General features: G+C 39.4%; 39 protein-coding genes, 1 long non-coding RNA gene, 1 other non-coding gene and 3 pseudogenes across 68 annotated transcripts in view; 18 read left to right on the forward strand and 26 right to left on the reverse strand.

Moving 5' to 3' along the window:
* LOC116195542 (protein PLANT CADMIUM RESISTANCE 2-like) overlaps positions 1 to 3 on the forward strand; it is a 1848-nt gene extending 1845 nt beyond the window's left edge. The window contains exon 4 of the mRNA XM_031524793.1: positions 1 to 3. This exon is cut by the window's left edge and continues 281 nt beyond it. The gene's annotated coding sequence lies outside the window, so the exon portion shown is untranslated.
* A 91-nt stretch (positions 4 to 94) lies between these two features.
* Positions 95 to 4699, reverse strand: LOC116195541 (probable LRR receptor-like serine/threonine-protein kinase At1g67720). 2 transcript variants are annotated; one of them, XM_031524792.1, is made up of 9 exons: positions 4214 to 4699; positions 2701 to 3244; positions 1845 to 2308; positions 1533 to 1668; positions 1360 to 1431; positions 1188 to 1256; positions 1023 to 1094; positions 859 to 927; positions 95 to 397 (listed from the first exon to the last, which is right to left on the reverse strand). In XM_031524792.1, the coding sequence occupies exons 2-9, from the start codon at positions 3126 to 3128 to the stop codon at positions 391 to 393; spliced, it is 1317 nt and encodes a 438-aa protein (XP_031380652.1). In that variant the 5' UTR covers positions 3129 to 3244; positions 4214 to 4699; the 3' UTR covers positions 95 to 390. The 2 variants fall into 2 exon arrangements, with proteins under 2 accessions (XP_031380652.1, XP_031380651.1); XM_031524791.1 differs by lacking the exon at positions 4214 to 4699 and adding an exon at positions 3506 to 3739.
* LOC116195543 (EKC/KEOPS complex subunit TPRKB) lies at positions 4254 to 7017 on the forward strand. The gene is made up of 7 exons (XM_031524795.1): positions 4254 to 4381; positions 5355 to 5421; positions 5510 to 5632; positions 5721 to 5804; positions 5950 to 6036; positions 6520 to 6610; positions 6721 to 7017. Exons 1-6 carry the CDS (start codon positions 4311 to 4313, stop codon positions 6604 to 6606), a joined length of 519 nt encoding a protein of 172 aa, XP_031380655.1. The 5' UTR covers positions 4254 to 4310; the 3' UTR covers positions 6607 to 6610; positions 6721 to 7017.
* A 248-nt stretch (positions 7018 to 7265) lies between these two features.
* Positions 7266 to 10166, forward strand: LOC116195539 (protein CYPRO4). Of its 2 annotated transcripts, XR_004154681.1 has the most exons (3): positions 7266 to 9038; positions 9441 to 9504; positions 9599 to 9925. XR_004154681.1 is itself a non-coding variant. In XM_031524790.1 (2 exons), the coding sequence occupies exons 1-2, from the start codon at positions 7407 to 7409 to the stop codon at positions 9878 to 9880; spliced, it is 1914 nt and encodes a 637-aa protein (XP_031380650.1). In that variant the 5' UTR covers positions 7269 to 7406; the 3' UTR covers positions 9881 to 10166. The 2 variants fall into 2 exon arrangements, 1 of the variants encoding a protein (XP_031380650.1); XM_031524790.1 differs by lacking the exon at positions 9441 to 9504 and having other exon boundaries at positions 7269 to 9038; positions 9599 to 10166.
* A 1248-nt stretch (positions 10167 to 11414) lies between these two features.
* Positions 11415 to 12467, forward strand: LOC116194624 (ethylene-responsive transcription factor ERF109-like). Its single transcript, XM_031523474.1, has one exon. It carries the CDS (start codon positions 11519 to 11521, stop codon positions 12269 to 12271), a length of 753 nt encoding a protein of 250 aa, XP_031379334.1. The 5' UTR covers positions 11415 to 11518; the 3' UTR covers positions 12272 to 12467.
* Positions 12468 to 14808: 2341 nt separating this feature from the next.
* On the reverse strand, positions 14809 to 15948 carry LOC116194627 (ethylene-responsive transcription factor ERF109-like). Its single transcript, XM_031523477.1, has one exon. It carries the CDS (start codon positions 15840 to 15842, stop codon positions 15105 to 15107), a length of 738 nt encoding a protein of 245 aa, XP_031379337.1. The 5' UTR covers positions 15843 to 15948; the 3' UTR covers positions 14809 to 15104.
* Positions 15949 to 17615: 1667 nt separating this feature from the next.
* On the reverse strand, positions 17616 to 21771 carry LOC116197985 (LAG1 longevity assurance homolog 2). The gene is made up of 6 exons (XM_031528274.1): positions 21345 to 21771; positions 20462 to 20670; positions 19693 to 19848; positions 18760 to 18945; positions 18490 to 18668; positions 17616 to 18054 (listed from the first exon to the last, which is right to left on the reverse strand). The coding sequence occupies exons 1-6, from the start codon at positions 21462 to 21464 to the stop codon at positions 18035 to 18037; spliced, it is 870 nt and encodes a 289-aa protein (XP_031384134.1). The 5' UTR covers positions 21465 to 21771; the 3' UTR covers positions 17616 to 18034.
* Positions 21772 to 32611: 10840 nt separating this feature from the next.
* LOC116196401 lies at positions 32612 to 35969 on the forward strand. Of its 5 annotated transcripts, none has more exons than XR_004154816.1 (5): positions 32613 to 33643; positions 33770 to 33814; positions 33916 to 34017; positions 34161 to 34755; positions 34858 to 34987. It is a non-coding gene; the product is annotated as an uncharacterized LOC116196401 (long non-coding RNA). The 5 variants fall into 5 exon arrangements; XR_004154819.1 differs by having other exon boundaries at positions 33945 to 34017; XR_004154817.1 differs by having other exon boundaries at positions 32612 to 33814; positions 34843 to 35969.
* A 235-nt stretch (positions 35970 to 36204) lies between these two features.
* LOC116196399 (cyclase-like protein 2) lies at positions 36205 to 37921 on the forward strand. The gene is made up of 6 exons (XM_031526089.1): positions 36205 to 36670; positions 36769 to 36813; positions 36943 to 37015; positions 37156 to 37253; positions 37392 to 37462; positions 37592 to 37921. The coding sequence occupies exons 1-6, from the start codon at positions 36220 to 36222 to the stop codon at positions 37715 to 37717; spliced, it is 864 nt and encodes a 287-aa protein (XP_031381949.1). The 5' UTR covers positions 36205 to 36219; the 3' UTR covers positions 37718 to 37921.
* LOC116196400 (extensin) lies at positions 37834 to 40890 on the reverse strand. Its single transcript, XM_031526090.1, has 7 exons — positions 40730 to 40890; positions 40516 to 40620; positions 39824 to 39950; positions 39646 to 39717; positions 38786 to 38831; positions 38377 to 38668; positions 37834 to 38152 (listed from the first exon to the last, which is right to left on the reverse strand). The coding sequence occupies exons 1-7, from the start codon at positions 40773 to 40775 to the stop codon at positions 38115 to 38117; spliced, it is 726 nt and encodes a 241-aa protein (XP_031381950.1). The 5' UTR covers positions 40776 to 40890; the 3' UTR covers positions 37834 to 38114.
* Positions 40891 to 45486: 4596 nt separating this feature from the next.
* On the reverse strand, positions 45487 to 47118 carry LOC116194072 (protein IRX15-LIKE-like). Its single transcript, XM_031522785.1, has 2 exons — positions 46350 to 47118; positions 45487 to 45967 (listed from the first exon to the last, which is right to left on the reverse strand). The coding sequence occupies exons 1-2, from the start codon at positions 46999 to 47001 to the stop codon at positions 45681 to 45683; spliced, it is 939 nt and encodes a 312-aa protein (XP_031378645.1). The 5' UTR covers positions 47002 to 47118; the 3' UTR covers positions 45487 to 45680.
* Positions 47119 to 51296: 4178 nt separating this feature from the next.
* LOC116195838 lies at positions 51297 to 53974 on the reverse strand (annotated as a pseudogene).
* Positions 53975 to 54110: 136 nt separating this feature from the next.
* LOC116195835 (scopoletin glucosyltransferase-like) lies at positions 54111 to 56215 on the reverse strand. Its single transcript, XM_031525220.1, has 4 exons — positions 55858 to 56215; positions 55435 to 55747; positions 54872 to 55331; positions 54111 to 54799 (listed from the first exon to the last, which is right to left on the reverse strand). The coding sequence occupies exons 1-4, from the start codon at positions 56107 to 56109 to the stop codon at positions 54346 to 54348; spliced, it is 1479 nt and encodes a 492-aa protein (XP_031381080.1). The 5' UTR covers positions 56110 to 56215; the 3' UTR covers positions 54111 to 54345.
* A 2931-nt stretch (positions 56216 to 59146) lies between these two features.
* LOC116195840 lies at positions 59147 to 61945 on the reverse strand (annotated as a pseudogene).
* A 631-nt stretch (positions 61946 to 62576) lies between these two features.
* Positions 62577 to 64877, reverse strand: LOC116195839 (annotated as a pseudogene).
* A 3267-nt stretch (positions 64878 to 68144) lies between these two features.
* Positions 68145 to 73219, reverse strand: LOC116195834 (scopoletin glucosyltransferase-like). The gene is made up of 6 exons (XM_031525219.1): positions 71713 to 73219; positions 71040 to 71537; positions 70300 to 70592; positions 69631 to 69943; positions 69065 to 69524; positions 68145 to 68855 (listed from the first exon to the last, which is right to left on the reverse strand). The coding sequence occupies exons 2-6, from the start codon at positions 71059 to 71061 to the stop codon at positions 68405 to 68407; spliced, it is 1539 nt and encodes a 512-aa protein (XP_031381079.1). The 5' UTR covers positions 71062 to 71537; positions 71713 to 73219; the 3' UTR covers positions 68145 to 68404.
* On the reverse strand, positions 71125 to 72617 carry LOC116193961 (scopoletin glucosyltransferase-like). Its single transcript, XM_031522699.1, has 4 exons — positions 72109 to 72617; positions 71713 to 71918; positions 71333 to 71409; positions 71125 to 71262 (listed from the first exon to the last, which is right to left on the reverse strand). Exons 1-4 carry the CDS (start codon positions 72615 to 72617, stop codon positions 71125 to 71127), a joined length of 930 nt encoding a protein of 309 aa, XP_031378559.1.
* Positions 73220 to 73372: 153 nt separating the features above from the next.
* LOC116195836 (abscisate beta-glucosyltransferase-like) lies at positions 73373 to 75359 on the reverse strand. The gene is made up of 2 exons (XM_031525221.1): positions 74847 to 75359; positions 73373 to 74712 (listed from the first exon to the last, which is right to left on the reverse strand). Exons 1-2 carry the CDS (start codon positions 75219 to 75221, stop codon positions 73627 to 73629), a joined length of 1461 nt encoding a protein of 486 aa, XP_031381081.1. The 5' UTR covers positions 75222 to 75359; the 3' UTR covers positions 73373 to 73626.
* Positions 75360 to 79316: 3957 nt separating this feature from the next.
* Positions 79317 to 80058, reverse strand: LOC116193962 (scopoletin glucosyltransferase-like). The gene is made up of 2 exons (XM_031522700.1): positions 79841 to 80058; positions 79317 to 79698 (listed from the first exon to the last, which is right to left on the reverse strand). Exons 1-2 carry the CDS (start codon positions 80056 to 80058, stop codon positions 79317 to 79319), a joined length of 600 nt encoding a protein of 199 aa, XP_031378560.1.
* Positions 80059 to 80834: 776 nt separating this feature from the next.
* LOC116195841 (abscisate beta-glucosyltransferase-like) lies at positions 80835 to 82759 on the reverse strand. Its single transcript, XM_031525223.1, has 2 exons — positions 82327 to 82759; positions 80835 to 82191 (listed from the first exon to the last, which is right to left on the reverse strand). The coding sequence occupies exons 1-2, from the start codon at positions 82702 to 82704 to the stop codon at positions 81103 to 81105; spliced, it is 1467 nt and encodes a 488-aa protein (XP_031381083.1). The 5' UTR covers positions 82705 to 82759; the 3' UTR covers positions 80835 to 81102.
* A 2629-nt stretch (positions 82760 to 85388) lies between these two features.
* Positions 85389 to 89857, reverse strand: LOC116197269 (CBS domain-containing protein CBSX1, chloroplastic-like). Of its 3 annotated transcripts, none has more exons than XM_031527357.1 (8): positions 89228 to 89857; positions 88037 to 88124; positions 87901 to 87965; positions 87145 to 87193; positions 86407 to 86459; positions 86007 to 86122; positions 85818 to 85875; positions 85389 to 85723 (listed from the first exon to the last, which is right to left on the reverse strand). In XM_031527357.1, exons 1-8 carry the CDS (start codon positions 89459 to 89461, stop codon positions 85643 to 85645), a joined length of 744 nt encoding a protein of 247 aa, XP_031383217.1. In that variant the 5' UTR covers positions 89462 to 89857; the 3' UTR covers positions 85389 to 85642. The 3 variants fall into 3 exon arrangements, with proteins under 3 accessions (XP_031383217.1, XP_031383218.1, XP_031383219.1); XM_031527358.1 differs by lacking the exon at positions 89228 to 89857 and adding an exon at positions 88313 to 89179; XM_031527359.1 differs by lacking the exon at positions 89228 to 89857 and adding an exon at positions 88286 to 89176.
* A 4745-nt stretch (positions 89858 to 94602) lies between these two features.
* Positions 94603 to 98906, forward strand: LOC116195645 (polyadenylate-binding protein 2-like). The gene is made up of 9 exons (XM_031524936.1): positions 94603 to 95297; positions 95820 to 95938; positions 96067 to 96723; positions 96841 to 96918; positions 97005 to 97094; positions 97191 to 97325; positions 97514 to 97687; positions 97798 to 98001; positions 98382 to 98906. Exons 1-9 carry the CDS (start codon positions 95045 to 95047, stop codon positions 98607 to 98609), a joined length of 1938 nt encoding a protein of 645 aa, XP_031380796.1. The 5' UTR covers positions 94603 to 95044; the 3' UTR covers positions 98610 to 98906.
* Positions 98907 to 101404: 2498 nt separating this feature from the next.
* LOC116195614 (probable E3 ubiquitin ligase SUD1) lies at positions 101405 to 107621 on the reverse strand. 2 transcript variants are annotated; one of them, XM_031524900.1, is made up of 9 exons: positions 107134 to 107621; positions 105777 to 106469; positions 104374 to 105135; positions 104049 to 104260; positions 103573 to 103935; positions 102863 to 103023; positions 102610 to 102773; positions 102369 to 102515; positions 101405 to 102134 (listed from the first exon to the last, which is right to left on the reverse strand). In XM_031524900.1, exons 1-9 carry the CDS (start codon positions 107437 to 107439, stop codon positions 101616 to 101618), a joined length of 3327 nt encoding a protein of 1108 aa, XP_031380760.1. In that variant the 5' UTR covers positions 107440 to 107621; the 3' UTR covers positions 101405 to 101615. The 2 variants fall into 2 exon arrangements, with proteins under 2 accessions (XP_031380760.1, XP_031380761.1); XM_031524901.1 differs by having other exon boundaries at positions 102863 to 103020; positions 107134 to 107620.
* An 845-nt stretch (positions 107622 to 108466) lies between these two features.
* LOC116196579 (40S ribosomal protein S16) lies at positions 108467 to 109734 on the forward strand. Its single transcript, XM_031526370.1, has 2 exons — positions 108467 to 108898; positions 109340 to 109734. The coding sequence occupies exons 1-2, from the start codon at positions 108564 to 108566 to the stop codon at positions 109437 to 109439; spliced, it is 435 nt and encodes a 144-aa protein (XP_031382230.1). The 5' UTR covers positions 108467 to 108563; the 3' UTR covers positions 109440 to 109734.
* A 985-nt stretch (positions 109735 to 110719) lies between these two features.
* On the reverse strand, positions 110720 to 112588 carry LOC116196578 (protein ANTAGONIST OF LIKE HETEROCHROMATIN PROTEIN 1-like). Its single transcript, XM_031526369.1, has one exon. It carries the CDS (start codon positions 112422 to 112424, stop codon positions 111135 to 111137), a length of 1290 nt encoding a protein of 429 aa, XP_031382229.1. The 5' UTR covers positions 112425 to 112588; the 3' UTR covers positions 110720 to 111134.
* A 2339-nt stretch (positions 112589 to 114927) lies between these two features.
* LOC116195617 (E3 ubiquitin-protein ligase MBR2) lies at positions 114928 to 122272 on the forward strand. 4 transcript variants are annotated; one of them, XM_031524905.1, is made up of 8 exons: positions 114933 to 115134; positions 115693 to 115788; positions 116048 to 116387; positions 116470 to 118284; positions 119714 to 119764; positions 120616 to 120714; positions 120930 to 121076; positions 121862 to 122233. In XM_031524905.1, the coding sequence occupies exons 4-8, from the start codon at positions 116626 to 116628 to the stop codon at positions 121991 to 121993; spliced, it is 2088 nt and encodes a 695-aa protein (XP_031380765.1). In that variant the 5' UTR covers positions 114933 to 115134; positions 115693 to 115788; positions 116048 to 116387; positions 116470 to 116625; the 3' UTR covers positions 121994 to 122233. The 4 variants fall into 4 exon arrangements, with proteins under 4 accessions (XP_031380766.1, XP_031380765.1, XP_031380764.1 ...); XM_031524906.1 differs by lacking the exons at positions 115693 to 115788; positions 121862 to 122233 and adding an exon at positions 121689 to 121847 and having other exon boundaries at positions 114928 to 115134; XM_031524904.1 differs by lacking the exon at positions 115693 to 115788.
* Positions 122252 to 128186, forward strand: LOC116193964. The gene is made up of 4 exons (XM_031522701.1): positions 122252 to 122317; positions 124665 to 124937; positions 126639 to 127211; positions 127425 to 128186. Exons 1-4 carry the CDS (start codon positions 122252 to 122254, stop codon positions 127515 to 127517), a joined length of 1005 nt encoding a protein of 334 aa, XP_031378561.1. The 3' UTR covers positions 127518 to 128186.
* Positions 128187 to 138391: 10205 nt separating this feature from the next.
* Positions 138392 to 140286, forward strand: LOC116193965. The gene is made up of 4 exons (XM_031522702.1): positions 138392 to 138682; positions 139124 to 139192; positions 139380 to 139895; positions 140098 to 140286. The coding sequence occupies exons 1-4, from the start codon at positions 138392 to 138394 to the stop codon at positions 140188 to 140190; spliced, it is 969 nt and encodes a 322-aa protein (XP_031378562.1). The 3' UTR covers positions 140191 to 140286.
* A 3698-nt stretch (positions 140287 to 143984) lies between these two features.
* On the reverse strand, positions 143985 to 149769 carry LOC116195388 (PI-PLC X domain-containing protein At5g67130-like). Its single transcript, XM_031524550.1, has 9 exons — positions 149630 to 149769; positions 149454 to 149537; positions 149142 to 149264; positions 148309 to 148446; positions 145877 to 145975; positions 145423 to 145726; positions 144907 to 145130; positions 144664 to 144750; positions 143985 to 144310 (listed from the first exon to the last, which is right to left on the reverse strand). The coding sequence occupies exons 1-9, from the start codon at positions 149633 to 149635 to the stop codon at positions 144140 to 144142; spliced, it is 1236 nt and encodes a 411-aa protein (XP_031380410.1). The 5' UTR covers positions 149636 to 149769; the 3' UTR covers positions 143985 to 144139.
* A 1257-nt stretch (positions 149770 to 151026) lies between these two features.
* Positions 151027 to 155301, reverse strand: LOC116195386. 4 transcript variants are annotated; one of them, XM_031524549.1, is made up of 3 exons: positions 155135 to 155301; positions 153226 to 153356; positions 151027 to 153015 (listed from the first exon to the last, which is right to left on the reverse strand). In XM_031524549.1, the coding sequence occupies exon 3, from the start codon at positions 152983 to 152985 to the stop codon at positions 151444 to 151446; it is 1542 nt and encodes a 513-aa protein (XP_031380409.1). In that variant the 5' UTR covers positions 152986 to 153015; positions 153226 to 153356; positions 155135 to 155301; the 3' UTR covers positions 151027 to 151443. The 4 variants fall into 4 exon arrangements, with proteins under 4 accessions (XP_031380409.1, XP_031380407.1, XP_031380406.1 ...); XM_031524547.1 differs by having other exon boundaries at positions 154989 to 155301; XM_031524546.1 differs by having other exon boundaries at positions 154927 to 155301.
* A 583-nt stretch (positions 155302 to 155884) lies between these two features.
* On the reverse strand, positions 155885 to 155957 carry TRNAR-UCU. Its single transcript has one exon. It is a non-coding gene; the product is annotated as a tRNA-Arg (tRNA).
* A 451-nt stretch (positions 155958 to 156408) lies between these two features.
* Positions 156409 to 160475, reverse strand: LOC116196437 (ABSCISIC ACID-INSENSITIVE 5-like protein 6). 3 transcript variants are annotated; one of them, XM_031526155.1, is made up of 5 exons: positions 160319 to 160475; positions 157917 to 158989; positions 157140 to 157211; positions 157012 to 157041; positions 156409 to 156824 (listed from the first exon to the last, which is right to left on the reverse strand). In XM_031526155.1, the coding sequence occupies exons 2-5, from the start codon at positions 158985 to 158987 to the stop codon at positions 156747 to 156749; spliced, it is 1251 nt and encodes a 416-aa protein (XP_031382015.1). In that variant the 5' UTR covers positions 158988 to 158989; positions 160319 to 160475; the 3' UTR covers positions 156409 to 156746. The 3 variants fall into 3 exon arrangements, with proteins under 3 accessions (XP_031382015.1, XP_031382017.1, XP_031382016.1); XM_031526157.1 differs by having other exon boundaries at positions 156409 to 156821; positions 160319 to 160473; XM_031526156.1 differs by lacking the exon at positions 160319 to 160475 and adding an exon at positions 159073 to 160215.
* A 5377-nt stretch (positions 160476 to 165852) lies between these two features.
* On the forward strand, positions 165853 to 167267 carry LOC116196339. The gene is made up of 2 exons (XM_031526011.1): positions 165853 to 166424; positions 166906 to 167267. The coding sequence occupies exons 1-2, from the start codon at positions 166007 to 166009 to the stop codon at positions 166986 to 166988; spliced, it is 501 nt and encodes a 166-aa protein (XP_031381871.1). The 5' UTR covers positions 165853 to 166006; the 3' UTR covers positions 166989 to 167267.
* Positions 167268 to 168294: 1027 nt separating this feature from the next.
* On the forward strand, positions 168295 to 172639 carry LOC116196337 (glycoprotein 3-alpha-L-fucosyltransferase A-like). 4 transcript variants are annotated; one of them, XM_031526007.1, is made up of 7 exons: positions 168295 to 168992; positions 169606 to 169766; positions 170127 to 170368; positions 170795 to 170911; positions 171082 to 171238; positions 171560 to 171814; positions 172043 to 172639. In XM_031526007.1, the coding sequence occupies exons 1-7, from the start codon at positions 168591 to 168593 to the stop codon at positions 172290 to 172292; spliced, it is 1584 nt and encodes a 527-aa protein (XP_031381867.1). In that variant the 5' UTR covers positions 168295 to 168590; the 3' UTR covers positions 172293 to 172639. The 4 variants fall into 4 exon arrangements, with proteins under 4 accessions (XP_031381867.1, XP_031381868.1, XP_031381869.1 ...); XM_031526008.1 differs by having other exon boundaries at positions 168297 to 168992; positions 170807 to 170911; XM_031526009.1 differs by having other exon boundaries at positions 168298 to 168992; positions 171587 to 171814.
* A 3710-nt stretch (positions 172640 to 176349) lies between these two features.
* Positions 176350 to 179595, forward strand: LOC116196951 (ferredoxin--nitrite reductase, chloroplastic). The gene is made up of 4 exons (XM_031526920.1): positions 176350 to 176906; positions 177693 to 178047; positions 178138 to 178426; positions 178561 to 179595. The coding sequence occupies exons 1-4, from the start codon at positions 176483 to 176485 to the stop codon at positions 179299 to 179301; spliced, it is 1809 nt and encodes a 602-aa protein (XP_031382780.1). The 5' UTR covers positions 176350 to 176482; the 3' UTR covers positions 179302 to 179595.
* Positions 179596 to 184214: 4619 nt separating this feature from the next.
* On the reverse strand, positions 184215 to 187227 carry LOC116198008 (cyclase-like protein 2). Of its 4 annotated transcripts, none has more exons than XM_031528308.1 (7): positions 186624 to 187227; positions 186443 to 186487; positions 186150 to 186222; positions 185915 to 186012; positions 185698 to 185768; positions 185437 to 185567; positions 184215 to 184730 (listed from the first exon to the last, which is right to left on the reverse strand). In XM_031528308.1, the coding sequence occupies exons 1-6, from the start codon at positions 187033 to 187035 to the stop codon at positions 185442 to 185444; spliced, it is 825 nt and encodes a 274-aa protein (XP_031384168.1). In that variant the 5' UTR covers positions 187036 to 187227; the 3' UTR covers positions 184215 to 184730; positions 185437 to 185441. The 4 variants fall into 4 exon arrangements, with proteins under 4 accessions (XP_031384168.1, XP_031384166.1, XP_031384167.1 ...); XM_031528306.1 differs by lacking the exon at positions 184215 to 184730 and adding an exon at positions 185157 to 185358; XM_031528307.1 differs by lacking the exon at positions 184215 to 184730 and adding an exon at positions 185157 to 185365.
* A 980-nt stretch (positions 187228 to 188207) lies between these two features.
* Positions 188208 to 190636, forward strand: LOC116197073 (protein TIC 21, chloroplastic). The gene is made up of 4 exons (XM_031527091.1): positions 188208 to 188576; positions 189102 to 189359; positions 189768 to 189971; positions 190338 to 190636. The coding sequence occupies exons 1-4, from the start codon at positions 188274 to 188276 to the stop codon at positions 190449 to 190451; spliced, it is 879 nt and encodes a 292-aa protein (XP_031382951.1). The 5' UTR covers positions 188208 to 188273; the 3' UTR covers positions 190452 to 190636.
* Positions 190607 to 192680, reverse strand: LOC116197074 (reticulon-like protein B11). Of its 2 annotated transcripts, none has more exons than XM_031527092.1 (6): positions 192546 to 192680; positions 192089 to 192269; positions 191841 to 191982; positions 191666 to 191735; positions 191411 to 191580; positions 190607 to 190953 (listed from the first exon to the last, which is right to left on the reverse strand). In XM_031527092.1, exons 1-5 carry the CDS (start codon positions 192604 to 192606, stop codon positions 191411 to 191413), a joined length of 624 nt encoding a protein of 207 aa, XP_031382952.1. In that variant the 5' UTR covers positions 192607 to 192680; the 3' UTR covers positions 190607 to 190953. The 2 variants fall into 2 exon arrangements, with proteins under 2 accessions (XP_031382952.1, XP_031382953.1); XM_031527093.1 differs by having other exon boundaries at positions 191384 to 191580.
* Positions 192681 to 193154: 474 nt separating this feature from the next.
* On the reverse strand, positions 193155 to 195149 carry LOC116193695 (PRKR-interacting protein 1). Its single transcript, XM_031522438.1, has 2 exons — positions 194735 to 195149; positions 193155 to 193580 (listed from the first exon to the last, which is right to left on the reverse strand). The coding sequence occupies exons 1-2, from the start codon at positions 194993 to 194995 to the stop codon at positions 193296 to 193298; spliced, it is 546 nt and encodes a 181-aa protein (XP_031378298.1). The 5' UTR covers positions 194996 to 195149; the 3' UTR covers positions 193155 to 193295.
* Positions 195150 to 199226: 4077 nt separating this feature from the next.
* Positions 199227 to 200321, forward strand: LOC116196368 (transcription factor MYB73-like). The gene has a single exon (XM_031526045.1). It carries the CDS (start codon positions 199366 to 199368, stop codon positions 200131 to 200133), a length of 768 nt encoding a protein of 255 aa, XP_031381905.1. The 5' UTR covers positions 199227 to 199365; the 3' UTR covers positions 200134 to 200321.
* A 527-nt stretch (positions 200322 to 200848) lies between these two features.
* On the forward strand, positions 200849 to 204730 carry LOC116196369 (protein unc-50 homolog). 2 transcript variants are annotated; one of them, XM_031526048.1, is made up of 10 exons: positions 200849 to 201076; positions 202191 to 202258; positions 202491 to 202516; positions 202879 to 202969; positions 203167 to 203262; positions 203493 to 203561; positions 203741 to 203799; positions 203884 to 204006; positions 204097 to 204168; positions 204279 to 204730. In XM_031526048.1, the coding sequence occupies exons 1-10, from the start codon at positions 200987 to 200989 to the stop codon at positions 204341 to 204343; spliced, it is 759 nt and encodes a 252-aa protein (XP_031381908.1). In that variant the 5' UTR covers positions 200849 to 200986; the 3' UTR covers positions 204344 to 204730. The 2 variants fall into 2 exon arrangements, with proteins under 2 accessions (XP_031381908.1, XP_031381909.1); XM_031526049.1 differs by lacking the exon at positions 203167 to 203262.
* Positions 204731 to 205080: 350 nt separating this feature from the next.
* Positions 205081 to 207045, reverse strand: LOC116196367 (probable cinnamyl alcohol dehydrogenase 1). The gene is made up of 5 exons (XM_031526044.1): positions 206872 to 207045; positions 206542 to 206655; positions 206117 to 206344; positions 205605 to 206044; positions 205081 to 205500 (listed from the first exon to the last, which is right to left on the reverse strand). The coding sequence occupies exons 1-5, from the start codon at positions 206958 to 206960 to the stop codon at positions 205298 to 205300; spliced, it is 1074 nt and encodes a 357-aa protein (XP_031381904.1). The 5' UTR covers positions 206961 to 207045; the 3' UTR covers positions 205081 to 205297.
* A 12826-nt stretch (positions 207046 to 219871) lies between these two features.
* On the forward strand, positions 219872 to 220700 carry LOC116197467 (precursor of CEP16-like). Its single transcript, XM_031527622.1, has one exon. The coding sequence runs from the start codon at positions 220148 to 220150 to the stop codon at positions 220532 to 220534; it is 387 nt and encodes a 128-aa protein (XP_031383482.1). The 5' UTR covers positions 219872 to 220147; the 3' UTR covers positions 220535 to 220700.
* A 173-nt stretch (positions 220701 to 220873) lies between these two features.
* Positions 220874 to 226364, reverse strand: LOC116197466 (general transcription factor 3C polypeptide 5-like). Of its 3 annotated transcripts, none has more exons than XM_031527621.1 (15): positions 226212 to 226364; positions 225745 to 225897; positions 225340 to 225637; positions 225145 to 225237; positions 224962 to 225052; positions 224482 to 224551; positions 223762 to 223804; positions 223477 to 223648; positions 223263 to 223361; positions 222888 to 222956; positions 222464 to 222602; positions 221723 to 221924; positions 221483 to 221607; positions 221352 to 221397; positions 220874 to 221211 (listed from the first exon to the last, which is right to left on the reverse strand). In XM_031527621.1, exons 2-15 carry the CDS (start codon positions 225877 to 225879, stop codon positions 221042 to 221044), a joined length of 1752 nt encoding a protein of 583 aa, XP_031383481.1. In that variant the 5' UTR covers positions 225880 to 225897; positions 226212 to 226364; the 3' UTR covers positions 220874 to 221041. The 3 variants fall into 3 exon arrangements, with proteins under 3 accessions (XP_031383481.1, XP_031383479.1, XP_031383480.1); XM_031527619.1 differs by having other exon boundaries at positions 221483 to 221622; XM_031527620.1 differs by lacking the exon at positions 226212 to 226364 and adding an exon at positions 226011 to 226163 and having other exon boundaries at positions 221483 to 221622.
* Between the last annotated feature and the right edge of the window lie 9882 nt (positions 226365 to 236246).

Raw genomic sequence — 236246 nt, forward strand, 5'->3', positions numbered from 1 at the left:
ATTCCCATGCATCCTTCTAGTGGATGAAACCGTACCAAACCAAATTGTACGTACCAAATTGCAAGTACACCTACGTACTACCGTGCTTTCCCTCTCCTTCGAAATTTTGTCTCTCGGCTCATGATTCGTATATTTCATCAGTTGTCTTACATAAATGTACAGTTCACAGAGTAGATTACATTACAACCTTGTACAGCCCATCCCCCAACTGCCAAGAACAAAGAATTGTTGATTAGTCCCTTGTTTTGTCTCTGTACCCAAAAGTTCTTCCATGTTTGATTCAATATCCCATCTACATCCACATCTGCCAGTAGTGAAAGTTCACTGTCTCCAGATTGCGGTCGGCAGCTTCCAGTAAACCCACTCCTAGCACAACAGACTTTTCCCGGTCTAAACCCTGAAAGAGAGTGACCGTTTTATCGTGTTCAGATCGAAATTTCGATGATGTGTACGTTTCTTAGATAATCATGATGCATCAAAATTGTGTAGATTGTATTCAAATCAATGAACATTTCAAGGAGTGTGATGACTCTCAAAAACATTATTTTCCAGAAAACTTGCACTAACCTTACCGAACATAGTGGTCTCTTTCTGAATAAAATTTTCCGGAATTTTATCCCATTTACAAACTGAAACTGGAACTCCTTGAATAAAGAGATTTCAAGATTTCCGTAATGTAAACACCAATGCTTCCTAAATGGTACACATCAAATTTATCAGACACCAGAAATTGCCTAAGCTTGAAATGTCCGAAATTTCTTATCTTTCAGAAGCAAACAGCAAGAGCAAGTGTTAACTTTCAGTCCTACATGAAGAGATGAGTAAAAGCTGCACAGGAAGATGAGTCAAAATTCTTACTTAATAGTTAAGCCGTTTCTCCGCATGTTCTCAGGGATGCCACCAGTAAACTTGTTGTTCTGGAGAAATCTGCAAGTCGAAAGGAAGTCCGGAAATTGAGTTTAGTAGTCCAATAGGAAAATGTGTGTCATATGTTTGTGGGCACAATCTGTGAGAAAACTCACATTTCCTGGATTTCTGGGAGTTCGCCCAGTGACTTTGGTATTGGACCTTCAAATTGGTTATTCTCCAAATGCCTATAATAATTATAAACTAAACCAATTTAGCAGATGACAGAGATATCAACACAAGAAGGGGAAATAGAAGGAGTTGCAGATTCAAGGATGTACAGGCTCTTAAGTTCCCTCATGGTCCCCATGTCCGGGATATTTCCGGAGAGCTTGTTACCCCCCAGCCACCTGCAAGTGCATAAGTAAGATTTGTGATCTCTAATAAGTGAAAAAATTGCCAGCTTCATATTCCGATGACTATATACTGAAAAAGGAATAACTAGATGTTTACAGGGTTGATAATGCGGTTAAGTTCCCCAAGGTGGAAGGCAGAGTTCCGGATAGCCCAATTCCTGTTAAGTTCCTTCAAAAGTAAAATCAGTGAAAACCGACCTTAGCTTATCATCGTGCAGTTCAGTTTCTGATTGAAATACTGAGGACATGGTATCTCTATTATAGACTTACAAACTGACAACCCGAGCAAGGTTTCCATCGGAACAGGTAACTCCAGTCCATGAGTGATCCTTAGGAAGACAGGGATCTCCACTCCAATCGGAAGGTGGGTTGTCAAAAGTTTCAGCCAAATCTTCCATGGCCATCACTGCAGAATGCAAAGATCAAATCCCAAAACACTAGACACGAGATATAGCCAGGATACAATCAGCCAACTCTAAGTCCTGGAATTGAACCTAAGAAATTACACTGAGTCGAACTTGAACCTGAATAAATTTCAAAACAGGTATGGTCATAAGAGTGGGATGGCTAAAAGATAATTACCATCTCGAGTAAGCGTTCTTCCACCCATAGGCAATAACTGGAAAACCTCGCCAGCATTGATTAATGGCCCCACAGGAACTCCGTCCCCAGGAGTCATCTCGATCTCGGTCTGCCCAGACAGAGGCCACTCTGCAGCGAACACAGAAACCCCATCAGTTGTGACATTGAGTTTCGAATAGAACTTGTTCCCATTTATTGAGACGTCGAAAACCCTCCAACTGTAGGGGCTCTTGGTTCGGCTGTCCTGGAAGTACAGCGAGATATAGTAGAGGCTCTTGGGGAGTGAACCCTGGGGCCACTGGATCTTCAGGGTCTTCCCTCGGCTAGTTGTTAGAGCAGTCGAGAAGGCCTTCACTGGAGGGACGTTCCAGAAGCTGAAAGGCTCTATAATGGACTTGCTACCGACTGTCGGGTTATTGTCCATGAAGGGATGCCAGTACCGGTTGTATTGATCATCTGGATAACTAGGAATAAAATACTGCATAACATCAGAATCTTCTCAAGCAACCTTACACACATCAAATGTCATTTCTCCTTCCTGAACAATAATGCTAACTCGATATGGAAAATGAAACAGTACGAGCTATTCTATCACATATTCTGATCTTGCTTTCTGAAATTAAGCTCAAAATGCAATTCTAGATGCAGAGACCATGTGGCTACTTTAGGGAAATTGGTGACAGAACATCTATTACGGCAGACTTGCAGCTAATGATGATCAGGGAACATGCCACAGAAGCCCAGAATTCTCGCCTAGGATTCTAATACAGAGCTGTCTCATTGCTAAGTAATACACAGATCAAGTAATGAAAACCGAACCGTAACCAATGAAAGATGGCAATGGAGACTTTCTTACCCAATCATGTCATCCTCGTTGTTCCCAAATGTGGTCCTAGCCACCGTTCCAAGAGCGTATTTCTTGAAATCTGTTGAGTTGTACGCTGAATCGTCGAGGTACTCTACCTCCAGGACCGAGATGAATGGGTCCGAGACAGTCTGCGGGGTCCGTGCAAGGCAGACACTTAGGATCTTCCCCATGGCAGCAACAACAAGCTCGTAATAGCTTGTCAGCCCCTTGGCGTAATCCTCCCTGGTGTCAACGGTGCTCCACTTGGTGCCATCGACAATCTGATCAAACACCGGAGGGACTGTCCCGCCATCAAACCCACCATAGAAGTAGGAAGTCCTAATGAGGTACTTCCCGCCCTTGCTCACGGGGATCATGTAACAGTACTTCCTGGCGGAATTGTCTGGGAAGAATCTGAGGTCTCTGAGGATGGGCATGACGTCCGGGTTCTTTATGGTGGTCTTGTTCCCGGCTGCCGTGAACCCATCATCCGGTACGTACGTCAGGTTCCCCGAGGTTGTCGTGTTAGATGCCCCACAGTTTATCAGGAACCCTGCAAGATTCAGATGTCGACATTCACACAATCACTGGCTGGACTATGACCTCGAGATCTCATTGAAAAACAAAATCTAAAGTTGGTTAGGCAAGCTGACTGCGCTCCACGGCCTGCTATGGCCGAATAAACATCAGAAAGTCTGCATTCTCCGTGCACATTGCAGACTGTGAATGCGTTATGAATGGATCCGCAGAATGTCTTGCCTGGAACAAACAGATAAATGCGAACAAAAGTGAATGACAATTATGGTTTAATTACCTCTTGGGGCAGGTAGGGACTGGGCAAAGGGGAGAGGGATGCTGAATAGCCATAGGAGGAAGATGGGCAGAGACATCTTCTCTGTTCCTGGGACAGGATTTGTTTTGCCCAGAAAAGAGGAAAAAAAATTGAACTTCGGGGGAAGTTTTTGCTTTTGAGAAAAGAAGAGAGAGAAGGATGGATTGAGGGGAAGATGATGGATGGCCATGCAAGTGCATGGTTTCTGTTGTCTCAAAGGTTGGCGGGACACGTCAATGGCTGTGCTTAAAGATAGTAAGTGAAATTCTGATTCTGATTTTTGGGATAACAGATGGACAAGACGATAGACAGGCTTCAGTAGTTTCCTAGATGATCTATTTATTCTCTATTTAGCAAGGCATAACTTCAGGACACGCGCTCGATAAACTGAAAATACCCTTATAATACTAGACGGAGGCTCACCTCTTAAACTCGGGTTGAACACGGCATGACCCAGAAAACATGATGGATGGATGACCCGAAAAGTTTGTAGATTGAGCAAAACGTGATAAGGGACTTAGGAAAAATTGTTCGTAGGAGATCTTACAATATGATGTTGGCGGGCTAATAATTTGGGTCAAATTGAGAAGTAATTCCAAACTCGAGGGAGTCAAATAGTAATGAATAAAACTATAGTGAGAAAATTGAGGAAAAAAGAAAACATTGAGGGGCAAAGTGGAATTAACTTACAAAGATAAACCCTAGCAAAGCGACGGCAGATTTTACTTGGGATTTTGATTATCGTCCAAGTATCGTGGAGACAGCAGCAGCAACAAGGGGAACAGCCATGAAGGTTTTCGAAATCTCCAGCGGGAACACTCTGTCCTTTGCCCTCTTCACCGACGTCACCAATTCCAAGTATCCCTCTTTCTTCCTCTCGCTACCTCTGTTTGGTTTCTTGTCTAATTTTCCCGGGAAAAGTTGCTATACTGAATATTTTAGGGAAATTTGAGCAATTTTGATACTGAGCGTCACTCTCTCATGTACGAACTCAGTGCAAAAATGGGTTTTTCTCAGTCTGGAATGTCGCCAAATGCTATTGAATTTGTCAGTTTAGTTGGTCTTTAGCTAAAGTCCAAGCTTTTCTTCTTTTGCTCTTACGGATTATCTACACTCTGCTCTCTGAACGAAGAATTATGGACAGCCTGCTGCTGAGGATGGTTGGTTGGAAGATGGAACTTAAAGAGTTGTCGGGAAAATCATGGTTTTGTGTTTGTGTTATTGCACTTTGAGAATGCAGCGGAGTGAAAAATTTAAGGTTTAAATGCAGGATGAAGACGAAGTTATTTCTGTTATTTATCGTCTCCTGATGTATGGACTGAAACAGTGAATAGGATCCTGCGTCGCAAGTTTATGAATGGCACTGTACTCTTGGAACCATGCTCTAATATAATGTCAAATATGAAGTTTGCTTGTCAACTTTGTTTTTGCAAGATGAATTGGCTGCGTTTCTTCAGTAAATACCAACTCTTTCGGTCACTTGTTCCTTTTTCCTTCTTTTGTTGCCAAGTGGCCCTTAACTTTATTTCGCAAAGATTTGTGCCTTAAACCCGAGTAGTCAAGTGGCCCATGTTGATGACGTGCATTGTAGTTTTAACTTATCATGCATTCATATTAAGCTCATCGTAAACTGTATTATTCAAGCTTAAACTATGTGGCACTAGATGCTCTCATCAACTATTATACTGAAGTGTCCTCTATGTGCTGAGTTAACATGACGTGATTAGGAAATATATCTTTACCATGTTTGTCTATCTTCCCTTTATCAAAGTTTGCTTTGCTGTGATCTTCTAGATAGATTCGAGACATTAATACAGAATTTTCTTTGCAGGGAACTTTTAGCTTCTATGCAAGCTGGTACATTAGAACCAGAAGTCGCTCTTCTTAATGCCTCACTTGTATGAATCCTCATAAACACGACTAATTACTTAAATCTTCCAATGAGCCATTATTGAGAGATTTTTTGTTCCCGCCTATTGGTCACAGATCTCAGATGTTTTCCCTGTTCTAGCTGCTGCACATAAGACCCTCTTGTCAAAGTCACGGGGTTCACTCACGACCCGTACCCTCCACTCTGAGCTTGTTTACAATTACTCAGGATCCAAGCATGTAAGGATCTGACTTACTGTTACTCATTCTTGTTAGAGTTCTCAATTACTTGTGTATGTTTTTAAACCTAGTCATTCAATGTCTTTAGATCACAGAATCCCTGAAGAGATGTGGCATCTCAGACAGCTCAACTTATGTACTTGCTGCCCGTTTTAATGCTTCACCAGAGGAGGTACTCTGTTTTCAATTTTACATGATTCTCCTATGTACTATCAATAATATCTCTTTTTATGCCAGAAGAAACTGAATACTGATCTGCTATCTGACATTATGAGAAAATCAAAGTTCATAAATTTTTATCATGATTGTGCTGTTAGATGGAAGCAATCGGGAAGATGATAAATGGAACCGAAATTCAATTGGACGAATTGGAAGCAAAAGCAGACAAAGCACAGATTCAGAAGGTATGCGACTTCACTTAGTTTTAACTTTCGGTTGAGATTTGGGTTCAGCGATCCAAAGTTTCAAAGTTAGGTAAGTTTGGAATGTAGAAAACATTGATCACAAGAAAAGATGGGATGGATATAGAAGAGAAAGATGAGAGAGAGATAGAGGCGGGGGATACCGAACAATCAGTGAAAATGTGGATAAACATGTCCCTTTTTTCGTGGTGAATTTAGATGGAGACTTCGAAATCCCAGAAGAAAGTTGGGAAGGGGATTTTGTTCTATAACCAAGGCTCGTGTCTGTACCGTGATTCATTGGCGAGTGCTGCATAGATATAAAATTTGAAGTTTCCAAGTTTGAGTTCTGTCCTATTTGACAATTTGTCTGTGACCTGGAAATTAGCCTCCAATGATCGTATCATCATGGAACTCAGAATAGAAAGGGAAAGATTTCATTGTAATCGACTAATATGCTTTCATCAATATTATGATATGCTCCAGCATTATAAGGTATCGGGCTTGGAACTAGGAATATCTTCCCTTGCAGATGCAATCACCTGCCGAATTGCAGCTAGGGATGCCCTGTGACAAGGTTCAGTATCTCTTCTAACATAATAATTCTTGTATGTTTCACTTTCTGCACCCATACCCTCTCTGTATCGAGACTCACAGGCCGGGAATTGGACTGTCTTTAACTCACAGGTCAGTACCCTTGCATTAAAGACCAAGCGAGGAAGTGTATTAGTAGCGAGGACGACACATTGTTGGAACGCGTCATTTTTCTGTCGACTCAATTGCCGAAGACAACCTTCGGATGCCATGGAAGACCTTCGTGCCCTCCACATTCGATTTACTATTGTCGTGTAACAATTTTATCCCGTAAGCTAAAGTGAATGTAGCAGAAATGTATATGTTCATGGTCTTGGACAATTTTCCAAGTGAACTTGCATGTCCAACCGCTATATTAATTTGAGCTTATATGTTCGTGTTCAGGATCTATATATACGTCTCGATTAAAATGCAAATTCTTTGCATCGTTACGGATCGTCGGAAATGTCCCGATTGATGTCTGACAGGCCAATTGATTTGAGAGAAGAAGAAAAGGTTATGCACATGATCCCTGCCTTAGCATCGAAGCAAACGGCAGCGTCTAATGAACGCTACGCAGTGCACGCGCCGGGCTGCTGCGCGTCCTATATATATATATATATATATACACATGGAACTTCCAAATATAACGAACTCATAGCCTTAATCCTGTCGATCAGTCGAATCAAAATCTGAGTCTCTCTCTCTCTCTCTCTCTCTCTCTCTGAGCAAATCATCATTTCTACATCTTAGGGATCATCAGCTTCGATTCCCGAGGAGCGACCAGAAGGATTCGGGCCATGGGAGGCGCTCACAGCCGCGAGGATCTCGATATCGATTCCTCGGAAGAGGAATACGAAGACGAAGGGTCTGATCGCGAGCAGTATGGCGATGCCGACGTCGATCGCCAGCAGAGGCCACAGCCCTCTACTTCCTCCGCTGGCAGGTCCCAAAGCGATGTTGACGAGATCGATGCCAAGCTGAAGGAGCTCAAGGTCAAGTACTCCTCTGAAAGGCCCAACTTGAAGAACGCCGTGAAGCTTTACCTCCATATCGGGGGCAACACCCCCAAGGCGAAATGGTTGATCTCGGACAAACTCACGAGCTACAATTTCGTGAGGAGTTCGGGGGCTGAAGGGGGCGATGGCTCCGACGATGAAGAATCGGAGGGCGGGGAGTGGGTGTTGAAGGTCGGCGAGAAGGTGCGAGCTAGGGTTTCGACGGACATGCAGCTAAAGATGTTTGGTGGCCAGAGGCGGGTTGATTTTGTGAACAATGGTGTTTGGGCTATGAAATTCTTCACTGACGCGGATTACCGGATGTTTGTGACGCAATTCCAGAACTGTTTGTTCGAGAATGTGTACGGGCTCGAGGCTACCGATGATAATAAATTGAAGGTTTACGGGAAGGAGTTTATTGGGTGGGTTAACCCCGAGGCGGCCGATGATTCGGTCTGGGAGGATGCAGAGAATGATTTCGGGAAGACCCCTGAGGATTCGAAGTCGACACCTTCCCGGGCGAACTCGGACTTGATGGAGGAGTTCGAAGAGGCTGCAAATGGAGGAGTCCAGAGCCTTACTCTGGGTGCGCTGGATAATAGCTTCCTGGTGAATGATTTGGGAGTTCAGGTTTACCGGAATTATGCAAAGGGGATTCGAGGGAAGGGTGTCTATGTGAAATTCCACAGGGGGACTTCGAAGGACAGCTCGAGCTCGCCCAATATGACCCCCGAGAAGGCTATGCTAATGAGGGGTGAGACTAATATGATGCTGATGAGTCCCCTCAAGGAAGGGAAGCCCCACTCAACCGGGCTCCAGCAGTTGGATATTGAAACAGGGAAGATAGTGACAGAGTGGAAGTTTGAGAAGGACGGGGCAGATATCACGATGAGGGATATAACGAATGATACAAAAGGATCGCAGTTGGATCCGTCGGAGTCAACTTTCTTGGGATTGGATGATAATAGGCTATGCCAGTGGGATATGAGGGATAGGAGAGGGATTGTCCAGAACATTGCGAATTCGAATTCTCCTGTTCTGCACTGGACGCAGGGGCATCAGTTTTCAAGGGGGACAAACTTCCAGTGCTTTGCAACGACTGGGGATGGGTCAATAGTTGTGGGGTCAATCGACGGGAAGGTAAGATTGTACTCCAAGACATCGATGAGGCAGGCAAAAACTGCATTTCCTGGTCTTGGCTCTCCGATAACGCACGTAGATGTGACTTACGATGGCAAATGGGTGTTGGGTACTACGGACACCTATTTGATCCTTATATGCACTCTATTCACTGACAAGGATGGAAGGACAAAGACTGGATTTGGTGGCCGAATGGGGAACAAGATCCCAGCTCCACGGTTGCTGAAGCTGACTCCTTTGGATTCTCACCTAGCAGGGGAAAACAACAAGTTCCACGGTGGCCATTTCTCATGGGTAAGCATGGATTCTTCCTATACTTTACTGGCTGTGTTTCACATATTACCTGTGATACTCACTTAAATTATTCTGAACGCTAAATTAGCTAGCATACATCATTGACCTGCCTGACATGATCAAATGGCACATAGTTTTTGATAGCATCAATCAGTTGCACGAGAAGCACGTTGTTAGCAGCTAGATCTAGACAGAAAATTTAGTGTGTCATCTTGAGTGTCCAAAGATATTGCCATAGGAGAAGTTTTACTAAATTGTTTGTGAATTTGACTCTGTTTTAGTTGTGATGCGTTTTGTTGGTGTGCTCTGGCTTTTTCGGTGGATCATTTTACTGCAATTAATGACAATCTTGAATTGGGCAATGACCGTTCTTAGCTGATCCTATCGCTAATCTTGATGCAGAAATTGCTCTAAAGAAATTCAGACAAGGCATTTTTGTGTTGCATTATTTGAATAAACAAGGAAGGTCTTTAGTTATCTTTGTGTTAGATATCTTGAGCTCTGCTTCCTTTATGTGAAGGTTTCGTCACTGACCCAATGATTTGTCTTCGATCTCTCAGGTTACTGAGAATGGTAAACAGGAACGCCACCTCGTGGCGACAGTGGGAAAATTCAGCGTGATATGGGACTTCCAGCAGGTCAAGAACTCGGCCCATGGGTGCTACCAGAACCAGCAAGGTCTCAAGAGCTGTTACTGCTACAAGATTGTGTTGAAGGACGAGTCCATCATCGAGAGCCGCTTCATGCATGACAAATTTGCCGTCACCAACTCTCCAGAAGCCCCTCTCGTCGTGGCGACACCCATGAAAGTCAGCTCTATCAGTCTATCGGGAAAGCAGTGACCTCTCGGTTTTCTTCCGCAACTCGCATCGGCTCCTCGGAGTGCACGGCGATCGATGCCTGTTAGGATCTTTCTGGCTTGTCTTCGTGGCTTGTAATTAGATAGGACTTGCTAGTTCTTTGTTACAATTGTCATAGGGTTGAATTCCAATGTTTGTGGTTTGAGAAGATAACCATTTGAGCAAATAGTTAGAAGTGTGAGTTTGCCATCTGAGACCCAGAAGTCATCTGAAAAGAAATTGTACTTTTCCTGACATTTGCAATGGAAATTTACGTCACTCGATCAAAGATGTGTGATATTATTTACCCAGCCCAAAAAAAAAAAAAAAAAAGATGTGTGGATATTTTCCTTATGTGGAAATTTTATGGTCAAGTCATGGAATTTTCTACTATTTTTTATCCTCTCATGTTGTTTAGAACAATTGAACAAGCGCGCGAAAAGTTTTTGTATTTTATTTAACAATTATGTACAATAGAAATTCCTTTAGTATGAAACATCTTCTTTCTGTCCGAAAGGTAAGAGTCATTGTGCTAAAATTTTCACACTTTAGTTCACTAATTTTATAGTGCAGAAAGGGACAAAAATGATTGAAATTTTCGCGACTTTACCTGAGAATTTTCGTTTCCTTATGTGTGGTCTACATATATGTATGTATGTATGTGTGAATTGAAGCAACTGATGGAACAGTTAGATTTGGACCAGGTCCACTGTTCTAATAATGATTGTCACATGGTGTGTCTTGATGGCCATAGCTCACGGAACATAAAAAATAACTTTACCTCACAAAAATCTTACTTATTACGTTACTTGAAATGTCAAATGACTTGAACTTGATACGAAGAGGCATATGTCATGTTGATTGATCACAAAGGTTACCCTACCCGTGATACATCAGTGCACACGTCACTGGAACTGCAGCTAGTATGTACAACACGGTGAAAAGAAAACTCACATATTACATTTAAAACATGAGGATTCCTATGCCCGAATAATTACACAATGGGATAAATTACAACGGGGTTTTTATATTTCATTGTGATGTGACAACAGAGCATAAAGTTCCCGTCAAAAAAAAAAAAAAGAGGTGCCAACTGCGGATGCCACGTTTATCTGCGTAAAAGCAAATTTTTTTTTTTTATGAAGATGTTGCTGTTGTGTCAATCTCAGATGGACTACTATTTCCTGATGTGACGTGACAGGTGGCACCAGCACGACGAACGTCTCCCTCCGCATCCAGGAAGCGTCAAAGGGAACCGCGTGCCCACTGCGCACACGGTGGGTCCCGCGACATCGACAGTGGCAAGTAGGGGCTGCCATGTCAGTACGCTGACTCCCCAGATGGCGTCATCACCACCCCCTGAAAAATGGATAAGGCCGCCGCAAAGCTTCAGAAGCTGAAATTCAGCACGTGCTGCCAAAGAAAAGCACCACATTAAAGAGGAGACCCGTTTCATTCAAACCCCGTGTGTGACCGGTGTTTGCTCTGCTGGGACATATGCCACGTCTGCACATACCCTCCCCATATATATGACCAGTTTGACTCTCTCACACTCTCATTCGAAACTCAAGCTCAAACTGAAAGATTAATAAAGTCAGAAGCTCCCAACCCGATTCGCTTCATCACAACATAACCGCCGCAATGCAACAGTCGACCATCCCGATGTTCTCCGGCCAACCGCTGCCGGCTCGACTTGCCCAGGACCAGTACGATGAGCTCTCAGTCATCTTCTCCGCTTGCACGGACACTGCTCGGCTGCAAGAATACTACTTCCCCCCGCTCCAGAGTGTCCCGGCGGCAGTGACGGTGCCATCCTTGATATGTGAGTCGTGCAGGATCGAGGGCTGCCTCGGGTGCGAGTTCTTCCCCCAGCATATTCCGGCTGCAGAGGCGGAGGAGGAGGGGACGGGGTCGAAGAAGAGGAAGAGGAGACAGAGGAAGAACCAGTACAGGGGAGTGAGGCAGAGGCCCTGGGGGAAGTGGGCAGCCGAGATACGCGACCCCAGGAGGGCCGTCAGGGTCTGGCTTGGGACTTTCGTCACTGCCGAGGAGGCGGCCCGTGCGTACGACAAGGCAGCCATTGAGTTCCGCGGGGCACGCGCGAAGCTCAACTTCCCCAACACAGAGTACTACTCGCTCAAGCCGAGGTCGGACGTCGACGAGACGAGGAGCTCGTCTGCTGGAGAAGATAACGGGGTGGAAGTATCGAAACCCGTGAGCTCCGGAGAAGATAACGGGGTGGAAGTGTTGAAACCCACGAATATGATGGAGAAATCAGGAGCAGGATTGGGTGAGCAGGGCGTGGGGGACTTCTGGGGGATATTTGGTGGTGGTGGCGATGACGATGGTGATCAGGAACTGAAGCAGTTAATGATGTTACTTTGGAGTGATTGATTACTTAATTTAATTCATTAATCCATCATTTTGTCGTCGTTAATTGTAATTTTCTATACATTTAGAAGAAAACTAGGAGTTATTGTAGTCAAGGTGTGTGAGTAGTTCTGGTCAGGTTTTTGTGGTCAGAACTATCGATTGATTAATCAATTCATGTGTATTGCTCATAATTTTAAGTCAGTTGAGGTTCTCTGCACTTTCCATTTTTGGCTGATACTTTCCTTTATTGTTTTCTTTCTTCCGCTGAAAGCGATAGTTGACCTGACTAAGGAAAGTAATATGTTATAATTCCTGCCCTTTATATATATCATCAAAAAGCAAAAGAATATGGCTCTGTGTCCTAGCAAAAGAAGTCGGAAATTCAGTCGTGATCCAACCGTAAAAGTGCGTATGTATATTGAGCAGTCTGTTTATTGGCCAGTAATATTTTAGCAACTATCATTCACCCAAATATTTTAGCAACTTAACAGAATACATGTGAAACCATTTGAAAACAGAATTATCCCACTCAATAATTTTACAGTATCATTCGATTTAGTGATCATAGAAGAGGATCGCACATAAACTAATCGATAATCACCGTCTATACTACTTGATGAAAACCTTTATTTGGGAATATGAATATAAGGAAGCAGGAGAACTTTTCTAATGCTAGACGGTCCCTTGATTTCACTAAGGTTATGTTTGGTTGGGTGGAAATGACATTCCTTTCTGCATCTATTTCGCGAGGAATAACATTTTCCGCATTTGTTTGCATCCAGAATAGGAATAACGGTTGCGGGTGGGGCTTCTCATGCTCCATAGAGGGGGAATACTCATTCCCTACTCCCCCTCCTCCATGGCAATTCCAATCCGGAAATCACCATTTTCTCCCTCGTTTGCCACTGCCACCGTCGCTCCAAGCCCTTCGGTCCTCCATCGCCACCATCTCTGCTACCTCCCTAGTCCGACTGTGGCTTCCATCATTCCCAGCTGGCTCGACCTCAAAGAAGCGAGATCGAGGTGGGATGGTTCAGCCACGAACCCTGGGCTTGAGAGCACGAGGAGACATGAGGTGAGATCGCTGACCCTGAGGCGAGATTGCTGACCCCACGACGAGGCTCATCGAGGGGCAACGACGCCGTGAGCTCCTCCAGTCGAATCAACCAAGAAAGTTGGATCTATAGTGGGGCAAGAGGTCGGATTCGAGCTCATGAGCCACGCAAAGAGGTCAACCTTGACCCCACGCTTCTCGAGCCTAGGATCGTCAAGACCTGGGCTCGCGACCGTCGAACTGGGTACGCGAACCTAGCCATGGGATCACGGGGTCAAGGGTGGGGCGGTCTGTACTATTCATCCTTTTGAAGAAGATAAACAATACAGATTTTTTGTAAAAAAGTTTAATATAATAATTTAATATATTAAGAAGAGTATTTATGTTTTTTTTAATCTTATTTACAATGTATTCACGGTTTTTGAAAATTTTGTACTCCGTCTAATCAAATAAAATAAAATTTTATCAAAATTTATATTATATTCTCTATTTATTTTAATTCATATTTATTTTATTCTGAATTAATTTTATTTCAGCAAATCAAACATTATCTAAGCCGTAAATAAATATCAATTCTTTAGTACTGATCTGACCGTCGAAAGGGACATACTCTATAGGGGAATTGGGATTGCCCTGGGCAGTTGCTAAAATTTTGTAGGTGGGGACCGCTTAACGTGAGGATGACGGTGCGAATTAGTATTCTTAGAGGGGTTGTCGGGAATTTGACGGAGCTAGTGGGCCCATGCTGATCTCGGTGGCCCGCCGACACGGCCTTGTTGGCAGGCGGTGAACCTTCCTACATTGGGTTCGGCTGCCGGGACAAAAAGCAGCTGGACATGGCCTGCCCCTCCGCTGACATCCTTGATGACGTGTGAACGCGCCGTGCGTATCTTTGTCGTTTTGTGTTTGTATATTATTATTGGATAATAATAAATAATATCTTTGCAGTGTTCTTTATGCTTACTGACGAAGTCTTCGGCCTACACACCGCCAAGTGAGAAGCTTCCCCGCTGAGGTCCAAATTATATCTTTTTCTGCATCTAAAGTTAGAATAGATTTGTAGACCACGTCCACTAACCCGTTTTAAATTTAAAATAGTTCTAGACGGTCATTTCCTATTCCTTCAGTGTCGTAGGGTTAAAACCAAAAAATATGTATTGTTTTCCCGATATTTTCTCACATTTTCAATAAAATTTTATCATAAAAAGAACTTTCTAGCTCTTTACGTTTAGGATTTTCATGATTTTATCAGAAATCATATAAAGACATTTCCTACTTAATATAGCTATTTGTGCAAGCATTGTACGATTCTGAAGCAACTGTCTCTCGTACATATTATGTGTCAATCTACTATAACTATTGGATACCCCATTCTCGCGAATTACTGCATTTATTCAAGTGATCCACAGGAAAAAAAAAAAAAGAGAGATCCAAGAGGGTAACGAAGTCGTAAGGATTCAAATTTAAATAATTATAAACACAATCAAATTCAAATAATTATAAGTTACCCACAAAATTCATATAATTATATATATTGCAAAAAAATGGAAATACTTGATGCAGATCTTCATCATTGATGTCGAAGATTGAACAAGTGTTTGTACATCACTATAGCTGGGTGCACTGAAAAAACTAGTACCCAATCCTAACGAGATATCACGACGAAAATGCATACAGCAACTGACTGATTTGCTTTTCCTATGGCCACCTTACCTACCTATGTCTGAACCTCGCTAAAACATCCTTTCTCTAATAATAAAAGAATGAAACAAATAATTTTATTCACACAACGAATTCATTTCAATTGGCTCCGAAATCCATCAGCTGCAGCAACTGCTTCATTTCTTCGTCATCCCCGAAAATATCCAACAAATCATCATGACTCCCCTGCTCCGACGATGCCGATCCTTTCACTGGTGGTTCTGCAGATGACGCCCCTGTTCCTGTTGATCCTTCCGCCGGACGTTCTTGGCGGTCCACAGACGAGTAGTCTGCCTCTGGGAAGTTGAGCTTCGCACGCGGTCCACGGAACTCGACTGCTGCCCTGTCGTACGCGCGTGCCGCGTCCTCGGCTGTGCTGAAGGTGCCGAGCCAGACCCGGGTTGCCCGCCTCGGGTCCCTTATCTCGGCAGCCCACTTCCCCCAAGGACGCTGCCTCACGCCTCGGTACTTCTTCTTCGCCCTCTTCCTCTTATTGGAGCAATCTCCTCCCTTGTTGTCCTGGGGAGCCTGCCCCTCCCGAGCTGGCGAAGGCTGGGGGAAGAACTCGCACCCGAGGCAGCCCTCGATGTTGCACGTCCGGCACGTGGCAGGACCCCACGGGACCGTGACTGCGAGAACATTACCATTCGGGTGGAAACTGCTGTATTCTTGCATGGCGGTGGTATTAGTACTGGTGCTGGTTCCGCAGACGACTCGGGTGAGTGCAGAGACGATGACCGAGAGCTCCTGCTCGCGAGTGATTCCACTCGGTGGCAGGGGATCGCGTCGTCGGGGATAGCTCGCCTGAGGGTTGGCGGCGGTGGGGGGCTGTTGCATTTGGCGGCTGGAGTGGTGATGAGGCGAGTCGGTGCGGTGCGGTGATGTTCCCTTCTCTCTGTTTTGTTCCTTATTACTCTGCTGAGCTTTGAGTTGAAGGAAAATGGGAGTGAGAGTCAACGGGTTTATATACGCTTCGGTGGGTGCGCGCGTGGCAGTCGCCAGCTCAGCAAACACCGTTCTCACACGGAGTTTGAATGGGTTTATTTTATTTTTTTTTGTCAGCACGTGAGAGTAATTGCTCAGTTCAGTTCAGGGGGTGGGGTCAAAGCGGAAAGTGATAGAGATGACGTAAGCTAGGCAGTCAGCTGCTGAGGTGACTGTGGGTGGCGGTTGGTTGGCAATTTCGAGGACACGTCTGCACGCTGACCCTGTCGATGGATCGAGGGAAGGAAACAGGCCGGGTCTACCGGGGCGCCACCTGTCTGAAACGTCAGCGAAAAGTTCTCTTAATCCCGATTTTTTTTTTTCCAGTTACAAAAACACACCTGACACAATATAATAAAAGATAAATACTAAATAACTATAAAAGCGATACGAGTGGTTTCACTAACTATCGAATCTATAATCTCTTAATTAATAGGTGAGGATGTGCGTCACTGTGCTACACCCTTTTATTGCCGAAAGTCTATTGCACATGCTCCGGAGCCTATTTTAGGTACGAGAAAGATTAATATCTTTCTTCTAATAACTTTTTCAAAATACTAATATTAAATTATCCTTTGAGAAAGCATCTAATAATTCTAATAATACTTATATATATGTCAGTGATCTTTTTATTATCATCGTGTAAAGTAACAGTCATACTATTATGAGTAGGATTTTTGAAAAACTGTAAGTTGATTATTAAGATGCATCGACACGTAACTTTTCGTTAGTTTCATCTCATATATTAGAGGACACTCTACCGTCTATTAGCTAGGCAAATTTTTTTTTTCAAAAATTTTAATAAAACTGCATCACATTATTTTTCAGCTATCGAAAAGTCAATGGACCTAATGAAAGGATTAGAGAAATGAAATATATGAATACACAAAATCTCATTAAAATAGTCTAACTGAAAGTCCTTCGGCTTCAAATGAGGGAACATCTCATGGTATTATATTCTTTTTTCTCGCGAAAGGCTGTATTCATGTTTTATATAAAAAAAAAAATTATCGCATGTCCCCCAGTTGTTTTAATTGGACCGTCGGTATATATTTATTTTTTAGAAGAAGCAGCCAAAGCCCAAATTTTATATAACAATTGACTCGGATTTGTCTACTATTTGACCATGGACAAATACCACATGTAACGTGGGCCGAGAGAACAAGTAAAATGAGTTCGATAACGCGGGCGGGCCAAGTTTGACGGTTTTGGACCCTGACCTCAATATGTAGGTCGGTTGCAGACTTCTATGAAAAAAATAATTCTGTGGTTTATTTATGTAATTATTTATTTTCTGAATAGACAACAAAATTCTCCTGTTTATTTACTTTCACAGGATATACGAATGTTGTGCTAAGACATTCCACGCAATGCAACTGGGTAACTGAGGATACGTATCAGCAGCCCAAACGGACAGCAAGATCCAGAGCCCCGGCGCGACTCAGGGCCTCACCTGAGCTCCGACCCAACCACCTCTAACTCAGTTCAAAAGGCAGAGCATCAAGTTAAGAGGACTAACATTCACATCTGTTTTGGGTGTCATCCAATCCGCTCCTCAACTGATGTCGCAGCACTTAAAAAAGAATGTTAAAAACACTTCGCGAGAGAGAACGGGACGGCAGAGGCTGAACAAAAAGAATGATAGAATTTCTCGAGAAAAGAAAAAGCGGGGCAATGTTGTTTCTGTTTTTCTTTACCCAGTTTCTCTTTATCCATGAAAGGACAACACCCGTAGAGAATCTATATCAGAGGAAAAGAATATTATACAGGAATTTGACCTAACATCCTCCATATGTACCATGAAAATGTAGAAGAGAAATAATCGACAAAAATCCATTTTCATCCACCTACCTCTCTGCAAATCTGCCTTAGATGCACCGAATACCAAAAACAGAGATGAGACGGAACTTCTCAACTCTTCCACCACAGGGGATAGCCAATCAAGTAGTAGAGATGATCCTCACAGAGATGTCCATATTCCCATGGCTACCATCCCGAGCCACAAAGAATTTGGCCAGAAAAAAAAAAGAAGAAAAATCTTCCATCTAGTCATCATCCTCGGAGTCTACATCAAATTAGACAGGACATTAGTAACTCAGATCTTGAAAAGGAACAAAATGATGAGATGTAGAGATGGCATAGTTGCAACAAAGTCAAGTACATGAAAGTGAAAGCCGATCCGGTTTGACATCTCATTTCTTTATAAGTTTGCATTTACCTCTCAAACCAACTAACAAAGTGAGCTGCATCATCCAATTCTAACCTTATGCATCCCTACTAAGCACTGACATATCAATTTACAATAATAGAGCATAGAGGAGTTTCCTTAATGTTTTTCAGGCAAGAATTTTAAATTTATCACAAAAGCAGCGCCAGTTAAGTTCATGAATATTCTGGTACACTAAAATGGAGTAGCTAGTACTCTCCAGGCAAACTGATCGCACTGTTTGGATACACCGGTAGTGCAGGTTCATTGAATTCCGACAGTGAAATGGCTTACCAGATCTTATATCTTCTCCCACTTTGCCCTGATTTTTAAGCTGCCTGCTGATCATTGAGCAGATGAGAAACCACCAGTAGATGTGGAACACAAGGAGCGTCAATAACATCGTGTTGAAAATATAGTACATTAAATTGCCAATAGCTTTGTGCATTGGCAATACCTTCTGAAGGTCATTGCTGCACATCAGAAACAAGAAATTAAAATCATGAGTTCTCGCCGTGCTGAGCAAGAGGCATGAAACATAAAGCTGTTTCGATGGAAGCAAACCTTGATGCTCTGATAACCCAAAAGGGAAAGAATATGAGCCGTAGAATGAGCCACGAAACGGCAAAAAACCCAAAGCAGACACTCGCTCCAAGCTCTTTCTCAGAATACTTGAAAACCTTGGCTGCTTCTAGAAATACATCACTTGCATCATGGAGGGCAAGGATAACAGAGCCAATGCGGAAGAACCTATAACACACATGATGCAATCCCATTAAAGTTCACCTAAGAAGAACTACCAGAAACTACAGCCATCTAGGCATTGTGAAGAAATATCGAACAATCATTAACTTAAGGTTCCAGCATAGTCAATTGAGCGTCCACCACTATGCCCTCTACAGAGGTGTACTTTAAATCACATGATATAAGACAACTCACAACAGACAATAGATGGTAGTTAGAATGTTTTATTGCTACATAACCCAAAACATAAAGCACAAACGGCTCATTTGGGGAAACTGAGGTAGAATTGTAGTCTTTATAAAAGCTATAGCTCAAGAATAGCACAGTGAACATTAAATGCGAAAGTTAAAAGGCAGGATGAAAGAATGAAAAGCAGGAAACACATAAGATAACACCCAAAAATCACTCCATTGTTGCAGCCATTGTGTACTTCTTTTAAATAAATGGGTCCGCTGCCTCCAAGATCATCAAATTAGATGGAAAGAAAAAAGCTTGCACTTATGGCTGATTGAAGTCAGCTCAGAACAGGAAAGTCAGCAGACATGACAGAACAGGAAACACATCACTCCATCATTGCAGCCATGTGAATTTTATATTCTAAACAAAATGGCAAAGCCAGTACTTCCCCATCAGCCATCAAAGTAGATGGAGAAAAAGAAAATATTGCATGTGGAGCTGAATAAAGAATACAGAAAATCAGCCTAGCAAAGCAATGTAAGCAGAGAATAAAGGGGGAAAAAATTGATCTAATACCTTGTCAGGTAGGAGTAACCTATCAGGATTACAGTGACTACATGATGCGACATCATTACAGCATGATCCTTACGTCGGGTTTCCCATAGAAGCAGGGCAGCAATACTGTAGACGTAGAACCCGCATTGGCACATGTAGAAAAGCTTTAGAGGAAGCCTGAAATGAGAAAATGTGATGTTCAGTCAAAAGTACTTCACTTCTTAAATCAGAAATTGAAATTGAGGTTCAAGAATGAAGTATCCTAGAATTATTAAGCTAACTACGAACTGTCAAGACGATCTCTTCCTTTTCCAGGAAAATCTTATATCAAGAAAAATATTCGAAAGCTTCCATCAGAAAGATTATAACTAATTTAAGATGGAAATGAATCCCTCCTTTCATTCTGGCAATTCCTCAGATTAAAGGTTAAATTGGCCAAGACAGTCCAATTTCACTCTGAGGCTAAAAGAGTTTACTGCACAACAGCCAGTCTTATAAGCAAACTCTTCATAACCATTGCTGCCCACAACAGGATTAAATACTTTCCAGCAACACATACTTTTGCAGGGAGTTTTAACCCGATCATTGATGATACACCACTTATTCCATTATAAAAAAGAATCTGTAGCTATTTGATTGATAGTAACTTGCAGCTGTAAAATGTTTAGGGCTGTCTGAACGACGTGTTAACAGTATCTTGCACAATTTATTATTAATTGGGAGCTTTCTTATGTCAAAAATAAGAAACATCACCAGATAACTTTAAAAAACCGGCAAATAAATTGCTTACTTCAGCTCTTGATTGGGCCATCCTTTAAAGTACTGTTTGGTATCTGTGAACCAGGGTTCATTGTAACCAATAGTGAGGATGCATATTTCAACAGTGCCATAGTACGTCAGCTTCCACATAGACTCTGCGCATTTTGCAATCTTTGCCTGCATAGCCTCATTGATCTTGAGGGGAGTGACTCCATTATTGAGTAACCAGCACGCAAGCCTCTGAAGAACAAATGAAGCAAAATGGTAAAGGCATCAGAAACACTAAAAGCTTGCAAGTTTTCGAAGAGACGATGGTTAAACACTACGCTGATATATGATCGGGTTCCCTTTCAATAATCCTACCTCAACTTGAAATCAAGATTTTGCAGCTACTTAGCAAGAACGATGCGCATGCGCTTCAAAAATACTAGTAACAACAGGAAATTCCTCAAGCTAAAGGATGCAACCAAAATGATGGAGATGCAAGGCTTCATCTCAAGATTAAGAAAAGAAGGACAAACGGCCAGTAGCCAAAGATGTAATAACGACTACTATCGCTCAATCGCCATTCGACGAAATTCTAAGGAAAGCAATAGATACATTAATTGAGCAACGAAAATAGACAGGCATGAGAAACTAGATTCATCAAGGATACCATTTCCTCTGCTTTAGCGTCCAAATTCATACAAATTAATAACAGAAGAGAAGGTAACCGACGAACTGGAGCTGACATTAACATTTAACAGGCACAAGAAAGTCGATTCAATACCGAACTGCTTCTAGTTCGCATTAGATGTCAAATTCGAAAAAGTGACAATGCGAAATGCGAAAAGCAACTGGAGGCCCGAGCCCGACGAAGCTCGCAACCCTCAATGACAGATTGCGCATAAGGATGTACTGCGAGGGTTGCTTACGCGGAAGACGAATCTGTCCAGCAAGTATCGAGCGACGACGAAGCTGAAGGCGAAGTAGATGGCAATGAGGAAGTTCCAGGCGCTGGGCGCGTCTACGCCCATGGTCGACGGTTCCTCCATGCCGTGGGGACGAATACGTGCAACGAGATATCTATCAATCTACCGATGGATCAACAGGTGATCGCCTCCTCACGGCCCCGCCGCTTACATCACCGAGGAAGAGGAAATGGAAACGCGAATGGGGGAAGGATGGGAGCTCGGTTGCAGAGCAAGCAGAGATCTCGTAACCTCTCTCTGCCCTAACTTCTCAGAGAGAGAGAGCGAGAGAGAGAGAGAGAGAGAGAGAGTGGGAAGAGGGGAGGAGGAGGCGGAGGAGGAAGAAGAAGGGACGAGGAGGAGGTTGGGATCCGGTGCTTCTTCCTTTTCCCTTCATTAACAGTTAACAAAAGAGCCAATTTGGATGGTAAGGGGATCAATTGAGCAAACACCCGGTGCACGGATTTCGTAGGAGCAGCTGACCGATGCCTAATAGAGGCCTGCGTCTTGGGTGTACAAGGACCGGGAGTATAGTGGGCAAGCCGCCTGGATCATGTGAGGAGAGTAATATGAAGAAATATTTTTCTATTAGAAGAAGGTCCATAAATTATATATAATGAAATAAAAATTATAATAATTAATCAAGAAATACGAATAGTATCAGAAAATTCAAAATTAAATATATAATTTTTTTAATTATTAAATGAAAATGCTATATATTTTTTAATTATTAAACGATGGCGTACACATTTACCATGCCGGGCTTCTCGAAAAAGGAAGATTGTTGACGTGAGTGAAGAGATCATGGCGTTTAGTGTTTACCCATTCAGCCAAAAAAGATGTGAAGATATCGTGGTTGACACGTGGCAGTGAAGCATATGGGCCCCACTTTCAATTTCGGGTCAAGTTTTCGGCTTAGAGAAAAATATATATGGATTGATTTAACTAATCATTGCTACTTTAAATCAAGGAGTTTGACTTAGTGATAAGAAGAAATTTAACGTATGGATTGCGAGTTGAGTTGAGTTGAGTTTTTGTTTTAATTGATTTGTAATGATTGTATTGTTGAATTATGAGAAAAAGTGTGAAAAAGTAATAAATAATTGAGAGAAAATAATGATTAAGTAATGATTGTGTTGTTGAATTGTGAAAAAGTAATGAATAGTTGAGAGAATTTAATATTAAAAATTGAATTGAATGGTTAAAAAAATTTTAAAAATAAAAAAGTAATAATTGTAATGTTGAATTGAAGATAAGTAGAGTTGAGTTAAGTTAAGTTGAATATTTTTCCCAAAACAAACACACCCAATATTCATTCGATTTCGGGTTCAAAACTCCTTGGAGCCACCGGAGCGTCTTAGGAGTGATTACCCGTTCCGTGTGCCGCCGGTAGTTCAAGGAGCCTCGGAGATTAGTCGGCGAAATACGGACACCCCGGATTAGTAAAAAAAAAACAATGGTTGATTTAAACAATTCGACGTTTATTTTTCTTAAATAAGGTCTTGAATTCTTGTTTCGCGAATGGAAAAAATCTTTAATCGTGAGAGCTTTACTCCTTAATGGTCAAACCCGAATGTGTGTGGGGCCTCATAGATATGCACATCAAACGCTCAGGATGCAGGCATCCCACTAATCTCGATTCATGTTAGAAAATGCCCTAAATTAAATGGCGAGAGGTGGAATATATTGTCTCATGTTCTCACTTGAAAATAATAATTTTTTAAATCGAAAATAAGAATCTTTTTTTCAATTTTTATTAGTAAAAGTTTTCATGTCCATTTATTTTCCTATTCATATTAAATCCGTGAGGCTCCTTTAATTGTGTTAAATGTAAACCCTGACCTGTGTTGCTCATGAAATTTTAAAATTCATCTAATAATTGAATAAATCTATATAAATAAAAATAAATGACTTTAACATCTATATAAGGCTGGAATTTTCACTTGTCAAATTTTTTTTTGGTGAAAGAAAGTTGAGAAATGCACGGCCCGAATCTAACAAAGAATGCCAAGTGGATCTAAGTCGTCGCCTTTTTTATGAAAAACAATTACAAAATATATAATTTTTCGAATAAATTTCAAAAAATAAAAATAACATTTGCAGGGATGAAAAAGGTACGGAGTGTCCATGGGCAGATGTAGGGAAAAAAAATAAGTTAAGCGGAGAGAGTGTGCAGTAGGATGAATGGATCATTATATACTACGCAATGACAATACTAAGCTAATGGTTATAATCAATCAATGAGATGGAAATAGAAATATAGATATGAATATAGACATAGACTTAACATGCGATAAATAGAAAATAAATGAACACGATAGGTGAGATTAGTGAAAGTCGGGACCTAAAATCAGGTCAAAACGGGCATATATAGTTCGGTTCTCTGCAGTAGTCGTTTTCTGAAGTTACATGCATTATTGCTTTGTTGCTTCGTATCTTTGTCATGTCGCCTGGTCCTGGCTGGAAAATGTTTCATTTATTGGTTTACGTAGAAGAAAAGTCATCACAAGATGCAATTAAACCATGACACTTGAAGCAAGTGCATATGATATCTCCAAGATGGTAATTATGCAACTTGATTTGAGTGAATTCCAACTAACTAGTTGGAGGTGATTCTCAGGTTTTGTTGAATTATGAGCTGTTCTATATTAGAAACTACGTTTCCTTCCGGAATATTTTTTTTCGAATTTTTTCCAATTATTCTCGACCAGCGACTCGTCCAATCAATCGATGTATGTCCAAAAAATATATATGAAGATACTTTTTTTCACGGATCATTTTCCATCCTACTGCTCTTGTGGCATAGGTTCCATGATGAAAGGCCAGACGATGGAAAGTTCCGATCTGTACGATACGAGCATTGTTTGTAGCTGATTCTACCTGTTGTTTCGATGATAAAATCCTAATATCTTTATTAGTCTCGATCCCCTGTTATCAAAAAAGAGAAAAAAAAAAGTTTTTGACAATAAGTATATCCGAGAGTTGCATTATAGAAAGAAACGGAGATTAGGAGGAAGAAATTTTTCGGACTGTCGATGCTTAACTTGGTCTCCACATTTCAAGAAAAATACAAACTTCACTTAGAGAGAGTTTCCTTGGGATTGTTGTGAGAAATTCCAATATGTGGAGAAAGCAGTAAAAATCACAAAAGTAAATTTGGCAAAAATACTATGGATCGAAATGAGTAATATAAGAAATCCAAGTCTCCGGAAAATCAAGAAACGGGAAAAATCGAAGCTCGGAATATTAGGCAAGGCACTCCAAGGAAGTTAGCTTAAGGATTGTAATTTCCCCTCTATATTCGCGGGCGGTTTGAAGGGAAATACTAATCTCAAGATACAACGTGCCCGAGAATAATCTTGATCGCAACTTGAATCAACCTTAGAAAAATATATATAAAAAAAAATAGAACCAGAGAAATTTTTGTGAAGTACAATACATGAGATTGTGAATTAGATCACTTCACCTTCATTTGTGGAGAGGATTATACGTCCTTTCATATAAAGCAAACAAAACTGTAATGAGGACACTTAATTAAAAATCGACATACGTAATTGAATTAGCCTTACGGCAGCCAAAAATCCAGAGGTCCAAAAGTTGTTCAGGTTCTATCCAAGCATTCCCAAACACTGTCTGATTTCCTAATTATAATTATATCGCATTCTTCATCCAGATAAATCATCAACGTCCTTGCAAGATGTGGTGGTTATCTTCATTTGCATCATGAGCAAGACGAACACTCATGGGTTTTAGCTCCATGATAGTCCAATTTGCCAGGTCCAAATAAGGGCAACATATTTTATCAAAAGCATCGTAACTCTACTATTGGAAAAATAGAATAGTCGAGAAAGCGTAGCAGACCAAAAAATTCACCAAACAATAGAGTCGTCGATTGATGCTTTGGGGCGGTAACAGCAGAGCTTTTCAATCAGCTAGTTATATTTATCAGCGAGTAAACCGGCTATCGTTTCATCTTCATAATCAGATCTTTGCTGCAAAAGTCAAGAGTGATAGACCATAAATCATCAAATCAAGTCACTCTTGAGAGCTGTGAAGCAAATGAATGGCAAGTGACTTCCAATCAACAGAACAGGTCAGTTGCATCACAGAGCAAGTGACTTCCGAGTAGAAAAGCAAGTCAATAGCCATGCCCTCACATATCAGGAGAAACTGATCACTTGGCTTAGATCATTATATTAAAGTCACTTATTATTTGTGATTGACTTCCAACCATCACGAGCCACTCTTTCTGCGATTAACGTGGGATCATCGGGGTAACTCACTTCGAAGAGACTTCCTGGCATCAAAGAAAGTCAAATATAACAGCTGTTCGATCACTGAGGCAACCTAATCACTAGCGACTTCCGATCGTGAAAGGTAAACCAAACCTTTAATTTCGCAGGCTAATTTTTGCATTTAGTACCGAAGCTTCCCAATAAGTTGTTTAGCTCCCAATCAGTCCTTTATTCCCAGACGTATTATGAAAATAATAATCAAGATGCGATCGATATCCTAAATTTTATTTTCAAAAACGAATTCTTTTGAAGTATCCAAAATGTTGTCCGAAAAAAAAACCTCAACACTTATCGCAAATTGTTCTCGGCTTTTTAGAACAAAAAAATGTATTTTACCTCTGCCATATCATATCAGCTTAGTGAGCTTTTATTCTAAGATGCCCCGGTTTTAGCGAGGCGGCTGAGGATAATTTCTAATAGACTGGTCATCAAGGACCAAAAGTCTAACCGAGGAATCTGTGCTCAAGAGAATACGTAGCGTGGATGTAAAGACCCAACCTGGACCTTCCGCGGTTTCAAGAGTTGGAAGAGTATTGTTAGAGAATCTTCATTTGTAAATCATATCTACGCGGATTTATGCTATGTATGTAGTTGGATTTTGGATAAGAGAGAGGACCACGTAAAAAAAGAAGAAAAAATAATCATATCATATTCAAGTTTAGACCTGTAAAAATGTCAAGGTGCAAAAAAATACACCCCAATTGGTGCTGGCACTTCAAACAGTCTAATTCCTGTTTGCAAAGAAATCGTGTAAGTTAATGACACATCCGGAGGGCAGGAGAAGTTGTCATGATTTGCATGTCCAATTCAATAGACAGACAGAAACCTGCCCCTATTCAACTATATAGTTGAGATGATCGACCCATACCTATGATAGCATATGTGAAAAAGGGGATGTTATTGAGATAATCACGCGAATCTACTGATGCTTCATTGATCGGACAATATATATCTTTGCGTAAAATAATGACATTATTTCAAATGTGTCGAAGGGTCAGCATTGCTTGGTACGTGTACTTTGATCGCTGTAAACTTAAATATGACCTTTCCATGTAAGGCCCCAAAGATTTCTGGGCATGCGTACATGTTTTTCTCCAATTACTTCAGCCCTTACATTCGTTTAATATGACACTTAAGTCCAAGCTGGGTTTAATTCTTCTAATGATTGGGGCGGATAATAGAGAAATCGATCAGCAAGTGGACATGGGAGGTGTCGATTAATGAATAATTATGGTTTCGATTGTTGACTTGTTTTATTTTCTAGTTTTTTTTTTTTGCTTAGTAAATCAATGGTTCGGTCTGGAAATAATGATGCAAAATAGGATCAACTCATCTTTGAGTGAGGTTGAGCATTGTTGAGAATATCTCTGGGAAAGAATACACCAAAAAAAAAAAAAAAGGGAAGTATGTCATAGGGTTGTCATTCTACATAAGTTACCCTCCGTGTCCGGATGGGATTTCTTTATTAAAAATCTACCCACAATAACACTGTCAACAGCACAATTTTTTTCCGTTTTAGTCAACCACCCTAGATATTTCACCAATTACTCATATTATTATGATATATAATATTTCAAGCCCTAATTCAACTTAATAAAATTGCAGCGGTGCTCCTACCAGGAAAAAAAAAATTTGTGATGGTTCCTGAATGGAAAAAGAAATTCCGATAAACGGCCAAAAATAAAATGAACCACAAAATATACAAGTTCAATTCGAGCTCTCTTAAGAATGAATGTCTTTTGCGATGACCACAGAAACATGATGCTGGTTAGAATGTTCCCACGTCGACTTAATGGATCTTCCAATAGAGATCAGCCTCCATGTGGTGAGAATATATTTCTATAATCTACGAATTTAGGGCGTTAAGAATTAATTTCTACAGCTGCAATCATATGCAATCTCTTCAAAAAATGGCTTGCAAATGCGTATTTTCTATATCTTCTCCATGAAGTATAGGTTTTGGAAAGGGATGCTTCTTCAACCTTCATATTAACATTTTGCATGTAGGACCACAAAATACACACACACACTAACAAGTATGCAAATTGATCCGACAAATGTGGGAGATCAAGAGTGGACCATTATCGATCGGGATGATAGAAATTTCGAAAGAAATTATGTTATATTTTTTTTTTTCGATATCAGGGGAGGTTTATGAGCCTATTAAATGGACATTTAAAACTAAATAAAAAAAATCACGAGAAGTCCCATCGACGAAAATCAAACCCGGAATCTAAATTGCATCTTAGTCATATATATACATGGAGATATTATACATGGCATGTGAATTGTGATAACCATAAGATTAATATGAATTTTGGCAATGCTTTATAAAGTATGGAAGTCTACTTAATAAAATGGCTCTAAGCATGGATCTTCATGGAGTAATATAAATAAAGCAGTACTTGTGGAGGATCAATCTCATAGTCTTCACAGGTTTTAGACCATCTTCGATTCCCATACATATTATGCAGTATAATACCTATGAGAATCTAACATGGCCTAAAACCTAGGAAGACTATCGGGTTTGCTCCTATGTCCTAATTAGCTCCCTTCACGGGCAGACAGCGAGCAACTGGTGCTGGTGGAAAAACTGCTTCTGTTCCGGTGATTATCTCAAAGAGTGTCGAGTTGAACAGGCATGTCCTGGAGTCTCCAATTAGGGATGATCTCATCCGGAAGCTTCAAAAGTATCGGAGCAAATAAAGATGTCATTATCGCCACTCATACATAAATTCACAGGACAAGAAGTCATGTTTTCGTGGGTTACGTGACGCATCAGTAAAGATGACTTTTACAGCAAATGGGTCATCTCCCTAATTGTCTAGAACAGAAAAGATCATCATCTGCACTTTATAAACATCGAAGCTGTGGACTCCGTTTTCCTTTCTGCCGTAATACCATAAGAAATGGATTTTACTATTTCAGAGTTACTTAGGGCTCATAAAATTAATTTTGGAGACAGCAACTTGCCTTCTTTTTCTTTTTTACCACCGAAAAAAATTGAACAAGTTGCTCTCTCCAAAAACTGAAAAGCTGGAATTTTTTTTTTCCGATTACAAGTGAGACATGTGGAAAATCTTATTTAATCTAATGAAATAAGGCATGTTGCTCTCTTCAAAATGGATTTTAGGGGTATTTAGGGTTGATAAAATTTTGGAAAGAGCAACACGCCTTCCTTCGTTTAATTACCACACAAAAAAAAAAGGAAGGCACGTTGCTCTCTCAAAAAGTGTGAAGCTAGAAAAATTTATCTTACTTATGAAAAAAAGCAAGTTGCTCTCTCCAAAATGGCAGGCACGTTACTCTCTCCGAAATGAATTTTAAGGATTTTTAGGGATGATAAGATTTTTTTTTTTTTTTGGATGAGTAGGGTTGATAAGATTTTGGAGAGAACTAATGTACCTATTCTTTTACCACCGAAAACAAAGAAGGCACGTTGCTCTCTCCAAAAAGTGAGAAGCTGGAAATTGTCTTGCCTAAGAAATTAAGGCACGTTGTTTCTCTAACATGGATATTAGCACTCATATTTGTGCAAGAAAGAAAATAAAAATTGAAAGACATCACATTATCACTTGCATAGATTAGAATAGAAGGTGTTCACCGAAGAAAAGTAGAATAGAAGGTAGCATTGGTATAAAGTAAATGATAGGTCCGTGTGTGTGGTGATCATATTGTACCCTTCTAAGTTTAAATACAGTAGTATACATGCACTTTGCGCCTTTCCAGCACCACCGAATGGAGACGATTTATACAGTATCATGGCGTTCGGCTTTCATGGTAAATTTCACGTCGGCACGCATGTCCGCATATGTCTCGAGAGCGCACATGAGATATATATATAGCTGGATATTGCCAACGTTCCTTTTAACATTTTCTGCATGAATCTTCCTCCGATTTTTGAATTTCCAGTTGTTACTCACCATAGCATGATATAGTAACCATGGGTTCATTGCTGGGTCCGTCCTTTGACAATCTTACACGCGATCTGTTGGAAGGAAATCCATCGAACATGGGAAATGTCCTATCCGTCCTACTTTTGGGGCGTACCATGCGAAGATGACGGTTTTTGAATTTAAAGCAGGTTATACTATCTAGCAAGTCCATATAAGGGCGAAATGTTTTTATCAGAGGATGGAAGGCGACTTCGCTGTTGGCATAAGGCATGACGTGTTGAGCTTCATGGGCAAATAGAGCATTCGATCTAGAAGGACTCGAACCTTTCACCAAACAAAAGAGACTTTGCTTGATGCTCACCAGCAAGAATGGACATCAGCTTTTTAATCAGTCTTTCAAAGAAATGATCAAACAAACCGAGCAGAAGATCAATGACAAGAATCGAACAAACCAAGCAGAAGATCAATCAGCTTTCCAAATCCATATGGTTGGCCAGGCCCGCCCTGGATTGCCCTCAGAGCCCAAGTTTTGGGCTGGGCCTGCCTTTATCCGAATAATTAATCAGTAAAGGGCATATTCTGAAGCAAAAAAAGCAAAAACAAAAGACCTTGCCAGTTGGTAGCTGTGTTATTACTTTTCTGTAGAAAGGTTGTATCCCCATTCCTTTTTCTTCATCCTCGGTGTTGTGTTTCATCTTCCGACTACTAGCGTGCAGAGACTATTAATACCGATCATGGTCTCTCCTTATCGGTTAATTTCAAATTTGACATGTTGCGTGTACGGCTCTATAGCACGATCGATATGATATATAGTGAAAAAAAGCACTAAAATAGTGTTGGGATGGTTTCTCTCCTATATGCAAAATGGTGAGGGTAGGTATTGGAGATAGTCCCACATGAAAAAATTAAGAGAAAATCCATAGGTTTATAAGAAACAATGGTCTAACAACCCATTGACTTAAACTTTTGGATTGCGGATGGACTCGAGTCCGAAGTAGGCCTGTGAATTTCTCCTAACAAGTGGTATCAGAGTCCAAGTTAACGATCCTGAGGAAGTGCATATGCTATGCGTAGAAACCCACATCACACCAAGGCCCGAGTGTGAAACTCGTGGCTAGTGAATGGCATAACAATTGGTATCCGAGTTCGGAAGTGGAAGCCCAGCTCGAAGTCCTCCACATAGTCGAGAATGGGGAGAATTGTTGGGACGGTTTCTCTCATATATGAAAGATGGTGAGGTTAGGTGTTGAAAATAGTTTCACATGAAAAGTTAAAGGAAATCTATAGGTTTATAAGAGACGATGGTCTAGCAACCCATTGGCTTAAACTTTTAGGGCCCGAGTCCGAGTCCGAGTCCGAGTCCGAATCCGAAGTAGACTCGTGAATTTTACCTAACAAATAGTAACCATTCCTAAAAATGGTTCTTATATATGTAATTTGATAAGCATAATGCAAATACAAGAGGAACCCCATTTTCCTTTTTCCCTTCTCTATAATAAAATTCCTAACTCAAGCAATAACTTTAAGCAAAGTGAACCCTTTTCTTTTATTTTTGATACAGTATCTCCTCCACATCAGCCCTGATTAAACCGATACACAATAGTAAAATGACCGACCATTGTTCTGAGGCTTTTCAATTAATCTTAAAGAACTCCCTTCTCCAAGTCGTTTGCAGATATAATGCCCCGACTCTTGCATTGATAAATATGCGTAATCCGAGTAATGATGACATTATTTGATACCAGCTTTCATATTCATAATATGCACAATGATAAATATATTTTTTTTGTGTATATCTATAATTAAATATTGGAGACGTCTCGCATAAACTTTGAAGACCCAAATAATCGAAGACACAGTTGGTAGCGATGAGATCGGTCGAAAAAAGGAAGGGGCGAAATACTTACTATTTTCTTGGAATTTTATTGTATCTTTTGAATATTTGAAGAGTAAAATATTCTTAGGAGATATTAGGGATATTTTTTGGATATCTTTAGATCATTTAAAAGGAAAAATATTTATATCTAAAAAGGAATAATATTTTAGAGAAATTTTAGAATATCTTTGAGATATGAGTCTGCATATACAAAGAGAGTGAGTCTTGTACCCAATACAATGTTGCGAGAGAGATGAGTGTTGGATTAGATCTTTCGGGAATTTTCTCGGGAATGTTTTTTTTTTTATGTAACTCTAGGGTTTTACAGTGAGAAAGGTGAGAAAATTGAGTGATCGGGAAGACTCTTCTCGATGAGGTTCGAGTCTCAAGGGGACTTGAAAAATACGAGCGATACATCAGTTGTAATCTCCAATTTTGTTTATCTAGTGGATACTTCTACTCCATCCATGAATGTTTCCTTCTGTTTGAGAGTTTTACAATATATATTTGATGTCCTTTATTTTTCAGTTTCTCATTACTCTAATCTAGTTTGGACTCCTTTGGATCAACATCAGAGAAGTAAGTTTCCATATTCAAACCGAACCAACCATCACTATTTCTCCATTCAATATAAAAGAAACTATTTTTTTATATTGTGTATATATATATATATATATATATATCTTCTTGACGTTCGTGAGTCCTAAGCCGGTTGGTAAGTGTGAATACGAGGACTATTTTTTCACGTGTAACCTCTTACAGCTCCATGCAGATTATATGTATCACTATTATTACATCTGAATTCCTACTAGCTATATTTAGATTCCTTATTATTTAAGATCATTAAATGTACAAAAACATTTCCAGTTGGTAAACTCTCCACGTCCGTAATGATTCCTACGGAATCATCATAAATGACGGGGTGATGATTCCTTTCAGGGGTGGGAAGGAGGTGAAATTGAAAATTTTCAACACTTCCGATTTACCCTCTTGTTTACCCAATTATAATAAGTCCCCGGCCCCTTTATCAAGGACTTGAGCATGTAGTGATAGCAAACTCCGAGGGGCTTGTGACTTCCAGGTACGGGAGAACAGAGACAGTAGTAGCAAGCGACAAACACACACAAAAAAAAAAAAAAAAAAAAAACTAACTCATTTAGGGGTTAAATTTTCTGTTTCTGCATTTACTTTCCCCTTGAGTTTACGAATTATGATGACGCGATGCTCTGTATAATTTTTATTTTTATTTTTGGTAATTTATGCCGAAGTCCAAATACATTAAAAACTAAGTAGTTATGAAATATACAAATAAGGCATGATGATGACCCCTACAATATCCCAAACAAAAATAAATCAAGTCCGGAAGGATAGCCTTCTAGTACGTGAACACCTCAAGGAAGCTTTCAACGCATTGTTCGTCAACCAATTTGCACAGATATTCCCTTCTCGATATACATGCTGGGGCACAATCGACCACTCTCGAAGGATAGTGCACGAATATCCTTAATTAAAGCTTCATTCTTGACAGCTTGTTCTCGATTCGATCGCAATAGTTGGCAAACCACCTCAGAATCAACTTCAAGAATGAGCTTCCTTACCCGCAAGCCCCAGGCAAACTGCAGACCCGATTTCACCGCCCAAAGTTCCGCTGCAATGGAAGTGGCAATCCCAGTGTTTTAAGCAAACCCTCCCATCCAATTTCCCCAGCATCAGCTCGAAGGAGACCTCCAGCAGCCACCAACCCGGGTTTCACGGTCCGTGTTGAGCTTATACCATCCATTTGGTGGCTTACACCAGCCCACTTGCTTCCAAGACCGTGGTGGACGATCAAGCTTAGCAGCTTCAGCTTTCTTTGCTGTGTTGTGAATTGAGCCTACTAAAACAAGTTGTTTTGAAGGCGTAAAGCAGTCGGGATATTGATTTACATGAAACCACTGGGTCACACAAACCATGACATTGATTTATGTTATCGCGAGTCAGGATTCAGGTCTTCCATCTTTTTTGCGTGTTCTGAAGTCTCGAATGGAACAGAATCGGAGCCGTTGGGGCAGATCCTGTTGCTGCCCCCACAGCATGAAGAATGGCTCCTCCTTCAACTACTCCATCATGAAGCTGCATGATCACACCGGAACCCATGTCGATGCCCCTGGCCACTACCTCAATCACTACTTCAAAGCTGGGTTCGACGTTGATACGGTAGATCTTGAAGTCCTTAATGGCATGTAACTCCAAGAAAAATTGATACAATGAATCCCCACTGATGCCAGGGTTCTAGCAAGATCGCTGAAGTTAATCTCAGACATTTCTTAACTCCATTTTTAGGTCCAGCACCACTGATCGATGTTCCGCGGGACAAGAACATTACTGGTATGTACATTTATTGAAGTTTCCTCTGTCAATATAACATTATGCTGCACGTTCTCAATTATGTTACCCTTATTCGGTATGTTTCCTTTCCTCTCCACTAGGCTTACTTAAGTAAGGCCGAATCTTACAGCTGAAGTGATGGAGTCCCTAAAGATCCCCAGGGGCGTCAGGCGCATGCTCTTCGGAACTCTAAACACCGATAGGTATTTTTCACCTTTATGTTCCTCATCAGTCAGTAATTGCGCATCATCATCACATCTTGACCTATTTTTTGAAATCTAAATCGGAGGGACATAGCTTAAATCCTACGAACTCCGCTTCTTATATAATTTCATTTCGTTATAAGGGGCCTCATGTATGAGAACTTCTTCACGAGCTTTGTGAGGTTCAAGGAGGACGGGACCAAATGGTTAGTAGAGAACACGGATGTCAAATTAATTGGTAGGGACCTGAATCCTCTCCTATCTTCAGGATATTTTCTCGTTTTCCTTCGAGGCAACGTTTTGCTTAACAGGACTCTGCAACATAGAACATCCGATGGTTCGAAGACTTCACGCTCTAATGTCAGGTGAAAAAGTGCAGGAATCGATTCCATGTCTGTTGCTGCAATTGACGATCTCATCACATCTCACCTTGTCCTCCTCAGAAGCAGGGCAAGAACATTCGTTCTTTGTTTAAATTAAATTCCAGAAAAGGAAAGAAGAAAACTCGCGTTTTGTTTAGCACAAACAGGTTTCCATTATCTTTTATGTCACTCTTCTTGGGTGGAAACTGATATCAGGAGATTATTCTGGTGGAAGGCTTAAAACTCGATGATGTTCCAGCAGGAATATACGATGTTCATTGCTTGCCCCTGAGGCTGCCTGGTCCCAAGGGATCGCCAGTAAGATGCATCCTCATGAAATGATTTCTCAGGGTGTGAGTTTCTCCGCGTCTAAAGGGTAAGACATACGACCAGAAACTCAATTATCTTTCACAGAGCTAATTCCAGCTAGCTTTTTGAGTGAATCTTGATATATCTCGGGTAGATTCAATTGTTGCAGGAAGAAAGGTGCTGCACATATAGGTGACGAGATCACTTCTTAGCCCAAGATGGTTGTGGAAGAAAATGTAACTCTATGTTCATGTTAGAGAAACACAACTATATACGAGGCAATGTAATACTTCAGTGTACAACAAAAAGGCCTTGAATTCATGTTAATCTCTTGAGAAAGCGAAAAAAAAAAATTCCTGATATGAAAAGGTTCTTGAAGCGAAAATTGCAGGCACAGACTACCAAACCGAACTGTTCATATATAAAACCTATGTATGAGTAACCCAGTCCATGAATGTGAATATTTTTCTCAAGGGTTTCTTCCAAGCGGGGCAGTGAAAGGTAAAGGCCAGGATAAGAGCCCGATCAGTAAACAGAACGTTTTCATTATCGATCACAACTCAGGGGATCGTCCAAGTTATGTGGCATATGACTGTGGAAAGAGATTCAGAAAATGCAAGGCAAAAGGGGGTCCTAGAAACTTTAGTTGCTGAAACCGGTTTGGCAAGCTATCCGGAAAACAACTCGCGCTTGGTCTGCTCAATGGTTACTTTGCTCTCGGAGACGATTCACATCCAAGATGGGTCCAGAACACTGAAAAACAAGGTGAAAGCAACAGAAACTGATCATACTCCCTGCACCGTGCTTCCTAAATCGATCTTCCGGAAGACCTCAATAGAAATCAGTCTCGGACACAGAGTTCCAATTCATTCTTAGACTCACAAAAACTGGCAAAACGTTTTCAAAAAAGTAGTTGATGGGGTTCAACCGTTTGACATGCTAAATGAAAACTGACTTGATCCAATGAGCAAGTCGAAAAAGTGCTGAATGATTGAGTAACTCCAACGTTTGAAAGACAAGTAGACAAGCACCTATGCACCATCCAATCCCATCACATGCTTCCCTTTCGACATCAACCACCCATCCCGGCTCAAGGATGGGCCCGGGTTTCAACCTAAAAAAAAAATCTCACAGATATTTTACCACGATAGGAATATAATATGTCCTAATTATTCTCTAAATAATTTATATTCACAGATATTTTTTTTCCCCGGTGAAGATAGAAAATTTAACTTCGATGTTAAGCTTCACCAAATTTGTCAGTAACCCCCTTTTCTTTTCTTTTCGTGACATTCAGCCCACTGTTTTTGTGTTTTATAGGAAATTATTTCGTAACAATAAGAATAAAGATATATACAAATTTTATAGCAAGATAATTATCGGGGTCGAACTTGGGAAAAAATATTGGTTGAGTGTGGATGAGTAACAAAATGTTTATATGTGAAAATATAAGATGACCTTTGGAATATAAATGACCATGAAAAATCCGTCTGCAGTATAAATGACCATGAAAAATCCGTCTGCAGTATAAATGACCATGAAAAATCCATTGGAAGAACGACCGAACACAAGGATGAAACAAAAAGGCTTTCTAACCATGCTCAAAGCCCCCCTCCCCCTCATTCTCATCCTTGCCGACCTCTCTGTCTCAATTGCCTCTGCCTCCGACGCCTACCCGACCATCCCCGGCACTGGTGACTGCTTACGAACCGACGGTCTAGTGCCAGTGCGCCGAGAAGTGTATGGGAATGGGAGGATCATCGACATCACCCACAGAATAACACCGGAGATGCCCTCGTTTGAGCGGTTGGGGCAGATCTTGTGGCTGGCCCACAGCATGAAGAACGGCTCCTCCTTCAACTTCTCACTGATGAAGCTGCCTGCCCACACCGGGACCCATGTCGATGCCCCTGGCCACTACTTCGATCAGTACTTTGATGCTGGGTTCGATGTTGATACGCTAGATCTTGAAGTCCTTAACGGTATGTAATATCAAGAATAATTGATACAATTAATCTTCGACAATGGCGGGTTTTCTAGATCGATTAAGTTAATCTCGGCGTTCCTTTAACTTCTGTAGGTCCAGCACTACTGATTGATGTTCCAAGGGACAAGAACATTACTGGTATGTACATCCATCAAATTTTCCTCTGTCCATAACATTACACTGCACGTTCTCGATCCTGTTAGCCCGTATTGGATATGTTTCCCTTCCTCTCTAGTAGGCTTACTTAAGTAAGGCTGAATCTTACAGCCGAAGTGATGGAGTCCCTAAAGATCCCAAGGGGCGTGAGGCGCGTGCTCTTTAGAACTCTAAACACGGATAGGTACTTTTTAACCTTTATGTTCCTCAGCGATTGCACACCATCGTCAAACATTGATCTATTCGAATTGCCAGCATGTAAGTCGGAGGGACGGAATTTAAATCGTAAGAACTTTGTCTCTTCTTTTTCCGTTTCATTGTTAGGGGCCTCATGTATAAGAACTTCTTTGACACGAGCTTCGTGGGGTTCAAGGAGGACGGGGCCAAATGGTTGGTAAAGAACACGGACATCAAATTAGTCGGTAAGGAACTGAATCCTCTCTTATCTTCCGGATGCTCACTCTTTTCCCTCGAGGCAATGTTTTGCTCAACGGGCATTTGCAACGTAGAACATCTGAAGTTCAAAGGCATCCGTACTCTAATGTCATGCTTAAGTGCAGGAATCGATTACTTGTCCATCGCTGCATTTGACGATGACATCTCGTCTCACCTTGCTCTCCTTGAAAGCAGGGTAAGAACATTCCTCCTTCGTTAATTAAGATAAATTCCGGACAAAAAAGAAAGGAAACTCATGTTTCAAATAGAAAAAACGGTTTTCCACAAACTTACATCGCTTTCTTTGGGTGGGAAATGCTATCAGGAGATTATTGTTGTGGAAGGCTTAAAGCTCGACGATGTTCCAACAGGACTATACAATGTTCACTGCTTGCCCCTGAGGTTCCCCGGTGCCGAGGGATCGCCAATAAGATGCATCCTCATGGAATGATATTCCAGTGCGAGTTTCACATTGTTTGCAGGGTACAACTGAAACTCGAAGAGTCAATTACATTTCACAGTGCTAACTGCAGCTTTCTGGGTAGGAGCCGGACCCACTGCTCAGCATGATGCAGTCACGTTACTCTTATGTATGTTCATGTTCTTGGGAAGACAACTAAGAAGGCAACATAATAGTTCAGTATCATTTACAATAGAACCCTTGCATCTATGACCCTACGATAATCTGATGAGAAGCGTTAAAAATGGAAGGGAAAAGAATTCCAATATTGACAGTTTCCTGGAGAAACAGTTAACAAGTACAAACTACCAAACTATTCATCTACAAAATCTACACGCAATGTCCACAGAATGTTAGAATGCAAATTCTTTGCTTGATGAGTTCCTTCTCAGTAGGGTGGCGGAGGATAAAGTCCGGGATAAGGACCTGATAAGTAAACAAACGACCACCATTATCAACCAAAAGACAGTCAAATAGCAAGAATTGGTAATAATCCGAGATCTTTTCACAAAATCATATCTCAAGAGCAAGCAAGTTTCCGAAATTTCTCGTTTAAACCGGATCACCAAGATAAGCTTTCATTTGTTCTTAAGCTTTTGTAAACTGGTATAATGTTTTTAGAACCATTTTCAGTAGAAGCCCTTACGTACCTGGGGGGCAGTAAGGAGCACCAGGAGGTGGAGGAGGGTAGGGAGGCGGTGGGTAGGCTGAGGGTGGAGGATAAGCAGGAGGAGGATAAGCAGAGGGCTGAGCAGGAATATACGGTGGTGGAGGATATGCAGCTGGATGTGGAGGGTACGCAGAGTACGGATGAGGGGCCGGGTAAGCTGTGGGTGGTGGTGGGCCATAAGGTGACACCGCAGGAGGCGGTGGTGTAGAATAATTTGGTGGTGCCTGCGGGTAGCATGGTGGAGCTGATGGGAAGCCGCTGGTCATGGGTTTCTACGATCGAACAAGTGCAAAATTGCTGATTCAGTAAAAATGACTTCTGATGAACTCTTCATTTATGTGCATTTGTGAGGCATTTTTGTAGGGTAGTGACACGAAGATTGAACTTACAGTTGCGTTAGCGTAATGTAATATGAGACGGACCTCTCCAGCATGCCTGCAACAGAGCAACAAGAAACATTTATAGACATAAGAAAGGTGGATTTACGAAATCACCGCTTGATACATTTCCTCCCTTTCTCACTCCTTCTTGCTGTCTCATCACTGATTACTAGCTAAATGAATCGAATGTACATCAGCAGGTAAATAGGCGAGTCACAGAGTGGTGAAAATAGACTATCTGACTTTTACCAGTTCTTTCCTAGGTGAAGAAATCACCAGTCAATACATATTGCTTCAGTTAGTACTATAGTGTAAATCTGTGAATTACTTAAAATAAAAAACTCCTTTTGTGAAAGACATTATAAGAATAACTCCATGACATGGCAAATTGCGCACAAGAATTGAATTTCATTCCATTAGGTAACAACTAATGCTGCATGCAGATGAATCCCTTCCATGTAAAAAATCTGAAAGTAATCAATATCTTCTTAGATAAGGAAATCAAGTTGCTTCAGGATAGAACAACACTCAAGTTAACAACAAACCGGTCCAGAATGGGACAGAGGAGTTGTTACATTAAGAACTTGACAAAGCACTCATGTGTTCATTCTCGAAAAACCTACAATAGACATTCTTTCGCGGACTCAAAAGTTCCTACATATTTCAATCAAAAGGAACAGATTTAGAGAACTTTAGGGGCCGTTTAGATTCAGAGTTAAAGTTACTTTGATTTTGATTTTGATTTTGATTGTGGAAAAGGACAAATGAGATGTGATTATAAATTTGACTTGGGAAATGTGTATTTTTATTGTGTAGTGTGTTGAGTTAAAGTTAAAATCAATTGTCTTTGAATCCAAATGGGGCCTTACCTGCCGGTTTTAGTTTGAAGAGGCCAGGCAGTGTCGTCGAAGCCCTGTGAAAGAACCTTGTGGAGCTGAACTCTGAATAGTTAAGGACAAGACAGAAACCTTATCAAACCAAGAACTAAAGAAACAAAGGGCATCACGTCGAGAATAAGAATGTGAAGAATGGGGGAGCGAGAATTACTTTCCGCTGCCAATGAAGTCATCAAAAGAGAGGGTGTTGCTGTTCCATACTGCAATGCTAAGCTCCCTCAGGCCTTCAATGAGGTTAAATACAAATTTCTCTTGGAACGTCGGATTCTTTCCACCATCTACATCAATTGAACAATGAAAGGTAATTATTGAGACTTTCAAGCAACTCAACAACCCGAAAGTTTCAACCACTAAACCATAGCCCGTTCCAGTTCGAATTCAGGGTACAATCATATGACCCGAATTGCACGCTGGGATAGACTCACAAACTGTTGGAGAAAAAGTGGCGGTGGGAGAAGACAATTTGTCCCACACCAGCTTAAGCTTTTGAATTACAGATGGGCTCAAGTTCGAATTTAAGCCCAATTTTATTTAAAAATTTATCCAACACAAACAACCGAAACACAACCCGACCCACTAACCAAAAACTCACTCCTTTGAAGGAAAACCCTATTGACAAAATCAATTCAAATGCAAATGGCACAATCACCATATCCTATATTTCAAGGAATTTAAATGCAATGCCAAGCCTATCTGACCAAATCATAAGCACACGAAACACCTCCACCAAAACATCGGTTGAACAAAAGCATATTTTTCAACCAAAATTGCGCAAACTTCGAATCTGAAAATACACAATGGGATGGATGATAAAGAAGAGTTTGATAAACTCCCAACAAATACCTGTGCAGGTCCTTGTCCGGAACTTGGTGCTGCCATACTCGAGACAGACGTACGGATCCTGTCTAGAAATCCACTCGGTGTCCTTCAATTTGTTGCAACCCACAACTGCATCCGACCCAAAAATCGAAAACTCAGAAAGAGAGGGAGATTTCAAGAAAACCCTTTACCTGGAAGAAAAGATCTTTGCCCACAAGGGTAGATGAAAGACACGGACCTGTGACCTCGAGGAGCAGTCCTTGAATCCCAGAAACCATCGACATGGAAGAACGGAGAGATCAGCGAGAGAGAGAAAGACGACGCTGGTTATTGATTTTTTGCTTGTACTCGTAAATCCGACAGGGCTTGCACCGTTCCTGAAATACATGTGCGGATAATATATATATATATATATATATATGGACAGCTCAGAAAAGATCAAACTAATCGCAATTGGACTTTTCATCTACTCGTCATTGGCCGCGTCTTCTCTCGTCTCAATCAAAACAAAAGACCAGCAATTTGATTTTAGAGTTTAAATTGAGTTTTGATTTTAATTTATTTATAGTGATTGTGTTATTAAATTATAAAAAAATATGAAAAAATAATAAATAATTAAGATAAAGTAATAATTAAATAATAATTGTGTTGTTGAATTGCAAAAAAAGTAATGAATAGTTGACAGAATTTAGTATTAAAAATTGAATTGAATAATTAAAAAAATTTTAAAAAAATATTTATGTTATTGAATTAAAGATAAGTGATGTTGAATTGAATTAAATTAAAAAAATTTCTAAATCCAAATACACCTTCTTTCCATTTCAATCTCCTTTAGTCTTTTTTTTAGTATTTTCATATTTTAATTAATAAATAGATATTAATAGTCCCATCAAGTATAAAATATGTAATATCTTAATTATCAAACGAGATTATATTTTTGGATTTTTTCTCTATGCGCAACACGTGATATCCTAAAATTCATGGAAACGTGACTATTCTAAATATGAGAACTTCTTTTTAAATATAGTCACACTCGAATGAGATGGATCAACTAAAAATTAAAGTCCTCCCAATGGCGAATTTTTGATTTCTTTTTTTCTTTCGTTTCCTATTGGTTTCGTTTTGCCTTGTTTGAGTGGGTAAATGGCCTTTTGAGGTGCTATCACCGTCAACAGGGGTCAATTTGTACTGTTCATTAAATCTAATCTAATGGGTAATAATTATGTGTTTTAATTTTGTCTTATCAGGTAAAGAAATGGTAATCATGTTTTTATGGCCACATCAAATTACATGTCCTGGGACAATATACGGCAAGTCTCTCAACCAGTCTTATTCTTATAATTTCCTCCAAGAATATTCTCCTAAAATATCAGAACATTACATTTTTTTTAGGTAGAATATCAGAACATTATATAAGCTTTGACAGATAAAAATTAACACAAAAAATCAATCTTGACTTCAAAACGAGTTGTTAATACATTGTTCTGAATACCTTTCTCTGAATATGAGAAATTCTTTTTAAATATATTGTCCTAAGATTTAACGGGTGACATTAGAAAGGTGATTTCGTGATTTTCTTCTTCTTTTTGGGCAGATGAGATTATTTGAATCTTCTCTAGATTAATGCAACCCTGCGTATGCCTTGGTAATTTTGGATGAATTGAGATGTCTGACTTTTATGTTTTCTATAACATTTTCTTAAGAAATAAATAGTAGCCTAACGCATGTTATGTTTTAACTTTTAACCATTCGGATATTATTTCAGTGGGTTTCCGAGGTCATACTGTCTGAATCGGGAAATGAAATAAGAAATGGAATGGAAGAAAACAAGGGACAACACGCAGCAACATTTGCGGCTACCTCTGGCCAGGCTATAATGGTCAGGGATGGAACAGGGAGGACTGAGGGTAACAGTCACTCTTTAGAATTTTCACGATCTAAAGAAATCTATATATAGTTTTTCGAATTTTGATGAAATTTCATATATTTATTGCCTTTGACTCGAAAACTTATCTTACTATTCGTTTCTTCTAGGATCTCGCAATCCTGCGTTTGTCCCTGATAATGGCCTTGCCATAATGTCCTTAATGAGCCTTGACTCGATCCCAGGGCAAGTCTTGATAAAGTTGAGATGAGCCTAGCTTGGGCTCAAACTCTCAAGTCGATATCTATCAAGCGAGCTTAGATGCGACAACCTAGCCTCTTTCATCATAACTAAATGGGTAAATTTCGACAACGTCCTCTACAGTTTGTAAAATAGTCAGCAGCACCCCTCCTTTCAAAATTAGTCACATATCACCTTTTTCTTTTGCTGATTTCTACTTTTTTTTCTTAATCGAGTCATATTGGATTTGAGTAAAGAAATCAAGTAACGGATCGGTTTCTGCATTTCCGTGACATGGGATCTATGTGGCAAAGTGGATATTTTCTTGGTGTCACATCAGTGAAAGGAGGGGCAGTGTGTGAGTAATTTTTAAACGAAAGGTGTCGGTAGTTATTTCACAAACAATAGAGGGTGTCATCAAAATTTACCCTAACTAAATATAAACTTTTGAACTCCGATTCGTTTGAAGGAGCCTGAGAGGAGGCCACATGGCCGTCGTGTAGGGACATTAGCAGTGGGTGGCTGCAGGAATGGACTATGCATGGCGTGAATGAATATGGGAATCATTATCAAAATCGAACAACGACCATGCATGGCGTGAATGAATGACCTTGCTTGGGTTTTGGTCTCACACGCGGTAACAATACAATAGGGACTCATGGCCTCGTGGACTCGTGGACCTTACTTTACTTAAGCCCATAAAATAGGATAATGGGCGTGATGACGCAAATGGCCAAGAGAAATGCGAGTCTAATCAAGACGATTCTGAAAGTCCAAGGATGATACGGAAAATATCCCATGAAATGTTTTGAGATATTGAATCTCATATTTTGACCATCGACCCCAAAAATTGAGAAACCAATGCTCGAGAGAATATATATTGAGAAATTCATTAGATTGGACGTGATTTCGTTAAGTATTTTAGATGCATTTCGCAAGAAATAACCAATAAAAGTAATATTTTCTTTTTTTTTGGGTCTGTAGTACTCATTTCCTAAATCAAGAAATTTGTTGAGATTTAAGAGGACATCTTATGTCATCGTTCAATTGGCTCGAAATTACATGAAAATTCCACGGTTGATTTGTTTAGATTTAAGAGGACAACTTATGTCATCATCCAGTTGGCTCGAAATTACAGGGAAATTTCACGGTTGCTTTGATGATTAGGATCATGGTAAGTAGCGACGGAGTATTACTTTCAGCCGATCAAATAACCGCAAATTCACAAGAAATGACTACATAAAGTGGTCATAGAAGTTGTCGAGATCATATTATCAAGTATTTATACTTTTTTCTTTTAGCTTATAAGGGGAATAGATTCATGTGTGATTCATGTATAAGTAATGTCCTCACATTGTGCCTTTGCCCAACCCCCCCCCCCCCCCCCCCCCCCCCCCCCCCCCCCCTCCCACGGCCCACCCACCCTTCTTCTGCGTTCTTTCCCGACCGTACAATTCACTCACGTGAACCACGTGATTTCTTTCTTCCTTCCTGTTGCAAAGAATAAAGTAGGGAAGGGAGGGAACAGTCCAAGTCAACCGCTGTCAAGCGCAAATATATGATAGCACGCGGTTGGTTAATTGCCATGCAATGAGACTGCATGCTCGTAAACATGTGATAATTGCAATTCAGTCCAGCAGGTTCACTCCTAATCCTTCCGACAAGTGTTACTCCCAATTCCTTAAGGATAAGGTACAATACACGTGTCAAAATCTTGCCCGTAAGTCATGATCGCACGCGACGCGAGGCGTAATTCCTCCCCGCATGGCGAGTAATAGTGCGTTTAGTTTCAGAATTAAAGTAACTTTAATTTTAATTGTGAAAAAGAACAAATGATTGCGTAGTGTGTTGAGTTAAAATTAAAGTTAAAATTTTTAACTTGAGAAATATGTATTTTTATTGTGTAGCGTGTTGAGTTAAAATTAAAATTTTTGTAATTTTAATCGCGAAATCAAACGGAACATAAATGTACGTGCGTACGTATTCCATTCCCTCTCGCACTTTCGGGGTTCCTACTGCGGTGTGCATCGCACGCGCCCCGACAGGAAATCTTAAAGAAGAAGTGATGCTACTGTTCCCCACGGGTCCCCTTCCCGCGATCACCGACACTCCCTCTCTCTCTCTTTCTACCCCCACCCCCCGGTCTTTACATTTTCTTTTCATCCGTTCAAAAATGACGGGAAAATCGGCGGAGCCAATTAAGGAGCCATCTAAGGAAATTATGTATATTTCCTTCAGCTCTTCTCCTCCTCCTTAATTACTATTTGTCTTTCAAAATCAACTCCATGGCTAAACCTAGACACGAGATTTCTAGAAATTATTCAATCGTGTGACAATCGGCACATGGACACTTGACCAATCGCAATACATACAAATAAAAAGGCCATGTTTAATTTTTTTTGAACTCGCATGTCTTGAAAATTTATAAAGATACTGAATTTAGATTCATCACATCTAATTTACAAGAATATGCATTTTACATCTCGTTTTATTTGTGATTACATTAGGTTTAATGAGAAATTTTTAGATGCCATATTACTTGAGAAAAATCAATTAAATTACATGAAATAAGAAAATTAGTATTAATCACTCGAATAATTGTCATAATTATTTTTCATTGAATATGTTCTATTAATTTTTTCTCACCAAGTCAATATGAGGTATGATTGTTTAAGAGTTTGTAATATCAATAATAACCGAGATGGAACATGAGCTAATTTACACGATGACCTCGTCCAATCTACGAGTGCCATATGAGATCATTTTCTTAATTTTTTTTTGACACTACATTTTATTTTCTCCAATTATTGGCAAGGTGGATGCGAATAGTAAAAGAGATCCGTAATCTCCCTTTTGGACCATCAAATTCAAGAGTGCAATGATCGCAGTCACAACCCAATCTTTAAAGACCAAAGTTTTCATTCCTCTCATCATCTTTTTACAGCAGTTTTTAAGCACACTCAACCTATATAGTAAGTTTAGTAAAATACAATTTGATTGGGCATTACCAAATTTGCCTACTAATCTAGTCACGAAACACTTCTTTCCTCAATCATCTTCCTCATCATGGCCGCCGGGCAGCAACTTATGAGGCCGAGAATGGCAACGAAGAAGAAGATGTGCGTTTCCTGCAGAACCTGGAACTATGATTTGGCGCCCTCTCCACGATGAAATGGGCCAGCCCATCGACAGTTTCAACCAAATTCTCTGGGCATAGAAACTCCACGCCGCTCACTCTCTCCACCTCCCGATCAAAATCGTGAACAAACACGTGCGTCGTCTTACCGCCGGTCTTCTTGCTCCGGGCCAGTACCGCCGCCGTGAAAATTGCTGACATCCTCCCCGGTGCGGACGGCAAGTGTCCCCGCGGCCCTGTTGAAAAGAAGATTGAATTCGTGCCATAAAAGTGAATGCATACAGTTAGCAAGAAATGCAGCTCCTTAATTGAAATATCTATCCCTCGAGTGAAATGACAATACTACCCGACGTTACTTCAGAATATGACATTGTGCAGTTTACAGAGACCAATAGCAGATATGGTTATAATGGTAATTTTAATCCTGCATTTCATGCGTTACCGTCAGTTACGTCGAGGTAATGTAAAAGGACAGTGATAAAGACCGGTGGGGCTGATTCGGTTGAAAAATAATGATCCACCCAGAATTAATCATAAGCCAATTGAGCATAAGATTCGTGACCCGGACTAAATTAAGGCGTAAATTTATTCATTCGAATCGATCGATCGAGAGCTCACCATCGATCAGTATCGCGTCCCAGTCGACCTCGTAGATGTGGTTGGGCAGCCCGTTCAGAGCCAGCCTGCACTCCGAGTAGAGCAGGTTCTGGACGGGCCGGCAGTCGGCCTTGGCCAGTCCCCGGGCCTCTTGGAGGAGGGTCTGCGTCTCGCTCACTCTCGTCATGTACTGGACATCGTACGCCTCGATCCCCTCGAACTGCTGCTCCAGCTTGGTGGCGGCGTACTCGTTCTCGTCAAGGACCACGGTGCGTCCGCCAAAGTTGAGGGCGTGGAAGAGGACGGTCTCGTGGACGATCCCGAAGATGAGGAGGTTGAGCTGGCCACGCTTGGGGTGGCGGAGGATGGCCGAGGAGACAGCGGAAAGCTCGTTGGGGGTCATGGCATGGGGACGGGTGGAGTTGGGAGCGGTAGCGGCAGCGGCAGCGGCGGCGGCATAGTGAAGGAGGGCGGCGGAGACGGAAGGCGGGAGGGTGGTCGGGGCGGGGGAGCGGGGGGCCGGGGAGGTGGCGGTGAGGCGGGTGAGGGTGAAGGCTAAGGTGAAGAAGGTGAGGAAGAAGAGGAGCCATAGGTGGCGGGGGATGGAGGTGTGGGTTGGTTGCTTGTGGATCGAGGGATGGAAGAGGATGAGATTTGTGTTTGAGATTTTCATTTTTGAGTGTTGTGAGTAAGAGAGAGAGAGAAAGAGGAGAAGTGAAAGAATTCGAGAATTCTTTGAAAGTTTGAACTGAGATTTTATTTTCCTTGGCTACAACATAATGGTTTCCTTTCCCTTTCTATTTTGTTTGCCTTTAAGGGCAATTATTTATTGGTCGCGATTTATGTTAGATTCTATGGCACAATCAATAAAAATAGTTATACTATATAATTAAATAAATTACTAAAATTGGAAGTAAAGATTGGGTATTGTACTAAAAAGTTGAAGTTATTTTCTTTTGAAATTGTGTGAACTATTTAGAAACCAATCGATACTCGCGCGTAACCGAATATACATACGCCACTAATAAATGTAAGTAAGAGTATATATACCGACTACCGGGTAGATATATGGATATAAATCGTAAGTGAGATTGTAAATAACTTATATTTATATACCTACGGAGAGAGGGAAATTTAACTTGTAATATATGTAGAGGTCATTTATGATTGAAAAGAGTATGAAAATTAAAACGATTAGAAAGATTATACATAAAATGTATTTTCAGTTCATCTATTTATTTATAGGATATTTAATACATTGAATGTGAAAAGATATCTCAAATCTCAAGAAATCTGCTTTGATATATCAAGAAAATTCATAATTATAAATGAATATGAATAAATAATATGGACAAATATAAAATAATTTGTTTTATAACTTTTTTTTGAAATATGTGTAAATTATTTTGAAATTTGTTTACTTTACTTTCTTTGTTAGTAAACATTTATCTTGAACGCATGGTGCAATCGACTGTAAAGGCCTTCCCCGCATATATGCGTGTATTGATACATAGAATGATGGGTTTATTTATAAACTCTTATGAAAATTAATAATATATGATATGAAAGAGAATTTATTAACTAAGAGATTTTAGAATGATGGGTTTATTTATAAACTCTTATGAAAATCAATAATATATGATATGAAAGAGAATTTATTAACTAAGAGATTTTAGATTTCATACTCGATGTGAAATTGCCCTTTATTAGTTAATATAATTTTTTTTTTGTGCTAGATTCATGAGTCTCCTTTACATCTAGAAAGGAAAAAAAAAACTTATACGTATGTGCATTTGTATCAAAAATTTTCTGAAGACATCGGGGCATTGTAACTTTCAGCTCACACGATCTATAAGATGATATAAGTCACTCTAGGTATGTTACTCGGTACGGAGAACAATATAATGAATGAATTGAAATAGCTATACAATCTGCTGCCTCCTAATGTTGATAACTATTTGTTTCTTTTGGTTTGTTTCAAGTTTCCAGAATTGTATAGATCCGTTCTTGTAATTTTCTTTGTTTTTTTCTTTTGGGTGAAGTTTGAACCTAAAGAAATCGTCATATAAAATGCTATCATTTTGCACACGGATTTCATTTCGTTTATTTCTTATTCTCTTATGTCAAAAATAACGATCTGAAAAGACCCTCAAAATAAGCTGAGTATATATAATTTCCTAATTCTCACATATTCATAAATGATAAGTGTATAAGTATATATGAATGCTCTTGCCTCAATGTGTATTCTTTCACCCAGATACACGTACACCCAAAAAGGTATATTCTTTTACCATCTCGAGTTACATCTATGATGTACCGATCACTTTGTTCTCCTCGATCAAATGTGTGACTTATTAGATATGTGTGTTGGACACTGCACGTATAATGTAGCTAGTTGCATTTGATCTGATAAATCGAGTCCGCAATCGGTTCTTGACCTCTATATTTGCCCCCTTTTCCCTCCTGCTCAGCAGCTCCCATTGCCTTAGCTTCAGCTGGTTTTATGGACTCTTCTACATATATTTACATCAGTGGGGTCAGAACATGTGAAACATTGAGGATGCGAGAGACAATATGTATAAAAGTTAGAGAAGAGAGGAATTGCGCAGGAAATTGAGAAGACAACGCGAGTTTCAAGGATGAAAACGACCAAAAAATTTAACCGGACGACATGGTCAGGGGTAAAAAAATGCTGTGGGAATATGGGCCCCACCAGAATTAATTCGCGATTGGATGAGTCGGGGCCAGGCCATTCTCGAGATTTTAAGATCATCAATCTGCATTTATTATATTTGTTGTTTGATTCCGTCCCACTTAATTATAAGTTCGAAAAATAATTACTTGTTACGATGACGTAGTGTAGAAATTGGGAAATTTAAAATTGTGGACAGGGATGTACAGTGATGGTAGAGGATCATTATGTGATAAGATTTCCTCCTCTATATGAAAAGGTAAAGGTTATATTTTAAAATCACGTGACGAGGTGCAGTTGATATATAAAAGAATTTTGCAGTTAAGTAAAATCACGGCCACTTTCTGCATGCTCATCTTACAGTCATTTTATTGTTTTTCACGATTATGTTAGACTTTTCATGCCGCAATACGAGATAAGATCGTGCAGCGATCGCTCCCGAGAGGGATAATTGGTTTATGACTAGTTTAGCCCAACATCATCATGCTTATCAATAATAAAATTGTTGCTTTCCCTTTTTTTTTTTATGTTTTTCAAGCTAAAAGGTGAGAATTGCGGCTTGACTGGAGAAAAATCCGGTCCGGCGTCTTTCTCAAAGGCAAGATTTGTGTTGTATTGCTTGGAATTGGGTGGATGAAGTGGTGATAGTGAAGACAGACAAGTTCATGGGAAATAAATTTTGGCATGGCCCGGTTTTTCAGTGAATTAATTATTGATTCATACTGTACAATACATTACCCCAAAAAAGCAAAATAAAATTGGGAAAATTATTATGTGTTTCCACCAAAAAGAAAAAAAAGAACCTTGTGTTTGCAATGGCATCGACATCGTTGTATATGGATAAAACACGGTGAGAACCGTCTCTAATCAGCAAGCTACTCGAATCTTGTCCCGAACCTTGAGATCCAGTGATGACGATGGTTGTGACGGGCCATTTCCGGAAACTATTTCTAGGACATTACATTGATTGAAGCAGTCCAACTGCCATGCCCAAGTTTAGGTGGTGTGCCGTCTACAAGCTACACTGGGGTCTGACCCAGGTCGTCACTAACCTCGGGCTGACTAGGTCGTGCTTCTGCGGACTTATATCGGATAATATAGTAAGCCTAATACAATTACTAGCCAGGCACATATGCTAGATATTGCATATTACATGAAACGAGCAGTGAGCGCGAGCTATTGTATATTCCGCAATTGATGCAGTGTTGTCGGCCGTTGGTCAACACAAAGCTGTTTTTTACCGGACATTATGCTCTCTAAGTTCTAATTACTCTCTCCCAGTTCTTGCTAAAGTTAGTCATAATAATGGTCTCTATTGGACTTTGGAAACGTTCAGAACTGATAATAATCATCTTTGGCTCTTTTTGGTATCTTTAATTTGTGATCACCTTCTATCACTTGTGCGTACCATTTGTTGTGGGGAAGCCCTCATTGATGAGTTTAATCTCTGTTTTCTCTTTGGATGGGGTCACTCGCGCGCAAAGCTTTATTTTCCCGGCCGCCATGCGAGAAGTCAATAGCTCAACGGCCCTAATGGCACATGGTTTGATGATATTTGGTATATCGAAAGTGAGGAGATGAATTGTCGAAATTTAAAGACCTTATCACTCTACTGGCCAAGCATCTGCAATAAATCTACACTAATTGTGTTGTTCCGATTTTTTATATTGCATGCGACTCGACAAGTCCAAGATTCAGTTTCTTACCTCAAATTGGACATGATGAGCAAAGTTTCTTATTGCTTCTTCCTCATCGTGTTCGACAAGTATACAATCGATTTCTTGTTCACCAGGTAATTCTGATGCCAGTAAGACAATATTTAATTATTTCTTATAATTAGAAAATGTTCGTCATCTTATACCCCGTCTTTCAAACTCTGCTTTAGTCCTTAATTGACTTTTGGTGTACAGAACAGCAAGTCAAATTAAATTATAGGGAAAATGTGGATATATTATCCATGTCTTTTTCTTCTTCCGATCACTATTAATTAAAGAGACCCATAGATCTTGAAAGAAATAGATAGAAGAAAAAAATATAGAAAAAAAAAATGAGAAATCATTTTCTCTTATCCACATCATTAGATTGTGTTTCATGATAAGTCACTGTCACTTTTCCACCTTACTGAGCTGACTCTTTCTTTGATGAAACTAGAAATAACCAGTCATACTGATTGAAGTTCAAATTATACACTACTCCCCTTCGGACATAAGCTATTACTGGAATGGAATTAGTCGTAGACAATAAATTAAAAATATCCGCGATTCAATTCAATATGATTATTATCAAATCATTTTAACAATTGTCTTTTATTATTATTATTATTTTTTTATCATAGAGGAGATTCATGGATCTAATATAAGGATAGGAAATCAAATCAAATGGTGAGGACACATAATTAGTTTCAAAGGTAAGAATTGAATCAGGAATCTTGATCCCGATTCAGTGCTAGCAGCTGCACTAAAACTCATTCCTCGCATTTGTTTCCTTTTCACTGGCCACAATCCTTCTCTGCACTCTACCCGAGACAACCATGCATGTCATCTCTGATAAACCATTACCATTTCTGGGCTAATAATTAAGTCAATGAGCAGCCACTTTGGGAAACTTCAGCTCTTCGAGCAAAACCGTGAGTTTAGAATGAGAAGATCCTCCTTCCTCCACAGCCCTCTTAGCCATATTCGAAAGTTCTCTGGCTTTGACCCTCATTTCCTCTGCTTCTTCCCCCACCATCATTCTCCTCACTGCCTTCTCCACCTTCTCGCTCTCGACGCTGTCCCCGACCTGTCTCATCCATCGCTTCACTCCCACCGGAACTCCGATTCTCAGCACCTCGATTATGAGCTTTTCATTGCTGAACTGCTCTGCAGCCACCGGCCAAGTCACCATGGGCACTCCGGATGAGATACCTTCAAGGGTCGAGTTCCACCTGCAGTGCGTCACGAATCCACCGTCCGCCCAGTGGTCAAGAATCAGCACATGGGGAGCCCATCCCTTAGGATTAGGCCCTTCCCTTGCATCCTGTCTTCATAACTATATATAAGATCATATAAACAACAAAATTCCATTAGAAACACATGATATATCAATATTGTTAATCAAATTAATATTCTACCTGGAGGTACATAGAGTAGTTGTCAAATTTCCATCCACCGGACCTAGAGTAGTTGCAAAAGTTTGAGCCGATAGATAATTATACTCAAATCTCATATAAACTAGTATTCTCTGCTTAATTTAATGGCACTTACCCTTGGGGAAGCCACTCCTCTTTTCCTTCCTCAACACTGTCATCCTTCTTCACCACCCAAACAAACTGCTCCCCGGAAGCCTCGAGCCCCTTAGCAATCTCATGAAGCTGAGACGTACTCATACTCCCGAAGCAAATATAAACCACCGAGTCGGGCTCCTTCGAGTTGAGCCACTTCAAGCAACCATCCTCGCCAATGGCCACTCTGTTCCCTCTCTGCTTCTTGTCCTCCATGTCCTGATTGCACAGAAAAAGCAGATCGACCCCCAGCGATTGCCTCCCTGAGACATCCCCGTAGAGATCTGCATAGATAGGTTCGAGCTCATAGAAGCTGTTCATGACAACTCTGTAGCTCCTGAGCTCCGATTCCATCATCTTCTTGAAGAAGTTTTGTGAGCTCAGTTTCTTCCTTGAAAGTATCTGGGAGTTGAGCACTTGTGTTGCTAGGAAGTATATTCCATATGCACCGAATGATATATGTCTGTCGGATTTAGCTAGCGGAAGCGTTAGAAATCGATAGTTTAAAACTTTTACTGATTAAACATACAAGGATCAAACCCGGAATCCTATCCTGGGCCGTGGTAACACCCCTCCATCGACTTTGATAATGTGAAACAATTATCTACGAGGAGTTTACCTCGAGGATTTCCTCTTGAAGCAATAGTCCCGTAGATGTCAGTGTAGGAGCCGTCCAAGCGTCCAGCCCGTAGCTCGCCCGCACGAACACGATCTTCACCAAGGCGTGCTCCATCCTCGGTCCGAACTCATTCCTATGGTCTGCCCACACAATGGGAAGAAGCTCTCGAACGGAAGATGGGGTGTTGGAGTCGTCTTGGGCTTTTCGGAAAATTGCAAACGGAGCCGATTTGGCTTCCGATTCAGCACAAGAAGCAGCGGCAGTGCTGAGCAATTCAGCCCTGCTACTCTACTGCCGTGAGCTTCAAAAGCTCTCTTCTTATCCCTTTATATGTCTCGGATAATTACAACTTATTGGATTAATGAGGGCCATATATATATATATATAATTGCAATATTAACCCATCAAGAACCGTGTGTTTGTAACTTCAATTAATTCACAATTAATCAATGGCAAACACGTCTTTGTATAGATGAAGAGGCATTATCATATCTATAGTCCCCACGCGCAAGTCGTACCTCCTCTAGGGGCAATGTCAGGGTGACAACTTGGATATCGAACCCAAGCTTGCGAGTCCTCTCAATGGACCTCAAAAACAAGGGCTCGTTGTAAGTGGTCGTGATCAGGGTCGACTTAACACCTCTCGTGGAGAAGAGCTTCACCATGTCGATCACTGGGATTATGTGGCCCTGGGCCAAGAGAGGGAAGAAGAAGATGTGGAGCTTTGGAGTAGTGTCATTGGTACCATTAGTCTCACCTTCAATGCTCATAGTTACTGATCAGTCTGTGGATTTTTACTGGACTTGAGAGGAAGACGAAGACGGTGATGATGAAGTGTATGTGTGCGTGGATATAGATTTATATAATCTGACTCTTGGAGGAGAAGTCTTTTAGGTGGAGAAAATTCAATCCACAGATGACATTAGTGATCGCCAGAGTTGATTGAGTAAAATAAAGGAAGGACAATTCAAGTTCAACTAATCTTCGTTGTCATTCACATGGAGAAATATTTTATGTGTAGTCATTTGGTAGTATTTGAGGGATCCGTCTCAATCTTCTGCAATTGTCTGATCAACTTTTTATGCTATGAGTTTTATCAAAACAAGTCGATACACGGCTTAAAAAGATCAATCAATTTTTTTGTCATTCAAAGAGCATATAAATTTATAACAGTCATATAAAATAATAAGATTAATAAAACCTAGGAAAAGAAAAGAAAAAAAAAGGATTAATATGATTGATTAACTGGTCTCTTACAGGCGAACTTTTCAATGAGATTCCAATTCAGCATACCTTTGAGATTTCGAGAAGAGTACCCTCGTCTCGAACCAAGAGGTCTCGAGTTGGATTTTCAATGGAACTTCTTATAGCCCTTTATTTACCTTTTCATTTCCATTTACTAGATCTAAATACGATCTTTGGGCTAATGCTCTCGACTAATTAATTATGAGCAACCAACTTTCTTAGGGGACTTCAGCTCTTCGAGCAAAGCCGTGAGATCCGAATGAGAAGATCCTCCTTCCTCCACAGCTTTCTTAGCTATCTTCGAAAGTTCTATTGCCCTAACCCTCATTTCCTCTGCTTCGTCACCGATCATGATTCTCTTCACTGCCTTCTCCACCTTCTCACTCTCGACACTGTCCCCAACCTTAACCATCCACTGCTTCGCTCCCACGGGGACCCCGATTCTCAGCACCTCGGTTATGAGCTTTTCATTGCAGAACTGCTCCGCCGCCACCGGCCATGTCACCATGCGCACCCCTGCAGTGATACCTTCGAGGGTTGAGTTCCATCCGCAGTGTGTCACGAATCCACTGACTGCCTTGTGGTGTAGAATCAGCACTTGGGGTGCCCACCCCCTTATGATGAGGCCCTTCCCTTGCATCCTTTCTTCATAACTATATATAAACAACAAAATTTCATTAGATTACATGAAATAGTGATGATATAATTATAGTAATAGTACATACCCTTGGGGAAGCCACTCCTCTTTCCCTTCCTCAACACTCTCATCCTTCTTCACCACCCAAACAAACGGCTGCCTTGAAGCCTCAAGCCCCTCGGCTATCTCATGGAGCTGAGAAGCACTGAAATCAGTCCTACTCCCAAAGCAAATATAGACCACCGAGCCGGCCTCCCTCGAGTCCAGCCACTTCAAGCAGCTGTCCTCGCCAATGGTTGCCCTGGTCCCTCTCTGCAACTTGTCCTCGGTATCCTGATTGCACAATAAAACTGGACCGACCCGCCACGAACGTCTTCCCAAGACATCCCTGTAGTGATCTGTGTAGACGGGTTCGAGCTCCTTGAAACTATTCATGATGACTCCATAGCTCCTGAGCTCCGACTCCATCATCTCAATGTAGAGTTTCGAAAACTCTGTATCTTCCTTGATAAAATCTGGCAGTTGAGCTCTTGTCATCGTGATCTCCCCTGTTTATATCGTCAGGCAAAGAAAAAAGAAAAAAAAAACATTAAGAAAATTTCTATCGACTTGGCAATATATTACAATATGCACCAAAATATATACTATTACCTGGGAAGTTTGGGATCACGAAAGGCTCGGAGTCGGAGGAGATGTTCAGATGCGGCTTATAGAGCCTCGTACACTCCAAAGCACACATGGCAAAGTGGCTCGTCCCATGGAAAGCAAGCCTCGGAATCCCAAACTTTGCAGCAACATCGACTGTCCAAGGGAGGAAGGTGTCAGTGATCACGCAGGCAGGACAGTGCTCTTTTATCAACTTCTCGAGCTGCTTGTCGAGCATTCTTATGGCCATCCAGTACTTATTGATCATATCTGGTGAATTGGTTGAATCCAAAATCTGGCAGTGCTCGGGCAAGCCCACCTGAACATGGAAGGTTGGATGATAAAATTACATTTGAAGAAAACTTGGAACTCAAAGTGGATCATCAAGCAGTGGCCAAGCATACACAACAGCCGCTAGCTTGTTCGTACCTTCTCTAGGGGCAATTTCACAGTGACAACGCCGATGTCGAACCCAAGCTTCTGAGTCCTTTCAATGGACCTCAGAAACGACGGCTCATTGTGAGGGGTCGAGATCAGGGTCGATTTAACTCCTCTCGAGGAGAAGAGCTTCGCCATGTCAATCATCGGGATCGTATGGCCCTTGGACGGGAAAGGGAAGAAGAAGATGTGGAGCTTTGAAGTGGTGCTTTTTGTATCATTAGTCTCACCTTCATTGGCCATAGTTACTGATATGTATCAAGAATTTTAACTGAAATTGTGAAGAAAATGAAGAAGATGATGACGAAGTTTGCGCGGTGCGTGGGTATATATATATGGATAGATTCTTCGAGGATAGGCTCTTGGGTGAAGAAAATTCTAATCGAAGGAGAGTGGAAGGTGAGTTCGGCTTGTCTTTGTCAAATTGTGGTGATGAATTTTTAAGTGTCTAGCCGCCCCCCGGGGAGAATAGAGATATTTTACAAGAAATGATATATTTTAAGTAATTGTGATGCGTATGCAACTTTTCTTTTCTTGTTAAGTCATGACAGAAACAGAAAGCGGTTTTTTTTTTAACGCCAGATTAACTTTTTGTGGGTAAGTCCTATTATGAGGTCGGGAATAGTCCTTGAGGAAACTAAATAAAGTTGTATGCACCCGATATCCGAAAGCGTAAAAAGTCTGTTTGATTCAGTTCGAGCTGGATCGGTTCATTAAGGGGTAAATATCTCCCGATGTAAATTTTTTCTATTTACAAGACTCCAACCTGTGACTTTGTTTTAAAGGAACAAATGGCGAGGCACTTGAATCAATTGGTTCCAATGAGAGTTTATACAGAGGGTGTAACACCCATGCTTCATTTAATTAATTTGTTTGAAACATGCCATTATCTATCTTTGCATGTTTGCAACAATATCTATACTATATTATATTATATATATAAAAGTAAAATGAGTTTTTCTTATTTTAATTATTTTAAAAATATTCTTATACTCTCGTCACTTTTTGTTACACCCTTTTAGATTCGTTTCTTTTGGTCACATACTTTCATAATGCTTATGTACAACTTTTTTTCTTTTTTCATTAATTTTTTACTTTTTCCTCTCATATCCATTTCAACTAAGTTAGTCTCTCTTGCAGGTACGTTTGTCTTTTTTTCATATAGATTTATAATTTCAAAAATTTGATGTATCATATATTCGTTATCTGATAATTTCACACAGTCTTTGTTTCTTGGACCCGTTTATGCTTTCAATAGTAAAAATAAATGCATGAGGTATTTCTCCAACTATTCTTCATATTTTTTTCCCTTACTTAAATAATAATAGTACAAATTTGCTCCTTTACATAATTAACAAAACTAAATTAATTCATGAAAGCATTGTATATTATGGTAAATGTCCCTACATTCAAATAATACAAGGGAAATAATTTTTCAAATAATATTTCAAGAGGCCCTTGCATCCCTTAGGACTAAATGATTTGTCACTAAATTTTTTTATTTTTATTAGAAAATTATAGCTTCTTTAGTATAATATAAAACTATAAATATCCGATCGGAAAAATAAAGAGAAATTATAATTTAATAAAAAGATAAATTTGATAGTTAAATTAGTATAAAAAAATTAATCATCAAATACTATTTCATATTTGGTTAAATATTTTTCTGGTGAAAGGATGTAATTGATAAAGAGATGCGACTATTCAAAGAGATGCGTCTATTTCTACTATATATACCTTTCAATTTTCCAATGGACATAAAGAAATCGTTTTAACTCCCTTTTTTCTCTAAAACTTTTCTCCTTTATAATTTCATTATGAAGACTCAAAAGATTCTCGATATTGTTGCCTCGAAAATCTCAATGTTCTTGTTATTATATTTCAAAAGGTATGTCATCATTTATAAAATATCTACTCGCTTATAATCTATAGAGTCTTTATTAGTGTTTAAAACATAATATTTATGTATAATTCTCGAGTCTTTATGTACTTTCACTGGCCATAGTTGCTGATGAATCTGTGATATGTACCAAGACTTTTACCGAAATTAAGAAGAAAATGAAGAAGAAGATGATGATTTCAGTATATTTGGGCGTGGGTGTATATATATAATTATATATATAGAGGCTTTTGGGCGAAGAAATACTAATTGAAGGAGGCTGCAGGAAGGGGAGTTCGAGTTGTCTTTGGTCATTATCGTGATGGATATGGGCTATTTTTTAGTGTCTAGCCGCCCCCCTGATATACAATGATTTGTTTTTTTTTTTTTGGAAGAAATGATTTGGCATATTTTAAGTAAATACTTTATCCTTATGTGTATGGATTTTCTTTTTGTGCTTACTGGTGACAGGAACTAATCGTGGTCTTTTGTGACTGTCAGGTCAGTATTTTGTAGTGATTTTCATTGTGAGATCGGGACTAGGCTATTAAAGGAACTAGATAAAAAGTTCCATTAGGAGTTCATATAAAGGGTGTAACATTCATTTTTTTTTTGTTCAAACATGCCATTTTCTATCTTGGGTAATTTGTAACAGTATTACATGAAAAATATTTTACATGGAATCTATGGATCACAAAACCATTATGTTGACTTGTGTCGGATCAGAATCATAACACTTGTCATCCTTTTTTTTTTTCCCTTATGTGAACTAATCCCTGCTCGGAGCTCCGCTGTTTTGTTGTGTTCAACTTTGTTTTTATTTCGCATTTTCCATACCTGCAGGTGGTGCTTTTGCATCCCCTCCATTAATTAGTTAATAAATTACATTTACATAGTCAAAAAGAAAAAAAAAAACACAACAACACTATGGAAGCAGATCCTCAGAGATACGAGACTGTCTTCTCTTTTTAATAATTATGTTTATTATATTATAAGTTTATAGTTATCATTTCGTTAGTGCGCCTTTGGCCATTCCTTTTTATATGCTTACGGTTTCTAACTTTCTTCTCTTATCTATTCCCTTTTAGATATATAAATCTTATTTGTAAAGGAATTAAAAAAAAAAATTCATCGTCATCATTATTATTTCATTAGTACAATTTCGGTGTTCTATTATTTTAACTTCTTCTTTTTATGTAAGAATTTAGGAAGCGTGTCGTCATTTTACAAATGAGACTTATTTGAGATGTTTGCACAGCTTCATTGAGTAATTTGCCTTGGTTTGATGAAGCTTTGAGGTTTTACCTGGAAAAATGTGGTTTCGTAGACTTATTACCCATTTGTTTTTATATCTTGTATCAGGTCATATGATAAGGTCATGGACCATTTCCACAGGTAATGTTGTTAATAAATCCAAGTCGAGGTGCATCATTGAAATAAGTAAATCAATTATTACAATCTTTAGGCTAGTGCCCTTTTAGCTCGTATACTGATGACCAACAACTTTAGGGGACTTCAGTTCTTCAAGCAAAGATGTGAGGTCAGAATGAGAAGATCCTCCTTCCCCTATGGTTATCTTAGCCATCTTTGAAAGCTCTCTTGCCCTAACCCTCGTCTCCTTTGCTCCTTTTCCCACCATGACTCTCCTCGCTGCCTTCTCCACCCTCTCCCGCCACCGGCCACGTCACCATGGCACCCCGGCAGAGATGCCTTCGAGAGTCGAGTTCCACCCACAATGCGTCACAAATCCACCAACTGCCCTGTGGTCGAGAATCAGCACTTGGGGAGCCCACCCCCTTATACTTAGGCCCTTCCCTTGCATCTTCTCTTCATAACTATTTATAAGATCATATAAACAACAAAATTTCATTAGTCACATGAATAAATTTAATTGATATCGCTAATTAAATTAATATTCTACATAGAGGTATTCAAAGTACATATACATACCCTTGGGGAAGCCACTCTTCTTTCCCTTCCTCAACACTCTCATCCCCTTCCTCAACACTCTCATCCTTCTTCACCACCCAAACAAATTGCTGCCCTGCAGCCTCCAGCCCTAAAGCAATCTCATGGAGCTTAGAAACACTGAAGTCAGTCATACTCCCGAAGCAAATATTAACCACCGAGTCAGTCTCCTTTGAATCTAGCCTCTTCAAGCAATCATACTCGTCGATGTTTGCTTTGTTTCCTATCCCCAAATTGTCCATGATCCCTTTATTGCATAAAGAGACTGGACAGACCCGCCACGACCGTCTCCCTAAGGCATTTCCATAATGATCTGCACAATCGGGTTCAAGCTCATAGAAGCTATTCATGACCTCTCCGTAGCTCCTGAGCTCCGCATCCATCATTTCAAAGTAGAATTTTGCATTATCTGTTTCTTCCCTGATAAAATTCGGTAGTCGAGCTCATGTCATATTGATCTCCCCCGTTTAGATCAGGAAAAACATTAAGAATTTTTTTTTGGCTTGGCAGTATATTTCATTACGCACCACAAGTATACGTGCACTGCACTAATTACCTGGAAAGTTGGGGATCAAGAATGGCTCGGAATCAGACGAGACGTTGACATGCGGCTTATGGAGCCTTATGCACTCCATAGCCCTGATCGAGAAGTGGCTCGTTCCGTGGAATGCAAGCCTAGGAATGCCAAACTTTTGGTGGAATGCAAGCCTAGGAATGCCAAACTTGACAGCAAAATCCTCCCTTTTGGTGGAATGCAAGCCTAGGAATGCCAAACTTGACAGCAACATCAACTATGTTGCTGTCAAGTTTGGCATTCCTAGGCTTGCATTCCACCAAACTGTCAACATCAACGTTGACAGTTTGGCATTCCTAGGCATTCCTAAACTTAGAATTTGTTCCCAAATTCATCTAAGTTGCTAGAACAATCTAATTGATGACCAATCAATCAAATAGCATTAAGATTGGAAAAGAATAAACACAATCATTAATCAATAAACAAAGAAGCAAGATCACTTATTGAGATTAAACCTAAGTTTCATGGATATCCTAGGAAACAAACTTAGCTCATAGTAATGGAGTTCAACAACCAAGAATTCGAAGAAAACATAATAGAACGCAGGAATAAAGAAGAATTGAAAGAAAACTCGACCGATCTCGGGCTTGGGTCGCCTTCGTCTTCTCCTTCATCTCCCGTCGCTCTCCTACGTTTTTCCTTGCTTCCTTGGTGTCAACTCACCTCATACATTCAGCCTAAAAGGCCTATAAATATCCGCCAAAAGGAATCCCTAAAAATTCTCTATAAAATCTCATATATCAATTGCCGAAAATAAATCAAAAACTATCTAAATAATATTAATTCTTTCTAGCTTAATCTTCAAGTCTTTCCAAACCAAAAGGTCCCACAATTGATGTCTTCACGTTAAGAGATTTCCCAAAATAGTTCCAGAGCATAGATGCAGCTCGGGATAATTTGCTGCGGCAATTCAGTAATTCGCTGCAACAAACATATAAGTTGCTATAGCAAAATCACATTTTGCCACAGCAATATAAACTCCAGAATCAGTCGCGAACTTTGCAGCAATATGTGAACTCTCTTATTGCCCTCTTCTGACTTCCTAGCCTCAAAACGCAATCCTTCGAGTTCCTCGAAACTCCAAATGACAATCCTACCAAGATTAATACGACATCAATAACAAAATATTCATAGAAATAATCAAAAACCAACTAGAAACGATTCAAAATATACCTAGACCTACTAAATCCAAATTAACATTAAAACTACTAAAATTAATCTAAGAAATGACTAACTCGAAGTCCTAGGATGCAAATATAGCCCAAAATGCGGTTATTTAACTCGGTTTTTGCCGAGTTATCAAGGAGCGTATCGGAGATCAGGCAATTGGGACGGTGCTCTTCCATCAACTCCTTGAGCTGCTTATCGAGCATTCTTAATTTCTGGCGCATGTCAAGTGAAGTGGTAGACTCGGGCAACTTTATGGTCACAATGCAAATATTGAACCCAAGCTTCTGAGTCCTCTCAATAGACCTCTGAATGGGCAGCTCATTGTAATGGGCTGCAAGCAGGGTCGACTTGACTCCTCTCATTGAGAAGAGCTTCGCCATGTCGATCATCAGGATCACGTGACCCTTGGCCGTGAAAGGGAAGAAGAAGAACTGGAGCTTTGAAGTACTGTTGTCAGTACCATTCATCGTCTTGCCTTAACTGCCCATAGTTACTGATCAATATACTGAATATTTATGGAGAATATTACGGAAATGAATTGAAGCATATGTCTGCAAAGGTAACGCAAGAGGTGACGAATAGAAGAAGTGGGAGAAGAATTCGACTTCGACTTGTCTAAGTTGTCGAGGTTTCTGGGCTTATATTTTAGTGTTTAGTGACTCCGCCGATTCCCATAGAATATGGAGCTACATTTATATTTTATTGTGATGCATATGGGGTATGTTTTGACCAAGACTTTGTCGAGATGCCTAAGGGTTATATGCTTAGTCCCTCAGGATCTTGTGCGGCCTCTTTAATCATCAGATCGACTGCTTGTGTTGTGAATTGATCTGATAAAACAAGTTGTTTTGAAGGCTTAAAGAAGTCGGAATATGTTGGTCTGTTGAAGAAAACAGAGACAAGCTTCCAACAATAATTTACTAAGGATTCAACATTCACCCGATATGTTTTTTTCGGATCGGACTTGCTATTTCCTGTTGTCTTAGTACAAACCACAACATTAGCAGAAATACAGGATTGGGACGGTAGCAGCAGCGTCACAGCCACCAGCTCCAGAAAAATCAACGGCGTGGTTCATTATGCTGCCATCGGTCTTATATGGGTAAATAAATCGTATGGTTGATTCTGAGTTTGTTCTTCTTCAGAAACTAATTTTGATTGAAATAAGTGATACAATATTTCCATCCCAACTCCTACTTGTGATAATCCATTACAATACACGGGATAATGCTTAGCTAATTAATGAGCAACAACCTTAGGAGACTCGAGAGACTCAAGCCCTTCGGGCAGTAACGTGAGATCAGAATAAGAAGATTCCTCTTCCTCCACAGCCCTCTTAGCCATCTTCGAAAGCTCTCTGGCCTTAACCGTCATTTCCTCTGCTTCTTCCCCCACCATCATTCTCCTCACCGCCATTTCCACCTTCTCGCTCTCGACGCTGTCCCCGACATGTCTAATCCATTGCTCGACTCCCACTGGAACTCAGATCCTCAGCGCCTCTGCTATGAGCTTTTCGCTGTAGAACTGCTCCGCCGCCACCGGCCATGTCACCATGAGAACCCCAGCAGAGATACCTTTGAAGGTCGAGTTCCATCTGAAGTGCGCCATAAATCCACCGACCGCCTTATGGTGTAGAATCGGCACCTGGGGGGCCCACCCTCTTATGATTAAGCCCTTTCCTTGCATCCTTTCTTCATAACTATGTAAGACATAAACAATGAAATTTCATTAGAAACAAGATATTGATATTGTTAATCAAGCCAATGTTCTATACATGGAGATTCCACGAAGTAGTAAGGCTTGCCCTTGGGGAAGCCACTCCTCCTTCCCTTCCTCAACACTTTCATCCTTCTTCACCACCCAAACAAACTGCTGTCCCGAAGCCTTGAGCCCCTTGGCAATCTCATGGAGCTGAGAAGCACGGAATGCCGTTGTACTCCCGAAGCGAATTTAAACCACCAAGTCAGCCTCCTTCGAGTCTAGCCGCTTCAAGCAATCGTGTCCTTCCACGGTTGCCCCATTCCCCCTCTTCAGCGTCTCTTCCGTGTCCTGATTGCAAATAAAAAGTGGACCGATACGCCACGATCGTCTACCAAAGACATCCCCGTAGTGATCTGCTTAGAGGGGTTCAAGCTCTTAGAAGCTGTTCATGACCGTAGAAGCTGTTCATGATGACTCCTAGCTCCGGGACTCTGTTTCCATTATTTCATTATGGACCTTAGTGAACTCTGTCTCTTCTCTGACAAAATTTGGAAGTTGAGTACTTGTCATCTTGATCTCCCCTGTTTAGATCAGGAAAGCAAAGATACTAGAGCATTTGTATTCATGAGGTGTGGCAGTGTATATTCCATATGCAACAAACGACAATTATCACATTAATTACCGGGAAAGTTAGGGATCAGTTCACAAAAGGCTCGGAATCGGACGAGACGTTCACATGTGGCTTGTAGAGCCTCGTGCACTCCAAAGCCCCCATTGAGAAGTGGCTCGTCACGTGGAAAACAAGCCTGGGGATGCCAAACTTCACGGCAACATCATTTGTCCAAGGAAGGAACACGTCGGAGATCACGCAGTTGGGGCAGAACTCTTTGATCAACTTCTCGAACTGCTTGTCAAGCATCCTTACGGCCATCAAATACTTCTGCATCATGTCTAGTGAAGTCATTGACTGGAAACTCTGGCAGTGCTCGGGCAAACCCACCTGACCGGGAAATTAAGACGTTCAAACTACAGATGAAATGCGATGCGAATCTTCCTTAATTTTGAAAGATGAAGAAAGAAAAATTGATAATAAAGTGCCCCAAAACTAAGAAATCACTGTGAAGACCACGTCTGATAGTCTCATCGTGATCTTATACGAACTCACTGAGAACATAAAAGACATATTCCTGGAAAAACTCCGACCAGTGTTTTGCTGTTGTGAAACAATATTAATAGCCGCTAATTCTTACCTCTTTAAGTGGCAATTCCATGGTGACAACGCTGATATCGAAGCCGAGCTTCTGAGTCCTCTCGATGGACCTCAGAAGTAACGGCTTGTTGTAAGGGGTCGTGAGCGGGGTCCACTTAACTACCCTCATGGCAAAGAGCTTCGCCATGTAGACCATTGGATCATACTGCCCGGGCCGAAGAAGGGAAAGAAGAAGATGCGGTACTTAGAAGCAGCATAGTTAGTATCATTACACCTCTCACCTTCCGTGGCCATGGTTACCCAACAATCAATGCAATGTATGATACGTAACTTTCTCTAAGAAAAACAAGAGTCTGGGTGAATCAAGGATGAAGAAGGAGATCGAGAATGACGATGAAGTATATGCGTCTGTGCATATATATATGAATGCATCGATGGATCGAGGTGAAATTCCCGTCGGCAGAGAACACTCAAACTAGGGGAGTTCGAATTATCTTCGTTGTGATGCGTTCAGACGATTTTTCAGTTGTTGGTCTTCCCAGTTGTTTCCTAAGACAAAACAAAGAAATATCAATCTCTTTGATGATTTGGTACCTCTTGACTGATTCTACTTTAGAATTTTATTAGGGACAAGTCATTATTAGTGTCTGCTACGATTTTTGGTCTGACAAGCCATTTTCTTTTTCGGTAATATCTGATGCGTCATTACATATGAGACCTCTGATGTACGCTTTTTTTTTTTGGGTAACTGATATATACAATATTTTTTCGAGCAATAAGCACAACATATAAATGACCGTTTGGATTCAGAGTTAAAGTTACTTTGATTTTGATTTTGATTTTGATTGTGAAAAATGACAAATGAGATGTGATTATAAATTTGACTTGGGAAACGTGTGTTTTTGTTGTGTAGTGTGTTGAGTTAAAGGTAAAGTTAAAATTTTTGAATTGGGAAATGTGTATTTTTGTTGTGTAGTGTGTTGAGTTAAAGTTAAAGTTAAAGTTAAAGTTAAAATCAACTAACTCTCAATCCAAACGGGGTAAATTTCTTTCAAAGTCTCCGGTGTACTTATTTTCATAATTTCCCTGAATCTGAACCTCAACCTTATATAATTCTGAACTTGTCCTTGAATTGAGCTCGATTTGAACACGACAATCATCGAACTTTACCAGCAATTTTATAAGTGTTATGCTTCTACATTTTTCTTGGAATAAGGACATGGAAATGGCCCAAAACAAAACAAAACACATATTGGATATTTCCATCTACAATACGTCCAACTCAAGGTGCATTATTAAAATCAGAAATTGCCATTCACCCAAAATAATCAGTAATTAGGGGCAAACCCGCGGCATCAAAATTTTTCTTCAATTTTTTATCCATCGTAATAGTTTGTGTAATAATCAATATAGAGTATAATCAAAACTAACAATAAAACTACTTATTTGTAAAAAAATATGAACTCCGTGTTAATGGTAAATAATCTATTTTTTCAAAAGATGATATAATTTTATCATATATGATATCATTTTTCTTTTTATGTTATGGAGTGTGTTTTGAATGTTTGAATGCATTGTTTCTGAATGTACTTATAGCTTTGCTCTTAAAAGAAATAGGTATGGATAAAATTTGAAAATATTATTAAGTAAAGGAAGACATGATGAACTTTAAGAATATGAATTTGCTTGTAATTTATTAATATATGAAAATAAACTAACAACGAAATTAATTCTCTTCGTCGGGTCTTCTTACACGGATAAATGAAGAAAAAGTAATACATGTAATTCAAAAGTATGTATTTAATTAGCATTATTTTATAAGAAAGATACAATATAGATGAAGAAATTTTGTGTTGATGAATGAATATTTATAAAAAGGGTAAATTGCACTGGTGGTCCAAAATATTTTACAAATATTTCATTATAGTCCAAAAAGTTTTTTTCGCTACATGATAGTACAAAATGTTTCAAAGTTGTTTCATAATGGTTCAAACCGTCAATTGGCTCTAACGCCGTTAACATTTTGCTGACGCGGCGCGTCCTATATATCACTTTTGTTACGTGGAACCAATCATAGTGCGCTACGTCATTTAAGAGAAAATAAAAATTAAAAAGTCCAAAAAAAATACAAAAAAATAATAAAAAACAAAAAACGAGTAAAAATTTAGAAAAAAATATTTTAAAATATTTTTTTATTTTTAAAAATAATTTAAATAATTTTATAAAAAAATTTAATTTAATATTAAAATTATTTTTAATTTAATATTAAAATTATTTTTATTTTTATTTTTAAAATTATTTTTAAAAGTTTTAAAAGTTTTAAAATTATTTTTAGAATTATTTTTAAAAGTTTTAAAATTTTAAAATTTTTAGAATTATTTAAAAATTTTCGGCCATGTCAGCAAGGAGGTGACACGTACTAGCCACGTCAGCGTCGGCTTGACAGAGTTAAGCTCAAGTTGACGGTTTGTACCATCATGAAACAACTTTGAAACATTTTGTACCATCATGTAGCGAAAAAAACTTTTTGGACCATAATGAAACATTTGTAAAACATTTTGGACCACTAGTGCAATTTACCCTTATAAAAAAGAAAATTAAACATGGGATATATGTATAACTCTTCAGAAAAAATAAAATAATAGAGAGAATAGAGTAAAATGATGGGATAACCCATAATAATGAGATCATTTGACTCAGTTGGTCAATTACGTTACACCACTACCTTGTCAGGCCAAGATTACAAATATTGGACAAAAGAAGGAAAATAAAAGGAAAGTTAAGGGAAAAGGATTCATATTCACGCAATAAAATTTGAAAAAGAATATCACATATATCGTAATTGGTATATCTAGTATTTCTAGTACGAGATTTCTTTTAATTTTTCTAAATAAAAGTTCGGGTAAATGTATTTTTTTGAAAATAGTCCGATAACGATTGAATTATTTGACATAACGCATTGATTGGATTACACGGTATCTTACTCAAGTTAGATTTGTAAACACTAAAAAGGCGTTTTCAACCTAACGATCAGATCATTTGGCATAATGCGTTGATCGAATTATGTGAAACCTTATTGGAGTCAGATCTGAAAATGCTGAAAAGGCGTAACGCGTTGACCTTACAATCGTATCTTTTAACATAATGCGTGATACAATTACATGGTATCTTATTCGGATCGAATTTAAAAACGCTAAAAAAGGGGGAAATTTTTAAAAAACAAAAATTACAAAACTGAAAAGAAAAAGTATTACTATCGGTTCATTTGGCGTAACACTTTGACCAGATTACGTGGTACTTTATCCGAGTTAGATTCGAAAACAGTAAAAAGGGATAAAGTTTTGACCCGACGATCAAATCATTTGGCATAACATGTTGACCAAATTACGTGGATACTTATCATGGTCAAATTTGAATTACTAAAAATACGTAAACGTGTCGACCTTACGATCGAATCATTTGGCATAACACATCGATCGAATTACGAGATACCCAATTGTGAGGTATAACACATTGGTCGAATTACGAGATAACTTTTGTGGATCAGATTTTAAGACGGAAAAGAAAAGGGAAAATTAAAGAAAAATAAATTACAGAAAAAAGGGGGGGGAATGGTAAACAAAGACACCACAAAGAGACGGACCCAAAATCAATTCTTTGTATAATTGGTTCGATCCTCATAGACTTCTTCTATGCACATTTATTTCGCTTCCATATTTATTCAAAAGTTGTGAGATTTTAGTGAAAATTAGAAAAAAGTTGATGGTTGTATAAAAGGAGAAGAAAAGGAAATGATTTTATTTCACAAATGATAAACTACAATTTTTTTTTTGCGATCTTATCTCGTAACATGGTATGAGAAAAAAAAAACCAATTAGAATGAAACAAACTATGTTAGTCACAGTGTCATAATTGCTGTAAATTACAAGAATTCTATTGAATCTTCCTTGCCACATTATTTTAAAGTAGGATCGAAGAACTTATCATTAACTCCACTGTACTATTAACTTTGGGCCAATGCCCTTTAGCTTATTCACTAGTGACCAGCAACCTTGGGAGACTTCAACTCTTCAAGTAAAGCCATAAGATCAGAATGAGAAGATCCTCCTTCCTCCACGGCCTTCTTAGCCATCTTTGATAGCTCTCTTGCCTGGGCCCTCATCTCTTCTGCTTCTTCACCCACCATGACTTTCCTCACTGCCTTCTCCACCTGCTCGCTCTTGACGCTATCCCCGACCTGTCTCATCCACTGCTTCACTCCCACAGGAGCCCCGATCCTCAGCACCTCAGTAATGAACTTCTCGTTGTAGAACTGCTCTGCCGCCACCGGCCACGTCACCATGGGCACCCCGGCAGAGATACCTTCCAAGGTCGAGTTCCACCCACAGTGTGTCACAAATCCCCCGACTGCCCTGTGGTCAAGAATCAGCACCTGGGGAGCCCACCCTCTTATGATTAGGCCCTTCCCTTGCATTCTATCTTCATATCTGCAGAAAATCAATGTGAACAAGAAGGTTCCACAATTTTACGTGATTCAGTCGAGAGGACGATGTATTTCCTTAATTCAAGTGATGCGAATATAAATTTATGTTAAGGTAGATGTACATATTGGTTCCAACAACCAACTTAAACCGGTCGAAAAATCATAATGTTCTTAATATTTTTAATAAGGAGGTGCTTAATTAGTAAAACTTACCCTTGGGGAAGCCAGTCCTCTTTTCCTTCCTCAACAGCTTCATCCTTCTTCACCACCCAAACAAATGGCTGGCCAGAGGCCTCGAGTCCTAAAGCAATCTCATGGAGCTGAGAAGCATTGAACTTTGTCATACTCCCGAAGCAAATATAAACCACCGAGTCGGTCTCCTTCGAGTCGAGCCACGTCAAGCAATCCTTCCCGTTAATGGTTGCTCTGTTACCTCTCTCCAGCTTGTCCTCGATCTCCTTATTGCACAAAGAGACGGGACCGACCCGCCACGATCTTCTCCCCAACACATCCCCATAATGATCTGCGTAGGCAGGTTCGAGCTCATAGAAACTATTCACGACAACTCCATAGCTTCTGAGCTCCGATTCTTTCACTTCAATGTAGAATTTTGTGAACTCTGTTTCTTCCCTCACAAAATCTGGTAGTTGAGCTCTTGTCATTGCGATCTCCCCTGTTTATATGAGAAAACATATAATGAAATTCATATCTGACAAGTAGCATAATTAGAAACACAAATGTTCCGTTTGCAACGATGATAATATAGATTCCTTAATTACCCGGAAAATTCGGGATCAAGAAACATTCAGAATCAGACGAGACATCCGCGTGTGGCTTATAGAGCCTCACGCATTCTGTTGCCCCCATCGAGAAGTGGCTCGTCCCATGGAAAATGAGCCTTGGGATGCCATACTTCGGGGCAATGTCAGTTGTCCATGGGAGGAACATGTCAGAGATCACGCAGTTGGGATGGTGCTCTTCAACCAACTTCTCGAACTGCTTATCTAGCATCCTTACAGCCATCAGGTACTTGCGGCGCATGTCCGGTGAAGTAACCAAATGGAGATTCTGGCAGTACTCGGGCAGTCCCACCTGACAAGGAAAATTGAATGTTAAAGTTACAGCCGAGTATGTAAGTTAACGATTATCTTCTATTCTATCCGTTTTCATATTTTTCAAAGTGGAAGCATGAAAAATTGGAACTGAAGTGATCTGAAAATTGCGAAAAACACATTTGATAGTATCATTATGATCTTGCAGTTTCTACGAACGTGTAGATAAAATTTTAATGTTGACATGAAAAAACTCCTGCAATAAGTTGTTATCTGTTGTGAATTATTATAATACATGAAGAGGCTGTAGCATATCCATAACATGCCACGATCAAGGAGCTACAGCTACAAGTTCGTATGTACCGCTCTAAGGAGAAAAAAAAAATCGTAACTTACCTCTTGCAGCGGCAATTTCATGGTGACGACACCGATGTCAAAGCCAAGCTTCTGAGTCCTGTCAATGGACCTAAAAAACAACGGCTCGTCATGGGGGGTCGCGAGCAGGGTCGACTTGACTCCTCTCATGGCGAAGAGCTTGGCCATGTCGATCATCGGGATCATATGGCCCGGGGTCATGAAAGGGAAGAAGAAGATATGAATCTTAGAAGTGGTGGAGCTGGTGCCATTCATCTCCCCTTCACTGCCCATAATCGGAGAGCAATCGGTGCAATTAATGCGATGATATCTCACTGTTTCGGGACGAGGAAGAAGAAGAAGATAAAGATGATGACTTAGTTATATGTATGTCTTGTAAGTAGACAATGTTTCTGGGGGAGTTTGAGGTTGTACTTACTTGGCAAAGGTTAAAATCGTCGTATTTAAGGAGATTGTGGAACGAAAGGAGAGTTCAACTTGTCTTTGTCGTGATAATATTTATGTTGTTTTTACGTTTGAATTTGATTGATTCCTCCGCCGTGATTCCCAAGAAAAATAAACAAGCATTTAATAATGAGTTGGTAGTATGTGACAAATACTACATTCATGGTCATGCCATTTTTATCATATTACAATTTTATAAGAAAGGAAAAATACATGAAATTACGCGGTCCACATGCACCTACGTCAGAGCTCATTTTAACAAGAATATTTTCCAACAGTGTCGAGAAAAAATCTTGCAGAAGGAAAAAGTAAATTACCATGTGGAATCATTCGGATCATCCGTTTGGGAGATTACTCATCTTCTCAGTTCATGAGTTATCCGATGCATCCTTAGTTCTCTAATTAAGACATCCAAATCCGAAGATGACGAGCAGCCTTCTTCGACGGCCTGGCCATGTTTGAAAGCTCTCTTGCCCTGCTTCTCATTTCCTCTGCCTCCCCACCCACCATGGCCCTCCTCACTGCCTTCTCCACATCATCCTTGCTCACTCGATCCCCCACGATATGAACTCAGTGTTTCACCCCGACACCGATCCCAATCTTAAAGTACCTGGGTAACCAACTTTTCGTTGTAGAACTGCTCAGCTGAGACTGGCCATGTCACCAGTGGCACGCCAGCAGTTACTCCTTCGAGTTCCAACCACAATCAGTCACAAACAGAATGAGCAGCTGCGGCGACCATCCTCTAATGAATGGGCCTCGACTTCGGGTCCTCTCTTCAAACCCTTCCGGCAACCGCTCTTTGTTTTGCTCTTCTGTCGGGATTATTATATGAGAGGAGATGAGTGAACGCATATCCAGAATTGGGTCGATAAGCAATAGAGAGACGTATTTTATTGGACCGTGGTGTGAATTCACCTCGTAATCCAATAAACATGTTAAAATCCTAGATTTAAAATAGTAATGATGTTAGGGAGACGTTTGTAATACCTTCATCATCAGCTTTCCTAACAACCCAAATGAACTGCTGCTCTGAAGCTTCAAGGCCCTCTGCAATCTCCAAGTGTCGTGAAGGACTGAATTTTGATACGCTGCCGAAACAAACATAAACAATAGAATTGGGTCTCCTCGCATCGAGCCACTGGTCCACGGTAACAGAAGCTTCTTTGCCCCTTTCCCCTTTTTCTTTCGTATTTCTGTTGCAGAGAGAGAGTGGACCGATATGCCAAGCATTTCTCCCCATGACATTCCAGAATTAATCGGCATAAGCCTGATCAAGCTCATAGAAACTGTTGACTGTTACTCTGTAGCTCTTGAGCTCGGACTCTAGGGCTTGCTTGAAGAGCCTGGTCAAGCTTGTTTCTGTCTCTTGCCTCACGAACTCACGCAGTTGTAGCCTTGTTAGCTGGATGTGCCAGGAAGTTCAGGAATGGTGAAGGCCTCGGAATTGGAAGAAACCTTCTTGTGTGGATTATCAAGTCTGAGGAGTTCAGTAGCACACATGGAGAAGCAGCTGGTGCCGTAAAATAAAATCCTAGGAATTCCGAGCTCGGGGCGATATCAACAGTCCAGGGGAAGAAAATATCCGCCACAAGGCAATTGGGTTGGAACTCTTCAAGGAGTTTGCTCATGGGGTCTCGAAGCATTCCAAGGGCATCGAAGAAGTTGCTCACAACTTCTTCTGGTGCGGTCTTCCTGGAAGTCAGAAAATCGAAGTTCTCGCACCCTTCTGGCAATCCCAATTCTAGGGATGGGAACTTCACAGTTTGGATCTCAATCTCAATACCCCAGAACCTGGAACGTTCTACTGTCCTAGGAAAGTAGGCTGCGTTGAGAGGAGTGGTGAATACTGTGGAACGCATTCCTTGTGCTGCAAAAAGTTTGGCCATGTCCATTGTCGGGATAAGATGCCTGTAGGCCATGAAAGGAAGGAAAAAAACATGGAGGGGAGCTCCAATATCCATTACTCAAGCTCGGGGTACTAGTTATGATTGCTCGGGCCGAAAGGAAATAATGAGGAGGAGAAAGGAGGCTAATAAAGCTAAGGCTCTTGTTCTTCTTCTTTCAGGATCCTTGAGGTGCTAATTCCGGCTCATTGGAAGCTTAGGTTCGAGTATAATTCCATAATTATACAGATGGATATGAGGTATATTAAAGTTGAGTTCGGATACTTTCTGTAACACCATCAGGCTCGGTGGATAAACATTCTCGTGTTCCCGAAATCCGAGAAGTATCCAAGGAGTGACAGAGAAGATGAAATTTCAGTCTTATTTGTTGGAATGTGCATTCCTTTTTGTTTGGCAACCAGACGGAAAGCTGGCTGGTGCAGGGAAACAAACTGGTGAGAGTACCCTGTCCCTATCAGAACGTTAGGGATAAAGACTAAATCCAAACATCTGCCTGTCAAAGTTTTGAGTGACATAAGAGAGTATGTCATGGTTTCGTCAGCACCTCCCGAGGCATGCTTCTCGTCGATGATGGCTCCATGATATTTCCTAGCCCGATGAAGAAGTTGCAGTGTAATATCTTCCGGAACCCTTAAGCAACGCCAGTGCACAGAAACGAGATCGACATTAATCAGTGCTAGAACATAAGAATTGGCTCCATTGTTAGGAAGACAGTGCAGGGATGGTACGAATCAGGGGCGATATTCAGCAGAACCAATTATACATAATGGATAAGCAATGTTGATTTTAATATCATATTTCCACCTGAAGATTAGTGACTGCATAACCTTTAAGCTTGATAAACATAATGTTTGCATTCCAAGAAACTCCTAGGGGAACGAGATTAACATTATCAGTGCAACATCTTCCTACTTCGACTTTAATTTCAGTGAGTTCCAAAGATGCAGCAGATCTGAGTCTGTCTGAGATATTTTCCACCAACTCCCCATCTCGAAATTCAATTCCTTTTGTGACGCCGGAGCTCCTCGATCAGAGCTTCAGCATCGGCATAGGATGATCCCCCTTTCTCAACAGCCCTCCTGGCCTTCTCCCCAAGCTCTTTGGCCCTTCTCCTCATCTCTGCCGCCTCAGCACCACCAGCCATCAGCTCTCTCACAACCGCTTCTACCTTCTCCCGCCTCACCGGTTTCTTCGGCTCTTTCCCCGACGACCACTCGATACTCCCGGACTTTATCCCGATCCCCAGCACATCAGTGATCAGCTTCTCATTATAAAACTGCTCTGCAGAGACAGGATAAGTAATCATCGGAACACCCGAACTCACCCCCTCCAAGGTCGAGTTCCATCCGCAGTGTGTCATGAATCCCCCCACAGAAGGATGTTCCAAGATCAACAGCTGAGGAGCCCATCCCCTGATAATCAAACCTCGTTTTGATTCTCTCATCCTCTCCTCAAATCCGTCAGGAAGACAATCAACATCTCGAGATTTCTCTCCATTTCCATCAGAACTGGAGATTTTCCCAACTACCCAGACAAAGCTTTCGCCCGAAGCCTCGAGCCCATGAGCCAATTCCAGGATCTGTATTGGGGCCATCCGGACCAAGCTCCCAAAACTTACATAAAGAACTGAATTGGGCTCCTTCGAATCAAGCCAGTTCAAGCAAGTTTCCTCATCAATGGAGGACTCTTTTCCTCTCACAGCCTTATCCTTGACATCCCGGTTACAGAGCGAAACTGGTCCCACAACCCAAGCCCGGGTGCCCAGTTCATTCCTGAAGAGGTCCACATATTTCGGTTCCAAGTCATAGAAGCTATTCACTACAACACCAAACTGGCTCTTATCGGGTCCCCCCATTTTGGCGCCCCGGGGCCGATTTCCTCCACCAGGGGGGCCTTTGTCGAAATGCGGGAGCTGAGACTCAGTCATTACGATTTTATCGGGAAGTCCTGGAATTAGAAAGGGCTCGAACTCCGAACTTAACCCCTCTCGAGGATTGTAGATCTTCATCATCTCCATCGCACACCGAGGGAAGCAAGCGCTCCCGTTGAAGACGACCCTCGGCACACCAGTCGCGTCGATCACCTGCCCGAAATTAACCCAGCGTCAGCAATCAGGGCAGCTCAGCGATTTCAAAATTTTGAGGGCAAAATGACTCAATCAGAGAGAATTTACTAAACGATAATTCAAGAGAAATTGGCACCGGAAAGTGATTGTACCTCGCCGGACCAGCGGTGGAACATGTCGACGACGATGCAGTCGGGTTTCCTCTCGAGCAGGAGCTCCCTGAGCGGCTGCTGGAGGGCTGAGGTGTCAGTGAAAGGAGCAGCGGACATGTCAGAGTCGGGGGAGACGGCGTTTTCCGGCAACTGGAGAGTGTGAACCTTGATGGGGCGGCCGGATCTCTGGTCGCCGGCGATGGATTTCTGGAAGGAAGGTGCAGCAGAAGGGGCGGCTAGGATGATGGAGTTGGCCCCGTGGGCGGCGAAGACACGAGCCATGTCGACCATGGGAATCTGGTGGCCGCCTCCAACAAAGGGGAAGAAGAACATCTCCACCGGCCGTAGCGGAACTGAGGCCGTACTCGAACTCATCGTCGACTGGAATATAGAGAGAGAGACGAAAGCAGTTTGAATTGAGGATTGGAGGATGGAGAAAAGGCGTATTTATAGACCATGGGTGCTATGATTTTGTGGCTCGTTACTGGCTTACTGCTAGTGCTTATGGAGTTGGTTTCCCCTTCTCAATTGAATCTGGCCCGACAATATCTGACTCGGCTCGTTAAATGAAACTTAATGCTATGATACTTGTGTCGTTAGTAAGGCCACGTAGCTAAATCCGTGTTGCTTGCAACAAAAGGTCGGCCCGTCCTCAGCGTTAAATGGGAATATCCATTCTCGTGTTATTCGTGCCGTGCCTTCATCTCACGGTATGACAAGATCTTCTATACAGCATTGCCCCTGAAGCTACAGGGCACGAAGACATGCACATTGTAGGAGCTTCAATCTTGGTCGAATAACCATTTTATTTACGGGAACTATCACTTGTGGGAGTCCAGAATTCACTTGCAGATGCTCATTATGAACATATATATTTTTGGAGGAATTGATTTTTGTCACGAGTAGGCATTTACTCTTAATTGTACCAATTAAAAAAAAACAAGAATACTTGCGCTATATAGCCTAACGTTTGAAAGAATTCTTAGTTCTAATTCAAACTTGATTTTTTACTTGAGATATCCCAACGTATACATGTTAGTTTCACATCTAGCCCGACGTTAACTTTCCGTCCAAAATTGACGGAATTGCACATGTGACACGTTAATTTTGTAACGTTGCTTACATGTGTTACAAAATTAACGTGTCACGTGTGCAATTCCGTTAATTTTGGACGAAAAGTTAGCGTCCGGCTAGATGTGAAATCAACACGTCAACGTTGGGATATCTCAATTAAAAAATCAAATTTGGACTAGAACTAAGAATTCATTTAAACGTTAGACTATATGGCACAATTAATCCTTAAAAAGAAATGCGTGCTGGTCAGAATTTATGTAATTTTAATGAGATAGGATCAGATATTAATGGCGGAGGACCGTTGAGTTGAGACAGAGGCCGACTTCAGGCATTTACTTCCTCTAAGGAAAATATTTGAAAGTGACTATTTATTTCTTCTATGTTAAGCAGCTGTCGTATAATATACAGTTCAATGACTCAGATCTATATAAGTGTTAAAAGTTAGGACAAAAAATAAGGATCCGTCATGTAGGATTAAAATTTTGTGATCTTTCGGGTTACTACCAATAACTATATGTAACAATTGGTGTAATACGATGCTTCCACTTCCACTTCGCTTTTGAATATCGAAAAGACACACTAATAGAAGATCATAGATAACATTTTTATAGTATGTATAATTATAATAGAGTGAATTCGATTATTGAAACTTAATGGAGCTTCGTATTCAGAGAAAAATAACACATTTTCGAATTTTTGTTTTGTAATAGGAAAGGGAACTTGAGCGGCAAAGTTCATCAACTATCCCCAAACAGAAACTAAAAAGAATATGCTCTTAATGCCATGAAATTGCTTAATGTCTTAGAAAACATGAATTATATTATATATATATACACATCATAACAATTTTCGCCCGCACATATGCACGGATCTTTCGTATAGTGTTATTTAATAAGAAAAATTACATTGTACAACATAATTTTTATGATCTTTTTTAGAATATAACGTAGATTGATTCAATCTCACTATATAGTAAGAAAATTTTGAATTTTTTCTACCACAAAATACACCATTAACTTTTCCATAAAAAAACTGAACAGAAAGTTGACGACTTCTCACGGGGGGTTGGATAGCTGGCGGGATGCCCCCATCTCCTTCTTTAAATGCCAAGAATATTTATATTGAGAGTATTAATCCTATGAAAAATATAAAAATATCCATAAGTTTATATGAGACTTTGGTACAACTATTTATAAGCTTAACCTTTTAAGTAGAAATAGGTTCGAATCTGTATAAGCCAATAGAAATTCAATAATTCCTTTCCTTTTTTTTATCATTCAATGTTTGTCCATATCTACTTGATCAATTTTATAAGAGGGTTTTTGATTCGAGTATTATCAAATTATAGGGATTATGAAGATTACAGGGTAAGTATAAATATGGAATCATTTCTCCTCAATTGTAGGCCAAAATGTGAGTTTATTGTGTTCATAAATTAGATTATTGTTACCCAAAAATATATTAGATTATTGGAAATGTTAGAGATATTATGTTGGGAAGGCCTAATAATATATCATTCACTTTTATAGAGGATGTGTGCAGGAGAATTTTTAGGCACACCACGTGGGAGGATTTAGCAATTGGCAGTTTTAATTCAACTTGGGATGTAAAATTTGGATTTTCCCTTTTAAATTTGACTTTTACATCCAACCAATTGCGCCAAGCAATACGCAGCATTCCATCGATCAAAATAATAAGATGGCTATTAAAGAAAGTGCAGTACAGTGAAGTACGTTTTCGCTTGATAATTAAGAGGTTTCATATTCGATACTTATTGTAGAATAGTGCAGTATAGTGATGTACGCTTTCGCGTGATAACCAAGAGGTTTCGTATTCTATACTCATTGTGAGATTATCTATGCCCCTTCATTAGCCAGTAAGCCTTTATTAAAAGCATACATAGTATGAATACGCAAAAAGAGTTCCCATGTGGGATTGGAGAACAAAGTAACTATGCGGGTAGTGTGAGCACATAATAAAGCAAAAGAGCTCAGTTTAACTGACAGGTGAGAGTACGTCACCTTGGAATGGACCATGCGGCATGTCCTTTCAAACTCCGATGTCGATGTTGCTGGGGCCAATAATAGCTGTCTCTTCAATCATAGAAAACCACTCGACTCGACTCGACTCGGGTGGAAGTTTACTATGCCGACATGGTTGCTGTGGGAGCAGCCCTTTCTTGAAGGTACACTTTGCCTTCCCAAACGCAGCAACGCGTGACAATGACAGGAAAATCACTTTGCCAAAGATCGTTGACGGATAAGGTTTGTTATACCGAACCTGACATTGCATGCGTTGCTGATATGCACTAAGATATTGAACTGTGATACTTGATAAGAACTTGACCTCTTCTATAGCCCTATTAGAGCGGGGGTGAGCTGGGACCAAAAACGTCGTGAGACACAGTTCGGTCCAAATTATTGCATAGATATACCAATATTTGAGTGATTGAATGAGTCGATTATCCCTCGATTTATACTCACCATTTCTAAGTTCGTAGCTAGCCTTTGTAGTAATTTCATTGATGTTACCTGCCAAATAAAAGGCTTGTTCAAGAAGACCATACAATTATCCAGAAATGATAAATTTAAACCCTCTAAAATTACTGGGTATCGATGATTACCAGATGAAGGCGTGCGCCACTGTGCTACACATTATTTTGATTGTTTTTATTTATTTTTGTTTCTAATTGGTCAGACCTCCTAAATGGCCCAATAACATATCATTTTTTCCGAAGTGCTCCCTATTCAAGGTCGTTGGTTCATCAAACTATCACATTAACACAACACTAACATTATTTGACTCCCTCCCAACTCTTGCCCTAAAAAAAGTAATCTTTCTCGATAAACTCGGTTGATTATTAGGATACAATTTGTATCCTTAAGAGCCGCACCTGCACTGGAAAATTTGAATCTTGAAGTTACAACTAAATAAATACGGAAGCGATTGTTAATATATATATCCGTTTTCCATGTCTTTCAAAGTGAAAATGAAAAATTGGAACTAAAATGACCCAGAAATTGCGGAAAACACATTTGGCAGTATTCATTATGATCTTGCTGTTTCTACGAATATAGATAATATTTCAACTTTGATATATGAGAACTCCTGCCATGAGTTGTTATTCTGTTGTGAATTATTAAAATAGACAAAGAGGCGGTAGCATATGTTATGTATAACTTACATGCCACGAGCACAGAGCTACGGCTGCACGTTCGTTCTACCGTACCTCTTGCAGTGGCAATTTCATGGTGACGACACTGATGTCAAAGCCAAGATTCCGAGTCCTCTCGATGGACCTCATAAACAACGGCTCGATAAGCTGCTGAAACAAGTATAGACAGCATAATTGGGTCTTCGTTGCATCGAGCCATTTGAGTGAGGCACTGGTCCCCGCTAATAGAAGCTTCCCTGCCCCTCTTGCTTTTTCTTCGGTATTTCTATTGCAGAGAGAGAGTGGACCGATATGCCAAGCTTTTCTCCCCTTGGGGTTCCGGTAATAATCGCGTAAGCCTGTTTGAGCTCGTAGAAACTGTTGACTATGACTCCGTAGTTTTTGAGCTTGGATTCAAGGACTTGCTTGAGGAGCCTGGTGAAGGTTGTTTCAGGCTCTTGCCTCGCGAACTCAGGCAGTTGTATCCTTGTTAGCTGGATGTCCCCGGGAAGTTTAGGAATGGTGAAGGCCTTGGAATCGGAAGAAACATTCTTGTGCGGGTTAAAGAGTCTGAGAAGTTCGGCAGCACATGTGGAGAAGTAGCTGGTGCCGTAAAGTACTGTCCTAGGAATTCCATGCCCAGAAGCGACATAAACGGTCCAGCAGGAAGAGCATGTGCCACAAGGCAAATGGGTTGCAACTCTTCAAATAGATTGGTCATGAGGTCTCGAAGCATTCTAAGGGCATTGAAGAACTTGTTCATCACTTCTTCTGGTGCGATCTCCCTGGAAGTGAGAAAACCGAAGTTCTCGCACCCTTCCAGCAATCCGCTTCCAGGGATGGGAACTTCACGGTTTGGATCTCAATCTCAAGACCCAAGAACCTGGAACGTTCTATTATCCTATAAAAGTAGGCCGCGTTGATAGGAGTGGTAATGACCGTGGAACGCATTCCTAGTGCTGCAAAAAGTTTGGTCCTGTCCATGTTCAGGATAAGATGCCTGTGGGCCATGAAGGGAGGAAAGAACATGCACCAGAGCTTCGATTCCGTTGCTCAAGCTCATGTTATTAGTTATGACTGCTTTGGCCGAAAGGAAAGGGTGAGGAGGAGAAAAGAAGCTAATAAAGCTAAGGCTCTTTTTCTTCTTCTTCCAGGATTCCGGCTCATTTTTAGCCTCGAGTATAATTTCCAAAAATATCCAGACGGTTATGAGTTAGAGTCGAGTTCCGAAACTCTGTTAACACCTCTGCGATGGGTGGATAAACATCTCAATCTCATGTTCCAAATGAAATCCGAGAAGCGAGGGAGACCATGAAATTTCAGTCTCGTTTGTTGGAATGCGCATGCCTTTTTCTTTTGCACACAGATGGAAAGCCGTCTGGTATGAAGAACAGAACTCAGTGGTGAGAGTTTCCTGTCCCTTTCGGAACGTTAGGGATAAAGACCAAACATCTCAGTCTCAGTGAACCGCTTTGCCTGTCAATGTTTTTAGTGACATAAGAGGGTGCGTCATGGTTCTTTGTCCTAAGGCATGCTTCTTGTCAATGACGGCTCCATGAAATTTTCTAGCCTGAAAAGGATGTCGCATTTTAATATCTTTCCATACCTCTAAGCAAAGCCAGTGCAATAGAAATGAAATCCAGAGTAATCAATACTACATAAGAAATGGCTCCGTTGTTTGGAAGACACAGCAGGGATGGTTCGAATCAAGGGCCATATTCAGCATGACTGATTGATATATAGTAAATAAGCAGTGGTGATATGCACAAAGTTTCGATCTTCATATTACATTTTCTTCTGAAGATTAGTGATTACATAAACTTAACGTGATAAATGTCATGTTTACATTTAATGAAGCTGCTAAATGAAACAAGGGTGACATTATCAGTACAACATATTACTGCTTCAACCTTAATTTTCTTCTGTTTTTTTGTAAATATCTTCAATTTTAATTTCAGTGAGTTCCCAAGATGCAGCAGATCCGAGTTTGTCAGATATTTTGCACCAATTAGTTACCCATCTTGAAATTCAATTCCTTTTGCAACGTCGGAGCTCATCAATCAGAGCTTCAACATCGGCATAGGATGATCCCCCTTTCTCGACCGCGCTCCTCGCCTTCTTCCCAAGCTCATTGGCCCTTCTCCTCATCTCTGCTGCCTCAGCACTACTGGCCATCAGCGCTCTCACAGCCGCTTCCACCTTCTCCCGCCTCACCGGTTCCCTCAGCTCTGTATCCCACTTCGACCACTCGATACTCCCGGATTTAACCCCAATCCCCAAGACATCAGTAATCAGCTTCTCATTAAAAAATTGCTCCGCAGAGATAGGATAAGTAATCATCGGAACACCTGAACTCACTCCCTCTAGGGTCGAGTTCCATCCGCAGTGCGTCATGAATCCCCCCACGGAAGGATGCTCCAAGATCAACAGCTGCGGGGCCCATCCCCTGATAATCAAACCCCGTTCAGACTCTCTCATCCTCTCCTCAAACCCATCGGGAAGCCAAGAACCGTCTTCGGATTTCTCGCCATTTCCATCAGAATCGGAGATTTTCCCCACTACCCAGATGAAGTTTTGGCCTGAAGCCTCGAGCCCATGAGCCAATTCCAGGAGCTGTATCGGGGCCAACCGGGCCAAACTCCCAAAACTTACGTAAAGAACTGAGTCGGGCTCCTTCGAATTGAGCCATTTCAAGCAGGTTTCCTCATCAATGGAGGAGTCTTTTCCTCTCACGGCCTTATCCTTGACATCCTGATTACACAGGGAAACTGGTCCCACAACCCATGCCCGGTGGCCCAATTCATTCCTGAAGAAGTCCACGTATTTCGGTTCCAAGTCATAGAAGCTATTCACCACCACACCGAAAAGATTCTTATCAGGTCCCCACAATCTGCCGCCCGGAGGCTGATTTCCTCCAGCGGGAGGGCTTTTGTGGAAGTGCGGGAGCTGAGACCGGGTCATTACGATCTTATCGGGAAGTCGTGGAATTACAAAGGGCTCGAACTCGGAACTTAACCCTTCATGAGGATTGTGGATCCTCATCATCTCCTGCGCAGACCGAGCGAAGCAAGCATTCCCGCTGAACACGACTCTCGGCACACCGGTCGCGTCAATCACCTATTGGAAATTACCGTAACGTCAGCAATCGGGGCAGCTCAGGGATTACAAAATTTTGAGGGCAAAAACAGTCTATCAGAGAGAACTTATTAGAAGGATAAGTCGGTGGAAATTAGCCCCATAAAGTGACCGTACCTCGCCTGACCAGCGGTGGAACATGTCGACGACGATGCAGTGGGGTTTCCTCTCGAGCAGGAGCTCCCTAAGCGGCTCCTGGAGGGCCGAGGTGTCGGTGAAAGGGGCAGCAGACATGTCAGCGTCAGGGGACGGGGCATTTTCCGGCAACTGGAGGGTGTAAACCCTGATGAGGCGGCCGGATCTTTGGTCACCGGCGATGGATTTCTGGAAGGCGGGGACAGCAGAAGGGGCGGCTAGGATGGTGGAGGAGACCCCGTGGGCGGCGAACACACGGGCTATGTCAACCATGGGGATCTGGTGGCCGCCTCCGACAAAGGGGAAGAAGAACATCTCCAATGGCGGTAGCGGAACTGAGGCCGAAATCGAACCCATCATCGACTGGTATAGAGAGACAGAGAGAAAGAGGGAGTGAAGAAGTTTGAATTGGAGGAGGAAGGGGGGGAAGGCGTATTTATACACTGCGGGGGGGTCTGACATTATCGCATGTTAGTTGTTACTGCCTATGATTTGGATTCCCATTCGTCCACTGAATCTGAGCCGGGGTCGGCAGTATCTGTCTCGACTCGATAAATGAAACTTAATAGCACAGTACTTGACTGTGTTATTATCAGTAAGGCTGCATGGCTTAATCCATTTTGCTCGAAATGCAACGTCATTCTCATCCTCGGCATGAAAATGCATGGGAATATCCATTCTTGTTTTCTCGTGCCGTGCCTTCACCTCTCGGTATAACAAGATCTTCTGCACAGTGTAGCCTCCTCCAAAGCTCGCAGGGCATGGCGACGCGCAGGAGTTCCAGTCGTGCTCAAATAAACATCTTGTTTAAATTATCGTGTCGTATTGAGACCTTATTATCTTGTGATTCAGGTGGTGAGAAGTGAAGATTCGTCCTGGAAAATCCATGTGAGACGTGCTACATTAGCGGGAGCTAGCACTTGGGGAGTCGAAAATTTACATGCTGATGCTCATATGCACATATAATAATCATATAATATCTTGGAAGAAATAATTTGTCCATAACTAGGCTCGATACTCTTTGTACCAATAAAAAATAAAATAAAATAATGCTTGCTAGGTCAGAATTTACCTTGTCTAAAATGAGATAAAGATTAGATAATACTGATGGGGAATATGCTGAGACAGGTGCTGACGACAGTTTTTTTTTTTTTTTGTAGTTTTAATATAAGCCAGGTTACTGTATTATATAATACAGTTCAAATAGTACATGTGTTATGCCGACCTTACTTAAACTGGATTTATCGAGATTCAATGGACTTTTAGATATTAGGAGGGCTAATGCTGAAAAAAATATCATGCATGTTATTAAATAATAATATGTTGACCATGGCTCGTATTTGTGATCTGAACCTATGACCTGGCACAATACAAATAATATTTTCATTTACACGGATTGATTTGGAGAAAATATTGGAGAAATTTTTTTTTTTCAGTTTACCAATTCCAAAATTTCAAAAATGTATCACTTGACCCACTGAAATTTGAGCTCAGTATCATTCTATACACCGGACTTTTTTTTTTTTGGGATCAGTTTAAAAACTCAAATTCTAAAAGTGAATCTTTTTAGCCCCTCCCATTAATCAATGCTTTATTTGGATAAAAATTAGACATGTGCAGGTCACTGGACGCCTAATTTGCGGATGACGAAGAAATTGTTCAAACTTTTCATCAGAATGACACCAAATTCAACTCCACCCCTTCAATAGATCCCATTCAGTATTTGAAGTCCAATACTTCCCATTCCGAATTCCATATATCCCATTCCACATTGCTCGTAGGTTGAATTTCTGTACCTCCTTTTTCACTGTCCTCCCACTATTCCTTCACCAACATTCACAGCATATTTGCTTCTAAGTTCCCTACAATAGTGTTTGAAAGGGGAAAAAAAAGAAAAAGGGAGTTACCGACGATGAAGCTCGGGTTCATCGACAATCACATGAGGATATTCGAGTTTTTATTTAAATTCAATTGAATAAACTTTATTTATAAAAGCAGTGACCAAAGTGATTCATTTTTAAAATTTTGAATAGTTAAAATTGATTAAAAAAAAACTTTCAAATTGAAAAAAAAAGACGCTAAACTCAAATTTCAGTAGCAAAGTGTCCTTTTTTTTTCTCTGTTTCTATCCAACGAGATAATCTCAACTTTCATATTAAAATTTTCACTGAGCTTATCTAGACTTGGATTCATTTTCACTAAAAAGGTTGCTCATTTCCGCTTAAAAGGTCAAGCTGATAATTGTTGGTTCCCAGCCTCATATATACTCATGGTTATTCTTTTTATTTTTTCCATGTATGATTATAATTCTCAACATCCGCCTTCACGTATAACGTATGGTCTATTTCTGCTTACTCGACGTTTAAAAGACATATGGAAAATACATAAAAAGTGGATCCCTTGTGGGCTTGGAAGCACTCATCAGATCAGAGAACCAATTCGGCAGTGTGAAACTGTGAAAATGAGAACGGCGAAGTGTGAACCCATAAATGAGCAAAGTGGCAGTTTAGCTGACGGGTGAGAGTACGTCATCTTGGAATAGACTTTACGGCCATGTTCTTCCGACGTCGACATTGCTGGGGGCAAAAATGGTTGTATCACCAATCATAGAACCCGAACTAATCCTTAAAAACTCCAATTTTTCGATTGGGCTCCGGTGGGAGTTTCCTAGATCGTTTTGAGTTCCAGTGAAAGTTGGTAATGTAAAAATGCATGCAGCACCAGATACCCTTTTTCTGGAAGGTATTTCCTGCCTACCCATATGCAGCTATGCATGAATATGACGTGAAATTCACTTTGCTAAAGTTCGATGCTGGGCAAGGGACGTTACATCGAACCTGACTTTTGCTTGTGTTACTGATGATACGCACTAAGATATTGGACTGCTATGCTTGATAAAAGCTTGATCTCATCTATGGGATCGGCCAGGGTCAAGTGGATCATTTTGTTCGTTGTCTGTCGATTCAAAAGGCTCACATGAACCGCCACAGGAGCATCAGCCGTGATAAAATAAAGGATGAACAATGCCCACAATGCTCAATTCAAGGAGGATACACGAATAACCTTGGCATAGATAATTCAACATCTTCAATTACATACTGGATGGCATTTGCAGGGATGTCTAGTTGCAATACAAAATTTTGGCATGTATACTTCCACCTGATCTCAGTTCTAGATTTATCTGAATGCATTTATAAATTCTACAAATGATTCCTATGAGAAAATCGAAAAGCTTCATATTGGGGACAAAAGAATCAGCATCGACATTCTATATATACTCTCACTTGTGTGATAAGAGTTACGAGGATTGCTCTCGTTCAATGGCTCGTTTTATCTGCAATGCGGCACTAACCACGTTTCCCCTAGTGATGAGTCCAATCTGTGATGGAGGAAGAATGCGCTGACTCAGAAATAATTTATTTAGCATCAAAAACGGAAGAAGATCAGATGGGGAAACCAAGATAAAACCGTACAAGTTTCCCGTTGCTATCTACTACAGGCAGTCGGCGGTATTTTGTTTCCAGCAACAACCTGATAGCATGAGAGGTGGTTAAGCGTGGTCTCACACCGAGATCAGGCAGAAAACCGAACATTGAGAAGTTCCTGACGTCAAAGGGAAAGATGAAATATAATTCTTGAAAGAGATTCCACAGGATTGGTACCGTGCAGCATCTTCGAGGTTTGTGGTTTCACGGACAACTAGAGGTGCAGGTGTCATCAGGTCGCCGATCACTTTGCCGTGTGTCTTATTCAGCAGCCTCTGGATTCTATTAAATGCCTGCAGAACAAATCCAAAAAATTTAGCACATGCAACAAAGGATTAGTAAATTAGTGTTGCTGATAGCCATGACTCATAAGAGAATGACCAAAGGAACTCTTCTACAAAGCTGAGCATGAAGCACTAAACCCTCAACAAATCTACCACCAGTAGAGTACATATAACTTATTAGATATTCAACATCACGACCTTTTAACAATTAAATTGTTTGTTCTCAGTATGCAAAAAAGATCACTAACAGAGAGACAAATGCATCTTGTGCACAAGAGGAGCATATTCTATACCTTCCATGAACTATCAACATCAGGAAATATGTCTATGTCATTTTGACCACCACCTGGATTGATGAAAGAATAGACGTGTGAGTTGCTTCAAGTAAAGCCAAAATAGACTGCCATGATGGAATCTATGAGCAATATGGTGAACTTGAGTTGGCAAGTGCATTTGCTCTAAATGGAGAGGATAGACCAATCACAAGATTGGTACAACTTCACTGAGAGCCTGAGATTAAGCAAAGATACAAACACTAAAAAGTAATATTGCACTGGAGGTCTTTGTGCATGTGAAAGGAGGTTAAAACAGCCACTGGTTGAGGTAAATCAAAAACTGACCAGCTCTAAATCAAATTGGACATACTGAAGTTTCTTCTCACATTTTGCCATTTGACTCGAAACTATACTAAAAAAGTCGAGGCATATTTTCAGGGTAATTTGTGCATGCAACATCAGATCCGAAAATGACTACACCTAAGCCTTTTTATACTTAGCTTTTCAAACTCAAGAAATCTGCCATCTTCCACTTATCAAATTGCTCAGGGGTTTTGGCGTGGGTTGGAGCTGGGGAGGAGGGGGCAGAAAGAGGGGGAGAATCAATTGTAAATGTGATATAGAATGGGCACAGCACTATGATTCTCCTGTAGATTTGACCAGTTAACTGATGGCATATCCATCTTAACCGAATGAAGTTCATTCTTTTCTAAGCTAATAAAGAAGTGGTTAAAGAATCTTAAATCCAACCATTACCTGATATGGAGTCGAGGGCCAACAGGTCATAATCAGAAACAACACCAACCTGCCAAAGAAATAAAGCCAGCACGAAAAGAATATGTTATGAGGAAGTAACTTAAAGGTACTGTCTTATAATCGGGTATCCCATAAGAGGTTAAAGTGGAAGTGATTCAAACAGGGATGATGTCCAACGAAGTAAATGTAATATTTATAGGAATTATATCTCAGAGGAGTTCTTCTCATTGGTTTCTCATCTCCATTCTCCTCAAAGCATAAAACCCCACATCTGGAAGTCTTAAATGAACTAAACATCTCCATTTCTCACCTAGATCTTGCTGCTATGCCTTGATTTCCACTGCAAGTCTCTTTTGTATGACTGGATCTCACTAATATAACCAAACATCTATATTTCTCTCTAGTAATTGTTCCAATAAGTCTTAAATGAGTCATAAAGCGTTGGCCAGGAATCATATTCTTTTCTGCAGAAATTAAGTCCCTCCAATATGCATTGAAAAATTAGAATAAACGAAGATCTTCTTTAAAGCACTGCCATTGACTCATTGCACAATTTTCTACAAATGGAGACTGACGAAAAGGAATACATGCTGAAAGAAGAACCAAGATATTGTAAATTCCCAGGAGACATTTTTAAGATAATAAATAATTATATAATTTATACATGATGAATTGTAACTGCAGCAAGTTTTTGGATTAGATGAAGTTGATGGAGTTAAGATATTAATTTCAGGAAAGAATTCAGAGGGGAATTACCAAATGCCAGTCATCATCAATCACAGGGAAGCCAGATATTCTCTTCTCCACAATGGTCTCCAAAGCTGCGTCAACAAAAATTAACAGCGATGTAAATTAATCACAAAACCATCATATAGAGGCTCAATGGAAGTACCTTCGTCAACACCAGTCGTCGTCTTCACGACAATTAAATCCTCCTTTTTAGTCATGAAATCGCCCACTGTATAAGTCCCATTCCGTTGCTGAAATTAACAGAATATAACAGTAAGAAACAAAAAGAATTCACGTGAATTGAAGTAATAGGAAACTACTGAATGTGAGCTAGAATCTAAGCCAACACTTCACTAAACCTCAGACAAAAATAAAAAGGAAAAAAAGAAATTGAAAACTTATCAACAATGACCTGAAAGTTCTTGGTTTATGAATGTACCATAAATCACTGATTGTATTTTTGTTTTGTGGATGTGATCTCACTCGATGTCTTGTGCAATGCAAGTACTCCAACATACATAAATTATACGAGACATGATTAGACTATTAGGATTCACGCGGACGCATTCAACTAGAAGCATTTTGATGACATCTAGGTACCAAAACCAGCAATAATTAACAAGTGCCAATGTTCCAATTTTGAACATTCAACTATAGAAGCATTTTGATGACACTGCAAGACGCCTCCAAAGGAAAATTACAGTACAGTACCTACGATACAAAGCATCCATTTTATACAGGGTCCTAGCAAATCTGTGCCAATCCTGGTGACCACCGACATTATCAAGGGCAGTCCAATAACCAATCATCGATCTTGACACTTAACATGACCTACTGAATCGAAAAATTCAGTATTACCATCCCAAAATGCAGCCCAATTGTCGCGAATATGGATGAACTATTCACAGTTAATAGGGGTTTATCTCCTACAAGACTCCATTGCACTAAGTATGAGCTCATTTCATGGTAGCTAAGCTCACATTGATGTACCTCAGCAGAAGAAGTCAAAACTTATCCTCTTCCTTCTTTCTTTTTTTTTTCAATTAAATTTCTTTTTGCAAATTCCGCTCTCATATTCACTTACTGCAGCAATTACCACTGGTTGAGCTCTCTGAATTCTGGTTTCTGACTTTTACCTCTCACTCATGGATACATACTCTTTCATATCGTAATTCCAACACAATAAATGATGGGCATCTCAATAAATACAAAAATAAAAACTAAACAGACAGAAACAGATAAAAAGGGCCCGATATGTTATCCTTTTAATAGAAACACTCAGATCGGCTCAACCTCTAAAGGACTCGAACTTATTTCCCAGAATAGATGGCACGGCATGCTAGGAAGGACTCACCGGAACAGAGTTTGTGAAGTGAGCTCCGGCAGCAGAGAGAGAGGACAAGCTGCCGCAACCGCGCCGTCTCAGGGCAAGGTCGGCGGAGCCGGGAGGCGTTCTTCTCCGGCTGGATAGATGAGCGCAGGGAAGAAGCAACTGGTTTTGATGGTGGTGTAGATTACTACCGCAGAACGAGTAAACCCCGGAAATCTGGATAGAGCTGAGAGAATTCGTAAAGGAGAAGGAACCCATCTCTCTCCCTCTCTGTCTCTCTGTGTGTATGCGAGGAAGCGTCTCTTTAAGGGAGAGAGTTCTTGTTTAATAGGCCAAGAAGCGAAATTGAAGGGGTAACTCCCGGAAGGGTCGGAAGGAAAGTTCTCTATTCAAAGAGAGGGAACGGAACTAGGGAGGAAGCTTGGGTAGATATTGGGGTTGAACATGAATGAGCGATGTGACGGGGGAGGGGAAATGGCGGTGAAAAATCGCAACTTTTGCGCGCAAAAGCAACTGGGTGGTCATGTCCGATTGTCGACGACCTACTCCCAGCCAAGCCCACCATCAACGGTGATTGTGATGTTGAAGCTCTGTATTCAATTCCGGTGGTAGGGGGTGGCCACAATGTGTGGTGTCCATTGCATCTCCGGAAAACGACGACAATTTTCTTCTCATACAAACACAAACATGAAGAAAAGGGCAGGAAGGAAAAAAAAAAAAAAAAACAACAACAACAACGAGGATTTTGTGTTCCTACCTATCACTTTCCTTTTTCTTTTTTTCTTTTTTTTTTCCCCAAAACTATAATAGAAAAACATTAATTTAGAAATCATTTTCAGGCCTCGATCGTTTATCGGATATGGGCGATCTGTGGATTCATATTTGAACTGCTTTAGGTTCATTTGCTCCGATTTATGGTCATATGGCATTTGTTGGGTTTATCCCTCTTATTTAGAATCTTTTGATCTTACGTTCGTGCTTTAATGGGCCCAAAATACAATCCTTTAAGGAATCAGTTTGTAAGTATTGCTTTTTCATTTTGTTGGACTAAGCGGTCAACCTTTTGTAGATGGCGAATTTCGGGTTGCTGATCGAAGAGAGTATTCGCTTGAGTTTGTAGTGATTTCTAAGGGCTTGCTATTGATGAAAAAAAGTTGATCAGCACTCAGTCAAGTGGTTTTGTCCATCGTATTGAAATTTTCCACTTAAAAATCTTGGTGTCTTCCTATATTGTTATTGCTTGATTTAAAATCCTATATATATATATATATATATATATATATTGAGAAATTAAAATCCTATGTTGATCATGCAAGGTTACAAAAAGAATAACTCACGGTGGCAAGGTGTCTGGTCATCCTTTCCCAATACTTGGTCTTTTTCTATGTGTATAATCCATATATCCCTTTGAGGGGAAGGTAGCAAAACCGAAGGATACAAGACGAGATATGCCACTCAGTTTATCAATCGAAAGTGGAAGTTTTCACGAAATTGATCGTTTATCGCTCGAGGATAGAAGAATGTTGCATTTCAAAGTACATCGTTCAGATAATGATGTTCCTCGAGTAGATGAAGAGTCTATAGTTGTTGAGATATCTATGGACGATAACATGAAGTAGGAGACTCAGTAAGTACAAGCAGAGAGTCTATCGAGAAGATCGAGCATGAAAGCCAAGCTCCTCTTCTTTCTTACTGATGCAGCAATAGATAACAGGATGCTACACAGGTGTAAGTCTCCAAAGATACGAGTTGATCTGTTTCTTCTAACCGATAAATTTCTTTCTCGTTTCTCTCGAATTTGTTATGTCTCTGCTTCATCACAACGTACTTATGTTTATTATGAAATCTGAGGTAAATTTTCAAACTTCAGCAATATTAGAAGCCATGAGACTGTCGGTATATTGTATATCTATCTCTTCATTAAACCACGATCCATGATCAGCTCGATGAAAAGAAACACGAGGTAGCAGTACATTTCTCGGCTTTATATGAGCGCTATAAACCGCAAGAAGAAAGGTCGAGGTTAGATATTACTGTTATCAATCTTTGGAGGGACAAATTTCGAAACAGATAATGTGTAACAAAATGTAAGTTCCGCAAACATGGAGTTCGGTTTACTCCGAGACAGCACAAAGGTTCAGGCGAGAGAACTGTCTGGCACTGTATTGGATCCTGATTGTCTACTTCTTCGTACTGTCTGTGAGCAAAGGGACCTGGATAAGCCAAACATGGAGCATCAGTTTGGAGTGTTGGATCATGTGAGATACAAAAGTGTAGTGTCAAAGACTTTCACCTTTCACTACTAGCATAGTCCGCCCGAGACGCACAAGCTCGGAAAAGAATTATGAATTTGATCGTCGCATGCTCCGTTGTGATAATACCGAGATCTCCCCCGCGTTATTTGCAAGTATGAGATCGAGCTTCTCCCCGATATATGCTATCCATGTCTGAAAAGTAGGAGTATAAACACTTACTCCAAACAGCATAATACAAGGACATATTAAAGTATACTCGTTTGAGGACTCTGTAATTTTTTTTTCTTTTTTTGTTGAATTTGCGATCTACCTTTTGCAGATGGCGAATTTCGGGTTGCTGATTGAAGAGAGCATTCCCTCAGTTCGGATTGATCTAAGGACTTGCTCTTGATGAAAAACAAAGTTGATATACTCCATTAGTAAAGTGGAAAGTCAATAAGCACTCAGTCATGTGGTTGTTCATCGTATTGGAATTTTTGACATAGAAAATCTCAGGCCTTGTTCGGATTCGAAGTTAAAGGTGGTGTTTGGTTTCATAATAGGATTTTAGAATTGTGATTTTGATTTTGATTTTGAGTGGTATAAATGGGGCCCACCCTTTGACTTTGTAAGAGTTATGTTGTTTTGTTGTGGAAAAAGTAATATAAATGGGACCCACTCTTTGACTTTGTATGAGTTATTTTGTTTTGTAGTGGGTACAATTAAGTTAGAATTGTGATTCTAAAATACAACTCTGAAACCAAACAGAGCCAAAATCACCATGATTTTAACTTTAACTTTAACTCTACACTACACAACAAAACACACATTTGAAAAGTCAAACCGGTGGGTCCCATATCTTATTCAAACACACAATCTCATTATACACAATTATCTACTACATCCATTTATTTTATTTAAAGTCAAACTGGTGGGCCCACAAACCCTTATCTTCTTCCTCAGTTAAAGTTAAAGTTAAAGTTTCGTTGACTTTAACTCCGAATCCAAACGGCCCGTCAGTGTCTTCCTATATCCCTATTGCTTGATTTAAAATCGCATATATATATATATATTGAGAATTTAAAATCACATATATATGTATATATTGAGAACTAGTAAATACACACGTGAAGAGTTCTTTTATCATGTTATAATGCATGCTAGTAAACATTAAAAATATATAATTTAAATTTAATAAGAAAATTATAAATATACCTAATATTATTAATTATCTTACTGGAATAGTAATTATAGTGCATCAAATTAATAAATATGAAATTGCTTAACCAACTATTTATATCGATTGATAAAATTATTTTCTTTTTTTAATAAAACATAATTACAATTACTAAAAACTAAAAAAAGTCAGTGTAATTGAAAAATTATCCTTGCCAAAAAATACATAAATATATATTATAATAACAATAACAATAACAATAAAAACAATAATAATAATAATAATAATTAAATCAAAATCTCAAAAGAAAATATACATGCCATATTTAAATTAGATATTATCAAAATGCAGATATGAATACATACAATTTTCAAAAATTATATCTTATATTCATAATTCCTACTCCTTCTTGTTATATAAAACTTAAAAGTTTAACGTAATATATACGAGTATAATTTTTTTCTCCATAGATATCCACTTAATTTAAAAACCATGAAAATCATTTTACCAAATTTTTAAATATTTGTTGGACTTTCGAACACACAATCAATCAAAAACAAAAAAGAGGATAATTTTTCTATATCTACACTATTATTTATATCTATATTTATCTAATCTATTACAAAACTGAGAGCGAAATATTTGAATGGAGAAAATTCACGCAGAGAGAGTTTTACCCCTCAGTGGACCGATTCAGTTCGATTGGGTTATTCGAGACTCGTCAGGTTTCCAGATACCGGATTTCACATTGAAAAGAAAAAGTTTGGTCCAATTTTAATTTTGCTAAGACACCCTTAATGAAATAATTCTTATTAATAATCACTTAAATTTAAGATATAATGGTAATTTTATTTAATAACCACCCAATTGACCATACTTTCTTTCTCTTCCACTCATCCACCCTTGCGCATCCTATTTTCAACCGTTCACTCATTTTATACTTTGAATCAAGAGATTTATTTTTATTTTTTTATTTAGTTGAATCAAGAGAGTTGCTAGGCCGCTGGCGCCGGTCAAATAGGTGGAGGGAGTAACCACGGATGTTGGATCCATTTTAAAGCTTCTCATTCTCAATGCCAGTAGGGCTGCTAGGCTTCAAGGCCCAAATAGCCCAAAATCAGCGGTCCGGCCCATGATTTCATTAAGCTCTAAAAGAGACCGGAAAAAAGAAGAACGAAAAAGCGAAATTATATCTCTACCCAAAGAAAATGAAATGAGTATTTTTAGTCCCTGAATTTTGACATTATATGCTTCCTGATCCCTGTGAAGTGCCGATGATCAGTCCGATATTTTCTTCTAGCTTTATCAGGATTTCTAACATGGATCCTTCTTGACGATTTTGCGTGTATATAATATGTTGCAAAATGTTTAGGATTCGATTGCCCATAAATAAGTTATAAAAATCGAATTCTAATTGCATCTACCATGTGGTTTATTCAATATTTCTCATTGAATTTTTAGATTCCAATCCGCTAGGTATATTAGCTAAATAATAAAAAACTTTGCATATTTTTTATGTAACATACCATATTAGCTGTTGGTAACTGTCGCTCTCTATATCGACAGTAATTGCTTGTTTCCAAACACAAAAAATCATTTTTAAGACACGACATGATCCACACTGACATTTAACATAAAAGTTAATGAGATCTAACACATTTAAAAGGAAGCATATCGATAGTTTTTCTTTCTTATCACAACAATCTGCCATCGGATATGATAAATGAAAAACTTATTGCAACACCTCCTTTTGGATACCTTAATTGGCAATGAATCGGGACACGCGACTGACTCGGAACAACCGAGGCTCCACGGGACATCCTACACAAAACTAAAATCTGCAACTTACTTGGAGGGACTTGATCGACACAAGTATAAAGTAGAGAGCCAGAAATTTCAGACATAGAAAGATTTTCTACCAAAGCATGGAGGAATCCGAACCCTAAATTCGCCATCGTCTCGCTGCTATATATTCGTGTCAGCAAGCAAACGTCACTCCCTTTCGGCGCAGTAACCGCTGCCCTCTTCGATAGCTTAAGCAAAGCCCTCGCCGCCCCCCCCTCTCTCTCTCTCTCTCTCTATCGCGTCTCTGTACCCCTCGCGCCGCCGTGAAGCTACCTCCCGCCACCGGCGCCGCCCTATCCCCTCCGCTTCCCCACCCCCCTCGCTCCCCTTCCCTCTCCTCAACCTATCCATAAACCAAAAACACCAAAAAATTTGTTTCATTTCCCCCGATCGTTTCGATTGTAGGGTACCCTTTTTGCTGCTTTAGCTCTCGTAGCGTTATTCTAGGGTTTTGCTACCAGAGGAGAGGGAAGAGGGATTCCTGTAGGGAAAAAAAAACCGAAAAAAAATCGAAAAACCCCCTCAAAAGGACAAAAAAAAAAAGGAGCTTTGATTTGCTGCTAGGGTTTTTTGTTATCTGAAAAGATGGCGCAGGTTCAGGTTCCAGCTCAGACTCCGGCTCAGGCTCAGGCTCAGGCTCAGGCTCAGGGTGCGAATGGTGGTGCCTTCTCGACGACGTCTCTCTACGTCGGGGACCTCGACTTCAACGTCACCGACTCCCAGCTGTACGATCTGTTCAATCAGGTCGGCCAGGTGGTCTCTGTTCGGGTCTGTAGGGATTTGACCACCCGCCGCTCGCTTGGCTATGGCTATGTTAACTACAGCAACCCCGCTGATGGTAAGTTCAAGTTCTCTAGTTGCTTACATACTGAAGTGTATTGTCTATAAATATGCTATCTTTATTATACCCTGACGAGTATTCATTCGGTCGATATCTTTTCCCGTCAAATTTTGGAACATTTTTATGCGTAATGGCAGGATGTTGTTCATGCGAATTGCTTAAATCTGGACATTTTTTATTTTCGCGTTAATTACTATATTTTTTTCTTTTTAACCAGGCTTATATTTTCCCTGTCATGTCGTGTTTGTTGGAGCAATCTTGAATATGGTCGGTTGCATAAGTTCTGATTGAGAAAACAGAAACTTCCAGGCATCTTTTTTTTCCCCCAGCCGGAGAGAATGGAAGGAGTTCTGGGAAATTTAAATTTAGATGATAATATGAATTATCTTTATGGGAAAAAATGTTTTTTCATTTTAAATTGAGTGATCCTCCTAACTTTATTGTTATAAATTGTCAAAATATTCGTAATATTTGTTTTACTATTTCATATTGCATATACTTACTGATAGTTGATGACAGCTGCTAGGGCACTGGACATGCTGAACTTCACTCCTATCAATGAGAAGCCGATTAGGATTATGTATTCTCACCGTGACCCGAGTATCCGCAAGAGTGGTGCTGGCAACATTTTTATCAAGGTAAGTCTGTCTAGGTAGTCATTCATTTCGATTTGGCTTTACTTCTGATCGGTGTTTGTTAGAGGACACCGTATCTACCTTCCAGCTACCTTCTCCCCCTCTCCAATTATTGGTGTTTATTTTTGCAGAATCTTGACAAGTCAATTGACAACAAGTCATTGCATGATACATTTTCTGTTTTCGGGAATATTCTGTCTTGCAAAGTTGCCACAGATTCCTCCGGCCAGTCTAAGGGCTACGGCTTTGTACAGTATGATAATGAAGAATCAGCCCAGAAGGCCATAGAGAAGCTGAATGGAATGTTATTGAATGATAAACAAGTTTTTGTGGGACCTTTCCTCCGCAAGCAGGAAAGAGAATCTGTATCTGAAAAGACAAAGTTCAACAATGTCTATGTGAAAAATCTCTCTGAGGCAACAACGGAGGATGACTTGAACAAGATTTTTGGAGAGTTTGGAGCTATTACTAGTGTTGTTGTGATGAGAGATGCTGATGGGAAGTCAAAATGTTTTGGATTTGTCAACTTTGAGAGTGCAGATGATGCTGCTAGGGCTGTGGATGCTCTAAATGGGAATAAATTTGATGATAAAGAGTGGTATGTTGGGAAAGCTCAGAAGAAATCTGAAAGGGAGGTCGAACTGAAGCATAAATTTGAGCAGACTATGAAGGAGGCAGCTGACAAATTTCAAGGAGCTAACTTATATATCAAGAATTTAGATGACAGCATAGATGATGAAAAACTGAAGGAGCTGTTCTCTCCTTTTGGTACCATCACATCTTACAAGGTACCCTTTTCTCTTTACACATGCCATAATTTTCTGCTTTTAGTTTAGATGTCTTTACTGACAGGCTTCGCTGGATACTTCCAAATGCACTCCTTATTATTATTATTTTTTACACAGGTTATGCGAGATCCTAATGGCATAAGCAGAGGATCAGGTTTTGTTGCATTCTCAACTCCTGAGGAGGCATCAAAAGCTGTAAGCCGAAGTCTATTTTGATTGTCACTTGTTGAAGAATATCCTTGGTGCAGCAATTCTCTTTTCTCATTGCTTTCTATTCACAGCTCTCGGAGATGCTGGGTAAAATGGTGGTGAGCAAGCCAATATATGTTGCACATGCACAGCGAAAGGAAGATAGAAGAGCCAGATTGCAGGTATGCATGTTATTGGGTCCGATTTTTCTGCTTTCCTTTGGGTAAATAGCTTTAATGTTCTTTCCAAAGGCATAATTATATGCTTTTTATATACAGGCTCAATTTTCTCAAATGCGGCCAGTTACAATGGCACCTTCTGTCGGCCCCCGCATTCCAATTTATCCCCCTGGAGCTCCAGGCATGGGGCATCAGCTGTTCTATGGTCAAGGTCCACCTGTGCTTCCACCCCAGGTTGACCTTTTCTGCATAATTTTCTGAAGTTTTCTGCAATAAAATTGGACCATTATTTGAGGTCTTAAGTATTGCTAAGCGATCCTGTAGAGAGCACAACCCAATGGAGTATCTTCTCTAAATTACCATACCACAATACTCAATGGGTGACTATGAATAGTGTGTAAGTGAAGCAATTTCTCTTGCAGCCTGGGTTTGGTTATCAGCAGCAACTCGTTCCAGGTATGAGGCCTGGTGCAGCTCCCATGCCAAACTTCATGGTGCCGATGGTCCAACAGGGTCAGCAGGGTCAGCGTCCAGGTGGAAGACGCGCAGGGGTGGTGCAGCAGAACCAGCAACCTATGCCGGTGATGCCACAGCAGGTCATTTGTCGTTTTCATTCATTCTAGTTTCTCAAATATAGATGGAGTTCTATGGCCAATTGTTTGGATTCTGTAACACTTTTTTTTTTTTTTTAACCTGTGATTTGCAGATGGTTCCTAGGGGCAGAGTATACCGTTACCCCCCAGGACGTGGAATGCCCGATATCCCAATGACTGGTGTAGCTGGTGGAATGATGTCCATGCCATATGATATGGGTGTCATGCCGATGCGTGAGACGTCTATGTCTCAGCCTGTTCCTATTGGAGCTTTGGCTAGTGCACTTGCGAATGCCACTCCGGATCAGCAGCGGACAGTATGTCCTCTCGCATCTTTTTTATGTTTGCATTCAAAGAACTTGCTTCTGGGACAGGATGAGTTTTTTATACTCTCTTATAAACTGTGATGGTTTCTTTGTTGCGAAGCCTTTCCTTCAAAATTCACATTCAAGTTTGATGGCATTTCTGGTGGGCGGGTGTAATTTGTTGAGTGACTTCCCCCCCTTGGGATTGTTTAAGCTAGCCTGCGATTTTTATTCAAATTATTATATTATTATATTTATATAAATGATCATACGATAATGGAATGGCATGATTTAGTCATGAGGTTTAGAGCTTGGTAGGCGCTCTTTTCATGTTTGTCTCCGCCTGTTTTGTGGAAAATGACCCGGGTACTATTGTTTTGGAATGACTGCAGATGCTGGGTGAGAATCTCTACCCACTTGTTGAACAACTCGAGCCTGAAGCGGCTGCCAAGGTCACAGGGATGCTGCTCGAGATGGACCAGCCTGAGGTTCTCCACCTGCTCGAGTCTCCGGAGGCCCTGAAAGCCAAGGTGGCCGAGGCAATGGAGGTTCTGAGGAATGTGGCGCAGCAGCAGGCTGGAGCTGCTGCTGATCAGCTCGGCTCTCTGTCCCTGGAGTGAACTGCCTTTTCTCCTGAGTTTTGAACGATGAATGATATATTTATGTGGTGATATTTTGAGGGTATCAGGATCGAATTTGGAAGTAGTGGAAAGCATACACTTATGGGTTCTTGTGGTTTGAAGACAATTCTAGTTCTATGTAGGTTTTTAGACAATTCTTCGTGGCTGTTTGTATTTTGAGATTTTTGCAGGATTCTTTTTTGGGTTTGACTGAGGGTTTTCAATCTCGTGGAAGAATTGTTGCTTGCACGATCATCTCGTCTGTCAGGTGGTTCATCAGTTAATTTTTGTTTGCCATGTTCTTTTGTGTTACTTATTTACAGGCTTGTTCGACCAATCAACTAACCGAGACGCGGTTAGCTGTTTCGAAAGCACTAGGTTTTATTACAGATGATGATCGGTCATGCGATGGATTCTCTGTCAAAACACAGTAGGATTTTGAGGATAGTATTTTTGTTTCCTGGAAAGTGTTTTATAGGGAAATGAATTTCTCATTTCTTGTATCTGGTATAACATCTTGTGGAAAAGTCCGACGAGTGTGTTTCGGTCAATTTATAAATTAAAGGTCAAAGTGGAGAAAATGAATTTATGCAAAAGTACTCGGATTTTTTTTTTATTTTTTTTGCTGTACAAATCTCTCTTTCTTACTTGGTTTCATCTGCTGTGTCTCCTGATAAGAATTAATATGATCTTTATAAGGTTCTTTGTCCGAATGAAATTTAATAGGATCTAGAGAGACAAAACCGTGTCTTCATACATATGAGGCTAATTACCTGGATCAATTGAAAGTTCGATTCGATCTGAACTACTCATGATAGTCACATTGTTTGCAGATATTCATTTCTTACTTAAAAAATTTCTTGTAATTTAATTCATTACAATTTTCGCATTAAACCCACGAGTGCCTATATTTTTTAGTCCAAGCACATGAAAGTAATTTTCCTTCGTATCCTTCTTATATATGAAAAGGTAAATTGCTCTTTCTAAAATTACTTTTCATGCAAGTACTTTTTCTTTAAAAGGTAAAACTACTTTTATGAAACAAACGGATTTTTAGTAAGACTTCGGGGATAATACTTTTGCATCAGGATCCGCCAAATTTGTTAAAGGTGTACAATTACTTACTAAAATATTCTCCTGCATTTATTAGATTTACCTGACAACTTGGTCGAGTAAGGTTATCGCTGCCTCTTCTTGTCTTCTAACTCCTCTCAATAATAAAATTGTTCTGGATATTATGATAACTAGACGAAAGCCCAGACCTATGTGCCAGCTGGAGTTGTTGAGATAGCGAAAGGTCTAATAGTCACTATCGGGAAAGACGTATTAGCTATAGTTGTTTGAGATAATAAAATGATTAAAGGCTAAAATGTAACGGAATCAAGAGGGCTTACACGTGAAATGAAATCCTTTCTCACTGGGGTAATAATATGTAAAATTTGTCTTATTTATCGAATATATAATTGATCTCCAAATATCAATTTCAAGTAATTTCAGTGCATATACATAAACTCGAAGAATAACATTTTCTTTCGGCTCTAGGAGTGACCATTGTAAGTAGTAATGGAAAAGTCCATCTCTATTACCATCTCATTTAGTCTATGAAAATAACAGGTCAATTATTGGTAACGGAAAAGTTTGCAATTAGCACAATTAAAATAACAAACTACAACCTCATCACTTTAAAGCTTTGATAAATCGACTATAATCCCTCTTGGTAAGAGCGTCTCAAGTGATCTAACTAGCAGCAACGAACAAGTCCATAAGAAGATCAAGAGAATAAAAATTTTCTATATGTGACATATATATTTTTAGAGAGGGAGGATTAATGTTGTCGCTCCAATCTTAAGATTCACAGCTCCTCATGACATGACCCTTTACATAGTATATGATATTAATTAAGCATTTTCATTTATTACTTGATTGACATTTAATGCATTGCATTAATTAAACCACTTGAACCATGAAAATTCGCAAAAAACAAGAAAAAGAAAAATAACATGACATTAATATATTATTAATTATGCAATCCTCGATATAATAGATTATCATCTGATGATTTATATATAAAATAATATAAAATATATAATCAAATAATAATTCTGCACAACGCGTAGGTGAAGTGACTAGTTATCATCTAATAACAAAGGAGAGATACCCATCGACTATAAATAGGACTTTTGGGTTTACGAGACTTTTAGACTTCCGTGAGTAGAGACTTTTGAACTTAATTTCGAGTTTTGGACTTCCATGAATTAGGTAGGATTTTTGAACTTTCATTAGTTTTGGATCTTTTATACTTCCATAAGTTATGACTTTTGAACTTCTATGAGCAAAATGATACCACAATATTGTATAATTTGTAGTATTTTTATTGGCGGTGACTCATAAGGTCATCCAACCATAACACAACTTTGTCCGACATGACATCCTCCTAAGTGTTGCATCGACTTTTATATGCCAATATATATAATATCAGAAGCCGAAGCGACGCGTAAGAGAATGCCATAAAAGATAAGACTTATGTTCAAGTCGAGTTACTTTTTAAGTCACTATAAATTAAAACACTACAAATGGCAAAACATCATGAGAGTTATAGGCAACGGAGTTAGTTGTTATTGATGGCTTCATTGAGTCCAAATGCCATTGAGACATAGTGATATTATCATTCGGGTACATGCTCGAACTTCGTTTGTAATTGATATTTGAAATTCAATTATAGTTAGGGCCGTCTCGACATGGAACGGATCATGTCCAGGATCTATATTATGATGGAACAAAAGATAGTCTTAAAATGGAAAAAAAAAAGGTAGCAAAATCTATAGATTTCGTCGAGAGAGAGAACAAAAAAAAAAAAGTTACATTATCGGACATTCTTCTAATATTATCCAAGTCGACATGCAAGACTTAATATGCACAACCTCTTATACTTTGCCAAAGAGGATACACGGACTCGGAAACTATTACAATGTTAAAAACAGGTATAAACTAGCAAAGATCACCTTATCATTCATGCCTAATCCCGCGTCTCATCCTCAACCCTGCATCAGCATCCCTTTCGTTCCCAATTAAAACATCTGCCCGTGGGTTAGCAACTGGGGAGGAGGAGTTTGAAGCCTCGGCCTCGGCCTCAATTGGCCTCCTCCTGTCCCCACCATCCTCCCCATAGTTGTGGAGCCTGCGCCCGATGAGGTACCGGTCATCCCTTATGGAGTTATGGAGGTTCGTGAACCAGACGTGAAACCTTTTGGCACAGAAGCACACAAGGCTGAAGACCAGGCAGCCCAGCCACGCGAAGCGGTAGACGGCTGAGTTGACCACCAGAGGGTACCCGAGCACGGGAAAGACCCCTCGGGCAAGGACATAGGGCACACAGAGGGCAGTGAGGAGCTTCATTATGATGGGGAGGACTATCTCTCGGAGGACCCACAATCCCTGCAGCCTTGAGAAACCGTCTTCTCTTACACGCTCGAACTTCCACCGCCAGCTCTCATCCACAAATGGCATCATCTGGTCAAGCATGACCTGCCAAGGAGACCCAAGAGATATGAAAATGTTAAGTTGGAAGCTGTTGCACTATATCATTTCCAGAAGTCTCCATCGCATCCATTGTGGAAAAATAGTGCCAAACACAAGCACTAGTTCATCCTACCAATTAAGAAAATCGACAGTACATGCAAAGGAAGCAAGCCCGGGGCTTATTTTGGGTAAGGTCAGCTCTAATTTATATGTGACAACAGAAGTTGCACAAGAAATTACCAGCCGAGTCCAAATCTTCAAGAAGATTAGCCCGAGGGCCCAGTCTTGATACAAGAGGAAAACTGGGCTTTCATCCACAGGCACCCGCATCGGCACAATCACCAAAAGCTCAAACAGCAGCCCAATCAACACTGGAATCACAAATATCTGCAAGACACGAATATTAATATGCGGCTTAACTTTACAGAGCAATTTTCGGAAAAATGGAAAACATTTCCAAAAAGATGCTCCGTCTCCTTACCCATATTGACAATAGGGCAGAACTCTTGAAAACAATGCAACACCATTTCCAGATTTGGCCCAGCAAAACTGCAGCTCTCTTTGTTCTGAGGTGCTCAATGGTGTATCTTGCTCCAGCTAAGGCAGTCCAGATAACATAACTCCCAATGATGAAAGCATAGAGATCTGTCAAAAATTAGCAGGAAAAAAAGATGAGCATGCACATCCATCAGAACAGACGCTATAGATGAGAAAAATTCAAGCAAATTGCCTACCATTACACTTGATTCCATGAGTTATTGGGAGAAGAGGTATGGCATTAAACAATTTCCGCCCTAGAGAAACTGGGACCACTATCAAGGCTGAGTTGAAGATAAGTAAGGTCATCCAGGCCACCATCAGCAAGAGTACAATCCGGAGGACAAAGCTGTACCTGCTAGAAAAAGTCAAATATCAAAACAGTCAAATAGAGACTGAAGAAAAATATTCCACAAGAAATCTGAATATGTTGACAATTAAGAGAGCATAAGCCATATGAAACATGTAAAATGCAAGCTCACGTGTGATATATACAGAAGCCATTAATAAGCAAAGGTCCAGGTATGATTACTTATTCATTTATCACATTAGTAAGCAACTTTGCAGCATCAGTCATGACGATAAAAATTTGCAAATTCTAGCTGGTAGCAGCTACTACAGAAATTAAATGCACTCCTGTATAGAAATCCACTGGTTAAGATCATCAAGAGGAGGAGAAAGAAAAACTTTGGAGAAAAGAAATTGGCAATCATGGATCACTTCTGGATGTTTTTGCAGCAACTGAGCCAATATGCCTCAGACAGTCAAACTGGAATTATGGTAAAAAGTTAAAAACACACAGTAACAAACGAAAATAAAAATAAAGAGTTAAGATCCAACCAGAATGATCACTTGAGTCCGTGCAAATCAACAACAAAATGATAGAATTATATCCAATATAACTTACTCAGAATCAGACTGCTCATCACCATCATAATCTTCAGTGGCATCAGCATTCCGCAACAGAGAACCACCATTAGCATTGCCAGCAGCTGCTACAACTGCCAGTGCTCGGTCATGTCCAACATGTGGCACAACCTGCATCCTATCCTGCCTGGCAGGCTCACCGTTTCCATTTTCCTGGGCACCATTATCTTCAGGTCTCGGCAGTAAGAAATCAGTTAAGCCTAAAGCCCACCCAACAGCCTTGAACCAATAGTGGAGAAGAGATTTGATGGTTGTCCGCAACTTAAAATGCTCAATGGCAAATGGGATACAGATCTGAAAGAGCAGCATGTCCGCTGGTATTTCAGTAAATGGATCGGACACTCTGCAACAAACATTCATAACTTAGCTATAATTGTGATATAACAATGAAGAGCACAGTTTGCTTTGTACTATAACAATAGGAAGTATCAACTGATATCAAAAGTGCCAGCTTACGATATATCCAGTGGAAATATGGAGGGTGCCATCCTCATAGCAAGTTTTACTGGTAAAAATACCAGCATCACAATTAAACTCCCATACACTGCAACCGACAACAGAACCCTACGAGCATGTTTGTGGACAGGATCATCAATGAGATCACGGAATGGGTTGTAGTTTGGATCGGCGGGATCTCGTAGGAAGTATAGAACTCCATTACGCAATACCTGCAGAAGAATGAATCCGAGCGAAGAATATTAACATGATAATTAGCAGAATGTCTGGCTAAAAAAGAAAGTAGAATTTGCATAAGGCAAGATGCAAAGGGAGAAAACCATACCCCTCTAAGGAGACTGACAAAAATGCTTATTTGTAGCATGTAAACGATCCCCACAACCCAATGGACCAATGAACTTGCCAAAGGAGATATTGTAAAAAATTGAACTCTATGAGCCATTGACTTCCCAAACATCCGAATTGTGCAAACATCAAGCCACCACCCGCACATCAACGGAAATACCCCGAGTTCAATCACTAGCAGAAATGCAACCTTAATCATTGTCATCAAATGCCTCATTGCCGCCAAGAATTGCCTAAACAAAGATGGAATCGTCTCTGCAATAGAGGCAATACCATAGAACCTTCCCATTGTCAAAGGCTCGCCCTTCGTGAAGCGGATCAAGGCAATTATGCCCAGGTAGACTATCAATCCAGTAAATATAAGCAAATATCCAATAGAAAGAGTTGCTACATCAGAAATCCTTGATGCCCCAAGAGGGGCTGCCTTCAGAAGATCTCCTGAGAGCTGTGCCGTCACATTATTTGAGACTTCATTTAGCTCAGATGCAGTTGCATTCAATACTTCCGTGACCTGGGTTGCCATGCTATTATCCACTCCTTCAGATGATAAATTTGTAAGAGCAGTTAATGAATTCTTCAATGTAATATTTGCAAGCGTTAGGGCTGAGTCTGCGAGTGGCATCACTTTTGACAACACGCGGCTATTGGCAAAAAGCCAAGACATATAATAGATAGTAAACCGGCCCAAAGAAAAGGGAAGGAAGATTATGACTCCAAGGAAAATCATGTTGCTGGCCAGAACCTGCAAAGAGGAACTCTATACGTCAATGCATGCATCTTGAAATTATTTAAACAGGTAATCAAGCAGCAGAGAACTGAGAAAGTTTGCAGCTGACAATCTGAATCTACATCTCCATGAATACCTGACACAGGCTTCAAAGATGTATGACAATATTTGAAAAATATTTAGGTCCGATATATCATATCTCGTTCAATGCATCTACTAGTAGAACAGTGCCCAGCCCAGTAAACCAAAAACAACATTCTGCTACCTTACAAAGTAATTAGGGCTCAGAAAACATTTTAAAATAGACTAAGCTTCTGATTTTGAAAAGATGATAGAATGAAAGCACCTAAATACAGGATATTGTATCAGCGGAAATTAATCAAAAATACATCTTCAATGTCGCCTAGTTCCAAACAAGTCCAAATGATTTTAACTAATCACCACAAACTTATATTATATTCATGCTCTACAGATACAAGTTGTTACCATACTTAAACCCAAATTTTCACAAAACACAGAGCAAGTGGTAGGTTTGAAGTTTGAACAATCAACGGTTAAGAAGCACTCTAGGAAAATACATAGAAAACTTACTGCAAATTTCGTTATTGGAATCAAATAACAACATGAAGTAACCATCAGCAAGGAATCCGACTTACAGTGAAGGCATTCTCAACCAAGTGAAATACAGGTCCCTGCATACCAACCAACTCATCAAAGGGTACATCTTCTGCACCATCAGCATCATCCAGGCCATCAAACATCTGCTCAACGTGAGCTTCGAGCCGTGCTGCCTGCATTTCCCACCTAGCTGCAACATTTTCTGCATTCCTTCTGATCATTTGACCAGCACCAGCAATCCCTGGAGCACCTGCAGCATCCTCGCCATTTCCCTCTACTGCAACATTCCGATTAGGTTGTACAACTGGCCTTCTTGCAGCTCGGGCACCATTTCTATCTCCATCATCTTCTCTCTCAGCATCTTGACCCCCAAGCTCTCGTAAATGCCGGAAGTAATCTCTCAGAGAAGTAGCCCCAAGAAAGATGAACACAATGCTAGCAGAGAGTAGAAACCCGTGCAGGCAATCGGTAAGGATGATTGTAGTGGATAGGTGACTTAGGAACAGCCTCTGAGCTTCATTGAAACTCCTCACAAAGGCCAAACGCCATATCCAGAATGTGATAAAGGGTATGATGAGGAGCCAAACGGAAAGTACAAAACTAAGGCGCAAAAAGAACTGCAGCACATGACAAGCTTTCATCGCCATTCCAATAAGAAACTCCTGAAAGGGAAGCCTTGCTGGGGCATTCTCAGCATAGACAGGAGAGAACGAAAATGCATGCTTGCACACCTGCAATATGTCCATTGCATATATCAACAATCTCTATAAAGCAATACTGTCTAAAGCATCAAGAAACAGACAAATATATTCAAAACAACTAAATTACACAGGAGAGAGGTGCAACCCCGTTCCGGGAAACGAATGCCACATTGACGTAGGCTAACGCAGTTTCTTTGTTCCTACACCTTCATATTCTCTGTCAGCTAGTTACAATTTTTCAGCCCAATGAGCAACTATGCTCTGTACAATCATACACAACTCAAGGCACTCTGATTCAACCTCAGCTCCCATATGATCAAATTAACAAACCATTACTTAAATATTCCCACTTGAGTTCAGGAAACCCCATAATTTTTCACGGGAAAAAAAAAAGAGAGAGAGAGAAGAAAGTTACCTCTTCTTTTTTTTTTTCAATGAATAAAGAGTGACAAATTTTTAAGTAAAGCAAGGAGCTAATCGGACGAGTAAGAATAGAAAAGGAACCACTCCAATCATGTCGAAGAATTCTGGGCTTACGCAGACGAACATAATTAGAGCGAACTTGGCATTTTCTTAGCAGAAGCTCAATTTCATATCGTGATTAAAGAATAATTCCAGCTTGAATCCCATGAAAGAGCCGATCGGAAGCTCGTGATCATAAGAAAACTACCAAGAAGTGATTTTGTGGACAAACCTCGCACTGGCGAGCGTTGCTATGGTCAAGCCACTGGAGGAGGCAATCCTGATGCACGAACTTTATGCTCCCACTGCAGGCGCACGGGTACCGGAGAGGGTTCTCGGCGTCGCCGGGATTCCGGCAGATCCGGCACACGTCCCCCTCCTCCTCATCGTCGTCGAACCTAGCCGGCGGGGCATTCACCGGCGCCGAGGAAGCCGGCTCCGATTTCGATACCACCGGCGGAGCTTCATCAGCAGTGGAAGAAGACGCTGCCGCCGCGTGGTCGTCAGGGGATGGCGGCGCCGCCGGCGAAATCTCCATGCTGGCGAGGGGATCGGGGAGGGGGGGGGGGGGTTCAGGCAGCTGCAGGCCGAGTCGACTCAGAGGTGAGAGCGGCCCGAGTTTAGTTGATTGGATGAAATTGGAGGGGGGCAGGGATCGGGGAAATTTACGGGCTTCGAGGACGGAGATTGAAGAATGGGGAGAGCCGAGCCTCGGGTGGTTTCTCGATAATACCCCTGGCATCGGGTCCTCGTTACCGGTCGGCATTTATCCGGTGTAATGGCGGTTCCGTTAAAATGGCTTGCGGAGGATGACGTGGAAGCGTGTCGGTGGTCACCGCGGGAAAGAAACAATATTCAGTCGATGTAGATTTCCAAATTCAAAGCTCAGCTAAGAAATTAATGGGATTTGAATCTTCTTCTATTGCCATTCAACAGGATCTAGGCTCATCAATCTAATTTCATCTATAAGCAAAAACCCTATTCAGCATGACGCTTGATTTTTTTTTCCAAAAAAAAAAAACCTTCTCGGGACATGCAATCTATTGGGTGCTGAAATCACCGTGGGTCAAGATTGGTGTTTGCATGACAGTGCTTGGTGCATACGTGATCGATCTCCACTTAGTTAGTTTGACATAACTTACAATGACAATAGTTACGACTCAATTAATAATTATGTGAATAGTGAGTATGCAAATTTCGTGAATGCAATATGTGTCTATGATTTCGATAGGGCACCAGGAAGAAGGTCCTTTTCGATCAACTTGTGTAGCTAATGAATTAAATTGTCCTAAACATCATTCATTTCATATCGACTTTGGGCAACTTTGATATGATACATCTATCCTTAGCATGTCTTCGTGCTAGGATCGAAGGGAAGCCCGGGCATATTAAGAAAACATTGGCCCATAAAGGAAAGCACGGAGGCCCAAACAAGTGGGCTTTGACTATCAAGGCCCAATTTAATAGTCAGGCCCGATTGGCATATTTGTAATTTGATCCACAAGTTATGGGCAAATTTTGCAATTGGAAAAACCCTAGCCGCACCCCCTAATATAAACCTTCTGTTCTTTCAGCTCGCCTCTCACACTTCACAGGCAGCGACGGTAGGTCAGGGTTCTCCTCCCTTGGCAGCCCCAATCGAGCAGTTGAAGCCTCGAAATCATGGCGGCAGCTGTGGAGTCCGTGCAGTGCTTTGGCAGGAAGAAGACGGCGGTTGCGGTGACCTACTGCAAGCGCGGCCGCGGTCTGATCAAGATCAACGGCGTCCCCATCGAGCTCGTGGAACCGGAAATCCTCCGGTTCAAGGCGTACGAGCCCATCCTCCTCCTCGGGCGTCACCGCTTCGCCGGCGTCGACATGAGGATCCGCGTCAAGGGAGGCGGGCACACGTCGCAGATCTACGCTATCCGTCAGAGCATTGCCAAGGCTCTGGTCGCCTTCTACCAGAAGTACGTTGATGAGCAGAGCAAGAAGGAGATCAAGGACATCTTGGTCAGGTAATTAAAATGGTTCCTTTCACCTGGAAATTCACTTGTTTAGGCTTTGCCCTGTTTGTTGATGCCGAATTTCAGCTGTGATCGTGCAACTCCAAGGAAGCTCTGATTTTTGCTTCAAATAGGTTCATCTGCCACCATCTTGTAACCTATTTTGCCCATAGGGAGAGTTTGAGTTTCGTCAGTTTCTTAATGATCGTCTGTAGGATAGCAGACTGGCTTAATACTACAATGGCGAACTGTGATCACGTTTGATTGTTTCAAATTGAAAGAAATAAGAAATGCTGTTGACCTTGGATGATCAGGAAGTTTGAGGTCATGGTTTATGATCCATTCGAAATGAAGTGTATGAATATACTAGTGTGTTTTACGAATTGCCTGTGGAGACGAGCTAGTAAAGCATATAGCTAATGATGATGATGTTGGTGTGGTGATTTTGGCCAGGTACGATAGGACCCTGCTTGTCGCAGACCCGAGGAGATGCGAGCCCAAGAAGTTCGGTGGTCGTGGTGCTCGTGCAAGGTTCCAGAAGAGTTACCGTTGAGGGAGAAATTGGATGCATATTGGACAACTCCTTGCCTTGTTTTGCTTTTCCATTCATGGTTTCGGTTTTTTACTTTGGAGTTGAGGACATGGCTATGGATTCTAGAAAGTTGCTGCCATTTTGAGATATTAAGAAGCTTCTTAACGGACCATATACTTTGTGTTTGTTTTTGTGGACTAGATTTAGTGTCTCAACTCGTTGTCCGAGCTTATCAAAAACTGCCTCCTGAACTTGCGTATTCATACATCTTTGATGCACTCCGAGTATCGTATGAATTTATCTGCAGTATTAGTAAGATGCTCTTCGTTTCTTCTCCATAAATGGTCTTTCTTTCAAACTAAGTTCTACTGTTTCTCAGTGGCTTTTGCTTTGTTACGTAGTTCTAGACATCTAATCCAATGTCTGTTGAACCACTGATGCTCCTGGAGTCTGTTCAATGTGGCTGTTGCTTCACAATGAGTAGCAATTCTACGTTTACAATTTGATTGGATTCGGTTATGTACAACAGTGAGATGCTTGGAGCATTGGAAAATTGAGGGTCTGGTGTAATGTTCAGTTACACTATATCTAATGTCACCTAAAAGATAAAACTAAGGATGGTTCGCGTGCTTGTGTAAAGCAGCATTGAGTTGATTTCTATGTAGGAAGGGATTCGGGTTTGTTTATGTTCTTGTTTGTTGCGCGTCGTCGGTCTTCCTTGATGTAGGTTGTTCTGTGATTATTGAGATTGGGAAGAAAGTAAACCATAAATTTAAACATGAACATGAGGGGAAGATGGAGAAAAGTGGAGGCAGAGCACCTCAGTAAGTACACGATGCAACTCCCACTCTTAGGTTCTGTGCTGTTATAAAGCACGAATAAGGCGACACAGAGCTCGCTTATCCTGGAATGATTCCTGGAATGATATTGGCTACCACTCTTTGGTTCTGTGCTGTTCTAAAACACGAATAAGGCAGCGCAGAGCTCGCGTCCCTTAAATGACTCATGGAGTGATATTTTCCTCCGGTAGGAAAGAACATAAGCTGATTTCAAGAGCATAATCGCTTAAGATAAAATGCCCTGTGAGCAGACCGATGTAGAAGGAAACGCGCTTTTAATGCAAATAACCGATGCAGCAAATATGAAACACTAGCCGATGTTTACCCTTTTAAGTCGGATTGTGGCAATTTGTGTTGGTCTATATGTATTTATCAGTTTTCCTTTTACATTCCCCCTCGCCATGCCTGCTGCCATATTCACCTTAATCCCAAGCTTCGAAAACCGGAAGGTACCGGAGCAAATACAATCAAAACTTCATCCATTAGTGCAGACTCCAGAACCCGAACAAATCTAACCAGCAGAATACTGCATAATTGTCGAACTTCACTCGGCAATTCTGTTCCGTCCCCATTTCATTAGCTTGCACCTTGGCTTCATTTTGACCCTTATATACAGCTCGAAATGACAATTAACGAATGCCTTACTCTACATTCAACGTGAAGAAATGTTTCAACTGGTCAAACGATCTACCTGTAAACTCAACTACAGTTCGAAAACGAAAAGAAAAAGGTCCTAAACCCGCAATTTGAAATTTTGAATAATGAAATCCCGAATGAATGAACAATTCCTGCTAAATCTACCAATCAACAGAGTGTGATCTGTCCTTCTAGAAAGAATGAGTCCTCCATTACCTACAACAGCTGGACAGCAGTGAATTCAAGCATTGGGACTGGAAGAGCCACCTGAACCACTGGGCCCCTTCAGTAGCCCGGCCAATGCATTTCGAGTCTCTACCGCCTCCCCGGAGACTGAATAATCACGAAATCCCCGACTGTGAATCTGGTAATCACCAAGCCCATCAGAGAGGGAAGAATAGTCCTCCCTCATGAGAAGAGCATTGTGAAGGATCGAGCATGCCCCTATATAAGCCACTGCAGTCCTAAAATCCTCCTCAATCGGCTTACTCAGGACCCCCCAGTTCCTGAGGCTCGAGATAGCACGAAGCACCGGAAAGAGCATTGAATGGTGTGCCGAGTTGAAACTTTCTTGAACTGACCCGGGATCGGGATGGGTGAAAGGCACCATTAGCCAAGGAAGCTGTGGGTATCCTTCACCCCCGACCAAGTATTGATTCACACTGACCCCATTGACATTGATTGGAGAAGAACTCAATAATCTCTTCGATTCAATATCTTCATACAAACTCGACTGCTCAAGAACTCTGGATTCAGTCTTGTTGCCGCGAAATCCAGCAATAATGCTTAAGATCCGATTCGAGGAGTCGACAACTATTTGAGCGGCAATGTTCTCTTCCACTCGGCCACGGCCCATCAAGAGTCCAAACCGAGCACAACCAATTGTGCCACAGCAGTTCGGCAGGCCACCCACGGATTCAAAACCCCTTGACACTGGCTCAAGCTCATTAGGCCCCGGGAATGCGACCCAGAACCGGAAATTGGTGCAGAGGACTCGGCAGAGCTGCTTGACGCAGAACTGGGAGGTGGCCTTGGAGACCCCGAACCGGCGGGAAATGTCACTGTAGCTACTACCCGTGGCCAACCGGAAGAGCCCGATTCCTAACCGGAACTCCGTGGAGAGGTTAAGCGGGGAGCCCACGGGGTCCCGGCAATCGAGCAGGGGGTCGAGCAGGCCAGAGAGCCACTCGAAGGTGGAGGCCGTCATGTTGAAAGAGTTGATGTACGAGTCGAGGCTCCGATTGGGGTCCAGGAAATCTCTCCCCCCCGCGAGGATGGCATGACCCCCGGGATCGGGTTCGTGCAACTGGGCGGCCCTCTTCCGCTTCCTCGAGGCGGGCGGGATGGAGGCGGCAGCTTCATGGACGGAGGCGAATTGGCGGATTACGGGGAGGAGGACGGCGAAGAGGCTGCTGGTGAACTCGTCGGAGGTGAGGGAGAGAGGAGAGGAGGAAGGGAAGAGGAGGAGGAGGGCCAGGAGTAGCTCAGAGATCAGAGCTGACAGTAAAGCTGCCAATTTTCTTGATTCCATTCAAGAAAATTTTGTGTTTTTTTCTTTTTCTTTTTTTTTTCCTCCTCGGATTTTCCGATTTTTTTGGGGACAGAGAAATTTGGGATTGGGTTGTTTTTGTCTCGGGAATTGCGGTGGAGGGAGAGACAGTAGGAGAAGGAGAATTTTGTCAGAGGGGAGAGAATCAGAGTGGACGAAGTATTTAAGCACACCTGGCGCCATTGTCGGCTGCTTTGGAAGTTTCTTCCCCCGCACGTGCGTGCAGTTTCACCTGCTTCGTGCACGCGGAGCGAAGTGCAAAATGAAATATATTCGTTACGGGAAACTCTCGAGTATTACCGAGCTGGGAAGATATTTCATTTCATCTGTTATGAATATCGTAATTATTTCAATACTAGAGCTAGGACTAGGATGAACGATGCTATTTGGAGTCGGGATCTTGAGTTGAGGTGGCTCTAGCATCCACCCGTCTTGCTGTGGTCCCCGGAGATGGATGTAGCCTGTCGAGGATATGGTCGAAGCTCAACCACCCCGAACCGGATTTTGGAGTTTCGTCGGGAGGAGCTGGCTTTTTGAATCCTAGAGGAATTTATGGGCCTAGAAGTCCAGTGAGGTTGGCCCGATTGCAGTTCATCCACAAGGTCCAATAAAAAATGTTATTGGGACCAAAAAATTAAATGTGACTATTGCATGCACAATTGCGAATTATAATCTGTCAAAGCGTAACAGCAAAGGTTAGATACAATATGAGAGCATATAATATACTATGCATCTCTCGGACCGGAATGCACGTCTTCTTCGTAACTTGAGAATGCGGTATTTTCACGGTCGTACAAATAGTCACATTCAAGTAAAATTGAAAAATTGTGCTCATTAGAGGGCCAAAGGGCTTTATACACAATGGAGTCAATTGTCAAATGTGGAACTCATTCGGTTTTTTCATATGCTTCCAGTACGAACGTGCCCCATGCTCACTAGTCACTATCTATACTAATATTTTCTCATATTTTTTTTTCCTGTAGGATACTATTTTCTCATTAAATACAGAGAACTTAATAAAGTCCAAAACAATACATGTGTACATTCATACATATACGTGCATGCCTGCATGCATACATACGTGTAGATATATATATATATATTTGTGAAGTGGGCTGATTCCTCAATTATCATGACTTTTTCTCCTTTCAAAGTAGCATGTTAACAGTCCAATTCAGTATGTTTCAAATCTATATATAATAAATATATTAGAGCTGTTTCCTGCAACGAGAGCCCTTCATTTGTGCAACGAGAGTATGTCGCGTAGAATTCTTGAGCAATTCCTCACTCTGTGGTTAATCGACTCTTCATATTTCTCCTTCCATGGCGTTTAAAAGCTAAAGAAATAAATATATATTATCTAGGAAGATCGGTGGCCTTCAACAATCATGAACGAATGGATAAGTTTTTAAAATTTTACTCTTCATTGGAAGAGTAATTTTGCAATTAATTTCTCCGTATAATAAATTTGTTTCTCCATTAATGAGAATGAGAATGAGAATGCATTTCCTCCCCGTCATTTAGGAAATAGCTCCTATTCACATAAGGTATCATATTCAGTCGATAAAAAGAATCATCGAAAATTTTAAAATTCCAATTTGACTTATCTTTTTGTTAAAATAATCCTTAATAATAGATTTAAAGTTATGCATTATCAAAAATTGAATTAACGCCCACACTTGACTAGTTAACTAATCATTCACGGGAAAAAAATGGGGAAGTAAATGCTAATTATTTAAGATCTTCATTAAATGCATTAAATATATGTACTTTCTCTTAATACGTATGCAGATACTTGCCTCTATATCCGTCTGATAATATTCTCGTTCTTGTATGGCTTAATTCGTATTTCACTTGGATAATTATTTTACCTAAATTTTCAAAAGAAAAAAGGAAAATCAACATTTCAATGACGATGACGGTTATAGCTAGTAAATAATAACATAAAGAATGTTTTATCTGTTTTATTTCTCCCATAACGTTAAAAAGGAAAGGAAAAATGAATATTATGCTAAGCCGGAAGGATCTGATGAGAAAAAGATGTGAGAAAAATTAATAATGAAATCGTCAGTTGTCTAAATCCATACGATATAATTTTTTTTTTCTTACAGGATTTGATGTTAAAGTGCTTCCTTTTACGACGTGCAAAAAGTTTTCCGTTCAAAATACGGAGTTATAAAGGATCCAACCTTCCAATGGAAACCTCTCCATACGGACAAGCCATGACCATGCGTGATTAGTGTTGTGTGCGAGGAAAGACGAAGCTTAGTGGCCTTAATCTCCGGTCCAGCAACCTCACACCCACCCCCCAAACCACACACACTCTCTCTCTCTCTCGAACACACAGAGACACTACACGCACAGAACAGAAACATTAGCACGACACAGCATTTGCTCAGTGGCCCCTTTGTCTTGTTCCGATTATTTTTTCATCCTCCAAGAAATTATAATTATAATTTATTTATTTAAACTGAAAATTAAGAAGAGAATACATAATATGGGGGAGAGAGGAGTGACCCAACCCAAGCCAAGAAGAAAGGCCTCTGTCTGATTTGATCCTCATTTCAGCTGCTTACATTAACATTTCGCCCATTTTTGTGTCTGCCCATTTCTTTATTCATTCCCCAATATTAAATAAACAAGCAAAAGATATCCCCCTAGCTCCGTCTCCCAGATTTTTCCCCGGCCTCAGGTACTCATCTTGATTGTTTCTTTTACCTGTTCTTGAGCTGATCCTCCGATTCATCGACCCATTTCGTCTCTTGTTCGGTTTGTTCTTGCCATCAGTGTGATTTGTTTGATTAGATTGAAGCTTTTTCTGTACAGTTATGAGGGTAGCTGGGGAGATCGGCAAACCCATCGTCGGGTGTTCATCAAAACCCCTTCCCCCCCCCCCCCCCCCCCCCCCCCCTAATAATATATATTTCAGTTGCATGCGTAGATTTTCATTTATTGGGTTTCAGAAAAAGAATTACTTTTTTCTGGGGGAAGCTGTTTGGTGATTTTGTGCTGAGATGAATGAGGTGTGCGTGTCATATTTCTTCTTATATGAACATAAGATATACTTAGTAGGGTGTTTGATTGATTCAACTTGTTAGCTCGAAACTGGGCTCGGGTTGATTTTGCCTTCTCTTCTGTTTGTTGTGTTACTTAGTGGACTGTGTTCAGGATTTGATTCAATTTAGGATTGTGTGCAAAGACTTGGAAATGCTGGTGTTGGCTCTGCTCAGTTTCTTTTCTTTGCTCGTAGAGATCAATTGGCCTTCTTCTAGAGCAATGACATTGGAAAATCAGCAAATCGGTTCAGTCTTCTCAAGAAACTATAGTTCTCCTTTGTAATGATCAGGTTGAGCTTCAAAATAATGTTCTTACTTCTCTATGACAACATTTTCGCGCTGTCTGCTTGTTGCCGCGAGCTGTCTTCCTGGCAATTGCTACTATGAGTGCCCCTTCCTCTTGATAATTCTGCGCTTCTGAATTTTTCTCATTTGCACCTTTTTCGCAACGATGGTTTATTCTCACATAAATTTCTTTGTGCAGAAACTACTTTCTAAGAATTTATTCGACTCCATATCTATGGCTAAGTCATTCTTTCTCTTGTACAGGGCCTAATATCAGGATTACGAGGCTCTCCTGCTTACCTTCACTATAAGGAGGTGGATCTCTTTGGTATATATACCCTTCAAGTTGGAAATAAAGCTGCTCTTTGTTCCATCTATACACAAGTGAGGTAGATGAGGAAATGTTTGGTGCTTGTGCTTGCTTGTGAGAAATTCGAGTATGTTGAAAGAATAGTAGAGCACTTCAAAAGTTAGTATGATAGACTAGGTGGCAGTGGTTATTCAGGAAACAGATTCGGTGCTCAGGAGATACATTTTATGCAAATACTTGCTGAGGCGAATATATGCTGTTGAGGATGAACCTGCCGCACTTTATGCTTTAAAGGTAAATTTTGCTTAGTCCTTACATAATGCATCCTTTTGTAATATTTTATGAATGATTAGCTAAATGCTTTTGTTAATGACAGATATTTCCATTGGCGTGTTCGGTTTTTCCTCCTCACTGCTGATGTTGAGCTGCGCCTGAGAAGTGGCTCCTCTGCATCACCTGTTCACATCTTAAATTTGGAAGGCACATATCATATCATCAGAAGACTTTCGTAGGGGGAATACCTTTGCCTCTGATGCAAGGGCAGAAGAGTACAATTGATTCAGTCCCTGAAAATGTTGATATCAATTTGGGATCCTTTCCTCTTACTGATAGCATGACTCAGCAGACTTATCTGAGCAATAGACCAAATCAGGAAGCCGTTTGTTCATCAAGTTATGCAACGTCTACTGATGCATCATCGTCATCCCATGCAGTTGGTGATGGTGGTGAGAGCTTTAATGCCTGGAATTTTGCATCAAATCAGGAAGGTCAACCTAATTTTGATGGGATGAAAGTGGAACAGGGTTGGTCTCCTTCAATTTGCACACCCACTGGGGCTGGTCCTAGTTCAGCAACAAGGCAGTTGGAGCTGCAACATAGTGTTCTTTTCCCTGAGACTGCAGTTTCGCGAAATTCTGATGCTAACCTCGTCCGTCAGAATAACCCAAATGCTGGCCCGAGTATAAGTACCTTTCTGACTTGGGAATCAGAAGATGGGAACTCCACTGCAGTTCGGTCTGGGAATTCTGCACACTCTTCAGGAAGCTCTAGTCACATGGATGGACGAATTGCAGGCTCCAGCTCTTCCATGGCTGCTTGGGGTTCATCATCTTGCAAGAGAAAGGCCCTTGAAGGTACCTCTGGGCAATCAAACCCTTCTGCAAGTTCCAGTAGCATTCCTCAAGCTGAAAATTTCACATGGCCAAATGAAACTCCTCCTGCTGGTAATGCCCCTGATCCCATGAATTTGTCACCACCGTCCTCATGGAACTCTCCTAATGTTAATTTCCTCGAGCACTTGGGTCCTAGCACTGGGCTTAGCATGAGAGAATCTGATTTCGAGCCCTTCCCTCCGGTAAGTATTACTATGGGTATGGGAGCTGCTATTGGCCCAAGAGGTTTCGATAGCAGAGGAAGTTCAGGGCCTCAGCAGGAACCCTTTACGTTTAACTTAGCATCATCACCCTTGTCATCATTGGGACATTCAAGGCATTCTAGTGGGTTTTCCCTGTCTCATAGGCCTGGCCTGTCTGACCTGAGATCAACTAGAGGCGCTCTTATGAATGCGAGTGCTTCACAGACAACCCAGTCAAATGCAATACAGGAACCTCAATTGCCTAGAAACAGTTTGGGCATTCCTTGGACTGGAGCCCAGCATTCGAGGAGTGGCAGTTTTACCAGCTCCTTTCTTCCTGGAGGATCCCTCGATGAAGTGAACTCTGGAAGCATGTCAAGGTATGTGTCTGAGACCCCTGTGGTCTCTTCAGCTTCTGAGACAAGAAACATGGTGCAGGATCCGCCTAGCTGGGACTTAGCTGCTGGACTCACAAGCCAGAGCCCGAGCAACGTTTCTTCCTTTCGACGAGTCGGTCAAAGTTCCGGTAGCCGATCATCTCTCCCTCCTTTTGTAACTCCTCGGCCTATGAGTCAGGAGATTCGACGGGTGCTTGAATTGACGCCTTGGGGTCCAGAATTGTTCGATGGCCAAAATACTCATTTACCTGGGCCGTCATCTTCAGGACCTTCTTCTGGCCCACAGGGGAATGGAATTAACTCTCTGGGCCGTCGACAACATTACCACAGGCCTGGATTCTCTGTGGATAGACAAGGCGAGGAGTTGTTGGCCATGTCTGAGTCACCCCTTCGAGCTTTCATTGGTGATATTGAAGGGAGAAACCGTGTAATAGCTGAGGTTCGTGTTCTTTAAGTAGTCCTTTTATATATTGTATGCATTGTTCAATCTGTTTCTTGGCTACTTTTCCAGTCTAATAGCACCATGATTGTGATCATCTATATCTGTGTTCTCATTGTACACTAACTATGATTCTTGCTGAACATCTGATTGGATTTTGGCAGATGGTTTTCCTGCTGCTTAATGGTAGCCACCATCCTTGCTAAGTTTAACTGATGGAATGCACTAGCTTTTTACAGTATTGAGTTGGTTAATAAATGTTCATCTAACATAATCGAGTCACCACTAGTTTGTCTTCATCTTCTGGTGCCTTCTCAAACTCTTGTTTTCACTTGTTTCCTCCTCCCATCTTCTTTTAAATACAGGGATATCGACTAGAATTTCATCATTAGCACTTCTTTAAGTCATATACACAACATGGGATTCATTCATACAAGATTTTCAATTGGTTTTCTGTTGCATTGGCTCTGCTCTTGGTAGCGATGAATTCATCCTGCTTACTTCGTGTAGAGCTAGACAGGACAATTATTGATTTTCAGTATGTCACGTTCACTGCAAATCTAGGCTTTTCTAATCTTTACTTCATGTCCTGTGTTTTTTGTGTGAAATCCTAATGATTTGAGCTTCTTGTCCGCTGTAACTTCTTTATCCATGAAAAGCATGGCAAAAGACAGGACTAATTATGTGTTAAGAATCTCCTTTCTCATCAATAATGGTTCCTGTGCAATGAGGGATCCCTAATATGAAACTGCCATTCCTCTTATTTAGATAGAATGTTTTTATTGTTAAAATACATTTATATCAGAGTGAAGTTCATTTCAACTGTAAGTGTTATAATAATTAATCAGTTTTAAGGTCTTGTTTTCTACTTTACAAGTAAAGTAATAAAATTTATTCATCTATTGTCTTGCTTTGCTTGAGCAAGCGCCTAAGCAGTAGAGTCGCTTAAGCACCGTGAAGGTACATGTTGCTTTGCTGTACTTGGTTTCATAGCATCAATTTCCAGAGACGGGGTGAAAAATCAGTACTTTAATGAAATCACTTTAAACGGAAGGAACAAGCATTTAATAGCAAAGGAAAATTTTCCTATGAGAATCAATAAATTAGAGTACATCTCAGTGATATTGGCAGACTGTGTTTTTGCTTCAAAATAAAAAAGTTATTGTAAGCAGTTACTTTGCGAAGTGTAGAAAGTCTTCCTCTGTTAGATTTTCCTTGTCGTGTAGTGAACTTACTGAAAAATATATAAAATGCATGGGAACTCAAATATTATAACAGAGGCATTAATACTCAGTTTGCTTTCTATTTTAGATATTTTTTTGTTTACTCTGCATTTGCAGAATAATTTCTTGGCTTCTATTGTCATTCATATTTTGTAGATTAGATTGGTCTTCTTAACTAAAAAGCTATTTTCTTTTCCCTCTTGTAGATTCGCCAAGTTTTGAATGCTATGCGCAGGGGAGAGAATCTAAGGGCTGAGGTTTGATTCCAAATTCTCACTGAGTCCATCATTATGTTTGAAGTGATTAACATTGCTAGCAGAATGCAGAGTTATTTAATCGGCTTATCTGCCTACTGCCTGTTCTCTTCATCTTTATTTCTATCAAAAAATAGCTTTTCTTGTTTTGAAATTTCATTTGCCATATATTTGGAGTTCTTCCTAATAGATTTAGAATTATGGAGACCAAGACTGTGAAGGCTCTGTAGGTTGCATCTAATAAGATTGTTTGTTATGGAGTAACATCAAGTAAGAACTGACATTCATTTGATGGTTACTTTGGAGCTGAATTAGGTATTTTATATTAAGACTACCTTTCACTATCGAGAAGAACTATTAGGGAATCTTTTTTTTTGCTGGGTAACTATGGGGGAATCAAACGTGTGGCATTTATAATAAGGCATGTCCTGAATCTTAGTGATAGAAGCTGATCACATAATAGGTCACTGTTGGTCCTGAATCTCGGATTGTTCTCGGTCTGTGTGTATAAATATGCGAAAATTCCACAGGCTACGCTTTGTTAGACATCCCTGAAGGTAGTATTTGTGCTATTACAGGTTGACCGATCTTTTAACGTCAGATTTTTCTTTTTCTTTCTGTGGCTAAGTCTTAAGCTATTCTCTTGGAAAAAGGAGAGCAACTAAGTCTTAAACCATGTCATAGAGGAGACTCGTGTATTCTCGATTGCCTTTACAATCTAGGCCATGAGTTTGTCCCTACACTACTCTGGCCAAGTGCAGATCGGACTGCTTTAAAAAATATCCTTGAAGGTTTTCTCGCATTGCGGGCCCTCACTTTTGGTTTTTATTTTGTCGTGATTAATTTTCGATCAGGATTACATGCTTTTTGAGCCGCTCATGTTCCAAGGTTTGGCAGAAATGCATGACCGGCACCGGGACATGCGTCTCGACGTTGATAACATGTCCTACGAGGTAAAAGTACCAAGTTCTCATCCCACAAAAATTTAATGATTGAATATATTAGTTCATTCTTTTTTGCTTCCATGGATCAAAATGCTTAATGCTCCTACTCATCCTTTATATGCTCGGTTCTGCGCACCCTCTTGGTTCGTTTTAATGAAATCTATTTTATTTGCTATTAAGAAAAGAAAAAACGAATGCCTAATGCACCTACACATCTTTTGCAGGAGCTATTGGAACTGGAAGAACGAATCGGGGATGTGAGCACAGGGCTAAAGGAAGAAACCATTTTGAAATTCCTCAAACAGCACAAGAGTCAAATGCCCGCCGGGGAAAAATCCCTCAAGGATTCAGAGCCTTGCTGCATTTGTCAGGTGAGAGCTCCAAGCTTTCCGTCTCAGTTAGTTGCTTGGATTTTAACTTTGTTCAGATCTGCAGTGAGTCTCCAATATTTTGAACTGGATAGCAAATATATGTTGGTTCCCTGTCACTTTATGTGATTTGGATGCATCACTAAAAATCTGCTATGGAGTTAAATAATTTGAAATCTATTAGGAAATAGGAACTTGCCAATATAATGAAAGGTCTCAGGTGACTGCTTCTCCGTGGCATTGTGATGAAAAATCCATTACAATAGATTTTTACCTTTGTGGCGTAAATATGTTGTTGATACCCTGATGAATCTGTTACTGATGCCCTGGATTTTAGTAACGACTGCTTTATTGTTTTGGAATCCTCGCATTCATTTTTTCTGCTCTCCTTACTATAACAGTAATTTGCAATCAGTGTGATGGTTTGCATATTTGTTTTATCCGGGATCATAGGTTAAGATGCGTGTATGCTGGACAATTGATTGGTGATCCAGGAGAATTAATTGTGCAACTAGATCTCCCTCAGCTTAGCCTGTTCATGATAAATTTATCATGCAATCGTTCTTTCACAATATATGCACAAAGTCTTAACACATATATACCGGTGCTGATCAGATAGATGTGAGTAAGCGTGAGAGTGACATAAAAACTCCAAGCGGGATGAGGGTGGTTTTATCTGATGATACTGGAGAAGTTGACGGATAAGTCATGACTCAGAAATATTATGTCTTCATAAATTATCATCTCTGATTTTCGTTCGTTTGAACTGTTTGATTGTCTTTTGCCAGGAACAATATGTGGACGGGGATGATATCGGGGAACTGGACTGCGGGCATGACTTCCATGTGAACTGCATCAAACAGTGGCTTACGCACAAGAACCTCTGCCCCATTTGTAAAACCACAGGCTTAATCACCTAATTGTTTCGCCGTCTGCCGGAAATAAAACACCATCTGGAAAAAGAAAAGGAGAGACATATTTTACATACATATATATATATATATAACTTCATCCAAGAGATTTTTGGGTGATACCATGTCGTATGCTCATTATGTTTATACATATATTTGTCATCTGAATCCAATTTTGAACCTTATGTTCCGAATAGATTTTGGACTGGGATTAACTTTCTGATGTTAATATTCTTCTTCTTTCCCTTTTCCATGCTTGTTGGAATAATGTATGTGGTGTTTCTGGGACATGAGGCTTCACCTGGTTTCTCGGATAGGTCTTGTCGAACTAATGTATGTCGTGAACCCTTGATTCAGTATCTTGCGTCGTGGACCTGACATGGTCACTCATAGTTGGAGTGCCCCCTGGCCCAAATTGCAAGTATAATAAAATATGGACATAATTCGTATAGATTAGGGAATGGAATAGCCATAACAATTCCTTAAATTGATGGCATATTATATAATCTATATTCTATAATAATAATAATAATAATAATAATAATAAAGTGGTCTCTCATGCAATTATCTCACAAACTGAAATGCGATGGAGTCACGTCATCATCTCCTCTCGTAAAGTCACAACATCAGTATAATTATGTATATATATTATATTGTGTAATATATAACATATTTCTCAATAGAATTTAACTGTCACAAATTTTTGTATTTAATATATTTTTCAAAACTATTTTAAATCATACATTATTGGAAATTATTATAGAAATCTCTTTTTTTTTTGGTGAATTGAATTCTTTAACAATATATTTATGCCATTCGGGTATATATAACGGAATTCCCAAATTTATTTATAGATGGGTGTGTTGATGAATATATAGATGCTGTTTGGCTATAATTAGTGGAATATACTAATTATAGTGACGTATTTTAATTTATAGGAAATTTATCATTTAATTATTATGAAACAAATTTGTATGACCTTATGTCTATATATATATAGATGTCGTTTGGCTATATAATGAAATATTAAGTATTCTGAAATATTTTTAATGCATAGGAAGAAAATTTTCTTATATAATTATTTAAGAAAATAATTTGCATTACTTTATGTATATATAGATGCCGTTTAGAATATAGTGGAATATTGCATAATTACAATTAAAGTGAAGTACTTAAATGCAAACGAAATTTTCTAGGGAATAATTTTGCATGGCCTTTCCGGACCATATATATATGTATGTATGCATGCTTATCTAATATTACATCTTACATCAATTTGCTCGTTTCACAAGCTAGTTTTTATCAGGCTTTCCTTTACTTATTTTATTCTAATTTTTACTGTTGCTTCTCCAGTGCCGATGCCATTAGTTCCTTTTCTTTTTATAACTTTTATGTTTATAACATTGGACATTGAATCTGTCGACAAGTTCCAGTTTTTTTTTTTCATTTTCTATAATAATAATAATAATTTGTTTATAGTATTATCTTTTCATTTCATGTTTTGCTTGGTGAATTCATTATTTGCTTAAAACTAGTATGAGTGATTTAATTACCACACAAATTTTCATTAGGTTATTTATTTTTTTTATCATTATTATATGAGAATTTTTCTTTATTCATTTATTTTTATCTATATTATAGCAGATTATGAGGTTTTACAATGATTTATCATGGATCAGCATCCATCTACTTTTATATATTATATAGTGCAATAAAAAAATATAAATTAGTCGTTCAAAGATCATTTCGTCCATTAAATTAATCATCCGTTAAAAAAAACCGCTATAATTACTTAATTTCGTCAAATAATTTCTATAAAAAAATAAAAATGGAAAAAGTTTTTTTAGACAAAATAAAAACTGCTCTCTCTGAGTCTCTCTCACACTCTCTCAGTCTGTATATGTTGTTCATGTGGGAAATATACGTATCTTCTTCTCAATATTAATGGGAAAGATGAAGATGAATGGAGATGGATGTGGAAATGGAGACTATCAAGCAGTTGACAGAATCACAACGCATGTGTTGAAGTGATAAATATTACCTATCTTTTGTTTCAGCATATAAATTTTTTTCTATTTTTATTTTTATTTTTTTATAGAAATTATTTGATGGAGTTAAGCAATACTATCGGTGTTTATAATGGAGGATTAATTTGATGGTGTAATGATCTTTGAAGGACCATATTGATGGCAAAAATATTTAAAGGACCAAATTGATGGCAATATGATCTTTATATGACCGTAGTGATAGTTTTCTCTAATATTTGACTTGCATCGTATAATGGCCAAACATGGAAAATCCATTAAAATTAGGAACATTCTATTAAATAATCTTTGTTATGCTCGGGTCCACTTTTGGGATCGCTGATAGGTTTTCTGATGGATTTGCCTACTTTTCGTCACGTGAGAATGTGAAATCACTGTAGAATTTTTCTTGTACTTTTTCTTATATTCTGACGCCTAGTAATGAAGTTTGTTTTTACTGCCGTGTGAGTTGAATTAGTTTCTGTTATGAAACCTTATAAATACCTCCTAAGACTCCTTGAACTCATCTCTCTTATACTTGCATAACCTCAACAGTCCTAGCTAGAGTCGCTCTTCCATGATGAACATGCTTGGAGACAACAAGGGTTCCATGTTGGGTAAGGATGCTCATGGTTTTGTTGATTATGATCCTTTAGGTGAAGTCGTTCGGGAATGCGAGGAGCAAGGTGGAGCATGGCGATGAACAGTCGGTTAACTTGTGGAACGATAAATTGGTGGGCTCCTCGTCTCTGAGATCGTTCATTCATGGTCCTCTCCCTCATGATGAGGAAATCAGGAAAGCAAGCTCCATCATCTCTTCCTCCCGTGAATGGAAACTGGACTCTCTCCCCTTTGTCCTCGGTTCCTCTGTGACTGCTGCCATCCGAGGAATCCCCCTCAGCTCCACCATCTCTGATTGTGATCGAGTGGTTTGGGGCATGTCCCATAGCGCTGAATTCACTCTTAAGTCAGCTTACAATCTCTTGTCGACTCAACACCTCTCAATGCTCGGACCATATTGGAGGTGGATTTGGAAAAGTCTCTCCCCTCCAAAGATCCAAAATTGGTAGTATAATTAAATATTTGAGATGAGCATGTCAAGAGCATATATTTAACCAAAAATTGTGTGAAGCGAGTTCTTACTAGAAAATTTTGAACTAAATATTAGTCATAAATCTATCTAATATAAAGACGTTTTTAGTGAGCCGACCCGGATCGAACTAGATTAGTCGGGGTCCATTGGACTTTGGAATACTAAGATACTCACAAAAACAAAAAAGATTTAATAAATACTCAATGAATAGTAACTGAGACCTAGTGGCGAAATAGTCAATTACTAAATCATTCAAAATTAGTCTATAACTTGATTAAATATTATTTTTTGAAATTTCAAATGGATCTACAAAGAAATTTTAGTTGTTCTTAAGGAGCGAATATGTTTTTCTAAGAATTTAGATATATAATTATTTAACAAATGAGATAAATGTAAAAAACGAACCCATACAATATAAAGGATAAAAATACTGAAAGACTTAATCATTCATATATAGAACTTCTCCAAAAAAAAAAAGAAGAAAAAAACAGAAGCCATTAATTTGATATAAATCTATAGTCCTATATGTATATATCCCTTTTTAAATTTATGACCATAAGTTCTAGTAGTTTGGGATTGTGTGTATACACAATTTAAAAAAGGGATGTCATAAAACAATTTTCAAGAAAAATGTTAAATATATGCATTAATAATTAAACAAATACATGAAGCATATTAAAACAAGACTCTTAATTAGTTGCAAAGTTATTATTTAACCATTGAAATCACTCCAATTTTATTTAAGATTATTATTTATTTGAAATTGAAAATTATTCATTAGAAATTATATATTATTGTCATTAATAAAAAATTAATCTTACAATATATAAATAATTTCTGTACAAATAAATGGTAAATCATATAAGAAAATAACAGTGCGACTATACTTGGGCCTTGGTCGCGTAGTTTCACCCAAAAGAAAACGTGCAACACACGAGATGTATTATAAAGACTAGTAGGCTATTGTTAATTAATTTCAACACAAAAAAGATAAGGGAATAAAAGGACGAGCGAAAGATAAATTTTACAGACGTGGGTTTTACGGCAAGTCTTCCTTTTAATGTTGGAGCCATTATGGAAAAAAGTTACTAATTGCTCATAAATTCCTTCACCTTAATTTTTATTTGGGTAAATCTTCACCTCAGGTTTTACTTAGTAACTTAATTAGTTAGCATTTTCTATATTAGGAAAATAAAAATAATAACCAGCTCTTATAGGAAAGGTAGTAATGATTGAATTTTTTTTTTAAAAATCATTTAAAGAGTCAAATTTCTCAAGAAGAATGTATAGAATTTCTCTGTATCAGAATATTTATGGTCCCACAGATCCATAGGCCATAGCACCTCCGGCCATGGTTCGTCGACTATATCTAGATTAGTTGGTGGGGTTATATTTTTCATATTTTTTTTTGGGGGAATACACGTGCCTGGAGTGTATTAGTTGAAACTAATCACGTTCATGACGTTGGCTTGGTGAAGCTTTCTATTGATCAATTCCTGAAGAAGTTGTAGTTTCAAATATATTTTACGTGTGATAGATCGATGGTCTTATGTTGAATTCTTTTTTATGTGTGCAATTGCAGGTTGACAATAAGCCGATCCCCAGTAGCTCTGACGCCGTAAAGCCCATCAGAGCCTTGGAGGATGCTATCAAGGAGTTACGAACCCGAAAGAGAGTCCGACGTGAAGGCGTCTCTGTTGGGACGACCAGTTTCAACAACAGTGGGTCATCGGCACCCGCCTTTAATAACAACTCTGAGAAGCTGCCCTCTGGATACCAATACCAAGCACCTATCCCCTACTTCGAGGTATATCTGACATATCCTAATAACATGGCTGCAAGTGCGAGTGGTCAGACCAGCAACTCGAACCCTCTGCCAGCGCCCACCGTCAACTCCAATCTTAATAACATCATACACATCCAGACCTGGACATCCTCAAAGGTCTACCTGTACATCAGTGGAGGCGTGGCATGCATCGGCATCGTCTCTTTGATCAAGTCTAGTCTCCTTCCTGCTATACGCACCATGCTCGAGAACCATAATTTCGAGCTCCTCTCCATGAGATCTTCCTCACGTGGCAACTGGAAGAGTTTCTTCCTTAAGATTCGAGTACGTATATGCTGATCTTGCTACACTCACGCACAGCAGTGTATTAATTCCTGGCTAGGGTGAAATGATCAGTCAATTCCTTAAAACCCAAACGAAGAGGAAATTAATCTCCCTGCATAAGAATATATAGCATATATACATATCGTCCTGATTGTTATTTGTTTATGTGCTCGATTTTACTGATCAAGGTGGCAAAATATCCGAATCTTGCAGACCAGTAGACCAACACCGGACCAGATGCTGAATGGAGTTACAACGAGGCAGCTGTACAAGGACGTTGCTAATGAGATCGCATTGATTGTCTGATCAACGAATCCCTATATTGAGAATGATCTGCCCAAGAAACACCCCATATATATCGTCCATTAGGATATATATACAGGCTTACAAGTTTTGGAAGCAGTGCAGATTAATATTAATACTTGCAAAAATATCTCGATGAGTGCTTGCTCAGATCATATTATCAGGGGTTCGGTTAATGGAACAAGGAGCGATCTCATTACTCGTTAAATCCCAGCGGTAGCTACTATGCGTATAGCAACGTAATTATAGCCCAATTACACTGATCCTCTATCACGTAAGTCTGAGTCTGGTATCACGTTGGACCAAAGCCTCCATATAACACTTCACGAACCACGGAATAACCTACTGAGGTCAAAATCATTGCGTCAAAAACCAGCCTTGCAAGACTTGCTACTTTATTAGAGACGTGTTTCGCAAGCTCATTGATCCAAGTAACTGCGGACCTGTTGCGGCACACGTGGGTGGCAGCACGCAGTGCTTCAGTGAAATGCACTCTACTAATTACTGTTTCTCCGGAGATCATAGGTTAAGAAGTGTGTAGTATATGCTGGACAATTGATCCGGGGAAATTAATTGTACGGATGGATCCCCCTCAATTTATTATATATGCCACTATTCTTTTAGAATGTTGAACATGCATGAACCGGTGGGGTATCAGATAAAACTGAGTGAAGAGTAACACAAAAGCTCCACACGCAATGCGTTTGATTTTTCAGATGGTACTGGAAATTAAAGTTGACGGATAAGCCATGAACTTGGAAATATCATGTCTTCATAAGTTCATCTTTTTTTCTTTTTTCTTTTTTTCGTTTGTTGGAACTATTTGATTATCATTTGATTGGCGAACTGGACGATGGACGACTTCAAAAAAACAAAGCACCGTCCCGAGAAAAAAAAAAAGAAAAAAGAAAGCACGTTGCGCTACACCCTCTTTCATACCTAGTAATGTTAGTTGAGTTAGTATCTACTATGAAAGCCTTACAAATACCCCCTCGAACTCGTTTAAAATCGCCCCATCATGACTACATACCCTCGACATCTTAGATCCAGTCTTCCATTATGGACACATTTCGAGACAATGAGGCTTCTATGTCCGGTAATGGTGCTCAAGATCTGATTGGTTATGATCCTTTAGGTGACGTGGTTGATGAATACAAAGACACTAGCCCTCTAACCCACGCATTGAGCGGGCGGTTTTATGTGTTTATTTTCAGTTAATATTTGATAACTTAGTTTTGGAGAGTTGATTCTGTGTAAGTACTATATGATTAAAATAACGTAGTTAAATAAATAACTTATAATTATTGTGCAGTGAGAAAGTATAAATTAAATAATTTTGCCTAAGAAATGGTGCATATATTTGGAGGAAATTGTTTCAGATTGAACTAATTTCTCAATTTTGCGAAGTTTGGAAACATGAAAGACCTTGTTCAATTAGAAAATATTTTCGATCAAACTGCAATATAAGCACAAGCAGAAGGCAGAGGCGGACATTTCCTGAATAAGCCCATACAATTTTATATATAAATAAACAATCTGAATTTTTATATTATCATTCATTTATTATTTTAGTAAAAGGATAATAATTTAATTAATTAATTAGTTTTAACCTACACTATTGCAGCTTCCTCTATATTAATTAATTTTGAAGGAAATTATTTCAGATAAAAATGACTTGTAAATATTGAAGTTTGGAAACTTAAAAGACCTTGTTCAATTATAATATGTATTTTCGATCAAACCGCAATGTAAGCACGAGTTGGGGGCAAAGGCGGAGAGATATGTTTCATGAATAAGTGCATAAGAATTTATATATATAAATAAACTTGAGTTTTTACATTATTATTAATTTATTATTTTAGTAAAAATATAATAATGATTAAATTAATTAATTAATTAATTAGATAGGTTAGAGAGGAAGAGGGAGATGATGTGAGATAAAGGAGGAAAGAGAGATGGATGGTCAACTAAGAATAAAATAACAGTCATACTTGGGATTTTTTTTAAAAGATAATTATGACAATCAATATAATTTCACGTGAGATTCGTGTATAGAATTCTAATATAATATCGTGAAGGGAGCTTTACCATGAATTGGAGGTTTACGAAAAATATTGATATGTGACGATGTCGTGAAAGTAGCTTGAGTTACATTATATATGGATATGGATTCTTCTCAACAACCAACAGCCTATCCAACATATTATGGAAGGGATCCAAAGGAAGCGGTTGCAATGATTGTTGTGCCGCAGATCGATCGGATCATGTGATGTTTCCAAACTGCAATATGACACCCAACACATGACAATCTCCAGCCTATGCTTCCTTTACTCCCGCCAAAAGACTTGTCTGCTGACATGCTGCTCTATATTTAGTAACATTTGATACATGTGCTCGATAATGCATGTGTTTTTTGAACAGTTAATGATAATTTTTTCATATATGGATTTTACAATACATTTAGTTTTTTTCCCATGCATGCGTTGCACATATTCGTTATCATGTATATCTCTATAATATTCCTTATTGTAATTATTTACATTTTGAAATATCAAATTTTTAATTGAAAATAATAATTTTTGATTATTTATTTTAAAATGCAAATGAATATTTTGTTAATAATTTTTTGTTTAAAAATTCAATAAGTTAATTATTATAATAAGTTTGAAACTAATTATCTCAACAAATATGCATTATATATTTAAATTGATTGTTAATATAGATTTTTCACATATATGTAGTTTAGTACTTAGAAGAAAAATTGATCCATCATTTATTTTAAAACAGTGTTGATAACATCCTTATTTTTAAGTTTTTTTTTTATTTATGCATTTAAATTCATAATGCTATGTTATAAGTTTTTCTTTTATAGAACCATAATTGTACTGAAAAATCTACATTTGATCAATTAACTTTATTGTTGTGTTTATATCCTATGGTTGTGTGTATATGTTCATTTTAACATATTTATATATCATTTCTTATAATAATTATTTTGATATATATTTGTTTCTTAACACAATAAAATATTTTCAATGATTAATTCCAAATTTCATATAAAAATCAGGTTATGAAATTAGAATAATTTTGGATGATTCAATAAATATTTTATACCTAATAAATTTCAATTAATGTGCAATTTATATTAATCTAATCGTTTACATATTAGACATATTTTTAATAGATATTCACACAAACTTGATTATATATTTTTAATATAAGGTTTTATGAAATCTTTATTTCTATCTACACGTTGCTCAAGGCATGGCGTTCATTGGCGATTGCACCTTGGTCAAGTCTGATGATCTCCTTTCTGCTATTTACGCCTATATGATCGCGCTCCTCTCTGTGAGATCTTCTTCACAGGTCAACTGGAAGACTTTCTTCCTTATGATTTTCAGGTAAATATATGCCGATCGACCAAAGTCACGTATCACAATATTAATTTCCGGCTAGGGTGCAATTAGCTAATTCTCTAAAACCCTAAGTACGAGGAAATTTCACTGCACAACATATATAGATCTATGTATGCATATATTGTTTTAATTGTTATATATTCATTTATTTGCTCGACTTCACTGATTGGGGTGGCAAAAATCTCGGAATCCTGCAGCCCAGTGGCCCGATGCCCAATCAGATGCTTAACGGAGTTAATGTGGAGCAGCTGGACTAGGAAGCTGCTGATGAGATAGCATTGATCGTTTGAACATGACCGATCTTCCATATTAGCTTAAATTAATTACAACATCGACAGTATTAACATAATAATGACAGATCAAAGAGGGTTTAACGCAATAGTACATACTTTCACCTAATAATTAAGAGGTTCTAAGTTTAATACTCGTTGTGGGACTACTTGTGCCCTTACACTAGCTATTAAGATTTTTATTCCATTGTAATGCCCCAACAATTACAATAAAAGAACAGGAGCCATTTTGCATTTTGCACGTCATATGTTTATAAACTGATCTTAACAATTCATACATGATTTGCTTGTAGATTGCATGAGTAAAAGGCGCACAATCTAGGTGTAGAGCCTATCGGTCTTAAAGCTGCTACGTAGTAGGTCCAGATATATACAATGGTTTACCCAACAAGCACCTCACCAGCATCGTCGACTATAAAGTCCCAGGCTTAATCATAAATTGTTCATTGCTGCCCAAATGGTTCAACATAGAGTTCGGATTGGATGTGGCCTTTTTCATGTTGTTATTCTTTTTCTCCCCTTTTCCATGCTGATGTTGGAACAAATCTGAGGTTTTTCTGGGACATTTATGCTCTAATCGGTTTGTCGGAAAAGTTTTGAAGGTGAATTTTTCATGGCCAAGTACATAGCTTCCTGCCTGAAAATAGTTTGTTCCCTGAGTGTCTGATTAAGCAAAGTTAAATTCGTTTTCTTTTATTCAGTTGTACCTTATATGGTCAAGACCAGTCTAACCAAGGCTGCTGTAGCCACCTCAAATGTCGCCGGTCTCCTATAAACTCACCGTGGGGTTGAGCTCAGAAGAACTGGGGCAACCCTAGTGACTTGATGAGGCTTCTGAACCAATCCTAGTTAGATCCAGTCCCAAGTCGGTTATTGCAGCAAGGTGTAATATGATGTGGCCAAACGTAAAATGATGCCATGTCGCGAACCTTGATCGCATACCTTTAGTAATTCCATTGCACACCGGCAAAAAATGCACATGTGCAATCTAATATGGACGGAATTTATAAAAATTAGGGAATGCAAAAGTCATAACTATGTATTCGACGGCCGATCAGAATATGGAAACCATGCGGAAGCAGAACAGCAAATCTACGAATATAGAAGTTCCTGCGCATGTGGACCCGCTCTGCAAGTGAATGCCAGAGCTGTTCATTAAAACTTACAAATGCCATGATGTAAAATCCCACTGGCACAATCATCCACATTGGCCATGTATGGGAAATTCATTAGGACTAGGAATACAATTTTGTAACAGACACAGTGTAGGTCGGGTCCACTGATGTCCAAGTCCGCTAGCAGGACTGCTGACAGGTTCACCTTGCTTGCCACGTGGTAAGGTAGGACCACCAAAAATTCTGTCTGCACTATTTTTCTGTCCTGGCACTAAGTAATGACATTTATTTCTACTATTGCATGAGATGAGTCAGTATGTACTGTCAAAACCTTTTAAATACCACCTCCATCTCTCCTTAAAATCATCCCCATCACAGTTACATTGTCTTAACAGTCCTAAAGGCCACTCTCCCATTATGGATTTGTCCGGAGAGAATGAGGTTTCCATGTTGGGTAATGATGCTCATGGTCTTGTTAATTATGATTCTCTTGGTGACGTGGTTGGGGAATACGATGGGACTCTGCTCAACAATCAACAGCCTATCCAGTACGCCATGAAAGGTTTCCAAGGGAGCGGTTTCAATAACCGTTGTGCCGTTGATCAATCCGATCATGTCATGGCTTCGGGTCCGCAGGGGTGGCCGATTAACATGCAGGTGAGGTACACACATGACAATCCTCCATTCCCACAAAAGTAATTAGTAAAAGGCATCTGAGACATGTCTGTTGACATTAGTTAATTCATGTGTTTTTTTAGAAAAGTAAAATCAACATTAGTTAATTCATCTCAACAATCAACAGCCTATCCAGTACGCCATGAAAGGTTTCCAAGGGAGCGGTTTCAATAACCGTTGTGCCGTTGATCAATCCGATCATGTCATGGCTTCGGATCCGCAGGGGTGGCCGATTAACATGCAGGTGAGGTGCACACATGACAATCCTCCATTCCCACAAAAGTAATTAGTAAAAGGCATCTGAGACATGTCTGTTGACATTAGTTAATTCATGTGTTTTTTAGAAAAGTAAATTATGTTTTGCATCAAAAGAGAGTATAGTACAATAGCGCATGTTTTCGCCTATGGGTTTTACAGCACATTTTCTTGTTAAGGCTGGAGCTTTTATGGAAAAGAATTACTAATTGCTCCCAATTCCTTCCATAAAGGTTTACATGGAAACTTAATTAGTTTAGCATTTCCTATTTTTGGAAAACTAAATTTATTACAATCAAATTTACGAGTCAAATTTCTCAAAAAAGAAAAAAGGCGTCCATTTTCTGTCTGTACAAACTACAAATCTCCTAATAGATTCTGGTATTTTGCAACAATGGAAATATAATATACAAAGTCTGGATCTTTGGCTGCAACCAAAGATCAATAGGCCATATCACCTCCGGCCACTGGTTGTGGACCATATCTACATAAGACTGTTGAAGCATTTCTATTTTTTCTTTTCCAATGATACTACGGCTATCCTCTGCCTATTAACTAAGATTGATTCAGCTCGATGTCGGCTTGTTGAAGCTTTCTATGGATCAATTTTTGAAGAAGGGTTAGTTTCAAATATATTTTACAGGCATCTTATCATGTAATATATATATATATATATATATTTATATCTTCTTTATTTGAATTGCCTTTTTATGTTTGCAGTTTGACAATAACCCGACCCCCGATAGCTTTCACAATGCGAAGCGCATCAGAGCCTTAGAGCAGGCCATTGAGGAGATAAATACCCAAATGAGGGTCCGAGTTGAGGACATCTCCACTGGAACAACCAGTTTCAACAACTGTGGGCCATCGGCGGCACCCGTTAATAATCCTCACATGCTGCCATCCGGACACCAATACCAGGAACCATTGCCCTACTCCAACATTCTGACATATCCTAATAACATGGCAGGATCAAGTGGAAAGACCAGCAAGCTGAACCCTGATCCGCCAACGCCAACTGCCAACTCCAATCGTGGCGTTATACACATCCAGACCTGGACATCCTCGAAAATTTACCTACAAGTCGGTGACGGTGTGGCGTACATTGGCATCTGCACTCTGATCAAGTCTGGTCTCCTTCCTGCCATCTGTGCTGTGCTTGAGATCAATGACATCGCGCTCCTCTCTGTGAAATCTTCCTCACAAGGCAGCTGGAAGACTTTCTTCCTTAAAGTTCAGGTACTTAGATGCGGATCGACCAAAATGATCACCAAAATGATCACGCAAGATAGTACTAATTCCTGGATCGGGTGTAATTACTTGATCCTTTAAAACCCAATGACGAGGAGATCTCACTGCATTAAATATAGTACATATACTTACATATAGTTCTGATTGTTATTCGTATGCTCGGTTTTACTGATTGAGGTGGCAAAAATATTGAATCTTGCAGACCAGTGGCCCAACGCTGGAGCAGATGCAGAATGGAGTCACGGCAGTGCAGCTGTACAAGGAAGCTGCTGATGAGATCGCATTGATCGTCTGAATATCGACGATCAATCTCCTATATGAATTAGTGAATATTACAGCACCCACCTTCACCAGGAAAAAATATTAAAGCATCCACAGTATTATATACATGAAACCCAGTTGTATTTAGTTTTTCAAACACCTGTGGTAGAAAATCTCTTGGGATTTATATATAGTGAGAATTTTCTTGTATATCTATACCTATTGAGGGAATATAAAAATTACGATCAAAGGTGATGGCCTAATGATTTCAAGCTCACTCTCATGCAGTTTAGAGACCTCCAGATCTCTGATTCGAATCCCTCGGGAACATATGCAAGGATGGGCTCTTGGCTTGAGCCTGGAGTCATCTCCACTTCCGTGAACTATACTAGGTCGTTGATGGTGCTGCGCTGACGGGACCAGTAATTGCACTGGTTATTCAGTTCATCTGATATGTTCGGGGTTGAACACGAGAACCCGAACATTGCGTAGCGGGGAGTGGCAATGTTGACATCACTATTGCCTACCATTTATCCATTAAAAAAAGGGAATATAAGAATTGCCCCAAGAATTAAAAACTAGGCCTGCGGTCCCAATATAATAAAATAGAATTCCTAAATAATTAATAAAGGGACATGGATAGTCCCGTTTAGGTATCAAATTTGAAACCTTTTTATGTAACCTTTTGATTACAAGGCGAGGGTGCAAGGTAGAAACTCCCGCAGTTTCCATTCATGCTAATAGTTTAGCACATTCTAAAATGAAAAATATCAATAATATCCATTTTTTTTCAGTTCAAATATGAATAATACTGATGAAGTGAAGTTTTATGAACAAAAAGGCCCTTATCTTTTGATATCGACAATAGCAATTTTAATGTAGTGCGTTCACAGATGGGTTGATTGCTTGGAGCGTCTCATGGTAATGTCCCTAACTTCGGGTCGTAATGTCGATTGATTTCTTAGACTGAACCGGCAATCTTGAGTAACATATTGAGCGCGACCAACCCGAGACTCAAGCAACTCCTCCTTTCCAAGTCCATCTGAATTGGCACGACAACACAAGTGGAAAGTCGTAATGAATTTAATAATAAACCAAAGGTAGCGATTTTGGAACGTGTCACCACATTTACGGCAATTCCAGCCGAAAAGTTTCCGGCGGGCTGATGAATACTAGCAGATAGCTATCTATGCATTGTAATTACAGCAATACTAAATATACAAATTGAACTGGAAGCACAAGAAATGCGTCGGCTCAATGAAACTGGCTAAGGTGTGAGTTGATGAATAAAAGGAAAATTTAACACTCGTTTCTGAAAAATACGGAGTTTAGCTACAAAGAGTAACGCTCATTCTACGTGCCAGAGATAATTTTATTTTCGGGGGTTCGACATATTATATTGTGAACGCCTTTCGGTTTTTAACGAGAACGTCTCCAAGTAGAACCCACCATAAACTGACAAAGACAAACCTGAATATTTATTTTATCGGACTGGCGTTGCAATACTTAATAATTTCGAATGTAGCAGCGGACTAATTCACTAGAAGAAATTGATGATTTCGTGATGGATTTTAGTCTGGGTGCTGCAGAGACCCTCAGCAGGGGATCGTGTTCCCGAGGGCTGGGACATGGCAAATATTTGCCATGTCTTTTGCTTGAGGAGCACCTGCTCGATCACTTCTCTGAAGTCTGAACCACCCACGAGAAAACTCAGTCGTTATTTTGGTTTATGGTAGATAGAAATTAGCCGCTTATATCATTTCTCAGCCACTTAATAAAGTCTAATTAAGCATATGTACGTTCAGTATAGAAACACTTCATCGGTGATTGCATGTAGCAACTAAAGAGAATTACCTTGTAGAAATCAACAGCAATGAAGTTGGGTCATCTTTTTCCAGCTGCCGCATAACACGAGTATTTCATCGATGCTCATCAATGGAGCTGAATTGTTGTTGCAAGCTTGGGTCAGGTCAGGCTGGTCCAGGAATTAGTTCACAAGGACAAGAGACCTTGTACTGGCGTTTATAGGAGGGGATTCCCCGTACTTTGGGCACAAGCTTTGCTTGCATCCCACCATTTTCGTCTGCAAATTCCGTCAGAACTAATTTTGGTCTTGACAGGATTTAGTATACTACATTCAACTGCTTGATTTCTGTCAACTAGCAATTACAGGGAACACGGAGACTGAAAACGGTGTGATCGACCAAGTCTAAAAGATCTTGAACGAATGACTAGCACTGACATATACTTTCTACCATGTATCTCCTACTGGTAGGCTAGGTAGCCTCCTTGGCTGACTTCGATGTGAAGACGAGGAGCCTCCGGTTCTTTCGATCATATATCCACAGTCGACCTATTCTTTCCATTATTGGGCATACGCGAAACAGGAAACCAAAATTTCCGCCAATTAACCAGCAGCATCAAGCAGCTTCATCAAGCCCCTAGGGGATGTTAATAATCTTCAATTATGATGGTGACGATGTCCCATGTGTTCACTTCGAGAAAAGCTTGAACTTCCTTGAGCACATTAATGCCAGGTTAATTACTGTTGGAAAAGTAAGTTCTCGCATAAGTATTCACCATTCCGCAAAGCAGGTTAAATTCGTTATTTGGTACCAAGGTATACTAGTCTAAACCGAAGCCGCTGCTATAGCTACCTCAAATGTCACTGGCTGGCATCCAACAGTCACTGGTGATATCAAGCCCACTACGTCCTTGGTAGGGGCTATCCAAGTGACTTGGTGAGGTGCACCAGCCGGTGTCCAACACTCACAGGCGTGGTCCAGCGCTCCAGAGCCGGGGCTACCCAAGTGACTTGGTGAGGCTTCAGCCAACTTCCATTGTACCCACTCCCATATTGGGATCGACTTAGGTTGCCCCCATGCATCGGATGGGCTAACATTGAGCTTATGCTGGCTGTACTGGCCTAACGAAGTTAGTAGGATGGTCAGCGCAACCAAAAGTGAACTGGTGCATGTCGTGAACCCTGACCCAACACTCATGTCATCAACCGATCACTCGTAATTTCATTGCCCACTTGCATCCATAATCCAGTATATATGGACATAATTCAAATAGATTCGGGAATGGAACAGCCATAATGATACTCTAACGGCGGATAAATATAGAAAACTTGTCGAAACTGAACGGAATATTGAAAATCCTAAGTGTTTGTGGACCCGCCCTTCAAGTTAATGTCAAAATAGCTGTTTACTTAAATCTACGAAATGTTTACAACTCAATATCCCAATGGCATTATCCACATTGGCTACATATGGAAGTCCATTAGGACTTGAAATAGAGTACAGCTGTTACAGGAACAGTCGGTTGGTTTGCTTAAGTGCGGGTCCACCGTCAGGATTGCTGATGTGTCCACTGAAGGGTCTGCCTATTTGCCACATGGCAAGGTAGGACCACAAAAGAATTATGACGCATTTCTTTTCTGATTTGGCGCCTAATAATAACATTTATTTCTTTTTTTTTGTTGGTAATAACATTTATTTCTACTACTGGTAAAAGCTTTATAAGTACCACCTCAACTCCTTCCTTATAATCATCCCTATCATAATTACATAGCCTCGATAGTCCTAGTCTCCTAGAGTCGCTCTTCCGTTATGGACAAGTTTGGAGACAATGATGCTTCCATGCTAGGTAATGATGCTCAGGGTTTCGTTGATTATGATTCCTTAGGTGACATCATTCACGACTACAAGGACATTCTGCTCAACAACCCACAGCCTGTCCAACACGGCTTGGAAGGGATCGACGGTTTCAATGATCATCGTGCCGTTGATCGATCGGATCATGTGGCGGCATATCCAGGTCCACAGGGGGGGCCGATTAATATGCAAGTGAGGTCCACACAGGACTATCTCCAGCCTATGCTTCCTCCAATCCCACAACAGGTAACTAGTAAAAGACATTTAAGACATGTCTTGACATTATGTTCTGTCCTCAATAACATTAAATACATTTGTTTTACTGACAGTTAATTAAAGTTTATCATATATAGGATTTCCAGCACATTTTCTTGTTGTGGTTGGAGCTTCTTATGGGAAAAAAATCAATAATTGTCATAATTCCTTCAAATATGGTTTTACATGGAAACTTAATTAGTTTAGCATTCAAATTTTGGAAACTAAAATTAATAATCAGCTGTTATAGATGGAAAGATAGTAATGATTGAAATGTTAAAAAAAGAATTGTTTATTTTATTAGTCAATTTTCTTTAAAAAATTCGTTGTACTAAACTCATAAGTCTTTTTGTAACTATAAAAAAAAATCTCTAAAAGAATGTCCTGGTTCTCTACATATATAGATGCCAGAATATGTTCTGGTATACGTAGCAACCAGATCCAGATGCAATAGCACCTCTGGCCACCGGTCCCGACCATATCTACATACACTTGTCGAAGGTTTTCTATTCGATATCACATACATGCTCAATCTATTAACTAAAACTAATCCTTCTCGAGTGTTGACTTAATAAGCTTTCTACTGATTAATTCCTGAAGTGTGTGTTAGTTTCAAGTATGTTTTACAAGCATGTTATCCGATATATTTGATATCGTCTTGCGTTAAATTGGCTTTTCGTCTTTGCAGTTTGACGACAAGCCGATTCCTGGCAGTGCTGCCGCTGCAAAGCGGATCAGAGCTTTGGAGCAGGCCATCAGCGAGATACGGACCCAAAAGAAGGCCCGGAGGGAGAGCGTATCCATCGGAACAGCCAATTTCTATAACTGTGGCCCGTCGAATACACCCATTGGTAATCCTCAGACGCTGCCGTCTGGATACCAATATCAAGCACCCTCAGCCTACTCCAACATCCCAACATACCCTAATAACATGGCAGGTGGGAGTGGTGAAACCAGCAACCCAAACCCTCCTCCGGCACCCACCGCCAACCCAGTTCCTGATGTTATAAACATACAGACTTGGACGTCCTCAAAGATCTACCTGCACGTCGGTGAAGGCATGGCGTACATCGGGGTCTGCACTTTGCACAAGTCCGATCTCCTTCCTGCTATCTGCGCCACGCTCGAGAATCATAATATCATAATCCTGTCAGTGAAATCGTCCTCACATGGCAACTGGAGGACTTTCTTCATTAAAGTTCAGGTACGTATTATGATGGTCGACCAAACTCGCGCACGATGGCATTAATTCCCGATTGGGGAGTAAACTACTTGATTCTTTAAAACTCTAAAGACGAGGAAATCTTGCTGCGTGAAGTTTATACATATATATAATTATTCTTCTTTTTGTTATTCGTTTATATGACTTTACTGATCCAGGCGACAAAAATATCGTAATCTTGCAGACGACTGGCCCGACACCAGAGCAGATACTGAACGGAGTTACGGCAGCGCAGCTGTACAAAGAAGCTGCTGATGAGATCGCATTGATCGTCTGATATTGACGATCATCAATCTTCTATATACTGAGAATTTTCTTGTATATCTATCCCTGTTAGTATTATAGAGGAAACATTAGTAGCTGTCAGAAGCTTGATTAGCATCGGATAATGTTATATGTTGTATCATTATGTTTTCCTATATGTATGCTAATATATATCCTTTATATTTAAATCAGTCTCCAGATTCATAATCTTACAATGTGCTGAGAAAATCAATCCTCTCTCAATACATGCTTTACGTGGTTAGGCTTGACATACACGTTGACAATAGCGAAATATATATATAAAGTATGAACATAATTTTCACACCGCCACATTATTAGAAATAAAAAACGGAACTCCCTCACGTAGCCACATCATTGATTTACATTAAGGAAATTATTAAATTTTTATAAAGGAAGGAAATTACTTATATTAAGGAAATTTTTACATTCTTATTAAGGAAATTTAATTAATTAATAATGTAGTAAATATATAAATTTTATATATAAGGCACAACGAAATGCATATAAGGGTTTAAAATATGACATAAGGTGTACATAATATATACAATTGAACAAAATATTGAATAGAATATATAGATTATTATATATATACATCTCTTAATATTTAGATTATAATAGAATATATCTCAATAACAGCATTACAATAATTTGCATTGCTATATATATATACATATATATATATATGATAATATAAGAGATATAATTGCCGCATCAAAAAATATATAGATGGCATATATATATATATACCGCTTCAATTAAATATATCTAGATTATAATGGTTAGTATATATAGATTAAATATATTAAATATATAATTGTCATTTTCTGACAATTCAACCTCTGTGTGTATATATAGTCATCTACCTCGCCGAGTATCGGTTTAAGAGAATAATATTCTATATATATTTCCAAATCTCTTTTCTACTTTCTTCTCCAAATTGTTCTTTTTCATGGTTGAATTATGATTCATAGATAGAATTATTTAATGAAAATTTCAAACTAATTGCTTTGATATTTTGTTTATTTTAATAATCTTCTCCAAAATTTTCTCTTTTTTTATATTAAACTTTGATAATGAACTTTATTCGAGATTGACTATTTCGATATTGTTCGTTTTGACAGGATCTCTATTTGAGTTGCATTATAGATGTCAATTTGTAATGGTAAGACTTTTCTGATTTATATATCTTGAATTTTTCTTTTTTATTCTTATTTTATAATCTAAAAGATATATTTTCTCCATTAACTTTCAGTAGTTTTATTTATTTATTTTTATCTTTGATTGAATTTTAATTTGTAGAATTAATTTTTTAAATTAATTTCTTTTTCAAACTAATTTTTTTGATATTGATTATTTTAATAAAATATTTATTCGAATTTTAATTAATAATACAAATAAGTTTTGATATTTTAAAAATTCTATCATTAAATTCCTTAGTAATCATCCACAAAGCACATGTTTTCATCTAGTTAATTCGAAATGCTTGGACCTTCTCATTAATAACATTTCCGAACTCAAGCCTTGATCTCGATCATGCGCTAGACTAAATCAGCGATTGTGAGTAATCTATATATATATATATAACTAAAATTTACTTGGGTGCATAATAAATGAGATTGGGTGAACAATAAATGCTTAGAGAAAAATTTAAAAAAATGAAAAAAGATAATAATTAAATATTTTTAAAAAATGCAATTAATGTATTTAAATTTCCAGCTCACTACGTAATAGTTATAATAAAATTAAATGAATATGGAAAAAATTTAAAAACAAAGATAATAATTAAAAGTATTAATAAATACAATTAAATGTACATAAATCTCTTAATAAATACAATTAAGAGAAAATTTTGTGGTAATATTTTATTTATATATAATTGATAAATGTATATAAATAATTATTTTATCCCGATATTATAAAAATTGAGCCTAGCTTATAAAAATTTGGTACTCTTTTTGAAAATTAATGAAGCATATATATAATTTATCATAAAAACTATACATATATATGTACGAGTATATTGAAAAGTAAAATTTTGAAAATATCGAAAAAGAAAATTAATGAACAAAGATAATAGTTAAATATTTTTAATAAATGCGATTAAGATACCTGAATCTTTGGCTCACTATAGAATAATTAAAAGAAAATTAAAAGAATATTGAAAAAAATTGAAAAACAAAGATAATAATTAAAGTATTTAATAAGTGCAATTAAATGTACATAAATCTCTTACTAAATACAATTAAGAGAAAATATTTGTTGTAATATTTTAATTATATATAAGTGATAAATGTATATAAACAGTTAACTTAACGCGACATTATAAAAATTGTGCTAGCTTAGAAAAATCGATATAAATTTTTATATATTCTTACGAAAATTAGTGAAGCACATATAAAATTTTATCATAAAAACTAAACACACACACACACACACACTCACATATATATATATATATGAGCATATTGAAAAGTAAAATTAAAAAATATGAGCAAAGAAAATTTAAAAACAAAGATAATAATTAAATATTTTTAATAAATGCAATTAGTGTATCTAAATTTCTGGCTCGCTATATAATAATTATAAGAAAATTAAAAGAATATGAAAAAAATTTTAAAAAAAATATAATAATTAAAAGTATTTAATATATGCAATTAAATGTACATAAATCTCTTACTAAATACAATCGAGAGAAAATTTTTGTTGTAATTTTTCAAATATATATAAGTGATAAATGTATATAAACAGTTAACTTAACGCAACATTATAAAAACTGAACCTAGTTTATAGAACTTAATTTTAAAATTTTGATATTCTAACAAAAATTAATGAAGCATATATATAATTTATCATAAAAACTAAATATGTAATATGTAAAAGTATATTGAAAAGTAAAATTTAATGTATTAAAAATAAGAATCATGAATCATAGAAATTATCTTTTAATAATTCTAAAATAATAAGAAATATATTAAAAGCATATCTAAACAATAGAGTTAATATACATATACAAAAAATATATATAATGTCTCGTTATATATAGAACAATAATAATCCTTACCCACGAAAGAAGGTTATGTAAATTGAAAATACGATATTATATAGCATAATAAAATATTTATCCAGAAGGAAGATTCCATAAATTTGAAAAGTAATATAAAAGAATAAAAACATATAAAGTAAAGTAAATATATATATATATATAAAACACAAACTAGCATTGTGAAAGAAATTAAATAAATTCACAAGATATAATAAGAATGTTGATTATAAAATTATAATTGCATCATTCAAAAGAATTCATGCAACTCTATTGAAAATTATCTTTGAAAATTTATTATTGAAAACTTTTAATTTTAATAATAATAATAATAATATAATAATAATAATAATAATTAATATCTTAAACTGTGACAATTATTATTTTTAAAAAATATAAATATATGAATATGAACTCGTCCAACGCACGGGATTGAAGACTAGTATACAATACGAGATGAACCATGAGACCACCAAGGCCCCAAAAACTCCTAATTGTTGGGTTGGGTGCACTGAGTTAGATAAGGATCATGGCCATGCCCGAGCGGTCCCAATTCTAATCTGGGCCTGACCAAACCCAGCCCAGCATGCCCAATTTCTTGACCAACAAGTTCAAGTGCAGGCCTCCTTGTCGAGCACCCGAGTTCGACCATGAACAAGCCACAAGCCCATGGAAACATAAGTTCCAGTATGTGCTGTTGCATGACCCCGCAGGGACTGGCCATATTGACTGTAATAGAGAAAATATGATGTCCAATATGATACGTGTTATACTGCACATTAGGAAGTAGATCCAACCCATCCGTTGGATGAATATGTATTTCAATTGAATGCTGTGGAATTAGTGGAATAGAAGAAGAAAGAATTTGATGTTTTCCTCCATTTGTTTTCCGTATGAAGAACTACAAAAGAATCAACAGAACTGTAATAACCATAAGCAAATGAGCTTTTCCATGTCGGTCACCACTGATGCCGAAAGCAGGACAGGGAGAGCTGCTGGTCTCGCGCGCAGCTGGTGAAGGGGTTGTCCCACCAGCCTTTGGCAACTCACACACTCCATGGGTCATATTTTCCTGCCTCACACACATGAAATGTATATCAGATTTTGTATCACAACTAGCAGCAGATCCCGTTTAAAAAAAAAAAAAAACTACTACACTGCAATTCCTGGTGACCGACGGACTGGGTATCGATTTGGTTGAGGTGTGACATGATAAATATGATGAATCCAGTGAAATGCAACACTCAATTCTTAAGCTATGGACAGTAACTCATTCATAGTGCCAAACGTAATTTCCATTTCTGGGATTTGTATCTTTTATAATGTGGAACACTTTCCACGTTGAAAGAAGAGCTCCCCAAATAGACTAGCAGTGCAACACATGAACCGGTAACTACTAGGGAAATTAAATTTTACAGGACTGACCTTGCAATACTTAATACTTTCGCACCCGCAGATTAGCTGACCATTTGCCATGTCTGTTGCTTGAGGAGCTCCTCCTCCATCGCTTCTCTGAACCACCCACAAGAAAACTTCGCAGTTATTTTGGCTCATCCTAAATGGAAATTAACCGCTCATGTCGTTTATCAGCAACGTAATGAAAGTCTAAGCATATGTTAGCTCGAAATATTTCATTGGTCATTGAGTAGCGAGACTAAAGAGAATTACCTTGTAAAAATCAACAGCAATGAAGTTGGGCCATCTTTTTCCTGCTGCTGCGTAACATGTTTTAGCCATGCTCATCAATGGGGCTGAATTGTATTTGCAAGCTTGGGTCAGGTCAGGCCGGTCAGGGAAGTAGTTCATGAGGACCAGAGACCTTGTTGTGGCATTCATGGGAGGGGATTCCCCACGGTTCGGGCACAGGCCTGCTTGCATCCCACCATCCCCATCTGCCAATTCCATTAAGAGCAAATATCAGCCTTGGCCAGGATTTACTACGTGCATTCAACTGCTTGCTTTCGGTCAAGTAGCAATTACAGAAAATAGTACTCTAATACACACCGAAAACTATATGATTGAGCGAGTCTAAAAAATGCTTCTTAGACTTCCGTGCTAAAATTTATCTATTGCTGTGGTGCATGACAAATGATTCAGGCAATGCTGTCACGAAGTACTCTGGGTGTTCATGCAATTTGTCTACAGGAGAAGAGTGAGAGAGAGAGAAGAAAAATTAACACTGACATTGATTTTCTACCATGTATCTCCACTGGTAGGCTATTCCTTCAGCAGCCTCCTTGGCAGACTTTGATGTGAAAACAAGGAGCCGCTGATTCTTTTGGATCATATCATCAACAGTGGGCCAATTCCCACCGTTTTTGGGCATACGTGAGACGGGAAACCAAAATTTCCGCAGCCCAGCAGCATCAAACACCTTTGTCAATCCCTTGGGAGAGGTAACATAATCTTCAATTATGATGGTGACTATCTCTGATGGGTTCGCTTCCAGAAACGCTTGAACTTCCTTGAGAACGTTAATGGCTGGTTGCTGTTGGACAATCAAATTGTAAAAATACCAACAAATGCATCTCAGAGATTTTTATCACTTGAGATCCCACTTTATACATGGAAAACTTCATGCCATCAAAAGGCAAACAAACAAATAGAAATGAAAATAAACCATTTGATTTCAACTTACAAAAGCCGTATAATTATAGCAACGACCACCGAAGGAGTGACACAACCAAATGCCATTCTCGTAGTCGTACATATCAAGCATTAGCCCCCTGACACCATTCTGCAAGAGAAAATAATATTGGATAAACTTCAAATAGCCGATAGACATTAATTATTCATCTGTTTAAGCCAATGTATAACTAATGGAGCTTATTATCATGATAAATCAGGTGTTTTATGAGTTCGCAAATAGGGATTCCAGCAATCACTAAAAGAAAGACACCCCGACATTATCAGAGTCAAAATCTTGCAGGGAAATTCCAAGCAAATAGCAGTCACAAGTTAAGTCCTTTGTTATAGCTTTTGAGGCTGAGGATGATAAACATCTTTGTCAACTAATGTAAATCTCATTAACTATGACTGCAAAAGATAGAAAAATGCGAAAAGACATCCATCAGATTAGATCATCGTTCTCAACATTAATCGAACATTATCACAGGGCTCAAATAGTTGGCTTCTGATCAAGTATTTTTGTGGTTTACCTGTCTCCCAGCTATAACAATGTAGAAGGTAGACCTAAACTAAGAAAAGCCAATATCCTAAAGCAACCTAAGAAGATGCTTTCCATGTGGGTATATGTTAAGAGACTTGTGTTGACCCAAAAGCAATTAAAAAACATTGAAAAGCTCATGAAGTGTTAAGTGTTTTATGTGCAATTTCGGGACGATGATATATAGAGATATAGGGTCCCATAATTGCATGATATGTGCAATGGGAGGATACAGGTATATGGAATTCATTATCTCCTTACTTAAAGCACAAATATACCAAGTGAATCTCATTGTAAACCTAGCGAATCTAACCGTTAATCCATATAAATCAAAGTATAGTCGGTTTCCTTAAGAGTTTTTCTACAGTGATTTCTCCATTTCAAGGAAAACCAAAAGTCATCTTTGAAGAATATTTGCGTTTAGTTTCAAAGTTAAAAGTAACTTTGATTTTTATTATGGAAAAAGACAAATGATTGTGCAGTGTATTGAGTTAAAGTTAAAATTTTTTACTTGGGAAATGTGTATTTTTGTTGTGTAGTGTGTTGAGTTAAAGTAAAAGTTAAAATTTTTGTGATTTTAACTGCGAAACCAAATGAAGCATTAAACTTCTGCGATTACATTTCCAAGATAACCGTCAAGAAATACCCATCAAATATAAGAAATATTCTATTTTCATGTTAAAGTTGCAACTTCACCTTATTTATGCTTGCATAAATGTAAAAGAATGTTTAGTCAAAATTATATTTCTCTTTTTTTTTTTTTGGGTAAGCCTTTGATTCAAAGTTCAAGACATCAAAAGCTTAAAGTAAAAGAAAACTTGAGAAAATCCCAAAGAACGAACCTTTAGGAAAGAATAGATGTGCAGGAGTACTAGAGCAGAAGAAAGAGCAACCAACAACTTTGGAAGAAGGCTTGAACCGATGTGTTTTAAATTGCAACATTTCATACCGCTTACATTTCCATTAAGAATGCAAATATCAACTAATCTTCTTTTTGCCAATTAAAAATGAACAAAGCAATTGTCCAAGGTTGAAAACATGAAATGCGTGCAATATTTAAAGCACAACTACAAGTTGAATATAGTGCATCCTGAAAAAAAAAAACGATTCCTTAGCACTCAATTTTTTGGTCAAAATAATGGTTCTTTGACAACCTGGAATAATCATTATTTATGACAAAACTGCCTAATGGTTTTAGGTATTAATTGAATAGGAGCCAAAACTAAAGTAGACAATACCAAAGTCAATTATGAAAATGTCGTTTTTTTTTCTGATTAAGAAACAGGAACAAAGCATAACTAAACCTTAGTTAAATCCAAGTGGTGTAGAAATACTACAAGGTGACCTCCCCATACCACATGATCCATAGGTCCCACATACCATTTCCCACTTGAAAACATATTGTAAGCAGAGGATATTTCCAAATTCCAACATACCCACATGAAAACTCCCACTGAAAGCACCACTTTTCTTGCAGCTTTACCTTTTACATAATGCAAGAGAGAACTTGAGGCATCAAACTCGTCCATAAGAAAACAACTAGCACATTGATTACCTTCATCGCAAAAACTACATCAACTGTGACATAATAGCCAGGTAGCACATTGATTACCTTTTCCCACAAAATTGACTGAACTTCAAAATGATGATACATTACTACAATGAATTCTCGAATGCTTTGCCTCTTTTTTGCTGATCAATACATGAAAAATCTGTCGCATGCCCAACCAATCTTTTAAAGTACGTCCAGTCAGCCTAGAATAAATTGAACTAGGGGAGCATCGTCCCACCAAATCTGAATTCTCTATGTCCAATTGTCTTCCTTGTTTTACCATGAGCAAAGCAGAAATTTAACGCGAAGTAAGCTTAGTAAGCAGAATGAGAGACAACAAAATTGAACTCACATTGAGCTGATCAGTGACGGAGTCTTGCTGGTTCCTCGGAGATAGAATGATTGCCCCGGTGGCTGATTTCACTTCCGTCAGTGAATACGAGTTGTGAGTCATGAGCCACGAGTAACGATTGAAGGGCAAACCCTTGACCTACAATATCATCATCACACATTTTAAAGAAAATCATAAAGCAGCGGTGGAAAAACAGAACAACCATTCTAGCAGAATCGGCTAAATATTGGGTTTGCTGAGGTGGAGATATTACTCCATGTTCTTTTTTTTTTTTTTTCCATCCTTTGGATCATAAATACAGAATCCTTCTTTGTTCTTAAATCTGCCTATTGCGGAAAATCATTTATAGCTTCTGAGGAATCTGAACACCAGACATTATGTCCTTCAAAATGGGAAGTTCGTGAGAGAAAGGGTTAACTGTTAGGTATTTGGAAGCTAAAAGTTCACGAGAACTAGCCTAGATTTCGTATTTGCGACATGCAAGGTGCAGAACCCAAAAATCAGAAGCACAATTCAATGAGCCAATTCAGAAGAGCGGACTGATGGCCGAAGTATTCATCGGAAAGTTTCCTTTTTTTCAATCATATTCAACATAATAGGAGAATTTTCACAAGAGGAACACATTGATTGAGCTACTCGGTTGCACATATCAACCAAAAATTGACCCTTGAGTTACAGAGAAAAGCTCTATCCCAGCAATGTACTGCAGCAAAAGGGGGAAAAGAAACGATTTTGATGGGAAAATGCGACGGCATTGCTTGTATCATCCAAAGGGAACGAGTAAAATGAGAAAAACAGAGCATGAACGATGCAGAATGTGGCCGAGGGCGGACCTGAGAAATGGGGTTGAGGGGCTGAATTCGAGTGCAGCGAGGCCGCACATTCCCATTGGCCATGCAGGTCTCGCAGTGCAGCCCCGCCCCGCAGTTGCTGTTCGACACGCATGTCTGCCCTTCCTGTACATTTCCCGACAACACCCAACAACATCATCATTATTCTAAAGCACAAAAAAAAAAAAAAAAAAAACTAAAACAAGACATCAACTCAACGAGCTTGTTGGCCTGTGCGAGATGTCGTTATAGGAAGAAGAGCTGGAATGATCAAAACAAGGTGGTGAAGAGACAGAGGCAGGAGGAAGAAGAGACCTTGAGAGCAGAGGAGGAGCTGAAGAGAGCAGAGGCAGTCAGGGTAAGAAGAAGAAGGAGCTTCCAAGTGGAAATCACGGCTCTCTGCAGGCAAATAGAGAATATCAGAATAACTCAAAGCAGCCATATAGAGAGAGAGAGAAGGAAGGAGGGAGGGAGGAGGAGAGATGCCATGCCTCCATTGGAGAAGGTTAATGGTGGTGGTGGTGTTGGTTAAGCGGTGGTTAGCTGCATTGCATCTTTGAAGGCGATAAGAGCTCTCTCTCTCTCTCTCTCTCTCTCTCTCTCTCTCTTTACGAGCTTTCCAATACTTTTCTTTCCTTATAATAAAATTATTTTACTAGTGTCGATTGGTTTGTTCTCCATAAATAAGATTTCAGATTAGTGTGTTCTGAAAACGAACAAAATTCACATTGCGAGAACTTTATTTCTTAATGGTCGAATCGGCTTAAACTAAATTAGTCGGATCCTATGAATATTCGAATACTATAGTGCACATAAAAGAAAATCTTTTTGCTTTTTTTTAGTTTCAATGATATTTAAACATAACAAAACTTCTAATGCGCAAAATTATAACGAATTATTGATAATTACGTCTTCGTGCATTTCTTATAGATTTTTTGTTGTTGTCTGCGCTCGGGAGCACTTACTCAAAGATTTTTTTTTTGGGGTAATAAAATATTTTTATCCAAAGAGTTATATCTTCGTCAAATCTGCCAGTGTACCTTGGGAAGACTTGATTTCATTTTTTTTTCCGATAAACATCATATTTTATCGCAGCAGTCGTTAAAACTACAATACAAGTATTATGTGTAAAGTTGTTGAATTTTGTTCGAATATTTTGTTAATTTTCCGGTAATTGTGGGATAAGGTGGTTAATTGATTTTTAGGAGACGATGATTGGGGTGGGAGGGGGTGGGGAAACAAAGACAGAAGTGGGACGGCACTGGCGTGTTTTCTTGCCCAACATTCGCATATGAATTATGTCAAAGACCGTTCGTTAGAAATTTTTCCGGCACGATAATACTATCACGAAAATTAAACATGAAATCTCGTAGTAATAATAAGAGCATGCACCATTGCATCGTATAGATATACTCTATTTCTGCGTATGGCAGGCATTTTTTGTCTTTCTTCCTCTGTCGGAGAAATTAAATCCAAATTTTCCTATAAGGCAAGGCATGCGTATAAGTTTTCCATTTCGTGAGCTCTTCATTGAGCGTGCAAACAGTGCACGCAATAGAACATGTCGAGCAGCCTTCCAAGAATTGCATAGCAACTCGTAGGTAAGCTCCTTAAGGACAGCAATGATTCCCCTCCCTCACACAACCGAACACAAAAGCAAACATTATCCAGCCAAAAATAGAGATGAAAAAAAAAGACGGAACACAAGCACGGTATTGCTTGAAGTTGGCACGAGCGAGACAGGCGTTTGGAATCACTGGGGCCTCTGGTTCAATTATCTCCCAACGGTACAGCAAAAACAGAGCGTCGGCGCTCATACTTCAGCGGTAGCTGATGATGCAGCAAATGAGTGTATTACGGACTATGGTAAACTTGAAACAGCAACAAATGAAGGCCATCGAACTGATTCCTTAAATTGGAGAAGAAGATGATATCATTTAAGATGACAGGCTTGAGCTTGTTTGTTCTACATGGAATTGTTTGTCGTGCCAAAAACAAGAAAACAAACGCCAAATCCATGTACCCGGATGCACTTCTAGCCCAAAAAACTCGGTGCTCCAAAGCTCAAAGCAATCACCTATTTATGCGACTTTTGCAGAGCCTATTCCATGCCGGAAGCAGCCTGCCACTGTACAATGGGGACCTCATGACAGGATCGTGCATGTACCACAGATCCAGCAGCGGCTTCAGCACAGAGCTTACAAAGCCGGGCAGAATGACAAGCATGCTTCGACGCACAGATCTGTGTATAACTTAAAAAGCGTCATGGATTACATGAGCACGGGGAGACCCTAAGTTCCTCTTCTTACCCACAGATAGCAGATATAAACTTCCTCTTGCTCACGGGATCCTCATGCAAGTTCACAACATCTCTCATCTTCTTGAACAGCTCCTCGAGCCCCTCCACTCTAAGCTTGCGGTAATCCAACGGCCTCTTGTACCGCTGCTCGTAAACCGTCTCAAAGCAGCCCAAGAAGATCCTACAGGAGTAGCTCACAAGAATTTCCTGCAGCTCGTACTTGAACTCCTGGAGGCTCTGATCCTCGCTCTTATTCCTTTGTTCCTCCATCAGCACCCGATCCTCATCTGAGAACTCCTCTGAGGACCCAGAACAACCTGTTATGACATCTCCACTCTCTTCTGGAAACCCTCTAACTTTCTTGCCCTTTCCTGCTGAAGCTGATGGGGGCTCGCTTCGGTTTGGGCCCGCTTTCCAGTTCCGGAGGTAGACGAACTTTCTATGGCCTTTACCATCTACAGCAATAGCATCACTCATCTTCCTGAAGAGATTGACAAGCTTCACTGCTCCATACTCTGATACGTAGAGTGGCCGCCCAAAGCTCTTCAGGTACTCAGATGGAATTCGGGTCAGGGGCAGGCACCCACCTGCGAGCTCAAGGAGCTTCACCAATTGCCCCTTGAGACCATTTAGGTCTCCGGGCTGGACCCATGCAGTCGGATTATTTTGATCCAATGCAGAGGGAACTCCCCCATTCACTTCATTGAACCCAGATTCTGATCTTGCCATTGCGGGATAAGAGGACATAGAGATTGCTCCAGTGTTGTATTCAGTCAAGGAATGAGCGATTATAGAATAATCTCTCGAGTTGCAAAAGCTTCTTGAGATTCCTCGGTACACAATTGCCTCCTCCTCGTTCTGCCCACTCAGGGTCTCATTGATACAGCAACCTGCGAGATGCCCTGAAACATCGGCAGGCCAACCACCACGAGGAGGCATTAATGCCTTACTTGGAGGCAAGAACCCTTCCCCACGGGCCACGCTGGGCCAATCCCAGACGAACTTACCGGCATTGCAGAGAGCTGATGACACTCCAACACCAGAGGGAATGACAAGAATAATAGTGTACCCACGTTGGCCAAGGATGTGAAGCGCAGGGGCAAAGTCAACGTCCCCAGAAATCAACATTATTGATGAGGGTGGAGGGTTGTCCAGCGCAAACAGGAACATATCAACTAAAATGGCTTTATCCGCAGCATCCTTTCTCCCATTTGGGACGTCAACAAGCTTCACACCAGTTCTCTGGCAACCTTCCCTTAGTCGCCGCGGGAAGGCATTAAAGTCTCCAAAGGCAGAGAATGACATAACAGCTCCTTTTATCACAGGGTGGACTTGTAAGGCCATTCTGATGTTGCCTGCTACATCCTCAGGGCGGACATCACTTGGGACCGGACAGTTCTCGATGTCCCAGAGGATCGCAACAGGGCCATCCAAATCAATCTGGCTCATGGTTGGATTCGGGTTCATGTTAGAATCAACCGAGCATGTACCCCTCTGTTCAGAGGATTCCAAGGCAACTATTGATGTTGATGCACTGGGATTCGCCATCAATGCTTTTCTTTTGAAGGTTGGAGAGTCCTGCACAGTCAAATGAATAAATATTAACTAGAGTCCTGCACAGTCAAATGAATAAATATTAACTGGCACCCATAAATTTGCAACTACTAAAGCTAAATTCACATGAATGTCAAGGAGAACAACTATTCAGTTCTTGAATTATCCCAAGAATGCATATTAAATCATGAAAAAAAAAAAGCAGATAGTGATTATCGAGGAGTTGGCAAATACCAATGAGAAAGATCAAGACTTTGCAGCTCCTAGGCTTTTACTTGAGGACCTTAGATCCTTCCTGCAACTAATTCAAGCCAACTTCTACATATGCAGGGGGGACAATGAAAATGACATCTTAATTTCCAATCCTGCTCACAAATAAAAATTACCAATGAGAAATGTGACACTTGGTCTAAATAATATATCTTTAAGGCAAAGCAATGATGGAAAAACCTTTTCGAGTCTCCAACTTAGATAAGTCATCTAATTCTCCTAAGTCTTTTTTTACCCTTCAAGAGTGTATTAATTTCAAATAATCTAAAGCTATACACTCAAGGGCACAAATTAAGAGTTTCAACATCAACAAAGACGGCCAAAATTAGCAGAACATACTTGATGTAGAAGTACAGCTTAGGGATCAATAATCTGCGAAATTCTGCTATGTACCATAATAAATAAAAGACAAATTGGCACTGACCAAAGATTAAGATGCTCGGATGTAAATAGTATTTTCTATTTCTTTAGCCTTGGATGTTCAGACACCCATACATTACTCATATTCGCATCAGAGAAGGAGAGCACCGACAGAGGAATCCTAATACCAAAAATATAAACAAAAAATAAAGTTCGGCCTGAAGGGACTACAATTAAAGTAGACAACCCCTAGCTATATGAAATCCCACAAGGCCATGAACTAGGTAATCCCATTCTCTACCCCGTGTGGTTGGCCTCACCAAGGCTTCGCCAAACATGAGGATTGAATACAACCTCTTGATTTTTAAGATGGGAATCATACACATTTTTCCGCAATTGAAGGAGTTAAATATTAAATATCACCACACACATGGGTAATTTATCAAAATAGCATGGCACGTATCTAATGATTGAGAAGACGTTTACTGCCGCAGTAAATAAAGAGAGAGCATCACCGCAAGGATGAACCTCAACCTTAACATAATCGGAAAAATACTCTGACATCACAAATCTCCTTTTCCTTTATTTTAACCCGATATGAGCAAAGCATTTTCATATGATTTATCGGTCTTGACACCATCATGCCATGATAAACTGCGTAATCATTCTCAATTTAAGCATAGATTCTTTAATGCCAAGTGAAGCTTAAACATCTAATACCAAAGATAAACTTCACTTCGCAAACCTATATCGGACCAAAAAGGACAGTGACGAGACATAGGCACTTCGACAAGTTCATGACCGTTGAAGTATTTGAAGCATCACAACTGTACTGCACAGGAACTGATCTATAATCGATTACTAGGGCAACCCTTTGGGAACTAGGTTGCATTAAGGGTGCCCAAATGCACATTTCTTTTTTCGAATATTTTCCATTGTTTTCTCAATAACTAGATCCCCGCAACAAGAAGATACCACTTGTTGATAAATCCCAAGCACACGAATTCTCTATAAATAAGAAATAGATATTCTGGCAAAATCCCAGCTTTCAAACAAAACCCTTAAAGAAAAACCTAAAATCTTCAGCACAAGTGACGAAGCAAGTGGAATTAACAAGGGCCAGAGGCAAAACCTATCACCCATTTCAGCAACCCACCAAGCCAAGCCGACTTAAAACGAACAACCCCGCCCTCAATCCTCAGAGCTAAAGCACAAAGTAACCATTTTGACGGAAAACAAAACCGCTAGCAAAAACCACGATGCAACCACCCCCTTTTAAGCAAAAACAGAAAAAGAGGGGAGTACCTAATTGCGCAGACTTCCCCCGTTCAAACAAGCAAGCTCTCGACAACAGAAAAACAACCGACCCGGAACAAGAAGCGGGATGGAGACTCGATTTACAGCATGCCCACGAATCAAAAAGAGGAACTTGACTAGTCTTCGATCAGCCGGAACAGGAAAGTGAAACGGGAAAGAAAATCTGGGGCCGGGCGGGGATAGACGAGAGAGGAACCTTCGAGCAAAGGAAGCTCTAGAGGACGGATTAATGAATTAATTGGACGGTGATGTTCTGTGACTTTCGAAGAACACCAAGCAAGCAAACGAAGGCTCCTCAGCAGAGGAGAAAGAAAGAGAATACGCGTAGGAAGAGGCGGCCATACGGCCGGTGGGAAGGGCAAAACAGGGAAACTCGTAATTAATTCGGCACCATACCATGTTTTTCTTTTGACATAATTTCAGTTTTGCCCCCTCTAGTTTGAGATTAGTCTCATTTTACCCCTTCAGTTTAAGTTATTTGAAAGGGGTCCCTAAAAATTTGTGAAACCGACCCAATTTGCTCTGACAAAGTGGTAGGTGGTAAGTTGGCGGTCCTCCGCTGACAGTGCGCGGTGAGGAAGTTATAGGACTCGATACGATTAAGTCGCTCTCATCAGATGACTATCGACCACTCTCTGCTCACTGGTAATATTGTTTCTATCGCTTTATTATCATTGTTGATAAATAATATAATCGGCTCTATTCTTGTTATTGTGCTTTGTTGCCCATTTTTGTGTCTCCTCATGCATACTTTGTATTATATGTCTGTCCTGTTATTGTGTCGTATTTTGTAGCCGTGTTTCTATGTTTTAATGAATGATTGACTCTATTAAATTAAAAGAGAAAAAGAAAATGAGCGCAACCGGTCAAAAGGAAAAGAACTAAAAATTACAATCTGTGGAACGTCGAGGGCAAAAAGGGAGAAAAAGAAAATAAGAACAGTAAACACGCCCGGTGGGACTCGAACCCACAATCGTCTGATTAGAAGTCAGACGCCTTATCCATTAGGCCACGGGCGCTCGCAATGGTCCGAGTTACTATTCCATATGATACACTTTGATGGAATACTCCATTGCGTGCAAATTTTAATGGCAACAATCGTCACAAGTTAGAGAACTGGCCACGAAGTGGATGCTCTATTACGAGAGACAGTCTTCGGATCGAAGCAACTAAGAATGACCTTGTTCCTCTTGTCGCAAGAACCTTCACAGAATCGATGTAGCACCTTTCAGATGATCGTATGCGTATGGATCCCGAATAAAACAAATATCCCCAGCAGTGTAGTGTTCCTTGTATTCGCTGCGAGGCATGTTTACGGCAGCAGGGTGTTGCATAGAGGAGTTCTGTCATCGTATTGCGTTATCTTTCCTTATCCAAACAGACAGTTTTCGAACAATAAAAACACCATTGTCACCTGAACAAGTTTTACAGATACGATAACATGAATTGAGAATGAGGTGCCACAAAAGATGAGGTAAAGATGCATCAAAAAGAACGAACAGGAGGATCAGTGAACAGAGATTATTTTCGAACCAAGGTTAAAGCTGAGTCTAGACTACAAAGGACTCGCTGAAGCCGCCGGGATCGGATTATCCACACAACTGGAACATGAAACTTTCTGCAGACATTCTATACATCCCTTATCCTATTACTACTGCAAGTTTGATCAATCTACAGACAAAAGCTTATTGCAGCTCAAAATTTACAACCTCGTGCGGGTGATATTCACACGGCTACATCTAATACCTACCCTTCCCCTACAGCCTGCATATGTCGCACTCGAACATCCACGCTTGAACACGGGGATCCTACCAGGGGCCAGTCAGGGTCCTCCTCAAGCAAAGCCTCTTGTTCCCCCAGTTTCCATTAGTTGTCTGCAGGATCTGCTAGAAACAATTCAAAAGCCTCAATTTTTTGACAATTCTTGAGTCAACTATAAATTTGAGCACAACCAAGTCGAGCTCGTTGGAGAAAAGACCCTTAGTCTTGCATCTTAACAAGTCCAATTCAGTATATTATTCCCAGCAATAACAAAGCATTTCCCTTAAATAAATGGCAGCAACATGTATTTACCTGATTCTTTTGCATCTCCACGAATTCGTTCTGCAAAAGAGAAAATGAGAAGAAAGGCAAGCAATCAGAAAGGGCTCAGTGCTGAATTCCGAATGGATTGGTTCATTAATTTCAAATCATCAGAACACCTGTTTTTTCTGCAATTCCTCGTTGATTTCTTTGAGTTTGGCAACCTCTGCTTCCAGCTCCAGGGTATAGGCCTGAAAGAAATTGATGTGATCTTAAGGATATGAAGCGGCTTCCTTGAATATCACAATCTAAATGTCTAACAGCCAACTTTTTTTCAAAGAGCTCCTCCTCCTCACAGTGGATATGAATGACACGAGACCATATTCCAACCAATAGAAACGAGATTTTGAAAAACATTAGCCGGCTCCAAAATTAACATGCGAATACAATTTCAACACGAAGAGATGATTGTAAGGTACATACTCAAACTACAGATCCTTGAAATAACACAGACAAAGAAGTTACAGAAATGACCTATCTAGCTGCTGGTTCATGACGAGGGGTTGTACATAAGCAGTCATTTGCAAAGAAAATTCCACCTATCAGTCTATCAGTGCTTTGTAAACAATTCGTTACACCTAAGACAGCCGCATCGAACAAGATCGCAAGCCATACGACAGAAACCATGTATCACAAGTTGCTGAAAAATGGAAGTATGGAATATCCTATTAGCAGCATTTATGTATTATGGTACTGAGTTGACACTGGAATCAGAACAAAGCATGTTAGTATTAAACGTGAAGCGTTCAGGGGCAGCTTCTTACGTCACGTTTGGTATGAAATAGAAAGAGCGAGAAATTAAGTCACTGCCATATAAAATGAGGGCAGTTTCAAAAAAAAAAGTCCATTTTGAGCTGTTTTTCTTCTTGCACACCAAACATAGCATTAGTCGTTACCTGCTTGCGAGCCCTCGACCGAGCGGCAGACTCCCGATTCTTTATCATCCTTTTCTGTCTTCTCTCAACTACTTTCTCCAATGCACCATTTCGTTTCCTCCCACGGCCATAAGCATAAGGAACTGGTGAAACCGATGAATCCGCAGTGTTCTTAGAAACAGCAGGCGATAACTGGCTCGTAGCAGGAGATCTCATCCCTATTGGAACTGCAACACTGAGTCCCCCATTTGTAATTCCACTGACTTGAATGACAGAATTGCCGGCGGGCGGCTCAATAATTCCCATCACGCCCTTCGTTACTTGTGCGCTCACCAATTGAGAGGTGTTTGGTAGATTGATTGAAGAAGCAAAAGCCACTGTTGCCGGTTTAGGGAAGAGCGGGTGCTGCTGAGATTGAGAAGATCGGATCCCTGGAACATTTAATGCTACATTCGGAATGTGTGTAGTGCCCACAAGACCATTTTTCTGAGTCTGCTGTTGAAACTCAAGAGCTAGACCGGCATTATTGTTATTAATGTTATTGCTAATCCGTGACAGGTCGCCATAGAAACCTCCATCACCAAGCCTCCCAATCTGTTGTGTTTGCATCTCTTCTCTCACAACTCCAGCCCTCAATAAGAACTCCTCCAATGTCATTTCGCCCAAAGTCTTCTGCCTCTGAGGCAAATTCGATACAGGTTCCCCTTTAATCCCATCTCCTGGTCCCTCACTCCCATGGAACAAATCCTTCCACACTTCATCGACTGTCTTCTGACTAAGAGTTCGGGGCAGAGTAAGCGATCCCTGCCTTTGCAGATTCCCGGGCCCACTGCTCCCTCCTTCACCTGCTCCTCCTGCATTGGAGGTCATTGCCTGAGTTTCCTCAGCATTCCATATGCTCTTCAAGAGCTCATCCATGTTCATCGACCCAAAATCCTTCCCTAGTCCACCCCATGTGTTTTGGAACTCATCAAAAGTTAGGGAATAAATCGAGGGCTGTCGAGTTAAAGGGATGTTTCCACTCAACCTGGCGGCACTTGCATCAGCCGATGGAGCATCAGAGAAGTTCCTGAAGTTCATGTCTGAACCCATACCTGCAAAATGGTGGAAGCAACAAGATCTTTTTATTCCCATTAAAGCGAAACAGATCAGACTAACTGTGCTCCGAAATCTTTACCTTCCGTTCTCTTACAGTCCTCGGTCCATAACTCAATTCAAAGAACAAGATAGATAAATGAACCGAAAAATTCACAAGCATCATCCACATTACTTGGCATCCACTATGTCCCCCTTTTGCAAACAAAAGATAAGTGCACAAATTGCCCGAGAATCTAATGGGAGAAAACAAATCCAAATTAAAATTTTCAGGTCAGCAAATGTCTATGAGAATCTGAGGCGGTACAGCGTACAAATTCCCAAAACCACTTAAAGCGTCCTCTGAACCCGTCCTGGGGGTTCCAGATCAAATTGGAATATCAATGTACTTTTAGAGCCTTGTTATGATTCCTCAAATCAAGGCCAGTCAATATGAACCGAAAAGACATCGACCGGACCCAATGCCAATGCTGATGGGACATCAAACTCATCATGGCTTTGGCTTATATGGCAGATCAAAACTGGATTGGTTTGTTGAAATTAATAATTTTCCAACAAGAAAAGAAACACCCAGAAAGATTACCACAAGATCAAGAAAAACTAAACATATATCAACCCAATATAATCTTTTCAACCCATTTCCCAAATCAAATAAAACCTCAAAAACCCTAAAGAATCTATGATACAGTAGATTTGACCCCAAAAAAATCATCAGGGAAATAGGAACAAATCACAAGAATGAGACATCAAAGATATTTCCAATCTCAGTCCTTCATCTAATCGCTTTTGCCGAATCAAACACCACCAATAAAATCCCAACAAAATTCATCACTTTCCGTCCAAAATAAAAAAAAAAACCGAGACAAACATTACACCAAAAAAAAATTAATTATTATTATTATTATAGACACAGAAAATTGTTTGCTCCTATAAGCTCGCAACCCTTTTTCCAAGACAAATAGCCCAGAAAGAAGGAAACCCAAATTAAACAAAAAAAAAATCGTATCAAAGAATCCATTTTCGCCGCTTACTACCGGGATCATATCAAACCAGATGAAACCCAGAGAGGAAAAAACCAAAAATTTACTGCCAATCAGCTCAAATTTTACGTGACTAGACTTGATTAGACATTACCTAGCACGAAAGGGAAAAAGGAAGAAAAAATAAATGGACTCTAAAATGGAAAAATGGCTTCGTAAAATGGCCAAAAAATAAAAACAAATGAATAACCACAGAGCACACAGAGAGAGAGACCGAGAGACGGAGAGGGAGACGAAGACAGAGGTAAAAGAAATTCCATTTTCTTCTCTCCTTTTTTTTTTATTTACCTTGAATTTATCGAAGAAATATATCGGAAATACTGACTGAAGAAGGCTGCGGAGAACTGTCGTTTCCAGCCCCCCCGAGAGCAGAAGGCCGCTTTTCCGGCTGGAGTCGACAAGTGTCTTGTGAAGTCCTTCCTACTGCCACGAGTCGCCGTTTTAAGGAGGTCGGGCACAGACCAGTATTTTTTCCCCACTTAATTAATCCATTTTTAAATTTATTTCTTTGGGGCGGAGCATCCTATTGCGTAACGTGGTCCAATGAGGTAGAGGACGAAATGGTGTTGATGTGACGTGCCGCCAATGAGGTTGCGCAATGTGGGCCGATCACGACCTTTGGTTGAGGGTTTCCGACAATCGGGATGGGATGGTCGTCTACTGGTCGAGAACAGTGGCGTGGCCTGCGGCGACTCTGATGCGGCCATAATTATGCTAGTTACACATATGCCCCGGGCTGTCGTCCCAGAGACCTGCGCGGTACCCACCGCGGCTTGTCGATCGGGGCGGGCCGAGACCTTTGAGTTGTGCGAGGGTCTGGAACGGCCTCGATATGTACCTTGACTTAAGGGCTATGACTTATTCGTATGTAGACATAAAACGTTCTTTTTAGCTTTTGTTTGGTTTTCGAGTTTGCTCAAAATCCAACTTAACTTGATTTTATTTAATGATTGTAAGTGTCGACAAATATATTAATAGGCAATAATATATATATATATATGTTTGTGTATATAAATGTGAAAGTAGATGAGAAATTTATTATTTAAAAATTACATATATAAATTGTTAGGAAAATTATTATAAATAAAAATAAATAAAATAATAATGATTACAATATTGAATTCGGAAAAGATCATAATTGAGTTAAGTAGAGTAAAATTTATTATTTTAAAATCAAATAAAACCTCATGTATCATTTATAATGCATGTAACTCTCGGGTCCTTTTTGCCTATTGGGTGGTGGGTGTCCATGCTTTCTATCTATCTTTCGGTACTCGGTGTTTGGTGTAGATAGCACTTTAGACTCGAAGTTCTTATCCTTGTCCCGCCGCTGTTAGGATAAGACCGGTTAGGTTACCTTCGAGTAAATTTTTATACAAGGGTCTCATAGGGGTTCCACTATTTTGGCGGAATTAGTGCATTTGTTCATATGAGAATGATGGTTCTCTCTCTCTCTCTTTTTAATATATCAATTGATGGGACATGACGTTGCCTATTGCGGTAGATTTATTTTTCTAAATGCAGGGAGTAATATATGGTACCCATGGTTGAATTTTCCTTCTTGATTTTGGTGTAAATTTCAGCCAATGTCATCGTTTGCATTTATATCTTTGTTGTGTACCCGTTCTCCTTTCCCAAAGAACAAATGTGATTAAACTACTATATATATAAAAGTGATCAACTACTTTCCTTGAAACTTGAAAAAAAAATATATAAAAGGGATTCTCAATCTATACATTATTAATAAACAGAATTTTACAAAAAAAAAATAGGGCGTAACATAACAGTATACACTTTCGTTTGGTAATTAAGAGATTTTAGATTCGATTCCCATAAGTCTCCTTATAACCGACTAAATAAATGAAATTTTCATATATTTTTTCAGTGGATAAAATATCCATATTTTAAGCGACCATTATCTAGGTGACCAACAAACTAGAACATTATTTTATTAGTGATGTATCGAAAGATTTGCTTTTATTACTTTCAGTTGATCCGGTGATTGGTAACTTAATATATTTATTTACAGTATAATTATTATGACAAGAAATGAGGTTCTGACGGATAATAGCATTCCCTCCAAAATACTCCAAAAGTAATATAATTGTAAAAATAGTAGTATTGCAAAAGATATCTTTCTCATCTCTAAAAAGTTTTACTAGTTGACACGAGCAGTTAATACCCATAATGAAACTTGTCTAATATGATGGGTAAAACTTTATATTTTGATCGAGGGAAAAAGTTTAATGGACCAAATTAGGAGAAAACTCCTTCGTGAGTCCATGCGTCGTGCATGAATAATCTATTTTTGACCCACTTTAGAGGAGGCTTACTGTAGTGCATCATAGAATCGCCCGATATAGCATCTTAGCTGATATATTGTCGACACAATCACCATTAACTAATCAGCCGATTTACTTCTCTATGTATCGTGCACAAAATCACCATTAACAAAATCAGACAAGAGGTTGTTGATTCTCTATGTCAGGGGCAAAATAAAAAATCGACATTTGTATTCAAATTGGAGACTCTGTCCGATCGATTGGAGATCCGAATCTCGCGAATCACAGGCTTATTATATTATCTATCTACTAACCGCTTACCTTTCAAGCGCTAAACAACTGCTTTACAGGTCAGATCGATTGATTTCTAGAATTATCGTCAAAGAGTCTGGATTAAAAAAATCAAAAGGTGACATGTAGAAATGGTATATGTGAAGGATGCTTGGGCAGGGCAGGGGCCAATCAGAATAAAGGGGCCTCCGACATTCTCGCATGCACGGTGGTGGTGGGGTCAGTCGTGCCACGTTGCGGCTAGTGATTGCTCAATTTGTGAAGGTTTCCTAAAACGGTATGGCGGCCCATCACATCCACTGTAATCCGAGGAGAAATTGCTGCTCGGGCTGTCATTGGCAGCACCACTATATGGTCAGTGGATCATATGCATCTTATCAAATTCTTTCCCTTTTCGATCTAAGAGATCTATGATATTGAGGACGGATTGGTGAAATACGGGCTTACACTTCAAATCTATCGGAGTATGATGAGAATTTGGATACAAATATTATTATCTTGCTCTGCTTGTATTCGTTCCTTTTGGGACATAAAAGAAGAATGAAGAACTTTTGCACGAAAAATGAGGTTTAACAGTTTATCGATATGAGATTTCTGCTTTCTTTTTAGTAGATGTGCATAAGAGACCATAGATGTGGATGGATTCGAGAACAAACCCATCAGTAATGTTTCTTGTAGACCAAAACCATTAATAATGATGTTGAAGTGGCAATCATTGTTTGTGAGGTAGTTAGGGAAATCTCCTCTTCGGGAATCAAGGAGTTGGAGAGGCCATGCAATAGAGAAATTAATGGTTGTTTGTCAATTGTTATGGGCAATGAGTACAACATGTCCAGAAGAGACAAAATAGATATTACGGGTTACTCAAAACATTCGCGATTCTGTGATATATTTCTTATTCTCATGTACATACATGCCATATACTAGAGATATTTTCCTTATAATTAGATGTAAATTTGGTTAGTCACATGGCGGATTCCCTTACTCGTTATTCTTGGGATTCTTGCCCTTTTCCTCTTATTTGTACACAGTATATGTAAACGAATCAGTCGATGAGTGAAGTATCGTTAATCCTCTCTTCGTGTTGTTCATGGTATCAAAGCGAATTATGCTTCTACACGACCGTGTGAGCCAACACCACGCCAAATCTCTCGCCAACTTCTAGTAGTCAAGCATCTCCTCTCAGGCCCAACTATGGCATTCATTATCAATTGTCGTCCCCCCTCCTCTCGTCTGAGCACGAAAGTCCAGTCCCAATTCGTAATCAGTTCTTAAGGCCGGGTTCTTCAGGTCCACGTGACATATGTAGGTGAAATGTCAAAACCACACGTTGCCACGTGAGAGTAGATGTTGAGAGTTAATCCCACACGGAAAAATAGAGTAGAAAAATATGAATTTATAAGATATTAGGTACCACAACCTAGCAACTCGAGTTTTTAGGTTGAAGATGAACGCGATCACTTATAGGCTCAGTGAGTATTATGATGGTTGATGCTTATATATTTTAATTTTTGTTATTGTTCAAATCTACAATTATAAAAAATAATAATTTAGTAATATTACTAAAAAAAGATTTGAAAGCTCTTTTCTACTAAATTGTGTAAATCTTCTATCATAATATATATTTTATTATATTTAATGAATTGTAATGTATCATAATCATATTAAGTCAAATGTTCTTCATTAATTCGCTAAATATGAAAAGTCACTCAATGTAAGAACTGCTTTGTCCTATATGGCGCAATATGAATAATGGTTTCGGCTTTTATAATTTATATAGATGAGGGAGAGCTCCAACCTCGAGAATGGGGACCGAAAGGAACGAAACTTGATGCAAATCTAGTCGCGAGTTCTCTAATAAGTCGGATATGGATTGCTTTCAAGTATTATAATTTATCGCTTGCAGCTTCCCAGCTTCGCTCGGCAGGTCTCTTTTATGAAGTTCTCCACCGTACAGTATGCACGTTGAGGAAGATTTTCTTGCCTACTTACAGATCCGGTTTTGGAAAACTCTGCAAGATAATCGGAATGACCTAATTGAAGGAACCGTAGAGTAATCGGTGCATGTTTATAAGACGGTCGACCTCCGAGGATAGATTGTAGAGAGATGGCTCCTACACATGCTCTTCCCATGCTCGCCAATGAAGAAACTCTACTGGACCGGATTCGGAGTTCAGTTGCACCATTGTCGGAATTTAATGTTTCCGGTTGAGAGACTATATTCCGGATAGATTGTGAATCCTTATGGAAGGTTGCTCTATGGCAATTCTGGATCCATTCCCTCTGATATGACATGGGTGTGGCTTGTGGAATCTAAAACTGGGCAGGTCTGCTAAGAAATAAAAAAGCCCATAGGTAATAAACTTCTCCTAGCCCAGCTCACTAGCAAGCACTATTCCCGTAATATGCACTAATGATTTAGGCCGCATTGGGTACGTAATCTAGAGAAGAATGCCACAAGATTATCTACTCTAATCTAAATCTATAAGTGATTGGCCGTATCGTATTCCACACACAAGTTTAAGTTAGTAAGTGGTCGTATCCAACTCTTTTATACATCCAATATCCAATAATATATCTTTATTATTCTGATGCAGTATCTCCTAGACTCCTTGATATGGATCATGTCATGAGATCAAACTTTGTGCCATGTTTTCTTTTCCCCCTGCTTTCATAGTACCATTTATGAACTCTTCAGTTGGCTCGGTATGGTCGCTAAAATTTAATGGGCCTGGACCAGAAGTCGGCCAGTCCTGATGACGATTGGGTTGAGCCGGGCTTTGACAAGCCCTTAACGAGAATTTTTGGTGGGAAGTTCCTAAATTTCAAATATATATATATATATATATATATATATTCCTTTGGAAGGTAATTCCCTAGATTTCAAATATCAGACTTACCGAAATACATAAATACACATGACAAACGTGAAAGGAAAGCCATGCACTTTTGCCTCCTTGGTCAGTAGTCAAAGACTACCGTTCTACATATTTCTTAACATGGCAACTTGTTTAAATACCCCCGAGCAATTTATTATAACTATAATATATATTACCAATTATGATGTGTGATACATGTTAATAAATTAATTGTATGAAATCTTAGTTTTAATATATGCTTTACCTAATGGACAATAACCAGGTTGTCTCTTCATTGATCTGTCTTGGCAATTGCCATAATTTATTAATTTTGAATATATATTTTCCCATACCAAAGTTTTGACCAAATTTCCCTAATAATTCATGAATGGACCCCAAGGAGCACCAACCCGAATCATTCCCCACACAGCTCTAAAGTGGCCACCCAGTTCAACTTCAAATCCTCTCTTTTATATGAAACCACCCTCTCCCTCCACCCCACCATCAACCCTAGAACCTCCCCGCCATCAAGCAAGGCGGCCGTCATGATGTCAGGACACGGCGCGCCTCCGCCACCTCCGCTTCCTAGGCACAGCCGACTCCACAAGCATAACTCGTGGTCTCCTGACCTGCTCCGAGACGAGGCATGGGAGAGGAGGAAAGGCAAGGGAAAGGAAATGCTTAGTGGCAGGAGAGCTGGTGGTGCTAGCCTCGAGCGGAGCAAGAGCGTCACCAACGAGGACCTGGAGGAGCTCAGGGGCTGCCTGGAGCTAGGGTTTGGGTTCGACTCGCCCGAGGTCGATCCAAAGCTATCAGACTTGTTCCCTGCACTAGGGTTATACCAGGCCGTGAACAAGCAGTACCACCGGAGCCTGTCGAGATCATCGTCAGTCTCCTCTCTGTTGTCGTTGAACTCCGATAATGATTCCGATCAGGGTTCCATGAGCTCCATATATGATCCTGGTATGTACGAATAAATTCTAACAATATATCACATAATTAATTATACATATCTTGCATAGTCTTGTTTCATATTGTTCGCAATAGAGAGTCTCATCCGCCTTCCTATATCGAATTCGGCGCATTATATCCCCAGTCGAATAGATGGTTGGTGATCGATATTGATTTAATTTGTTTAACAAATTAAATTTGATTTTTGCTAATAAGAACAATTAACAATCCCCATTCTAAGTATGATATACAGTAAATCAGCACGGTTTTTGTCGAGCGACATATCTCTTGGATCAATCAAAAAGCGACATATCTCTCAAAACTTCCAATTTTTTTTCTATATATATTTTTATTTTTGATTAAAAGAAAGGAATTGAATAATATAATTAATTGTGTTTATGTAATTAAATGTGCTAATTAATCTGTTTCGTGATTAATTAAGCATTTGTTTTTTTTTTTTTTAAATCGTGGATATATATATGAAAATATGTAGGTGATGATCCCAAGACGGTGAAGACGAGGCTAAAGCAGTGGGCGCAGGTGGTGGCTTGTTCGGTGAAGCATTCTTCACATTGACTGATCAGAATTTGCAAATTCAAATCCATACCAAAAGGGAAGTTATTAATTACATGAATTTTTGTATATATACAACAGAGATTATATAGCAAAATGACTGGACTGGTATACTCTTCTTTTTTTACAGTTTCTCAAACATTTTTTGCTGTATGAAAGAGATCTTTCGTTTGATCCTATTGTTTACTTCATCGTTCATAAGATAGAAGTTTATTCATTCCTGTTCTTCAAAATTTTGTTTTATTTTCTGCCTATTGTAGATTCGAATGCGAGTCCCGTGTCTCTCTCGACTGTATATTTCATATATGATTAGTTGATCGTCTCAAACATCTTGGATGATTTTGTAATACGTGTTCATTACGGCAACAAGTGACTTGAGAGTTGACAATCGCATCTCTTCTTTGCCCCAAATTTGGACAATATTCATAGAAGATTTTCTGGATTTTATAATCACAAAACGTGAATAATTGTGGGGCATTGGATATTCACTTCTATCTCGGTCTCGCAGCTAATAGAATTTTGAAGTCGCCGTATTTTAGAATGCCATATTTTCCTTCCCATTCTCTCATCCCTTTCAGTTTAATTAACAAACGTTCCCTGTGATTAAAGGGAAAAAAAAGGAACTATTTTGTAGGAAGGATACGAGTATTCATTCATGAAAAGCGATATAACTTTACTCATGGGATAAGAACATATTGAAGTGTGGATTTCTCCATCTCGTGTTGACAAATTTATTTATAAATTAGAATCACGAACGATGATGTATCGATGCGTTGTTACCCGAGTGCTCGTGTCTTAATTTGAGTAGGTAAATGGGCCGAAAACACGTCCATTTTGCAACCAAACAACGGGCACATTGCACTCGACCAATTGGGCCAGTTCTAGTCCTCCCATGGCAAAGGAAAATCAGCCCAATCCACACATTAAATTCGACTTCCCTCATCCAGTCACGAAATAGATTTAGGCGTGACAACCCGACTAGACGTAATTTTATGAGTCCGAACTCTTCCATGGAATTCATGATCAACTCGGTTAATAAAACTAACAGTGATTGGTTTTGGATCATGTTGTCTCCTTCTTCATCGAATAACTCAAAGAAGACAAAAGGATTGACGGGACTAAGCTACGAACAATCCGGCCCTTATACATAGAAATAGAAACGCCATTAAAAGAGTTGTTTAAGCCCTAAATTTAATTGTTTGATGGATGATCATTAGGGCCCATCTGAAGTCACTAATTGACCGGCCGGTGGCCCACCTGACCTAATGATGAGCTGATCCTCCACTTTGCGTCCAGCGACGGGCAACCTCGTTCAACGATGTCCCAGATGAGCCGACGAGACGAGACGAGACAGAGGGCTAAGCAGGTCTCCGTTGACTTCGCAGGAGAAAAATCTCTGCTCTTCCTCTGACCCTATAAATTTCCTTCATCTCCAATTCTTCTCTTCCCCCTCAGAGCAATTTAGTCTCCATCCAATGGAAGCTCGGACAGAACCCCAATTCCAAAACCCTCCAAAGTATCTTAAGTTACGCGTCAAATCCACCTAGCTCGTGCTTCCTCCATCTCCGTTTTCGGCCAAGATCAGTCCTTTCGCGGTGCGGAATCATGGAGAAACTGAGGGCTGTCGGGTCGAATCAGAGGGGCGCCAGAGAGTCCCTGCCGATCGCCAACGGGAACCCCCAGCAGCAGCCCAAGAAGAAGTGCTCCAACCTCATGCCCCTGTTCGTGCTGCTCGTTGTTGTTGCGGAGATCGCCTTCCTTGGCCGTCTCGACATGGCCAAGAACTCGGCTGTCGTCGATTCCTGGGCCGATTTGTTCCACCGGTCCCCGCCGACCACGGAGCTGGCCGTGGGCGGGGGCGACGATTTGCCCCTGCCGGTCGGGACGGAGGACCGGAGCTCGGAGCCCGAGGCGGAGAACTGTGAGGAGTGGTTGGAGAGAGAGGACAGGGTGGTTTACTCTAGGGATTTCAACAAGGATCCCATCTGGGTCTCCGGTGCTGAGAAGGTTTGTTTGTCTCTTTGATCATACTTGATGCTGTTCGGTGATTACTGTTTACTAATATGGATAATGCTTGGGTTGTTTAATGAGAACAGGAGCTGAATTGAATGTTTTGCTTACTTCAGACATATGTGTTGAGTTTGTTTCCTTTATGAAGATGGTAGTAGGCTTTAGGTTCGGCTATCGAGCGAGAGGATGCCGGAGAACAGTATAAGCCTCAGAGTTGGACACTGGTTTACTTATGTTTTTGGTCAAAATTTACAGTACCATTCTAGAGGGTTTCTTTTGAGAAATTTGATAATAAAATGGCAGGGTTGTGTTTTTTTGTACGAAGGGATGAAGGTCTTCTCTCTAATTCAAGCATTAGAGAGCTCGCAAGAATAAGATGGACTTCTACTATTTTTGGGTCGTTTCAATTTAGGAATGACAATATCGTATGTAGCTTACGCTTCCATAGAATGAATTTGCATTTTTTGATTTCTGTATTTGCTTTTAGTATTTCCTTGACGAATCATAGTGAATTCCAAAAATTTTACTGGATGCTGCCAATAATTTGGTGGAATGCAGTTCCTCGTAGTCGTTTATACTGTACTTCTCATTGTTGCCGCTTACTGTGTAGGAGTGGAAATCTTGCTCTGTGGGTTGTAGTTTTGGGTACAGTATAGAGAAGAAGCCTGATGCTGCCTTTGGGATTCCCCAAGCTGGTGGAACAGCAAGTGTACTTCGATCGATGGAGTCAGCGCAATACTACATGGAGAACAATATTGCTCAGGCACGACGGTGGGTAAGCACGATCTTAATTGACTTAGCTGGGCATATAACATGTCCAGTTCTGTAATCAGACAGTTATTTCTTAAACAGTTCAAGCATACATAATTGCATTAATTATGGAAGGATGTTATCATGAACACTTAAGGCGACCCTCAGAACGGCTGTCCAAGTCTTAATCTATCGGCTGCAATAGTTAACTCTTGGGTGAAGCATGTAGCTCGAGTCAACTTCAGCTGTTTTCTGACAAAATTGTGCCCTCACTGTTATTTGTTAGATGAATAGGTGTTGGAAGCAATATCTTCAACTCTTTCTGAAGGACTGTCTAGTTATTGTTTCTTACCTCAAGTTTATTTTTTTCTCATGTTATAGGAGGGGTTTCGATATCGTGATGACGACCAGTCTCTCTTCGGATGTTCCAGTTGGGTACTTCTCTTGGGCTGAATATGATATAATGGCTCCGGTGCAGCCAAAGACGGAAAAGGCCCTTGCAGCTGCCTTTATTTCCAATTGCGGTGCTCGAAACTTCAGGTTGCAAGCGCTTGAGGCCCTCGAGAAGACAAAAATTAAGATCGATTCTTATGGTGGTTGCCACCGCAACCGTGATGGGAGAGGTTAGTCATCTGTTATTGAAGTTACAATTGGGGAAAGAGTTTGAGAATATGTTATAAAATAGTCAATCAAATCTTTATCCTGATAAGTGCCTGATTGTGGTAAGGGGGGATTTTGCATACCTGGAACATCAGTTAATTATTCTGCGCAGCTCAGATGCCTTAACTATAAAAAAGAATAACAATCAACATACTATACACATAGAATTGCTCCCTTGAGGGTGAGAACAAATCATTAGGAATCTCAGGTCACGCTTCTTGCTATTGAAGGAGGTTAAATGAGGTATAGGGCATGTGTTTTGCTTAAAGAAGAACATAAAGTGGTGTAGTTTCTATGGAATCACGTAGTCAAGAAGATCTCTGTTTTGTCTGTCTAGTTGTCATACAGACAGCAGTTCCTTTTATTACTGCTATAACTGGGTGAATTAGCTTTGCTTGCAGTGGACAAAGTTGAAACTCTCAAGCGCTACAAATTTAGCTTGGCTTTCGAGAACTCAAATGAGGAAGATTATGTGACTGAAAAGTTCTTCCAGTCTCTTGTTGCTGGTACGACTCTACATAGCTCAACCCTCGTTAAGATTTAATGATTTTGACTGCTGTTTGGTCTTGCTGAAAGTTGAGTCTGAAATGCTTGTTCTGAAAGATGTAAGATTCTTTTTATGGGCTTTTCTTTAATTTCATGCAATGTTAGTGTGTGACTGTGCCTTGTATTGTAGGTTCTGTTCCTGTCGTGATTGGTGCTCCAAACATCCAGGACTTCGCTCCTGCTCCTGGGTCAATCCTACATATTAAGGAGTTAAGTGATGTTTCTGAGGTTGCCAAGACCATGAACTATCTCTCAGAGAATCCCGAAGCATATAATGAAACACTGAGGTAACCTTTGCTTGTGTGTTTTAATAGCCCTTCTAATTCATCACAATGCCATGCAAGTTATCTGTCTGAGAGGTGAGGTGCCCTAATAGCTTCACCTACAGTGAAATATATATTTTCTATTGGCACATGGAATCACAAGCATACTTCAGGACTTACTTAAATCACGACATAATTGTCTATTCAACAAAAATAAATAAAGCAAAAAGTCACGTGAGAAGGTAGATATTCTCATGTTATGCCATGTTCGGGTTATACTTGGTGACTTGTATCCAGATTTAGAATTGAAGATTTTCAATTTTCGTTTTTCCCTAAATGGTGAAGGTCTAGTGATGGATGTATGTATATCAGGTGGAAGTACGAGGGCCCATCTGATTCTTTTAAGGCCCTTGTGGATATGGCAGCTGTACACTCATCATGCCGTCTTTGCATTCACCTTGCAACAGCAATTTGGGAGAAAGAAGAGAAAAGTTTGAGTTTCAAGAAACGTCCCTGCAAGTGTACCCGAGGTTCAGAGACCGTGTATCATTTGTATGTCAGGGAAAGAGGGAGGTTCGAGATGGAATCCATTTTCTTGAGGTAAAGAAATAAATTCCCACTAGTAAAATAGTAAAAATAGTTGTATTCATCATTCATTGCACTATGATTGTGATGAAGTTTTGAAATTGCATGATATTTCATACAAAATGTTGCCTTTCCAAGTGGATAACTTTCTGATCGTATTTGGCCAATCGATTTCAATTATCTTTTCATTATCTTTTTTTTTTTCCCATTCTTCTTGTTCTGATATCGCAATCATTGTTACAGGAAATTGACGCTTGAGGCCTTAGAATCCGCAGTACTGAAGAAGTTCACCTATCTTAAGCACATGCCGATATGGAAGGAAGAAAGACCGGAGAGCATCAGAGGGGGAAACAAACTCAAGGTTTACCGGATATATCCTCTTGGGCTGACCCAGAGGCAGGCCTTATATACTTTCCGATTCAACTCGGATTCCGATCTCAAGGCCCATATCAAGAGCAACCCCTGTGCAAAGTTCGAAGTCGTCTTCGTCTGAAGAAAAGAAAGTTCTCAACAGTCTAACGGCATCTCCTTATTGGGACATCTTACCAGCAGTTATAGCTTGAACACGGCCAATGAGGTGTGCTAAAGGTCTTTCAATCGGCCGACGCTACTATTCTCGAGTTTCCTTCTATGGGTTTCACCTTCGGTGTCGGGACATAGAATGGGATTAGAGTAAATTCTTTGGAGGCGAATCACGGAGAGAGCCCATTTGTGCTGATCATTGTACTTCATTCATTCCCTCGGGGAAAAACCGAACCTAGAATTGTTTTGTGACTGATGATGAAACTTTCTCAACTCTATATTTTAACATAGAAGAGGGCGTTTACTATTCTTCTTGCAGATAGTAATTTATATAGTGATTTTATCATCCGTATAAAATAAATTATAGTTCTACAAAATTGTTAACCTTAAAAAGAAAAGAAAGAATGTTCCACTAGAGTTTGAACCTACACCAGATGGATCGTGAAAAGATATGTTTTTTTGTTTGTTTTCTTTTTCCTAGGAAAAGGGGAAAATGTTTTCTATTTGATATTGTTGGAAGAATTATCCTTTTCTGATTCCCTTTCAGCACGTGGGAAGGTGTCTTCCTGGCTCTCTCTCCTTTTTCCTCAAAAATGGTTTTGCCTGGAAAAGTTTGATCTAGGTATATTCACATGTTATTATTAAGATCACCAAAAGTCAGTTCAAAAAATGGAAGAGGTTGGAAGGGCTTAAGCATTAAATAAATAATGATAAAAAGAAAAATCAGTCCATGGATTTGCTTTTTTTTTTTTTCGGGTAAAATACACTCCTTCCTTGAGGTTATGCCTAATGACACTCAAACCTAATCTTGATCAAAATAGACATTTCGCCGCTGTTCTTAACAGTAAAATTGATAATTCATTCCATTGTCCATGTTGACCTAATTGAAAAAAATTCTTTTGGTTCTTAATTTTTAACTTATTTTTCAAATTTTGTCCTAACTCATATTATTTTTCAATATTGTTTCAAGGCAATATAGTTAGTTCAATTTCGGGTCATGTTATTTAAATCATCAATAAACCTGCTGACATGCAAATATTTTACGGATGAAAAAAGTTTGAAAATAACAAAATACATTAAAAAAAAGAAAAATAATGTTTGTAACTACTCTGTTCGAGATCACCGATAATCATTAAGTTCTTCGATTACCTTTGGTGGAGGATTTGCCATTGGTGAGGTTTCTACTTGCAACATTGACATCGTAAATTAGGACCACTAAAATCTAAGTATTGGGCCAATGTTATAAACCGTGAAAATAGTCGTCCGTAACTTCATGGAAGTATTGGTGGCATCTACTGCAAAACACGAGTATTCGGTATAGGTATAATCTCTCAGTGTCAAATGTAGTTATTATATCAATTTCCTTGAGTGGATGTTTGGTTGTCAGACATCCCTGCTTTATATTTATGATGAATAGATACCCTTGCTTTAGACCGTTGAGAGCTTTAATATTTGTTGACGAGTTGTTCTTTTCTCCTTTTTGTTTCAAAATATTTTTATTTTTATTTTTATTTTTAAAAATATTACACATTAATAAGTTTATCAATAGTATAATCAAATTGAATAAACCATGTGGTGTTGAAGATCAAAATAATTCAAAAGAACAAAGATATGATGAAAGTGAAAATCAATGATTAAAAGAAATTTATCTTATTAAGTTAACAAGGTCAATAAAATAGATTGTCTAATTTGATTAAGAGTGGAGTAGAGTTTAACTGCATAAACTTAAGGGGATTTTATTTTACCCCCTTTTTTTCCCTTCATTTTTGCTTAAGTTTGATCTAATCTTTAAGACAACACGCTAGAGAGAGAACAAAGCACAAATGTTGGTTGATAAACTCTAGAATCGAGTTAACTCTTAAACTATTATGAGTTTACGCCTTTAGATCATGCAATCAAGTTTACAAAGTCGGTCTATATTGGCTTATTTTGTTGATTTCTAAGGAAAAAAAAAAGCCAATTCCACAGACTTAGCTCGCTATTTAAGCCAAGTTTGGTTCGAGTAGGTTTTAAATTTCTAATATTCAAATTTGCTTTTTTCATTAAAAGTCATGGTAACTTCTAAATTTTCTGTGATTCTTTATCTCGTTTATTTGACCCGCTCCTTTATCTTTCTCTATCTTCTTTGATTTGGATCATACATTTGATGTGTATCTTATTCGAAATCTAATTTCTTTTGTTTAATTTAATTATGAACTATAGATATAATTATCGATTGAATTTGAACTTTAGACCATATGCCATTGTGGAAATACTACAAATTTTAGTCTTCTCATATAATTTTCGCTCTTATGAAGAAATAATTTTTTGCTGTATTAATTGAATTATAACTAAAAACATATATTACATCGAATTTATGAGACTTCTATCGAATATACACACACACTCGAATTTCACAATCTTAAACGTTAATGCGAGTACAAGACTTTGGCCAGGCGTAGGCGCCGCATGTTTCTGCTCCAAAGCGTGTGGCGGCGACGAAACCGGCGAGCGACTCTTGGCGGCTTCCAAGGGTCCCTCACATTAAATTATTGTGTTCTGTTCCACCTCCCATACACTGTACATATATGTTAATATTATATCTGAAAGGTCGTGTAAACTTTCAAATCAATTGCTAATTGTATTATATATTACGATAAAAATGAACCAAGAAATCTGAGTAGCTTTTAGCAAGTTCAATCAATTCTTATAAAGCCAAATTGACCATGATCACGAATCACTTTTTGCCGTGTTAAAATAACCCGGGGTACTGTATCTGTTTTAATTTTCATGACGCGGCTCATTTTATTATTCAGATCGAATGTCTAACAAGTATTTTTACGGAAGCTACGCATAGTAAATTCGATCAAGCGGGTCGGTTTGGTTCCGCGAGGTACAATTTTGAATTTCCAACTTGTTGAAGTGGAAGATTGGTTCCGGAACTGACGAGCAGCTTCATCACCTTCCTTTTCTCTTCCGAGGACGAGACGAGACACCGTCCGGAGATGGATGGGAAGGGACCTTTGACCAATCCCAAAAGTCATCCTCCATGTGTTCTTGTATGGTGGCATGACATTAAGGAGAAAAGGAGAGAAAAATTATAGCAATATAGGATAATGCATAATTAAAAATACTCCATACATTTTAAAATAATAACTTTTGAAAATACGCCGATTTATATTTTTAAAAAAATATTATCCGTTCAATTTTCACATTGATCCGGAATTAGCTGTTTAGTAAAACTCTGTCAAAATCGTAATAGCTAAAAGTTAAAATTCAGCAACTTGACAACTCGTTTCATAATTAGGGTGCGTTTGGAAACAGAGTTTGATTTTGATTTTGATTTTGATTTTGATTCTGGAAAAGGACAAATGAGATTGTATTATAAATTTGACTTGGGAAACGTGTATTTTTTATTATGTAGTGGGTAGAGTTAAAATCAAAATTATAATTTTAAAATTAAACTCCGTTCCCAAATCATGATTCCATCTTTTCAAGGATATATATATTTTTTTCTTTTTGGGATAAGCAAGGATATACTTTTAGTTAAACACTTTCCTTGGGAATATACATCTGATATTTTAGTATCCAGAAGTAGTTTAATATAGGTTGCTTGCATATATGTGGCATCAAAAAAGGATTGACATACACGTAAATATAAACAAACATTCATCAATTCAATAAAAAGTTGAACATACTATCTGAAAATCACAAAGTGATGCCGACAATAGTAAATAAAATTTGAGATATTAACATAATACGAAAATTAAGAAAATAAAAAGAGTAAAAAAAGAATGTGTACTGTAATAGCGTATACCGTCGCTTAGAGTGACTTACTTTTATTAGTTATTATGATTTTTATTTTATTATATATTTTTTATAATAGAAAAAATAAAAAGAAAATGAAAAGAAAGTAAAAAAAAAAAAAAGAAACAGAGGGAGAGAAAAATGTCTTGGCTTGGAAGAGCGAGAGAGAGTCATCCATCCATCACCATGCAATCTTCAAAGCATAATTACAAAAACCAAATGACCTTTAGCTTCATCCAAGAGTCCCCTTCCTTCCCCACACACCTCTCCTCCTCCTCCTAAGGTCTCCTAACATTTTTCCAGCACCATCCCCTACATAATGCCCGCATCCACATCCTTCTCTCCCCAACTCACCGCCACACGCCCGCCGCAGCCATGTCTTCTCTCTCAGTCAGGTTCCTCACCTCTCCCCTGCCCAGCTGCCACTCCACCAGCAGCAGCAGCACTACTGCCTCGTCGCACCGCCCGAGGTCAGTCCGGCTCCGGGCCATCCCCACTACGGCTCCGTCTGTTCCTGCCACATCCGGGGAGGAGGCGGCTGCGGTGGATGCGGAGAGGCTGGAGCCGAGGGTCGAGGAGCGGGGTGGATACTGGGTGCTCAAGGAGAAGTACAGGGCAGGGATCAACCCCCAGGAGAAGGTGAAGATCGAGAGGGAGCCGATGAAACTGTTCATGGAGAATGGGATAGAGGAGCTCGCGAAGATGTCCATGGAGGAGATCGACGGCGCCAAGCCTACTAAGGCCGACATCGATGTCCGGCTCAAGTGGCTCGGCCTCTTCCACCGGAGAAAACACCATTGTAAGTATGACTAGCAGAAGTTAGTATTATCATTCGGTTCATCAATAGTGTTAGCTCGTCTTTCCATTTATGTCCTTAACCGAACGTGAAACATACTTCATCGGTAGTTTAGATGAACGGATTAAGTACGTGACTCATGATCGAACCATGTCATATTATGATTATATAATTTCATAAGACATATTTCAAACGGTGGTAGATGGAGGTAACCTATAAGCTAGCCTAAGTTTACTGAAGATGACACTGATATTAATTAATGTTAGGCTTAAATGGTCGAGGGGGCTTAGTCCTTTTCACTGGAAGAAATTATTCATCAGTATGCAGAAAAATAAAGAAATTAAATAGTCCCTTAGAAGATCTTTTGATCTTTTCATAATCACGTCTCAATTCATGTAGCTCGTGAATTCTGAAATGCGTTTATGCATATATCATTCATGATCGGTAGTGTTTGAGATATTATTTATCATGCCAATTCAGATAATAGATTTTGTCATAGCAGTTTGATCTGTACTCTGTATTATTTTTATAGAACTGTAACAATTTCATCGGGATATAAAGAAAATGTAGATCAAGTTTGGTGAGACTTGTACGATTTATTAATTTTTCTTGAGTGTTCTGCTTTAATTGATGAGGACATAGACAGGTCTGAAAGATTATTATAAGGTTGTATCAATCGTCTCAACATCGTCTATTGTCACATTTTAAGCTTAAGGAATGTCTGAAGCAGCCATATAACTCCTCGTCTTATTAGTATGTATCATTGGCCATAACTGTGCGTTAATGCAGATGGGAGATTCATGATGAGGCTCAAGCTGCCCAATGGCGTGACGACAAGTGCGCAGACTCGGTACCTTGCAAGCGTCATCAGGAAGTACAGGAAAGATGGGTGTGCGGATGTGACTACAAGGCAGAATTGGCAGATCAGGGGAGTGACCCTGCCAGATGTGCCAGAGATTCTCGAAGGCCTAGAAGAAGTCGGGCTGACTAGCCTGCAGAGCGGCATGGACAATGTGAGGAACCCTGTTGGGAATCCTCTGGCAGGGATCGACCCGGAAGAGATCATCGATACTAGGCCTTACACGAACTTGTTGTCCCAATATGTTACCGGGAATTTCCGTGGGAATCCAGCCATCACTAACTTGTAAGTTTCCTCATGTTTTCCTTTGCAATGGATATCTTGTATTGTTGAATTACATGGACAGACTCACAGAGAAAATATCTTTCCGTGCAGGCCTAGGAAATGGAACGTGTGTGTCATTGGGTCGCATGATCTCTACGAGCATCCTCACATCAACGACCTCGCTTACATGCCGGCGACCAAGGATGGAGTGTTCGGATTTAATCTCTTAGTTGGAGGATTCTTCAGCCCCAAGCGGTGCGAGGAGGCGATCCCTCTCGATGCCTGGGTCCCTGCAGAAGATGTAATTCCAGTGTGCAAAGCTATTCTCGAGGCCTTCCGGGATCTTGGAAACAGGGGAAACAGGCAGAAGACGAGGATGATGTGGCTGATCGATGAACTGGTGAGTGATTCTAAATGCCGTTCAAGTTTTTAAGCATGTGTTTTCAATCTTTCCTCGGTTTTCGTCACTTTGAAATTCCGTTTAAGTATGAATTCGAAAAACTTGTCGTACTCAATTGTCTGTACAAAACGCAGGGCATTGAAGGATTCAGGGCAGAGGTTGTTAAGAGAATGCCGAACGAAGAGCTAGAGAGAGCTTCCCCTGAGGACCTTGTTAACAAACAATGGGAGAGGAGAGACTACTTAGGGGTCCATCCCCAGAAGCAAGAGGGACTCAGCTTCGTTGGCCTCCACGTCCCCGTAGGCCGTGTCCAGGCAGACGACATGGATGAGCTGGCCAGACTAGCTGATGAGTACGGCTCTGGAGAGCTCCGCCTCACCGTGGAGCAGAACATCATAATCCCAAACATCGATAACTCGAAGATCGAGTCCTTGCTAAAGGAACCCCTCCTGAAAAACAGGTTCTCCCCCGAGCCGCCCTTGCTAATGAAGGGCCTCGTGGCCTGCACGGGGAACCAATTCTGTGGACAGGCTATCATTGAAACTAAAGCTCGGGCCCTTAAGGTGACTGAAGAGGTCGGACGACTCGTGTCGGTTGACCGGCCTGTAAGGATGCACTGGACAGGGTGCCCAAACAGCTGTGGGCAGGTCCAGGTGGCCGATATTGGGTTCATGGGATGCATGACTAGGGATGAAAACGGGAAGACCTGCGAGGGAGCTGATGTTTTCTTGGGCGGAAGGATCGGAAGTGACTCTCACCTGGGGGAGCTCTACAAGAAGAGTGTCCCCTGCAAGGACTTGGTGCCATTAGTAGCTGACATTTTGGTTAAACACTTCGGAGCCGTTCCTAGAGAGAGGGAAGAATCCGATGACTGATCGTTCATGACCCTTGCACTGATTGAATGATTGATCAACACTCAGATTACACATATCCCATTCAACGCAAAGGAAGGATCGGGGTATATATCTTTCAGACGGCTTGGAGAAGAAAGTTCTTTAAGATATTCAGTTAAATGCCTCAGAAGAAAGTTCTTTGAGATTCGGGCTTTGTGTCGAGGTATTGTATCAAAAATAAAACAAAGGGTTCTCTTTCTTCTTGTATTTGCAGCGATATGCTGATTAAATTATATAGGGACCACTGAGACAATCGGTCCTATTTTAATGCTTTCATCGCTCTAATGTCGATCGCGCTCTAGAGCCAGTCATGAGAATGTCGCATTCGAGATGAACCAGCGAGCAGAGACGATGATCCAGTATTAATACCTGCCCGCAAGCAGTCGGGACACGAAACGCAACTACCAAAGATATCATAATAGAGAGAAAAAAAAAAAATATGGGAACAACACATTCTATAAAAAGACAAACTACCAACTACGAAGGATATTCTGAATAGTGAAATCTGGGCTCTGAGGGCAATCCAGGGCGGGCCTGGTGAGCCCCATGGGTTTGGCAATACAAATTGAACAAGCCTCATCTTTTACCATTGATTTTCTGCTTGGTTTGTTTGCTGATTTCTTTTTTCGGTAGGTTAATGGGGCAAGAGCCCAGCGAAATTAAACATTACTACGGCAGGTATGGCGGCTCCAGATAAATCTCATAACATGAGGTGGCCAAGGCCATTATGAATAGATGTGAGAACATGGACGCCTAAAGGGCGTGAGATTGCTGGGTGGTCTAGCCAATCAACGCATGAGTTGCCTTCCTAAAGACATGATGCACAATAATTTTCTAGTCCTTCGAGATAGCAATCTTGATCCCCATCTACCAATGATCGAAGCAAAGGAGCACAGGTTTCACTACAAGTAATAAGCTCTTGGACTACGCGGGAGTCCATCTCCACAAGAAGTTTCTGGCAACCGAGAGACCAAGCAAGATCGAGGCCAGTAAGAACACCCCATAGCTCAGCCGATACTAAAGAGGCGATGCCAAGAGGCAGGTCTTGTCCAGCCAATAAAGACCCATTCCTTAGGCCGATGACAAGATAGACTCAAGTAGGCAGATGCAAAACTACGACCAACCCGCGAAATGTAAGAGGCCTCGTCAATAGGCCGTCGAAAATCCTCATGGAAAATCTCCTTGTTTCTTTAGCTCCACAGAAGCCAGCAGCCGTCCCAAAAATAGTAGGCCATAGTCGGGAGTCGTTAAAAGATTGCCGATGGCTGAGATTGGATAGCAGCCATTCATGAAGGGGGAGAGAAAAAAACTCATATCTCGCTGCCGGTGGCACTAGACGTAGCCAAACACCTCTGACGGTAAAGCAGTCACGAATTGCATGAAGAATCATTTCATTCTCCGATTGGCAGCAAGAACAAAGCGGTGAATGAGCCGAGCCATATGACGCCTGACCGTATGATCATTAGTGAGGAGTCTATCATGAGCTACTAACCAGAGGAAATATCGAATACGCTCCAGTCCGTTCCACTTCCATATAATTTTCCACTGGGGGTCGATTAACTGAGATGAAGTAGCTGAACAAAGGTCACAGGCAGAACTGACCGAATACTCCCCCGAAGGTGACAAGAGCCAAAATATTGAATCGGAAGCAGCTGAAAGTTGAGGTTTCCGAGAACTTGCCACCCTTAAAAGTGAACTGTGATACGAGAAAATTCGCAAAAGAAGCCCAGTTCAATGACCCCTCTGCAGTAGTGAATGAATTCACCGGGAGACCCCGTAAGGCATCCGTGTTTGCTCATTTCTTTTCAAAGCTGATTAAAGAGCTCCATAATTGCTGGTTAGCGTCAAGCATAAGTCTTCATTGTTTAGCGGAAAGTTCGCATCGATTTCGCCTTCTCAAATACTACATTTGTCCATGAAGCTCAACACGTCAAGTCTTACGCCAATAGTGAAGTCAGTAGTCACCTTCCATGCTCTGATAAGACATTTCTCCCTTATTCGGACATGCTAGATAATGTTACTTGCTTTTAATTCAAAAACAGTGATCTTCGCAAGGTAAGCCTCACAAGTAGGACAGATAGAAGAGATTCCCATGTTCGATGAATTTTCTTCCAACAATAGCTTCGGGTGCTCGTCTCAGCTTTTTAGTTTCGGAGAGATCATGTACGAGATTGACAAATTAAAGGACTACCTACCATGGAGCCAGCACCGAACCCGTGGTTGCCCATCTCGGCTAGATAAGTGTTATATCGTGATAGGACACTGGTGATTGAACCAACTGGAAAACATGCCATAGAAGCCAAAGGAAGAGCGAGGTTATTGAAACAATAGGGAAATTAAAATATTATCTGTGGTAACTAACAACTGGAAATTCAAAAACCGGAGGAATATTGAAGCAGCAAACCGTAAAAGGAATATTGACTATACGTAGACATATCAAGTGAGCTCCGGAGCCATATGCAGCATGCATGCCGACGGGAAATGTACCACGAAATCGGAATACGGCAATATTGTATATATGGTCTCCAATAGTTGGTGGGGAAAAGACGTAAAATACATGTGTATTTGTATATATATCTAAACTTTAAGAGTACAATAATCACTAGATCGACCTATTGTTATTTTCTTTGTTGACCATCTATGACAAGATCTACATTATACAAATACTACGTTTACCTTCTTCTTCTTCTTTTTATTTTTAACTTTTTTCTCTAATATATAAGAGTTTTTCTTGTCTGTTCCCTTTATGCTACGGCCACTGACCTATCTTCAACGAAGCGATGACTGTTTTATCAGTCTTGGAGGATACATAACCCTTACTCTCTCTCTTTTTTTTTCCAAGGTTTATTAGCATTTTGGAGAGAGCAACGTGCCTTCCATTTTGGAGAGACCAACGAGCCCTCTTCCTCACATAAGATAAAATTTCCCAGCTTCTCAATTTTTGAGTCTTTTGGAGAGAGCAACTTGTCTTCGTGACCTCCGGATGACACTCAAATTATGAAGAGAATTGAGATAAATTGTACCCTCAATAAGGATCATATAAAAAGGCTCGTTGCTCTCTCCAAAAGAATAATAGAAGAAGCTCTTACTAGACATTGGCTTGCTTCCGAATGAATGAGATCATCTCCACGTTCAACTTGACACTCTTCAAGATGGAATCTCTGGGAGCAACTCTTCCGCCAACACTTAGGTGCTCTCTATCCGGCCATGAAGAGAGAATTTCTCTTTCTTTTTTATTATATATATATATATATATATATTTTTTTTTTTTTTGGTAGAGAAATTCTTGGAGACACTAGTCTCGTAATTTTGGAAGATCGAGTATTAAAAGTTATTTTCCCTCCAAACAAATGCTCCTGACTCGAACTTACGTCCTCCTCCTTACGAGGGTTGGAGCGACTTATCATTCAACCAACATTTTATTATTTTTGTTTTTTGTTTTTTTTTTTAAGGGAGGCTAAGAGAACTTATCGATTAGGACTTAGGAGCATGTCCGACAGTCATCCTAGTCTCAGGCCGTGTTAGATTCTCACAGGTATTATACCGTATAATAAGTATGAGAATCGAAGATGGTCTAAAACCTTGGAAGACTATGGAATTGCTCTTGAACAAGTGCTGTATTTATATTATTCCATCAAGGTTCATATTTAATTCTATTATATTAAGTAGATCTGCATACTATACAAGGCATTGCTGAAATTCACATCATCAGTGTCATGGTCATCACAATTCACATGCCATGTATAGCGTTTTCGTATATGAAGTATGATACAATTCAAGTTTCGAGTTTGACTATTGCCCCTGGTGCAATATTTTTGCACCCTTTCATTTAGTGTTATGTTTCCCTTTATTAGGTTCACGAGTTTCCCTAGTAACCGGCGAAAAAGATATGATGCAATTTCTTCCGAAAATTATTATTTTCCCGACAATGGTCCAGTCTCTATCTCCTACTGTCATAGGATCAATGTTAATGGACCCATTTCTATTTTTTATTTTTTTTTGGCGAACCTATTTCGTATTTATAAAATATATATATATGGAAAACATATCATTGTTAAAGATGCAACACGTGAAAGGACTCATATATTGTCATACAATGTCTGAAAGAGAAATGAATCGAATCGAATCGAATCGAATTATTGACTATTTCCAGTGTGTCGAAAATCCGGCCCATCCTTGAGTTGGATTAGTTGATTTAATGTTGCCGCAGGGGAAGCATGTGATCGGAATGGATGGAAAAAACTCGGGAATTGCCTCTCAATCCTGGAGTCATACGCTTAATCCATATCTTGTGCCGAGTTTTCTTATTCTGAAACCTGCTGGTCAAGTTTAATAGACCAATTTCGTTTATTTATTTATTTATTTTTCCCTTCCTTTTTTCTGGATGACCATTTCGGTTGAAACATGTAAATGATCTCTAGGTCCATGAAGGACTGCCCAACGTAGTTTTCTCGAGTACGAAACAGAAGCTCGAAGCAAAAGAGAACAAAACTGAAGCAAAGCTATTTGAACTAGTTATGCGTATGACTTGCTCACTTCAATCCAGTTTTGAAGTTCTTGACAAAGTAACGACTCTCGTGTCCTGTTCCGAATTGCGAGTTTCTTAAGGGAAGTGTTGTTTTGTTGTGAATTAGCCAATTGAGTTTCCTTGTGATCCAAGCAAAGAGATTTGTTCCTTTTCAAAATTTTCACACTGGGGAGATTCATCTGCACGAGGTGTCATCAGTTATCTTACTGAATAAGAAATTCAAATGCCTACTTGTTCATGTGAATGATCATTCGGCTACCCTTTGAATTTTCTTTTGGCTTTTATCTATTTGGTTCTATATTGCTCCGTTTGGTTTCGCAGTTAAAATCACAAAAAATTTAACTTTTAACATTAACTCAACACACTATACAACAAAAGTATACATTTCCCAACTCAAAAATTTTAACTTTAACTTTAACTCAACACACTACACAATCATTTGTCCTTTTCCACATTTTGTATATGCATTTGCACCTTCTTGGTGCTTCTTGAATAGAAATTATTAGCCTTTATGCGAGCGCAATGGTAAGTTTGATTTTTCAAGTCCTTTCCAGAAACAGAATGCCCCGAGGATGCAAAACAGACGGAAATGTATGCAATCAGTTGTCTTGAATTTGCAGCAACTTGCCTTGGTTTGTTCTATTACAGAGCTTGCAGTGCCCCGTCTGCCTTACCATGCTCTTTCAGCAGGTGGCACTACTTCACTTTACACCGCTGCATCCACCTGTGGCACCTTCCGACCACCCCCATCGACTTACCCAGCCCACCTCCATCCTCCGCCTTGCTACCTTCCAAATCCAGCTGCACATCCTTTACTGCTGTATATTCCCACTCAGCCCGCTGCTTATCCTTTTCCAGCTTATCCACCTCCCAGCGCTGCTTACTGCCCTCCACATATGTTAGTGGAACCGTGGAGATCAGTTTTCAAAACATTTCTCCAGTTTTTGTGAGATTAAGGAAGAAAAATATAATGAGAGTTTGTGTTGGAGACTAGTTTCTGTCAAGGACTTCCGGGAAGATCAACTTACGAAGCATATTTCAGCTAGTATTATCTTTGCTTCTTTCACCATGTTTTTCAGAGTTACGGACTCATCTTTGGGATGAACTCAGGAATCACACCACCAAGTCTAGACCCTTTCTGCCTTTGCATTTTCTTTCCACAATCTTATGCTACAAAATTTTGACAATCCTGTGAGTTGTGATTGATAATGAAGAGTGAACCCCTTCTGTTTACTGATCAGGCCCTTTTGTATATGAACTGTTTGGCAGTCGGTTAAAGAACCTTTTGATGTCGGGCTTTCTCGAGAGATTAATATAAACATAAGGCCTTTGTTTATAAGGATACTGAAGTATTATATTGCCTCTTATGTAGTTTGTCTCTCTAAGACTCTTAACGTGAACATAGAGAAACACACAACTGTATCGTGCCAAGGGGTGGGCTCGTCTCCTATATTTGCAGCACCATTTTCCCTGCAACGGTTGAGTCGACCCGAGCTTTGTCGAGATTCACTCTAAAAGCTGGAGTTAGCACAGTGAGACATAGTCGAGTTTCTGGTCTTATAATTTACCCTAGACATGGTGAAACTTACAGCAATCATTTCATGAGGATGCATCTTATCGGCGATCCCTCAGCACCAGGCAGCCTCAGAGGCAAGCAATGGACATTGTATAGTCCCGCTGGAACATCATCCAGCTTTAAGCCTTCCACAAGAATAATCTCCTGATAGCATTTTTTTCCATCCAAAATGAGCTATGTAAGTTAATGAAAACTGGTCTTTTGGTAATGGAATCTGAATCTTCTTCCTTCCTTTCTGCAGGATTTATTTTAAACATTGGAAGAATATCCTTACCCTGCTTTTGAGGAGAACAAGGTGAGACGGGATCAGATCATCGAATGCAGCAACAGACAAGTAATCAATACCTGCACTTCCGCGGAAATCATGACATTAAAATACCTTGGAACATCAGTTGTTCTATGTTGCAGAGAGTGAAATGTTTGGTTGAGCAAAGAGTTGCCTCGACAGGAAGGTAAGAAACCGGAAGATGAGAAAGAATCCAGTTCCTTACCAATCAATTTGATGTCCGTGTTCTCTACCAACCATTTAGCTCCGTCCTCCATGAACCCCACATAGCTCGTGTCGAAAAAGTTCTTATACATGAGGCCCCTAATAACGAAAAAGGGAAGAAAAGTACATTCAGTATTAACTAAATTCCATACCTCCGGTTCAGATATCACAGATTCCAATAGGACCAAGTTTCGATGATGATGTGCCATTACCAAGTAACATTAGGCGAAAAATACCTGTCGGTGTTTAGAGTTCTGAAAAGCACACGCCTCACCCCCTTGGGAATCTCCAGGGACTCCATCACTTCAGCTGTGAGATATATGTGGCTTTACTGAGTAAGACTCAAGGAAAGGAAAGGAAACATATGGAGTACGGGCGGATAGGATTGAGAACAGCATCATTATCGGCTGAGGAAACCTTGAGAAGCATAAGATTTTCACTATTGTATAGAGAAAACGAAGAGAAATGTATAGAGCTGTTCATGGAATCGAACAGGAAGTTCCGGATTTTTATTATCTGAAGTACGTACCAGTTATGTTCTTGTCCCTTGGAACATCAATCACCAGCGCTGGACCTACAAATATGAAAAGTCAGTTCTCTAAGTTTCAATCCAATATATTACATACTTTTCTTGTTTTTACTACGAAAAATTACGAAGAACAGAACCAGCTGCTAAGGAGTGTTGGAGCGTAGTGATTGAAGTCAGTTACCGTTGAGGACTTCAAGATCAAGAGTATCGACATCAAACCCTGCGTCGAAGTAGTGATCGAAGACGTGGCCAGGGGCATCAACGTGTGTTCCGGTGTGCGAGGGCAGTTTCATCTCAGAGTTGTTGGTGAGGTTGCCCTTCTTTATGCTGATGGGCAGCCACAGGATCTGCCCGACCGTCCCCATCGTCTCATATGCAGGTAGCTCTGGTGTTATCCTGTGGGTGATGTCTATTATCTTCCCATTCCCATACACTTCCTGCCTGACTGGGACCAATCTTTCGGGTTCCGAGCAATCGTCGGTGGGGTCAGCGGTGCCAGGGATGGTCGGGTAGGCTGCAGATGTTGCAGCAGCAGACAAGGAGAGGCTGGCAAGAGTGAAGAGGAGGAGGTGATGGGGGTGTAATCTGGGCATGGTTGGAATTGGGAAGGTTGTTCAGTTTGGTTCTTCCAATGGATTTTTTCTATCATATATACAATATCCGAAGAGAATGGATTCAATGGAATCCGTGACATTGACATTAAACAATAGCTGAGAAGAGGATGAGGGAGACATCACTCTCCAGTCTCCCCAATCAGTCAAGTGGCATGTATTGTCCGGTGTAATCGATCATCGATCATCGACCAGTGAACATCTAACATATCATGTATTATTCACTGTTCCATCGGACTGATCTTTCATAACCGGCGACATTGTGTTGTAATGCGACGACATACTAACCACATCGATGGGATCCTCTTCGGATCTTATGAACCAAATGTTACTACAGACAAGAGTGCAAATCTTGTGGTTTTCAGAAGCTGTTCTCTAATGCATTAAATGGAATGAGCAATTTGGGCTTCGAAGCCCAAAAAACTTTTAATAAACTGACGAATGGCTCGTTTCTGTATTATTAGGGCCAGCCATTGGGCCCATTGCGGATTTGAACTGGCGTAGACTTATTACCAAGAAATTTTGCACCCCTTTAATTTTTCAATCTGATTTTAAGATTTTAATTCTAACTTTTTAACTCTATTCACTACACAACCAAAATCAACTCTCCTAATTTAAAAAGTGGGCCCCATATATAAACCAACATACAATTTCATTATACTTAATTCAATTTTTAATACTAAATTCTCTCAACTATTTAATGTGTTCATTATTTTTTCATACTTTTTCTCATAATTCAATAATACAATCATTGCAATCCATTTAAAATCAAAACTCAACTCTATTTAATTCTAAAACCAAACACACCTTTGCAGTCCGACAAAATTGGAAGAAACAAATCTATTATTTCTAGCACAATAATAAAAATAATATGGAGGAAATGGTTCTCCACGTCAAACTTTGTGAAGAATTTCTAGACTATTTTTCGTCCAAAATGACCGGAATTCATTCTCCACGTGCACGCCATTATATGTTATATCATCATATTTAACGGAGCAATTAACGATTTGATAGATGTGATAAAAAGAATGAAATGTTGTGAATTTTGATGTTAAAATTTAGAGAATTAGTAACTTTTGAAACAAATTCGAAATTTTGTGTATTTCTGAATTATTATAAAAATTATTAAAATAGCCCCAGAATTTTGAGGAAAAAGAAAAAATTCGTTTGTTGCGGCTATTTGTGCTCGGCTGTCCATTTCGCCGCACTTGAACCCAATTATGCAGACGCTACTGCTGCCGGCGGCGACCTCCGGCGCATTGTCCTCGCCGGTGGTAGGTGGCTTCCGGCAACCGGGCCACCTCCGCCGGCTGCAGCCGATCCCAGTCAAATGCAGCACCTCGCTCCCCTCTCCACACTCTCTCTGTGACCTTAAACCCTACAAGTCTAATCTCTTCTCTCCTGAATTTCTCCTGTCGTCTCATCGCGGTCTCCGGAACAGAGAATCCAAGCTGTTCTTCGCTTCCTCAGGTTCTCCGGTCGCTCCCGCAAGTGACGATTCAGACAAGGCTAAGCTTTCTCAGGTGATTTTCTCCGACCTCGCGCTCTTGCTTAATGCTTCTGCTTGGTAGCCGAGAAAATGCTGGAAATGGAAGAGAAATTGGGCTTCGTCTCTGATTTTTCATCCGAAGGACGTTATCCTGCTTCTGTAAAGTTAGCTACTTTGGACAAAATTACACTCTGAGCCGTTGAACAGTTAACTTCGGAAATTTCTTGTAACGGAGCGAGTTAGGAATTGGTGTTAGAAGCAATTGGGAAACTGCGGAGATTGCATTTGTGTCTTGATTCGTGCCAATTTCGTCTCCGACAAGACTCAGATTTCCGAGGAGGATGCTGTGAAAGTGATTTGTAATGAAAATGGCTTACATTGTACCATTTGCAGCTTCCTGTGATGCATTTTGTCTTGTCAGATTAGGGAAGCCTTAAAATCAGAATGAAGTTGGGATGTTCCGGTGAAAGAGATGTTGAAAGGGGTAGTAAGGGGATAGTAAGTGAAATATCGGGTTGTGAAAATAAGAATGTTTTGTTTTGTATGATGTGCGGTGCAGGTAGCGAAAAGATTAGAGAACACTTCGAGGTACTTCAAGAGGTTGGGGAATTTAGGATTCTGGGGGCAGCTCGTGTGCACTGTGGTGGCTGCTGTTATCCTTTCGTTTTCTGTAGTAATTACTGGGAAGATCACATCACCAGCCACTTTCTATGCCACTGCTGGTGGGATTGCTGCTGCTTTCATCTCGATCTTCTGGTCATTTGGTTACATTCGGCTTTCAGAGAAGCTTCGCAAAACTGCGAATGATCCTTCAAAGGTAAACCACTCCCTCACTGTTGTAACATCAATTGGATTGTAGGGACTTTCTCCTTGATCCTTTTGTTGTACAGGCATTTTGCAGGGCAAAATGATCTGCTTGCTGGTATAAACCTTAGCTATGTATTAAAAAAATCCAAATTCGTCCACGTGCAGGGGTCCTCTGAGTATATCATGCTTTGCATGGCTTAATTGCACTAATGTTAATGTTAGTTTCCATTATCCGCTTTGCATTCATGATTTCCTCTTCTCAACTTTTGAAGGCTAGTGTATTAGAAGCCTGCAGTTCACTGTTCTTTGTTTTCCTGTAAATGCATTTGATTGTTCTGTGGTGATGGATGTCAAGTAGATAATTCCCCATATGTGTTTTAAAAAAACGTGATGATCCATACCCCTTAGCTGTTGACAGGCCCCACCTCGTGCCGATGTGGTGAAGAGTTTGAAAAATGGGATAGTATTGAATCTACTAGGAATGGGTGCTGCCATCCTTGGCATGCAAGCCACAGTAGGGTTGTTGGTTGCAAAAGCTCTCACTTCCTCAGCAAACCCTTACTATCAAGGAATCTCTCCCGGTTACAGCCCTGTTCTCGCGTTAGATGTATTCCTCGTGCAGGTAAGAAGCACAATTCCCCATGTCTTTCCAATTTTTTGTCCAAGATTATGGGCTTAATGTGATCTTCGATAGTTGTCTCTGTAGCGTTTCAGAGTTCCTTGAACTTTTTTACTGCTCATGATGCTAGCTATCCACTTTTAATTTGTAACAATGTAGTTCCCAAGATCCAGTTAAATTTTTTGATGTCACCCCTCCATCATAATTTTGAATGTTCATCCTGAAGCTGCATATTATGTGCGAGCAAAATGATGGAGATTACATCGAAAAATTTTACAGGAGTTAGTCGTCAGTCAAACAGAATAGCTTGTGCTCTGTTCTGAATCAATTTGCTTAGTGACCCAATATTCATTCTATTCATTTACTCAGGCATCAGCAAATACCATCCTTTCTCATTTCTTGGGCCTTGTTTTCTCATTGGAGCTTCTACGGTCAGTCACGGTACCTCCAACAGAAGCCATTCCGATGCCTCAAACTGCGTAAGATGCATGTTTTTGTGTTGCCAAAGATGTTTCATACTTTCGCTGTAAGGATTTTGTAGTGATAATGTACAAGCGGAATGTGAATCATTTGAATTCCGTAGTCATGTACCTCTACTGAAACAGAGTGCTTGAGCTCTAGCTTGTCTGAAGGAAGAATAGTCAATGGTTTTCAGTTATGTTGTGACATGATGTCAAAGATTACACGTGATGAGAGACAACAGACTCAGATTTTTCCAGGAGTCACGTTTTCTTACTCACAAAGTAAAGTTTCACATTGCACATCACGAAGGATGGAAAAAGCTGAAAAAATCACCATCAAGATGATGCCACTATGCTTACAAAACTCGTGTATGGGTATGGCCAGGAAAACAATGGAACAATCGAAGATAGCTCTTCAAAAATTGTGGAATCTGATGGGACTGTCTCCAACTGAAACAGGAGGCCTGAACATATCCAAACCAAACAATCTTCACACCCTGATCACTGACTGAAGCACTAGTGTCCTGCAGGATAATCCAAGTAAAACTTCAATGCTTACTCCATAAAGACAAGTTGATCTTAAGGAGAACTACGATGAAGCAACCCAGAGTGCAACAAAAATAAATGCGTCGTTCATCGTTCTCTATTACCATGTCTATCCATTTTCTTTAGTGCAGTTTTGATGCTAAAAGGTCCTAAATGACAATGGTGTTTCTCTACAAGTGATCCAAACAAAATCTATAGTCTAAGAACTAATCCCCAAACATCCTCTAAGCCAAGATTTGTTGAAATGGCTAGTGATCAGCTGACTAATATCAATTTACACAAAAAAAGAAGCAGAAAAAGGTAACTTCTAACAACAAATTGAGTATAATGAAAGACAAAGACTTCTAAGCTCAGAACCTCATACATATGCTCGAAAAATTAGAACTGTATTAATCCAAACAGAGAAACCTTTAGGGTTGAAGAAAGTAGACATGCCTATTGGACCTTCTTTGCCTTGCTTGATGGCAGTGGAATCTTCTTCAAGATGTTATCATCAATCTTTTTGTATTGCGTCTGTACAAATCTATGTATAACACACAGCTTGTCATTGACATGGTCTTGACACTTGTCGTAGAAAACAGGAACAGATAATAAAAGAATTATCCCTGCAGGAAGCAGAACATTGAACATTAATCACACGGGATCATATGAATTAAGCAGTGCCTAACAAAGTGAAGATCGTAAATTTACCTATATAAGCAAAAGTTAGGAAACTGAAGAGGCCACCAATGTAATATAGCGCATACAAACCACACGAGACCTGAAAACTTGAAGCCACCCCATCAAGGAATGATCTTCTCATAACAACAACGAGAAGAAACAAATGGGACGCCCGGAAAAATATCTAGAGATGGCCATGCCAGACCTGAGCGAAGAGTTTCAAGTTGTGATTGACTGTGATGTCTTGTGCAATGGACAGCGCGTAGTTAATCCATTGTAACAGCACATTGGTAACCTTGGTGATAGACTTCTCAGAAATCTCCAGATTAGGAAGGGCAGGCAATGGTCTGCATTCGTTTATTCGGTCAAACGAGTTCTCATTGTAAACTTTGCTGATCTAAGCGTACCCGAATAGCCTATGAAGAGTAAATTGAAAGATGAAACTGCAAGTACCTGTTGAGAAGGGAAGCAGATTTAGCCCAGAAGAAGAGTATCAAGACGAGAAGTAAGAGACCATTGGCCACAAATGTTAAGGGGTTGTAGCCATTTCTCTCGAACAGGAGCCAAACCATCTTTGCCGAGACTAGCACCGAGGACCCCCCGAACCATCTCCTCCACAGAAACACATCAGCAACTGCCAAGTAGTTTAATCGAACCAATCAAAGACTACACGGACAAGATAGAAATGATCATCTTGAATTTCTTGACGGAATGTGAAACGGAGATGAGATACAAAACCACGATTGTGATCGTAACAATGTCGGGAACAAGACTAATCTCGCAATGGAACAGACGCGATTGAGCTGAGAATGCAAGTGCAATCAACAGTCGGAAAAAAGAAACGCAATCACCAGCTTTAGAAAGACTCGCACTCGCAGATTGATACATCTCAACGGAGGGGAGAGCGAACCTGAGCCGCCGCCGAGAGCTTGATGGACGGATAGGCGACGAGGCGGATCGGATTCTCCCATGGCTACCTCTTCCAGATCAACGGTGAATTGCAGAATCGGTTCACTGTTGCAGAGAGCCCGAGAGAGAGGGGGGGGGGGGGGGGGGGGGGGGGGGGGGAATGGTCTATACGAATAATCCGTACTGACATTTGCTCTAGAGAATTTTAATTAGAGTTTACCCCCTGAAGTTTTTCATAATATCTAGAATTCCCCTAAGAGGATTTGTTTTAGTCAAAATCATCCCGCACTTTAATCAGATGTTTTCAGCAGTTCTTATTATTGTCATGATATGGGCTGCTTAGGCAGTGACGCAACCTACAGTTGAGGATTGCCAATGTTGCTAAATTATTCACCCAATCCAGTGTGTCAATGCATTTCGCAATTTTGAATGGAGAGACTCTTGAAGAGGATCTCCAAGCCATTGCCTCTCGGTATACATCGCGCATACAACAGTTCTGTGAATGATCAAGTTTTGGCAGAAAACGTTTCTAATTTTTCATTTCCTTGCAGGACAGATGAATTTATTAAGTTTCTCTGAATCACTTTCATGTTTGGGAGGAACATAAAGATCAGTTTATAAAAGGGTAAACCGACAGCTTTATACTAAATTGAACAATTACAGGCCGTAATATTCGAGGAGAGAGGGAGTATTCAGAAAGAGCTCTAACAAAACCTTCTGATGCTTGATTTATCGAGTTAAAAAAGGGTATTCAGCCCGGAGTTACATTGGCATCATCAGATTCTGCTCCGCCATCGGAAGACTCTTCTTCTTCTTTCAGGTTCTCTCCTCCTGCAGTGACTGTAACCTTGCTCGTCTTCTCCCTCTTCCTCTGCTTCTTCTTTTGGCGCTTCAATCGCTTCTTTGCTGTTCGGTCCTCCGCTGCTTTAAGCCTCTCCTCCCTTCTCCGAATAAATTCAGCCATTTCTTTCCTCTTCTGGTAGTCCACGTCCATCCTCGCAAGCCTGTCTTGTTCTTTCCTCCGCATCTGCCGATACTGTTGCAAGCAAGGGAGATCACATTATTAGTGATAAAGGAATAGGAGAATGAGCCACAATCCATGACAGATCATAAATCAAGGGGCAAAGCTGACAAATCTGACAAAGAAAACAAGCCAGTACAAGAGTAGCAGAAATAATCAATCCGTGCCCCATTATCCCTAAAACGAGACGCATTTCACTGATCGTAATCTGGGGCACCCATCTCGCAGTGTGCAATCGACATAGTATTCAGCAATCCATTGCCCCCCAACGCAAGCGCGTCAGTGCAGTATCAATTTCTACAGGATGCCACGTGCTTCCCGCTGGCCTTACCAACAGAGAAGCATCCCTCTTTGCCGGATACTCACATCCCAAGTGTCTCGTTTTTCCTCCAACGGAAACAAGCTTTCCATCAAATTTATCTACTCCATAACATCTTCTAAGAGAAGTAATAGTAGTCAAAGCTAACCACCTCAGGAGTGGTACAGCACCTAGAATTTTCTACCTTAAGCTCCAAATTCTCCTAGGCATTCTCAAAAACACAATATGCAAACTCAAAGCTCAAATCGGCCACCAAGCTGCACTATCCAATAAGTGGTTGTGTGACACTTACTAGTACCATCAAGAAATCAAAAAATGAGTCAGTCCGAGACATCGTACTTGGTCTTCAATTTCTGTTTGTGATCAACAGAATCTTTGAACAACAGCATTCTCTTCCCAAAGATCCTTAAATCTATCCTACACTAGAAATAAGTTCATCTACTGCAAGAAATACCATTGACCGATAACTGCATTCGCTATTGTCGGACAAGCAACGAAAGAATATTCTTTCTTCACTTCTCACTTCTCAACTAAACAACCTTAAGCAGCACCCTCAATATCCTCTTCACTCGTAAGATGTCGTTCTTCCTATCAACTAATCTAGTGTCTCCACGATAAATTTATTCTCCTTCAGATCTTATTTTCCCCCTCAATCCACCAAACAAGTGCCAAAGAGAAAGCCACCCCTCACGAAAGAGCAAAAGATTGCACAAAATTGTCCTTTTAACCGGCGCACAGAACGATATGATGCTAACGAGTATTTGATCAATTTATTCGACAGAAAGACGAAGTTCAGACAAAACGAACACCACGCATGGCTTGCAATCCATCTCCTGGAAAATCAAATTACCTGGTGAAAGTCGCCGGAGCCGGAACCAGCAGAGCTACCGGAGGTGTTGCTAACACGCACGGGAACGTTTTCTATGATACGGCGAAGCTTAACCTCCAAGTCCTCCTGTTCCTCTTGCAAAGCAGGCGCGGAGTACTCCACGATCGCGTTGGATGCACCTCCGCCGGCTGTCGGAGGGCGCGGCGGCAGCGCCACCGACTTGGCCGTCTCCGGTGCCGCCACGAGCTGCAAGTCGCCATCCCGAGGATTGCCCGTCGACATGGCTGCTCAAGAACCTTATTCCGATCAAAGTAATTGTCCAAGAAAGCCCTAATTTAGTCCAAGAAACTGGAAATTTCCCGTTGAAGTAGAAATAAGGGTTCGGTTTGGGAGGGGGGAGAGAGAGGTTTTGACGTACTCAGGATGTCTCCTCATCTACTCGCCATCTGCCCCCGGTGAGGGAAATCCTTTCATTCTTGCCCATGAATTTTAAATTTATATCCTTTTAGTCCCTCAACTTTACATCGCTGAAAAATGTGCCCCGAATTTGAGTTTTCGTTCCGTTTTGCACGGCGACCCTAATCTTGGGCATGGATTCACCTAACCCAGCACACGACTCCACGAAGATCTTTCGACCACGCCACTCTGTTGTCCCCCTTTAACACAAGTCTCAGTCCAGCGGCAGCCAGGACTTTGATCTCGGCATGTCCCGCTCAATCTCCTATTGTCTCATAGAAATTTTGGGATGTTGGAATTCTTTCAAACTTCAAAACTGGTTTACAAACTCATCGGGGACGGGCCAAGACGAATTGTGGCCTAAAGCGAAGTTTCAAAGTGGATTCTTCCATTTATTCAATGAGATTTAGTATATTCTATATAAAATTTATTTTTTGATATGCAGAATTACTAATGATGCATTTGGTTCACTGTAATGTAATAAGCCATGAATTAATAGAAATGTAATATAAATTAATGTGTAATGGAATTGAGATTACAGATAACTCGGTTAGTTTGTTTGGATGTAATAGGGGAAAAGAGGATTTCAGTTTTGAAATTTCATTTAAGAGAATGTATAGAGGGAGTGTGGACAAAAATACGAAATTACCCATCCTATGCAACTACAAAGACCAAAATGCCCCATCCAAAGTTCGTAGAAAAATGTTAGGGTAAAGCAAAGGGTTAAGATATGTTAAGTTTGAATTTTTCTTGGTGGATGTGAGAAAAAATTAAAAGAAGGGATAAATATAAAAAAAGTATTTGAAGGTTACAGGAAAATGCTGAAAATGGAGAATAGCAAATCTGACTGGACTGGAGAGGTGCTTTTTTTTTTTTTTCCTGGGCCTATAAGGGGAATGATGTCGGATTGGGAATTTCGATTCTGAGCCCAAAAAGCCTTCCCAAATGAAGGAATGCCAACTCTGATGGAATGGGGCCACAGTAGCTATTCCTTGCGCAAACATTGCTCTTCGGTATGCATGCGGAACAAATGGTTAACCGAGCCAGCCGAGGAAGATGAAGGTTAGCTCACAAGCCTGGTAGCCACACCACACCACGTCTCCGCCATACAGTCCCAAGCAGCCCGAAAGGTTCCTTGGAGTAAATCGGTTCGGTAATTTCCAGCTCATGTTCCCGAAGCCTCTTCTGTTATTGACTGTGTATTCTTGACGGGTTAAGTACAAAAAAAAGTAGATTATCTACATGCGGCATACAATTTTATTTACAACACTTGAATGTCGGTTTTGTAGTTAAGAAAAGGAAACGAGAGACCGCTTGCTCTTCTCGTGTTTCCTGTCATGTTGGCCTTATGGATGGCAGCATTCTGGGAAAAGTTGGAATAGAGAATTCAGTTGGTCGGAATTTGAAAACGGATTGGAATTAGAGATTTCTAGTGGAAGAAATACAGTTTCATTTGTCGTTGCATATGCCCAAGTTTTATTTATTTTTATTTTTTTTGTCGAAGACTTTGCAAAGTATAATAGAGGGACTGGGGAACGGCCCAAGACGAATTGTAGCCTAAAGCGAAGTTTCAAATGGGTCCTTCCATTTATTCAATGAGATTAGTATAATTCAATATAAAATTTATTTTTCTAGGTTTTGAGATGCAGAATTACTAATGATACGTTTGATTCACTGTAATATAATGAGTCATAAATGTAGTAGATATGTAATGTAAATTAATATGTAATGGATTTAAGATTACTTATAACCTGGTTTATTTGGTTGGATGTAAGAAGGGAAAAGAGAATTGCAATTATGAAATTTGATTTAAGAGAATGTGTAGGGGAGCGTGGACAAAAATACAAAATTACCCACCCTATGCAACTACAAAGACCAAAATGCCCCATTCAAATTTTGTAGAAAAATGTTAGGGTAAAGAAAAAGGCTAAGATATGTTCAGTTTGAAATTTTCTAGAAGGATGTGAGAAGAAATAAAAAAAAAGAAGAGATAAATATGAAAAATATTTGAAGTCTACAAGAAAATGTTGAAAATGGAGAATGCCACATCTGATTGGACTAGAGAGATTTTTTTTTCCTTGGGCCGATAAGGGGAATGTTGCCGGATTAAGAATTTAGATTCTGAGCCCAAAAAGCCTTCCCAATTGAAGGAATGCCAACTCTGATGGAATTGGGCCACAATAGCTATTCCTTGCCAAAACATTGCTCTTCGGGATGCATGCGGAACAAATGGTTAGGCGAGCCAGCCAAGGAAGATGAAGGTTAGCTCACAAGTTTGGTAGCCCCACCACACCTCCACCATACAATCCCAAGCAGCCCGAAAGGTTCCTCGAAGTAAATCGGTTCGGTAATTTCTAGCTCATGTCTCCGAAACCTCTTCTGTTATTGGTTGTGTATTCTTAACAAGTTAAGTACAAAAATATGTAGATTATCTACCTGTGACGTACAATTTAATTTACAACAATACTTGAATGCGGATTTTATAGTTAAGAAATGGAAACGAGAGACCTCTTGCTCTTCTCGTGTTTTCTGTCATGCTGGCCTTATGGATGGCAGCATTATGGGGAAAGTTGGAATAGAGATTTTTGTTGGTCGGAATTCGAAAACGGATAGGAATTAGAGATTTCCAGAGGGAAGAAATACAATTTCATCTATTGTTGTTTATGCTCAAGTTTTATTTATTTGTTTGTTTATTTATTTATTTTTTTTTTGTCAAAGATTGGCAATTTAACTCTTATCAATGTCAGACTAACGCCATAAGTGGGCTAGAACCATTATAGAGTCCGAATTTAAACAACACCCTCGCTCTATTTGAAATTCCCTTACATGGCATAATAATTCAAATCATTGGGGAAGAATTCAATTGAGTTCTGCTGTTTAGATTACAAAAGATACAAATAAATAGATTGAAAATACAAGATTTTCACTGGATTTGAAATAAGGCAAAATCAACAAGATTTTACCATAATTGAGTTCAATCAATTGTTTTACGAGCTTAATTTTAGATGTCAAGTCCTTTATAAATAGATTACTTCATTTTAAAAAGCATTCCAAACAATACTTATCCAATTCATTTTGATTAAATCAATGAATATTTCAAACAACATAATTCATTTATAAATTGAATTGAAGCGAAGCGGAGTGGTGTGAGATGAATTCAAACGGTTTTTTTTTTAAATAAGAGTTTATTGTAAATGAGGAATCACAGAAATTAGTGGGATTTGTTGTACCCGGTGACACAAATGCCAAATTTGGATGATCATGATAGGCCCGTGGGTCAGTCCAAAAGTTGTCGGGGGCTGTATTTATAACTTCTAAAATGTCCGGGTGCTGAAATAAAATAATTGCCATTTTCTTGTAGATATATATATATATAAGAGTAACATAGTGTTATTTTTGCTAGATAAAATAAAATAGTATCCACCAAGCAACTTCCTTAACCGCTATGAGCACGATAAGGAATCCAACGGCTTAAAATTGAAATTATAAAATTATAAAAATCTCCATAAATTCTCCATTTCCCGAGATTTTAGTGGCAGCACATTCTTAAGGGACAGCTTGAAACAAACTTAACAAATCAACAAACCGACTATGAAAATATTACCGGTTCGCTCCCCCGCCCCCCCCCCCCCCCCCCCCCCCCCCCCCCCCGACTTATTATTTTACTATGATATGATGCGCCTTTAATAGATTGAATTGAATTGAATCAAATACGAATAGATAGGATCGATCACACATACATTTAACTTTTGCTGAAAATGATTTCCATGACTGTTGCCGCTCTTATCTAGCAAAACTCCTCTGCAACTGAATTCAAACGTCGTGACAGTCAATATAACGATGATCAGCATAAGTTGCGCGAGTCTTATTAATTACGTTACGTGTCGTAGATCTTTTGACAACATTAGAAATAATCTTTTTCCCCGATATGTATGGAGTAAGCGTACATTTTTGCCTAATGTACATATTTTACGAACGCATTCCTCCATAATAATTTATTTCTTGAATTGATTAAATTAAAAAGAGAGAGAGAGAGTAAATGTTAAATCCCATATAAAGCCAGCCTCTCCTTCTTCCTCTTACCTATTCGTCTCCTCTGCCTCCGTTGCTTTCTCTCAGCAGCAGCAGACAAACTATATATGAATTCAAGAATGAACTGAATCGATATCGGATTGGGTCCGAGGATCCTCTCACCGATGGAGTCAACCCACAGAGAATCCGATCGGGTGAAGGGTCCGTGGAGCCCAGAGGAAGACGAGCTGCTCAGGAAACTCATCCAGCGCCACGGCGCTCGGAACTGGTCCCTCATAAGCCAGTCGGTGCCGGGGCGGTCCGGCAAGTCTTGCCGGCTCCGATGGTGCAACCAGCTCTCCCCGGAGGTCGAGCACCGGCCGTTCACCCCAGAGGAGGACGAGATCGTCATCTGGGCCCATGCAACGTACGGAAACCGGTGGGCCACGATCGCGAAGCTCCTGAACGGCCGGACCGACAACGCGGTCAAGAACCACTGGAATGCTACCTTGAAGCGCAAGCAAGCCGGCACTGCCACCCAGCAGCCGCCAGAGAAGAAGCTCTGCATTGACTACGGCAGCAGCCCAAGCCCTGGCACAACGTCGGCATCTGGGGTCAGCGACTCTGCTGCGGTTCCTCCATTCATAGACGAGTCAGGCTGGGCGGCGACACCGGACGATGGCCCGTCGACTCTACTGACGCTGTCGCTGCCCGGGAGCAACTCGACCCACTCGGGCACGTTGCTGGAGAAAGACAGCTCATCGGCCCCAGAGAGTGGTGGTCGCCGTGAAGTCAATCCGTTAACAAACGGCGGGGACCCCAAGACGGCGTCTTTTGGGGTTGAATTGATGTCTCTGGTGCAGGAGATGGTTAGGACTGAACTGAGGAATTTCATGTTGGAAGGAGGAGGCAGCAAGAATGACGGCTCATTCGGCTCCGACGGCAGGTTGTGAGTGAGGGCAACTTTTTCGACGTGAGAATGAATCAATTCTTTTCGGCGTCATTTAACCGACGAACATTTTTTTTTTTTGGTGGGTTCGACATCAATAAATCAAGAAATCCTTTTACATTCGGAGGTTGTCCAAAAAAGCATTTCTTTTGGTTCTTTATAAATAAATTCACCTCCTGCATTACGACTGTACATCCTCGCTATATTTGGGAGGTAAATATTTTGAATGGGGTTATATTGATATAATCAATATTCATGGACAAAAATATTGACGATTTTTCTTAACGAGTTTATCTCAAAAAGTAGAGATTTCGCACGATCTTCTTGCTGAACGGAGGATATGCGAATTATTTTCACTTTCTTCCTTCACTATCTACTAAGTGATGGATTGAGATAATAATCTTTGTAATCTGAAAAACATATTCATAATTGGCTGTTAATAGAGTTCGAGCTACCGGATTTCGCCGACATGCTCAATTTGTTTTCAACAATTTCCGGGAAGTCTCAGCTATTCCGCGCAAGAGTTTTGGCCAGAAAGTGGAAGATAGACCTCCAAACTGCAGGGAGCAAATTGAGACCACACATATTATTGGAAGCCGAATGGGGCGTAATAGAAAACTTCAGGGACCGAGTTAGAAATAACTCAAACATAAACAGATCGTTATGGGCCGGTCGGCCCGACCCATTTCCTCGGTCCAGCTCGAAGAGAGAAACAGAGACAGAGAGAGACGGCTGGGAAATTCTCACAGATCTTCAACCGGGGAGAAGTCACCTGAATCGGAAGGACAGGCGAAGAAGAACAAGAAGCAGCAGAAGAAGAAGAAGAAGAAGAAGAAGAAGAAGAAGAAGAAGAAGAGATGTTGCCGACAGCCTCGAGAGGACGTGCTTCGTCCTCCACCTCTCGAGCTAATCCCATGTTCGTCCAGTATCTTCGCAGAATCGTCAAGGTTCCCTCTCCCCCTATCCAACTCTGTTTCCCTCTTTTGATCTGAGCTCCAAGGGGCCATCAAACTCCATGAGTCGAATTCTGGGGTATAATTTAGTCAGTGCCATTCTTCATTACGCGGCACTCAAACTCGATGAGCTCAACTTGATCAGAGCTTTCGTCATTTTCTGCTAGTCTCTGTGAGGTATTTATCTGTCGATGGGGATGGTCGGCTCATTTGCCTTGGTTTTTCAGAAATATGAGATAATTGAGGTGATGGATCTCTTGGTCAGCTGCTTCGCTGATCGGTAACTGTGGAAGGCAGCGCTAGTTCACCTTGTCATGGTACCCATGGATATTGCTTCTCATCGATTCATATAGGCATGGCTTGATGACCCGAAAGGAGATCTTTGCTGATTGGACGCATCTACCGATGGGCTGATCGAAATTGGATGTCCTGTCAATCTTAAGAATCCCGCCTTCCACATCCTCTCATCACAAACTACAAATTCGTCAAGCAAAGTGGCTGCAAATTTAAAAATTTAAAATGGATAGATCTTAGTAAAATGTTCAAAACTGTCATCGTATCCGGCTGCATTATCTAAATGCTAGTAGATTCATGGTGAACTTCTGATGATTTAATTGCAAATCTTATGTAAATGTGGTACCTTTGCGCAAATGTTGTTGAAAAGAAATATATACCAAGGGAAGGTAAAAGGATGGTATGCTCTTACGAAGCGGCTTATGCTCTTAAGAAGCGGCTTCTGCAGTCCCGCTAGATTTGTTTCTCTAGATATGGTTTTTGTAACGATCACGGATCATCCATTAATTTTTACATGTTATTTAGGCACATGAAGCGTTATCTCATGTTTTCAAGTGTGCATGTTGTGCTTACAAATTGTAAAAGCAGTTTCTGGTTACTAGGTTTTATGTGTCCATTATTTACTAACCTATTTGCTATGCCTGCCTAGCTAACTCCCTTAGGCAAATTTATACCTCTATTTGCATCTAGATATCCTGTATTCTTCATGCATGATCAGTAATTGACACTATTTTTCTTTTCAGTGTGGTCGGTGCTAGGTACCATTCTCTTCTATTTCATGCTTTTCTTATTTGATTTTCATCTTCATTTGTAGTGGCAACAAATGGATATCGAATACTCATTTTGGCAGATGCTTCATCTTTGCACCTCGCCAAAAGTCGTGTAAGTATATTCTTCACTATCTTATTATAATGATTGACGTGGTTTTTATTCCTTCTTCAAGATATGCTCTTTTCAGTTATCACCATCAGTTTATCAGCTATTGTTGCCTCAAATACAATGAATTAGGAGCGGATTTTATTTTGTGGCTTTAAGATGTATTTAGATTGTTTTGTTGATTTAATTAATTAGTTTAGTTCTGCACCCTGCATGCGGAATCGGGCGATGGATACAGCTATCAGCATACTAAGTATCACAAGCGTAAGTGCAGTTCCCTGTCAAGCTATAATTCAGATGGGTTAATAGTAATATTGTGATCTGCTTCTGTCGTTATATCAACTGCTCTATACAATTTTATGACTTGTCTTATTAGCATACTCTTGTACCATTATTACAAGTTCTCTGTGATTTCCTCTTCTCTAAAACTTTTTGTGAAATGATACCGGAGAAAAAGTTATGTACTCTGAGTGTATGGATGGCTTAAAGCAGACCATAAACTAGGAATGGAGTCCTTTCAGTTCATAAGTGCATTTTTTGGGCTTTCTGATGACAGAATTTTCCAGTTGGTTCTCATATTTGAGAAGTTGTTGATTGATTTCTCTTGCTGCTGCTTCTAATTGCAGAAACTAAAAATCAGTGGGCACGTGATGATCCTGCTTTTGTGGTGATCTGCAGCTTTCTTTTGGCAGTTGCAACATTAGCTTATTGTGCTGCGTAAGTATCTTAGTGCCTGCTGTATTTAACGAAAATAAGAGGTTTCTCTTTAGTTCAGTTCAAACAAGAAGAGGGATTGAAGGATCCATTTTCCTCTTCTTCTTGCCTCTATTTTCAAGCTACAAAATACAATCGTTATATATGGGCATTGCTGCATCCTTATGTGCTGATCTATTTATTATATTTCTTTCTGTCAGTTATGACCATAGTGCTGCACACGCTGTTTATGTGACCTTCTCGGTATTAGTTTTCCATTTTCTATTAGCTGCGGTGCTACTGGCCACTTTATGTTGGTAAGAGCCTTTTCTTTGCCATTACTGTGTTATTTCTTGCTCTGTGTTTAGTGTTAGCTTTCTTTTTAGAATAAGTAATACCCCTCAAGTGATCTAGTCTTTGTGAAGAGTGAGCCGTCGAGTAGTTGCTGAGTGCTGTGTCTAGCTTTGTTATGAGGGAGCTGTCGAGTATTTGCTGAGTGCTGTATCTGGCTTTCGTTGACTTCTACTCCTAAAACTGTTCTTTGCAGGTTTCTCACGAACAGTTACCTCCGGGAAGAGGTTCCAAGTAGTTATGCTGTTGAGCAACGGGTCGAATGGCAAGTGTTGAAATCTGCTTTCTTCTGGATACTCGTACATTTCAAAGTTCTTTTTTAGCAAAATTGAGTTGTTGATCAAATCATCAAATTGCTAAGATAAGGTTGACTATCTAGAGTAACCAATTTGAACACGACTTTCATGGCCACATTTCTTATCTTTTTGTTCCCTCTCTCTGTAGGCTGTATGCATTTGATGTGCACTGCAACTCTTTCTTCCCGGTGTTTGTGTTACTTTATGGTAATTTATTCAAATCCATGCACATTGGACTCATAAGGTTCTGCCTAATGCTTGTGTGCTGATGCTCAGTGTCTGTGTTGGCAGTGATTCATTATTTTGTATCTCCTCTTCTGGTAGCCCATGGCTTCATTCCCGTGCTGCTGTCAAATATACTTTTCATGGTTGCTGCATCTTACTACCACTATCTCAACTTTTTAGGCTATGATGGTAAGAATAAGCTTAAAGATCGATCTCTCTCTCTTTCTCATATTATACTGTATGGTGCATAATGAGATCCTCTTACCTGTCTTGCTGCAGTGCTTCCCTTTCTGGAGAGGACGACTTTCTTTCTCTACCCAATTGGGGTTGTTATTGTCCTTTCTCCTATTTGTAAGTAGTTCATTCATTAAGCTGCCTACATAAGTGTCGCTTCACAAGGATGCTGTTCGTGCTTTTCGTTCTCTCCATACTGACAGTGTCTTTTCTCATTTATGGTGCAGTAATTTTGAGTGGCTTCAACCCTTCGAGATACTTCATGAACATGTACTTTAGCCACCGACTATAATCTGCTGAGGCTGACACATGGACCGCCCGAATTTTTGGCTCACTGGTACTCCAGCTTTCAGTACACAAAAAGACGCTTCAGAGTTATGTCGGGCATTTGGAATGAGAGACTTTGGATTGTCAATGTTAAAATCGGCCACTTGTAGTTTGCTTTGGTAGGCTTTGTCTCTTCAATTTTCCTTTAGCCCCTAAGTTTGAGATACAAATTCATTCTGGGTTGGGGTAGAAAGAACCTTTTGATAGTTGCTAAGCAATCTCTTCTCCCTCTCTCATTTTATGTAGAATTGTATAGTGAACCGATAGTTGATATGCTCCTTCCAATTCTTCGGGAAGGGTCTGAATGAACAATCTTGCCTTGTAAGATAACTACCATATCTTTGCCTTGTAACCGTAACTATCACATGCATATAGTACAAATCAAAGTCCCGCTTGCTTCGAAGGAAAAGAATGGATGGAGGCATGTAGAATTTGGGTTGGATAACTCAAAAATGACTTGGCACAACTTAACGGTACATCCAATATCGATGATCTGCCCCTGGAATAGAATGCGTTGTGTGCTGCTGAATGGAAGCTTCACTAGGTTCATGAGGTTTTACCCCTGTGAATCCCAATCATGCTAGTTAGTGCAGCAGGCAAAATAACCGTTCCGGAAACGGGTGAAAGACCGTTGCTAGCATCGACGACGAGAGCATCATCAAGTATTTTTGGAGAGCGAAATCAAGGAAGAGAAATTGAAGGTAGGCTATATGTCCCGTAGAAACAAATTAGACATATCTTCAGATTGCTTTTAGTACAGACAAACATGTCCCTTTGTGCACAATCGAAACATGGGCAGACAATCCAAAAGCAAGTAATAACACAATGCTTAACTTAAAAGCCAAGAATACAAATTGAATCCAAACAGCCAATGGATTTTTCCATTCTTCCTTTTCCTTCCATGTTCTTATGTGCTTAATCACTCATCAAACTTGCTTCCGGCAACATCCACGACGAACCTGTACCTGACGTCATTCTTCTCGAGCCTCTCGAAGGCTTTGTTGATATAGTCCATCTTGATCACTTCGATCTGAGAGGTCAATCCCCTGTCCTTGCAGAATTCCAGCATTTCCTCTGTTTCCTTAACGCTCCCTATGAAGCTCCCTGTGATCGTCTTCCTCCCTAGGCAAATTTGCACATTATCGACATGAAGGACATTGTGATTAAAGCTTTGCGTATCTTGTTTACGATGAAACTTGATCGGATTAAATATATCGATAGCTCACCGAGCATGACCATTGGAGTGACAAACTGGAGAGGAGTATTGATTACACCCATCAGGATCAACTTCCCATCAAGCTTCAACAGCGAGAGGTAGGGCTCGAGAGGGTGGAAGACAGGGACGGTGTCGATGATATAGTCAAGGGAGTCGGCTGCTGCCTTCATTGCCTCCTCGTCCGAGCTGACCAGGAACTCGTCGGCTCCCAGGTGGTCCAGAGCCTCCTCCTTCTTCTTGTTGGACGAGCTTATCACCGTCACGGTGTGGCCCATGGCTTTGGCGATCTTCACCCCCATGTGGCCTACTCCTCCGAGTCCTAGAACCCCTCCTCTAAGTCCAGGCCTGGCAAGGCCAAAGTGGGTCAGGGGGCTGTAGACCGTAACACCGGCACAAAGAAGCGGCGCCACCTGCTCAGCTGCCATCCCTTCTGGGATCTTCACCGCAAACCTGCGAGGCAGAGAATGATTAATCATGTTCAATCTTAAACATATATACAGAACTATCCATTTTTCGACTTACTTGGAATTGACGATCATTTCACGAGCAAATCCACCTTGCGTAGGCTTCCCATCCGTGTACACGTCGTTGTAGTTCCAAATCTTCTTGTTACAGTACTGCTCCTTCTCCGATATGCACGTCGCGCAGTTCTGGCAACTCCCAACCACTATCCCGACCCCAACACAGTCCCCGACCCGGAACTTGGTCACCTCCGATCCCACTTCCAGCACCTGACCCACCACTTCGTGGCTGCAGTAAGACACCAGAGACAAACTAGACCGTCAGTTTCGTGTCGCGAACCATCTCAAGTCGGTTTTCTTGGCTGAGGTATTAAGGTGACATCTTTTCTCTCCATATTCTTCCATGGAAAATAAGGAACAGAAATCATTAAAACAATAAATACATATACGAGGAAAGATGTTATAGTTAATGAAGGATTTTCGTACCCAGGAACCATGGGGTAGTTCGACATGCCGAGGTCATTCTTGGCCTGGTGAAGATCAGTGTGGCATACTCCACAGTATATCACTTTGATGTACACATCGTCCGGCCCCGTGTTCCTGCGATGTGTATTGCATGGAATTAATTTAAGTATGATCAATCAATATGAAAAATAATTAAACTCGACATGTACGGGTTAAGTTCATATACATACATAACTGCCATGCATGATTCCAAATTGATGCAGCTTCTCTATCTAGTTGATCAAAGGAATAATTATACGGGACCAGATTAATTATGATGAAGTTAAATTATATCTGAATTAATTAATTTACCTGAGGGTGTAAGTATAAGGGGAGAGAACAGCAGATGGGTCAGATGCAGCCCAACCTATTGTTGTTCTCTCAACTTCAAGGCTTCCCATAATTTCTTCACTATAGAGATATTCAGAGAGAGGGGATAATAGAGAGAGAGAGAGAGAGAGAGAGAGAGAGAGAGAGATGTAATGGATGGAGAATCAAGGAACTGAATATGGTCTTATATATATATACACTTGACAGGAAAGGAAAATGGAATCATACATACACATATACATATGGAAATGAACAACAAGAGAGTTGACTGATCCCTTAATTAAGAATGTCTATATTGAGATGAGCTGTCACGACTCAATAGCATGTTCATCTATACGTGGTTTCTTTTAGAAGTTTTCCGGGTTGAAGGATGGATGGCACATATTTAAGCATATATATATATATATATAACATGCATGGTGAATCGCAACCACAAACTAGCTTAGACAAGGACATGTCGTGGATGTGTTTCTCTACTGAATAAGCCGAAATTCATCACGTGTGGTCGGAGTTTACATTGTGGGGATGTATATATGGGGCTATATATAATACTTGTCTGATATAATGTAAACAGTATACGATTCGCAAAAGTTGGACGTGATCGTGACCCCTCATCAATGTCCTATAGAATGGACACACACACACCACACATACATACATACATACGTATGTCTGTATCTTATGTATGTCTATATATTATTAGGGGCTGCGGTAGGTGAGGGCGCGTTTGGACCAGAAGATGCTGATTGCTTGGCGATATATTACATGCCCTAACGTGTTATTCCATTTTCCTTCAGATATTATTTTTGTGAGGAATTATATTTTAGATATTGCCAAACAAGCTGGAGGGGAGAAGGAGATTAGGTCAATGAGTTAGTTCTTATCTCTCTTTAAGTTTTATATATTGGTTTCGCATATTCTGCAGAAGCCTAAGTAAGATATATTGACACAAACATAACCCCATATGCTAATTGGATGATATCTGCCTTACTAACGGACCAGTCTGGCGCGCTTTAGTCGCTATCACGGGTTTGGTAAACCGTTACATTCACCAAAAACAAAAAAGAACCAATTCATAAAAAAAAAAAGTGTAGCATAGTGATGTATGCTCTCGCCCATTGATTTAGAGGTCGCAGGTTCGATACTTAGTGGAACTATCTGTGTCCATTTATTAGTTATTTAAAATTTATTTTTCATTGTATTAGGCTTTGGACCTCCTTTATAACCGAAAAAAGAACCAACTCGATGAGGCTCCTGATGACCAAGAGATCTCAGATTCGATACTCAGTGAAACTAATTGTACCCATTTATTATATATTTATAAATTTTATCTCAATATACTAGACTCATATGCCTCCTTTGTAACCGAAAATTCATATCCTAAGTATTTTTTAAGATCCATGCACGCTTCATGCCAATTTATAAATGATCTCCTCTCATTAGGAGCAAACAAGGGGTTCTTGCCCAATAAAGAAAAGAACAAAATAAGTTCCTTAATTTCAGGGCAGTAGGTTTTATGCGTTAGTACATACATGGCTTTACGCACAAAGTCGAGATTGCGACATCAATTTTAGCTGAATCACGAGGAGTTTGTTCGGGTCGGAAGGCTGAAGCTCGCTTGGTCACTGGGGTGGTGGAGTCTCATTCTCGAGGTTTCATGTCCTTTCTGAACAAATTAGTCCGAGGAAGATGGGAAATTAAACCGAAGACTTCTTGAATTTGAAAGATTTTAATTACTTGGGGAATATATATATATATATATATAAATTTATTTATATATAACGGCCACCAACCAACTCCATCATCACCAGCGTTCCCATAAGGCAAGAAAACAGACCATGAGAACCTGAATATTGGAATTGGAGTAATATATAATTCACCAGTCAGTTTGTCCCTTATAATTGGGATATTGATTTAAGTCATCGTCAGGCAGATTAATTATACCAATTCCAATGATCATACAGCGAACACCGATCGAGCCATAATTTGCTAATTTTGACTTTCTCCTCCTTCATCAGAGAATGTTGAGTGCAAAACCCTGTCAAGGATATATATAAACATACATACGTGTATATATACATAGATACGTGTATATAAATTTCTTCATTTCATTATGCTCAATTTGTTTATATATATATATATATATGTATGTATGTATGTATATGTATGGTTCGGCCTAGGATGATATAAAAGATTATCCTTATAAAATTATTTTGATAAATTCGTCTCGTGGTCAAGATCAAACTGGTATTCGAATTGAATTATTCTCATCAGTTTTAATCTGAATATGCTCATAATTTTCACCAAAAAATTAGGGTAAATTTCGACGACCCTCCTATAATTTGTAAAATGACAAGTGACACCCCCTCATTTTAAAATTAGTCGCACACCATCCTTTCTTTCGTTGATTTCTACTGTTTGTTCTTAAATTGTGTCAGAGTTTGGTTCAGGTAAAGAAATTGGATAACGGATTGGTTTGTGCTGTTCCGTGACATGAGATCCACGTGGCAAAGTGAATGTTCTCTTGGTACTACATCAGCGAAAAGAGGTATAGTGTGTGGTTAATTTTTGAAAAGAGGGGCGTCGCCGGTCATTTCACAAGCTATAGGGGGCATCGTGGAAATTTACTCAAAAAATTACTTTACAAATTTGAGGATCTCAAACATTATCATGCAAGTATACGGCGGTGTCGAGTTTCCAAGGCATCACTGAACAACCTTTCCATGGACTGCTATTGAGTTGGGTTTCAGTCAGGAAAACGAACCATTCGGCCTTGGTAACCGTACTTTACGTGCTCACAGCAATTGTGCTCGGCCTCTGAGTTTGTAAACAATATACACACTGACTCTATAATAAATCCCATTAAAAGCATGTGTGTACATCGTCCCATTTAGAATTCGAATTGTGATTGATTCTGTTTACCTGATCAACTCTGTCAGCAGGTATAACATTTCATATATGCATGCTACTGTACCGTGGGAGTCAGTATTGGATTGCATGCATCTGAAAGCCTACAGTAAGTCTGGGCCTACCCAACTTTCTCTTTGCTAGCCCAGTACTTGGGCCTGCTCGTAGTTCATAATCCTCGTTCGGCGGAAGCTAAGAAGAAAACATATATTTACCAAAAAAAAAAAAAATGCTTAGGTCACAGAGTCCTGTTCATTATTAATTAAGGATGGGCAAATTGGCCAATCGGATAGGAATTCTTAGGATGAAGTCTTTTTTTTTTTTAAATAATATTTACTTGCTTGTGATAACTAATACATTCGGATGATTCAGCATCGCATATGGATAGCGTATAATCAGGAAGTCTGCCTATACATATGATCAAAATAGATGTGACAAGCTGTCTTGTTTCAAGGGTCGATGTCAGATGAGTTTCTTTTCTTAAATCCACTTCCAGCTGCTGGTCTCAGCCGCACTGCCTCACAATTCTTGACCAATTTCAGAAAAGCACCCAACGGAAGTTTGTCTTTTCAATTGCCTAACTTCCGTATAGCCTTTTGGAAAAAAAAAAAAAATTGTCGCTCCGAATTCGGACGTGATGTTCCGAAACATGCGTATCTGTCTTACGAAGGGAATCGATCACAAAATTATCATCCGAATGTATTTCTAATCGAACATGCGAGCTTGAAGCACATATATATGACATGCATGTATAAGCATCGCCACAGCAAACGGGGCTTTCCAAAATCTTCGGGATGCCAAATCTATGTGTATCCCTTTCATGAACGCGGCGCTTAATTTCCTAGGAACTTCGTCGTAAAACCTGTGCCTAACGCATCTCCAACGATGCTCCGGAAAGCATCAGGCCAGGTTACCGTCTTACTTGCATGCCGGATAATAAATCATATATATGCAGGAACTTGGATAATTATCTGTCATTTAATAAACGAAAAGATTGCAATAAACACTGACATTATTCATCGCGACCTCTGAAAATGGGCCACAAAAATACACAAACTGGTCAGCTCCAAGATATACTTAGACACAGCCATATATAGCGATTCAATAGTACAAAAGTGTGTCAGAAATTTCATGCACCCTGCATTTATATGTGATCAATGTATCAAACTAGGGTTATAAGTGTAATGAACTGTCAACTGTATGTATGTTATAAGTTAATGCAGGAAACATGTGTCTCAAAACACCAAACAAATTATTATTCATCCAAAAAAGAAAAACTAGGTGATTTAATCAGTGTCCCACACCGGGGCTCGGCCCTGACCTCTTAGTCCGCCCGATAGTCCTGAAGTTCTTGAACTTGTGTCCTGGACCGCTCGGACTTGGTCCCGAGTGTTTAATGGAGCTCCTGAAATGAAGTTTCTCTGTGATAATTGAATCCCCGTTCCTGAGAGACACGCTTGGTGTGTTTGCAGCGGCATTCAGCATCCGAGCTTCGGTTGAGCCATTGCAGAAGAGAATGACCATTAGAAGTAGGAAAGACAGAAGAAGAGTAGTTGCTGAAGAGAGAGAGAGTCGTCCTCCTATTATAGGCATTTTCTCCGTTTTGGTATAGGGAAACTAATTAATAGAATGTGAACTTATACACACACACACATATATAGGCAGTGATGCTGCGTAAGACAAGCCATGTAAGGAAGTTCGTTCCTATGAATTTTGTCCCATCAATGGGCTTACTTTTCTTGTTAGGAGCTCTCTTCTCGTGGGGGGATTTTTTTTTTATTTTTAATTTCCTTTTCTTTTCTCCTTTTTATCCCTCTTGTAAGTGTACGAGTACCACACGCATAGGTGAATTTGAATATGATGAAGAGAATTCATATAACGATGAATAATACTTCCGCATAGACCGTGCGTATATGTAACTATTTCGGTTTGGAATTCACATGCGTAATCTCAATAACATTGTTAATTATCACAATAGAGCTACAACAAGGATCGATATAAGAACTTTCCTACTATGAATATTGCTTTATCAATATTAATAATTTGTTCATATTCCCAGGCTATGTTTTACCAACTAGAAAAAAAATCAGTGAAAATATATGAACTATTGGCTTATGTATGAGGAATTTATATGAACTGTATGCTCTCTGCCAACTGCACAAGGGCAACGTTGCCAGTGCAGATATATAGCCTTTGCAGCAACCTCTTTAATGCTATCTGTGACCATGATTGGCTACACGATTGAACTCCGGTGAGAACACTGCTCAGGTCGATTCTGAATACCCATACAAACTCATTGCTGCAGCCAGGGGCGGAGCCAAAAATAAAGTTCGGGGGGGGGGGGGGAATTAAAAGTTTTGGGGCAAACGTCAAATAATAAAATAATTCAGGGGGGCATTGATTTTTTTTAGGGACAAAAGTTGAAATTTTTACAAATTTGTATGTAAAATTTTTAAGAAATGGAAAAGTCAGGGGGGGCAATTGCCTCCCCTGGAGCCTTAATGGCTCCGCCCCTGGCTGCAGCAGTGTTCATGGTCACCAAGAAGATAAGAGTCAGGTGCTCATGGCACTCTGGCGGAGGCGATAATAGCCTTGGGCTAGCCCGGCCGCATTATCAAGTTCCTAATCTCCATTTATTTACCAAAATAAAATTTTTATTTTAAGTTGCTAACAATTTTGGGTGAAATGCAAGGTTACTCCATCTATTGACAATCATCGTTTCGGTTTGTCGTGGTCGCGAGATGCTTTAAATGAATTTTGAAGATCACTTGCAACTAATGGAGTTCTCAATGATGAGTTTTCAATTAAATTTGTAATTAATAAAAATTATAATAATTATAACGTTTCATATTTATAGGTTTATTGTATTATTATAATATGGTGCATATTTTCAAATGCTATAATGCACCCTATATATTTTTTGCTTTTTACTACTAAATAAAAGAATCGTCATAATTTTACGAAAAAAATAAAAAAAATTTATAATATTTGAGTATATTCTGGCACAATATTTGTGTAAAAAGGTAGCGGGATCAAATGAAATATATTGCAGTAAGGACAAGTTATGATAGTAACATATCAAAAAAATATGAGATAACTAATGCAAAGGAATTAAGTAGAATTATATGCTAATAAATATAATAGCAAATCTATGTGTAATTCAAATAGATATGATATAGTTATATCTACAAAGCATGAATTACCATATTAATTTTTTTGGATAAGTGCCGAAATTTCATTACTACCAAAAATGAAAATATTTTTTTTTTGTAAAATTAATTATGCCTCTATATGTAATATTTCATATAAACTTTTGCATTTTATTACTTTCTTATCATATTATCTAATGAAGTTTCTCATTTTTTTACCACCTATATCTATTTATTAAATTACAATAATTTTGAATTTAGAGTGTTATATTAATTTTAAAATAAGTCACGCGATATTAACTTGTTAATATTTTATACTTTTCAATATTTTTAATATCATTTCTTGCACTTTTATCATATAAAAATAATGTTGACTGAGATCTTTTTTGGATATCCGCGGCATCACGCGGGCCACTTTGCTAGTTTATAGTATCACGAAAGCACGAAGCTATGTGGTATCACAAGATCTTCAGAGGACCAATCAAATCGGTGCAACCAATCAATACATACATGCATATTTGTATGTACTTCAAGTCAAAGGAGCTACCTGAGGAAAATGGGTGCAGTGTAATGACTCGCGTTTTCACTTGATTATAATTTAAAGGTTCTAAGTTTGATTATCGTGATAGAATTTTTTGTGTTATTTTATAATTAAGTTATCAATTGCCATATATTAGGCGGATCCGATAACCTAAGCCCTTATAATCGCAAAATAGGAGCCAGCTAGCTATGGTGGTCGTCGGTCACTTTCACTGAAAAGTAGTATATGGTTGCAAATAGCTCTTAATTTTCTAATAATTAGTTTTAGTTTAAATGACTAAATGAATTCGGAACACAAAATTTTGGCTAGTCATGGCTACAACTGAGAGGGTTTTAAGGCATACTCAGTGCTCTTGGGATGCTCAATCTCGACCTTTAACACACACTCACATACACAAAGAAATACATATATATTATTCTATTTATGTATTTATATATATATTCGAATTAAATTATAAAGCATTGTTTGTCCACCGTATATTTATTCGGACAATAAAGTTAAAGCTCGACCCACAATGCTATCTCCTGTTTGAGGTTGAGAGAGAGAACTCGTCCAATTCACAAAACATTTTCTTCATCCACACGATAAGTAAGCAGGTAATATTATCTTGGTCATGAAAATTCACTGTCATCGTGATGGACCTAACTTCTAGGTGTAACCTTATGTCGATTTTTTTTATTGTTTTTTTCCCGTAACTTGCACAGATGTTCTAAGTCCTTCATATATCTTAATTAACTCGTGGCACAGATTACGAGGTCTGCATATGATATATACGAGCCTTAAATGTACAACTTTAATTTACAAGCAACCTTCTCCAGCAAAATGTGGCTCTTCCGCAGTTTTGCATCTCTTAGATGGAAATGGGCATTTATTGATTGTTTTTGCCTAAACAAAAAATACAATATTTATGTATTCACCAAAAAAAAAAACATTTATGTGAAGAAATCAAATAATATGGTTTTCTGAATTTTAGGACAAACAAAATCAACGTAAGACTATAACTAATTAGAAGCTAGGTATGCTATACTTAAAAGTAAAGACCAAAAGAATTAAGAAAGCTGGAAATATATGCTACCATGCACGTCGTATAGATATATATCGATATTTGGATAGGACACAGGCTAATTTACTTGTAAAATCGGTACCGGGAGATTTTTAAATTAATTACCATATAGTAGCCATGGACGAGCTGAGTATTCTCGATATAGGACCGATGTGATCTTTCCTTGCAAATTCAGCTTAAAATTAAATACGAACTGATATATCATATTAGTCTTTGAATGCAATGCTCCATTAATAGAATGACTAGTTCAAGTAAGAAATCTGCTTTGGGATAACGAGGTACGACCGACCAACGACTCCCTGTTTAATTATTAGTTCTTGGTAGCAACAAATTAAGAAGTTAGGCCCGCATGTATGTATGCACATGTACATATGCCAATCATCCAGTACAGTTCATATGTACTTTCAAGTTCTAACAGGAGCATGCATTTTTTTTGAAAGCAGCACACGCGCATTCATTATTATTTCATGTTTAAGAAATAGTTTGACTCTACTAAAATAATCGATATATGGATTATGAATGAGAATGATGGTATAGTGAAGTTAGGCATGTCGTCCTGTCTGATAATCTAGAGATTTTATGTTTGATTCTCATGATCAGATTATCTATATTCTTTTATTAAACTTTTTACGTCTATTTCAGATCCATATATCACTTTTATAATTGAAAACAAAAATCAATTATACTTAATAAATTAATGCCGCCACTAAATTAATTGACATTTATATAAAAGCATGGATATGCACATACACAAACCATCAGCCGGTAACAATGAAGCGGTGAAATTTTCATTTAAGCGTGGATTAAAAATTCGTTTTCCTATGTAAGTAGTTTCACGTATATAATCAGAGATGGACTGAGGAGGTCAACTATCCTCCTCAAAATTTTGATGCTATATTAAAATTTTAATATTATTGTTTAATTTTAATAAAAAATTTTATATTTGTTTCCTCTCTCATTCAAAAAAATTACCATCTTATTTGTCTTTTCAAAGAACTCACCCCTTGATCGAAATCCGGGATCCATCCTTATCCGATAATGTATACACAAAAGAGTCTTCGTAAAAGTTAGGTAACAACCCATATTTTTCATAGAAGCTCCCACGTTCAAGGAGGTATACAATTAATTTGGCAAAGTTTATGAATATGACATGCGAGAATGCATGAACAGTTAGTAGCACTTAACGGGGCCTCCACTTTATCCCAAACAGTCAACACATCATATTAGATTCGTTTGGTCAATCTAATCTACACATCCCAACTCACTTTGCTTTTGGAGCTCAAACAAGATCAAAGCATAGTACAATGAAAGATAAATCCTAAATAATCATGGTACGTGTAGTTCAATTAAGTATTAAACTTGCGATTTTTAAATTAGGAAGCGAGGGCGTACGCCACTGCGTTATATCCTCTTTTGAAGATGACGATTGTATTTTCAAATAGTTCTTTTGGCTTCTTTATTAGATTTTGATTTTCTTAATTTAGCGAGGACAATATCTCTGTAATCTATCATTAGTTTTATATATATTGTATTATAGGGTAAATTGCACCGGTAATCCAAAAAGTTTTACAAATATTTCAATATGGTACAAAAAGTTTTTTTTTTGCTACTTGATGGTACAAAATGTTTTGAAGTTGTTTCAGTATAGTACGAACCGTCATCTCGCCATTGACGCCGTCAAGCCGTCCTTTACAAAATCTGTAAATTTTGTACCATTATGTAACTTACGTAAAACATTTTATACTATTAAGTTACAATTTCAAAACATTTTGCACCATCATTTAATGTCCCACAAAAACTAATTTTGCACAATCAGCGTCGGTTTGACGGCGTCAATGGCGAGATGACGGTTTGTATTATACTGAAACAACTTCAAAACATTTTGTACCATTAAGTAGCAAAAAAAACATTTTATACCATATTGAAATATTTGTAAAATTTTTTAGACCACCGGTGCAATTTACCCTATATTATATGTATACTCTTACAATCCTTTGATGAATTGAACGAAATCAACAATTCTTCTCTTCGACAATTTTCTACTTTCAATTCCTTTTATCTGTCAACGGCATTAATATTAGAGCAGCGGTTCCGAGTTGCCCGCACGGATATGCCTCTCATTTAATTAACTTCACACGATGGACTTTAAAATAAAACTATTCCAGCCCACTCGTGTGAAGGCATATTAGTGAATAAATAAATAAACAACGTCGTATTTAAGCCGGTTAACTATTTTTTTGGGTAGAGGTTAACTAATTTTTAGATATTAGACGTTGCGACACCTCACAATCTCAATGTTTGTCGAGTGCATGTAACACGACTATGATAATCAATATTACACTATTGGAAATCTCTTTTCAGTTTGTACCGCCTGATATTTGAAGACTAATTCATATTCAAACTGGGTTGGCCCATTAGTTGAGGTAAAGGCTCCAATCATAAATTTTTTTTATTTAACAGATTTAAATATGAAATTTTATTTTAGGAGAAAGGTGTTGAACCACGTGAAACCATCTACTAAATGGAAGAGCAAAATGTGGTGGATGAATTTTTCTCCTGTTTTTTTTTTTTTTCCCTTTTACCCTTTTATATAACAGAAAGAGAGTAGAAGCGAAATATAAAAGTCCATAATTTCTGCAGGTAGATATAGAAATGAAGTGGAGACCGGTGACCAAAATAATTCACCTATAATCGTTGTCTTATTTAACAGGCCTTGGCTGTTTCCCACGAACCAACGGAGAGCCAGAGACCTTGACCCCCCTTTAAATACTCCAAATAAAAAGAAATTGCGATCCAGTGGCTCAGGTTGTCGCCCCATTTTCATGTGACTTTCTTTTCCATTTTTCTTTACTATCCAAGGTAAAAAAATGCTAAATCGTTTTAAAAGGTGTGCCTTAGAATTCTCTTAGTACTCGCAGATATTAAATGGTCATTGAAAGTAGATAAATTACAACTCATTTCAGTTTCAGTAGAATTTTTGTATTTGGAGAATTTTTAGATTGATTATGAGAAGAACCAAGCAATATCCTAGAAGGGTTTTAAAACCCATGAACCCTAACAGAAGACACGGGTGGTGCAATGAAAAAAAAAAAGAATCAAAATTAGAACCTTTTGATTTTTTTTTTAAAGTGTTGGTACATTCACTCATAAAAAAAATGCTTACAAAAATCCAACATCCTTCACGCCTGTACAACACTCCAGTCATCTCGATATTTGTCATTAATTACTAGTGGTCGACAGGGAACCATCATCGCACGAGTTTGAATGACTTCAAATAAGTGCACCAGGTATAGCTAGCCTCTGATCTTGAGTCATCTTCTAATTTGTCCTCTCTTTCGATGTGTTTGTTACATAAAAAGGTGAAACTTTAATAGCATTATAATTTTTCATAGAGATAAAAGTGAATTGGTATTGGTTGCAATGGAGGGGGCGGCGGAGAAGGAGGAATATTGTGCCAATCAATTCCATACGTCGGTGGTCTAATACCTTTACGCAATTAAAAAAAAGATTAAAAAAAAAAGGTTTTTTGATCTGCCTAAGTCCAAGAAAAAGATCCAGGATGTATCAATTCCAGTGGTCAATCTTAGTTTGGAGCATTTCATTTTCAACATATATAAAAATTATAAATAATAATATAAATTTTATCACTCGTTTGCTAATTAAGTCTAGAAAGGTCAAACAATTTTTTTAAAATAAAATAATAATAATAATAGCAACAAAGTTATTTAGAACAATTCCCCTTGTACATGCATACTACAATGAATTCGAAGACGCCATAAAATCCTTCCCCATGCGTACCCTTTATTATATATATTTTGAACCAGAACTTGTTACAGGTCGATCGAGCCGATTTAGGACTTTTTATCTTGTTGAATGTCATTCTATCGGATTGATTTCGACTGTACTTGGCAAAGTCTTCATCACTTAGTGATCTTAACTGATCGTTTCCCACTCCTTTTTCTTGGCACAAGTCACTTTCGTTAATCGATTGCTTATGTATCTTCTTCCTAGACGGAAAGGATTTTTTTTTTTCGGCGTGTGCCATGTTATCCGGAAGCCCAATGGATCTCGATTAATCTAGTCGAGTCGGATCGGCCCACTAATGAGTAAAACTCTCCCCATATAGATTTTCTCAATTCACAAGATTCGAATCATAGATCTTGAGGAGAATAATCATCGAACCGCTTGCACCAAACCACGTTGGTTGAATGGATGTTTCTTTAACCACCTGAAATGTACTTGTCTTATTTTATGTACATATTTAGTATCGAAACACAGTACCTGGTCTGCACCAACAAATGATATCGATCTGGCGGGTTGCGATCTCAAATTCCCAATGTGCAAAAGGGCAAAAAAAAAAAAAAAAGAAGATATGAAGTGATCAATTGATGACTTTCCTGAAAGACTAGGATAACGATGGATGGATTTGCCCTATTTCGTAGGCTGCAAATTCACCTAACAGACCCAAACTTGGTGATCGAAATGGTCAGCACGTGGCATACGTTTCCTAAGGTTGCAAGAAATTAACTAACTTGCTAGCCAAGCTTGCTAGTTATATATTGCAGGTCAATTTAATTCCTAGATCAATCAAGTACCTCCATAGTCAAAATCTATATATATATATATATATATATATATGTATGTATGTTAAGGTTGTCACAATCATGAGACACGACCTTAATTCCTATGACATGGTCAGCGTGATCAGTTAATGAGAGGGAATATTTTCCGTTTTAAGACCCACCACGCCCAATATTCTTGACGTCAAATCTGAATGTGATGGATATCGACGGGACGGCTAAACGGTACAGAGAATTTACCCACGATTATTTGAGTATGTATGTCTCTCTGTCCATATATATATATATATATATATATATCCATCTCTCTCGAATGAAATAAATAGTTCATTGTACGTACATAGAATGATTTATCCAATAATTAGCAGTCCGAATTAGAAGAACCATAATGGGAGAAGTGCATCTTTCTAGCGGTACTTGACTCAGATTATCTTTTGGCCGACATTGGATTTCAAGACCAAACCTAAAAGGGCAAAATATAGCACCATGTAGGACTCATCATACGATCATATTACAATATAAACCATTAGTTTCACGAATATACACAAACACCAACAACACGATGACCAGCGCGCCGACACCGATCAACATCTTGTATTCAACGTTCTTCAATATTGACTGCAACGGTCGACGAATCAACTTCATTAGTTCCTCATGAGGAACTTGCCAGGATAGTTCCATTGGCATGCATGTTGTAATTGTATAAGGCAATAGGAATGAAGATGAGAAAGAAAAACCCTTGGGGGGCGGCACCCCAAGAGTTCAAAACCCCACATGGGCTACTGAAATCAAATTGCCACACTTCAAAGTTTCCCTAAAAGTCAAACAATTAGCCTCCCCCCCTCCATATCCTCACCTTATAAATAGAAGCCAAACACCATCATCAGCTTCTCCAAGCACACTCTGAACCATCATTAACTTCTCCAAATCGACACACTCACACTCGAAAAGCTGGTCTCCTTTTGCTAAAGCCCCCATTAAACCTCGTCGATCACGTATTCAAGAGCAACCGGTAAACATGAGGCTAACACGAGTAGTAAATAAGGCGGTCGTCATCCAGTTCCTTCTCTTTGCCTTCTTATTGATCTCTGCGACATGGGGGAGGCCGTTGAATGAAGGATCTCATTCTTCTTCGATTCCTTCTTCTTCTTTAAGGTTTCATGGAGATGTTGTGAGAGGTTTCGAGGTCGTCTTGGAGTCGATGTCCATCGGGGCAGTCAAGAAGTCGGGCCCAAGCCCTGGTGGCGGTGGGCATCGGCTCCCGACAACGCTAGGAGGCATTAAGAACTCTGGTCCCAGCCCGGGTGGCGGTGGGCACAGGCTTAAGGAAACACTAGGAGCGACTAAGAACTCCGGCCCAAGCCCTGGGGAGGGCCACAGTGCCGTCTCTGGGAACAAGCATTGACTTTCTTTAATGGAAATGATCGCCTCCAATTTCTTGATTCCAATTCATAAATTAATTTCTTTTTCCATTATTCAAATAGTTTATCTGTGAGTACTGTTCCCTGAATGGGTAGTTTTGTTGTCTAAAATTCATAATGTAGTGATATCCTTTTCTTCTTTCAATTTAATTTTCTCGGCATTCTGAGCATGTAATTCTTCGTATGGTCTTTCTCGAGGTTATATTCTCTTGAGTATATAACCTCGAGGTCCAACAAACATGTTCTACGTAGATCACGGAATGTTATGAAACATAGCACCGGAAGCTAGTTTGGAATGTCGCCGCACTTTTCAGGAAACCGTATGAGAAAGAGGGAGGGACAAGGAGACTTGCATTGCATAAAACCTATACAAATCAGCCACTCCAAAAGTTTACATGTACAGAGAGTTAATTTACCCCAACCAGCCTGGAAACGGGACAAAATCGCAAGCTAAAGAGAAAAAAGAAAGCATAACCTCGAGCACGATGATTCTAATCTTCATAATCGTCGGAGTAGTTATCCTCGCTATCTTGCTCGTATATCTGATACTCACCATCACTCCCATCTTCATTCTGCACTTCATCGGCACGACCTTCTGCAGATGGAAAGCTACCAAAGAGATCCTGCAAATATGTTCGAGATATGTTCTCCATATCGGGGTCTATCGACTGTATAGGAAACACAACTTCAAATTGCAGACTTGCAGACAGGTAAACATTATAACATTATGTCCGGGAATGAACTCGAAGGAATCGTTGCCTCATATAAATGGGCTTAGATATTGACATAACTTGAGGATACAGTATGGTTCCAAGGAGTTATCGCCCTCCTCAAATGCCTGAGAGCACTGAAAAAAACAAACATCAGGGGTAAATCTGGAATTTAAACATGGCCCTTTATCAAGATTAGGAGATGGATTAATATGAACTCACAGGATCAACTGCATCAAATGCATCGACTTCCTCTTCATCGTTGTCTTCAATCTCTTCTTCCTCATCACCATCATCAGTATCTTCAACATCATTCTTCTCTGCATTCTCATTTCTCCCTTCATTATCTAAACTCGAATTAGCTGTACATGTGCAGCCAGATAATCTTGTTGAAGTGTGACGAGGAAAAGGAGAAATGAGAGATAGTTTCACATTATTACTGTAACACTGGTTTCTACAAACCTTCGGTGGGCTGTTGGTCTTTTTGCTTTTCGAGCTTGGAGGAACTATCGAGAAAACGCATCCTCTTCGACTTTTCAAAGCGCTCCGAGGCTTGCTTCAATAGGCCTTCAACACCAGGTCGAGGGTATATCGACAAGAACCTGATCAAAGCACGCTGTCTGAAGCTATCTAGCATGTGATCTGTGAACCAACCTGATTTCAACTGCAAAGTAAATAAATAACCCAATTAAAATATCTAGTAACAAAGAAAATGCAACTCAATTTGGATCCACGTTTTCAAAATCATGTCAATTTTGTGTCATGTATCTTGAAAATTTCCAGATTTAGATCCAAATCTCCAAGCACATTAATTATAGATGTAAATTTTGACCTTATCGATAGCCTCGCCAAAAATTACTCAGCAACACAAGATGTGATGAATTTGCAATGCCCGCACTTTATAGTAAAGACATTAAAATCCTTAGATGAGGGAGCGACTTTTCATGACGGTTACAACACCAGATTCTCTTAAAAGCAAAAACCTTACTTCATGGTACACCAACAACATCCATCAGACATTCTGTGAGTGTGCAGCCGTACCATGTTAAGTGACTGTAATTTTTCCCCTCAAGCTCAACTGTTGCATATAAAGATTCCTAAATCCCAAAGGCTAAACTCATCTCTAGCTTACCAATTTATCTATTATCGTTAAAAACAGTGTTACAAGATAAATTTCAAGACAAGTAAACACAAAGGACGCACCGTGCATGTCTGTTGTGGGGGAGAATTTCTTATCTCGTGCTGGATGTATTCATCTGCAAGTTCGTAAAGTTGCAGGATGACATTGAACTTGTGAGGGAAAACACGAAAAGCGCATATATCTTCCCACCGTTGTTTCAACCTTAAAAGAGTAAAGAAAAATAATAGTGGATCGTGTTACTAGTTGAAAAGTAAGCAAGGATGGGAAAACGAGGATAATAAAATGGCATGAACAAGAAAGAACAAAAATTCAACCTAGATTGTGAACAGAAACAACACACATCGACGACTTATCTCCTTTCATACAAGTCCCTAAATGTTGTAATTGCAACATGGAATAGACATTATATTCAAATCTTATTATAATTACGTGGACAGGCAACACACAAACACTATGTACAGATAGAGAAGTAGAGGAAGAGCTCACTCATTAGTTGCCACCCGATTGTCAAAACTTTGCAACTGTTGTGGGACTCGGAAATCAATTCCTTGGTATCTGTTAAGACTGAAGAAGGTCAGACATGGTTGTATATAGGTCCTTGAAAAAAAAAAAAAAGAGGAAACAAAATACATGCAGAATAACGAAGAGAAGAAGGAATATCTTTCTTTCCTTCATATGAGATCAACATGCTATATAATATAACGAACCCAACCTAGAGCCAAGAATCAATGATCTTGTATGGAAGAGATCTCTCATTCATATTAAATCAGAAGCTCTGTTTCAATAGTAACAATAGTAAAATGAAGCTACAAAGAGATACATCTGCAGAAATAATTCGAGTCTGTTAGAAAGAAGTCACACATGCGGGAATCAGGATCTTCACGAGGATCATATCCTTTGATAATCCAGAATTTGGGAAATGGCCCATTATTGAAGTAGTATGCTATGTTGATCAGAAACCTGGAAGATCAAGCAAATCTAATGAGAAGTAGTGACATATAATTACTAGAGGGAAATATGGTCTCCCCCAAATGAAATGGAAGATCAATTTCAAAATAATCACAGCATAGATCACCTTTTAAGTACAAGCTCTGGATAGTCTAATCCCAAGTCAAGCAAGCGTTCAATCAGTGCCTTTTTGGGCCATATAGGTCGTTCATCGAACAATTTAGAAATAGCCTTATGCCTCTCCCATTCATTTGAGCCTTGGGGTAATCGTTCCTCCCAATTTACTTTCTTAGGTATCTGTGTGAAGGGATTAAGTGCAAAACAGAAAAAGATAATGGTATATTAAAGAACATAAAGCAAATAGCCAATAGAAAATGTGTGGACAGTATGTAAAGTAAATAATTTAGGATATCTTTAATCCTGAAATCAAGCGCCACACTCTTCTCAGTGAACACCTGCTTGAGACAACAAAGAAATTAAATGCAGACTCTGCAGAGGTAATACGCCAAATTATGAAGGTTACTTGGTGGAAAGAAAAAGTAATGAGAGACTGAAAATATATCTTCAGTACTCTTATCTATTTAAATATAGACAAGGGTTTTTTTTCATAAAACTTGGAACGAGAAACGAGGAGCCACTATAATTTGGTACCTACTGATAGGAAAACATCATAACCTCCATCTTTCCTGTATTGCCATAAGCATTTTGCAGTACAGATTTCTACAATACATCGTTGAGAAATTCATCTAATTAATAATTCCTAAGGATTTCACCTTATGAAGGTTACCATACAGACATCAGCTTTGATTGGTATTCCAATGACAATGGAATTGCTTTGAGCCACCAGACAACATAATAAACAGATAGCTATTATTAGCACTACCACCCAATCATCAACTCCCCGAAAAAGCTCATCGAGTTTGGATCGTTGAGGGGGGTTTAAAAGCATCAAAACTGAAACTTATTGTTTCTCACCAGTTAAGATGCCATTTACCGTTGACAGGATAGTTAGTTGTTTCTTTTCTTGGTTCCATCATTGCAATGACACTGGAAATTCCCCTTGTAGTCTCTAATTATTTTGCTTATTTATTTATTACATTTGTTCAATTAATCTAAAAGTAACAGAACATACCTGAAAAGAGTCTTCAATAGTTCCATCTGGTTTCATTTTCAAGTTTGATGGGACAGGCGGTCGACTCAAACTGTAGAGCAACCACATCAAAGATCACCAACAAAATCAAATTACTTCATGCCTAATCTATTGTATCTAGGAATTTCATATCTTTTAACTATGTATGCAATACTAGCCTCCTCAAGAACTCATTAAGGTATAGCACTAACTGAAATAACGACAGCATGACACACATAATTGGACAGTTATGTAATATAAAAAATGATACTGGGAAAAAAAAAAAGAAATATATATATATATATATATATATATAAGTAGCATTATAAGAGGCAAATGTAGGATCCAAAAAGATAAGATAGAACTGATAAGACATCAGAAGATGTTTAGCAACTCCTCATTCCCATCTAAACAATCCAGAGAATAAATTTTTTGAGCCACGTAAAAAATTAAATGGGAGGAGAACGAGCCAGAAAGTCTTACGCTAAAGTTGTAGGCACATCTTTGTTTGAAAACAGAGGGGGCACTAACAGCATAACATCTTCATTGTCCATGTCCATGAAGCCACTCTTCTCTGAACATTAGCAGGGGACGATGCAAAAATGTTTAGCAAAAGCCTTGCAGTACTAATAAAATTCGGAAATCCACAAGAGCAAAGATTTTCACCAAACTGCCGCTCTTCAACTTCTGTCCAGCTTCTCTTTTTCCTTCGAGAATTTTCAGCATGAACAGAAACAACATGCTGATAATCTACCATACCTAGTAAAACATTCATTTAAAAACGGAGATAATCAGCCAAGGCAACCAATATTGGAATGACAACATTGTATAAAAGTACAACATAAAGAACTTGATCCTAACCCTCAAAATGGTATGCCTCAGGCACCCGAGCGACAATGTCTGCACAAAGATGTGTTTGATCCTCTTCCTCACTAGTGGAAGCAGCAGTTGCAGATTGATTTCCTAGCTGCCTTGTGCCCAGATTGCTCTCATCTGCCTGAACTTTTGTAGTTAATGAATCAGGGGACTTCTTGCTTCCTTTGGATATCTTTAGGAGAAAAGTATTCTCACAACAACGAAGCTCCCCAAATGTGGGGTGGCAATAAGGATCTTCTGGACGGAAACGCAGCTCCAATTGATTTGAACTGGAACTACGAGCCTGCAAACATTCGTCACCGTCTAATGGTAATATTTCCCATATGAAATATCTAGATTGATAGACTCATCAGCTTACTGAAAAATAACTGTACCAACTCATATTTACACCTTTACAATTCCTTCACTTCCACCAAGAGTCTCAACAGCCCGTGACAGAGATGACGGATATCCCGGGAAGTGGACAGCGAATGTTTCGGCACTTGGTAGATATCCAGAGATGGTGCCATCTTTTATCACTCCCATTACTGCTGATGGAAAAATCTGCAAGAGTGAATCACACCTATACGCATGAACAAGACTAATATATATATTTTATTTTTTCATGATTGAGATTAACCATCAAAGAAGCTCAACATATCCAAATTATCAGTCACCTAGTATATCAAGAGCAGCGAGAAGCTTAATGCATTCAACAACCAGATATCATCATTGAAGAATTCATCAAACAGATTGATTGCAATACATATAGAGCTAAACGATAGAATGAGGCGCCGCATGTAGAAGTTTCGTGAACAAGAACCTGATGAACTACTAACGACGTGCGCTACACTATATAGCTGAAGAACCAAACTTACTCTGCGATTTTCCGCACAGTACCTCCGGAAGACAGACACAGAGAGAGAACGGTCGGCCGCGGGCCCGACGACCTGGGAGCAGACCGGCGATCGAGGGAGGCTCTGTTATTGCTGTTTACCAGACATCGCCCTCGCACCTAATTATGGGCCGAAATTGGGCCAAGTCAATGTCTCAGTAAGAGAAATATGGACCAACGATGAGGCCCAAATTTCTCTCAAGCCTAAAACGCTACAGAACATGTTAAGCCCAAGTAGGCCGACAAATCATTGGAAAATTGTTGATGTTGACCCAAATTATGGGGCCGTTCGATTAGCATTCCGGAATAAAAAAACAGGATATAATTACACGTTTGGTATCCGTGAATGGAATTGACACGTAATGGGAATACACAAGGTATGTAATAGGAGTGTGCACGGGTACCGAGTATACTCGAAACCGATCGGAACCTATCCGTTAAGATAGGGTCCGGGTAGCTCGTATTAAAAATATGGTAGGTTCCGGATATTAAAATCAGAAACCGGTGAAAAATCAGTTTCGATTCCGGTTCCTGTCTACGGTGTATCCGGATTCGGTTATTTATTAAAAAAAAAAAAGAGAAAAGAGTAAAGCTATTGTTTCTTCTAATGAATCAAAACAGAGGCACTTTGTTGTGTGATATCGTATTATGGATGTTTAATTTTATTGATGGATTAATGAGACATATTATTTTTGTTATTGTTGTGCATTAATCTAAATCTTTATTGATATTCTATTTGGCATGATTACTGATTATGTATGTGACATTTTCGATTTTATTTAGTCAAAGAAAAAAAATTACAGGTTCCAACAGGGTATCTGAAACATGTGGTATAATGCAGGTTCTGAATAGGTTTCAATTCCATGATTCAATATTGTAGGGTCCAGTTCCAAAATCTTGAAACTTGTTCCTTATAGGATAAGGTCCGGATATTGTGAAAAATACATGGTACTTGAAACCGATCACCTCTAGTACGTAATTAGCGATGAATAGATGAAGCAAATAATTAAAACCTTATCGTAGTTTGGTAGTGCGAAATGATTTTACGGAATAAGTGGAGGATGGAATATGGATCACCATTAAATACCAAAAGACCAAAATACTCTCGTACGGTCGTACCTTATATCATTATTTATTTTAATTTTAATATACATTAATAATATAATAATAAATAACTAAAAAATTGCGGCACTGAGCCACTGCTACTGCCTGTGCTTCTGCTTTATGACATTTATATATGTATATATTATATACTAAAAATATTATGTAATTTTTGAAAACTGCAGCCGCCGGAGGATGGTGCAGCTGCCGGAGTTCCGGCATCGTTGACGACCAAATTGATGACTGCCTTTCAATCGACGCAAGAAGCAGAAACTTCGAATACCATAATCTCAAATTTGCAATGATCTATGGTCGATAAAGAATAAAGATGATAACTTTACTGAATTAGTAATTTATGAACTTCCGAATTCAAGCTCGAATTCATGAAATTAGAGAACGATATAAACCCTAGACTATGAACTCACAATTACAGCTGTTAATTCAGTGACATGCCAAAACCCTAGACTGTGAACTCACGATTTCAGCCGCATCAACTCCATCACAATCTTGATCTTCGGGTTGTGGAGGGAGTAGACGATGGCCTGCCTCTTTGACACCTCCAGGCTCCAGCTGCGACTTCCCGTCAACGTAGGCCTCCGAGATCAACTGCGGAGATTTGGTCACACCGAGATCGCGTCAATATGCTTCCGACGAGGCCATATCATGCGAAGAAGAGATACGATATTACTTCGGGGGAACTAGAACAGTCATGAAAGAAAAAGACCAAAAAAAAGTGTACATATATATATATATATAAAGAGTAAATAAATAATTTATTATTAAAAATTAATTATAATAATCAATAGAAAAAAAATAAATGTAAGAATTATTATTAAAATAGAAAAAAATAAATAATAATTATACTGTTAAATAAAAAGAATAATAAAATGGAGTAAAATTATATTCCGAAACCAAAAGCCAAGTCTTTTCTAGATTAAGTCCAAATTGGTACTGAATTACTCCTTAGGACCTGTTGTTGTCTCCTTCACCGTTAAACTTTTCGATTATATGAGCCTCGTTAAATGAAATAGAAATCTTAAATCTAACAAAAGGGCATCATCGTATCAGCACTCTCATTTGAGTGTCGAATTTAAAACCTCTCGTTATTAGACGATAACGTGCGTTACTGTGATACACCTTTTTTTAATTGTTCCTCGTTAAACTTTAATTAGAAAGAACGGGGGGTGGCGAGGCAAGAGGAATAGCACCTCTGTAGATTCGATTGGCTGGCTGAGCGAGAGTTGGCAATTCGGGCCGGCATGCAGTTTACAGTAAATTACACGATTTTCATTTAGGCATTTTGTGGAACAAAAAATTTCCAACTTAGAGTGTCAGTAGAACGCAAAATTAATAAAAGAAAAAGATGATCAACAAGGTAAGTTAGATGAAATAATTACGTTTAAGAAGAAAACTGAGTAACTTGAATTTAAGATGAACTCCGAGTTCCACTTCCAGCTCTCTGAAATTGAGGGATGGCGGTGGCGGAGGTGGAGTCAGCTGGACTGGAGATGCTCCAATGGTCCCGGGTGAGCATGAGTAGTAGCCCTGCGGTGCAGTCCGAGTCGAGACCCACCCGCTACGGTCGATGCAGGAAGGCGATAAGTAGTAAGACAATAAAATTGACAGGAATAAATTATGCACACTCGAGTTAGAAGATATCAACGTAAGTAGTAAGAAGGGTAATTTTAGAAGTGGAATGTTAAACTAATAAAATATTTTCCCTTTTATTATAGTCCATTTTGAGGAGTAAAATAATATAAATCCCACATCCAAAAAGAAAAGAAAAATTTATGGGTTAATATATAGTTTGGATACCACCACTTATAAGTTTGAGCTTTTAAGTGGATATGGGCTCCGGTCTGTATAAATTCAATGGAAATTTAATATGGTATCAGAGCCCGGGTTACGCGTATACACACCTATGTGCGTGTGCGTACCAACACCAAGCCAGACCCAATATGTCAGAGTGCAGCCAAGAGTGCACCTCGTGTTAGTGTCTCCCCTCGCCCGAGCACGGAAGATGAGTCCGACTCGAGATCAATTATTGAGAGCGGGTGTTTAAGGGCACGTGACAATGTGTAGGTAGAAATAGACCACACGTTGCACGTGAGGGTGGGTGTTGAGGAGTAAAATGGAATAAATTCCACATCGAAAAAAGAAAAGGAAAATCTATGGGTTAATATATAGCTTGGGTACCACTACTTATAAGCTCGAGCTTTTAAGTGAAAATGGGTCCAGGTCCGTATAAGTCTAATGAAAATTTAATAGTCTAGATAACATATAAATAAAAAGAGGAATCTGGTTTTAGATCCCAATTCCGGTTTCGAGTCAAGCTATTGGAACTGAAACCGGAACCCGATTTCATTAATTCCTAATTAAGTTATTCGGATCTTATTTAATTTTAAATGCGATCAGTTACAGATTATATATTGCTCATACACAACCTTATCTGAAATACTGCACCATAACCGAAATCTAGATCCTGGTGTTGTTCATCATAATGGTAGAGGGTCCCCAAGCAATGGGGGTTTCATCCCAACCGATCATACGAATCATTTTATGTTATTCAGAGACTTTTACTTTTGATTTTAATGTCCGTCTTCTCGTGCCATCAAAAACCGTCAAACCCTTGTTCGCACCGTGTTACATTTTGTCAAATGAGAACTTCGCTAGGAGTCTCTCATCTTCGTTCTCTTTTTTTGGTCTAGAACTTCTGTTGACAACTCCATCGGAAAAATCAACCACGCTATTTCTTTTGGGCAAGAATATTTCCCTCTATAAGTTATAATTTTGTTGGAAAATGCAGTGGCTTTATCTACACGGTGAGAAATTGGATCAAAATGGTGAAATTCAAATCTTTGACTTGCATGCAGAGATTATAAGGTAGGTACAATAACTTAGACAATTAAATAGATATCATAATAATTAATAAAGGATTAGGGAGTCTCACCGTAAGAATTGAATATGTACAGTCTTAATTGCAGGCGAGGATGAGTCACTGCTTTGCTCTGTACTCACTTTCTTATTGTTTGTGAACTTTTTGAGTTTTGTGAATCTTTCTATGACAATATATCACTTAACTTTGAATTTAAACTTATTGGATTACAAGAGGTCATAGGTAGAATTATAAAGCCATATATGGTATGTTAGAACATAATGGAATAAAATAGAATGTCTTCCCATCCTTCCACTCAATATTCTTATTCGGTCTTACTTTTATGAATTGGAAAAAAGAAAAGTAATACCACTTCATCATTTTAACTATATTTTATGTAAGTGTCATATATTACTTTTTAAATCCTTATTTCTACTTATCAGAATATTTTTTTCTCTTATCAAAAGAAATCCTTTTATCTAAGCATATATATATATATATATATATAAAGACATTTCGCTAAACAAGTTCTTAATTAATTACGTTATATTGCTTCAAATTTTCATTTCAGCTCAAAATTCATATTATTTTTCTCTCGATATAAATTATCACACTCTATTTCATTTCATTCATGTCTACCGAGCATATTAGAGGTTATGGAGAATTGAAGAAGAATGGAAACCCGGCTAGAGAATTAATCAAATCAGGAAGCTCTTCTAATATGTATCAAAGTTGAATGACATATTATCACCGAAAAAAAAAATCGAATGACATTGTACTAATCTCATTTTTCTAAAAATCTGTGTGATTTTTCTTTATTCCAGTGCAGGGAAAGTCACAAGCCTAATGGGAGATGGGATAAATGGAAATGACGGGGGACGAGAGGACCCCCTGGTGAGACCTGTCCCGGACTTACTGGCTGGTTTCGAAATGAGTTCATTGTAATAAATTCCCACATTCGTCTGGTCGACTTGCAATTTTAATAAATGGTGGAAGTGAGATTAATAAGTAATCACAGGGGACAAATGTTAAATATATATATATATATATATGTAATTATATCATTAAGTGGGATTCATGAAGGACAGTTCTAGATCTCTCCTTTATTGACGGGTTGCTACAAGCTAGCTAGACTTTTTCATCAAGACGCACTATATTTTCCAAACATTGAACTACAGCCCCACCCACTACTTTACCCATACATGACATATATATGTGTATATAGATATATGTGCTTCCGTTTGCCTTTCAAACTAGATATCTGCTTCAAATAATGAGGATGTCTCAATTTTAAATATTATGAATAGAAAAAATTCATGATTGAGAGAATTTTATCTCTTAATGAGTCAATTCAATTCGAATTAAATTAGTTAGATTCACGCAAATGCGAAGGCGCACAAACAAAGAAAAACTAAATATCTGCTTCCCATCTTATTTTTTAAATATATATTATATTCTGTCTTTTTAACCAATTAATATTAAGAGATTTTCTGTTTTGGGGCCAAAATGGAATTGTTAGTTCGATTGGTCAAATCTTGTCTTACAGCTAAGAAGACCTCACCATTAACTGAAAAAAAAATTACTTAAGTTAATTAGTCTCCTATATGTGTACGAGTATGTATATGTGTTTATATATATATATATATATATTTGGGTTAGTTCATAGTTGCGGGTCTTGCGGCACTTAATCTTTAGATCGATTCAGAAGACTCCAAGAAACATTATTTAGAAACATTCTCTCCCAGACTAAGAAGGAGGAGGAAAAAAAACATATAAATAAATAAATAAAAATGACTAATATAAAGAAAGAAAATTATTTGCGAGAAAATCATATTAAGATCTCGAGTTTCGACCAGTACATAATATTCCGAAGATATTCCTCGCAATTCACTTGTTTATATAACATCCAATTCGAATGTGTAAAAATGAAAAAATGGCCCAATAATCGGTCTTAAGATTTTCACTTTTAAGTATTGTGATTAGTTGTTTCTTGGATGATTAGCACTCAACTAATATTTTTCGGAAATTCCTACCGTCTTCTTCCATCGAATCAAACTCTTCACATCGTGATCCGATCATCCGATGGTTGAAGGAGCTCTGAACTGTCCTAATAGAGACCGGAGAAGCTTCCACAATAAAGTGTACCTAATTTTAACCGTTGTCAAGGATGTGGGACTTGTAAACGCAATGAACGTATAAATTAATTGCTCTATGAACGCGTAAGGTATAGACGCAAATGACATGATGTCATGTTCTCTGAGAAGTGCATATATGTTGGTATGCAGGTCGAGAGAAAGGGGCATATTGCGATAACACACGTTCCCGTTTAGTATTCAATAGATTTTTAAATTCAATTCTCGTCAGTAGGATTATCGGCACTCCTTTATTTACATTTTTATTTTTTATACTAAATTTTATGGGCTCTCTTACATTTCTATTTTTTATACTAAATTGCAAGGGGTACTGCCAACTCTCGAGGGAGCAATTACAACCTTGTTAATGCCCATTCCTATGCGTCGCAAAACCTTGACTAAGGACTCTATCGCGAGATACGACGTAGGTTTTCTCTCCCTCTTGACATAGTTAATATGGATCAGTGAAGTTGCTTAATTGCTTTCCGTGACATGCGTGATCGAATACATTTGCCTTTAATTATAGACTTTCTATGGTGAGAGACTATATACGACACGCATCTTCCAAGGCTGATCGATCGATTTATGCTGTTTAACATGAAGAATCGGTTCCGGACGAGAGCTATCGACAACGGACCATGCTATATACTATATTATGGCTTGCAGTATCGATCCTATCTAAATTCTCCATTGATTCGAACCTTTTGACTACTTGGACATATATAAAAGCGACCTGCCGTTCCACAAAAAGACCCCACATTCCAAATCCATGGACTAGTCGCTGCACTTGTCACATATTATTTGTTTTCTTATATTATAGTTTGTGTTGTAATTCTTTGAATTCAAAGACCCGCCGTCCAGCAAATGCGGCTGATGATTCCGCCCCTCAAAACGACAGGCAAATTTATATGTGGAATCGATCTATATGTAAAGACATATACATTTATACACATATATACATGGATATATCCTGTTCGGTACGTGTATTGATCGAGGCAAAGTTGGACAAACAGAATCCCATCGGATATAATATAAATATGTGTACATACGCGTCTGTAAGAATATTAATATGTCACGCTACATGCAGTTGCCCGCCTTTGTTTCCTCCCGGCCAGACGATACATATTATTATATAAAGAACGAACCATACCACCTTAATTAGGACTCATGGCACGAGATTGGAACTCATCGTGGTTCATAGATACCAATAAGCTAACTCGTGTGCGGATTGACTGCTGAGAAATACTTTTCATATCTACTTAGAACTTCCATAACTGCCTTTGTTCTTCTTGATTTATTTTTGTCTTTAGCTCTCGTTTCATCTAGCGAGAAGAATGGGTCAATCCAATCTGTACTGTCCGGTCAATCGATAATTATTGTAGAGGTTGATAGAAAAGAGGAGCAGATCAAAAGCTCATATGGAAGTTTCAACTTACTTTCTCCCAGGGAAAGGCTTGACAGGAATAGGAAATACAGCCCGAAGATCAAAACATTCAACAACATATATAACTACTTATTCGCCAAATTAAATTATTGGCCTTGCCGGTTGCATATATCGCTGTACCACGTTCGATATATAGCAATATTAGTTACTAGCAACCGGCTGAATTGAAATTGAACAAAAGTGGGAGGATGGGAGATTAATAATAAATCCAGAAATAAATTTATCGCAATAATCCTACCACGTCATATAGACCGTGAGAAAATATTGATTCGTTCTTCCTAGCTAGTCAGGAGTAGTAAGAATCAATTAATAAGTATTAATTACGGTAATAAGTAAATGCACGAAATTAAGGGTTCCATACAATTGGCATGCTCATCATGCCATTCTCTTTTTTGATAGAATTCCAATAGGCACACTTCTCGTCATATCACATGTCCAGAATACGTAATCGCAGTCATTTTATAAGAATTGCTCCCGAGACACGAAAACTATATCTTCCTAATACTGGCTTGACGAGGCAATCACACGAAAAAATGGCTTAATCCCATTAAAAGTTCAGATTAATTTTTGCATAAGATAACTTTAAAAAAGTATTATCATATACTATAAGTGACGGAATTGACATGATCCCCAATGGAAGGGCTTTCAACAACATGCATGGTGATGTCATGCATTGCGTGCTTATTATTATTATTATTATTGTTAACGTTATTGTTGAAATAACGAGTGTCCTCCTAACTTATTTATTTGTTGAGATTAATCTTATTGTTCCGTTGGCTTCAAAAGCACTATTTTATGGACGGGGATGATGATGTATATATTTACGGATAAATACGTTGTCCCTCAGCATAAGCTTTACCAACGCCACCCAAAGAAGTCCTCCTCGATCGATATCTTACCTGCAGAAAAAATACAAGGAAATGACCAGATAGTCTCGACAGTAAAAATGGAATATATACATATGATAGAGAAAACGACAAATCAAGTTTTGGAATTACAAAGTCAAAACATGGACCTTGTTTGTTTACGTTTTCTCTTAGGTTAGTGTAAAATATTCCAATCGAGCGAATTTCCACGAAGGTTATGTTATATATAAATATATAATTAGTACATTTGTCTCCATCAATAATGAAAGACTTTTAAAAAATAAAATTGATAGATGTATCGAACATTAAAGGTTATTTCCCAACACGTTTTTCAGACTCGAACTTGTATCATCATCCTTACAAGAATTGGAATTGCTTACCACTCAACCAATATTTTTTTTTGTGTGAATCATGATATCCAGAACTCCAATTGAGTCCCGATTAATTCAGTCGAGCAGCAACCAACACTTCATTGACAAGGTCAGCATACATTTTATGCATATATCCCCGATGGGGCATGAAATCAATAGGGCAAGTACATGCTCTTTTCTTGGGTAGATCAAGGGCATGCTCTTAAATAAGCTTATCGTACATAAGCTTCCAAGCAACCTCTAAGAAAAATTCAGCCACCCATATTTTTGGGTGACTCCGTATTAAATGCACTAGCTTAGCTTATACAATGAATCAAATCTTAAAACCAAATATATAGCATAGAGAGGAGAATAAATATAAGGGTGATTAATATTTATCAAAATTGACTGCGGCCGTTGAATTATCTGCCCATATGACTCGCTAATAATCGCCGAATTATCTGATTCATTTATATTAATTGTCCGACTTATAATAACGTTGTTACGTTTCTTCGATGCCATCGGATGAAAGAAGTCCTGAAATCTTTACCAAATACATACACACGCACACACACATATATATATATATATAATTTAGTCATTCCATGATGAGAAAAGAGGTTCTTTTTATTCTTTGGTCTGGAGACAAGAAGGTTGATTTCAAAGTGGATCAAGGGTTTCTTTGGATTTGTTTGACACTGATCAGTCGAGAAATCTCGCGACTGAGGATAGCCTAGCGCGAACTGAGTCATAATAGACTCGACCAAGGGTTATTAGAAGTATATCCGCGTCGAAGGATCTCAGCTGGGGGTCCCTGGCCCTAGCTAGGTCATGGTTCTTTTGATTTCTGCCTATGGTCGAGATAAAAGACCAGTTTGAGTATTGATCAGATCAAAATGAACTATAAATCGCACGACTTTGGAATTCAGAACCATTCAAATGTATCATATCATCGTAATATACATGCAACCCGAAAGTCAATCAATTGATGGAGTGGCGTACCCGATATGTAATTTACATTCTACATATAAATATTTTATATAAGAACACATTATATTATACCATGAAATTTAAATGCTTAATATAGAGAAACGGATATACATAATCTTGACGGTCTCGATCCTGAAAATGGGTTGCATCAATATTCCACGTCAGATTAATTTATCAATCTATTTATTTGTCCTTGGTTGACACACTTCGTCAACTCTCGATCGGGAAACCACCATACATCAACGGAAAGTCCCGAACAC

The sequence above is a fragment of the Punica granatum genome, chromosome 2 (assembly GCF_007655135.1).
Source record: "Punica granatum isolate Tunisia-2019 chromosome 2, ASM765513v2, whole genome shotgun sequence".
NCBI lineage: Eukaryota > Viridiplantae > Streptophyta > Magnoliopsida > Myrtales > Lythraceae > Punica > Punica granatum.

Bases quoted from the DNA above. Each gene is read 5' to 3' on its own strand.
- LOC116197073 (XM_031527091.1), top strand. From the start codon at position 188,274: ATGCAGACGCTACTGCTGCCGGCGGCGACCTCCGGCGCATTGTCCTCG. The intron at 189,360-189,767 runs GTAAACCACTCC...AGCTGTTGACAG, and splicing joins CTGCGAATGATCCTTCAAAG to GCCCCACCTCGTGCCGATGT. The intron at 189,972-190,337 runs GTAAGAAGCACA...TCATTTACTCAG, and splicing joins TAGATGTATTCCTCGTGCAG to GCATCAGCAAATACCATCCT.
- LOC116196369 (XM_031526048.1), top strand. From the start codon at position 200,987: ATGTTGCCGACAGCCTCGAGAGGACGTGCTTCGTCCTCCACCTCTCGA. The intron at 203,562-203,740 runs GCAAGTGTTGAA...CTCTCTCTGTAG, and splicing joins GTTGAGCAACGGGTCGAATG to GCTGTATGCATTTGATGTGC. The intron at 204,169-204,278 runs GTAAGTAGTTCA...TTTATGGTGCAG, and splicing joins TATTGTCCTTTCTCCTATTT to TAATTTTGAGTGGCTTCAAC.
- LOC116196951 (XM_031526920.1), top strand. From the start codon at position 176,483: ATGTCTTCTCTCTCAGTCAGGTTCCTCACCTCTCCCCTGCCCAGCTGC. The intron at 178,048-178,137 runs GTAAGTTTCCTC...CTTTCCGTGCAG, and splicing joins AATCCAGCCATCACTAACTT to GCCTAGGAAATGGAACGTGT. The intron at 178,427-178,560 runs GTGAGTGATTCT...TACAAAACGCAG, and splicing joins TGTGGCTGATCGATGAACTG to GGCATTGAAGGATTCAGGGC.
- LOC116193965 (XM_031522702.1), top strand. From the start codon at position 138,392: ATGGACAAGTTTGGAGACAATGATGCTTCCATGCTAGGTAATGATGCT. The intron at 138,683-139,123 runs GTAACTAGTAAA...TGGTATACGTAG, and splicing joins TTCCTCCAATCCCACAACAG to CAACCAGATCCAGATGCAAT. The intron at 139,193-139,379 runs GTTTTCTATTCG...TCGTCTTTGCAG, and splicing joins TCTACATACACTTGTCGAAG to TTTGACGACAAGCCGATTCC.
- LOC116195388 (XM_031524550.1), bottom strand. The intron at 145,976-148,308 runs GTGAGTTCAATT...TTTCTCTTGCAG, and splicing joins CCGTCACTGATCAGCTCAAT to AATGGTGTCAGGGGGCTAAT. The intron at 145,131-145,422 runs GTCAGTGTTAAT...TGGAATTGGCAG, and splicing joins ATACATGGTAGAAAATCAAT to ATGGGGATGGTGGGATGCAA.
- LOC116193695 (XM_031522438.1), bottom strand. From the start codon at position 194,995: ATGTCGACGGGCAATCCTCGGGATGGCGACTTGCAGCTCGTGGCGGCA. The intron at 193,581-194,734 runs GTAATTTGATTT...TGCTTGCAACAG, and splicing joins GCTCCGGCGACTTTCACCAG to TATCGGCAGATGCGGAGGAA.
- LOC116196368 (XM_031526045.1), top strand. From the start codon at position 199,366: ATGGAGTCAACCCACAGAGAATCCGATCGGGTGAAGGGTCCGTGGAGC.
- LOC116196339 (XM_031526011.1), top strand. From the start codon at position 166,007: ATGATGTCAGGACACGGCGCGCCTCCGCCACCTCCGCTTCCTAGGCAC. The intron at 166,425-166,905 runs GTATGTACGAAT...GAAAATATGTAG, and splicing joins GAGCTCCATATATGATCCTG to GTGATGATCCCAAGACGGTG.
- LOC116197467 (XM_031527622.1), top strand. From the start codon at position 220,148: ATGAGGCTAACACGAGTAGTAAATAAGGCGGTCGTCATCCAGTTCCTT.
- LOC116197074 (XM_031527092.1), bottom strand. From the start codon at position 192,606: ATGGGAGAATCCGATCCGCCTCGTCGCCTATCCGTCCATCAAGCTCTC. The intron at 192,270-192,545 runs GTTCGCTCTCCC...ACTACTTGGCAG, and splicing joins AGCTCTCGGCGGCGGCTCAG to TTGCTGATGTGTTTCTGTGG. The intron at 191,983-192,088 runs GTACTTGCAGTT...AAACGAATGCAG, and splicing joins TCTGCTTCCCTTCTCAACAG to ACCATTGCCTGCCCTTCCTA.
- LOC116193962 (XM_031522700.1), bottom strand. From the start codon at position 80,058: ATGGACAGGACCAAACTTTTTGCAGCACTAGGAATGCGTTCCACGGTC. The intron at 79,699-79,840 runs GTGATGAACAAG...TGGAATTCCTAG, and splicing joins GGGAGATCGCACCAGAAGAA to GACAGTACTTTACGGCACCA.
- LOC116196337 (XM_031526007.1), top strand. From the start codon at position 168,591: ATGGAGAAACTGAGGGCTGTCGGGTCGAATCAGAGGGGCGCCAGAGAG. The intron at 170,912-171,081 runs GTACGACTCTAC...CTTGTATTGTAG, and splicing joins CTTCCAGTCTCTTGTTGCTG to GTTCTGTTCCTGTCGTGATT. The intron at 171,239-171,559 runs GTAACCTTTGCT...TAAATGGTGAAG, and splicing joins GCATATAATGAAACACTGAG to GTCTAGTGATGGATGTATGT.
- LOC116194627 (XM_031523477.1), bottom strand. From the start codon at position 15,842: ATGCAACAGCCCCCCACCGCCGCCAACCCTCAGGCGAGCTATCCCCGA.
- LOC116195835 (XM_031525220.1), bottom strand. From the start codon at position 56,109: ATGGCCAATGAAGGTGAGACTAATGATACAAAAAGCACCACTTCAAAG. The intron at 55,332-55,434 runs GTAATAGTATAT...CGATATAAACAG, and splicing joins CGTGATCCCAAACTTCCCAG to GGGAGATCACGATGACAAGA. The intron at 54,800-54,871 runs GTATGTACTATT...GTTTATATATAG, and splicing joins GAGGAGTGGCTTCCCCAAGG to TTATGAAGAAAGGATGCAAG.
- LOC116194072 (XM_031522785.1), bottom strand. From the start codon at position 47,001: ATGAAAATCTCAAACACAAATCTCATCCTCTTCCATCCCTCGATCCAC. The intron at 45,968-46,349 runs GTGAGCTCTCGA...TCTTTTCAACAG, and splicing joins GGACGCGATACTGATCGATG to GGCCGCGGGGACACTTGCCG.
- LOC116196579 (XM_031526370.1), top strand. From the start codon at position 108,564: ATGGCGGCAGCTGTGGAGTCCGTGCAGTGCTTTGGCAGGAAGAAGACG. The intron at 108,899-109,339 runs GTAATTAAAATG...GATTTTGGCCAG, and splicing joins ATCAAGGACATCTTGGTCAG to GTACGATAGGACCCTGCTTG.
- LOC116195645 (XM_031524936.1), top strand. From the start codon at position 95,045: ATGGCGCAGGTTCAGGTTCCAGCTCAGACTCCGGCTCAGGCTCAGGCT. The intron at 95,298-95,819 runs GTAAGTTCAAGT...AGTTGATGACAG, and splicing joins CTACAGCAACCCCGCTGATG to CTGCTAGGGCACTGGACATG. The intron at 97,688-97,797 runs GTCATTTGTCGT...TGTGATTTGCAG, and splicing joins TGCCGGTGATGCCACAGCAG to ATGGTTCCTAGGGGCAGAGT.
- LOC116193961 (XM_031522699.1), bottom strand. From the start codon at position 72,617: ATGGACATGGCCAAACTTTTTGCAGCACAAGGAATGCGTTCCACAGTA. The intron at 71,919-72,108 runs GTGAGTTCGTGA...TCTCTGCAACAG, and splicing joins GCTAACAAGGCTACAACTGC to AAATACGAAAGAAAAAGGGG. The intron at 71,410-71,712 runs GTATTACAAACG...TGGAACTCGAAG, and splicing joins TAGGAAAGCTGATGATGAAG to GAGTAACTGCTGGCGTGCCA.
- LOC116195614 (XM_031524900.1), bottom strand. From the start codon at position 107,439: ATGGAGATTTCGCCGGCGGCGCCGCCATCCCCTGACGACCACGCGGCG. The intron at 106,470-107,133 runs GTTTGTCCACAA...GACATATTGCAG, and splicing joins GCAACGCTCGCCAGTGCGAG to GTGTGCAAGCATGCATTTTC. The intron at 102,516-102,609 runs GTAAGGAGACGG...CGTGTCTTGCAG, and splicing joins CTGCCCTATTGTCAATATGG to ATATTTGTGATTCCAGTGTT.
- LOC116195543 (XM_031524795.1), top strand. From the start codon at position 4,311: ATGAAGGTTTTCGAAATCTCCAGCGGGAACACTCTGTCCTTTGCCCTC. The intron at 5,805-5,949 runs GTACTCTGTTTT...TTGTGCTGTTAG, and splicing joins TTAATGCTTCACCAGAGGAG to ATGGAAGCAATCGGGAAGAT. The intron at 6,037-6,519 runs GTATGCGACTTC...GATATGCTCCAG, and splicing joins ACAAAGCACAGATTCAGAAG to CATTATAAGGTATCGGGCTT.
- LOC116198008 (XM_031528308.1), bottom strand. From the start codon at position 187,035: ATGCCCAGATTACACCCCCATCACCTCCTCCTCTTCACTCTTGCCAGC. The intron at 186,488-186,623 runs GTAACTGACTTC...TCATATTTGTAG, and splicing joins TGATCTTGAAGTCCTCAACG to GTCCAGCGCTGGTGATTGAT. The intron at 186,223-186,442 runs GTACGTACTTCA...TATATCTCACAG, and splicing joins AAGGGACAAGAACATAACTG to CTGAAGTGATGGAGTCCCTG.
- LOC116196400 (XM_031526090.1), bottom strand. From the start codon at position 40,775: ATGTCGATGGTTTCTGGGATTCAAGGACTGCTCCTCGAGGTCACAG. The intron at 40,621-40,729 runs GTCCGTGTCTTT...GGTCGGATGCAG, and splicing joins ACTGCTCCTCGAGGTCACAG to TTGTGGGTTGCAACAAATTG. The intron at 38,153-38,376 runs GTACGTAAGGGC...TTTACTTATCAG, and splicing joins TGCTCCTTACTGCCCCCCAG to GTCCTTATCCCGGACTTTAT.
- LOC116195541 (XM_031524791.1), bottom strand. From the start codon at position 3,713: ATGGCCATCCATCATCTTCCCCTCAATCCATCCTTCTCTCTCTTCTTT. The intron at 3,245-3,505 runs GTAATTAAACCA...TGAATCTTGCAG, and splicing joins GTCCCTACCTGCCCCAAGAG to GGTTCCTGATAAACTGTGGG. The intron at 1,432-1,532 runs GTAAGTCTATAA...TTACTTTTGAAG, and splicing joins CTTGCTCGGGTTGTCAGTTT to GAACTTAACAGGAATTGGGC.
- LOC116195836 (XM_031525221.1), bottom strand. From the start codon at position 75,221: ATGAGTTCGAGTACGGCCTCAGTTCCGCTACGGCCGGTGGAGATGTTC. The intron at 74,713-74,846 runs GTACAATCACTT...AATTTCGGGCAG, and splicing joins TCCACCGCTGGTCCGGCGAG to GTGATCGACGCGACTGGTGT.
- LOC116195834 (XM_031525219.1), bottom strand. From the start codon at position 71,061: ATGATCCGAATGATTCCACATG. The intron at 70,593-71,039 runs GTAATTTACTTT...GTCCCGAAACAG, and splicing joins GATCCGAATGATTCCACATG to TGAGATATCATCGCATTAAT. The intron at 68,856-69,064 runs GTAAGTTTTACT...GATTTTCTGCAG, and splicing joins GAGGACTGGCTTCCCCAAGG to ATATGAAGATAGAATGCAAG.
- LOC116196437 (XM_031526155.1), bottom strand. From the start codon at position 158,987: ATGGGTTCAGACATGAACTTCAGGAACTTCTCTGATGCTCCATCGGCT. The intron at 157,212-157,916 runs GTAACGACTAAT...AATTTCTTTCAG, and splicing joins GGTCGAGGGCTCGCAAGCAG to GCCTATACCCTGGAGCTGGA. The intron at 156,825-157,011 runs GTAAATACATGT...AATTGTTTCTAG, and splicing joins TGGAGATGCAAAAGAATCAG to CAGATCCTGCAGACAACTAA.
- LOC116195386 (XM_031524549.1), bottom strand. From the start codon at position 152,985: ATGGCGAATCCCAGTGCATCAACATCAATAGTTGCCTTGGAATCCTCT.
- LOC116197985 (XM_031528274.1), bottom strand. From the start codon at position 21,464: ATGGAGGAACCGTCGACCATGGGCGTAGACGCGCCCAGCGCCTGGAAC. The intron at 20,671-21,344 runs GTAAGCAACCCT...TTTGTTCTTCAG, and splicing joins TGGACAGATTCGTCTTCCGC to AGGCTTGCGTGCTGGTTACT. The intron at 18,669-18,759 runs GTTTGCTTCCAT...TCTGATGTGCAG, and splicing joins TGGGTTATCAGAGCATCAAG to CAATGACCTTCAGAAGGTAT.
- LOC116196367 (XM_031526044.1), bottom strand. From the start codon at position 206,960: ATGGGAAGCCTTGAAGTTGAGAGAACAACAATAGGTTGGGCTGCATCT. The intron at 206,656-206,871 runs GTAAATTAATTA...TACACATCGCAG, and splicing joins CCTTATACTTACACCCTCAG to GAACACGGGGCCGGACGATG. The intron at 206,345-206,541 runs GTACGAAAATCC...GTCTTACTGCAG, and splicing joins AACTACCCCATGGTTCCTGG to CCACGAAGTGGTGGGTCAGG.
- LOC116195617 (XM_031524905.1), top strand. From the start codon at position 116,626: ATGCAAGGGCAGAAGAGTACAATTGATTCAGTCCCTGAAAATGTTGAT. The intron at 120,715-120,929 runs GTAAAAGTACCA...CATCTTTTGCAG, and splicing joins TTGATAACATGTCCTACGAG to GAGCTATTGGAACTGGAAGA. The intron at 121,077-121,861 runs GTGAGAGCTCCA...GTCTTTTGCCAG, and splicing joins AGCCTTGCTGCATTTGTCAG to GAACAATATGTGGACGGGGA.
- LOC116196399 (XM_031526089.1), top strand. From the start codon at position 36,220: ATGACCATGAAAAATCCATTGGAAGAACGACCGAACACAAGGATGAAA. The intron at 36,671-36,768 runs GTATGTAATATC...TAACTTCTGTAG, and splicing joins AGATCTTGAAGTCCTTAACG to GTCCAGCACTACTGATTGAT. The intron at 37,254-37,391 runs GTAAGGAACTGA...GCTTAAGTGCAG, and splicing joins CACGGACATCAAATTAGTCG to GAATCGATTACTTGTCCATC.
- LOC116194624 (XM_031523474.1), top strand. From the start codon at position 11,519: ATGCAACAGTCGACCATCCCGATGTTCTCCGGCCAACCGCTGCCGGCT.
- LOC116195841 (XM_031525223.1), bottom strand. From the start codon at position 82,704: ATGATGGGTTCGATTTCGGCCTCAGTTCCGCTACCGCCATTGGAGATG. The intron at 82,192-82,326 runs GTACGGTCACTT...AATTTCCAATAG, and splicing joins TCCACCGCTGGTCAGGCGAG to GTGATTGACGCGACCGGTGT.
- LOC116196578 (XM_031526369.1), bottom strand. From the start codon at position 112,424: ATGGAATCAAGAAAATTGGCAGCTTTACTGTCAGCTCTGATCTCTGAG.
- LOC116197269 (XM_031527357.1), bottom strand. From the start codon at position 89,461: ATGGGTTCCTTCTCCTTTACGAATTCTCTCAGCTCTATCCAGATTTCC. The intron at 87,966-88,036 runs GTACTTCCATTG...TTGTTGACGCAG, and splicing joins GACGACTGGTGTTGACGAAG to CTTTGGAGACCATTGTGGAG. The intron at 86,123-86,406 runs GTATAGAATATG...TTTGTTCTGCAG, and splicing joins ATGTTGATAGTTCATGGAAG to GCATTTAATAGAATCCAGAG.
- LOC116197466 (XM_031527619.1), bottom strand. From the start codon at position 225,879: ATGGGAGTGATAAAAGATGGCACCATCTCTGGATATCTACCAAGTGCC. The intron at 225,053-225,144 runs GTGAAAATCTTT...GCTAATGTTCAG, and splicing joins AGTTGAAGAGCGGCAGTTTG to AGAAGAGTGGCTTCATGGAC. The intron at 221,212-221,351 runs GTATCCTCAAGT...TACAGTCGATAG, and splicing joins TAACTCCTTGGAACCATACT to ACCCCGATATGGAGAACATA.
- LOC116195539 (XM_031524790.1), top strand. From the start codon at position 7,407: ATGGGAGGCGCTCACAGCCGCGAGGATCTCGATATCGATTCCTCGGAA. The intron at 9,039-9,598 runs GTAAGCATGGAT...TCGATCTCTCAG, and splicing joins ACGGTGGCCATTTCTCATGG to GTTACTGAGAATGGTAAACA.
- LOC116193964 (XM_031522701.1), top strand. From the start codon at position 122,252: ATGTATGTGGTGTTTCTGGGACATGAGGCTTCACCTGGTTTCTCGGAT. The intron at 124,938-126,638 runs GTTTGGGGCATG...TACGTGTGATAG, and splicing joins TCTCTGATTGTGATCGAGTG to ATCGATGGTCTTATGTTGAA. The intron at 127,212-127,424 runs GTACGTATATGC...CGAATCTTGCAG, and splicing joins GTTTCTTCCTTAAGATTCGA to ACCAGTAGACCAACACCGGA.